A 243,793-nucleotide genomic window follows, 5' to 3' on the forward strand; every position below is an offset into this window, starting at 1 on the left:
GCTCTGTTTGTGCAAAATATGGTGATCAGCGAGAGTGCTTTTAGTGGCTCCTGTGGCGCAATCGGATTGCGTGTGGTACTTATACAACAGTATGCAGTGAATCAATGCCGAGTTTGTGAGTTCAAGCTTCACCAGGAGCAAGTAATTTTCTTGAACCCTCTGCCTGTCAATTTCTTGTACCTGAAAGGAGGATTTTTCAATCCATTTAGGAGGACGTTTCACAAGTAATAGGTACTTTATCAGGATAACAGGTCAGAGTGCAGGCACAGCTAGGATTCAAACCCATATTCTCCTGTATCACCAGCTAAGCCTGACACGTCAGCAATGCATGGTGGCAAGCCTGCTCGAATGTCCAAGTGCAAGGCTGTTTGCAAAGTGAGTTGGTGCATCGGCGGATAAAAAAAATCGCCCACCATAAGGGTCAAACCAACGACTCTGAGAATATGAGTCTCGTGCTCTACCGACTGAGTTAGCCAGGAAGCTCAATTGTAGAACTGACTTCAACCAAACACCGTATACCTCTTTTTTTGCAAAATATGGTGATCAGCGAGAGTTCCTTTAACAGCTCCTGTGGCGCAATCGGTTAGCGCGTGGTACTTATACAACAGTATGCAGCGAAGCAATGCCGAGGTTGTGAGTTCGAGCCTCACCAGGAGCAAGTAATTTTCTTGAACCCTCTGCCTGTCAATTTCTTTTCCAGAAAAGGAGCATTTTTCAATCCATTTAGGAGGACGTTTCACAAGTAATAGGTACTTTATCAGGATAACAGGTCAGAGTGCAGGCACAGCTAGGATTCAAACCCATATTCTCCTGTATCACCAGCTAAGCCTGACACGTCAGCAGTGCAGGGTGGCAAGCCTGCTCGAAAGTCCAAGTGCAAGGCTGTTTGCAAAGTGAGTTGGTGCTTCGGCGGAGAAAAAAAAATCGCCCACCATAAGGGTCAAACCAACGACTCTGAGATTATGAGTCTCGTGCTCTACCGACTGAGGTAGCCAGGAAGCTCTATTGTAGAACTGACTTGCACCAAAAATCGTATAGCTCTTTTTTTGCAAAATATGGTGATCAGCGAGAGTGCTTTTAGCAGCTCCTGTGGCGCAATCGGTTAGCGCGTGGTACTTATACAACAGTATGCAGCGAAGCAATGCCGAGTTTGTGAGTTCGAGCCTCACCAGGAGCAAATAATTTACTTGAACCCTCTGCCTGTCAATTTCTTTACCAGAAAAGGAGGATTTTTCAATCCATTTAGGAGGACGTTTCACAAGTAATAGGTACTTTATCAGGATAACAGGTCAGAGTGCAGGCACAGCTAGGATTCAAACCCATATTCTCCTGTATCACCAGCTAAGCCTGACACGTCAGCAATGCATGGTGGCAAGCCTGCTCGAATGTCCAAGTGCAAGGCTGTTTGCAAAGTGAGTTGGTGCATCGGCGGATAAAAAAAAATCGCCCACCATAAGGGTCAAACCAACGACTCTGAGAATATGAGTCTCGTGCTCTACCGACTGAGTTAGCCAGGAAGCTCAATTGTAGAACTGACTTCGACCGAACACCGTATACCTCTTTTTTTGCAAAATATGGTGATCAGCGAGAGTGTTTTTAACAGCTCCTGTGGCGCAATCGGTTAGCGCGTGGTACTTATACAACAGTATGCAGCGAAGCAATGCCGAGGTTGTGAGTTCGAGCCTCACCAGGAACAAATAATTTTCTTGAACCCTCTGCCTGTCAATTTCTTTTCCAGAAAAGGAGCATTTTTCAATCCATTTAGGAGGACGTTTCACAAGTAATAGGTACTTTATCAGGATAACCGGTCAGAGTGCAGGCACAGCTATGATTCAAACCCATATTCTCCTGTATCACCAGCAATGCCTGACACGTCAGCAGTGCAGGGTGGCAAGCCTGCTCGAAAGTCCAAGCTGATGGCAATTTGCAAAGTGAGTTGGTGCTTCGGCGGAGAAAAGAAGCACTCAAGGTGTGCTTCGAACCCACGAATCTGATATTTTGCGTCTCTTGCTCTACCGACTGAGGTAGCCAGGAAGCTATATTGAAGTACTGACTTGCACCGAAAATCGTACAGCTCTGTTTGTGCAAAATATGGTGATCAGCGAGAGTGCTTTTAGTGGCTCCTGTGGCGCAATCGGATTGCGTGTGGTACTTATACAACAGTATGCAGTGAATCAATGCCGAGGTTGTGAGTTCGAGCCTCACCAGGAGCAAGTAACTTTCTTAAAGCCTCTGCCTGTCAATTACTTGTACCTGAAAGGATGATTTTTCAATCCATTTAGGAGGATGTTTCACAAGTAATAGGTACGTTATTAGGATAACAGGTCAGAGTGCAGGCACAGCTAGGATTCAAACCAATATTCTCCTGTATCACCAGCTAAGCCTGACACGTCAGCAATGCATGGTGGCAAGCCTGCTCGAATGTCCAAGTGCAAGGCTGTTTGCAAAGTGAGTTGGTGCATCGGCGGATAAAAAAGAATCGCCCACCATAAGGGTCAAACCAACGACTCTGAGAATATGAGTCTCGTGCTCTACCGACTGAGTTAGCCAGGAAGCTCAATTGTAGAACTGACTTCAACCAAACACCGTATACCTCTTTTTTTTGCAAAATATGGTGATCAGCGAGAGTTTCTTTAACAGCTCCTGTGGCGCAATCGGTTAGCGCGTGGTACTTATACAACAGTATGCAGCGAAGCAATGCCGAGGTTGTGAGTTCGAGCCTCACCAGGAACAAGTAATTTTCTTGAACCCTCTGCCTGTCAATTTCTTTTCCAGAAAAGGAGCATTTTTCAATCCATTTAGGAGGACGTTTCACAAGTAATAGGTACTTTATCAGGATAACAGGTCAGAGTGCAGGCACAGCTAGGATTCAAACCCATATTCTCCTGTATCACCAGCTAAGCCTGACACGTCAGCAGTGCATGGTGGCAAGCCTGCTCGAAAGTCCAAGTGCAAGGCTGTTTGCAAAGTGAGTTGGTGCATCGGCGGATAAAAAAAAATCGCCCACCATAAGGGTCAAACCAACGACTCTGAGAATATGAGTCTCGTGCTCTACCGACTGAGTTAGCCAGGAAGCTCAATTGTAGAACTGACTTCGACCGAACATCGTATAGCTCTTTTTTTGCAAAATATGGTGATCAGCGAGAGTGCCTTTAGTAGCTCCTGTGGCGCAATCGGTTTAGCGTGTGGTACTTATACAACAGTATGCAGCGAAGCAATGCCGAGGTTGTGAGTTCGAGCCTCACCAGGAGCAAATAATTTACTTGAACCCTCTGCCTGTCAATTTCTTTTCCAGAAAAGGAGGATTTTTCAATCCATTTAGGAGGACGTTTCACAAGTAATAGGTACTTTATCAGGATAACAGGTCAGAGTGCAGGCACAGCTATGATTCAAACCCATATTCTCCTGTATCACCAGCTATGCCTGACACGTCAGCAATGCATGGTGGCAAGCCTGCTCGAATGTCCAAGTGCAAGGCTGTTTGCAAAGTGAGTTGGTGCTTCGGCGGATAAAAAAAATCGCCCACCATAAGGGTCAAACCAACGACTCTGAGAATATGAGTCTCGTGCTCTACCGACTGAGTTAGCCAGGAAGCTCAATTGTAGAACTGACTTCGACCGAAAATCGTATACCTCTTTTTGTGCAAAATATGGTGATCAGCGAGAGTGTCTTTAGTAGCTCCTGTGGCGCAATCGGTTAGCGTGTGGTACTTATACAACAGTATGCAGTGAAGCAATGCCGAGGTTGTGAGTTCGAGCCTCACCAGGAGCAAGTAATTTTCTTGAACCCTCTGCCTGTCAATTTCTTGTTCCAGAAAAGGAGGATTTTTCAATCCATTTAGGAGGACGTTTCACAAGTAATAGGTACTTTATCAGGATAACAGGTCAGAGTGCAGGCACAGCTAGGATTCAAACCCATATTCTCCTGTATCACCAGCTAAGCCTGACACGTCAGCAATGCATGGTGGCAAGCCTGCTCGAATGTCCAAGTGCAAGGCTGTTTGCAAAGTGAGTTGGTGCATCGGCGGATAAAAAAAAATCGCCCACCATAAGGGTCAAACCAACGACTCTGAGAATATGAGTCTCGTGCTCTACCGACTGAGTTAGCCAGGAAGCTCAATTGTAGAACTGACTTCGACCGAACACCGTATACCTCTTTTTTTGCAAATTATGGTGATCAGCGAGAGTGTCTTTAACAGCTCCTGTGGCGCAATCGGTTAGCGCGTGGTACTTATACAACAGTATGCAGCGAAGCAATGCCGAGGTTGTGAGTTCGAGCCTCACCAGGAACAAATAATTTTCTTGAACCCTCTGCCTGTCAATTTCTTTTCCAGAAAAGGAGCATTTTTCAATCCATTTAGGAGGACGTTTCACAAGTAATAGGTACTTTATCAGGATAACCGGTCAGAGTGCAGGCACAGCTATGATTCAAACCCATATTCTCCTGTATCACCAGCAAAGCCTGACACGTCAGCAGTGCAGGGTGGCAAGCCTGCTCGAAAGTCCAAGCTGATGGCAATTTGCAAAGTGAGTTGGTGCTTCGGGCGGAGAAAAGAATGGCACTCAAGGTGTGGCTCGAACCCACGACTCTGATATTTTGCGTCTCTTGCTCTACCGACTGAGGTAGCCAGGAAGCTAAATTGAAGTACTGACTTGCACCGAAAATCGTACAGCTCTGTTTGTGCAAAATATGGTGATCAGCGAGAGTGCTTTTAGTGGCTCCTGTGGCGCAATCGGATTGCGTGTGGTACTTATACAACAGTATGCAGTGAATCAATGCCGAGGTTGTGAGTTCGAGCCTCACCAGGAGCAAGTAATTTACTTAAAGCCTCTGCCTGTCAATTTCTTGTACCGGAAAGGAGGATTTTTCAATCCATTTCGGAGGACGTTTCACAAGTAATAGGTACGTTATTAGGATAACAGGTCAGAGTGCAGGCACAGCTAGGATTCAAACCCATATTCTCCTGTATCACCAGCTAAGCCTGACACGTCAGCAATGCATGGTGGCAAGCCTGCTCGAATGTCCAAGTGCAAGGCTGTTTGCAAAGTGAGTTGGTGCATCGGCGGATAAAAAAAAATCGCCCACCATAAGGGTCAAACCAACGACTCTGAGAATATGAGTCTCGTGCTCTACCGACTGAGTTAGCCAGGAAGCTCAATTGTAGAACTGACTTCCACCAAACACCGTATACCTCTTTTTTTGCAAAATATGGTGATCAGCGAGAGTTTCTTTAACAGCTCCTGTGGCGCAATCGGTTAGCGCGTGGTACTTATACAACAGTATGCAGCGAAGCAATGCCGAGGTTGTGAGTTCGAGCCTCACCAGGAACAAATAATTTTCTTGAACCCTCTGCCTGTCAATTTCTTTTCCAGAAAAGGAGCATTTTTCAATCCATTTAGGAGGACGTTTCACAAGTAATAGGTACTTTATCAGGATAACCGGTCAGAGTGCAGGCACAGCTAGGATTCAAACCCATATTCTCCTGTATCACCAGCAATGCCTGACACGTCAGCAGTGCAGGGTGGCAAGCCTGCTCGAAAGTCCAAGCTGATGGCAATTTGCAAAGTGAGTTGGTGCTTCGGCGGAAAAAAGAAGCACTCAAGGTGTGCTACGACCAACGAATCTGATATTTTGCATCTCTTGCTCTACCGACTGAGGTAGCCAGGAAGCTATATTGAAGTACTGACTTGCACCGAAAATCGTACAGCTCTGTTTGTGCAAAATATGGTGATCAGCGAGGGTGCTTTTAGTGGCTCCTGTGGCGCAATCGGATTGTGTGTGGTACTTATACAACAGTATGCAGTGAATCAATGCCGAGTTTGTGAGTTCAAGCTTCACCAGGAGCAAGTAATTTTCTTGAACCCTCTGCCTGTCAATTTCTTTTCCAGAAAAGGAGCATTTTTCAATCCATTTAGGAGGACGTTTCACAAGTAATAGGTACTTTATCAGGATAACAGGTCAGAGTGCAGGCACAGCTAGGATTCAAACCCATATTCTCCTGTATCACCAGCTAAGCCTGACACGTCAGCAATGCATGGTGGCAAGCCTGCTCGAATGTCCAAGTGCAAGGCTGTTTGCAAAGTGAGTTGGTGCATCGGCGGATAAAAAAAATCGCCCACCATAAGGGTCAAACCAACGACTCTGAGAATATGAGTCTCGTGCTCTACCGACTGAGTTAGCCAGGAAGCTCAATTGTAGAACTGACTTCGACCAAACACCGTATACCTCTTTTTTGCAAAATATGGTGATCAGCGAGAGTGCCTTTAACAGCTCCTGTGGCGCAATCGGTTAGCGCGTGGTACTTATACAACAGTATGCAGCGAAGCAATGCCGAGGTTGTGAGTTCGAGCCTCACCAGGAACAAATAATTTTCTTGAACCCTCTGCCTGTCAATTTCTTTTCCAGAAAAGGAGGATTTTTCAATCCATTTAGGAGGACGTTTCACAAGTAATAGGTACTTTATCAGGATAACAGGTCAGAGTGCAGGCACAGCTAGGATTCAAACCCATATTCTCCTGTATCACCAGCAAAGCCTGACACGTCAGCAGTGCAGGGTGGCAAGCCTGCTCGAAAGTCCAAGCTGCAAGGCTGTTTGCAAAGTGAGTTGGTGCTTCGGCGGAGAAAAAAAAAAGCACACCAAGGTGGCTTCAAACCAACGACTCTGAGAATATGAGTCTCTTGCTCTACCGACTGAGGTAGCCAGGAAGCTAAATTGAAGTACTGACTTCCACCGAAAATCGTATAGCTCTTTTTGTGCAAAATATGGTGATCAGCGAGAGTGCCTTTAGCGGCTCCTGTGGCGCAATCGGTTTGCGTGTGGTACTTATACAACAGTATGCAGCGAAGCAATGCCGAGGTTGTGAGTTCGAGCCTCACCAGGAGCAAATAATTTACTTAAAGCCTCTGCCTGTCAATTTCTTGTTCCAGAAAAGGAGGATTTTTCAATCCATTTAGGAGGACGTTTCACAAGTAATAGGTACGTTATTAGGATAACAGGTCAGAGTGCAGGCACAGCTAGGATTCAAACCCATATTCTCCTGTATCACCAGCTAAGCCTGACACGTCAGCAATGCATGGTGGCAAGCCTGCTCGAATGTCCAAGTGCAAGGCTGTTTGCAAAGTGAGTTGGTGCATCGGCGGATAAAAAAAAATCGCCCACCATAAGGGTCAAACCAACGACTCTGAGAATATGAGTCTCGTGCTCTACCGACTGAGTTAGCCAGGAAGCTCAATTGTAGAACTGACTTCGACCGAATACCTCTTTTTTTGCAAAATATGGTGATCAGCGAGAGTGTCTTTAACAGCTCCTGTGGCGCAATCGGTTAGCGCGTGGTACTTATACAACAGTATGCAGCGAAGCAATGCCGAGGTTGTGAGTTCGAGCCTCACCAGGAACAAATAATTTTCTTGAACCCTCTGCCTGTCAATTTCTTTTCCAGAAAAGGAGCATTTTTCAATCCATTTAGGAGGACGTTTCACAAGTAATAGGTACTTTATCAGGATAACAGGTCAGAGTGCAGGCACAGCTAGGATTCAAACCCATATTCTCCTGTATCACCAGCAATGCCTGACACGTCAGCAGTGCAGGGTGGCAAGCCTGCTCGAAAGTCCAAGCTGATGGCAGTTTGCAAAGTGAGTTGGTGCATCGGCGGAGAAAAGAAGCACTCAAGGTGTGCTTCGAACCCACGAATCTGATATTTTGCGTCTCTTGCTCTACCGACTGAGGTAGCCAGGAAGCTATATTGAAGTACTGACTTGCACCGAAAATCGTACAGCTCTGTTTGTGCAAAATATGGTGATCAGCGAGAGTGCTTTTAGTGGCTCCTGTGGCGCAATCGGATTGCGTGTGGTACTTATACAACAGTATGCAGTGAATCAATGCCGAGTTTGTGAGTTCAAGCTTCACCAGGAGCAAGTCACTTACTTAAAGCCTCTGCCTGTCAATTTCTTGTACCTGAAAGGAGGATTTTTCAATCCATTTAGGAGGACGTTTCACAAGTAATAGGTACGTTATTAGGATAACAGGTCAGAGTGCAGGCACAGCTAGGATTCAAACCCATATTCTCCTGTATCACCAGCTAAGCCTGACACGTCAGCAATGCATGGTGGCAAGCCTGCTCGAATGTCCAAGTGCAAGGCTGTTTGCAAAGTGAGTTGGTGCATCGGCGGATAAAAAAAAATCGCCCACCATAAGGGTCAAACCAACGACTCTGAGAATATGAGTCTCGTGCTCTACCGACTGAGTTAGCCAGGAAGCTCAATTGTAGAACTGACTTCGACCGAACACCGTATACCTCTTTTTTGCAAAATATGGTGATCAGCGAGAGTTCCTTTAACAGCTCCTGTGGCGCAATCGGTTAGCGCGTGGTACTTATACAACAGTATGCAGCGAAGCAATGCCGAGGTTGTGAGTTCAAGCTTCACCAGGAGCAAGTAATTTTCTTGAACCCTCTGCCTGTCAATTTCTTTTCCAGAAAAGGAGCATTTTTCAATCCATTTAGGAGGACGTTTCACAAGTAATAGGTACTTTATCAGGATAACAGGTCAGAGTGCAGGCACAGCTAGGATTCAAACCCATATTCTCCTGTATCACCAGCTAAGCCTGACACGTCAGCAGTGCATGGTGGCAAGCCTGCTCGAATGTCCAAGTGCAAGGCTGTTTGCAAAGTGAGTTGGTGCATCGGCGGATAAAAAAAATCGCCCACCATAAGGGTCAAACCAACGACTCTGAGAATATGAGTCTCGTGCTCTACCGACTGAGTTAGCCAGGAAGCTCAATTGTAGAACTGACTTCGACCGAACACCGTATACCTCTTTTTTTGCAAAATATGGTGATCAGCGAGAGTGTCTTTAACAGCTCCTGTGGCGCAATCGGTTAGCGCGTGGTACTTATACAACAGTATGCAGCGAAGCAATGCCGAGGTTGTGAGTTCGAGCCTCACCAGGAACAAATAATTTTCTTGAACCCTCTGCCTGTCAATTTCTTTTCCAGAAAAGGAGCATTTTTCAATCCATTTAGGAGGACGTTTCACAAGTAATAGGTACTTTATCAGGATAACCGGTCAGAGTGCAGGCACAGCTATGATTCAAACCCATATTCTCCTGTATCACCAGCAATGCCTGACACGTCAGCAGTGCAGGGTGGCAAGCCTGCTCGAAAGTCCAAGCGGATGGCAATTTGCAAAGTGAGTTGGTGCTTCGGCGGAGAAAAGAACCACTCAAGGTGTGGCTCGAACCCACGACTCAGATATTTTGCGTCTCTTGCTCTACCGACTGAGGTAGCCAGGAAGCTATATTGAAGTACTGACTTGCACCGAAAATCGTACAGCTCTGTTTGTGCAAAATATGGTGATCAGCGAGAGTGCTTTTAGTGGCTCCTGTGGCGCAATCGGATTGCGTGTGGTACTTATACAACAGTATGCAGCGAATCAATGCCGAGGTTGTGAGTTCAAGCTTCACCAGGAGCAAGTAATTTACTTAAAGCCTCTGCCTGTCAATTTCTTGTACCTGAAAGGAGGATTTTTCAATCCATTTAGGAGGACGTTTCACAAGTAATAGGTACGTTATTAGGATAACAGGTCAGAGTGCAGGCACAGCTAGGATTCAAACCCATATTCTCCTGTATCACCAGCTAAGTCTGACACGTCAGCAATGCATGGTGGCAAGCCTGCTCGAATGTCCAAGTGCAAGGCTGTTTGCAAAGTGAGTTGGTGCATCGGCGGATAAAAAAAAATCGCCCACCATAAGGGTCAAACCAACGACTCTGAGAATATGAGTCTCGTGCTCTACCGACTGAGTTAGCCAGGAAGCTCAATTGTAGAACTGACTTCGACCGAACACCGTATACCTCTTTTTTGCAAAATATGGTGATCAGCGAGAGTTCCTTTAACAGCTCCTGTGGCGCAATCGGTTAGCGCGTGGTACTTATACAACAGTATGCAGCGAAGCAATGCCGAGGTTGTGAGTTCGAGCCTCACCAGGAACAAATAATTTTCTTGAACCCTCTGCCTGTCAATTTCTTTTCCAGAAAAGGAGCATTTTTCAATCCATTTAGGAGGACGTTTCACAAGTAATAGGTACTTTATCAGGATAACCGGTCAGAGTGCAGGCACAGCTATGATTCAAACCCATATTCTCCTGTATCACCAGCAATGCCTGACACGTCAGCAGTGCAGGGTGGCAAGCCTGCTCGAAAGTCCAAGCTGATGGCAATTTGCAAAGTGAGTTGGTGCTTCGGCGGAGAAAAGAAGCCACTCAAGGTGTGCTTCGAACCCACGAATCTGATATTTTGCGTCTCTTGCTCTACCGACTGAGGTAGCCAGGAAGCTATATTGAAGTACTGACTTGCACCGAAAATCGTACAGCTCTGTTTGTGCAAAATATGGTGATCAGCGAGAGTGCTTTTAGTGGCTCCTGTGGCGCAATCGGATTGCGTGTGGTACTTATACAACAGTATGCAGTGAATCAATGCCGAGGTTGTGAGTTCAAGCTTCACCAGGAGCAAGTCACTTACTTAAAGCCTCTGCCTGTCAATTTCTTGTACCTGAAAGGAGGATTTTTCAATCCATTTCGGAGGACGTTTCACAAGTAATAGGTACGTTATTAGGATAACAGGTCAGAGTGCAGGCACAGCTAGGATTCAAACCCATATTCTCCTGTATCACCAGCTAAGCCTGACACGTCAGCAATGCATGGTGGCAAGCCTGCTCGAATGTCCAAGTGCAAGGCTGTTTGCAAAGTGAGTTGGTGCATCGGCGGATAAAAAAAATCGCCCACCATAAGGGTCAAACCAACGACTCTGAGAATATGAGTCTCGTGCTCTACCGACTGAGTTAGCCAGGAAGCTCAATTGTAGAACTGACTTTGACCGAATACCTCTTTTTTTGCAAAATATGGTGATCAGCGAGAGTGTCTTTAACAGCTCCTGTGGCGCAATCGGTTAGCGCGTGGTACTTATACAACAGTATGCAGCGAAGCAATGCCGAGGTTGTGAGTTCGAGCCTCACCAGGAACAAATAATTTTCTTGAACCCTCTGCCTGTCAATTTCTTTTCCAGAAAAGGAGCATTTTTCAATCCATTTAGGAGGACGTTTCACAAGTAATAGGTACTTTATCAGGATAACCGGTCAGAGTGCAGGCACAGCTATGATTCAAACCCATATTCTCCTGTATCACCAGCAATGCCTGACACGTCAGCAGTGCAGGGTGGCAAGCCTGCTCGAAAGTCCAAGCTGATGGCAATTTGCAAAGTGAGTTGGTGCTTCGGCGGAGAAAAGAAGCACTCAAGGTGTGCTTCGAACCCACGAATCAGATATTTTGCGTCTCTTGCTCTACCGACTGAGGTAGCCAGGAAGCTATATTGAAGTACTGACTTGCACCGAAAATCGTACAGCTCTGTTTGTGCAAAATATGGTGATCAGCGAGAGTGCTTTTAGTGGCTCCTGTGGCGCAATCGGATTGCGTGTGGTACTTATACAACAGTATGCAGTGAATCAATGCCGAGTTTGTGAGTTCAAGCTTCACCAGGAGCAAGTAATTTTCTTGAACCCTCTGCCTGTCAATTTCTTGTACATGAAAGGAGGATTTTTCAATCCATTTAGGAGGACGTTTCACAAGTAATAGGTACGTTATTAGGATAACAGGTCAGAGTGCAGGCACAGCTAGGATTCAAACCCATATTCTCCTGTATCACCAGCTAAGCCTGACACGTCAGCAATGCATGGTGGCAAGCCTGCTCGAATGTCCAAGTGCAAGGCTGTTTGCAAAGTGAGTTGGTGCATCGGCGGATAAAAAAAAATCGCCCAACATAAGGGTCAAACCAACGACTCTGAGAATATGAGTCTCGTGTTCTACCGACTGAGTTAGCCAGGAAGCTCAATTGTAGAACTGACTTCGACCGAACACCGTATACCTCTTTTTTTGCAAAATATGGTGATCAGCGAGAGTTCCTTTAACAGCTCCTGTGGCGCAATCGGTTAGCGCGTGGTACTTATACAACAGTATGCAGCGAAGCAATGCCGAGGTTGTGAGTTCGAGCCTCACCAGGAACAAATAATTTTCTTGAACCCTCTGCCTGTCAATTTCTTTTCCAGAAAAGGAGCATTTTTCAATCCATTTAGGAGGACGTTTCACAAGTAATAGGTACTTTATCAGGATAACCGGTCAGAGTGCAGGCACAGCTATGATTCAAACCCATATTCTCCTGTATCACCAGCAATGCCTGACACGTCAGCAGTGCAGGGTGGCAAGCCTGCTCGAAAGTCCAAGCTGATGGCAATTTGCAAAGTGAGTTGGTGCTTCGGCGGAGAAAAGAAGCACTCAAGGTGTGCTTCGAACCCACGAATCAGATATTTTGCGTCTCTTGCTCTACCGACTGAGGTAGCCAGGAAGCTATATTGAAGTACTGACTTGCACCGAAAATCGTACAGCTCTGTTTGTGCAAAATATGGTGATCAGCGAGAGTGCTTTTAGTGGCTCCTGTGGCGCAATCGGATTGCGTGTGGTACTTATACAACAGTATGCAGTGAATCAATGCCGAGTTTGTGAGTTCAAGCTTCACCAGGAGCAAGTCACTTACTTAAAGCCTCTGCCTGTCAATTTCTTGTACCTGAAAGGAGGATTTTTCAATCCATTTAGGAGGACGTTTCACAAGTAATAGGTACGTTATTAGGATAACAGGTCAGAGTGCAGGCACAGCTAGGATTCAAACCCATATTCTCCTGTATCACCAGCTAAGCCTGACACGTCAGCAATGCATGGTGGCAAGCCTGCTCGAATGTCCAAGTGCAAGGCTGTTTGCAAAGTGAGTTGGTGCATCGGCGGATAAAAAATATCGCCCACCATAAGGGTCAAACCAACGACTCTGAGAATATGAGTCTCGTGCTCTACCGACTGAGTTAGCCAGGAAGCTCAATTGTAGAACTGACTTCAACCAAACACCGTATATACCTCTTTTTTTGCAAAATATGGTGATCAGCGAGAGTGTCTTTAACAGCTCCTGTGGCGCAATCGGTTAGCGCGTGGTACTTATACAACAGTATGCAGCGAAGCAATGCCGAGGTTGTGAGTTCGAGCCTCACCAGGAACAAATAATTTTCTTGAACCCTCTGCCTGTCAATTTCTTTTCCAGAAAAGGAGCATTTTTCAATCCATTTAGGAGGACGTTTCACAAGTAATAGGTACTTTATCAGGATAACAGGTCAGAGTGCAGGCACAGCTAGGATTCAAACCCATATTCTCCTGTATCACCAGCTAAGCCTGACACGTCAGCAATGCATGGTGGCAAGCCTGCTCGAATGTCCAAGTGCAAGGCTGTTTGCAAAGTGAGTTGGTGCATCGGCGGATAAAAAAAAATCGCCCACCATAAAGGTCAAACCAACGACTCTGAGAATATGAGTCTCGTGCTCTACCGACTGAGTTAGCCAGGAAGCTCAATTGTAGAACTGACTTTCGACCGAACATCGTATACCTCTTTTTTGCAAAATATGGTGATCAGCGAGAGTGTCTTTAACAGCTCCTGTGGCGCAATCGGTTAGCGCGTGGTACTTATACAACAGTATGCAGCGAAGCAATGCTGAGGTTGTGAGTTCGAGCCTCACCAGGAACAAATAATTTTCTTGAACCCTCTGCCTGTCAATTTCTTTTCCAGAAAAGGAGCATTTTTCAATCCATTTAGGAGGACGTTTCACAAGTAATAGGTACTTTATCAGGATAACCGGTCAGAGTGCAGGCACAGCTATGATTCAAACCCATATTCTCCTGTATCACCAGCAATGCCTGACACGTCAGCAGTGCAGGGTGGCAAGCCTGCTCGAAAGTCCAAGCTGATGGCAATTTGCAAAGTGAGTTGGTGCTTCGGCGGAGAAAAGAACCACTCAAGGTGTGGCTCGAACCCACGACTCAGACATTTTGCGTCTCTTGCTCTACCGACTGAGGTAGCCAGGAAGCTAAATTGAAGTACTGACTTTCACCGAATATCGTACAGCTCTGTTTGTGCAAAATATGGTGATCAGCGAGAGTGCTTTTAGTGGCTCCTGTGGCGCAATCGGATTGCGTGTGGTACTTATACAACAGTATGCAGTGAATCAATGCCGAGGTTGTGAGTTCAAGCTTCACCAGGAGCAAGTCACTTACTTAAAGCCTCTGCCTGTCAATTTCTTGTACCTGAAAGGAGGATTTTTCAATCCATTTCGGAGGACGTTTCACAAGTAATAGGTACGTTATTAGGATAACAGGTCAGAGTGCAGGCACAGCTAGAATTCAAACCCATATTCTCCTGTATCACCAGCTAAGTCTGACACGTCAGCAATGCATGGTGGCAATCCTGCTCGAATGTCCAAGTGCAAGGCTGTTTGCAAAGTGAGTTGGTGCATCGGCGGATAAAAAAAAATCGCCCACCATAAGGGTCAAACCAACGACTCTGAGAATATGAGTCTCGTGCTCTACCGACTGAGTTAGCCAGGAAGCTCAATTGTAGAACTGACTTCGACCGAACACCGTATACCTCTTTTTTGCAAAATATGGTGATCAGCGAGAGTTCCTTTAACAGCTCCTGTGGCGCAATCGGTTAGCGCGTGGTACTTATACAACAGTATGCAGCGAAGCAATGCCGAGGTTGTGAGTTCGAGCCTCACCAGGAACAAATAATTTTCTTGAACCCTCTGCCTGTCAATTTCTTTTCCAGAAAAGGAGCATTTTTCAATCCATTTAGGAGGACGTTTCACAAGTAATAGGTACTTTATCAGGATAACCGGTCAGAGTGCAGGCACAGCTATGATTCAAACCCATATTCTCCTGTATCACCAGCAATGCCTGACACGTCAGCAGTGCAGGGTGGCAAGCCTGCTCGAAAGTCCAAGCTGATGGCAATTTGCAAAGTGAGTTGGTGCTTCGGCGGAGAAAAGAAGCACTCAAGGTGTGCTTCGAACCCACGAATCTGATATTTTGCGTCTCTTGCTCTACCGACTGAGGTAGCCAGGAAGCTATATTGAAGTACTGACTTGCACCGAAAATCGTACAGCTCTGTTTGTGCAAAATATGGTGATCAGCGAGAGTGCTTTTAGTGGCTCCTGTGGCGCAATCGGATTGCGTGTGGTACTTATACAACAGTATGCAGTGAATCAATGCCGAGTTTGTGAGTTCAAGCTTCACCAGGAGCAAGTCACTTACTTAAAGCCTCTGCCTGTCAATTTCTTGTACCTGAAAGGAGGATTTTTCAATCCATTTAGGAGGACGTTTCACAAGTAATAGGTACGTTATTAGGATAACAGGTCAGAGTGCAGGCACAGCTAGGATTCAAACCCATATTCTCCTGTATCACCAGCTAAGCCTGACACGTCAGCAGTGCATGGTGGCAAGCCTGCTCGAATGTCCAAGTGCAAGGCTGTTTGCAAAGTGAGTTGGTGCATCGGCGGATAAAAAAATATCGCCCACCATAAGGGTCAAACCAACGACTCTGAGAATATGAGTCTCGTGCTCTACCGACTGAGTTAGCCAGGAAGCTCAATTGTAGAACTGACTTCAACCAAACACCGTATATACCTCTTTTTTTGCAAAATATGGTGATCAGCGAGAGTTCCTTTAACAGCTCCTGTGGCGCAATCGGTTAGCGCGTGGTACTTATACAACAGTATGCAGTGAAGCAATGCCGAGGTTGTGAGTTCGAGCCTCACCAGGAACAAATAATTTTCTTGAACCCTCTGCCTGTCAATTTCTTTTCCAGAAAAGGAGCATTTTTCAATCCATTTAGGAGGACGTTTCACAAGTAATAGGTACTTTATCAGGATAACAGGTCAGAGTGCAGGCACAGCTAGGATTCAAACCCATATTCTCCTGTATCACCAGCTAAGCCTGACACGTCAGCAGTGCATGGTGGCAAGCCTGCTCGAATGTCCAAGTGCAAGGCTGTTTGCAAAGTGAGTTGGTGCATCGGCGGATAAAAAAAAATCGCCCACCATAAGGGTCAAACCAACGACTCTGAGAATATGAGTCTCGTGCTCTACCGACTGAGTTAGCCAGGAAGCTCAATTGTAGAACTGACTTCGACCGAACACCGTATACCTCTTTTTTTGCAAAATATGGTGATCAGCGAGAGTTCCTTTAACAGCTCCTGTGGCGCAATCGGTTAGCGCGTGGTACTTATACAACAGTATGCAGCGAAGCAATGCCGAGGTTGTGAGTTCGAGCCTCACCAGGAACAAATAATTTTCTTGAACCCTCTGCCTGTCAATTTCTTTTCCAGAAAAGGAGCATTTTTCAATCCATTTAGGAGGACGTTTCACAAGTAATAGGTACTTTATCAGGATAACCGGTCAGAGTGCAGGCACAGCTATGATTCAAACCCATATTCTCCTGTATCACCAGCAATGCCTGACACGTCAGCAGTGCAGGGTGGCAAGCCTGCTCGAAAGTCCAAGCTGATGGCAATTTGCAAAGTGAGTTGGTGCTTCGGCGGAGAAAAGAAGCACTCAAGGTGTGCTTCGAACCCACGAATCAGATATTTTGCGTCTCTTGCTCTACCGACTGAGGTAGCCAGGAAGCTATATTGAAGTACTGACTTGCACCGAAAATCGTACAGCTCTGTTTGTGCAAAATATGGTGATCAGCGAGAGTGCTTTTAGTGGCTCCTGTGGCGCAATCGGATTGCGTGTGGTACTTATACTACAGTATGCAGTGAATCAAGGCCGAGTTTGTGAGTTCGAGCTTCACCAGGAGCAAGTCACTTACTTAAAGCCTCTGCCTGTCAATTTCTTGTACCTGAAAGGAGGATTTTTCAATCCATTTAGGAGGACGTTTCACAAGTAATAGGTACGTTATTAGGATAACAGGTCAGAGTGCAGGCACAGCTAGGATTCAAACCCATATTCTCCTGTATCACCAGCTAAGCCTGACACGTCAGCAATGCATGGTGGCAAGCCTGCTCGAATGTCCAAGTGCAAGGCTGTTTGCAAAGTGAGTTGGTGCATCGGCGGATAAAAAAAAATCGCCCAACATAAGGGTCAAACCAACGACTCTGAGAATATGAGTCTCGTGTTCTACCGACTGAGTTAGCCAGGAAGCTCAATTGTAGAACTGACTTCGACCGAACACCGTATACCTCTTTTTTTGCAAAATATGGTGATCAGCGAGAGTTCCTTTAACAGCTCCTGTGGCGCAATCGGTTAGCGCGTGGTACTTATACAACAGTATGCAGCGAAGCAATGCCGAGGTTGTGAGTTCGAGCCTCACCAGGAACAAATAATTTTCTTGAACCCTCTGCCTGTCAATTTCTTTTCCAGAAAAGGAGCATTTTTCAATCCATTTAGGAGGACGTTTCACAAGTAATAGGTACTTTATCAGGATAACCGGTCAGAGTGCAGGCACAGCTATGATTCAAACCCATATTCTCCTGTATCACCAGCAATGCCTGACACGTCAGCAGTGCAGGGTGGCAAGCCTGCTCGAAAGTCCAAGCTGATGGCAATTTGCAAAGTGAGTTGGTGCTTCGGCGGAGAAAAGAAGCACTCAAGGTGTGCTTCGAACCCACGAATCTGATATTTTGCGTCTCTTGCTCTACCGACTGAGGTAGCCAGGAAGCTATATTGAAGTACTGACTTGCACCGAAAATCGTACAGCTCTGTTTGTGCAAAATATGGTGATCAGCGAGAGTGCTTTTAGTGGCTCCTGTGGCGCAATCGGATTGCGTGTGGTACTTATACAACAGTATGCAGTGAATCAATGCCGAGTTTGTGAGTTCAAGCTTCACCAGGAGCAAGTCACTTACTTAAAGCCTCTGCCTGTCAATTTCTTGTACCTGAAAGGAGGATTTTTCAATCCATTTAGGAGGACGTTTCACAAGTAATAGGTACGTTATTAGGATAACAGGTCAGAGTGCAGGCACAGCTAGGATTCAAACCCATATTCTCCTGTATCACCAGCTAAGCCTGACACGTCAGCAATGCATGGTGGCAAGCCTGCTCGAATGTCCAAGTGCAAGGCTGTTTGCAAAGTGAGTTGGTGCATCGGCGGATAAAAAAAATCGCCCACCATAAGGGTCAAACCAACGACTCTGAGAATATGAGTCTCGTGCTCTACCGACTGAGTTAGCCAGGAAGCTCAATTGTAGAACTGACTTCGACCGAACACCGTATACCTCTTTTTTTGCAAAATATGGTGATCAGCGAGAGTTCCTTTAACAGCTCCTGTGGCGCAATCGGTTAGCGCGTGGTACTTATACAACAGTATGCAGCGAAGCAATGCCGAGGTTGTGAGTTCGAGCCTCACCAGGAACAAATAATTTTCTTGAACCCTCTGCCTGTCAATTTCTTTTCCAGAAAAGGAGCATTTTTCAATCCATTTAGGAGGACGTTTCACAAGTAATAGGTACTTTATCAGGATAACAGGTCAGAGTGCAGGCACAGCTAGGATTCAAACCCATATTCTCCTGTATCACCAGCTATGCCTGACACGTCAGCAGTGCAGGGTGGCAAGCCTGCTCGAAAGTCCAAGCTGCAAGGCTGTTTGCAAAGTGAGTTGGTGCTTCGGCGGATAAAAAAAATCGCCCACCATAAGGTGTCAAACCAACGAATCTGAGAATATGAGTCTCGTGCTCTACCGACTGAGTTAGCCAGGAAGCTAAATTGTAGTACTGACTTGCACCAAAAATCGTATACCTCTTTTTTTGCAAAATATGGTGATCAGCGAGAGTGCCTTTAACAGCTCCTGTGGCGCAATCGGTTAGTGCGTGTGGTACTTATACAACAGTATGCAGTGAAGCAATGCCGAGGTTGTGAGTTCAAGCCTCACCAGGAACAAATAATTTACTTGAAGCCTCTGCCTGTCAATTTCTTTTCCAGAAAAGGAGGATTTTTCAATCCATTTAGGAGGACGTTTCACAAGTAATAGGTACTTTATTAGGATAACAGGTCAGAGTGCAGGCACAGCTAGGATTCAAACCCATATTCTCCTGTATCACCAGCTAAGCCTGACACGTCAGCAGTGCATGGTGGCAAGCCTGCTCGAATGTCCAAGTGCAAGGCTGTTTGCAAAGTGAGTTGGTGCATCGGCGGATAAAAAAAATCGCCCACCATAAGGGTCAAACCAACGACTCTGAGAATATGAGTCTCGTGCTCTACCGACTGAGTTAGCCAGGAAGCTCAATTGTAGAACTGACTTCGACCGAACACCGTATACCTCTTTTTTGCAAAATTATGGTGATCAGCGAGAGTGTCTTTAACAGCTCCTGTGGCGCAATCGGTTAGCGCGTGGTACTTATACAACAGTATGCAGCGAAGCAATGCCGAGGTTGTGAGTTCGAGCCTCACCAGGAACAAATAAATTTTCTTGAACCCTCTGCCTGTCAATTTCTTTTCCAGAAAAGGAGCATTTTTCAATCCATTTAGGAGGACGTTTCACAAGTAATAGGTACTTTATCAGGATAACAGGTCAGAGTGCAGGCACAGCTATGATTCAAACCCATATTCTCCTGTATCACCAGCTAAGCCTGACACGTCAGCAGTGCATGGTGGCAAGCCTGCTCGAATGTCCAAGTGCAAGGCTGTTTGCAAAGTGAGTTGGTGCATCGGCGGATAAAAAAAACGCCCACCATAAGGTGTCAAACCAACGAATCTGAGAATATGAGTCTCTTGCTCTACCGACTGAGGTAGCCAGGAAGCTCAATTGTAGAACTGACTTCGACCGAAAATCGTATACCTCTTTTTTTGCAAAATATGGTGATCAGCGAGAGTGCTTCTTTAGCAGCTCCTGTGGCGCAATCGGTTAGCGTGTGGTACTTATACAACAGTATGCAGCGAAGCAATGCCGAGGTTGTGAGTTCGAGCCTCACCAGGAGCAAATAATTTTCTTGAACCCTCTGCCTGTCTATTTCTTGTACCTGAAAGGAGGATTTTTCAATCCATTTAGGAGGACGTTTCACAAGTAATAGGTACGTTATCAGGATAACAGGTCAGAGTGCAGGCACAGCTAGGATTCAAACCCATATTCTCCTGTATCACCAGCTAAGCCTGACACGTCAGCAGTGCATGGTGGCAAGCCTGCTCGAATGTCCAAGTGCAAGGCTGTTTGCAAAGTGAGTTGGTGCATCGGGCGGATAAAAAAAATCGCCCACCATAAGGGTCAAACCAACGACTCTGAGAATATGAGTCTCGTGCTCTACCGACTGAGTTAGCCAGGAAGCTCAATTGTAGAACTGACTTCCACCAAACACCGTATACCTCTTTTTTTGCAAAATATGGTGATCAGCGAGAGTTCCTTTAACAGCTCCTGTGGCGCAATCGGTTAGCGCGTGGTACTTATACAACAGTATGCAGCGAAGCAATGCTGAGGTTGTGAGTTCGAGCCTCACCAGGAACAAATAATTTTCTTGAACCCTCTGCCTGTCAATTTCTTTTCCAGAAAAGGAGCATTTTTCAATCCATTTAGGAGGACGTTTCACAAGTAATAGGTACTTTATCAGGATAACAGGTCAGAGTGCAGGCACAGCTAGGATTCAAACCCATATTCTCCTGTATCACCAGCTAAGCCTGACACGTCAGCAGTGCATGGTGGCAAGCCTGCTCGAATGTCCAAGTGCAAGGCTGTTTGCAAAGTGAGTTGGTGCATCGGGCGGATAAAAAAAAATCGCCCACCATAAGGGTCAAACCAACGACTCTGAGAATATGAGTCTCGTGCTCTACCGACTGAGTTAGCCAGGAAGCTCAATTGTAGAACTGACTTCGACCGAACACCGTATACCTCTTTTTTTGCAAAATATGGTGATCAGCGAGAGTGTCTTTAACAGCTCCTGTGGCGCAATCGGTTAGCGCGTGGTACTTATACAACAGTATGCAGCGAATCAATGCCGAGTTTGTGAGTTCAAGCTTCACCAGGAGCAAGTAATTTTCTTGAACCCTCTGCCTGTCAATTTCTTTTCCAGAAAAGGAGCATTTTTCAATCCATTTAGGAGGACGTTTCACAAGTAATAGGTACTTTATCAGGATAACAGGTCAGAGTGCAGGCACAGCTAGGATTCAAACCCATATTCTCCTGTATCACCAGCTAAGCCTGACACGTCAGCAATGCATGGTGGCAAGCCTGCTCGAATGTCCAAGTGCAAGGCTGTTTGCAAAGTGAGTTGGTGCATCGGCGGATAAAAAAAAATCGCCCACCATAAGGGTCAAACCAACGACTCTGAGAATATGAGTCTCGTGCTCTACCGACTGAGTTAGCCAGGAAGCTCAATTGTAGAACTGACTTCGACCGAACACCGTATACCTCTTTTTTGCAAAATATGGTGATCAGCGAGAGTGTCTTTAACAGCTCCTGTGGCGCAATCGGTTAGCGCGTGGTACTTATACAACAGTATGCAGCGAAGCAATGCCGAGGTTGTGAGTTCGAGCCTCACCAGGAACAAATAATTTTCTTGAACCCTCTGCCTGTCAATTTCTTTTCCAGAAAAGGAGCATTTTTCAATCCATTTAGGAGGACGTTTCACAAGTAATAGGTACTTTATCAGGATAACCGGTCAGAGTGCAGGCACAGCTATGATTCAAACCCATATTCTCCTGTATCACCAGCAATGCCTGACACGTCAGCAGTGCAGGGTGGCAAGCCTGCTCGAAAGTCCAAGCTGATGGCAATTTGCAAAGTGAGTTGGTGCTTCGGCGGAGAAAAGAAGCACTCAAGGTGTGCTTCGAACCCACGAATCTGATATTTTGCGTCTCTTGCTCTACCGACTGAGGTAGCCAGGAAGCTATATTGAAGTACTGACTTGCACCGAAAATCGTACAGCTCTGTTTGTGCAAAATATGGTGATCAGCGAGAGTGCTTTTAGTGGCTCCTGTGGCGCAATCGGATTGCGTGTGGTACTTATACAACAGCATGCAGTGAATCAATGCCGAGTTTGTGAGTTCAAGCTTCACCAGGAGCAAGTCACTTACTTAAAGCCTCTGCCTGTCAATTTCTTGTACCTGAAAGGAGGATTTTTCAATCCATTTAGGAGGACGTTTCACAAGTAATAGGTACGTTATTAGGATAACAGGTCAGAGTGCAGGCACAGCTAGGATTCAAACCCATATTCTCCTGTATCACCAGCTAAGCCTGACACGTCAGCAATGCATGGTGGCAAGCCTGCTCGAATGTCCAAGTGCAAGGCTGTTTGCAAAGTGAGTTGGTGCATCGGCGGATAAAAAAGAATCGCCCACCATAAGGGTCAAACCAACGACTCTGAGAATATGAGTCTCGTGCTCTACCGACTGAGTTAGCCAGGAAGCTCAATTGTAGAACTGACTTCAACCAAACACCGTATAACTCTTTTTTTGCAAAATATGGTGATCAGCGAGAGTTCCTTTAACAGCTCCTGTGGCGCAATCGGTTAGCGCGTGGTACTTATACAACAGTATGCAGCGAAGCAATGCCGAGGTTGTGAGTTCGAGCCTCACCAGGAACAAATAATTTTCTTGAACCCTCTGCCTGTCAATTTCTTTTCCAGAAAAGGAGCATTTTTCAATCCATTTAGGAGGACGTTTCACAAGTAATAGGTACTTTATCAGGATAACAGGTCAGAGTGCAGGCACAGCTAGGATTCAAACCCATATTCTCCTGTATCACCAGCTAAGCCTGACACGTCAGCAATGCATGGTGGCAAGCCTGCTCGAATGTCCAAGTGCAAGGCTGTTTGCAAAGTGAGTTGGTGCATCGGCGGATAAAAAAAAATCGCCCACCATAAGGGTCAAACCAACGACTCTGAGAATATGAGTCTCGTGCTCTACCGACTGAGTTAGCCAGGAAGCTCAATTGTAGAACTGACTTCGACCGAACACCGTATACCTCTTTTTTTGCAAATTATGGTGATCAGCGAGAGTGTCTTTAACAGCTCCTGTGGCGCAATCGGTTAGCGCGTGGTACTTATACAACAGTATGCAGCGAAGCAATGCCGAGGTTGTGAGTTCGAGCCTCACCAGGAACAAATAATTATCTTGACCCCTCTGCCTGTCAATTTCTTTTCCAGAAAAGGAGCATTTTTCAATCCATTTAGGAGGACGTTTCACATGTATTAGGTACTTTATCAGGATAACCGGTCAGAGTGCAGGCACAGCTATGATTCAAACCCATATTCTCCTGTATCACCAGCAATGCCTGACACGTCAGCAGTGCAGGGTGGCAAGCCTGCTCGAAAGTCCAAGCTGATGGCAATTTGCAAAGTGAGTTGGTGCTTCGGCGGAGAAAAGAACCACTCAAGGTGTGGCTCGAACCCACGACTCAGACATTTTGCGTCTCTTGCTCTACCGACTGAGGTAGCCAAGAAGCTCAATTGAAGTACTGACTTTCACCGAATATCGTACAGCTCTGTTTGTGCAAAATATGGTGATCAGCGAGAGTGCTTTTAGTGGCTCCTGTGGCGCAATCGGATTGCGTGTGGTACTTATACAACAGTATGCAGTGAATCAATGCCGAGGTTGTGAGTTCAAGCTTCACCAGGAGCAAGTCACTTACTTAAAGCCTCTGCCTGTCAATTTCTTGTACCTGAAAGGAGGATTTTTCAATCCATTTCGGAGGACGTTTCACAAGTAATAGGTACGTTATTAGGATAACAGGTCAGAGTGCAGGCACAGCTAGGATTCAAACCCATATTCTCCTGTATCACCAGCTAAGCCTGACACGTCAGCAATGCATGGTGGCAAGCCTGCTCGAATCTCCAAGTGCAAGGCTGTTTGCAAAGTGAGTTGGTGCATCGGCGGATAAAAAAAAATCGCCCACCATAAGGGTCAAACCAACGACTCTGAGAATATGAGTCTCGTGCTCTACCGACTGAGTTAGCCAGGAAGCTCAATTGTAGAACTGACTTCGACCGAACACCGTATACCTCTTTTTTTGCAAAATATGGTGATCAGCGAGAGTGTCTTTAACAGCTCCTGTGGCGCAATCGGTTAGCGCGTGGTACTTATACAACAGTATGCAGCGAAGCAATGCCGAGGTTGTGAGTTCGAGCCTCACCAGGAACAAATAATTTTCTTGAACCCTCTGCCTGTCAATTTCTTTTCCAGAAAAGGAGCATTTTTCAATCCATTTAGGAGGACGTTTCACAAGTAATAGGTACTTTATCAGGATAACCGGTCAGAGTGCAGGCACAGCTATGATTCAAACCCATATTCTCCTGTATCACCAGCAATGCCTGACACGTCAGCAGTGCAGGGTGGCAAGCCTGCTCGAAAGTCCAAGCTGATGGCAATTTGCAAAGTGCGTTGGTGCTTCGGCGGAGAAAAGAAGCACTCAAGGTGTGCTTCGAACCCACGATTCAGATATTTTGCGTCTCTTGCTCTGCTGACTGAGGTAGCCAGGAAGCTATATTGAAGTACTGACTTGCACCGAAAATCGTACAGCTCTGTTTGTGCAAAATATGGTGATCAGCGAGAGTGCTTTTAGTGGCTCCTGTGGCGCAATCGGATTGCGTGTGGTACTTATACAACAGTATGCAGTGAATCAATGCCGAGGTTGTGAGTTCAAGCTTCACCAGGAGCAAGTCACTTACTTAAAGCCTCTGCCTGTCAATTTCTTGTACCTGAAAGGAGGATTTTTCAATCCATTTAGGAGGACGTTTCACAAGTAATAGGTACGTTATTAGGATAACAGGTCAGAGTGCAGGCACAGCTAGGATTCAAACGCATATTCTCCTGTATCACCAGCTAAGCCTGACACGTCAGCAATGCATGGTGGCAAGCCTGCTCGAATGTCCAAGTGCAAGGCTGTTTGCAAAGTGAGTTGGTGCATCGGCGGATAAAAAAAAATCGCCCACCATAAGGGTCAAACCAACGACTCTGAGAATATGAGTCTCGTGCTCTACCGACTGAGGTAGCCAGGAAGCTCAATTGTAGAACTGACTTCGACCGAACACCGTATAGCTCTGTTTTTGCAAAATATGGTGATCGGCGAGAGCATCTTTAACAGCTCCTCTGGCGCAATCGGATAGCGCGTGGTACTTATACAACAGTATGCAGCGAAGCAATGCCGAGGTTGTGAGTTCCAGCCTCACCAGGAGCAAGTAACTTTCTTGAACCCTCTGCCTGTCAATTTCTCTTCCAGAAAAGGAGGATTTTTTAATCCATTTAGGAGGACGTTTCACAAGTAACAGGTACTTTATCAGGATAAAATGTCAGAGTGCAGGCACAGCTATGATTCAAACCCATATTCTCCTGTATCACCAGCTATGCCTGACACGTCAGCAGTGCAGGGTGGCAAGCCTGCTCGAAAGTCCAAGCGGATGGCTGTTTGCAAAAGGAAACTGTTGGTGCTTTGACGGAGAAAAGAATTACCCAACGTGGGGGTCAAAACCGCAACCCTGAGATTAAGAGTATCATGCTCTACCGATTGAGCTAGCCAGGTACCTCAATTGTAATATTGACTTGGTCCGAATATCGTACAGCTCTTTTTGTGCAAAATATGGTGATCAGTGAGTGTGTTGTTGCTGATTCCTGTGGTGCAACCGGTTAGCCCGTGGTACTTATGCAGCGAAGCAATTCTGAGGTCGTGACTTCGAGCCTCACCAGGAGCAAGTAATTTTCTTGAACCCTCTGCCTGTCAATTTCTTGTACCTGAAAGGAGGATTTTTCAATCCATTTAGGAGGACGTTTCACAAGTAATAGGTACTTTATCAGGATAACAGGTCAGAGTGCAGGCACAGCTATGATTCAAACCCATATTCTCCTGTATCACCAGCAATGCCTGACACGTCAGCAGTGCAGGGTGGCAAGCCTGCTCGAAAGTCCAAGCTGATGGCAATTTGCAAAGTGAGTTGGTGCTTCGGCGGAGAAAAGAAGCACTCAAGGTGTGCTTCGAACCCACGAATCAGATATTTTGCGTCTCTTGCTCTACTGACTGAGGTAGCCAGGAAGCTATATTGAAGTACTGACTTGCACCGAAAATCGTACAGCTCTGTTTGTGCAAAATATGGTGATCAGCGAGAGTGCTTTTAGTGGCTCCTGTGGCGCAATCGGATTGCGTGTGGTACTTATACAACAGTATGCAGTGAATCAATGCCGAGGTTGTGAGTTCAAGCTTCACCAGGTGCAAGTCACTTACTTAAAGCCTCTGCCTGTCAATTTCTTGTACCTGAAAGGAGGATTTTTCAATCCATTTAGGAGGACGTTTCACAAGTAATAGGTACATTATTAGGATAACAGGTCAGAGTGCAGGCACAGCTAGGATTCAAACACATATTCTCCTGTATCACCAGCTAAGCCTGACACGTCAGCAATGCATGGTGGCAAGCCTGCTCGAATGTCCAAGTGCAAGGCTGTTTGCAAAGTGAGTTGGTGCATCGGCGGATAAAAAAAAATCGCCCACCATAAGGGTCAAACCAATGACTCTGAGATTATGAGTCTCGTGCTCTACCGACTGAGGTAGCCAGGAAGCTCAATTGTAGAACTGACTTCGACCGAACACCGTATAGCTCTTTTTTTGCAAAATATGGTGATCAGCGAGAGCATCTTTAACAGTTCCTGTGGCGCAATCGGTTGCGCCTGGTACTTATACAACAGTATGCAGCGAAGCAATGCCGAGGTTGTGAGTTCCAGCCTCACCAGGAGCAAGTAATTTTCTTGAACCCTCTGTCTGTCAATTTCTCTTCCAGAAAAGGAGGATTTTTTAATCCATTTAGGAGGACGTTTCACAAGTAACAGGTACTTTATTAGGATAAAATGTTAGAGTGCAGGCACAGCTATGATTCAAACCCATATTCTCCTGTATCACCAGCTATGCCCGACACGTCAGCAATGCAGGGTGGCAAGCCTGCTCGAAAGTCCAAGCGGATGGCTGTTTGCAAAGTGAAAGTTGGTGCTTCGACGGAGAAAAAGAATTACCCAACGTGGGGGTCAAAACCGCAACCCTGAGATTAAGAGTATCGTGCTCTACCGATTGAGCGAGCCAGGTACCTCAATTGTAATATTGACTTGGTCCGAATACCGTACAGCTCTTTTTGGGCAAAATATGGTGATCAGCGAGTGAGTTGTTCATGAAAGTCCTGTGGTGCAATCGGTTAGCCCGTGGTACTTATCCAGCAGTATGCAGCGAAGCAATGCTGAGGTCGTGACTTCGAGCCTCACCAGGAGCAAGTAATTTTCTTGAACCCTCTGCCTGTCAATTTCTTGTACCTGAAAGGAGGATTTTTCAATCCATTTAGGAGGACGTTTCACAAGTAATAGGTACTTTATCAGGATAACAGGTCAGAGTGCAGGCACAGCTATGATTCAAACCCATATTCTCCTGTATCACCAGCAATGCCTGACACGTCAGCAGTGCAGGGTGGCAAGCCTGCTCGAAAGTCCAAGCTGATGGCAATTTGCAAAGTGAGTTGGTGCTTCGGCGGAGAAAAGAAGCACTCAAGGTGTGCTTCGAACCCACGAATCAGATATTTTGCGTCTCTTGCTCTACTGACTGAGGTAGCCAGGAAGCTATATTGAAGTACTGACTTGCACCGAAAATCGTACAGCTCTGTTTGTGCAAAATATGGTGATCAGCGAGAGTGCTTTTAGTGGCTCCTGTGGCGCAATCGGATTGCGTGTGGTACTTATACAACAGTATGCAGTGAATCAATGCCGAGGTTGTGAGTTCAAGCTTCACCAGGAGCAAGTCACTTACTTAAAGCCTCTGCCTGTCAATTTCTTGTACCTGAAAGGAGGATTTTTCAATCCATTTAGGAGGACGTTTCACAAGTAATAGGTACGTTATTAGGATAACAGGTCAGAGTGCAGGCACAGCTAGGATTCAAACGCATATTCTCCTGTATCACCAGCTAAGCCTGACACGTCAGCAATGCATGGTGGCAAGCCTGCTCGAATGTCCAAGTGCAAGGCTGTTTGCAAAGTGAGTTGGTGCATCGGGCGGATAAAAAAAATCGCCCACCATAAGGGTCAAACCAACGACTCTGAGAATATGAGTCTCGTGCTCTACCGACTGAGTTAGCCAGGAAGCTCAATTGTAGAACTGACTTCGACCGAACACCGTATAGCTCTTTTTTGCAAAATATGGTGATCAGCGAGAGTTCCTTTAACAGCTCCTGTGGCGCAATCGGTTAGCGCGTGGTACTTATACAACAGTATGCAGCGAAGCAATGCCGAGGTTGTGAGTTCGAGCCTCACCAGGAACAAATAATTTTCTTGAACCCTCTGCCTGTCAATTTCTTTTCCAGAAAAGGAGCATTTTTCAATCCATTTCGGAGGACGTTTCACAAGTAATAGGTACTTTATCAGGATAACCGGTCAGAGTGCAGGCACAGCTATGATTCAAACCCATATTCTCCTGTATCACCAGCAATGCCTGACACGTCAGCAGTGCAGGGTGGCAAGCCTGCTCGAAAGTCCAAGCTGATGGCAATTTGCAAAGTGAGTTGGTGCTTCGGCGGAGAAAAGAAGCACTCAAGGTGTGCTTCGAACCCACGAATCTGATATTTTGCGTCTCTTGCTCTACCGACTGAGGTAGCCAGGAAGCTATATTGAAGTACTGACTTGCACCGAAAATCGTACAGCTCTGTTTGTGCAAAATATGGTGATCAGCGAGAGTGCTTTTAGTGGCTCCTGTGGCGCAATCGGATTGCGTGTGGTACTTATACAACAGTATGCAGTGAATCAATGCCGAGTTTGTGAGTTCAAGCTTCACCAGGAGCAAGTCACTTACTTAAAGCCTCTGCCTGTCAATTTCTTGTACCTGAAAGGAGGATTTTTCAATCCATTTAGGAGGACGTTTCACAAGTAATAGGTACGTTATTAGGATAACAGGTCAGAGTGCAGGCACAGCTAGGATTCAAACCCATATTCTCCTGTATCACCAGCTAAGCCTGACACGTCAGCAATGCATGGTGGCAAGCCTGCTCGAATGTCCAAGTGCAAGGCTGTTTGCAAAGTGAGTTGGTGCATCGGCGGATAAAAAAAATCGCCCACCATAAGGGTCAAACCAACGACTCTGAGAATATGAGTCTCGTGCTCTACCGACTGAGTTAGCCAGGAAGCTCAATTGTAGAACTGACTTCGACCAAACACCGTATACCTCTTTTTTTGCAAAATATGGTGATCAGCGAGAGTTCCTTTAACAGCTCCTGTGGCGCAATCGGTTAGCGCGTGGTACTTATACAACAGTATGCAGCGAAGCAATGCCGAGGTTGTGAGTTCGAGCCTCACCAGGAACAAATAATTTTCTTGAACCCTCTGCCTGTCAATTTCTTTTCCAGAAAAGGAGCATTTTTCAATCCATTTAGGAGGACGTTTCACAAGTAATAGGTACTTTATCAGGATAACAGGTCAGAGTGCAGGCACAGCTAGGATTCAAACCCATATTCTCCTGTATCACCAGCTAAGCCTGACACGTCAGCAATGCATGGTGGCAAGCCTGCTCGAATGTCCAAGTGCAAGGCTGTTTGCAAAGTGAGTTGGTGCATCGGCGGATAAAAAAAAATCGCCCACCATAAGGGTCAAACCAACAACTCTGAGAATATGAGTCTCGTGCTCTACCGACTGAGTTAGCCAGGAAGCTCAATTGTAGAACTGACTTCCACCAAACACCGTATACCTCTTTTTTTGCAAAATATGGTGATCAGCGAGAGTTCCTTTAACAGCTCCTGTGGCGCAATCGGTTAGCGCGTGGTACTTATACAACAGTATGCAGCGAAGCAATGCCGAGGTTGTGAGTTCGAGCCTCACCAGGAACAATTCATTTTCTTGAACCCTCTGCCTGTCAATTTCTTTTCCAAAAAAGGAGCATTTTTCAATCCATTTAGGAGGACGTTTCACAAGTAATAGGTACTTTATCAGGATAACAGGTCAGAGTGCAGGCACAGCTAGGATTCAAACCCATATTCTCCTGTATCACCAGCTAAGCCTGACACGTCAGCAATGCATGGTGGCAAGCCTGCTCGAATGTCCAAGTGCAAGGCTGTTTGCAAAGTGAGTTGGTGCATCGGCGGATAAAAAAAATTGCCCACCATAAGGGTCAAACCAACGACTCTGAGAATATGAGTCTCGTGCTCTACCGACTGAGTTAGCCAGGAAGCTCAATTGTAGAACTGACTTCGACCGAACACCGTATACCTCTTTTTTTGCAAATTATGGTGATCAGCGAGAGTGTCTTTAACAGCTCCTGTGGCGCAATCGGTTAGCGCGTGATACTTATACAACAGTATGCAGCGAAGCAATGCCGAGGTTGTGAGTTCGAGCCTCACCAGGAACAAATAAATTTCTTGAACCCTCTGCCTGTCAATTTCTTTTCCAGAAAAGGAGCATTTTTCAATCCATTTAGGAGGACGTTTCACAAGTAATAGGTACTTTATCAGGATAACAGGTCAGAGTGCAGGCACAGCTAGGATTCAAACCCATATTCTCCTGTATCACCAGCTAAGCCTGACACGTCAGCAGTGCAGGGTGGCAAGCCTGCTCGAATGTCCAAGTGCAAGGCTGTTTGCAAAGTGAGTTGGTGCTTCGGCGGATAAAAAAAAACGCCCACCATAAGGTGTCAAACCAACGACTCTGAGAATATGAGTCTCGTGCTCTACCGACTGAGTTAGCCAGGAAGCTCAATTGTAGAACTGACTTCGACCGAACACCGTATACCTCTTTTTTTGCAAATTATGGTGATCAGCGAGAGTGTCTTTAACAGCTCCTGTGGCGCAATCGGTTAGCGCGTGGTAGTTATACAACAGTATGCAGCGAAGCAATGCCGAGGTTGTGAGTTCGACCCTCACCAGGAACAAATAATTTTCTTGAACCCTCTGCCTGTCAATTTCTTGTACCTGAAAGGAGGATTTTTCAATCCATTTAGGAGGACGTTTCACAAGTAATAGGTACGTTATTAGGATAACAGGTCAGAGTGCAGGCACAGCTAGGATTCAAACCCATATTCTCCTGTATCACCAGCTAAGCCTGACACGTCAGCAATGCATGGTGGCAAGCCTGCTCGAATGTCCAAGTGCAAGGCTGTTTGCAAAGTGAGTTGGTGCATCGGCGGATAAAAAAAAATCGCCCACCATAAGGGTCAAACCAACGACTCTGAGAATATGAGTCTCGTGCTCTACCGACTGAGTTAGCCAGGAAGCTCAATTGTAGAACTGACTTCGACCGAACACCGTATACCTCTTTTTTTGCAAAATATGGTGATCAGCGAGAGTTCCTTTAACAGCTCCTGTGGCGCAATCGGTTAGCGCGTGGTACTTATACAACAGTATGCAGCGAAGCAATGCCGAGGTTGTGAGTTCGAGCCTCACCAGGAACAAATAATTTTCTTGAACCCTCTGCCTGTCAATTTCTTTTCCAGAAAAGGAGCATTTTTCAATCCATTTAGGAGGACGTTTCACAAGTAATAGGTACTTTATCAGGATAACAGGTCAGAGTGCAGGCACAGCTAGGATTCAAACCCATATTCTCCTGTATCACCAGCTAAGCCTGACACGTCAGCAATGCATGGTGGCAAGCCTGCTCGAATGTCCAAGTGCAAGGCTGTTTGCAAAGTGAGTTGGTGCATCGGCGGATAAAAAAAATTGCCCACCATAAGGGTCAAACCAACGACTCTGAGAATATGAGTCTCGTGCTCTACCGACTGAGGTAGCCAGGAAGCTCAATTGTAGAACTGACTTCGACCGAACATCGTATACCTCTTTTTTGCAAAATATGGTGATCAGCGAGAGTGTCTTTAACAGCTCCTGTGGCGCAATCGGTTAGCGCGTGGTACTTATACAACAGTATGCAGCGAAGCAATGCCGAGGTTGTGAGTTCGAGCCTCACCAGGAACAAATAAATTTCTTGAACCCTCTGCCTGTCAATTTCTTTTCCAGAAAAGGAGCATTTATCAATCCATTTAGGAGGACGTTTCACAAGTAATAGGTACTTTATCAGGATAACAGGTCAGAGTGCAGGCACAGCTAGGATTCAAACCCATATTCTCCTGTATCACCAGCTAAGCCTGACACGTCAGCAATGCATGGTGGCAAGCCTGCTCGAATGTCCAAGTGCAAGGCTGTTTGCAAAGTGAGTTGGTGCATCGGCGGATAAAAAAAAATCGCCCACCATAAGGGTCAAACCAACGACTCTGAGAATATGAGTCTCGTGCTCTACCGACTGAGTTAGCCAGGAAGCTCAATTGTAGAACTGACTTCGACCGAACACCGTATACCTCTTTTTTTGCAAATTATGGTGATCAGCGAGAGTGTCTTTAACAGCTCCTGTGGCGCAATCGGTTAGCGCGTGGTACTTATACAACAGTATGCAGCGAAGCAATGCCGAGGTTGTGAGTTCGAGCCTCACCAGGAACAACTAATTTTCTTGAACCCTCTGCCTGTCAATTTCTTTTCCAGAAAAGGAGCATTTTTCAATCCATTTAGGAGGACGTTTCACAAGTAATAGGTACTTTATCAGGATAACCGGTCAGAGTGCAGGCACAGCTATGATTCAAACCCATATTCTCCTGTATCACCAGCAATGCCTGACACGTCAGCAGTGCAGGGTGGCAAGCCTGCTCGAAAGTCCAAGCTGATGGCAATTTGCAAAGTGAGTTGGTGCTTCGGCGGAAAAAATAAGCACTCAAGGTGTGCTTCGAACCCACGAATCAGATATTTTGCGTCTCTTGCTCTACCGACTGAGGTAGCCAGGAAGCTATATTGAAGTACTGACTTGCACCGAAAATCGTACAGCTCTGTTTGTGCAAAATATGGTGATCAGCGAGAGTGCTTTTAGTGGCTCCTGTGGCGCAATCGGATTGCGTGTGGTACTTATACAACAGTATGCAGTGAATCAATGCCGAGTTTGTGAGTTCAAGCTTCACCAGGAGCAAGTCACTTACTTAAAGGCTCTGCCTGTCAATTACTTGTACCTGAAAGGAGGATTTTTCAATCCATTTAGGAGGACGTTTCACAAGTAATAGGTACGTTATTAGGATAACAGGTCAGAGTGCAGGCACAGCTAGGATTCAAACCCATATTCTCCTGTATCACCAGCTAAGCCTGACACGTCAGCAATGCATGGTGGCAAGCCTGCTCGAATGTCCAAGTGCAAGGCTGTTTGCAAAGTGAGTTGGTGCATCGGCGGATAAAAAAGAATCGCCCACCATAAGGGTCAAACCAACGACTCTGAGAATATGAGTCTCGTGCTCTACCGACTGAGTTAGCCAGGAAGCTCAATTGTAGAACTGACTTCAACCAAACACCGTATACCTCTTTTTTTGCAAAATATGGTGATCAGCGAGACTTCCTTTAACAGCTCCTGTGGCGCAATCGGTTAGCGCGTGGTACTTATACAACAGTATGCAGCGAAGCAATGCTGAGGTTGTGAGTTCGAGCCTCACCAGGAGCAAATAATTTTCTTGAACCCTCTGCCTGTCAATTTCTTTTCCAGAAAAGGAGCATTTTTCAATCCATTTAGGAGGACGTTTCACAAGTAATAGGTACTTTATCAGGATAACAGGTCAGAGTGCAGGCACAGCTAGGATTCAAACCCATATTCTCCTGTATCACCAGCTAAGCCTGACACGTCAGCAATGCATGGTGGCAAGCCTGCTCGAATGTCCAAGTGCAAGGCTGTTTGCAAAGTGAGTTGGTGCATCGGCGGAGAAAAGAAGCACTCAAGGTGTGCTTCGAACCCACGAATCTGATATTTTGCGTCTCTTGCTCTACCGACTGAGGTAGCCAGGAAGCTATATTGAAGTACTGACTTGCACCGAAAATCGTACAGCTCTGTTTGTGCAAAATATGGTGATCAGCGAGAGTGCTTTTAGTGGCTCCTGTGGCGCAATCGGATTGCGTGTGGTACTTATACAACAGTATGCAGTGAATCAATGCCGAGTTTGTGAGTTCAAGCTTCACCAGGAGCAAGTCACTTACTTAAAGCCTCTGCCTGTCAATTACTTGTACCTGAAAGGAGGATTTTTCAATCCATTTAGGAGGACGTTTCACAAGTAATAGGTACGTTATTAGGATAACAGGTCAGAGTGCAGGCACAGCTAGGATTCAAACCCATATTCTCCTGTATCACCAGCTAAGCCTGACACGTCAGCAATGCATGGTGGCAAGCCTGCTCGAATGTCCAAGTGCAAGGCTGTTTGCAAAGTGAGTTGGTGCATCGGCGGATAAAAAAAAATCGCCCACCATAAGGGTCAAACCAACGACTCTGAGAATATGAGTCTCGTGCTCTACCGACTGAGTTAGCCAGGAAGCTCAATTGTAGAACTGACTTCCACCGAACACCGTATACCTCTTTTTTGCAAAATATGGTGATCAGCGAGAGTTCCTTTAACAGCTCCTGTGGCGCAATCGGTTAGCCCGTGGTACTTATACAACAGTATGCAGCGAAGCAATGCTGAGGTTGTGAGTTCGAGCCTCACCAGGAACAAATAATTTTCTTGAACCCTCTGCCTGTCAATTTCTTTTCCAGAAAAGGAGCATTTTTCAATCCATTTAGGAGGACGTTTCACAAGTAATAGGTACTTTATCAGGATAACAGGTCAGAGTGCAGGCACAGCTAGGATTCAAACCCATATTCTCCTGTATCACCAGCTAAGCCTGACACGTCAGCAGTGCATGGTGGCAAGCCTGCTCGAATGTCCAAGTGCAAGGCTGTTTGCAAAGTGAGTTGGTGCATCGGCGGATAAAAAAAATCGCCCACCATAAAGGGTCAAACCAACGACTCTGAGAATATGAGTCTCGTGCTCTACCGACTGAGTTAGCCAGGAAGCTCAATTGTAGAACTGACTTCGACCGAAGATACCTCTTTTTTGCAAAATATGGTGATCAGCGAGAGTGCCTTTAACAGCTCCTGTGGCGCAATCGGTTAGCGCGTGGTACTTATACAACAGTATGCAGCGAAGCAATGCCGAGGTTGTGAGTTCGAGCCTCACCAGGAACAAATAATTTTCTTGAACCCTCTGCCTGTCAATTTCTTTTCCAGAAAAGGAGCATTTTTCAATCCATTTAGGAGGACGTTTCACAAGTAATAGGTACTTTATCAGGATAACCGGTCAGAGTGCAGGCACAGCTAGGATTCAAACCCATATTCTCCTGTATCACCAGCTAAGCCTGACACGTCAGCAATGCATGGTGGCAAGCCTGCTCGAATGTCCAAGTGCAAGGCTGTTTGCAAAGTGATTTGGTGCATCGGGCGGATAAAAAAAATCGCCCACCATAAGGGTCAAACCAACGACTCTGAGAATATGAGTCTCGTGCTCTACCGACTGAGTTAGCCAGGAAGCTCAATTGTAGAACTGACTTCGACCGAACACCGTATACCTCTTTTTTTGCAAATTATGGTGATCAGCGAGAGTGTCTTTAACAGCTCCTGTGGCGCAATCGGTTAGCGCGTGGTACTTATACAACAGTATGCAGCGAAGCAATGCCGAGGTTGTGAGTTCGAGCCTCACCAGGATCAAATAAATTTCTTGAACCCTCTGCCTGTCAATTTCTTTTCCAGAAAAGGAGCATTTATCAATCCATTTAAGAGGACGTTTCACAAGTAATAGGTACTTTATCAGGATAACAGGTCAGAGTGCAGGCACAGCTAGGATTCAAACCCATATTCTCCTGTATCACCAGCTAAGCCTGACACGTCAGCAATGCATGGTGGCAAGCCTGCTCGAATGTCCAAGTGCAAGGCTGTTTGCAAAGTGAGTTGGTGCATCGGCGGATAAAAAAAAATCGCCCACCATAAGGGTCAAACCAACGACTCTGAGAATATGAGTCTCGTGCTCTACCGACTGAGTTAGCCAGGAAGCTCAATTGTAGAACTGACTTCGACCGAACACCGTATACCTCTTTTTTGCAAAATATGGTGATCAGCGAGAGTGCCTTTAACAGCTCCTGTGGCGCAATCGGTTAGCGCGTGGTACTTATACAACAGTATGCAGCGAAGCAATGCCGAGGTTGTGAGTTCGAGCCTCACCAGGAACAAATAATTTTCTTGAACCCTCTGCCTGTCAATTTCTTTTCCAGAAAAGGAGCATTTTTCAATCCATTTAGGAGGACGTTTCACAAGTAATAGGTACTTTATCAGGATAACCGGTCAGAGTGCAGGCACAGCTATGATTCAAACCCATATTCTCCTGTATCACCAGCAATGCCTGACACGTCAGCAGTGCAGGGTGGCAAGCCTGCTCGAAAGTCCAAGCTGATGGCAATTTGCAAAGTGAGTTGGTGCTTCGGCGGAAAAAATAAGCACTCAAGGTGTGCTTCGAACCCACGAATCAGATATTTTGCGTCTCTTGCTCTACCGACTGAGGTAGCCAGGAAGCTATATTGAAGTACTGACTTGCACCGAAAATCGTACAGCTCTGTTTGTGCAAAATATGGTGATCAGCGAGAGTGCTTTTAGTGGCTCCTGTGGCGCAATCGGATTGCGTGTGGTACTTATACAACAGTATGCAGTGAATCAATGCCGAGTTTGTGAGTTCAAGCTTCACCAGGAGCAAGTCACTTACTTAAAGCCTCTGCCTGTCAATTTCTTGTACCTGAAAGGAGGATTTTTCAATCCATTTAGGAGGACGTTTCACAAGTAATAGGTACGTTATTAGGATAACAGGTCAGAGTGCAGGCACAGCTAGGATTCAAACCCATATTCTCCTGTATCACCAGCTAAGCCTGACACGTCAGCAATGCATGGTGGCAAGCCTGCTCGAATGTCCAAGTGCAAGGCTGTTTGCAAAGTGAGTTGGTGCATCGGCGGATAAAAAAGAATCGCCCACCATAAGGGTCAAACCAACGACTCTGAGAATATGAGTCTCGTGCTCTACCGACTGAGTTAGCCAGGAAGCTCAATTGTAGAACTGACTTCGACCGAACACCGTATACCTCTTTTTTGCAAAATATGGTGATCAGCGAGACTTCCTTTAACAGCTCCTGTGGCGCAATCGGTTAGCGCGTGGTACTTATACAACAGTATGCAGCGAAGCAATGCTGAGGTTGTGAGTTCGAGCCTCACCAGGAGCAAATAATTTTCTTGAACCCTCTGCCTGTCAATTTCTTTTCCAGAAAAGGAGCATTTTTCAATCCATTTAGGAGGACGTTTCACAAGTAATAGGTACTTTATCAGGATAACAGGTCAGAGTGCAGGCACAGCTAGGATTCAAACCCATATTCTCCTGTATCACCAGCTAAGCCTGACACGTCAGCAATGCATGGTGGCAAGCCTGCTCGAATGTCCAAGTGCAAGGCTGTTTGCAAAGTGAGTTGGTGCTTCGGCGGAGAAAAGAAGCACTCAAGGTGTGCTTCGAACCCACGAATCTGATATTTTGCGTCTCTTGCTCTACCGACTGAGGTAGCCAGGAAGCTATATTGAAGTACTGACTTGCACCGAAAATCGTACAGCTCTGTTTGTGCAAAATATGGTGATCAGCGAGAGTGCTTTTAGTGGCTCCTGTGGCGCAATCGGATTGCGTGTGGTACTTATACAACAGTATGCAGTGAATCAATGCCGAGTTTGTGAGTTCAACCTTCACCAGGAGCAAGTCACTTACTTAAAGCCTCTGCCTGTCAATTTCTTGTACCTGAAAGGAGGATTTTTCAATCCATTTAGGAGGACGTTTCACAAGTAATAGGTACGTTATTAGGATAACAGGTCAGAGTGCAGGCACAGCTAGGATTCAAACCCATATTCTCCTGTATCACCAGCTAAGCCTGACACGTCAGCAATGCATGGTGGCAAGCCTGCTCGAATGTCCAAGTGCAAGGCTGTTTGCAAAGTGAGTTGGTGCATCGGCGGATAAAAAAAAATCGTCCACCATAAGGGTCAAACCAACGACTCTGAGAATATGAGTCTCGTGCTCTACCGACTGAGTTAGCCAGGAAGCTCAATTGTAGAACTGACTTCCACCAAACACCGTATACCTCTTTTTTTGCAAAATATGGTGATCAGCGAGAGTTCCTTTAACAGCTCCTGTGGCGCAATCGGTTAGCCCGTGGTACTTATACAACAGTATGCAGCGAAGCAATGCTGAGGTTGTGAGTTCGAGCCTCACCAGGAACAAATAATTTTCTTGAACCCTCTGCCTGTCAATTTCTTTTCCAGAAAAGGAGCATTTTTCAATCCATTTAGGAGGACGTTTCACAAGTAATAGGTACTTTATCAGGATAACAGGTCAGAGTGCAGGCACAGCTAGGATTCAAACCCATATTCTCCTGTATCACCAGCTAAGCCTGACACGTCAGCAATGCATGGTGGCAAGCCTGCTCGAATGTCCAAGTGCAAGGCTGTTTGCAAAGTGAGTTGGTGCATCGGCGGATAAAAAAAAATCGCCCACCATAAAGGTCAAACCAACGACTCTGAGAATATGAGTCTCGTGCTCTACCGACTGAGTTAGCCAGGAAGCTCAATTGTAGAACTGACTTCGACCGAATACCTCTTTTTTTGCAAAATATGGTGATCAGCGAGAGTTCCTTTAACAGCTCCTGTGGCGCAATCGGTTAGCGCGTGGTACTTATACAACAGTATGCAGCGAAGCAATGCCGAGGTTGTGAGTTCGAGCCTCACCAGGAACAAATAATTTTCTTGAACCCTCTGCCTGTCAATTTCTTTTCCAGAAAAGGAGCATTTTTCAATCCATTTAGGAGGACGTTTCACAAGTAATAGGTACTTTATCAGGATAACCGGTCAGAGTGCAGGCACAGCTAGGATTCAAACCCATATTCTCCTGTATCACCAGCTAAGCCTAACACGTCAGCAATGCATGGTGGCAAGCCTGCTCGAATGTCCAAGTGCAAGGCTGTTTGCAAAGTGAGTTGGTGCATCGGCGGATAAAAAAAATCGCCCACCATAAGGGTCAAACCAACGACTCTGAGAATATGAGTCTCGTGCTCTACCGACTGAGTTAGCCAGGAAGCTCAATTGTAGAACTGACTTCGACCGAACACCGTATACCTCTTTTTTTGCAAATTATGGTGATCAGCGAGCGTGTCTTTAACAGCTCCTGTGGCGCAATCGGTTAGCGCGTGGTACTTATACAACAGTATGCAGCGAAGCAATGCCGAGGTTGTGAGTTCGAGCCTCACCAGGAACAAATAATTTTCTTGAACCCTCTGCCTGTCAATTTCTTTTCCAGAAAAGGAGCATTTTTCAATCCATTTAGGAGGACGTTTCACATGTAATAGGTACTTTATCAGGATAACCGGTCAGAGTGCAGGCACAGCTATGATTCAAACCCATATTCTCCTGTATCACCAGCAATGCCTGACACGTCAGCAGTGCAGGGTGGCAAGCCTGCTCGAAAGTCCAAGCTGATGGCAATTTGCAAAGTGAGTTGGTGCTTCGGCGGAGAAAAGAAGCACTCAAGGTGTGCTTCGAACCCACGAATCTGATATTTTGCGTCTCTTGCTCTACCGACTGAGGTAGCCAGGAAGCTATATTGAAGTACTGACTTGCACCGAAAATCGTACAGCTCTGTTTGTGCAAAATATGGTGATCAGCGAGAGTGCTTTTAGTGGCTCCTGTGGCGCAATCGGATTGCGTGTGGTACTTATACAATAGCATGCAGTGAATCAATGCCGAGTTTGTGAGTTCAAGCTTCACCAGGAGCAAGTCACTTACTTAAAGCCTCTGCCTGTCAATTACTTGTACCTGAAAGGAGGATTTTTCAATCCATTTAGGAGGACGTTTCACAAGTAATAGGTACGTTATTAGGATAACAGGTCAGAGTGCAGGCACAGCTAGGATTCAAACCCATATTCTCCTGTATCACCAGCTAAGCCTGACACGTCAGCAATGCATGGTGGCAAGCCTGCTCGAATGTCCAAATGCAAGGCTGTTTGCAAAGTGAGTTGGTGCATCGGGCGGATAAAAAAGAATCGCCCACCATAAGGGTCAAACCAACGACTCTGAGAATATGAGTCTCGTGCTCTACCGACTGAGTTAGCCAGGAAGCTCAATTGTAGAACTGACTTCAACCAAACACCGTATAACTCTTTTTTTGCAAAATATGGTGATCAGCGAGAGTTCCTTTAACAGCTCCTGTGGCGCAATCGGTTAGCGCGTGGTACTTATACAACAGTATGCAGCGAAGCAATGCCGAGGTTGTGAGTTCGAGCCTCACCAGGAACAAAGAATTTTCTTGAACCCTCTGCCTGTCAATTTCTTTTCCAGAAAAGGAGCATTTTTCAATCCATTTAGGAGGACGTTTCACAAGTAATAGGTACTTTATCAGGATAACAGGTCAGAGTGCAGGCACAGCTAGGATTCAAACCCATATTCTCCTGTATCACCAGCTAAGCCTGACACGTCAGCAATGCATGGTGGCAAGCCTGCTCGAATGTCCAAGTGCAAGGCTGTTTGCAAAGTGAGTTGGTGCATCGGCGGATAAAAAAAAATCGCCCACCATAAGGGTCAAACCAACGACTCTGAGAATATGAGTCTCGTGCTCTACCGACTGAGTTAGCCAGGAAGCTCAATTGTAGAACTGACTTCGACCGAACACCGTATACCTCTTTTTTTGCAAATTATGGTGATCAGCGAGAGTGTCTTTAACAGCTCCTGTGGCGCAATCGGTTAGCGCGTGGTACTTATACAACAGTATGCAGCGAAGCAATGCCGAGGTTGTGAGTTCGAGCCTCACCAGGAACAAATAATTATCTTGACCCCTCTGCCTGTCAATTTCTTTTCCAGAAAAGGAGCATTTTTCAATCCATTTAGGAGGACGTTTCACAAGTAATAGGTACTTTATCAGGATAACCGGTCAGAGTGCAGGCACAGCTATGATTCAAACCCATATTCTCCTGTATCACCAGCAATGCCTGACACGTCAGCAGTGCAGGGTGGCAAGCCTGCTCAAAAGTCCAAGCTGATGGCAATTTGCAAAGTGAGTTGGTGCTTCGGCGGAGAAAAGAACCACTCAAGGTGTGGCTCGAACCCACGACTCAGACATTTTGCGTCTCTTGCTCTACCGACTGAGGTAGCCAAGAAGCTCAATTGAAGTACTGACTTTCACCGAATATCGTACAGCTCTGTTTGTGCAAAATATGGTGATCAGCGAGAGTGCTTTTAGTGGCTCCTGTGGCGCAATCGGATTGCGTGTGGTACTTATACAACAGTATGCAGTGAATCAATGCCGAGGTTGTGAGTTCAAGCTTCACCAGGAGCAAGTCACTTACTTAAAGCCTCTGCCTGTCAATTTCTTCTACCTGAAAGGAGGATTTTTCAATCCATTTCGGAGGACGTTTCACAAGTAATAGGTACGTTATTAGGATAACAGGTCAGAGTGCAGGCACAGCTAGGATTCAAAACCATATTCTCCTGTATCACCAGCTAAGCCTGACACGTCAGCAGTGCAGGGTGGCAAGCCTGCTCGAATGTCCAAGTGCAAGGCTGTTTGCAAAGTGAGTTGGTGCATCGGGCGGATAAAAAAAAATCGCCCACCATAAGGGTCAAACCAACGACTCTGAGAATATGAGTCTCGTGCTCTACCGACTGAGTTAGCCAGGAAGCTCAATTGTAGAACTGACTTCGACCGAACATCGTATACCTCTTTTTTGCAAAATATGGTGATCAGCGAGAGTGTCTTTAACAGCTCCTGTGGCGCAATCGGTTAGCTCGTGGTACTTATACAACAGTATGCAGCGAAGCAATGCCGAGGTTGTGAGTTCGAGCCTCACCAGGAACAAATAATTTTCTTGAACCCTCTGCCTGTCAATTTCTTTTCCAGAAAAGGAGCATTTTTCAATCCATTTAGGAGGACGTTTCACAAGTAATAGGTACTTTATCAGGATAACCGGTCAGAGTGCAGGCACAGCTATGATTCAAACCCATATTCTCCTGTATCACCAGCAATGCCTGACACGTCAGCAGTGCAGGGTGGCAAGCCTGCTCGAATGTCCAAGTGCAAGGCTGTTTGCAAAGTGAGTTGGTGCATCGGCGGATAAAAAAAAATCGCCCACCATAAGGGTCAAACCAACGACTCTGAGAATATGAGTCTCGTGCTCTACCGACTGAGTTAGCCAGGAAGCTCAATTGTAGAACTGACTTCGACCGAACACCGTATACCTCTTTTTTGCAAATTATGGTGATCAGCGAGAGTGTCTTTAACAGCTCCTGTGGCGCAATCGGTTAGCGCGTGGTACTTATACAACAGTATGCAGCGAAGCAATGCCGAGGTTGTGAGTTCGAGCCTCACCAGGAACAAATAATTTTCTTGAACCCTCTGCCTGTCAATTTCTTTTCCAGAAAAGGAGCATTTTTCAATCCATTTAGGAGGACGTTTCACAAGTAATAGGTACTTTATCAGGATAACCGGTCAGAGTGCAGGCACAGCTATGATTCAAACCCATATTCTCCTGTATCACCAGCAATGCCTGACACGTCAGCAGTGCAGGGTGGCAAGCCTGCTCGAAAGTCCAAGCTGATGGCAGTTTGCAAAGTGAGTTGGTGCTTCGGCGGATAAAAAAAAGCCCACTCAAGGGTGCTTCGAACCAACGACTCAGATATTTTGCGTCTCTTGCTCTGCTGACTGAGGTAGCCAGGAAGCTATATTGAAGTACTGACTTGCACCGAAAATCGTACAGCTCTGTTTGTGCAAAATATGGTGATCAGCGAGAGTGCTTTTAGTGGCTCCTGTGGCGCAATCGGTTTGCGCGTGGTACTTATACAACAGTATGCAGTGAATCAATGCCGAGGTTGTGAGTTCGAGCTTCACCAGGAACAAGTCATTTACTTAAAGCCTCTGCCTGTCAATTTCTTGTACCTGAAAGGAGGAATTTTCAATCCATTTAGGAGGACGTTTCACAAGTAATAGGTACTTTATTAGGATAACAGGTCAGAGTGCAGGCACAGCTATGATTCAAACGCATATTCTCCTGTATCACCAGCTATGCCTGACACGTCAGCAGTGCAGGGTGGCAAGCCTGCTCGAAAGTCCAAGCTGAAGGCTGTTTGCAAAGTGAGTTGGTGCATCGGCGGATAAAAAAAATCGCCCACCATAAGGGGTCAAACCAATGACTCTGAGATTATGAGTCTCATGCTCTACCGACTGAGGTAGCCAGGAAGCTCAATTGAAGTACTGACTTGGACCGAATACCGTATAGCTCTGTTTGTGCAAAATATGGTGATCAGCGAGAGCTCTTTAACAGTTCCTGTGGCGCAATCGGATGCGCGTGGTACTTATACAACAGTATGCAGTGAATCAATGCCGAGGTTGTGAGTTCAAGCCTCACCAGGAGTAAGTTACTTTCTTGAACCCTCTGTCTGTCAATTTCTCTTCCAGAAAAGGAGGATTTTTTAATCCATTCAGGAGGACGTTTCACAAGTAACAGGTACGTTATTAGGATAAAAGGTCAGAGTGCAGGCACAGCTAGGATTCAAACCCATATTCTCCTGTATCACCAGCTTTGCCCGACACGTCAGCAATGCATGGTGGCAAGCCTGCTCGAAAGTCCAAGTGGATGGCTGTTTGCAAAGTGAAAGTTGGTGCTTTGGCGGAGAAAAGAATTACCCAACGTAGGGGTCAAACAACGCAACCCTGAGATTAAGAGTATCATGCTCTACCGATTGAGCGAGCCAGGTACCTCAATTGTAGTATTGACTTGGTCCGAATATCGAATACAGCTCTTTTTGGGCAAAATATGGTGATCAGCGAGTGAGTTGTTCATGAAATCCTGTGGCGCAATCGGTTAGCCCGTGGTACTTATACAGCAGTATGCAGCGAAGCAATGCTGAGGTCGTGAGTTCGAGCCTCACCAGGAGCAAGTAATTTTCTTGAACCCTCTGCCTGTCAATTTCTTGTACCTGAAAGGAGGATTTTTCAATCCATTTAGGAGGACGTTTCACAAGTAATAGGTACTTTATCAGGATAACCGGTCAGAGTGCAGGCACAGCTATGATTCAAACCCATATTCTCCTGTATCACCAGCAATGCCTGACACGTCAGCAGTGCAGGGTGGCAAGCCTGCTCGAAAGTCCAAGCTGATGGCAATTTGCAAAGTGAGTTGGTGCTTCGGGCGGAGAAAAGAAGCACTCAAGGTGTGCTTCGAACCCACGATTCAGATATTTTGCGTCTCTTGCTCTGCTGACTGAGGTAGCCAGGAAGCTATATTGAAGTACTGACTTGCACCGAAAATCGTACAGCTCTGTTTGTGCAAAATATGGTGATCAGCGAGAGTGCTTTTAGTGGCTCCTGTGGCGCAATCGGATTGCGTGTGGTACTTATACAACAGTATGCAGTGAATCAATGCCGAGGTTGTGAGTTCAAGCTTCACCAGGTGCAAGTCACTTACTTAAAGCCTCTGCCTGTCAATTTCTTGTACCTGAAAGGAGGATTTTTCAATCCATTTAGGAGGACGTTTCACAAGTAATAGGTACATTATTAGGATAACAGGTCAGAGTGCAGGCACAGCTAGGATTCAAACGCATATTCTCCTGTATCACCAGCTAAGCCTGACACATCAGCAATGCATGGTGGCAAGCCTGCTCGAATGTCCAAGTGCAAGGCTGTTTGCAAAGTGAGTTGGTGCATCGGCGGATAAAAAAAAATCGCCCACCATAAGGGTCAAACCAATGACTCTGAGATTATGAGTCTCATGCTCTACCGACTGAGGTAGCCAGGAAGCTCAATTGTAGTACTGACTTGGACCGAACACCGTATAGCTCTGTTTGTGCAAAATATGGTGATCGGCGAGAGCATCTTTAACAGTTCCTCTGGCGCAATCGGATGCGCCTGGTACTTATACAACAGTATGCAGTGAAGCAATGCCGAGGTTGTGAGTTCCATCCTCACCAGGAGTAAGTTACTTTCTTGAACCCTCTGTCTGTCAATTTCTCTTCCAGAAAAGGAGGATTTTTTAATCCATTCAGGAGGACGTTTCACAAGTAACAGGTACTTTATTAGGATAAAATGTTAGAGTGCAGGCACAGCTATGATTCAAACCCATATTCTCCTGTATCACCAGCTTTGCCCGACACGTCAGCAATGCAGGGTGGCAAGCCTGCTCGAAAGTCCAAGCGGATGGCTGTTTGCAAAAGGAAACTGTTGGTGCTTTGACGGAGAAAAGAATTACCCAACGTGGGGGTCAAAACCGCAACCCTGAGATTAAGAGTATCATGCTCTACCGATTGAGCGAGCCAGGTACCTCAATTGTAATATTGACTTGGTCCGAATATCGTACAGCTCTTTTTGGGCAAAATATGGTGATCAGTGAGTGAGTTGTTCATGAATCCTGTGGTGCAATCGGTTAGCCCGTGGTACTTATCCAGCAGTATGCAGCGAAGCAATGCTGAGGTCGTGACTTCGAGCCTCACCAGGAGCAAGTCATTTTCTTGAACCCTCTGCCTGTCTATTTCTTGTACCTGAAAGGAGGATTTTTCAATCCATTTAGGAGGACGTTTCACAAGTAATAGGTACTTTATCAGGATAACAGGTCAGAGTGCAGGCACAGCTATGATTCAAACCCATATTCTCCTGTATCACCAGCAATGCCTGACACGTCAGCAGTGCAGGGTGGCAAGCCTGCTCGAAAGTCCAAGCTGATGGCAATTTGCAAAGTGAGTTGGTGCTTCGGCGGAGAAAAGAAGCACTCAAGGTGTGCTTCGAACCCACGAATCAGATATTTTGCGTCTCTTGCTCTACTGACTGAGGTAGCCAGGAAGCTATATTGAAGTACTGACTTGCACCGAAAATCGTACAGCTCTGTTTGTGCAAAATATGGTGATCAGCGAGAGTGCTTTTAGTGGCTCCTGTGGCGCAATCGGATTGCGTGTGGTACTTATACAACAGTATGCAGTGAATCAATGCCGAGGTTGTGAGTTCAAGCTTCACCAGGAGCAAGTCACTTACTTAAAGCCTCTGCCTGTCAATTTCTTGTACCTGAAAGGAGGATTTTTCAATCCATTTAGGACGACGTTTCACAAGTAATAGGTACATTATTAGGATAACAGGTCAGAGTGCAGGCACAGCTAGGATTCAAACGCATATTCTCCTGTATCACCAGCTAAGCCTGACACATCAGCAATGCATGGTGGCAAGCCTGCTCGAATGTCCAAGTGCAAGGCTGTTTGCAAAGTGAGTTGGTGCATCGGCGGATAAAAAAAATCGCCCACCATAAGGGTCAAACCAACAACTCTGAGAATATGAGTCTCGTGCTCTACCGACTGAGTTAGCCAGGAAGCTCAATTGTAGAACTGACTTCGACCGAACACCGTATAGCTCTTTTTTTGCAAAATATGGTGATCAGCGAGAGTTCCTTTAACAGCTCCTGTGGCGCAATCGGTTAGCGCGTGGTACTTATACAACAGTATGCAGCGAAGCAATGCCGAGGTTGTGAGTTCGAGCCTCACCAGGAACAAATAATTTTCTTGAACCCTCTGCCTGTCAATTTCTTTTCCAGAAAAGGAGCATTTTTCAATCCATTTCGGAGGACGTTTCACAAGTAATAGGTACTTTATCAGGATAACCGGTCAGAGTGCAGGCACAGCTATGATTCAAACCCATATTCTCCTGTATCACCAGCAATGCCTGACACGTCAGCAGTGCAGGGTGGCAAGCCTGCTCGAAAGTCCAAGCTGATGGCAATTTGCAAAGTGAGTTGGTGCTTCGGCGGAGAAAAGAAGCACTCAAGGTGTGCTTTGAACCCACGAATCAGATATTTTGCGTCTCTTGCTCTACCGACTGAGGTAGCCAGGAAGCTATATTGAAGTACTGACTTGCACCGAAAATCGTACAGCTCTGTTTGTGCAAAATATGGTGATCAGCGAGAGTGCTTTTAGTGGCTCCTGTGGCGCAATCGGATTGCGTGTGGTACTTATACAACAGTATGCAGTGAATCAATGCCGAGGTTGTGAGTTCAAGCTTCACCAGGAGCAAGTCACTTACTTAAAGCCTCTGCCTGTCAATTTCTTGTACCTGAAAGGAGGATTTTTCAATCCATTTAGGAGGACGTTTCACAAGTAATAGGTACGTTATTAGGATAACAGCTCAGAGTGCAGGCACAGCTAGGATTCAAACGCATATTCTCCTGTATCACCAGCTAAGCCTGACAATTCAGCAATGTATGGTGGCAAGCCTGCTTGAATGTCCAAGCGCAAGGCTGTTTGCAAAGTGAGTTGGTGCATCGGCGGATAAAAAAAATCGCCCACCATGAGGGTCGAACCAACGACTCTGAGATTATGAGTCTCATGCTCTACCGACTGAGGTAGCCAGGAAGCTCATTTGTAGTACTGACTTGGACCGAACACCGTATAGCTCTGTTTGTGCAAAATATGGTGATCAGCGAGAGTACCTTTAACAGCTCCTGTGCCGCAATCGGTTAGCGCCTGGTACTTATACAACAGTATGCAGTGAAGCAATGCTGAGGTTGTGAGTTCAATCCTCACCAGGAGTAAGTAACTTTGTTGAACCCTCTGCCTGTCAATTTCTTTTCCAGAAAAGGAGGATTTTTCAATCCATTTAGGAGGAAGTTTCACAAGTATCAGGTACTTTATTAGGATAACATGTCAGAGTGCAGGCACAGCTATGATTCAAACCCAAATTCTCCTGTATCACAAGGTTTGCCTGACACGTCAGCAATGCAGGGTGGCAAGCCTGCTCGAAAGTCCAAGCGGATGGCTGTTTGCAAATGGAAACAGTTGGTGCTTCGACGGAGAAAAGAATCGCCCAACGTGGGGGTCAAAACCGCAACCCTGAGATTAAGAGTATCATGCTCTACCGATTGAGCTAGCCAGGTACCTCAATTGTAATATTGACTTGGTCCGAATATCGTACAGCTCTTTTTGGGCAAAATATGGTGATCAGTGAGTGTGTTGTCGACGAATTCTGTGGTGCAATCGGTTAGTGCGTGGTACTTATACAACAGTATGCATCGAAGCAATGCTGAGGTTGTGAGTTCGACCCTCACCAGGAGCAAGTAATTTTCTTGGGCCCTCTGCCTGTCAATTTCTTTTCCAGAAAAGGAGGATTGTTCTATCCATTTAGGAGGACATTTCATAAGTAACAGGTACTTTATTAGGATAACATGTCAGAGTGGAGGCACAGCTAGCATTGAAACCCATATTCTCCTGTATCACCAGCTAAGCCTGACACATCAGAAATGCAGGGTGGCAAGCCTGCTTGAAAGTCCAAGCGGATGGCTATTTGCAAAGTTAGTTGGTTCTTCGGCGGAGAAGATAATCACTCCAAGTGTGGCTCACACCAACGACTCAGATATTTTGTGTCTCTTGCTCTACAGACTGAGATAGCCAGGAAGCTCAATTGAAGTACTGACTTGGAACGAATATCGTACAGTTCTGTTTGTGCAAAATATGGTGATCAGCAAGCTTCCACTTAAAGGCTCCTGTGGCGCAAGCGATTATCCTATGGTACTAAAACAACAGTATTCAGCGAAGCAATGCCAAGGTCTTGAGTTCGAGCCTCACCAGGGACAAGACATTTTCTTGAACCCTCTGCCTGTCTTTTTCTTGTCCAGAAAATAAAGATTTTTCAATCCAATTAGGATGACTTTTCACAAGTAATAGGTACTTTATCAGGATAACAGGTCAGAGTGCAGGCACAGCTATGATTCAAACCCATATTCTCCTGTATCACCAGCTTTGCCTGACACATCAGCAATGCAGGGTGGCAAGCCTCCTCGAAAGTCCAAGCGGATGGCTGTTTGCAAATGGAAACAGTTGGTGCTTCGACGGAGTAAAGAATAGCCCAACGTGGGGGTCAAAACCGCAACTCTGAGATTAAGAGTCTAATGCTCTACCCACTAAGCTAGTCAGGTACCTCAATAGTAATATTGACTTGGTCCGAACATCGTACAACTCTTTTTGTGCAAAATATGGTGATCAGTGAGTGTGTTGTTGTTGAATCCTGCGGTGCAATCGGTTAGCAAGTGGTAATTATACAGCAGTATGCATCGAAGCAATGCTGAGGTCGTGACTTCGAGCCTCACCAGCAGCAAGTACTTTTCTTGAAACCTCTGCCTGTCTATTTGTTGTACCTGAAAGGAGGATTTTTCAATCCATTTTGGAGGACGTTTCACAAGTAATAGGTACGTTATTAGGATAACAGGTCAGAGTGCAGGAACAGCTAGGATTCAAACCCATATTTTCCTGTATCACCAGCTAAGCCTGACACATCAGCAATGCATGGTGGCAAGCCTGCTCAAATGTCCAAGCACAAGGCTGTTTGCAAAGTGAGTTGGTGCATCGGCGGAGAAAGAACTCGCCCACCATGAGGGTCGAACCAATGACTCTGAGATTATGAGCCTCATGCTCTACCGACTGAGGTAGCCAGGAAGCTCAAATGTAGTACTGACTTGGACTGAATATCGTACAGCTCTGTTTCTGCAAAATATGTTGATCAGCGAGAGTGATTTTAGTGGGTCCTGTGGAGCAATCGGGTAGCTTTGGGAACCTTTACAGCAATACACAGCAAAGCATTGCCGAGGTTGTGAGTTCGAGCCTCACCAGGACCAAGTACATTTTACATTTACGTCATTTAGCAGACGCTCTTATCCAGAGCGACTTTCAAATTGGTGCATTCAACTTATGATATCCAGTGGAACAACCACTTTACAATAGTACATCTATATCTTTTGGGGGGGGGGGGTAGAAGGATTACTTTATCCTATCCCAGGTATTCCTTAAAGAGGTGGGGTTTCAGGTGTCTCCGGAAGGTGGTGATTGACTCCGCTGTCCTGGCGTCGTGAGGGTGCTCGTTCCACCATTGGGGTGCCAGAGCAGCGAACAGTTTTGACTGGGCTGAGCGGGAACTGTGCTTCCACAGAGGTAAGGAGGCGAGCAGGCCAGAGGTGGATGAACGCAGTGCCCTTCTTTGGGTGTAGGGACTGATCAGAGCCTGAAGGTACGGAGGTGCCGTTCCCCTCACAGCTCCGTAGGCAAGCACCATGGTCTTGTAGCAGATGCGAGCTTCAACTGGAAGCCAGTGGGGTGTGCGGAGGAGCGGGGTGACATGCGTGAACTTGGGAAGGTTGAACACCAGACGGGCTGCGGCGTTCTGGATGAGTTGTAAGGGTTTAATGGCACAGGCAGGGAGCCCCGCCTGCAGCGAGTTGCAGTAATCCAGACGGGAGATGACAAGTGCCTGGATTAGGACCTGCGCCGCTTCCTGTGTAAGGCAGGGTCGTACACTGCGAATGTTGTAGAGCATGAACCTACAGGATCGGGTCACCGCCTTTATGTTAGCTGAGAACGACAGGGTGTTGTCCAGGGTCACGCCAAAGCTCTTAGCACTCTGGGAGGAGGACACAATGGAGATGTCAACCGTGATGGCGAGATCATGGAACGGGCAGTCCTCCCCGGGAGGAAGAACAGCTCCGTCTTGCCGAGGTTCAGCTTGAGGTGGTGATCCGTCATCCACACTGATATGTCTGCCAGACATGCAGAGATGCGATTCGCCACCTGGTTATCAGAAGGGGGAAAGGAGAAGATTAATTGTGTGTCGTCTGAGTAGCAATGATAGGAGAGACCATGTGAGGATATGACAGAGCCAAGTGACTTGGTGTATAGCGAGAATAGGAGAGGGCCTAGAACTGAGCCCTGGGGGACACCAGTGGTGAAAGCACGTGGTGCGGAGACGGATTCTCGCAACGCCACCTGGTAGGAGCAACCTGTCAGTTAGGACGCAATCCAAGAGTGAGCCGCGCCGGAGATGCCCAACTCGAAGAGGATGGAGAGGAGGATCTGAACGTTCACAGTATCAAAGGCAGCAGATAGGTCTAGAAGGATGAGAGCAGAGGAGAGAGAGTTAGCTTTAGCAGTGGGGAGAGCCTCCGTGACACAGAGAAGAGCGGTCTCAGTTGAATGGCCAGTCTTGAAACCTGACTGATTTGGATCAAGAAGGTCATTCTGAGAGAGATAGCAAGAGAGCTGGCCAAGGACGGCACGCTCAATAGTTTTGGAGAGAAAAGAAAGAAGGGATACTGGTCTGTAGTTGTTGACATCAGAAGGATCGAGTGTAGGTTTTTTGAGAAGGGGTGCAACTCTCGCTCTCTTGAAGACGGAAGGGTCGTAGCCAGCGGTCAAGGATGAGTTGATGAGCGAGGTGAGGTAGGGGAGAAGGTCTCCGGAAATGGTCTGGAGAAGAGAGGAGGGGATAGGATCAAGCGGGCAGGTTGTTGGGCGGTCGGCCATCACAAGTCGCAAGATTTCATCTGGAGAGAGAGGGGAGAAAGAGGTCAAAGCATAGGGTAGGGCAACGTGAGCAGGACCAGCGGTGTCGTTTGACTTAACCTCTTACATCTAGACGTTCCGCTAGCGGAACACCTGCTCCAATATCCAATGATGGGCATGGCGCGAAATACAAATTCCTCTAAAATCCAAAAACTTCCATTTTTCAAACATATGACTATTTTACAGCATTTTAAAGACAAGACTCTCGTTAATCTAACCACACTGTCCGATTTCAAAAAGGCTATACAGCGAAAGCAAAACATTAGATTATGTCAGCAGAGTACCCAGCCAGAAATAATCAGACTACCCATTTTTCAAGCTAGCATATAATGTCACAAAAAACAAAACCACAGCTAAATGCAGCACTAACCTTTGATGATCTTCATCAGATGACAACCCTAGGACATTATGTTATACAATGCATGCATGTTTTGTTCAATCAAGTTCATATTTATATCAAAAACCAGCTTTTTTACATTAGCATGTGACGTTCAGAACTAGCATACCCCCCGCAAACCTCCGGTGAATTTACTAAATTACTCACGATAAACGTTCACAAAAAACATAACAATTATTTTAAGAATTATAGATACAGAACTCCTCTATGCACTCGATATGTCCGATTTTAAAATAGCTTTTCAGTGAAAGCACATTTTGCAATATTCTCAGTAGATATATTCCCATCATGGCTAGCCATTTAGACACCGACCAAGTTTAGCCCTGACCAAAATCAGATTTACTATTAGAAAAGTTTGATTACCTTTGATGTTCTTCATCAGAATGCACTCCCAGGACTGCTACTTCAATAACAAATGTTGGTTTGGTCCAAAATAATCCATCGTTATATCCAAATAGCGGCGTTTTGTTCATGCGTTCTAGACACTATCCGAATGGTAAATAAGGGTCGTGCGCATGGCGCATTTCGTGACAAAAGATTTCTAAATATTTCATTACCGTACTTCGAAGCATGTCAACCGCTGTTTAAAATCAATTTTTATGCCATTTTTCTCGTAAAAAAGCGATAATATTCCGACCGGGAATCTGCGTTTCGATAAATAGAGGGAAAAACAGAAAGACGGGGGCAGCCAGTGCACGCGCCTAAGCCCACTGTTCCCTGATCGGCCACTTGACAAACGCGATAATGTGTTTCAGCCAGGGCTTTGAATTACGTCATTCAGCTTTTTCCCGGGCTCTGAGAGCCCATTGGAGCCGTAGGAAGTGTCACGTAACAGCAGAGATCCTTTGTAATGGATAGAGATGGCAAAGAAGTTCAAGAAATGGTCAGACAGGGTACTTCCTGTACAGAATCTTCTCAGGTTTTGGCCTGCCAAATGAGTTCTGTTATACTCACAGACACCATTCAAACAGTTTTAGAAACTTTGGAGTGTTTTCTATCCAAAGCTAATAATTATATGCATATTCTAGTTTCTGGGCAGGAGTAATAATCAGATTAAATCGGGTACGTTTTTTATCCAGCCGTGAAAATACTGCCCCCTAGCCATAACAGGTTAACAAACGAGGATTGAATGTCGTCAACCTTCTTTTCAAAATGGTTGACGAAGTCATCCGCAGAGAAGGAGGAAGGGGGGAGGGGGAGGAGGATTCAGGAGGGAGGAGAAGGTGGCAAAGAGCTTCCTACGGTTAGAGGCAGATGCTTGGAATTTAGAGTGGTAGAAAGTGGCTTTAGCAGCAGAAACAGAGGAAGAAAATGTAGAGAGGAGGGAGTGAAAAGATGCCAGGTTCGCAGGGAGGCTAGTTTTCCTCCATTTCCGCTCGGCTGCTCGGAGACCTGTTATGTGAGCTCGCAATGAGTCGTCAAGCCACGGAGCAGGACGGGAGGACCGAGCCGGCCGGGAGGATAGGTGACATAGAGAGTCAAAGGATGCAGAAAGGGAGGAGAGGAGGGTTGAGGAGGCAGAATCAGGAGATTGGTTGGAGAGGTATTGAGCAGAGGGAAGAGATGATAGGATGGAAGAGGAGATAGTAGCAGGAGAGAGAGAGCGAAGGTTGCGACGGCGCAATACCATCTGAGTAGGGGCAGAGTGAGTAGTGTTGGAGGAGAGCGAGAGGGAAAAGGATACAAGGTAGTGGTCGGAGACTTGGAGGGGAGTTGCAGTGAGATTAGTAGAAGAACAGCATCTAGTAAAGATGAGGTCAAGCGTGTTGCCTGCCTTGTGAATAGGGGGGGACGGTGAGAGGGTGAGGTCAAAAGAGGAGAGGAGTGGAAAGAAGGAGGCAGAGAGAAATGAGTCAAAGGTAGACGTAGGGAGGTTAAAGTCACCCAGAACTGTGAGGGGTGAGCCATCCTCAGGAAAGGAACTTATCAAGGCGTCAAGCTCATTGATGAACTCTCCAAGGGAACCTGGAGGGCGATAAATGATAAGGATGTTAAGCTTGAATGGGCTAGTGACTGTGACAGCATGGAATTCAAATGAGGAGATAGACAGATGGGTCAGTGGAGAAAGAGAGAACGTCCACTTGCTAGAGATGAGGATTCCAGTGACACCACCCCGCTGACCAGATGCTCTCGGGGTATGCGAGAACACGTGGTCAGACGAGGAGAGAGCAGTAGGACTAGCAGTGTTTTCTGTGGTAATCCATGTTTCCGTCAGCGCCATGAAGTCGAGGGACTGGAGGGTAGCATAGGCTGAGATGAACTCTGCCTTGTTGGCCGCAGACCGGCAGTTCCAGAGGCTGCCGGAGACCTGGAACTCCACGTGGGTCGTGCGCACTGGGACCACCAGGTTAGAGTGGCAGCGGCCACGCGGTGGAGAGCGTTTGTGTGGCCTGTGCAGAGAGGAGAGAACAGGGATAGGCAGACACATGGTTGACAGGCTACAGGAGAGGCTACGCTAATGCAAAGGAGATTGGAATGAATACTCAATGACACTCAAATACAACTTTCCAACTTCCACTTTAGAAATTATAATTGATGTAAACTACAGTGGTTCAATGTTACCAGGAATAGGCTCAAACTTAGTTTATTCAGCTAGATAACTTGGTACAGTATTCTTCCAGCTTCTTCCAGTGTACCGTGTCCTATGACGCCGTTGCTAACTAGCATGCTAGCATCCAATAACACACGGTTAGCACCAATACTTGGTTACAACAAACTACCAATGGATCATTCGTGTCCGTGTCTGGTATCTTTCATAATGCAGAAGTGATTAAACGTTGGCTAGCTAACACAAAGTCAGTCCTGCTAGCTACACAAGTGGACTACACATCTCGAATGTTCAGAAAGTTAAGCTTACTTTGCAAAAATCTTGTTGACTAAAATGATACAGTACTGCTCGCTGGTAGAGTTGGCTAGCTAGCAGTGGCTGCGGTGTTGACTTTGTTTGAAAATGTAGCTGGCTAGCTAACCTCAATAGCTACTCTGTACAACACCTTTATATATGATACAAAGTCAACTATGTAGCTAGCTAACATTACACTAATCAAATCGTTTCGTTGTAATGTATTTAGTTTATACTGTACTGCTAGTTGGTAAAGCTGGCTAGCTAGCAGTGGCTGTGGTGTTGGCTTTGTAAAACGGCGTCGCTGTGAACGAGTACAGCTGGCTAGCTAACCTTGTTCGTTTCTCAAAGCTACACCTCTATCCTTGATGCAAAGACAACTATGTAGCTAGCTAACATTACATTAATCAAATCGTTTCGTTGTAATGTATTTAGTTTCTACTGTACTGCTAGTTGGTAAAGCTGGCTAGCTAGCAGTGGCTGTGGTGTTGGCATTGTTTGTAAAATGGTGTCGCTGCGAGCGAGTACAGCTGGCTAGCTAACCTTGTTAGTTTCTCAAAGCTACACCTCTATCTTTGATGCAAAGACAGGAAAGACAACTATGTAGCTAGCTAACATTACCAGCTAACATTACACTAATCAAATCGTTCCGTTCTAATGTAATGAAATGCAATAAATGTTATATTACCAGCGGAGCGAAGTACAGCACGACTCCTCACTCCAGCATCCGGTTATCCCAAGTAATATTCTTGAACCCTCTGCCTGTCTATTTCTTGTCCAGAAGAGGAGCACTTTTCACTCCATTTAGGAGGACGTTTCACAAGTAAATGGTATGTCATTTAGGTAAGAGGTCAGAGAGCAGGCACAGCTAGGATTCAAACCCATTATCTCCTGTATCAACAGCTTAGCCTGACATGTCAGCAATGCATGGTGGCAATCCTGCTCGAATGTCCAAGAGCATGGCTGTTTGCAAAGTATTTGGTGCTTCGGCGGAGAAAAAAATAACCCACCGTGAGGGTCGAACCCAGTACCCTTAGATTAGAGTCTCATGCTCTACCGACTGAGGTATCCAGGAAGTTTAATTGTAGTACTGACTTGGACCAAATATCGTTCAGCTCTGTTTGTGCAAAATATGGTGATCAGCGAGAGTGCATTTAATGGCTCCTGTGGGGCAATCGGTTAGCACGTAGTACTTATACAACAGTATGCAGCGAAGCAATGCCGAGGTTGTGAGTTTGACCCTCACCAGAAGCAAGCACTTTTCTTGAACCCTCTGCCTGTCTATTTCTTTTCCAGAAAAGGAGGATATCTCAATCCAATTTGGAGGACGTTTCACAAGTAAATGGTATGTCATTTAGATAAGAGATCAGAGTGCAGGCACAGCTAGGATTCAAACACATATTCTCCTGTATCACCAGCTATGCCTGACACATCAGCAATGCAGGGTTGCAAGCCTGCTCGAAAGTCCAAGCGGATGGCTGTTTGCAAAGTGAGTTGGTGCTTCGGCGAGGAAAATAATCTACCAACATGTGGCTCAAACACACAAATCTGAGATAAAGAATTACATGCTCTACCGACTGAGCTAGCCAGGAAGCTCAATTGTAGTACTGACTTGGACCGAATATCGTACAGCTCTGTTTGTGCTAAATATCTTGATCAGCGAGAGTGCTTTTCGTGGGACCTGTGGCGCAATCGGTTAGCGTGTGGTACTTATACAACCGTATGCCTATAAACAATGCTGAGGTTGTGAGTTCAAGCCTCACCAGGAACAAGTCATTTTCTTGAACCCTCTGCCTGTCTATTTCTTCTCCAGAAAAGCAGCATTTTTCACTCCATTTAGGAGGACGTTTCACAAGTAAATGGTATGTCATTTAGATAAGAGGTCAGAGTGCAGGCAGAGCTAGGATTCAAACCAATATTCTCCTGTATCACCAGCTGAGCCTGACACGTCAGCAATGCAGGGTTGCAAGCCTTCTCGAAAGTCCAAGAGGATGGCTGTTTGCATCTTAAGGTGGTGCTTCGGCAGAAAAAAGTATCACCCAAAGTGTGGCTCAAACACACTAGTCTGAGATTAACAATGTCATGCTCTACCGACTGAGCTAGCCGGGAAGCTCGATGGTGACACTGTCTTGGACCGAATATCATACAGCTCTGTTTGTGCAAAATGTGGTGATCAGGTTGAGTGCTACGAACGGCTCCTGTGGCGCAATTGGTTAGTGTTTTGTATTTATACAGCAGTATGCAGCGATGCAGTGCTGAGGTTGTGAGTTCAAACCTCACCAGGACTAACAACTTTTCCTTAACCTGTTAGGGCTAGGGGGCAGTATTGACACGGCCGGATAAAAAACGTACCCGATTTAATCTGGTTACTACTCCTGCCCAGTAACTAGAATATGCATATAATTATTGGCTTTGGATAGAAAACACCCGAAAGTTTCTAAAACTGTTTGAATGGTGTCTGTGAGTATAACAATTATACGACAGAAGCGGTGACGAGATCCTACCAACATTGAAACCTCAGCTGCAAAAAATAAGGTCAGTGCGCTTTATTCCGTTTTTGGGGGGATAGCACCTGTATGATTGCATTAAATGTTGAAATGAGTGATGTGAGAGTAAAAGGCGGGAGCGTTTATAAAGGCTTTTAATGTACTCTGGGTGTTAGGCGCTGGAATATCCAGAAGGAGTTTATATCTGGTGATCAGTCTTTCTAATTTTGTGTGGAGAAAAATGTTTTAAAGGGAACCAAGTATTCTATGCAAATGGAAGACAGGAATTAGTTGTAAATTCAACAAAGTAAGAAGAGGGGTCCGAAATGACTCCAAGGTATCTGTGGCCACTACCAATATAAACTACCTAAGAAATTTGTGAATTGGAAGGTGAAATATAATAATAGAATTATGAGAGAGGAGGTCAGAGACATGATTATATTAATATAGGTCGCCTGTCTAAATAACGACGATAGAAGGGGGTGGTCAGATCTTCCAGAGGCGCACATCTAGGTCTGATTATCCATTGAAGAAGGGAAACCGAATATAGCGGAGTGAGATACATGATATTAACGAGTCAATAATTGCAAGGAACGACAGAAAAATAGGCTGTTAACTAGGGCTTTATGGTCCCTGGAAAATAGCTTATAGTCGTAGACGTGTGCGACCTAATGTCTGATCAAAACTCACCTCTATAGATAAAGTTTCAAGAAAGAGATACACATAGAAGTACACATTGGGAAATTTCCACAGGGGTAGGAGGATAATTGCGTGTGAGATAGATAGGGGGCCTTAAAACCTCTGGAAAATAGCTTATTGTTGGATACATGTGAGACCTAATAGATCTATCAAAAGTCATAAAAGTAATTATTCTGAGATCCTAGAGGAAATTAACAGTAGGTAGAAGAAGACACATAGACACATTGGGAAGTTTCCACAGGGGTAAGAGGATAATTGCGTGTGAGATAGATATATTGACCAGTCAAAATCCATAAGTAACAATGCAAAAATGGACTGTTGACCAGGGCCTTAAAACCTCTGGGTAATAGCTTATTGTTGGATACATGTGAGACCCAATAATCTATCAAAAGTCATAAAAGTAATTATTCTGAGATCCTAGAGAAAATTACCAGTAGGTAAGAGATAATTGAATCAGAGTTTTAAAAAGCACATAGAATAAGAAGATAATTATTTGCGTGTGAGATAGATATATTGATCAGTCAAAAGTCGCAAGGAACATCATAAAAATAAGCATTATTTATGGTCGTATACGTGTGAGATGTAAATAATGTATCAGGATTCATACAAATAATTTTTCCTAAATTCTAGGAAAGATTAACGGTAGGTATTTTTCAAAATAGGTTAAGGATAATAACGGTATAAAGCACACACATAGAGGTTAATATCATGTACACATAGATTGTGAGAAGAAGCATAATAACAAACGCAATAATCACCGCATAATCACCGACACTGTAAAAAGAGAGAAAAGGTGGAGTCAGAGCATTTAGCAGTACCTATCAAGGTAACGGTGTTCAAGATAGAAGGAAAAAGAAAATGCATAGGACCTGACGATAGAAAGTGTTTCAATTGTGATAAGACAGGACATTTCGCCCGGGAGTGTAAGGCTCCCTGTAAACATTGTGACCGAGTAGTACACAACCACCGAAATTGCAAACATAAGGGGAAGAACAGGTGCGACAATCGGGAAAGAAAGAGAGAGGCAGAGTCAAAGGGAGCGAGATTAAGGAGAGTAATCGCAGGAGAAAGGCTTAGACCTTTAAATTAAAGTGATTGAACCAACGTGAAGCACTAAGGACTGTCATTCTATATTTGGGTTGGATAATTTATCAATAATTATAATTATGATTTGGAAAGACAATGTTTCTAGAGACAGAGCTGTGCCCTAAAAAAAGGAGACACTAGATTGTAGCTTGGGCTACCCTTGCCCCAATCTCCTTCTTAGCAAGGTTGGTGTGAAATTGTTATAACGTGTTCTCTTTCTCTTCCCTGTGAAATGTTATTAACATGCTGTAAGGCGTGTAATACTGTAAGGCTGTAAGGCCTCTCTGGCTGATAAGATTTCTGCAGCTATCTTGTTTTCTAATCCTCCAAAGGATAGTGAAACAGTTAGATGCCAACTCTGAATGAGTCCCCATTTGCCCCTGTAAGTACAGACAATGAGTCATGATTGAAGGTTGTTTGCTTTTAACAAGTTGAGGGTAAGGTCATCTAAACCCTTAACCTGTTTACATTATATGGAACAGTGAGCTGATGAGCAAGTTAAACAACTGGGCTTTACATTTTAACTAGGTGGATGTCCCAGGGACAGTTAGTGAAAACATAGGTCAAGCAACCCGACTGTGGTAAGTAATATGAAAACAATGGTTAACACTGAGAGATTTATTCACCTCTGAATCTACAGATCCGTTGTGTATTTGTGTATTTTTTTTATACTCACTCCCATTAATAAAGTATAACCTTTATTATGATTATAGTATTACCATACTAATTGGATTGTACAACCCAGAATGAAGGGTTTGAAATAATGAAGTGTCTGGGGTTTTTTCTGTGTTGATTTCCCTTATATTATTGAGTATAGAATATTTTTATGTAGGAGCTACAATCTAAATGCTTACATTTCAAAGTACTGACTATTATCACACAGATGATAAGAGGATGGAATGTCATTTTAATGTTTGTCCCTTTCTTATCACTAATTTCTGTGTTCTATTCATGTGCTGTTCTATACCACCGGTACAGAGCTTGCTCAGGAATGGCAGCAGGCAGGCGTGAGTGCATCTACACACACAGTGAGGCAAATACTTTTGGAGGATGGCCTGGTGTCAAGAAGGGCAGCAAAGAAGCCACTTCTCTCCAGGAAAAACATCAGGGACAGACTGATATTCTGCAAAAGGTCTACAGGGATTGGACTGCTGAGGACTGGGGTAAAGTAATTGTCTTTGATGAATCCCCTTTCCGATTGTTTGGGGCATCTGGAAAAAAGCTTGTCCGGAGAAGACAAGGTGAGCGCTACCATCAGTCCTGTGTCATGCCAAAAGTAAAACATCCTGAGACCATTCATGTGTGGGGTTGCTTCTCAGCCAAGGGAGTGGGCTCACTCACAATTTTGCCTAAGAACACAGCCATGAATAAAGAATGGTACCAACACATCCTCCGAGAGCAACTTCTCCCAACCATCCAGTAACAGTTTGGTGATGAACAATGCCTTTTCCAGCATGATGGAGCACCTTGCCATAAGGCAAAAGTGCTAACTAAGTGGCTCAGGGAACAAAACATCGATATTTTTGGTCCATTGCCAGGAAACTCCCCAGACCTTAATCCCATTGAGAACTTGTGGTCAATCCTCAAGAGGTGAGTGGACAAACAAAAAAAAACAAATTCTGACAAACGCCAAGCATTGATTATGCAAGAATGGGCTGCCATCAGTCAGGATGTGGCCCAGAAGTTAATTGACAGCATGCCAGGGCGGATGAAATGTAAGCATTTAGATTGTAGCTTCTATATAAAAATATTCTATACTCTTAAAATAAGGGAAATCAACACAGAAATAAACCCAGACACTTCATAATTTCAAACCCTTCATTCTGGGTTGTACAATCCAATTAGTATGGTAATACTATAATCATAATAAAGGTTATACTTTATTAATGGGAGTGAGTATCAAAAGTATACCTGTTGTATTCAGCGCATGTGATAAATACATTTTAATTTGATTTGATGAAACTCTTAATCTCAGGGTCGTGGGTTTGAGCCCCATGTTGGGAAATACTTTTCTCCTAGGAAACACCAACTCACTTTGCAAACTGCCATCCACTTCCTCTAAAGAGTGGTCTTGCCAACCTGCATTGCAGACATATCGGGTTTGCTGGTGAAACAGGAGTCCCTGGGTTTGAATCCCAGCAATGCCTGCACTCTGACCTGTTATCAAAATGACATACCTATTACTTATGAAACGTCCTCCTAAATGGAGTGAAAAGTGCAAATTTTCTGGACAAGAAACAGACAGGCAGAGGGTTCAAGAAAGATCCCTGCTCCTGGTGAGGCTCAGCATTGCTTTGATGCATACTGCGGTATAAGTACCACACGCTAACCAATTGTACCATTGGAGACATTTAAGCACTCTCGCTGAACACCATTTTTTTGCACGAACACAGTTGTATTATATTTGGTCCAAAGCCAGTTTGCAGTTGAACAGCCAGCTAACTCAGTTGGTAGAGCATTAGACTCCTAATCTCAGGCTTGTGTGTTTGAGCCCCATGTTGGGTGATGCTTTTCTCTGGCGAAGTACAAACTGCCATCCACTTCCTCTAAAGAGCGTGCTTGCCAACCTGCATTGGAGATGTCTCTCTCTCTCTCTCTCTCTCTTTCTCTCTCTCTGCTCTTTATTAACACAGCCATAATTCAATTAGAACGCCTGTCTCCCAACGTTGGCAGCTGTGCTCGATAGATGGGGAGTAGGTTGGAATAAATAGTGAGCCTTATTCTCCTTATTTTAAATTTCTCTGATGATAATTCAAAATCACATCGCTTGTCACATCGTGTGTTTTTCCTATTGTTCCTTTTACTTTATTCACACACTTTTCATGTGAAAAGTCAGCTTGAATCTTTCCTGCTAATGTCTGATACATCGCTAATCGATCACCATCGATTAATTGATGCGACAGCCCTTTGAGTGATGATATGATATGCAATCTGCTTTCCCTGCGGTTCCTTACACATTATTCGAGTGATGTTTTCCTAGAATGTTCGAATGGTTTTCCATGGAGATTTACAAAAAATATCATTACGATGAAGAACACCCTTAGCTCAATTGTCCCCATTGGGAATTGTCTCCATCAATATCCATGCAGTGTGTTCCTTTAATGTGATCTACAATATATCCGTTTTAATTAGCCATGAGCTGGCTGTCTGTGTTGCTGGAGCAGTGGACATGAAAGTGGGATCTATCTACATCACTCAGCCGCTGTGACGGCTCAACTAAACAGCTCTAGCTCTGCTGTTGCGTCAGTATGTTACCATGGCTGCATGCATCCAGTCAACACAGGCTTTTTTTTCATTACATGTGTGTCCATTCATAGTACTGTAAGTTCTTATTTTTTTATTGAATCTGCTCAAATTCTAAATGATCAAAAATTGATGACAATTACAGACACAAACAATGGTGATGAGAGCATTAAGTTAAATTCTTCTCTTATCCCCGTTTCTGTCACGTTCGTCGTAAAGATGGGACCAAGGCGCAGCGGGAATGTGAGTACTCATCTTCTTTATTATGAAGAAAACCAAAATAAACACAAAAAAAAACAACGACGAGAAAACAGTCCTGTGAGGCACACAACTACACTTGGAAAGACTACACACAAAAACCCATGGAAAAACACCCCTACTGAATAGGACCTTCAATTAGAGGCAACGAGTAATGGCTGCCTCCAATTGAAGGTCAACCCAATAAACTAAACATAGAAATAGAAAAACTAGAACGAACATAGAAATATACTAATATAGAACATTAACCCCCAAAAAATGGAACACATAAAACAAACACCCCCTGCCACGCCCTGACCAAACTACAATAACAAACAACACCTTTTACTGGTCAGGACGTGACAGTTTCTCACTCTCTCACACACAATGTGTATTCAATGGATTGAAGCACATGTGTAGTAGAATGGTAATAGCTCTCATCCGAGCTTGAATTTGTTGTTATTAAGAGGATTATTTATTTTCCAGGCTGTTAAGATGCTCACAGCAGATGTGTCAACTTTGTAGTCATAGAAACCAATAGTATTTTCCAGTGTCTGTAAAGGAAACCTTTGATTGGTTGAAGCCATGCTTGTAAATGCAAGCGTCAATGGTGGCCTTCAATGCCATCAAAGCCGTTTCTGAAGAGGTCTTAAAAGAAAACTTTAGATAAGCCCTTTTTAAAGATTATTAGCATCTCTGTAAATCCATAAAACACATCAAACAGACAGTGAATCTTGACGTTTGATTTGTGAAGAGGGGGCTATGTGGGTCAGTTGTGTATGGGAGAGAGAGCTTGATTAAAGGATCAGACATCCTCGTTAAAATGGGCATCTCTATAAACATGATTGAAGACTTGAAGCACAGAAGAGACATCAATACTATTTTGTCCCACAGAAACTGTGTTTGCTTTCCTTCAATGTATACCTGTCTGTATCCCTGTGTGTGAAACATTAGTCCACGTATTGATTGATGAGCTCCAGTTAGTGTCTTATGTACCTGTATCAACTCACGTGCTTCAGGTTCATCTTTATAAGAATCGTAGTGCACTACCTGGCAGTACGGCATCTCTCTAGGTACATGTCTTGCCACTCTATAATTCATCAGTGACTGAATGAGCAGTGCAGTAACTCCTGGTGCAGTAACTCCTTCAGCACTTGTTCTCAACTGGTCTTACCTCAGGATCTTAATTTAACCATTGCGTCAGTCGCGACCCAATGGCAAGCTAGTTATAATGGTGCATGTTTAAGACATTTCTAATAAATGTGTTCCTCAAATGTCACACTGGTGACACTCTCTCAACACAATAGATTACTATGCAAGGTCTCATTTGTCCCATTGCAATCCTGACAGAAGCTTTTTTTCAAGCTATTGTCATGACGTTGCCCTTTTTGAGTACAGGGAGGACAGTTGACCCCCTCCCCCTTGCACCATCCCCCAACCTACCTCCCCCCCACCCAGACCCTGTGTGAAGGGGTGGTAAAATTCTAGGGAAGAATCTCCTGCCACATGGCCCATAGAGAGACAGGAAATTCTTCCAACTCACAGAATTGGGGAACCGAATGACATTTATGTTCTGGAGAAGGTATAAAAGATTGGTGAAGAATCCAGCTACGAACTGCTCCGCTTGGTACAATTTTGTGATACTCAGAATAGACAATATAGCCATATTACCATAAAACTGTTTATATAATAGCCTCAGCTATGGGACTTGCATCCCAATGGTTGTATTAATAAGGATAAAGCTATATGGAATACGTTGAGATGCCATGTACTGATGTTAATGTGATAGAATGTATTTCTGTTGAAAAGCTTAGATCAGTCATCGGCACGCCCCCCAGGGACACAGACAGGACCAGGCGTCATGTGACAAGCCTGTTCTATGTTCACGTATAAAACCCCACCCTGATTTACTTTCTTCAGACCAGGCCTCCACTCCATGACGAGTTGGACAATAGGTTTGACCACCCAATTCCTCTACTGAAAGTTAAACTTTTAGACTATCGAGACCGACAGAATAAGAACAAGTCTTTGATATTAATTATTAGTCTGCAGCTAAGTAAATTATATCATTGAACGGGAAGACCAACGAAACATCCATTCTATAACGACATTAATTAATGTCGCTTTGAAAGATCCATTCTAACAGAGAGAGAGAGAGAGAGAGAGAGAACTCTCCAACAGAACGACTCTCCAACAAGGATCCCGACGACACACTGAGCGTAAATATATATTTATTGCAATTGTTCCCGAATGAGTGAGCATTCATGTGCAAAGGATTAGCATATCAATTGTTAATATTAATGAACTCTGTGTGCCTCCTCAGCTGCCCTTTTATGACCCTTTGTTTGACAAGACACCAGCCATGCCTGTTTAGCCCACTAGGGCACATTACTCTACCAATTCTTTGTGACGATAATTACTGTTTGTATGCTTTCTGTGAATTACTTAGTTTAGTAAATAAATTATTTTAAGACAATTGATGTATGGATGACTTTAGTAAAGGCTGGATTCGTGCAGATACAACAATTTACGACGTTTGGAATGAGACTGGACGCGAGGTAAAATACACCATTTAAACCAGAAGATAATCGGCCTATACTATAATATAATATAATATATAATGTTATAATATAGGAAAGTTATATTAGGAAAATTATAACTTTGTAATCTGAATATTTTCCTTGGTGCCCCGATCTCCTAGTTAATTACAGTTAAACGATTAATCAGTTTAATCGCGTAATAATAATTACAGGGAGTTAATTGATAAACATGTCTTCAGTTTAAAGGTGCCCAAAGACACGACACTATTCTGAAAATCTGATATATTCTTCAAGGCAGGGATGGGCAACTTTGATGAGGGCAGGGGCCACAAAAACAAATCTCATCATTAGGGCCGCAGTCATCATACATGACCTGCCTTTATTATGTGGGGGAGTGCTTCAGACCTACACACCATGTTGGTTAAAGGGTTAGTTTCTCCGGGGCCCCTGAATGTAGCGAATCAACTTTGTGCCAGGGTACTCAGTTCAGAGATGGAGGACTTGGGGTAAGAGGCGCAGGCAGCACATCAGGGAGGATAACCTCACACTTCCAACAGAAGCAGTTGTTGCTCTCAGCAATAATATAATCTTGCACACACACGTTGCCATAGTTACCACAACACAGCTAGACCAGATGCCCTAGTTCAGTTCGATGTCATCACTAGTGGTGGCATATCCGTGGTTGTCTTTGTCATTGTGAACATGGTTGTCTTTGTCATTGTGAATTGTGAATTATTATATGGCATACCTAAAGAGCAATCAGATTTACAATAAGAGGTATTGTTAGTACACTCAAGTACTTTACACATGTTTTGCTTAGGTTCCAAAGCCATACTGATATCATGTGGAGGACTTTTTTTTCTCATCTTTTCACATGAGTATGGTTCGCTGAGAGGAAAGGGGAGATAGAATCAGTCAGGATGTGCTTCCCTCTGCACACCTCTTGGGTTGTGAAAAGCTCCTAACTCAAGACAGGATTGTTCCTTTAGATACTACATTCCTGGATGACTGGCCAGATCCTCATATTAATCCCTGTTAAGAAATGTTTACTGTAAGCACAGTGTCCAGCCCAGCAGCTCACTGCTATGTTGTTTATTGTCTCTCCTCTAGTAGGGTTGGTGAGAAGTATTCTCATGAAGCTCATCATCTATCAGCCTGCCAGTTAAACACAGCGGTAGTGATGTGTTAGCTACGGCGCATAGTCAACAAAGACTCCATGTGCTTTTAAGGTTTCATATCCCTTTAATTAGCACCACAGCTCCTGTGGAATAGTGATTTATCTGTCCACTCTCTGGTGCTAATGTAGAGTCCACTCTCTGGTGCTAAAGTAGAGTCCATTCTCTGGTGCTAATGTAGAGTCCACTCTCTGGTGCTAATGTAGAGTCCACTCTCTGGTGCTAAAGTAGAGTCCACTTTCTGGTGCTAATGTAGAGTCCATTCTCTGGTGCTAATGTAGAGTCCACTCCCTGGTGCTAAAGTAGAGTTCACTTTCTGGTGCTAATGTAGAGTCCACTCTCTGGTGCTAATGTAGAGTCCACTCTCTGGTGCTAATGTAGAGTCCACTCTCTGGTGCTAATGTAGGGTCCACTCTCTGGTGCTAAAGTAGAGTTCACTTTCTGGTGCTAATGTAGAGTCCACTCTCTGGTGCTAATGTAGAGTCCACTCTCTGGTGCTAATGTAGAGTCCACTCTCTGGTGCTAATGTAGAGTCCAGTCTCTGGTGCTAATGTAGAGTCCACTCTCTGGTGCTAATGTAGAGTCCACTCTCTGGTGCTAATGTAGAGTCCACTCTCTGTGCTAATGTAGAGTTTGTGTGGACCACCTTTGGGCCCATGCTGCTTGTTATCACTTCCATCAACAATTGTTTGTGTGTGTGTGTGTGTGTGTGTGTGTGTGTGTGTGTGTGTGTGTGTGTGTGTGTGTGTGTGTGTGTGTGTGTGTGTGTGTGTGTGTGTGTGTGTGTGTGTGTGTGTGTGTGTGTGTGTGTGTTAAGACAATGGACAGAGGAGAGGTTTTTGAAGTGACATACCAACTTAATGGCATCTCTGTGTAATTTTCCTCACAAAGACAAAATACTATTTTGATTGGTCAACTGTCCTCAATATAAATACATTGTCATTGGTAAAGTATAAATATAATACTACTACTATACTTCTTATTTGCATTATAGACAATTATGCTCAAGGTGTGACTTCAGATGTCTGGAACATGCACACAATGCTAAGTCTTTCTTTCATTCTCCTGACCCAAGACTGTGTGAACACTCACAATCCGAAATCAATACTATACAAAAGCAATTATGAGAACAGACCCACTCAGGTCCACTAATCTTCAGTCCCATTGATCAGTCCCAAGTCTGTTTATTTTTGACCCAGACTTTATAGTCTCTTAGAACACCACTCTTATCATCTTTCCCCAAGCTTTTAGAATGGGGGTGGGCAACTACATTCAGCCGTGAGACGATTTTTGTCAGAGCGGATGGTCGGGAGCCAGAACATAATTATATTAATTTGTACATAAATACCTTCAAAATAAATACCTTGATTACATTGAGACATGATCACGTCTCTTTTTCTATTTGTGGGAATACTTAGGAACATGTTTCCTAAATTAAATACATTTTTAGGTGAATTCCTGGTGATTTTACTGTCTTTTTTTACCCAAAACTAAAATCCACACCAAAAAAAATGTTGGGGGGCCCAAAAAAAATCACTGTTGCAACCCCTGATTTAGAAGATCTGCGTTATAGCATGCGGTACTGATTTTCCTCAGGTACATAACACTCCTAAGTTAGCTCAATGATACGTTTGAAACATCAGTTATCCTCTAAATATATACATTATTGAACAGATGTGTTAGTAGAGTTGATTTATTTATCCAGTATCATTTGTTGCTACTGTGTATGGAAACACCCTCAAGGACTCTGTTGGGTATAGAGAGACACAGAGACAAACAGAAAGAGAGGGTCTGTCCAAAGTTAAATGTTACCCAATCAAATAGGATGTATTGTCATAACACAACATTTCTAAATAAAGGTTTCCTCAGGCACAATTAACTGACAATTTTGCTTGGGGAATGAAATTAATCTTTTTATCTTTTTTCATGTGAGTTCTAGATTTAAAATAATTTCACTTGGAAGACTGATCATTCACCCATTTTGTCTGTTTTGTATAGGGAAGTCGAAAGGCCAAAGATAACGCATGATTATGTTTCTCCCTTGCCTATACTCCAACTCAAATACCCACACACTTCAATCCAATTCCATTCAAAAATCTAATCAGTTCCCTCTCCATGATCATGGGTCTCTGTCTAAGCACTTGCTAATTCTCTCAAAATGCACAAGTTTATGCAAATCTTCCAAACTTTAAAGGAGAGTTGAAAATGACAACAACAACAGGTGTGTGTGTGCACAGGTAAAACAGCTGCCATAGGAGGAAAATATGAATAAGCCGCGGTATCTCAGTAAACATGTACATATTTACAATGGTTTGCCCATTTTCAAGTGTCGCTTCTGTCTTCCTACACAGCCTTGGCGTCAAACTCTGGTTACCGTGGCAACAAGCTCACAAGCTGCAACAGGGGCCCGGTAGATAAACACAAGTGGCTGTGAGGTGCTTTCAGCAGACTAGGGATCAGTGTAATGGAATTACTCTCTCTTATCTCTTACACATTCCCTGTCTGGAAGCACTTCTAGGTCACATAGACACTCTCACTGAGACTAACATGCTTTAGGCCTATGGACTAATGTATTTACATCACTTACTTTGTCACTGGCCTGTGATCAGCAAGATAGTTGTTTTACTATTGTGTTTGTTTTGGTTCATGTATTTTATTCTATCAAAATCTGTTTCGTTATATTTTAACTTTGAGATTTTTTGTCAGAGCCAATGTTAAGAATATGAAGGGAATATCAAACTTTGTTGATTTCTTTAATTTAACCTGTTGGGGCTAGGGGGCAGTATTTGCACGGCCGGATAAAAAACGTACCCGATTTAAACGGGTTACTACTCTTGCCCAGAAACGAGAATATGCATATAATTAGTAGATTTGGATAGAAAACACTCTAAAGTTTCTAAAACTGTTTGAATGGTGTCTGTGAGTATAACAGAACTCATATGGCAGGCCAAAACCTGAGAAGATTCCATACAGGAAGTGCCCTGTCTGACAATTTGTTCTCCTTCTGTGGCATCTCTATCAAAAATACAGCATCTCTGCTGTAACGTGACATTTTCTAAGGCTTCCATTTGCTCTCAGAAGGCGCCAGAAAGTGGAATGACGTCTCTGCAGTCTCTGGGCGAAAAACAGCAGGAGTTTTTGTGAGTGGTCAGGCAGGGAACAATGACACTGGAGATGCGCGTCCACGAGACGACTCCGTGTTTTTCTTTCAGTCTTTGAATGAATACAACGTCACCCGGTTGGAATATTATCACTATTTTACGAAAAAAATCAACGTACCCGATTTAATCTGGTTACTACTCCTGCCCAGTAACTAGAATATGCATATAATTATTGGCTTTGGATAGAAAACACCCGAAAGTTTCTAAAACTGTTTGAATGGTGTCTGTGAGTATAACAGAACTCATATGGCAGGCCAAAACCTGAGAAGATTTCATGCAGGAAGTGGCCTGTCTGAGAAGTAGTGTTTCATCTTGGCTCTTTTTATTGAAGACTCAGGATCTGTGCAATAACGTGACACTTCCTACGGCTTCCATAGGCTCTCAGAGCCCGGGAAAAAGCTGAACGATATCGAGGCAGGCTCTGGCTGAAACACTTTATCGCTTTTGGCAAGTGGCCACTCAGAGTACTATGGGCTTAGGCGCGTGCCCGCGTCGACCGAATGCTTTCTTTTCCTTTGTCTGTTTACCTAAACGCAGATTCCCGGTCGGAATATTATCGCTTTTTTATGAGAAAAATGGCATAAAAATGGATTTTAAACAGCGTTTGACATGCTTCGAAGTACGGTAATGGAATATTTTGAATTCTTTTGTCACGAAATGCGCTCGCGCGTCACCCTTCGGATACTGACCTGAACGCACGAACAAAACGGAGCTATTTCAATATAACTATGGATTATTTGGAACCAAAACAACATTTGTTGTTGAAGTAGAAGTCCTGGGAGTGCATTCTGACGAAGAACAGCAAAGTTAATCAAATTTTTCTTATAGTAAATCTGAGTTTGGTGAGGGCCAAACTTGGTGGGTGTCAAATTAGCTAGCCGTGATGGCCGGGCTATCTACTCAGAATATTGCAAAATGTGCTTTCGCCGAAAAGCTATTTTAAAATCTGACACCGCGATTGCATAAAGGAGTTCTGTATCTATAATTCTTAAAATAATTGTTATGTATTTGTGAACGTTAATCGTTAGTAATTTAGTAAATTCACCGGAAGTATGCTAGTTCTGAACATCACATGCTAATGTAAAAAGCTGTTTTTTTTATATAAATATGAACTTGATTGAACAAAACATGCATGTATTGTATAACATAATGTCCTAGGAGTGTCATCTGATGAAGACCATCAAAGGTTAGTGCTGCATTTAGCTGTGGTTTTGGTTTTTGTGACATATATGCTTGCTTTGAAAATGGATGTGTGATTATTTTTGGCAGGGTACTCTCCTGACATAATCTACTGTTTTGCTTTCGCTGTAAAGCCTTTTTGAAATCGGACAATGTGCCACCTTGCCCAGGGATGTTAAAATATAAGATGAGTTTTGTAGATATTCTCTTTCTCTTGCTTGTCTGTTGCAAGAGGGCATAGCACTGTTGGAAATTATCTCTGACAGGACCTTGAGGAGGATCAGTTTCTAGAGGGAAGGATTGAAGGAATTCTTGACTGAACTCTCCTTTACCCCCCTCTGAGTCTAAATTCACCTTGACAGTTTTGACAGGTACTGGGATAAACAACGAAACATCATTTGGAAGGTTGCTTCACACTCTTACACACAGTCACATCACATACTGTAGGCAAACACTCACATAAGTAGGCGCGCATGCACACATTTACACACTGATTTATGCATTGATGCACTACTAAACACCACCTACACAATAACATTATTTGTCTGCTTCAATGTAAAAAAATAAAAAAAAGACTTACTGCAATGGGGCAAACACATGAACACTATTTGGTATGGTACACTAGTCAACAGATCTCAGTTGTTGTCAGTGACTTAGACCATTCATTTATTTCATCCAAATGACTTTGGTGGTCTATCCCTGGTATGTTATTTATAGCATAGTTTCACTTTAATTGGACTCTATTGAACAAAGACAAGACCTCCATCCCATCCCTGTTTTAATCATCCCCTCCAGCGGTGAGAGAGTCAATTAAATGTTCATGATTAAAGTTTCCCATTTACCTTCTCAAGCTAGAATGGCTTTATTCCTCTCCTGTTTACTGGACAGCTGCTGGGAGCCTCAGGACTCACCGTCCAGCCCAGTGGAGAGGCAACACTCAAAAATCTAGATCGCACAAAAGACATTTACGTTCCCCTTGTATAATGGACGAATAAAGTACTATCCAAAAGACACTGTTCCTACGGCTCACACTACAATTCAACTAATACATAAATACAAACCTGTCATTCGTAGAAAATACTTGATTGCAAAAAAACATAGGGTACCACTACCTTCAGAATTACACTGTTAAAACACCATTTGGTTCAAGGAATATAACACTGAATGCGTCCAGCAGGCAGCCAGCTCCACAGAACTCCATGGTGAGACGTGTGGAGACTCAGGTTGACATGAGGCTCTCTGACAGCGGCCATGGTAATTAGATTAGCTGCTGCCGTTGGTTCTGGCTCTGGCTCACTGGTTGTGCTGGTGGCCCTGCACAGCAAGCTGATGGGGGTTACTGCCATGCTGCCATGCTTACAGGGGGTCACACAGGGAATCACAGACCAGCCTGTCACTGAGGGAGATGCTATGTCAGGATCGTGCTCAGTGCTTGTGTTGTAAGAGGCTGCGACAGTATTGCAGTAAAACCCAATAGCAGTTGGAGGTAGGGCTGTTATGGTGACCGTATTACCGCCACACTAGCGGTCATGAGTCATGATAGCAGTCAAATTCCAAGTGACTGTTTAGTCACGGTAATTAAGCTTCTCCAAGCTCTGATGCTGCTGATGGTAATTAGTAGTCTACCAAACTTGCTAACTGCCTGGTACTGAGCACTCTATTGTCACTCAAATCACTCTGACATCAATGCAAATGTAATTGAAAATTGAATCAAACACTTCATGAGTGCCCATGAGCTCATGATGTGCAACATTTCTATAGGCTATGCAATTGCGTGAGAAAACAGAGTGATGGCCTCTTTTAAAAAGAGGAGGATCCCATCAACTTTCTATAGGCTAGGCCTACTATATTTATTTCTCAACCTTCCTAATATTAAGCACATTGCTTCTCTTTAAAACAGGAGTATAGCCGAACTGGCTGGCATGATAATGAACCACGAGAAAAGTGTCCCCCATTTGCAATTTACAGTGCCTTCGGAAAGCATTCAGACGCCTTTTTTCCTCATCAATCTAAACATAATACCCCATAATGACAAAGCAAAAAACTTAAATAGCACATTTACATAAGTATTCAGACCCTTTACTCAATACTTTGTTGAAGCACCTAGGCAGAGATTACAGCATTGAGTCTTCTTGGGTATGACGCTGCAAGCTTGGCATACCTGTATTTGGGGAGTTTCTCCCATTCTTCTGGGCAGATTCTCTCAAGCTCTGTCAGGTTGGATGGGGAGCATTGCTGCATTGTTATTTTCAGGTCTCTCCAGAGATGTTCGATCGGGTTCAAGTCTGGGCTCTGGCTGGGCCACTCAAGGACATTCAGACACTTGTCCAGAAGCCACTCCTGCATTGTATTGGCTGTGTGCTTAGGGTCGTTGTCCTGTTGGAAGGTGAACCTTCACCCCAGTCTGAAGTCCTGAGTGCTCTGGATCAGATTTTCATCAAGGATCTCTCTGTACTTTGCTCCATTCATATTTTCCTCGATCCTGACTATTCTCCCAGTCCTTGCCGCTGAATAACATCCCCACAGCATGATGCTGCCACCACCATGCTTCCCCGTAGGGATGGTGCCAGGTTTCCTCCAGAAGTGACGCTTGCCATTCAGGCCAAAGAGTTCAAAGAATCTTGTTTCTCATCGTCTGCAACTCTTTAGGGGCCTTTTGGCGAACTCCAAGCGGGCTGTCATGTGCATTTTACTGAGGAGTGGCTTCCGTCTGGCCACTCTACCTTAAAGGCCTTATTGGTGGAGTGCTGCAGAGATGGTTGTCCTTCTGGAAGATTGTCCAATCTCCAAAGAGGATCTCTAGAGCTCTGTCAGAGAGACCATGAGGTTCTTGGTCACCTCCCTGATCAAGGCCCTTCTCCCCCGATTGCTCAGTTTGGCTGAGCGGTCAGCTCTAGGTTGAGTATTGGTGGTTCCGAACATCTTACATTTAAGGATGGTGGAGGCCACTTTGTTCTTGGGGAGCTTCAATGCTGCCAACATTTTTTGGTACCCTTCCTCAGATCTGTGCCTCGACACTATCCTGTCTCGGAGCTATAAGGACAATTCCTTCGACCTCATTCCATGGTTTTTGCTCTGACAAGCACTGTCAATTATGGGACCTCATAGACAGGTGTGTGCCTTTCCACATCATGTCCAATCAATTTAATTTATGACAGGTGGACACCAATCAAGTTGTTGAAACATCTCAACTATGACTAATGGAAAAAGGATGCACCTGAGCTACATTTCGAGTCTCATAGCAATAGGGCTGAACACAGTACATTTTACATTTTTTTTTACATTTTAAGTCATTTAGCAGACGCTCTTATCCAGAGCGACTTACAGTAGTGAATGCATACATTTCATACATTTTTTTTTGCTGGCCCCCCGTGGGAATCAAACCCACAACCCTGGCGTTGCAAACACCATGCTCTACCAACTGAGCTACAGGGAAGGCTAATTACAGTACTTATTTAAATAAGGTATTTCTGTTTTTTATTTGCAATACATTTGCAAAACGTTCTAAAAACCTGTTTTTGCTTTGTCATTAGGGGGCATTGTGTCACGTTCGTCGTACAGAGCGGACCAAGGCGCAGCGTGAGTTGAGTTCCACATACTTTATTATATAGTGAAACTACCAAAACCATAAACAAACGTAAAACGAACGTGAAAGCCGTAGTGCTAAACACACTAACACAAACAATATCCCACAACCCAGGTGGGAACAATGGAGAACTTAAGTATGATCCCCAATTAGAGACAACGAACATCAGCTGCCTCTAATTGGGAACCATACCAAGAGCACCAACATAGAAATGAAAAGACTAGAACACCCCCTAGTCACGCCCTGACCTACAACAGAGTTTTTTTTCTTTAATCCATTTTAGAATAAGGATGTAAACTAACAAAATGTGGAAAAAGTCAAGGGGTCTGAATACTTTCAGAAGGCACTGTAAGTGCATATCAGACATGTATTTGTTTTCTGCTGACACTGTTTTGAGGCTCATGAAAATAGTCCATTCTAAATCAAAACAAATGTCACACATATATTATTTAGTATATGTAAAGACAAGATCAAATCAAGAATAATAGGGCGTGACAGTACTCCCCCCCCAAAAGGTGTGGACTCCGGCCGCAAAACCTGAAACCAAATGGGGAGTGTAGGGGGGTGACCAGTGTCGGTGGCGGCTCCGGTGCGGGTCACCGCCCCTGCCCAGACCCTGGATCCAGCCATGGCTCCGGGCTGAACGCCGTGCCTGGACTGGGCATCGGCGAGAGGAAGGCTCCGGCCTTGGAGCGGTACTGGATGCCGTGCCTGGACTGGGTACCGGCGCAGAGGAGGGCTCCGGACATGGAACTGGGTTGGACGCCGTGCCTGGCCTGGGCACCGGCGCAGAGGAAGGTCCCTCAAAAAAATTCAGGTTGGTTTTCTTTGGATTTTCTCCTACCATATACAGTTGAAGTTGGAAGTTTACATTCACTTAGGTTGGAGTCATTAAAACTAATTTTTCAACCACTCCACACATTTCTTGTTAACAAACTATAGTTTTGACAAGTCGGTTAGGACATCTACTTTGTGCATGACATGAGTAATTTTTCCAACAATTGTTTACAGACAGATTATTTCACTTATAATTCACTGTATCACAATTCCAGTGGGTCAGACGTTTACATACACTAAGTTGACTCTGCCTTTAAACAGCTTGGAAAAATCCAGAAAATTATGTTATGGCTTTAGACTCTTCTGATAGGCTAATTTACATAATTTGAGTCAATTGGAGGTATACCTGTGGATGTATTTCAAGGCCTACCTTCAAACTCAGTGCCTCTTTGCTTGACATCATGGGAAAATCAAAAGAAATCAGCATAGACCTCAGAAAACAAGTTGTAGACCTCCACAAGTCTGGTTCATCCTTCGGAGCAATTTCCAAACACCTGAAGGTACCACGTTCATCTGTACAAACAATAGTACGCAAGTATAAACACCATGGGACCACGCAGCCGTCATACCGCTCAGGAAGGAGACGCGTTCTGTCTCCTAGAGATGAACGTACTTTGGTGCGAAAAGTGCAAATTAATCCCAGAACAACAGCAAAGGACCTTGTGAAGATGCTGGAGGAAACAGGTACAAAAGTATCTATATCCACAGTAAAATGAGTCCTATATTGACATAACCTGAAAGGCCGTTCAGCAAGGAAGAAGCAACTGCTCCAAAACCGCCATAAAAAAGCCAGACTATGGTTTGCAATTGCACATGGGGACAAAGATCGTACTTTTTGTAGAAATGTCCTCAGGTCTGATGAAACAAAAATAGAACTGTTTGACCATAATGACCATCGTTATGTTTGGAGGGAAAGGGGGGGGCTTGCAAGCCGAAGAACACCATCCCAACCATGAAGCACGGGGGTGGCAGCATCATGTTGTGGGGGTGCTTTGCTGCAGGAGGGACTGGTGCACTACACAAAATAGATGGCTTCATGAGGAAAGAAAATTATGTGGATATATTGAAGCAAAATCTGAAGACATCAGTCAGGAAGTTAAAGCTTGGTTGCAAATGGGTCTTCCAAATGGACAATGACCCCAAACATACTTCCAAAGTTGTGGCAAAATGGCTTAAGGAAAACAAAGTCAAGGTATTGTAGTGGCCATCACAAAGCCCTGACCTCAATCCTATAGAAAATTTGTGAGCAGAACTGAAAAAGCGTGTGCGAGCAAGGAGGCCTACAAACCTGACTCCGTTACACCAGCTCTGTCAGGAGGAATGGGCCAAACTTCACCCAACTTATTGTGGGAAGCTTGTGGAAGGCTACCGAAACGTTTGACCCAAGTTAAACAATTTAAAGGCAATGCTACCGAATGCTAATTGAGTGTATGTAAACTTATGACCCACTGGGAATGTGATGAAAGAAATAAAAGCTGAAATAATTAATTCTCTCTACTATTATTCTGACATTTCACATTCTTAAAATAAAATGGTGATCCTAACTGACCTAAGACAGGGATTTTTACTAGGATAAAATGTCAGGAATTGTGAAAAACTGAGTTTAAATGAATTTGGTTAAGTTGTATGTAAACTTCTGACTTCAACTGTATATTGTGTTATATACATTATTTTAACATTTCTACAAACTTCAAATTGTTTTCTTTCCAATGGTACCAATTATATGCATTTCCTGGCTTCAGGGCCTGAGCAACAGGCATTTTACTTTGGGCACGTCATTCAGGCGGAAATGGAGAAGAAAAGTGGCCTAGCCCTAAGAAGTTTTAACGGCCCTTGCCTTAAGTGCGAGCAAAATATTCTTTGTCCGCCCCACTCTTGACAGCAGAGAGAAAAAATATACTTTTTAGAGTACATTTCCGGAAATTCGACATATTTTGCAATGGGGCGTAGAGAAAATGTTGTACTTTAAAATAAAGTTTTCTGCAATTCTGCAGTTTGCCATGGGGCGAAGAGAAGGTTTTGCAATTTTGCCTGCATGTTTCAAATCAAATCAAAGTTTATTTGTCACATGTGCCGAATACAACAGGTGTAGACCTTACAGTGAAATGCTTACTTACAGGCTCTAACCAATAGTGCAAAAAAGGTATTAGGTGAACAATAGGTAGGTAAATAAATAAAACAACAGTAAAAAGACAGGCTATATACAGTAGCGAGGCTATAAAAGTAGCGAGGCTACATACAGACACCGGTTAGTCAGGCTGATTGAGGTAGTATGTACATGTAGATATGGTTAAAGTGACAGTGCATATATGATGAACAGAGAGTAGCAGTAGCGTAAAAGAGGGGTTGGCGGGTGGTGGGTGGCGGGACACAATGCAGATAGCCCGGATACCCAATGTGCGGGAGCACTGGTTGGTCGGCCCAATTGAGGTAGTATGTACATGAATGTATAGTTAAAGTGACTATTCATATATGATAAACAGAGTGTAGCAGCAGTGTAAAAAGAGGGGTTGGGGGATGTGGATACGGATGTGGGTATGGATGTGGGTACGCAGACCCTCGAGCCACAATGGCCCCTCATGATGAGTTCAGATGTTTTGTGGCCCCACCCCCATCAAAGTTCGCCATCCCTGTTCTAGAGCCTAAAGGCTACTGTACAATGATTAGGAATAACAAGGATACCGTACAAAACATGGAGCAGAGTGGTTCCTAAATGGGGGCCATTGTTACTATATGCTACAAAGAACATTGTAGCTGCTTCAAAAGGAGGTACAGTATGTGAAGTATGGAGACTGAGTCAGCCCTGTACTGTGCTAATTATCTTAAGGCAGCTTACTGTAACATTGATGCCTGTCTCACCTTTGCCCTGTAATTCACGGCACTGCAAACACAGTTGTTAAACTGCTGCCCTATGTCCGTAGAGTCATTGAAGGAAGGGAAAGGGGATATTTAGTCTGTTGTACAACTGAATGCCTTCAAATGAAATGTGTCTTTAGCATTTAAACACTGGTCACTTTAATAATGTTTACATACTGTTTTACCCACTTTATATGTATACACTGTATTCTAGGCATGGCTCATTTTATATAACTGAACATAACTTTTATATTCATATACTGTCCATACTGTATATACATACCATTCACATAAATATATATTTATGTTCTGTACTCTGGTCCAGAAGCAAAATTATTGCAATTCTATCTATTTTGCCGTGGGGTATTGTTCTGTGTATTTAAATACTCTATTATCGACATAGCTCATTTTATTATTTCTACTACTGTACATTGCATTGTAGTTTCACTGTTTATACACATCGCATATTTATTTACATACTGGATTCTTGACATGTCTCACTCTAATATATCTACCGCTGCACATATCATTCTTAGTAAATCTTGTGTAAATTCATCCTGTGTACAGTAAATACGTATAGATTGCAATTGGATTACTGTTATAGTGCTATTTGGGTTAATTCATTTTGACATTTCAAAAGTATACAAATAATATTTAAAAAACATTTGAGATTATTTGTGTACTTGTTGACATTTTACTTTATTGTTCGGAGCTAGTAACATAATATTTTTGCTGCAACCGCTATAACTTGTGCAAAACTGTGTGTGCGACCAATCAACTTTGATTTGATTTGACTTCCCAGTTCTGGCAGTAGGCTAGCTGCAACTAGCTTATGGAGGCCCTCTTCCTATGTACATCAGAGACATTTTCATCTGATATTTATCCAATAAATTACTTTTACTGTATCCATATCTCTGTAAAATTAGCTCCTCTGGAACATCAATTGCCTTCTAATGGATAATTTTAATCAAGTCAAAATCCTAGGTCAGAAGGGTTTAATGAAGTCCTCAATATCTTTTCTGCATTACAGACATTCATTTATATCACAATGCCCAAGCCATTGGGTCCCTGGATCTTTAATCAAGTTCCTCCAATCCCTCGGGTATTAGAACAACATTAGCAGAGATTTGTAGAAAACTTAAAAACTCAATTATGACCCTTAGTACAGAAAAAGCAGAAAAACTTCTCCGTGAACTCCAGGGGTAATATACTTTTCTTGCTGAAGGATCTTTTTTTTGGGAGAGATTTGGGAAACATTGTAATACCATAGATTAGTGTTCTATTCATAGAATGTTGGACAGATTGCATATAAAATAGAACGCTGTTAAAAAGGATTTTCATACCTTTTTTTACAGTAATAGGAATAGCCATACAACAGAGATATTTTCATATCAGAATTGTGGCTAGTAGTTGAACCTAATGGACAGAGAAGAAAATACTTGATCTTAGCTTAGTTTAAAGAGAGAGGAGAGAAGTAATGAGGCTCAATTTGATGGGAACCTGTCATCCTAAAATGTACTAGACAGCCCAGGCTTAAGAGCGAAACAACCTGAAAAGACCACAGCACATCAACAAGAGTCAGACTGATTGGAACCCCATGTAGCCATGTTATAGCTGCAACCTATTTCTTTTAGTCCACTATTTCATTGATTAAACATCCCAAAATGATCATTTGGAGGTCCTCACCTTTCATTGAAGTCATGGACAATATATCATCAGTGAAGAGAAATAGGCTAAGCTTTTATTTATTTAATAAAAAAAATGTTTAAATGTATTAATCGTTATAATCTCCCTATGGAGAGAATATCGGCAGATTTACTTTTTTTGAGACAGCAAACCTAAACATCTCTCCAAGTTTTAGAGAGTTGCTTAAAGCGTCAGCTTTGCTCATATAACTGGACTGACATGAGGAAACTGAAACCGAAAATAGCCATTATATAACATCGCACACAGCCGCACACACACACACACACACACACACACACACACACACACACACACACACACACACACACACACACACACACACACACACACACACACACACACACACTCACTCACTCAGTCAGTCACATTCACACTGACACAGATATTGTTACATTGTAATAGCATACAAACGTTAAATGCACTCTGATTGACTAAAGAAATGTGTCTGGTAGTTGGACATTGTTTAATGAAAATCATATCACGTTCTCAACTTTGGCACTTTCTTTTCAGCAGATAAAAACCCAAATCCACTCACAGTGTTGATTGCCTGAGGGAGTCCTGCCAAGGTGTAATGGCCTATGATGGAAAGTCAGACGTGAAAACAGAAAGTGCAAACAACCTTCATCTGGTAGCTCCGTATGTAAATCTTTTGATTTCATTTCAACCGATCCAAATTGAGCTATACATGCAGGTGTGTATTAAAGGCTGTACACTTATTTAAAATTCAATAAAAGCTTCAAGGACAGAATGAGAGTCTGATTGCTTTAATATTTAAAATGGTCAGAAAGGGCTGATCTTATTCCAGTACTATAGGGAGTTGGTAATACATGCAACATATTTTAACAGGGTACCAGGGAGAGAGATCTGGAGAGGGTATGGCTGAACACGGCTAAGTTTAAAATTGTTCAATCTGTCGGTTTTGTTTTAGATAAAAATGTTAGAGGATCACCGTGATATTGTTGCATTTCACATCAAGTAGCTGTCAGGGAGCTAGAACTTATGTGATGAAAAGACTGTCACAACTTCACCCCAAACTCCCTGGGACACTGTCCCTTACTTCCGTCCCATGTATATATCGTTTTCTTTGAAAAATATTTAGTATATATTTTTAATATTTTTTATCTCAATTTCCATCTACGGACTGAACATACTCTCCTGCAACCCGCCTCACCCAATGTGGTACGGATCTGCAATTTTTTACACTTTAGAACCGGAACCCCCATCAGAAGCTAGCCAGCTAACTAGCTACTAGCTAGTAGACAGTTAGCCACTGCTAGTGGTCATCACCGTTAACTCGGACATCAGTAAGCCTCAGCCCGGTCAATTCCTGCCAGTCTGCACAGCACGATATCAACCCAGAGCATATCGGACTGCTTTCTCTACCACATCTCCAGATTCCTACCGCAAGCTCTGAACCTTTACACCCGATCATCGCAGCTAGCTAGCTGCTATCCAAGTGGCTACTCCTGGCTAACGTCTCTGTCCCGAAGCAAGCATCAGTTAGCCTGGAGCTAGCCTGGAGCTAGGCCCATCTCCCAGCTAGCCGAAGAGGTCCTTCAGCCAATTCTTGGGCTACAATACCTATTTTGCCAATTGGACTGGACCCTTTTACTGCTGACACGGAGCCCCGCCGATCCATCACGACTGGTCTACCGACGTAACCGTCCGAGGGGGTCTCAACAGGCTATTCTGTTACGATGATGTCGAAGAACCATCTACTAGCCCCGGCCCGCTAGCTTTTCTGAACGCTGTGTCCCCTGCTCACCTAACGTAGTAGTGACTACCGAACAGAACCCTGACTCACCTATTGCTGCTCTTTTGACCCTATGATCACTCGGCTACACAGCTGATGCCCCCTGGACTGTTTTAATAGCACGGTACCTCATTTTGTTTACCTGTCGGCTCCAGCCTCAAACTCAGGTCCTGTATGTACCTAACCAACCCGCTCTGCCCATTCATCACCATTTACCCGTTGTTGTCTTAGCTCTCCTGATCAACACCTGTGATTGCTTTATGCCTCTCTCTAATGTCAATATGCCTTGTCTACTGCTGTCTTGGCTAGTTCTTACTGTTTTATTTCACTGTAGAGCCCTCAGTCCTGCTCAAAATGCCTTAGATAGCTCTTTTGTCCCACCCCACACACATACGGAGAACTCACCTGGCTTAACTGGTGCCTCCAGAGACAAAACCTCTCTCATCGTCACTCAACGCCTAGGTATACCTCCACTGCACTCACATCCTACCATACCATTGTCTGTACATTATGCCCTGAATCTATTCTACCATGCCCAGAAATCTGCTCCTTTTATTCTCTGTCCCCAACGCACTAGACGACCAGCTTTTATAGCCTTTAGCCATACCCTTATCCCAGTCCTCCTCTGATCCTCTGGTGATGTAGAGCTTAACTCAGGCCCTGTAGTCCCGAGTTCCACTCCTATTCCCCAGGCGTTATCTTTTGTTGACTTCTGTAACCATAAAAGCCTTGGTTTCATGCATGTCAACATCAGAAGCCTCCTCCCTAAGTTTGTTTTATTCACTGCTTTAGCACACTCCGCCAACCCTGATGTCCTAGCCGTTTCTGAATCCTGGCTTAGGAAGGCTATCAAAATTTCTGAAATGTCCATCCCCAACTACAACATTTTCCTCCAAGATAGAACTGCCAAAGGGGTTGGAGTTGCAATCTGCTGCAACGTTCTGTCATGGGCGGCAGGTAGCCTAGTGGTTAGAGTGTTGGACTAGTAATTGTAAAGGTTGCAAGATCAAATTCCTGAGCTGACAAGATAAAAATCTGTTGTTCTGCCCCTGAACAAGGCACCATTCCTAGGCTGCCATTGAAAATAAGAATATTCTTAAATATTTTGTTCTTTACTGACTTGCCTTGTTAAATAAAATAAATGCTATCCAGGGCTGTGCCCAAACATTTTAAGCTTTTTCTTTTAAAAATCCACCTTTCCAGAAATAAGTCTCCCACTGTTGCTGCCTGTTATAGACCCCCCTCAGCCCCCAGCTGTGTCCTGGACACCGTATGTAAATTAATTGCTCCCCATTTATCTTCAGAGTGTGTACTGTTAGGTGACCTAAACTGGGATATGCTTAACACCCCGGCCATCCTACAATCTAAGCTAGATGCCCTCAATCTCACACAAATTATCAAGGAACCTACCAGGTACAACCCTAAATCCATAAACACGGGCACCCTCATAGATATCATCCTGTCCAACCTGACCTCTAAATACTCCTCTGCTGTCTTCAACCAGGATCTTAGCGATCACTGCCTCATTGCCTGTGTCCGTAATGGGTCCGCGGTCAAATGACCACCCCTCATCACTGTCAAACGCTCCCTAAAGCACTTCAGCGAGCAGCCTTTCTAATCGTTCTGGCCTGGGTATCTGGAAGGATATTGACCTCATTCCGTCAGTAGAGGATGCCTGGTTATTCTTTAAAAGTGCTTTCCTCACCATGTTAAATAAGCATGCCCCATTCAAAAAATGTCCCCCATTTCTCCTTCACCCAAATCCAGATAGCTGATGTTCTGAAAGAGCTGCAAAATATGGACCCCTACAAATCAGCTGGGCTAGACAATCTGCACCCTCTCCTTCTAAAATGATCCGCCACAATTTTTGAAAACCCTATTACTAGACTTTTTAACCTCTCTTTTGTATTGTCTGCGATCTCTAAAGATTGAAAAGCTGCCGTGGACATCCCCCTCTTCAAAGGGGGAGACACTCTAGACCCAAACTGTTACAGACCTTTATCTATCCTACCCTTCCTTTATTAAGGCTTTGAAAGCCAAGTTAACAAACAGATCACCGACCATTTCGAATCCCACCGTACCTTCTCCGCTATGCAATCTGGTTTCCGAGTGGGTCATGGGTGCACTTCAGCCACGCTCAATGTCCTAAACGATATCATAACCGCCATCGATAAAAGTCAAAACTGTGCAGCCGTCTTCATCGACCTGGCCAAGGCTTTTGACTCTGTCAATCATCGCATTCTTATCGGCAGACTCAACAGCCTTGGTTTCTCAAATGACTGCCTTGCCTGGTTCACCAACTACTTCTCAGATAGAGTTCAGTGTGTCAAATCAGAGGGCCTGTTGTCCGGACCTCTGGCACTCTCTATGGGTGTGCCACAGGGTTCAATTCTCAGGCCAACTCTTTTCTCTGTATACATCAATGATGTCACTCTTGCTGCTGGTGATTCTCTGATCCACCTCTACGCAGACGACCCCATTCTGTATACTTGTGGCCCTTCTTTGGACACTGTGTTAACTAACCTCTAGACGAGCTTCAATGCCATATAACTCTTCTTCCGTGGCCTCCAACTGCCCTTAAATGCAAGTAAAACTAAATGCATGCTCTTCAACCGATCGCTGCCCACACCTGCCTGCCCGTCCAGCATCAATACTCTGGACGGTTCTGACTTAGAATATGTGGACAACTACAAACACCTAGGTGTCTGGTTAGACTGTAAACTCTCCTTCCAGACTCACACTAAGCATCTCCAATCCAAAATTAAATCTAGAATCGGCTTCCTATTTTGCAACAACGCATCCTTCACTCATGCTGCCCAACATACCCTCGTAAAACTGACTATCCTACTGATCCTTGATTTCGGCGATGTCATTTACAAAATAGCCTGCAACACTCTACTCAGCAAATTGGATGTAGTCTATCACAGTGCCATTCGTTTTGTCACCAAAGCCCCATATACTACCCAGCGCTGCGACCTGTATGCTCTCGTTGGCTGGCCATCACTTCATATTCGTTGCCAAACCCACTGGCTCCAGATCATCTAGAAGTCTTTGCTTGGTAAAGCCCCGGCTTATCTCAGCTCACTGGTCAGCATAGCAGCACCCACCCATAGCACGCATTCCAGCAGGTATATTTCACTGGTCATCCCCAAAGCCAACTCCTCCTTTGGCCACCTTTCCTTCCATGTCTCTGCTGCCAATGACTGGAACGAATTGCAAAAATCACTGAAGCTGGAGTCTTATATCTCCCTCACTAACTTTAAACATCTCCCTCACTAACTTTAAACATCATTTTTTCTCCTTTCCACCCCAGTAGCTCTACTTTCACATTCATCTTCTGCACATCTATCACTCCAGTGTTTAATTGCTAAATTGTAATTATTTTGCCACTATGGCCTATTTATTGCCTTACCTCCCTAATCTACTACATTTGCACACACTGTATATAGATTTTTCTATTGTGTTGTTTACTGTACGTTTGTTTATCCCATGTGTGACTCTGTATTGTTTGTGTCGCACTGCTTTGCTTTATCTTGGCCAGATCGCAGTTTTAAATGAGAACTTGTTCTCAACTGGCCTACCTGGTTAAATAAAGGTGAAATAAAATAAAACAATAAAAATATATATCATTATATTTATATTTACTTTTATTTGAACAGGGAAGTCATATTTAGACTGAAGTCTCTTTTACAAATGAGCCCTGCCCAATACAAAACTAACCACATACAACAGGCAAGTATAGATAAACATAAATATAGACAATATACACATTAAATACACATTAAGATTCATAACACAGTCAATTAAAATGAACACATTCATCATTATAAAAATCCTCTGTCAGCTGTTTAAATTGCCTTATAAACCTATTTTGGAGATTATTCCAAACATACAGTATGGTACAAAGAAATTAAAGGCTGATTTACCTAATTCTGTAGACACCAAAGGAGTCTCCAAAGTTAACCAACCCTGTGAACAGGTTTGATTACTTGTCATTTTAAGTCTTAACAGTGATGTTGGGTAAGTCGGAAGCTTATGGAACAGGGCCTTGTAAACAAAAAGAGCGTAATGATGTGATCTACATGAATTTAAAGAGGTCCATCCAACCTTTTAAGTAAGGAATGCGGTGATGAGTAATAAAACTGTATCCTGTGATAAAACAAAGGGCGCTATGATAAACCGCATCCAGGGGTTTAAGAGCAAAGGCAGCTGCACTTTGATAAATAGTATCATCATAATCAAGAACAGGTAGAAAGGTTGACTGCACAATCTGCTTCCTGCTGAAACAGGCCAGATCTGTTTCTATAAATAAAAGCCTGTTTTGAATCTTAGCTTCTTAACAAGCTCATGTGTATGCTTTTTAAACTTTAAATCATTGGCCATCCAAATACCAAGGTATTGTATGCAGAATCATCCAATTAGTGAAGGTGTAATCCATCTGAGACAATCTTATGAGAACTTGAAAACATCATGTATTTAGTTTTTCCCATATTAACTCAGTAAGGGTGTCACACCCTGACCTTAGAGAGCCTTTTTTATTCTTTATTTTGTTAGGTCAGGGTGTGACTTGGGTGGGCATATCTATGTTTCTATTTCTTTGTTGGCCTAGTATGGTTCCCAATCAGAGGCAGCTGTTTATCGTTGTCTCTGATTGGGGATCATACTTAGGTAGCCCTTCTTCCCAGCTGTGATTGTGGGATCTTGTTTGTGTGTAGTTGCTTTCTGCACTGCATGTATCTTTATGTTCGTTTTTGTATTTTGTTGTTTTTTCCGGTGTCATTATTAATAAAAGTAAAATGTACGCCTACCATGCTGCACCTTGGTCTCATTCCAACAAAGGACATAACGAAGGGCTTCCTGTACAGCTCCAAAGTCAGACAGTAGCCTTGTCACAGCCAGGTCAGCAGTCAGGGCAATTGCGTACATAATAGTATAAATCCCCATATTGATGAAATGTAAAATGTTTAAAAGATTGACCAAAGGCATTTATATAAATAGTCAAAAGAACAGGTCCTAGTGTCAACCCCTGCAGAACACCTTTATGTACGTCAAGAATTTCAGACTTAGCCCAATCAATCACAATGGCCTGAGTTCTGTCACTAAGATAATCATGAAACTATGAGCAGGCGTCAGAGCTCAGGCCAATCGAGGACAACTTGTTCAATAAAATAGCATGATCAACAGTTCAAATGCCTTTGACAGGTCAAATCAAATTTGATTCGTCATATACACATATTTATCAGATGTTATTGTGGTTGTAGGGAAATGCTTGTGTTCCTAGCTCCAACAATGCAGTAGTATCTAACAATTCACAACAAAACACACAAATCTAAAAGTAAAAACAAGGTAAAATGATCAAAAGAAGGTCAAACCAAGTCCACAAACAAGGCAGCACAATGAATTTTAACGTTTAAAACATTGACAACTAATGTGGTTGCTGTGATAGTGCTGTGCCCTGGCCTATTTATTTTCAAAATACAATGCTCAGATCAAAAAGAGCAAAGTTGCTTATTTTCCAAAGATTCAATAATCTTAGCTAGACAGGGAAGCCTGGCGATGGGACGATAATTATTAAGATCTCTGCTGTCCCTGCCCTTATGGAGTGGCAGAACATAAGATGTTTTCCATACTTTAGGAATATTTCCTGATAACAATGTTAGATTTAAAATATGGATTACTGAGCCAGCAATGAAGGGGGCAGCACACTTGAGCATACCCGGCTCCAATTGTTCAGCCCCTGTGGATTTCTTGGTATCTATAGCAAGTAAGGCAAGGACTTATTTTTCTGTGAATTGCCAAAATGTTAGAGATTGTGCTGAAAGAGAGTGCAATCTCAGAGAGAGTGCGCTGAAATAAAATGACGATTAAATGCATCTATGTTGGCATTTTTGTCCGTAATGGGGCCAGAGTGTAGGAAGTACAACCCTTCAGAGATTTGACAGTTTTCCTGAATTTAGCCAGATTTCCCTGACAATCTGAAAGTGGTTACATAAACAGATTTAGCCGTTCTGATTAGTTTTATACATTGATTCCTCAGTTGCTTAAAAGATTGCCAATCCGGGCCTAAGCCCGGATTCCTGGCCTGTACCCAGGCAACATTTTTCTTACGAATGACTTCAGATAATTCAGGACTGAACCAGGCACTTGAGATACCTTTAACTCTCTGAGTATTCAATGATGATTATCTACATAGTGTTGAAGACATTTACAAAAATGCTTAAAGCTAAATCAGGTTCAGGATATCTTAAATACAATCAAGGTCACTAAAATAAATATAATGTAAAAAAGCCTGTTCACTGAAGTTTTTAAAGTTCCTCTTTGTGATGAAACGAGGCTTAGATTTATGCATTCTCACATCTTTAACACAAACAACTGGGCATTGGTCAGTAATGTCTTTGGCAAAGACACCTTTAGAAGCATATTTCTCTGGTGTATTTGTTAAAACATTCAGAGTTGACTTTGAAGGATCTTTAGGGTTGGGCACTGTAGGCTTAGTCACCAGCTGGGTTAGGTTTAGATCATTACACAGATGGTCTGAAGTCTGCATTTCCCAATCACAATTTAGGTCACCCAGGATAATAACTTCTGATTTAGTAAAAGAAGACAACAAACTAGGTGGAGTAAAGACTTTTTGTGACCTCCAGGCCTGGTAATACATCAACCTTTGCACAGGCATATCTGGTATGAATGGCACCACACGTCAGCTGTCACATAGCATGAGCTAGGTCTGGGTCACCTCATGGTCCTTAAAGGAAAACTCCACTCAAAAACTATCTTCATGATGTTGTGGCAAGTGACACTTTGCTTCTTGAAAGTCCAATATCTTGAAAACTTGACTGCTGACAAGCAAAACATTTTGGGACAGTATCAACAGTGGACTAATGAAAAAAAGACCAAAAGATAGTTCTTGGGTGGATTTTTCCTTTAAGTCAAGAAAGAAGAGGAGTAGGCAGACAGTACACTGCAATAAAATAATACATATAGGAACAGTCGGCATTGTACACCAGGACGCACATCCGCAATCCTTTTCGACTACTAGCGTTGTGGACATAAACTGACGTGTCTCTAGAAATAAGAGGTGGGGACAAGTAAATGTCACATGACACGAAAATAAACTATATACAACATTATCACGTCAGTGTATAGAGGAAACATGAAAAATAAAGCACAGGAATGTATACAAAGGAAGTGCGTAAAGGGATAATCTATCAGAGTTGCTTGTGTAAAAAAATGGTATATGCACTAATGCATAAAGAAAAAGACTCACACCATGGTGATTATCAAAAACCAAGGAAAATACACAAAAGGCTATATACTGGTCAAGTCTAGGAAGGTCTAGATACTAGAGAAAATAGGTTAGCTCTAGTTGTTCGTTTAAACCATGGGGAGCGAATGTATCTAAGAGGTGGATCCATTTAGCCTTTTATTTGGAGTAGGAAACAAACAAAATCACCCTTTAAGTCAAGACCAGAGCATATCAAATAAAGCAACGTCATACATACATGCAAAGTGGAGTGCCAGTGTCCTCTGATTAGTATGAGGACTTCATCATTTGACTTTGACCGTTATCAAAGTCAAAGTCAAAGTAAATTTTTCTTGGGCTCCCGAGTGGCACAGAGGTCTAAGGCACTGCATCTCAGTCCTAACAGGTATCACTACAGACCCTGGTACGATTCCAGGCTGTATGTGATTGGCTGTGATTGGGAGTCCTATAGGGTGGTGCACAATTGGCCCAGTGTCATCTGGGGTAGGCCATCATTGTAAATAAAAATGTGTTCTTAACTGACTTGCCTAGCTAAATGAAAACTTTAGAATTGGTGTTGATAAATAATTGACTCATTCAGTTTCTGCTGAGACTTTATAACATCTAGATTGGAAGCTAAAATGAGGATTTATGTATACATATGAATATGCCATGTTTGGACAAGACCTGTGACAGCCAGGCTCTGCACAGCTGCCTGTGACTCAGAGATGCCGGAGCAAAGGGTAATCTTTCTCTCTATGGTAAGGTAGCTCGGTAGATGGTAGCGTCCCACCTGGCCAACATCCGGTGAAATTCAAATTACAGAATTTATAAATATTTAACTTTCATAAAATCACAAGTATAATACATCTAAATAAAGCTTAACTTCTTATTAATTCAGCCGCTGTGTCAGATTTCAAAAAGGCTTTACGGCAAAAGCACACCATGCGATTATCTGAGGACAGCGCCCCACATACAAAACCATGAAAAACATATTTCAACCCGGCAGGTGCGACACGAAAGTCAGAAATAGCGATATAAAAAATGCCTTAGCTTTGATGATCTTCTTCTGTTGGCACTCCAAAAGGTCCCAGTTACATCACAAATGGTCCTTTTGTTCGATAATGTCCTTCTTTATATCCATAAAACTTAGTTTAGCTGGCGCGCTTCTGTCAATAATCCACCCAGTTTCCCTCCATCAAAATGCATACAAAATGAATCCCAAACGTTACTAATAAACTTTTCCAAACAAGTCAAACAATGTTTATAATCAAATCTTAGGTACCCTAATATGTAAATAAACGATAAAATTTAAGACGGAGAATCGTTATTGTCTTTACCGGAGAAAAATACCAAAGAACGCGCTCTCATTCACGCGCTTGGAAACACTACAGTCAAAATGGGAGCCACTAATGTTTCCAAAAACCAGCCTGAAACTCTTCCTAAAGACTGTTGACATCTAGTGGAAGCCCTAGGAACTGCAATCTGGGAGGACTTCGCCTTATAATAAAAGTGACAGCCATTGAAAATAGTGGTAGGCTGAATTTTTTTTTTTTATGGTTTGTCCTCGGGGTTTCGCCTACCTTATCAGTTCTGTTATACTCACAGACATTATTTTAACAGTTTTAGAAACTTTAGAGTGTTTTCTATCCAAATCTACCAATTATCTGCATATCCTAGCTTCTGGGCCTGAGTAACAGGCAGTTTACTTTGGGCATGCTTTTCATCCGGACGTGAAAATACTGCCCCCTACCCAAGAGAAGTTAACCAGGGGGAACAATTTCCTTAATGAATGTGTGGTCGATAGAGTTACATGTAATGGAGGGCTATTTCCCACAGGACAGGAAGAAGAAATCACAGTTAGGTTGGGAGTGTTTTGTTGTAGCATCTCTGGATTTAATGGGCTCGAAGAACTCAGTTAGAGTTAAGCAGACCGGGCAAGACATTTTTAAAATGTGAACCAGTAATCAAGAGAACATTCAATCTATGTTGTTTGGTGAGTTTAGGATACAAATGAAAACAAGATATGCAGTTGTGTGTATTGATGAAAACAAGTGAAATCAAGTCATGACAGTAATGTGATATAACATGGACAATTAACCATCATAAATACATAAACAGGATGATGGTTATGTGATTAAATCAAATCAATTCAACATTTATTTGTCACGTGCACTGAATACAACAGGTGTAGACCTTACAGTGAAATGCTTACTTACAGGCTCTAACCAATAGTGCAAAAAAGGTATTAGGTGAACAATAGGTAGGTAAATAAATAAAACAACAGTAAAAATACAGGCTATTTACAGTAGCAAGGCTATAGAAGTAGCGAGGCTACATACAGACACCGGTTAGTCAGGCTGATTGAGGTAGTATGTACATGTAGATATGGTTAAAGTGACTATGCATATATGATAAACAGAGAGTAGCAGTAGCGTAAAAGAGGGGTTGGTGGGTGGTGGGTGGTACACAATGCAGATAGCCCGGTTAGCCAATGTGCGGGAGCACTGGTTGGTCGGCCCAATTGAGGTAGTATGTACATGAATATATAGTTAAAGTGACTATGCATATATGATAAACAGAGAGTAGCAGCAGCGTAAAAAGAGGGGTTGGGGGGGCACACAATGCAAATAGTCCGGGTAGCCATTTGATTACCTGTTCAGGAGTCTTATGCCTTGGGGGTTAAAAACTGTTGAGAAGCCTTTTTGTCCTAGACTTGGCACTCCGGTACCACTTGCCATGCGGTAGTAGAGAGAACAGTCTATGACTGGGGTGGCTGGGGTCTTTGACAATATTTAGGGCCTTCTTCTGACACTGCCTGCTGTAGAGGTCCTGGATGGCAGGCAGCTTAGCCCCAGTGATGTACTGAGCCATACACACTACCCTCTGTAGTGCCTTGCAGTCAGAGGCCGAGCAATTGCCGTACCAGGCAGTGATGCAACCAGTCAGGATGCTCTCGATGTTGCAGCTGTAGAACCTTTTGAGGATCTCAGGATCCATGCAAAATCTTTTTAGTTTCCTGAGGGGGAATAGGCTTTGTCATGCCCTCTTCACGACTGTCTTGGTGTGTTTGGACCATTCTAGTTTGTTGTTGATGTGGACACCAAGGAACTTGAAGCTCTCAACCTGCTCCACTACAGCCCCGTCGAAGGGAATGGGGGCGTGCTTGGTCCTCCTTTTCCTGTAGTCCACAATAATCTCCTTAGTCTTGGTTACGTTGAGGGATAGGTTGTTATTCTGGCACCACCCGGCCAGGTCTCTGACTTCCTCCCTATAGACTGTCTCATCGTTGTCGGTGATCAGGCCTATGATCCTGATACTGTTTCACTGTTGCCACTTACAGTGGTTCCTCCTTAAAAACTTGTGTCATGCTGCAGCACACCTTGCGGGCTGCTGCAGCAGCATTCTATGGCACGTTATTTAATTGTCAGACATTTTTTACGTTAATGCAAGTTAGTGCTAGTTTGACCACCAGAGGACAACTTTGAGAAGCATTTTATAGTGTCCCATATTGGCATTACTAGAGAATTTAAAAACTTTTTTGTAATAACATAGTACATGGGATTGATTTTAAGAAATTTGGCTTCATTAATTTGATTAATATTATGGTGTTTCTATACGTGAAAATGAAAAGCCCTGAATGAAAAATATACAACGTGATGGCCGGGAGTATCAAATCAAATCAAATGTATTTATAAAGCCCTTCTTACATCAGCTGATGTTACAAAGTGCTGTACAGAAACCCAGCCTAAACCCCCAAACAGCAAGCAATGCAGGTGTAGAAGCATGGTGGATATGAAAAACTCCCTTGAAAGGCCAGAACCTAGGAAGAAACCTAGAGAGGAACCAGGCAATGAGGGGTGGCCAGTCCTCTTCTGGCTGTGCCAGCTGGGGATTACAACAGAATATGGCCAAGATGTTCAAATGTTCATAGATGACCAGCAGGGTCAAATAATAATAATAGTAGGCTACAGCATAAGAGGATTTGAGGATTCTAAATTAATATCTAAGAGGCATAACATTTCCACACCCTAATTTTAGTGTAACCTATACTCATTTCGCCTATGATAGGCCTACACTATATCAACAACAAAAAAATGAAATGACTTGACTCGCCGCCAATAATTACATTTAGAGGATTGGAGGATTCGAAATTAGGGCATTTTCCGTTAGGATCTGTGAGAATATCTAAGGGGCTTTTTTATAATTCTAACTTTAATTATGAATTATTAATTAATTAATTATTAATTAATAATAATAATAATCGCTTTGTTTAAAAAGTAACGATATTTTGGAGATTTCATTTTCATTTAACCTAGAGTGAGCGATAAAAAGGCAATTCTTGAACATGGGGTGAGACATTCTCACTCATTTGTAAATAAAGCCAGTTTGTTATTTAGAATTATTTAATTCTGGAGAAACCTAACTTGATTATTTAGCAGACATCACTTGCTTATATTCAGTAAACACATATATCTTAAGAGTATCATGGAATATAATTGAACATTTTCGTTTCTCCATGCCTGTCTCTAGGCTATATATAAGGCTATATATAATGATATTTTTGAGATTATTTCGGGTTTTTTTAAACGACAGTGAGTGATTGTAATCTGAATAAAGACCAAAATAATGTTTACAAAGGCCTAAATATAGCCCTGCTAATAGCCATAATGACGCTGTACAATGTGACCATGTGTGTTTGAAATCGTATTTTCCAGTAAGCAACAATTTGTTTGCCTTCATTAGACAACTTTGTTCCAATATTTCTGTAATTCAGTGATATTTAATCCCATATTAATTCGTTATGGATCCATAACTAGAAGATATAAGCCACCTGCATTTGTTTATTAGGCTACTGTGCAGTCTGACAAGTAAACATAGCCTGCAATACATACTGTAGTAAACATGGGAAAGTGCCTAATTCCTTGCGTAAGGGAGAGAAGGCTATGTTCAGACTTCCTCGGTAACCTCAAGTATCTTAAATAATGGCTGTGCTAGGGCACGCGGGAGACTGGGGTTCAATACCCCGATGGGGAGGAAGTAAATAAGAGCTTGTTCTTAAATGATTCCATATGTGTTAGTTGTGATGTCTTCTCTATTATTCTACAATGTAGAAAATAGTAAAAATAAAGAAAAACCCTGGAATGAGTTGGTCTGTCCAAACTTTTGATTGGTACTTGCTAATATTATGGTGTTTTTATTCCATGAAAAACAAAAAACCCTCTGGGTTTCCGTTAGGATGGAACGGAAGATATGGTGCTGTACAACGTGACAGTCGGCAGTACAGTACTGGGCTATTTAGCTAAAGAGTCCAAATGTTGTGTGGGCAGGGCACACGAGAGACTGGGTTCAATTCCCCGACAGGGGAGGAAGGAGTAGGTTTCCCTTGTAATTAAGAATTTGTTCTTAACTGACTTGCCTAGTTAAATAAAGGTTACACTAAGAGCATAATGTTTCTGCACCCTAAATTTCTAATTCTAGTCTAACCAATACGCAAATGGAGATTAAGTGAAAATAAAAATCTCATTGATTTATCAAGACCAGTCCCCATCCTTGTCTCAGAGCAGCGTGAAACGGTGCTAAAATAATTGTAGGCTATTGCTTCTAACTTCAATATGCTCTTTAAATAAATAAGACCTACACCACTTTTAACAGCACATTACTCAACACTAGTGAGACTCGTCACCTACGGTAGACCTACAGTATTTCAAAACAATATGACTTGACTCTCTGCCAATAATTACTTATAGAGGATAGGAGGATATTTCTGTAATTCAGTGATATTTATTCCCATAGTAATTCGTAATAGATCCATAACTAAATAAACATCGGCATTTTGAAAGAGTATTTTTATCTTTATTTTATTAATGAAAGCATAAAGATGCCATTATTAGTTACATTGTTTTAGTTTGAATGTGCAGACTGGCACTAAGAACAGCGGGAACGTTTCCCAAGTCAGTGCCATTATTAGTGCAATGCCCCTTAAATATTTTGGAGATTATTTTGTTTTCAAATAACGTAAAATGAGCGAGAAAAAGGCCATTCTTGAACATAGGGAGAGACGTTGTTACTAATTTGTAAATAAAGCCAGTTCGTTATTTAGAATAATTTATTTATGTTTTTAGAGGGAGAAAAACCGAGAACCTTCAGTCATCTCATGGGTCTCCCAGTCAAGGCCGGCACAGGCTTGATCTGCTATGCAGTGTCTTAGACCACAGCGCCACTCAAGCACTATTCCACATGACAGGTCGGGAGTGGGCTACAGTACTACAGTAACAGCAAAATATTCATAACAAAATAAAATAATAAAAACCTTAGTGTAACAGCAGTTTTAGTAAGTAATACTGAAGTCGTGCACAATTATCAGTTTCTATTTAGGTTTATGTCGCCCATTCATTGTCAGTTAGAGACACCGTAGGACCCAAAAGCATAATCAGTGCTCTAACTCCCCCTAGCGCTGGTCTGAAGCAATGAAGTGGTGACGCAGGGTACCGTACTAAACCACAAATTATGTCTGAGTCCCGCGGCGTAAGCTCGCAATTATTAAAGGAGGAACCACTTTAGGCATGGGAAAACAATTAGTGTGATAATTGACTTGGCAGTGTATATTGGTACAAACACAGTCATAGAAAATAAATGAAGATGTAATAAATGATCACTTCCATTTATAAACAAGTTCTCTGGGAATGTAGTTCCTGGAAAATGTGTGTTAGTATTTACATTATTATCACATATTTTAGCTAATGTACCTTATGAGTAGGTAGTCGATTTACAGTATGTGAATTATACTGTATGCATTTTGCATAATGTATACTGTGCGTGCTTGCATGTACTGGTTGTAGGTCTAATTCTACTTTATTTGTGTTTGTATGTGCATAACGTATGACTATATGTGTTGGTAATGTAACATGCATGAAATCACAAGCCTTATAAAAACTGATTTTTAAAATTCATTTTTTATTTTATTTCGTCCTTTATTTAACCAGGTAGGCCAGTTGAGAACAAGTTCTCATTTACAACTGCGACCTGGCCAAGATAAAGCAAAGCAGTGCGACACAAACAACAACACAGAGTTACACATGGAATAAACAAACGTATAGTCAATAACACAATAGAAAAAGTATATATACAGTGTGTGCAAATGGTGTGAGGAAGTAAGGCAATAAATAGGCCATAGTTTACGAAGTAATTACAATTTATCAAATTAACACTGGAGTGATAGATGTGCAGATGATGATGTGCAAGTAGAAATACTGGTGTGCAAAAGAGCAAGAAAGTAAATAAAAACAATATGGGGATGAGGTAGGTAGATTGGATGGGCTATTTACAGATGGGCTGTGTACAGCTGCAGCGATCGGTAAGCTGCTCAGATAGCTGATGCTTAAAGTTAGTGAGGGAGATATAAGTCTCCAACTTCAGCGATTTTTGCAATTTGTTCCAGTCATTGGGAGCAGAGAACAGTCATTGGCAGCAGAGTATCTCCTGATGTATGTGTAAAAACATGATCAGTGCTTGACTTGGACTGAAATAGGTGCCGGTACTCATTTTAGGTGCCAGTATTGTTTACATTCAGGTGCAGGAGTTCCACAATACTTTTGAGCTAATATTATATAAGAGGAACAGGAGTTTGAGGTGCCGGTACTCAGCTCCAGAGAGCTCTTGTGCAAGCACTGAACATGATGTTGATCTAAGGCCAGAGGAGAACTGGATTCGGAGGAGCAAAGTGCTTGTTGTGATTAATCTATATTGTAAAATGGATCCATGGGACACTGTAGGCAGGTCGCCATTGAATCAACCAATAGGACCACACGGGACAAAAATCTCCCAGGAACCTCAGTGACAGCCTCAGCCACATGTAACATGTGACACATGCATGGCCTCACAATCAATCAAGATAAAAAATTAAGCTCAAGACAAATTAACAAGTGACCAAGAAAGTCAGAGTTGAAGAAAGCAGGAACATTGCTGAAAACTGTGCAACACTGATCCCTCTGGAGTAAATTTGTTGATGATCTACGCTCCCACGTCAAGTCACTTACTAAGGCTGAGTTTAAAATCGATTTGCAAATAGTTTTTTTCTCTCAAATTGCATACTAAAGGCCAAGTAACTTCTGTTTCTATTTCCAGCCAATTGGATCTGACACAGGTCATTTAGGTGTTTCCTGTCATTCTTCAATGACCTTTGGTCACCTCTCATATTCTCCTCCATGTGTCAATTGTTTTAGAGTTTCTAAACCACTGTGTTTGCTTTATACCACTGTCTACTTTGGCATATAAGTCAATGGAGTATAAGTCAATACATTGCATTCAATGCCAAAAGATACTGTATGTGCCAATACCTTGTATAATGACACAGATATAAGTACATTGCGTTCAAGGCAAAAGAGTTGGTGATAAAGCTGCAATGGGTAAATTGGTGAACAACCCCCTCACTCTCTCTTCTATATCTCTCTTCCTCCCTTCTCTCCCTCCTCTCTCTCTTTCTCTCTTGCTCTCTCTCTCTGCCCCCTCTTTCACCTTCACCCTCTCCCTCTCTCTCTCCCCCTTCTCTGTCACTTCCTCCTCCCCCCTCCATGCTCTCTCACTCCTCTCTCCCACCTCCACCTCTCGCTCTCCTCTCTCCCGCCTCCACAGACAGGATATTGACGCATAGATATACAGTCACTACATTGCATTGAAGGCAAAAAAGTAGGTGATAAAGCTGCAATGGGTAAATTGGTGAAAGACTCAGACAGGGAGACAGACAGGCAGGTAGGCAGGCAGGCAGGCAGACATATCCACTCAGACGTAAACAGACATAAACTCACAAACTCTCTCTCCAGACAGAAGTCTCTCTCTCCCTCTCTCTCCCTCTTTCTACCCTCACTCTCCCTCTTTATACCCTCACTCTCTCTCTACCCTCACCCTCTCTCTCCCTCTCTCTCTACCCTCACTCTCCCTTGCTCTCTACCTTCACTCTCTCTAAACTCACTCTCCCTCACTCTCTCTCTCTACCCTCACTCTTTCTCTCTCCTCCCTCTGTCTTTCTTTACCCCCTCTTTAACCCCCCTTATCTTATCTCTCCCTCCCCCGTCTTTCACCCCTCCAACCTCTCCCCCTCTCTCTCTTTCTCTATCATTCCCTGTCTCTTCTCTCGCTCTCTTTCTCCTTACTCTCTATCTCCTTCCTCAACCCTCTCCCTCTCTTTCCCCCTCCCTCACTCTCATAGGGGTATTGTTGTTTTGTGCTGGAAGAATCTCCCCCCGGTCAGAGAAAAAAATGGTGCTATTTTCTGCCTGTGTGTATCTGTCTGTCTTTTTGTTTGTTTTAAGTGAGGCAACCTGTCTACTTGTATGTATTATCACCAATGTCAGTTAACAAGGAAAAAACTGCCTTAATCATGTGTCATATGTAAAATATCTCAAATTATTCTGTAAGGTTTCTACAAAGGACAAGACACATCATGTATGTAGCTATGTCTTTGAGCAATTTAGCATGAATCCTGAAAGGCACGACATGTCCTGAGCGTTTCCTTTATCCTCATAGTCGGACATTGTGGCCCAGTGAATTGCAGCATGATAAAAAGCACTCTTGTTTTAACAGGCACAGTCCGCTATGTGCCTCGCATGGCCTTGAGTCTCTAAAGCCTCTTTCACTGCTCTGCAAATACTTTTCAATTTCTCCTCATCTGTGGACACATTCACTGGCAGAGCAGGAAGAGAACACACATACCATCTCTCTCTCTCTCTCTCTCTCTCTCTCTCTCTCTCTCTCTCTCTCTCTCTCTCTCTCTCTCTCTCTCTCTCTCTCTCTCTCTCTCTCTCTCTCTCTCTCTCTCTCTCTCTCTCTCTCTCTCTCTCTCTCTCTCTCTCTCTCTCTCTCTCTCTCTCTCTCTCTCTCTGACCTTCCAAAGTTTGAAATCGTCTCCTGGATACTAGGCAACAATGGAGGAGATACTGTAGGTAGAGAGAGCGGAAAAAACCCTGCACTTCCATTCAGGTGTCTGCAGCTGATACACAGGCTCAAGGTTAAATAGCTAATTGAATTTAAAAAACAAGTAGGTGAAAAAGGCATCAAAGCACACAGACGATAAGAACAAGAAAGAAAAGAGAGAGGACAGGCGTCAAGCCACTACTAGTATTAAACTAAATTGTGCAGCTGACATGCACTTTAGTGTCTAAAAAATCAGCTATCGAGATGCCTGTCCATTTTCTTCAGAACGTTTTCTTCTGAGGAAAGTACAAAATGGATCTTGAAATAAAATGTTCTTTCAGTCCGAAGGCAGGTTGGTTATTCAACATCCCAAAATCTATTATTTCCGCTGACGTAAATGTGATCAGACATTGAAAGAATGTAGAGGATGAATTATATATTAGGCTATTGTACCAGCTGTAGACAGTTACATTATGCAGCCTCTGTTACAGTATATTTGATGTGAACAATGCGAATGGTACACCACATTTAAAGTACATGTCAGAGTGCAGGGCACACATGTATGAAGCATACAGTACATGCATAATATCCGCATCAAATAAACCACCTTCTTACAGTTGCATCCTCTCCCTATCTCTCTCCTACCAGACAGACTTGTAGACATACTGATTCTGGAAAACAAAAACTCTGAGACCTCCAGCGGTGTTGATTCAGTAGCGATAGAAACTTTCAAAACCACACAAAATCCCAGAGCCTCATTACATACGATACACACAACCAACTCAAAACAGCTCCAAGCCAAGGTGAACCTTAACAAAGGCCCGACAGAGTTTCAATTCTCTACAATCCTCTCTCTCTTTTTCCTGGGGACATTATGTGCCAGTGTGGTGCAGCGCAGTACATCCAAGTTCTCAGACATTGTTGAGCTGTACAGTACATTTGTCACGACTTCTACCGAAGGTGGCTCCTCTCCCTGTTTGGGCGGCGCTCGGCGGTCGTCGTTGCCGGTCTACTAGCTGCCACCGATCCCTTTTCGTTTGGTTTTGTCTGTCTTGTGTCTCAACTGTTTTGAGTTTAGGTTCATTAGTGGGTTATTTATTCTCGCACTACCAGTCTGGGTTTGTGCGGGATTGTTTTGTTTTACCTGTCGTGGTTTTGGGTTGTGTTGTATTTTCTGTGTCTTTATGTGGACAGGCGAACGTTCCGGACCTTTTTGGTGGACTCTATTTCGGGTCATGTGCCTGTTCATTTTTGGTTGGACTCAGGAATAAACGTTCTTCTCTTGCATATTTGGTCTCCTGCGCCTGACTTCACGCCCCCCCCAAACACACCACACCTCTCCTAGGGAGAACTGACAACATTCACAGTACAGTACAGTACAATTTCTGATAATGATGGAAAATCCAACTTTGGGTTTTCTTATGCTACGTGTACCCTTACAAAAATAATATTTCAGTTTTGAAACTGCAGTAAAAGTGCAGTAACTGCAGTCCAATGTGGTATTTTGGACGCAGTAATTGCAGAATAACTGCAGTGTTGAACTGCTGTTCTACTGCACTCTAACTGCAAATAACTGCAAAATTACTGCAGTAAAAAAAATGGTGGTATTTTGGACACAGTATTTGCAGCATACTTCAGTTATACTGCACTCTAACTAGAGTTATACTGCAACCTGACTGGAGTTATACTGTACTCCAACTGGAGTTATACTGCAATCTTTTTTTCATAAGGGTACGTCTAAGATTAGCAATTTGGTCTATCTCTAGATGTTTGTGGGTAGCACTTTATATTATGTTATTATACACTGCTCAAAAAAATAAAGGGAACACTTAAACAACACAATGTAACTCCAAGTCAATCACACTTCTGTGAAATCAAACTATCCACTTAGGAAGCAACACTGATTGACAATAAATTTCACATGCTGTTGTGCAAATGGAATAGACAACAGGTGGAAATTATAGGCAATTAGCAAGACACCCCCAATAAAGGAGTGGTTCTGCAGGTGGTGACCACAGACCACTTCTCAGTTCCTATGCTTCCTGACTGATGTTTTGGTCACTTTTGAATGCTGGCGGTGCTTTCACTCTAGTGGTAGCATGAGACGGAGTCTACAACCCACACAAGTGGCTCAGGTAGTGCAGCTCATCCAGGATGGCACATCAATGCGAGCTGTGGCAAGAAGGTTTGCTGTGTCTGTCAGCGTAGTGTCCAGAGCATGGAGGCGCTACCAGGAGACAGGCCAGTACATCAGGAGACGTGGAGGAGGCCGTAGGAGGGCAACAACCCAGCAGCAGGACCGCTACCTCCGCCTTTGTGCAAGGAGGAGCAGGAGGAGCACTGCCAGAGCCCTGCAAAATGACCTCCAGCAGGCCACAAATGTGCTTGTGTCTGCTCAAACGGTCAGAAACAGACTCCATGAGGGTGGTATGAGGGCCCGACGTCCACAGGTGGGGGTTGTGCTTACAGCCCAACACCGTGCAGGACGTTTGGCATTTGCCAGAGAACACCAAGATTGGCAAATTCGTCACTGGCGCCCTGTGCTCCTCACAGATGAAAGCAGGTTCACACTGAGCACATGTGACAGACGTGACAGAGTCTGGAGACGCCGTGGAGAACGTTCTGCTGCCTGCAACATCCTCCAGCATGACCGGTTTGGCGGTGGGTCAGTCATGGTGTGGGGTGGCATTTCTTTGGGGGGCCGCACAGCCCTCCATGTGCTCGCCAGAGGTAGCCTGACTGCCATTAGGTACCGAGATGAGATCCTCAGACCCCTTGTGAGACCATATGCTGGTGCGGTTGGCCCTGGGTTCCTCCTAATGCAAGACAATGCTAGACCTCATGTGGCTGGAGTGTGTCAGCAGTTCCTGCAAGAGGAAGGCATTGATGCTATGGACTGGCCCGCCCATTCCCCAGACCTGAATCCAATTGAGCACACCTGGGACATCATGTCTCGCTCCATCCACCAACGCCACGTTGCACCACAGCCTGTCCAGGAGTTGGCGGATGCTTTAGTCCAGGTCTGGGAGGAGATCCCTCAGGAGACCATCCGCCACCTCATCAGGAGCATGCCCAGGCGTTGTAGGGAGGTCATAAAGGCACATGGAGGCCACACACACTACTGAGCCTCATTTTGACTTGTTTTAAGGACATTACATCAAAGTTGGATCAGCCTGTAGTGTGGTTTTCCACTTTAATTTTGAGTGTGACTCCAAATCCAGACCTCCATGGGTTGATAAATTGGATTTCCATTGATTATTTTTGTGTGATTTTGTTGTCAGCACATTCAACTATGTAAAGAAAAAAGTATTTAATAAGATTATTTCATTCATTCAGATCTAGGATGTGTTATTTTAGTGTTCCCTTTATTTTTTTGAGCAGTGTATTAAAGCACTATGGTGACGATCGCTGTTTATTATCTATATGTAGTCACTTTACCCCTAACTACATGTACAAATGACCTCAACTAACCTGTATCCCCGCACATTGACTCGGTACCGGTACCCCCTGTATAGCCTCGTTATTGTTATTTTATTGTGTAACTTTTTATTATATTTTTTACTTTATTTAGTAAATATTTTCTTAACTCTATTTCTTGAACTGCATTGTTGGTTAAGCATTGTAAGTAAGCATTTCACGGTAACACCTGTTGTATTCGGGGAATGTGACAAATAAAATGTGATTTGATTTGACCTTCTATCATGCTGTGAAGTGTGTAATCCATCTAGAATCACTAACAAATGATGGATTGTCATTACATGTGTGTAACAAGGAACAGTTACAGAAGAGGGATTCTGCAGCATTGTCCTGACTGTCTGGCTACCCCAGCATTATCCTCAGTGTTTGTCTAGTGGGCTAGTGTTTGATGAGGAAAAGACCAGGGGATGCTGTCATGGTGGGTCTTGAGAGAAAACACAGTCTTCCAGGTGTCCTGAGGAAATTCAATGACTCCGGAAGAGTTGAAGTCCTTGGACAAGGAGAGATACAGAGAAAGACAGGAAGAGGAGACGGCTAGTAGCCTACACCAAGGTCTCAGGCAAGAGGTCCAGACTTGGGCTAATGACGCCACAATGTACAAATATATATATTTTTCTAGACTCAAGGAGGCAGAGTGATGGTGGTGGGCAGTACACATTGATCAAAACGCAACTATTATCCTTGAAGTGCAGGATTCACATGATTTTACTAATTCGGCAAGGTGTCAAAATAATGCTTGCTCATATTACAAGCCTATGCTTTATAATCTCTATAACATTTTCTAAGTCTGACTAAGCTGAAACGTCTTTGAAGATTATGCTGTCTCACTATCATTCTGAATCTGTAATTCTAGCAACATCTCCTCTACGATGGCTTCACGACCTGTTTGTGTGCCAAAGGTTTCACCACTGCACTGCTAGAGCCCGATGGAGTCGCTTCAAACTAACTTATTGATATTTCATCTCCATACAGATCTGCACTGCAACCAGCCTCACTGAAACTTCACACACTTAAAAATGAACTGAAATTGCACTTAAGGCACCATAATCTTCTCTACTGTTTTTCTAATATGTTCCAGAAAATGAATGTATGTTGAGTCTGGCCATAACTACTGAACATGGTCAGTCATTACTCGCTACAATGCTGCAGTATCATATAGCATGGAAAAGGAAAAGCAATGAAATATTATGCATTAACTAGGCTCGATAACAACATAATGAGACATACTGAGGATTACATGATTGTGATTCTTATTCAAATCAAGAACCATGAATCAGTCTATTTCACTCTCAGAATCAAAATCACCTTTATTCGCCAAATACATTTGCATGTAAACAGAATACACAGACAATGAATAGAGTATACTCTCAAAGATAGACATGCACCCTTTTTTATTTAAAAATCTTTGTCTTAAAGATGAACTGAAATAATGATTATCTTTGTCTTAAAGGAAAAATCCAATCAAAAATGATTTTGGGGTATTTTCTTCATTAGTCCATTGTTGATTCAGTCCCAAAATCTGTTGCATGTCTGCAGTCAAGTTAAGATATTTGATTTTCAAGAAGCAAAATGTCACTTGCCACCATCCTAGGATCTAAAACGCATCATCATGATGATGTGGCAAGTGACACTTTGTTTCTTGGAGGTCCAATATGCAAAACAAAAATTGCATAAATAAATGATTTGCTTTTGATTAATCTTTGATTCATCTTGTACAGTAGGTCGTCTTTAAGTATGGTGAAAAAGAGGGACTCAGCAGAAGTGTATTACAGGGGACCACATGAGTCCTGAGGCCCTCTGGGGCTGCAGACGGCATAAAGCCTATTGATCCTAACAGAAGGGAGAGCATTAGGATAATTTGCCATTACATAGCATTCAACTCACTCGGTCCCCTTCTTTTAGACCCTTTTAGATGACCTCTTTATAGCAAAACCCCATTAATTCAGGTAACATGCTGTTAAATCAATAGCTTTAAGCAATGCTACATTCTTAGCTCGCACTTCTGGATCATGTCTGAACTTAGCTTGTTGTTGTGAACCCCCCTTGACAATATCCGCAGGGAAGGAATAAAGGAAATATCTCATCTTTAACACAGTAAATTATTGATGTTGAGTATTAATGATCCTGAATCCAAAGATAGTGCAGGTGGCTGGATGGAGACTGTCAGAACAGAAAGCCCCTGACAGTGTTCCTCTCTTCTCCTCCACCTGCAGAGAGTGGACGTGTGGAGAAGGCTCTGAGGAAGACTCACTTCAAGCCCAGCTCAGTCCACCATCCACCCGCTACTCCCTCCCTCTCACACTTCCAGCCATCCAACCTTTGAAGAGTTCCTCACCTGCAGACTAACCTGCTTGTGCTACAGTTAGCTACTCCCAAAGAACAACAACACTGAATAAAAAGCATTGCAGGAGTGATGGAAAATTACTCTGCAACACCATTCCGTGAGTACAAATGCCTTTTCTTGGCTGGTTGACAGGACAGTGTGGGAGAGGTGGGAAAATTATTGTTATCGATCAATAATGACAAACCTCCTGGCATTGACAACTTAGATGGAAAGCTACTGAGGATGGTATCTGACTCTATAGCAACTCCTATCTGTCATATCTTTAATCTGAGTCTAGAGAAGGTATTTGTCTTCAGACCTGGAGGGAAGCCAAGGTCATTCCGCTACCCAAGAGTGGTAAAACAGCCTTTACTGGTTCTAACAGCAGACCTATCAGCTTGCTGCCAGCTCTTAGCAAACTTTTGGAAAAAATAGTTTGACCAAGTACAATGATATTTCTCTGTAAACAAAATAACAACAGACTTTCAGCATGCTTATAGAAAAGGGCACTCAACATGTACTACTGCACTGACACAAATGACTAACGATTGGTTGAAATAAATTCAAAATAAGAAGATTGTGGGAGCTGTACTGTTACTGTCCCTCCAGCCTTTGATATTATTGACCATAACCTGTTGTTGAGAGAACGTATGTGTTATGGCTTTTCAACCATATTGTGGATTCAGAGCTATCTATTGAATAGAACTAAGAGGGTTTTCTTTAATGGAAGCTTCTCTAATAAATATCAAACATGTAAAGTGTGGTGTACCGCAGGTCAGCTCTCTAGGCCCTCTACTCTTTTCTATTTTTACCAATGACCTGCCACTGGCATTAAACAAACATGTGTGTCCTTGTGTGCTGATGATTCAACCATATACACATCAGCAACCACAGCTAATGAAGTCACTGAAACCCTTAACAGAGTTGCAGTCTGTTTTGGAACAGATATTCAGTAATAAACTGGTCATGAACATCTCTAAAACTAAGAGCATTGTATTTTGTACAAATCATTCCCTAACTCTAGACCTCAGCTGAATTTGTAATGCATGGTGTGGCTGTTGAGAAAGTTGAGTAGACTAAATTACTTGGTGTCATCTTTGACTGGAAACTGTCATGGTCAAAACATATAGATTCAATGGTTGTAAAGATGGGGAGAGGTCTGTCCGTAATAAAGAGATGCTCTGCTTTTTTGACACCACACTCCACAAAGCAAGAAATGCAGGCTCTAGTTTGATCTTATCTTGATTATCGTCCAGTCATATGGTCATGTGCTGCAAAGAAGGAACTTGTTAAGCTGCAGCTGGCCGAGAACAGAGCAGCACGTCTTGCTCTTCATTGTAATCAGAGGGCTAATATTAATGCTATGCATGTCAGTATCTCTTCGCTAAGAGTTGAGGAAAGATTGACTTTGTCACTTCTTGTTTTTATAAGAAACATTCATGTGTTGGAAATTCCAAATTGTTTGCATAGTCAACTTACACACAGCACTGACACACAAGCTTACCCCACCAGACATGTCACCAGGGGTCTATTGACAGTCCCCAGATCCAGAACAAATTCAAGGAAACGTACAGTGTTATACAGAGCCATGAGTGCATGGAACTCCCTTCCATCTTATATAGTGCAAGTGAACAGCAAACCTGGTTTCAAAAAACAAATAAAGCAACACCTCACGGCACAACGCCTCTCCTGCTTGTGACCTACTTGTTGTGTGTAGGTACTGACACATGTAACTGATAGATACACACACACACACACACTACATGTTCATGTTTTTAAATGTATGCAAATTGTAAAGTATTTTGTCTGTAATGTTTTTTCCGTTATGTGTCGAACCCCAGTAAGAGTAGCTCTCACCATTAGATCAGCAGATGGGGAGCCTGATAAATCAAACAAAAAATCTAAGTTAGTACATCAGCCATTATAGCATTAACAGCATTTCTCTGATCGCCATTCCAGATTGAATTAAAGAAATACTTGTCTCAAGGACATTGTAGAAAAGCATAATTCAAAACTGTAGCCTACAACACAGTGGAACATTATGTGGAACTGTTTACATAAAAGCCTCTTCATACCAAAGTTAACCTATTGTTGCATTCTGTCAAAATATGAAACTGTAATATGGTGTACAGCGCAGGTCGTCAACCTTTTCCTTTTCGAAGACCACTGAGCAAGCTTTCAAGAGTGCCCAATTGAAAAGGTTAACATAAACATAAACACCCTCACACATTTGCACACACAAACACACACACACATAGCATATTAAGAGGCTGCTCTTTACAATAGCTCCACAGTGTGCTGGTGTTTATGACAGGTAAACCTATTATCATCTCTGCAGTGAGAGTATCTCCAGCTCTGCTCAGTGGGAGGCACAGAGGAGAGAGCCCAGAAGTCTGTGAAATACTTCAAACCCTTCAGCAATAACCCAAAACACATCTCTCATGAACACCTGTATTCATGGCTACTGTACAGAAACTAGTCATCTGATTGGCTGTGTTAAATCTAATGTTTTACTTTCTTCATGTTGATACAAACGTAGACTTGTGTTTTCTGATTGATGTCACTAAAACAATCCACAAGATAAACACAGTTGGGGATTACACATCTAGTGACTGAAATAAAAAAGAGAACTAAGGCTATAGGGTGTCCTGAGATTTCAGTACAGACAACAGTCTGCCAGCGCCAATCATAACCAGTTCCTTATGCAGACAAAGTAAACATCCCTCTTATCTCCTTTAAGCATTGTAGTGTGAAACATAGATTGTTGTAACAAAGTTCTGGCGTGTACCTTGGTCTGATGACGTGCAGAATACTGCAGCAAAAGTACTCGTGACAAAGGTTTTTACTGACCTCTAGTGATGGATTCAAAGACTAACAAGCAGTATGAAATGAGGGGCATACTTCAGCTCTGAGTTAAATGGGCAATCCGCAGTTCAAACAACAACAAAGCAGCCACCCCCTACTTGTTTTGGTAAACAGCTGAGGGATGGGGCTGGAGAATTTTAACCACTCTCAAAGCTATGAATACAAGGACTGACCATCCATGATATCAAAAGTATAGTTTTAACCATGTTTTGAGGCTATACAGTGTTTGTTTAAAATTACATTGTTTACAAACAATGGAGTAAAACAAGCTTATATTTATGGTTCTGATGGGGTGTGACAGTTGAACTGAGTATCAACTAGTATTCCTATTATTATTTTCTCTGAAGAGGAAGGGCAATTTAAAGCTTACCCATTAATAAGGATGGCTAACTGAACTATCCTCTCAGAAGTGTGTCCTTGTGAATCTCAAGGGCTGAGTTGACAGGCAGCCCAATTCAGATTTTTCCCGCCGCTAATTCATTTTTGACAATCACATAAGATCTTTTCACATCAGATCTTTTTCAGATCTGATTGGCCAAAAGACCAATTAGTTAGTGAAAAAAATACTAGAATTGGGGTGCCTGTGTAAATGCAGAAAAGTTGACCAGTTTGGTCAGTGGACACATTTCATACCATAAATCAAATGATCATCAACACAAATGACCATCTCGAATACTGTCTACACATGCAGCACAATTCTGATCTTTAGCCCATTATAGTCAAAAGATCTGATCGGTCAAAAGACCAATAGTGACAAAAAGATCAGTGTGTAAACACAGCCATAGCAAAAAAGTTAGCAAAATCTGACTCAAAAATGTGAAATCCATCCTATTAAACATATTAATGTCAAGCTTAAATCATAGTCATTAATTAGCATGACATATCCACATTTCAGACATTTACATTAATTTGTTCATATTTACAGCTGTGCTTCAGACATGGAGAGGGTTCACTTGGTGTCCCATAAATACAATTTCTCGAACTACCTTTAAAAAAAAAAAAAACTGCATTAAAAGTGCACAAAAATATGATATAGTCATAATTTGTGTACTCACAAGGTAGGGGAAACCCCATTAAAATGCAGTGTCATTGCTCACACAAGTGGACAAATTTAGTCAATAGTCAATGTTTTATTCCTTCCCAATCCAGTCTCAAGTAACAGAACTGCAAGATTATTTCTGCATACGGCGTGGATAGGAAAAGGAGAAGCCTTTCATCAGTGCCCTCTGACCTCTCTCTACTGTCCCTGTCCTGGTCCGGCCAGTTCTGGTCTGGTCCAGTCAGTTCTGGTGTGGTCCAGTCAGTTCTGATGAGTCCAGTCAGTTGGACATAACGCTGTCTGACTCTGATCCAGAAGAGGCTTCAGCCTCGTCAGCGGAGGCGGTCAGGGCTGGGTAGGGCCGTGGCTGGTCCAGGTTGACGTAGGTCACCTTAAGGCTGATGTAGTGCTCTCCCTCCAGGCAGGACCAGATCTCCAGGACCTCCTGGTCCAGCGTGTGGAAATCAGGCCTGAGCTCCGGCTCCGGGTCCCAGCACTCCAGCATGATTGAGTACCTGTAGAGAAACAACAGCAGCCATCAACAACCAAGACAGAGAAGCTGTAGAGCAATGGCAACCGCCGTCAACAACCAAGAGTTCCTAGAAAAACAACAACCTCCGTCAACAACCAAGAGTTCCTAGAAAAACAACAACCTCCGTCAACAACCAAGAGTTCCTAGAAAAACAACAACCTCCGTCAACAACCAAGAGTTCCTAGAAAAACAACAACCTCCGTCAACAACCAAGAGTTCCTAGAAAAACAACAACCTCCGTCAACAACCAAGAGTTCCTAGAAAAACAACAACCTCCGTCAACAACCAAGAGTTCCTAGAAAAACAACAACCTCCGTCAACAACCAAGAGTTCCTAGAAAAACAACAACCTCCGTCAACAACCAAGAGTTCCTAGAAAAACAACAACTGCCATCAACAACCAAGAGTTCCTAGAAAAACAACAACTGCCATCAACAACCAAGAGTTCCTAGAAAAACAACAACCGCCGTCAACAACCAAGAGTTCCTAGAAAAACAACAACTGCCATCAACAACCAAGCTAATCTGAGATAATTTTTTCAAATTCTGAGCCCAGAACCACTTACAGGACATCAGGGCAGAACTGTGGCTGGGGAAGCCTGCGCCCCTTCAACAGGAATTGAGTGATGTCATAGGGGTCCACTTCAGGATAGGGGCTAGCTCCTCTGGTCAACAGCTCCCACATCAGGACCCCAAATGACCACTGTGAAGACAAGGGGTAAAGAGCTAGAGTCAAGACAGATCAAGTATACAGAGTATGCTAACTAAGGCCATGTCCACTCACCACGTCTGACTTAGTGGTGAACTTCTGTGTCTGCAGGCTCTCTATGGCCATCCACTTGACTGGCAGCTTGGCCTTCTTGTGGTACTGGATGCTGTAGTACTCTTTGTCAAAGACATCTCTGGCCATGCCGAAGTCTGCCACCTTCACCGTGAACGTTTCATCAAGCCTAAAGAGACAATAGATAATAGATGATAATAGACAGATTTTAAAGATGGGACTGCCAGGTCCTGGACTGAGAAATAGTCTTTACATTAGTTTCAACTTATAATGTCACATGCACGAGCACAGTGAAATGCCTTTCTTGCCAGCTGCAAACTCAACAATGCAGTAATCAATAACAATGTAACACTAAAAATAACATAAGGTAGAACAAAAACACAATAAATAAAAATAAGAAGAACACAAGAAAGTAAGTAAGCATAATATAGAGAGGGTCAGTCAGTTCTAGTACCATATTTATAATGTGCAGGGATACTGGCTCGATAGATGTAAATACTGTATGTATAGGGGTATGGTGACTAGTATCAGGATATATGATAAACCAAGTAGCAGCAGCGTATATGATGATTGTATGTGAGTGGGTGGGTTTAGAGTCAGTAGTGAGTGTTTTTGTGTGTGTTGGCGTGTCCAAAAGGTATGAGTGACAGGGCTGCCCTTGACTTACATGCAATTCCTAGCTGCCAGGTCTCTGTGTACAAACTTCTTCTGGGCCAGGTACTCCATCCCTTTGGCAACTTGCAGCCCAAAGCCAATCAGGTCTTTCACCATTGGGTTCTGGAGGAGGAGAGAAAGAGTAGCACAGGAGTCGTTGGTGAGATATCATTAAAACCTCTACAGGATCGGTGGGTCCCCCACGGGACGGTTGAGCTAATGTAGGCTAACGCAATTAGCATGAGGTTGTAAGTAACAAGAACATTTCCCAAAACATAGACATACCTGATATTGGCAGAAAGCTTAAATTCTTGTTAATCTAAATGCACTGTCCAATTTACAGTAGCTATTACAGTGAAAGAAAACCATGCTATTGTTTGAGGAGAGTGCACAGTTATGTAGTTGAAAAGTGATTCATAAATTAATTAGGCACATGTGGGCAGTCTTGAAAATGTTTTAACAGAAATGCAATGGTTCATTGGATCAGTCTAAAACGTTGCACAAACACTGCAGCCATCTAGTGGCCAAAATCTAAATTGCACCTGGGCTGGATTAATACACTGCTCAAAAAAAATAAAGGGAACACTTAAACAACACAATGTAACTCCAAGTCAATCACACTTCTGTGAAATCAAACTGTCCACTTAGGAAGCAACACTGATTGACAATACATTTCACATGCTGTTGTGAAAATGGAATAGACAACAGGTGGAAATTATAGGCAATTAGCAAGACACCCCCAATAAAGGAGTGGTTCTGCAGGTGGTGACCACAGACCACTTCTCAGTTCCTATGCTTCCTGGCTGATGTTTTGGTCACTTTTGAATGCTGGCGGTGCTTTCACTCTAGTGGTAGCATGAGACGGAGTCTACAACCCACACAAGTGGCTCAGGTAGTGCAGCTCATCCAGGATGGCACATCAATGCGAGCTGTGGCAAGAAGGTTTGCTGTGTCTGTCAGCGTAGTGTCCAGAGTATGGAGGCGCTACCAGGAGACAGGCCAGTACATCAGGAGACGTGGAGGAGGCCGTAGGAGGGCAACAACCCAGCAGCAGGACCGCTACCTCCGCCTTTGTGCAAGGAGGAGCAGGAGGAGCACTGCCAGAGCCCTGCAAAATGACCTCCAGCAGGCCACAAATGTGCATGTGTCTGCTCAAACGGTCAGAAACAGACTCCATGAGGGTGGTATGAGGGCCCGACGTCCACAGGTGGGGGTTGTGCTTACAGCCCAACACCGTGCAGGACGTTTGGCATTTGCCAGAGAACACCAAGATTGGCAAATTCGCCACTGGCGCCCTGTGCTCTTCACAGATGAAAGCAGGTTCACACTGAGCACATGTGACAGACGTGACAGAGTCTGGAGACGCCGTGGAAAACGTTCTGCTGCCTGCAACATCCTCCAGCATGACCGGTTTGGTGGTGGGTCAGTCATGGTGTGGGGTGGCATTTCTTTGGGGGGCCGCACAGCCCTCCATGTGCTCACCAGAGGTAGCCTGACTGCCATTAGGTACCGAGATGAGATCCTCAGACCCCTTGTGAGACCATATGCTGGTGCGGTTGGCCCTGGGTTCCTCCTAATGTAAGACAATGCTATACCTCATGTGGCTGGAGTGTGTCAGCAGTTCCTGCAAGAGGAAGGCATTGATGTTTGGACTGGCCCGCCCGTTCCCCAGACCTGAATCCAATTGAGCACATCTGGGACATCATGTCTCGCTCCATCCACCAACGCCACGTTGCACCAGAGACTGTCCAGGAGTTGGCGGATGCTTTAGTCCAGGTCTGGGAGGAGATCCCTCAGGAGACCATCCGCCACCTCATCAGGAGCATGCCCAGGCATTGTAGGGAGGTCATACAGGCACGTGGAGGCCACACACACTACTGAGCCTCATTTTGACTTGTTTTAAGGACATTACATCAAAGTTGGATCAGCCTGTAGTGTAGTTTTCCACTTTCATTTTGAGTGTGACTCCAAATCCAGACCTCCATGGGTTGATAAATTGGATTTCCATTGATTATTTTTGTGTGATTTTGTTGTCAGCACATTCAACTATGTAAAGAAAAAATGTCATTCATTCAGATCTAGGATGTGTTATTTTAGTGTTCCCTTTATTTTTTTGAGCAGTGTACATTATGGCCATTCTCTTGCATTTCAAAGGTGATAATACAAAAAATTGCGTTTTTTTCTTTGCATTGTCTTTTACCAGATGTGTTATATATTCTCCTACATTAATTTCACATTTCCACAGACTTCAAAGTGTTTCATTTCACATGGTTACTTCAAGTCCTGAGCTACAGGCAGTATGTCATTTTAGGTGAAAAAAAAAAAAAGGGGGGTGGATACTTAAGAGTTAATAAAACCAAAGCACTTGCAGTAATCTTCAGTACACTGGTGAAAAAGGTTAAGTATCAGTTAAATCTGGTGATTCTGTCCATTTACTTTGACAAAGAAAGGCCCTATAGGCTGACTTACCCTCCTTTCACAGCGTATAAAGTGGCGCAGGTCTCCATATTTCATATAGGGCAGCACCACCAGGGGGAGCCCCTCCTGGGGCAGAATAATGCCCAGCAGGGACAGAACGTTGGTGTGGTGGAACTCCTTCATCAGGATGCCCTCTCTCAGGAACTGCTCCACCTCCTCCAGGGCTGTGATCCCTGAGAGTGAGAAAGAGCGAGAGATTGCGAGAGAGAGCGCGAGAGAGAGCGCGAGAGAGAGCACGAGAGCATTGTTCTACATGAAACTAGCAGGATATACACTCAGCAAATGACTAGCATAGTTGTTTATCACAAGAGGGCTCAAAATGTAAATAATCAACTTACTGTTCAATGCTTTAACAGCACAGTGGATTAACTGTTCTTGGTTCTTGTTGTCTGTTAGGTAGCCATGGTACACAGTCCCAAAATTACCTGAATAACAACAAAATTACATCAGTGTTTTTTGGGGATATTGCTCTAGTCTAGTTACATACTTGTAAATGAAAAAAATATGAGCATGTGATTGAGTGGAAATAGAAATGGATGGACTCTAATGAATTGAAGCTGACTACCAGAAATATGTTTCTTCTCTCAGTATCTAAGGAGGTCCTGATTAGTTTGGCATGACAATGACAATAGGAGTCGGCAAGACAGCACCAACAAATCTGGGACCGGTCTATCCATACCTTTACCAATGATCTGGTTGTGGTGAATGTTGACCGTGTCGGCTGGGATCAGGACGTCTCTGACCTCCTCCAGGAGCTCAGGTTTCAGGGTGTCCAATGAGATCAGAGGCACGGCCAAGGGGTCAAAGGTGGCAGTGTAGACCAGGCCATGGAAGGTTATCCCTCCTGAGCCTGTCGTCTGGCTCGGCTGGTAGGACAGGTCTGGAGAACAGAGGAAACATTGATGAATGAATATGAATAACAAGATTGATGAATCATAATCAATGATCACAATAAGGGTCTCACCTCGTCTGTAGTCACCTGTGGGGGATAGGTCAGGGTTGCTGCTTATTCTTCTGCGGGCGGACATCCTTGCTAAACGAGTCTCTACATTGACTGAAATTTCTAAATCAACACAATTAATAACATTGTCATATACAGAACCAGTCAAAAGTTTGAACACAGAACACACATGGGTAAAGCGGCATTTGAAAATTCGTCATTGGCGTTGATTGGTTAGAGATGATCCAATCGCTTATGAATTTGTTTTGTACAACACCCCTCATTTTGACTTCCCCAGAAACAACTTCAACGATGGGAGGCTCAGACTGAAGTATGTAGTGAACATAGACCAGCGGAAGAATTCAGTTTGAGTCATCAGGCAAATAGTGTATAGATCCAGTAATATACAGTACCAGTCAAAAGTTTGGACACACCTACTCATTCCAGGGTTTTTCTTTATTGTTAAAAAGTGTTAAACAAATCTAAATATATTTTAGATTTTAGACTCTTCAAAGTAGCTACATTTTGCCTTAATGACAGCTTTGCACACTCTTGGCATTCTCTCAACCAGCTTCATTAGGTACTGTAGTCACCTGGAAGGCATTTCAATGAACAGGTGTGCCTTATTAAAAATACATTTGTGAAATGTCTTTCCTTCCTAATGCATTTGAGCCAATCAGTTGTGTTGTGACAATGTAGGGGTGGTATACAGAAGATAGCCCTATTTGGTAAAAGACCAAGTCCATTATTATGGCAAGAACAGCTCAAATAAGCAAAGAGAAACGACAGTCCATCATTACTTTAAGACATGAAGGTCAGTCAATCTGAAAAATGTCAGTGCAGTCGCAAAAACCAGCAAGCGCTATGATGAAACTGGCTCTCATGAGGACCGCCACAGGAAAGGAATACCCAGCCACAGAAATTGCAGCCCAAATAAATGCTTCACAGTGTTCCAGTAAGAGACAAATCTCAACATCAACTCTTCAGAGGAGACTGGGTGACTCTGGCCTTCATGGTCGAATTGCTGCAAAGAAACCACTAATAAAGGAGAGGCTTGCTTGGTCCAAGAAACCGGAGCAATGGACATTAAACCGGTGGAAATCTGTCCTTTGGTCTGAAGAGTCCAAATTTGAGATTTTTGGTTCCAACTGTCGTGTCTTTGTGAGACACAGAGTAGGTGAACGGATGATCTCCACATGTGTGGTTCCCACCGTGAAGCATGGAGGAGGGGGTGTGATGGTGCTATGCTGGTGACAGTGTCTGTGATTTATTTATAATTCAAGTCACAATTAACCAGCATGGCTGCCACAGCATTGTGCAGTAGTATGCCATCCCGTCTGGTTTGCGCTTAGTGGGACTATCATTTGTTTTCAATAGGAAAATGACCCAACACACCTCCAGGCTGTGTAAGGGCTATTTGAACAAGAACGAGAGTGATGGAGTGCTGCATCAGATGACCTGGCCTCCACAATCACCTGGCCTCAACCCAATTGAGATGGTTTGGGATGAATTGGACCGCAGAGTGAAGGAAAAGCAGCCAACAAGTGCTCAACATATGTAGGAACTCCTTCAAGACCTATGGAAAGCATTCCAGGTGAAGCTGGTTGAGACAATTCCAAGAGTGTGCAAAGATGTCATCAAGGCAAAGGGTGGCTACATTGAAGAATATAAAAAATAAAATATATTTTGATTTGTTTAACACTTTTTTGGTTACTACATGATTCCATATGTGTTCTTTCATAGTTTTGATGTCTTCACTATTATTCTACAATGTAGAAAATAGTAAAAATAAAGAAAAACCCTTAACCTAGTAGGTGTGTCCAAACTTTTGACTGGTACTGTACATACTTAAATCAAAGCAAACAACTTTAGATACCTAGTAGATGTGAGCAAATTGAAGATAACATACTACAAGAGTACAAATGTATGATGTTAATATGAGCCATTTGCTACAGCAGGAAAAATATTCTGCAGCAACAGGACATTTATATTGTTATGTGGATTATAACTCATGGAATATTTTTATAGGTTGATACACTTTTCTCAAATCTGAAATTTCAAAGTGGAAATTACAAACTTCAGAAGCCTATTTAAACCTCAAATACACTACAAGTTTAAACTGTCCTACATTGCAGGAAAGTTACCCTGAAACAGGGTTATAAAATTAAGCTCCAATAACGGTACTGGTAGATGAAAGCGAATCCCACGCAATCCCACGGTAATCTCATGGTAGCAAATCCTACGGACAGTAACGGTTCTCACCTTTCTTTTTCCTCCTCACATGTTTCATGGTGATGAAAGCCAGGGCAGCGCCAATGCACAATGCAGCAAAGATCCCCATCACCACACCCACTGTGTTGACAGTGTTGCTGAAGAAGACCACAGTGCCCACCTCATAGGCATGCCCATTCACAGACACCTGGGACAGAAACCAGGATATCACTCAGACCTTTGGATCGTTTTTATATCACTTTACTTTAGTACCAGTTTACTCATGGATTGATGGCTTGCTTTTAACTTGGGATAGGCGTGCCGCTAGCGCCCCACCTCGACTACATACAGTGAAATTGCAGAGCGCGAAATTCAAAATACAAAATTCGTAATATTAAACATTCATGAAAATACAAGTGTCTTACATTGTTTAAAAGCTTAACTTCTTGATAATCCAGCCGCTTTGTCAGATTTCAAAAAGGCTTTATCTGAGGACAGCGCCCCGCATACAAAAGCATTACATACATTTTCCAATCAAGCAGAGGCATCAAGAAAGTCAGAAATAGCGATAAAATAAATCACTTACCTTTGAAGATCTTCCTCTGGTTGCAATCACAAGGGTCCCAGCTACATAACAAATGGTCCTTTTGTTCGATAAAGTCCTTCTTTATATCCCAAAAAAGTCTGTTTAGTTGGCGTGCTTGACTCAGTAATCCACCGGTTTCCCTTGTTCAAAATGCACACAAATGAATCCCGAAAGTTACCAATAAACTTTGTCCAAACAAGTAAAACAACGTTTCTAATCAATCCTCAGGTACCCTAATATGTCAATAAACGAAATCATTTAAGACGGAGAATAGTATGTTCATTACCGGAGATAAATAACGAAGTGGGCGCCCTCACCGACACGCAGCACAACACTACAGCCAAAATGGGAGCCACTTAGAAAAACTACAAATTCTAGCTCATTTTTCAAAAAACAAGCCTGAAACTCTTTCTAAAGACTGTTGACATCTACTGGAAACCCTAGGATTCTGGGAGGTATTCTATTCATATTCCCACAGACAGCCATTATAATGAGTGGTGAGCTCAACAACAAAAAAATTCCCGGATGGATTCTCCTCGGGCTTTCGCCTGCTATATCAGTTCTGTTATACTCACAGACATTATTTTAACAGTTTTGGAAACTTTAGAGTGTTTTCTATCCAATACTACCAATTAAATGCATATCCTAGCTTCTGGGCCTGAGTAACAGGCAGTTTACTTTGGGCACCTCATTCATCCAAACTTCTAAATACTGCCCCCTATCCATAAGAAGGTTGTGGGTCAATTCCATTTCAATTCAGTCAAAGTAAACTGAAATTCTAATTCCAATTCATTTAAATGGAATTGACCCAAAACCTGTTTTCTTTCTGACAGCTGTTACTAATGGCCTAGTTTAGTTTACTATAGAGGAGGCATGATAATGGTTAAATAAGGGTTAAGTTCAATTAGGTTAACCATTACAGTAAGTAGAGTAGCTCACCCTGACAGGTGACCCTTCACTGGGGATGATGAGATTCTTGGGGATCCTGCAGGTCAGTTCGTTGTCCAGTACCTGGACACCACAGTCCACACCTCCAATGCTCATTGTAATCTCCATACAGGGACTCACCATACTCAGCTTGTTGTGCTGCAGAACATGGCAGAGCAAGACTCATTGGCTCATTGTGGTACTTATTGGAGTCTTGTTATTATTTACTACAGGGGCCAAAACGGGTTAGTTGTAAGCTGGTTGTAATGATGTAATTTCCACCAATCAGCTTTGTCTGCTGGGACCTAAGAAATTAAGAAATCAACTACTTACACTACTGGTACAACAACAGTCATGGTCAGATTTACACAGCAATCAATTGTTCATTTGTAGAATAGAGTTACTGTACTTGTTTGACTGACTACGTAGCTGTGTGTATGATTGTGAACGTACATGCAGGGAAACCTCAGTCTGTCCAGGGTTCAGGCGGAGTACGTTGCCTTCGTACTCAAAGGGGGTGATGCTGGCGTCTGGTTGGTATTCGAAGCGCTTCACCACAAGTTTGTTGGCCCCGTCCATGTTGATAGTGATGATGCCCTTGTCGGTCTCATTCCTGGGGAAAACAGGGGCGAAGCACTCCATACGTGTGGGGGTTGCTGTGCCATTGCAGACCTGGGTTACATTGAAAGTGTCAATAACAGTATTCTGGGGATAATTTAATCACATTTCATAGATTTTACCCCCATCTTAGGTTTATGAGGCCCAGAGTTGTTAACCCTAGAGGATAACTTACACGCTGCAGAAGCATCTGTGAGGGGTTGTGGGATTTGTAGCGGATCACAGTGTTGTACGCAGAGTCCAGATTACTGCCTTTTATGATGATTTTGGATCCACTTAATCACACAATTCAACAAATAAAAACAAACAAATACAGACTTGGTGTTAGAGGTCACTTTTGCTGAGTGTACATTGAGGGGAAACCAGCACTATTTGCAGTTTAATCTTTATTATTTTTCAAATAGTTGTGGCAGTTGCTGAAATGAGATCCACAAATGGACACACAACAGGTCTCAGCATGTCTATTTCTGTTGGCCAAATCTTCACTTAGATTTACCTAATTGTCTCAAGAGAGGTTGAACATTTCCTGCACAGCATGTTTTCCCTCAGCTAAAAGTGTAGGCACTGCACTGAATGCACTTGCCTTATTACTGGCTGCTCTGTCATTGTTTCTAACACTATGCCTGCAATCAACTCTCTTTTCAACTGTTTTCTACAGTTCTATAAAGCAGCGCATTTGTCAGTCAGCTATGCCCTGAAGCACCCAGATGATGCCAGCTGGCCAGTGAGTATAGTATGGCCTAATCTCTCATGGACAGATTCGAGAAGTGACAACATTGTGAGAATTTTACTTCTGGGTAACAAAGATTAAGTATGGCCTACCTTCTGAAGCTGCAGACTGGCTGTATCACAGTGATCACAGGGTTCTTCTTGTAGTGAAACATCTTGGTAGTAGCCACTTGGGATTTGTCAATGAAAACCCTGACAGGCACCTTCTTCACCACTGCCAACCCTTTGGACAGGCAGACTATGGAGGACATGGTCCCAGTACCCTCAGTGACACTGGCAGAGAGAGCGTAACAAATGGGACAAAAACATAATATTATGAACACTAATATACCGTAGATACAGACAGACACATACTAAGAAAGAGACACATTATTTAGTTCCAATGAGAGACCTGGAGAGAGCAAATTACACAGCAGAAACCAATGAAAACAGAGAGGTGGATTCCCATAATTACCTCTTGATGGGGCAGTCCTGGTTTCCTATAGACACAGTCTTTATCATTCCAGCATTCAAGTGAGGCCCTGTCACTGTGACCAAGGTTCCCCCTATTTGAGGCCCGTAGTCAGGAGTGATTTCTGTGATACTTGGCTCCTGGATAGAAAAGTAGACATTGGGATGAATTAAATATATATACAGTTAATTCGGAAAGTATTCAGACCCCTTGACTTTTTCCACATTTTGTTACGTTACAGCCTTATTCTAAAATTGATCAAATTGTTTTTTTCCTCATCAATCTACACACAATACCCCAAATGAACAGGTTTTTATATTTTTGGGTAAATTTATAAAAGTACAAAACTGAAATATCACATTTACATAAGTATTCAGACCCTTTACTCAGTACTTTCTTGAAGCACCTTTGGAAGCGATTACAGCCTCGAGTCTTCTTGGGTATGATGCTACAAGCTTGGCACACCTGTATTTGTAGAGTTTCTCCCATTCTTCTCTGTAGATCCTCTCAAGCCTCTGTCAGGTTGGATGGGGAGCATTGCTGCACAGCTATTTTCAGGTCCCTCCAGAGATGTTCGATCGGGTTCAAGTCTGGGCTCTGGTTGGGCCACTCAAGGACATTCAGAGACTTGTCCCGAAGCCACTCCTGCGTTGTCTTGGCTGTGTGCTTAGGGTCGTTGTCCAGTTGGAAGGTGAACCTTCACCCCAATCTGAGGTCCTGAGCGCTTTGGAGCAGGTTTTCATCAAGGATCTCTCTGTACTTTCCCTTGACCCTGAATAGTATCCCAGTCCCTGCCGCTGAAAAACATCCCCACAGCATGATGCTACCACCACCATGCCTTCACCGTAGGGATGGTGCCAGGTTTCCTCCAGACGTGACGCTTGGCATTCAGGCCAAAGGGTTCAATCTTGGTTTCATCAGACCAGAGAATCTTGTTTCTCATGGTCTGCGAGTCTTTAGGTGCCTTTTGGCAAACTCCAAGCGAGCTGTCATGTGCCTTTTACTGAGGAGTGGCTTCTGTCTGGCCACTACCATAAAGGCCTGATTGGTGGAGTGCTGCAGAGATGGTTGTCCTTCTGGAAGTTTCTCCAATCTCCACAGAGGAACTCTAGATCTCCTTCAGAGTGACCATCAGGTTCTTGGTCACCTCCCTGACCAAGGCTCTTCTCCCCCGATTGCTCAGTTTGGCCGGGCGGCCAGCTCTAGGAAGAGTCTTGGTGGTTCCAAACTTCTTCCATTTAAGAATGATGGAGGCCACTGTGTTCTTGGGGACCTTCAATGCTGCAGAAATATTTTGTTACCCTTCCCCAGATCTGTGCCTCGACACAAACCTGTCTCTGAGCTCTATGGACAATTCCTTCAACCTCATGGTTTTTGCTTTGACATGCACTGTCAACTGTGGGACCTTATATTGACAGGTGTGTGCCTTTCCAAATCATGTCCAATCAATTGAGTTTACCACAGGTGGACTCCAATCAATGTTGAGTCTCATAGCAAAGGATTTGAATACTTATGTAAATAAGGTATTTCTGTTTTTCATTTTTAATACATTTGCAAAACATTCTAAAAACCTGTTTTCACTTTGTCATTATGGGGTATTGTGTGTAGATTGATGACAACTATTTTTTATTTAATCCATTTTAGAATAAGGCTGTAACATAACAAAACGTGGAAAAAGTCAAGGGGTCTGACTACTTTCCGAATGCAATGTATAAACCTGTGTGGAAGCGCAGATTTATACAGTGCATCTCTGGGACCCTCAGGATGACAAATCAGAGCAAGATTACTACATTATTTATCTTCAGAGGTGAATGTATCAAACCAGTTGCGGTGATAAAAGTATTTTGTTGTTGTGCACTCTCCTCAAACAATAGCATGGATTTTTTTCACTGTAATAGCTACTGTAAATTGGACAGTGCAATTAGATTAAAAATAATTTAAGCTTTCTGCCCATATAAGACATGTCTATGTCCTGGGAAATGTTCTTGTTACTTACAACGTCATGCTAATCACATTAGCGCACGTTAGCTCAACTGTCCCGGAGGAGGGACACCGATCCCGTAGAATTGAATGTTCTTTTATCTGTTTTTCTATCTGTTTTTATTGCTATCTTAAGTTACCTGGGGTGGCAGAGAGTTACATGTACTATTTTTTTTTATTTAACCTTTATTTAACTCATGGCTTTATTTAATAATGTGTGTTTCCCAGCCTCTGTTCTGGAACTGGAGACTGTGAAGAGACCTCTGGCTGCATGTCTTGTGTGGTACTGATGAGTGTCCTAACTGTGTGCCAACTGCTTGAACAGACAGTTCAGTACCTTTAACACATCAACACCTCACACAAAGACCAGTAGTGATGCCATCAATCTCTCCTCAACTTTGAGCCAGGAGAGTTCGACATGCATACCACTGACATTCACATCTAAGTGAAATATGTGCTGTTCTGGACCAACTGCAATTTTACATTTACATTTACGTCATTTAGCAGACGCTCTTATCCAGAGCGACTTACAGTAGTGAATGCATACATTTCATTTCATGCATTTTTTTTTGGACTGGCCCCCCGTAGGAATCGAACCCACAACCCTGGCGTTGCACACACCATGCTGGCGTTGGCGTTGCAAACACCATGCTGTACCAACTGAGCCACAGGGAAGGCCATTTTCCTATGTCCTTCTTTGATGCACGTGACCACACAACTGGGCAGTAGTCCATGTGTGACAAAACGAGGGCCTGTAGGACCTGCCTGGTTGATTTAGTTGTCAAGAAAGCAGAGCATTGCCTTATCATGGACAGACCTCTCCCATTTTAGCAACCATTGAATCTATATGTTTTGACCATGACATCTTGCTTTCTAGGGTTACACCCAGCAGTTTAATCTACTCAACTTGCTCAATCCCCACATTATTCAATACTAGATCTAGATGAGATTTAGGTTTGAGTGAGTGATTTGTCCCAAAGACGATGCTTTTAGCTTTTGAGATATTTACCACCAGCCTATTGCTAGATAGTTATTCTAAAACTGACTGAAGTTCTATGTTAAGGGTGTCAGTTATTTCTGGATTTACATCCTCTGCCTTATCATGGATTGATAATGGGTTATCATGGATTGAGAGTTAATAGAACACAGAGGGTTTTATTTAATGGAAGCCTCTCTAATGCAAATTCAGTTTTTACTGTGTCAACAATAAAATAAATGTAATCCTCCTCACCACAAAAGTGAACCCTATCATTTGGGCCTGGCCTTCAACTGAGTAGCGTCCCTCCACCTTCCCCTCATGCACTGCCACAGTGATGTTGAGATCCTGGGATGGACCCGGAACCTTAGGGTGAATGCTACACACCAGCCTAGGAAGGGTCAGCGAGAAAGATCAGTGATGCCTTTAGCCTCAGCATAAAATTGTTTCACAGAGCTGATTTGGGTTGAGTTTATATGTCTCTATGCATTCTGTCTGTCTGTGTGTGTTACTCACTGTGTACTATTGCTCTTCTCTGACAGCACAGTGCAGGGAGTCTCTCCCACTCGCACCAGGTGGGTCTCCTCGCTGATGATGGCTGGTCGTAGAGGAGACTGTAACTCCCAGCCACACAGCCTCAGCTCTGTCTCACCATCAGGGGGAGCCGTCTTTGGGGAAAACTGGATCCCCAATACAATACCATCAGAAAGACTCCTCAAATGCTTAACTACAGTGCCTTCAGAAAGTATTCATACCCTTGACTTAATACACATTTTGTTGTGTTACAGCCTGAATTCAAAATGGATTAAATGTACAATTGTCTTCTCACCCATCATCTACACACAATACCCCATAATGGCAAAGTTAAAACATGTTTTTAGAAATGTTTGCATTTATTGAACATGGAATACAGAAATATCTATTTTAACTAAGTATTCACACCCTTTAGTCAATACATGTTAGAATCACCTTTAGCAGTGATTACACCAGTGAGCCTTTCTGGGTAAGTCTCTCAAGCCGTCATTTTGAAGTGACTCAAATCCTATTGATTTGCATATCTGATTTGAATCTGTTCTTTTTCCTGCACCCTGAACAGCCAAAAAGCACATGGAATAAGATATTTCAAGCCACATTTCAAACCACCTTCGTAGGTGGTTTACATAAATTAAGACACAAATCTGATTCCTGGCTATGTTTCTTGTGTCTGAACATTCAAATCTGATTTATTTGCCCTCAAGTGAGATTTAGACTGTTATTCAGCAGATCGCGTTGCTTGCTAGCTACTCTGTTGCTAGTTTGACAACAACATGTGGTAGCTAACTAGCTTGTTAATTGTTTACAAACAAACGAGTGAATGTGCTAGAAAGCTAAACAGCTACCTAGCTAGCTAGTTGGCTGCTGTGGCTAGCCAGAAAGGACTTGTTTTGAAAGTTGGATCATGTTATCCTTTAAGGCTTTAAAAGTGTTCTTTCTGAAGGCAGATTTTGAACATTCAAAGCAACTGAGAAATGACCATAGCAGGCAATGTTGTCACCTTAGCATGCTACCTAACTTCTGAGTGATAGGAAGCACAAGCACTACCACCAATCAGCCTACACAACTGCATACACACACGTCATTACTATGGCAACTAGTGTAGTCTTGTGTGCAAATGACTGCTGTCTGAACACACACAAATCTGATTTGGTCACTTTTAACTTGGTGTTTGAACAGTCAGTAGTCCAAAACAGGTTTGAAAAACAAAACTGATTTGAGCATTAAGGCCTGCAGTGTGAACAGGGCTTAAGAACTTTGCAAACCTGGATTGTACCATATTTACACATTATAATTAAAAATATTCTTCAAGCTCTGTCAAGTTGGTTGTTGATCATTGCTAGACAGCCATTTTCAAGACAATTTAAGTCAAAACAATAACTAGGCCACTCAGGAACATTCAATGTCGTCTTGGTAAGCAACTCCAGTGTATACAGTATTTGGCTATTTATCTCCCAGTGTCTGTTGGAAAGCAGACTGTAGCAGGTTTCCTGTAGGATTTTGCCTGTACTTAGCTCTATTCTGTTTCTTTTTATCCTAACAACTCCCTAGTCTTTGCAGATGACAAGCATAGCCATAACATATTGCAGCCACCACCATGCTTGAAAATATGAAGGGTGGTACTCGGTGATGTGTTGTGTTGGATTTGCCCCAAAAATAACACTTTGTATTCAGGAAATAAAGTTCATTTCTATGCTACATTCTTTGCAGTTTTACTTTTGTGCCTTATTGCAAACAGGATGCATGTTTTGTAAAAAAATGTATTCTGTACAGGCTTCCTTCTTTTCACTCTGTCATTTAGGTTAGTATTGTGGAGTAACTACAATGTTGTTGATATATCCTCAGTTTTCTCCTATCACAGCCATTAAACTCTGTAACTGTTTTAAAGTCACCATTGGCCTCATGGTGAAATCCCTGTGTGGTTTCCTTCCTCTCCGGCAACTGAGTTAGGAAGGACTCCTGTATCTTTGTAGTGACTGTGTGTATTGATATACAATGCAAAGCGTAATTAATAACTTCACTATGGTCAAAGGGATATTCAATCTTTACTTCTTCTTTTTTTTACCCATAAACAGGTGCCCTTTTTGCGAGGCATTGGAAAACCTCCCTGGTATTTGAATCTGTGTTTGAAATTCACTGATTGACTGAGGGACCTTACAGATACTGTAATTATATGAGTTATATGTGTGCGGTACAGAGATGCGGTAATCATTAAAAAATCCTGATAAACACTTTTATTGCTCACAAAGTGAGCCTATGCAACTTATTGTGACTTGTTAAGCAAATTATCACTCCTGAACATATTTAGGCTTGCCATAACAAAGGGATTGAATACTTATTGATTTCAGCTGTTCGTGTCACTAATTTGTAAACATTTATAAAAATATAATTCCACTTTGACATTATGGGGTATTGTGTGTAGGCCAATTACACAAAACTTCAGGCTGTAACACAACAAAATGTGGAAAAAAGTCAAGACGTGTAAATACTTTCTAAAGGCACTGTTTCAATATCCTATTGATAATGTCTTGGTTTCTTCAACCTATGTGTTTGGTGGTCCTGGTTCGGACATTTATGATCAGATGAAAAGACAAGACCCTCCATCTACTGAGTCATCTTCTCTTCCACTCCCTACTTCAGCCCCCAGCAGTCTTACCTTTGTGATGACGGGAGGACAGGACTCACTCTTCCACTGTATGAGGCACTCCTCCTGCCTGGAGCACACCCCCGAACACCAGCCACACCCTATGAACCTGGGCGCCATCAGACACGTGGAGCAGGTCAGAAAGTGTTTACATCCTGGTCCTTTAGGAGACACACTGAACATCTGGCACAGAGAAAGAGAAAAGAGAGAGCGCAAAAGAGAAAAGAGAGAAAGACAAAGACAGAGACAGAGAGCGAGAGAGAGAGAACGAGAGAGAGAAAAGAAAGAGTCACACTGCCAAAATAAGTCACAAGTAAAAAACAAGTGAATACCAGTAAGTATTTATGATTGAATTGAAAAGGCACCTTATTTCCAACCACAAAGAGCAAGGACTCGTTAGATTGCACAGCAGCTTTCCTGGACACCTCAGTGTCCTCTCCCAGAGAATAGTTGGCAAAGATGATGGGATTTGACCTCCTCAGGATGAGCTACAACAGTCAAAGTCACTACAGTTATATCATTAAGTCATGGCAGACCTATGAAAGGAATGGACTTGTGATATGTTCTACTTAGGTTGGTTACAATGCTGAGAGAGCTAATGATTGCCGTTGGAGAACACTGATTATATAATGTTTACACTTGAGAAACGACAGTCATGCATATGGTAAAACTTTGAAATATAACTCCATCTACCCCCACTTTCACTGTCTGCATTCATGAAGTAGACTGTAATTTCATATTCTCCCACCAGATGTCTCAGTGAGTGTACTGTACTGTACCACACACACACACACACCTGCAACAGCCTGCCGTCCTTGGTGCCAATGTGTGCCACAGTGTTGTTCCCGATGATGGTGACCAGTACTGAGGTGAGCAGGATGTTGTTCATGTACCTGTTGAAGAGGTCCAACCTGTAGTATGGCTTAGACACCAGGGTGGACTTGGCCATGCATGTAACGTTGTTGTCGGAGCTCTGCAGACACACATAGAGATTACTCATACTGACTGACTATTCAAACATGACTGGTCATTTCACACCTTTTCCATTTTCCTTTTTACATGAGGGTTATTACGTTGGTGAATCCTATGGTTTATTTTACTTTACATAGAGTGAGCTCCAAAATTATTGGGACAGTGACAATTTATTTGTTGTTTTGGCACTGTACTCCAGAAATTTTGATTTGAAACAATACAATGACTATGATGTTAAAGTGTAGACTGTCAGCTTTAATTTGAGGGTATTATCATCCAGAAATTACAGCACTTTTTGTACATAGTCTCCCCCATTTTAGTGGATCTAAAGTACTGGGACAAATCCACTTATATGTGTATTAAAGTAGTACAAAGTTAAGCATGAGGTCCCATATTCATAGCATGCAATGACTACATCAGGCTTGTGACTCTACAAATTGGTTGGATGCATTTGCTGATTGTTTTGGTTGTTTTTCTGATTATTTTGTGCCCCACCACCACACACACCCCACCACCACACACACCCCACCACCACACACACCCCACCACCACACCACCACACACACCCCACCACCACACACACCCCACCACCACACACACCCCACCACCACACCACCACACACACCCCACCACCACACACACCCCACCACCACAGACACCCCACCACCACACACACCCCACCACCACACACACCCCACCACCACACACACCCCACCACCACACACACCCCACCACCACACCACCACACACACCCCACCACCACACACACCCCACCACCACACACCCCACCACCACACCACCACCACACACCCCACCACCACACACACCCCACCACCACACACACCCCACCACCACACCACCACCACACACCCCACCACCACACACACCCCACCACCACACACACCCCACCACCACACCACCACCACACACCCCACCACCACACACACCCCACCACCACACACACCCCACCACCACACACACCCCACCACCACACCACCACCACACACCCCACCACCACACACACCCCACCACCACACACACCCCACCACCACACACACCCCACCACCACACCACCACCACACACCCCACCACCACACACACCCCACCACCACACACACCCCACCACCACACCACCACCACACACCCCACCACCACACCACCACACACACCCCACCACCACACACACCCCACCACCACACCACCACACACACCCCACCACCACACACACCCCACCACCACACCACCACACCACCACACACACCCCACCACCACACCACCACACACACCCCACCACCACACCACCACACACACCCCACAACCACACCACCACACCACCACACACACCCCACCACCCCACCACCACACACACCCCACCACCACACACACCCCACCACACACACCCCACCACCACACCACAACACACACCCCACCACCACACACACCCCACCACACACACCCCACCACCACACCACCACACACACCCCACCACCACACACACCCCACCACCACACCACCACACACACACACCCCACCACCACACACACCCCACCACCACACCACCACACACACCCCACCACCACACACACCCCACCACCCCCACACACCACACACACCCCACCACCACACACACACCACCACACACACCCCACCACCACACCACCACACACACCCCACCACCCCCACACACACCCCACCACCACACACACCCCACCACCACACCACCACACACACCCCACCACCACACCACCACACACACCCCACCACCACACACACCCCACCACCACACCACCACACACACCCCACCACCACACACACCCCACCACCACACACACACCCCACCACCACACACACCACACCACCACACACACCCCACCACCACACCACCACACACACCCCACCACCACACACACCCCACCACCACACACACCCCACCACCACCACACACACCCCACCACACACACACACACCCCACCACCACACACACCCCACCACCACACCACCACACACACCCCACCACCACACCACCACACACACCCCACCACACACACACACCCCCACCACCACACACACCCCACCACCACACCACCACACACACCCCACCACCACACACACCCCACCACCACACACACACACCCCACCACCACACACACCCCACCACCACACCACCACACACACCCCACCACCACACCACCACACACACCCCACCACCACACACACCCCACCACCACACACACCACACCACCACACACACCCCACCACCACACACACCCCACCACCACACACACCACCACCACACACACCCCACCACCACACACACCCCACCACCACACACACCCCACCACCACACACACACCACCACACACACCCCACCACCACACCACCACACACACCCCACCACCCCCACACACACCCCACCACCCCCACACACACCCCACCACCACACACACCCCACCACCACACACACCCCACCACCACACCACCACACACACCCCACCACCACACACACCCCACCACCACACACACCCCACCACCACACACACCCCACCACCACACCACCACACACACCCCACCACCACACACACCCCACCACCACACCACCACACACACACACACCACACACACCCCACCACCACACACACACCACCACACACACCCCACCACCACACCACCACACACACCCCACCACCCCCACACACACCCCACCACCACACACACCCCACCACCATACCACCACACACACCCCACCACCACACCACCACACACACCCCACCACCACACACACCCCACCACCCCACCACCACACACACCCCACCACCACACCACCACACACACCCCACCACCACACACACCCCACCACCACACACACCCCACCACCACACACACACCCCACCACCACACACACCACACCACCACACACACCCCACCACCACACCACCACACACACCCCACCACCACACACACCCCACCACCACACACACCCCACCACCACCACACACACCCCACCACACACACACACACCCCACCACCACACACACCCCACCACCACACCACCACACACACCCCACCACCACACCACCACACACACCCCACCACACACACACACACCCCACCACCACACACACCCCACCACCACACACACCCCACCACCACACCACCACACACACCCCACCACCACACACACACACCCCACCACCACACACACCCCACCACCACACACACCCCACCACCACACCACCACACACACCCCACCACCACACCACCACACACACCCCACCACCACACACACCCCACCACCACACCACCACACACACCCCACCACCACACACACCCCACCACCACACACACCACACCACCACACACACCCCACCACACACACACACACCCCACCACCACACACACCCCACCACCACACACACCCCACCACCACACCACCACACACACCCCACCACCACACACACCCCACCACCACACACACACACCCCACCACCACACACACCCCACCACCACACCACCACACACACCCCACCACCACACCACCACACACACCCCACCACCACACACACCCCACCACCACACACACCACACCACCACACACACCCCACCACCACACACACCCCACCACCACACACACCACCACCACACACACCCCACCACCACACACACCCCACCACCACACACACACCACCACACACACCCCACCACCACACCACCACACACACCCCACCACCCCCACACACACCCCACCACCCCCACACACACCCCACCACCACCACACACACCCCACCACCACACACACCCCACCACCACACACACCCCACCACCACACCACCACACACACCCCACCACCACACACACCCCACCACCACACACACCCCACCACCACACACACCCCACCACCCACACACACCCCACCACCACACACACCCCACCACCACACCACCACACACACACACCACACACACCCCACCACCACACACACACCACCACACACACCCCACCACCACACCACCACACACACCCCACCACCCCCACACACACCCCACCACCACACCACCACACACCCCACCACCACACCACCACACACACCCCACCACCACACACACCCCACCACCCCACCACCACACACACCCCACCACCACACCACCACACACACCCCACCACCACACACACCCCACCACCACACACACCCCACCACCACACACACACCCCACCACCACACACACCACACCACCACACACACCCCACCACCACACCACCACACACACCCCACCACCACACACACCCCACCACCACACACACCCCACCACCACCACACACACCCCACCACACACACACACACCCCACCACCACACACACCCCACCACCACACCACCACACACACCCCACCACCACACACACCCCACCACACACACACACACCCCACCACCACACACACCCCACCACCACACACACCCCACCACCACACCACCACACACACCCCACCACCACACACACACCCCCACCACCACACACACCCCACCACCACACACACCCCACCACCACACCACCACACACACCCCACCACCACACCACCACACACACCCCACCACCACACACACCCCACCACCACACCACCACACACACCCCACCACCACACACACCCCACCACCACACACACCACACCACCACACACACCCCACCACCACACACACCCCACCACCACACACACCACCACCACACACACCCCACCACCACACACACCCCACCACCACACACACACCACCACACACACCCCACCACCACACCACCACACACACCCCACCACCCCCACACACACCCCACCACCACACACACCACCACCACACACACCCCACCACCACACACACCCCACCACCACACACACACCACCACACACACCCCACCACCACACCACCACACACACCCCACCACACCACCACACACACCCCACCACCACACACACCCCACCACCACACCACCACACACACCCCACCACCACACACACCCCACCACCACACACACCCCACCACCACACACACCCCACCACCACCACACACACCCCACCACACACACACCCACACCCCACCACCACACACACCCCACCACCACACCACCACACACACCCCACCACCACACCACCACACACACCCCACCACCACACCACCACACACACCCCACCACCACACACACCCCACCACCACACACACACACCCCACCACCACACACACCCCACCACACACACACACCCCACCACCACACCACCACACACACCCCACCACCACACCACCACACACACCCCACCACCACACACACCCCACCACCACACCACCACACACACCCCCACCACCACACACACCACACCACCACACACCCCACCACCACACCACCACCACACACACCCCACCACCACACCACCACACACCCCACCACCACACACACCCCACCACCACACACACCCCACCACCACACACACCCCACCACCACACCACCACACACACCACACACACCACACCACCACACACACCCCACCACCACACACACCCCACCACCACACCACCACACACACCCCACCACCACACACACCCCACCACCACACACACCCCACCACCACACACACCCCACCACCACCACACACACACCCCACCACCACACACACCCCACCACCACACACACCACACCACCACACACACCCCACCACCACACACACCACCACCACACACACCCCACCACCACACATACACTCCCCACCACCACCACCCAGCAGAACATAAATAAAGCTACTCCAACACAGCACAATTATCTAACCTGCCCTGACATGCCTCTTTACTGTTCCTTTAAGTGTCTTCTACACACATCTTTATCTGATCTTCCATGTTCCTACAACTCAACTATAATCAGTTGAGATGTTTAACACTGACAATATGGCTGGCAGTACACTTCTCTAACAATGTATTTTAGTATTGAGTTGTAAACAACAATGACAGTAATAACTCATGACATCATCTGCTTAAACACTTCCGAGATGGAATTAAGTTGAGTAACCCTTCTTATAAACAGTAACCCTTCTTATAAACAGTAACCCTTCTTATAAACAGTAACCCGTCTTATAAACAGTAACCCGTCTTATAAACAGTAACCCGTATTATAAACAGTAACCCGTCTTATAAACAGTAACCCGTCTTAGAAACAGTAACCCGTCTTAGAAACAGTAACCCTTCTTATAAACAGTAACCCGTCTTATAAACAGTAACCCGTCTTATAAACAGTAACCCGTCTTATAAACAGTAACCCGTCTTATAAACAGTAACCCGTCTTATAAACAGTAACCCGTCTTATAAACAGTAACCCGTCTTATAAACAGTAACCCGTCTCATAAACAGTAACCCGTCTTATAAACAGTAACCCGTCTTATAAACAGTAACCCTTCTTATAAACAGTAACCCGTCTTATAAACAGTAACCCGTCATATAAACAGTAACCCGTCTTATAAACAGTAACCCGTCTTATAAACAGTAACCCTTCTTATAAACAGTAACCCGTCTTATAAACAGTAACCCGTCTTATAAACAGTAACCCGTCATATAAACAGTAACCCGTCTTATAAACAGTAACCCGTCTTATAAACAGTAACCCTTCCTATAAACAGTAACCCGTCTTATAAACAGTATCCCTTCTTATAACCAGTAACCCTTCTTATAAACAGTAACCCTTCCTATAAACAGTATCCCTTCTTATAAACAGTAACCCGTCATATAAACAGTAACACACGCTGCTCTCTCTCTCTCTCTCTCTAATATAGAACACGTAGGAGTCAGGCACAGGGATACATTCCCTCCCCTTCACATTCCGTCACTTTTATCAACTCCATTTATAACCTCGGAGTTGGCACACCGTCCCTGCAGGTGTCCGTATGGTTCTATGAGCTCAAAAAAGGTCTAATGTTTGAAAGTCACAGTGATAAGGCCACACCTTGATAGCAGATATCGCACAGCCAAACACCATTGTTTAAAATGAATGCAGTTTGTTGAGCTCTATTCTTCCAACTATACATACACTACATTTCCTATCCTCATTCATCTTCTTCAGTTAGAATTCATGTCATAACCTGGTCACAGTCATAATATTAAAAAAACTGCTTAATTCAATCATTTTGAACATTTGTTTGGATCAAATACAAGATGTGCGTCGTAATATATGTAAAGTCTACCCTAAGTTAAGTTAAGATTTCAGGAACAAAGGTACTGTAGCAGGGCTTTCATGTATAGAACTCAGGCTGTATCAACAGTTCCCACCCTTTCAGCATGGTAAGGTAATAGTCATGATTGTAACTCAACAGAGCAGAACAACAGTGTGGCAATACACTGGTGGGATCTGACTCATTCACCCCTCCCTCTCTCCCTGTTCTCACACACCCGACTTCCTTCGCTCACAGCACTGGTACTTGTAATGGACAATGCAATAGAAATAACCAACCTTTATGTTACTCCAATGACATAATTATGATTCAGGACTGTTGAATATCAATAAAACAAGTATATCTTCCTGTCTACCATCAGGCTTCACCGACTACCCAACAGAAGCCCTGGCAGAGCAGAGCAGAACAGAGCGGAGCAGAGCTGAGTAGAGCAGAGTGGAGCAGAACAGAGTGAAGCGGAGCAGAACAGAGTGGAGCAGAACGGAGCAGAGCAGAACAGAGCGGAGAGGAGCAGAACAGAGCAGAGTGGAGCAGAACAGAGTGGAGCGGAGCAGAACAGAGTGGAGCAGAACAGAGTGGAGCAGAACGGAGTGGAGCAGAACGGAGCGGAGCAGAACGGAGCGGAGCAGAACAGAGCGGAGCAGAACAGAGCGGAGCAGAACAGAGCGGAGCAGAACAGAGCGGAGCAGAGCAGAGCGGAGTTGAGTAGGCCTGTCACTGACCTCATGAGGGCAGCTCTCGCAGAGCTGGAAGTGGCAGAGCCCCCTGGAGAGCTGCTCTGTGCTAGACCTGCAGCAGTCCTCCGCTCCCCGGTCGATGGCCCTGTTCACGTTGGGCATGGGGAAGGCACACATGGCTGAGTTACTGTAGGGCCTCCCAGAACCATCTGTCACTGCAAACACTCCATAGAGGATCTCATCCTTCTCCCCCACCCCCAGCTCCTCTGCCAGCTCCTTCCCTGCCCGGCTGAAGTGGGCCGCCTGCAGCCCATTATACACCACGTCCTGGAAAATATTGTTCCCCCCCCTCCTCCTCCGCCTGCGTTTGGGCTCGAAGCGACACTCCAGCACCACCTCACGGTACAGCCACGCTTCCGTGTCCTTCACCGGGAAACGGCCCAACCGCGTCTGATATGAGTCCAGGAAGTTCTCCCTCTGGACAGACAGGAAGTAGACATAGTCCTGTGTGGAGAAGCTGTAGATGTAGTCGATCCGGTAGGAGTTCTGTAGTTTAGGGAGCACAGTCAGACCCTGCATGACCATCTCAAAGCCATCCAGGGTCGACAGTGGCCGGCGCACCGATAAGGACGGTCTGCCGTACCTCTGTGCCACACGCTCATTGAGTGTAGCCGCTACAAAGAAGTAGGCTGTGTAGCCTTGCTCCACGATGATGACCTCAGTGCCCAGGGGGCTGGCCAGGCAGTCAGGGCAAAGGGACGGAGAGTTAGCATCCTTCCTGAAGAGACATTCAGATTTAGGTGGGGTATCATTAGAGCTAAGTTCATGTAAGTGACAGACCCCATGCTGAGAGCTCCCACAGGAGTACAGAGAGTTAAGATAAGGTGATGGGTCCAAGAGCAGGACCTCATTGTCCGTGTCTACTGAGTCCTCAAGATCGGCCTCGATGTCACACAGGCCACAGGTCTGACACTCCGGGCTGCCCACTGGGCCTGTCCTCAGCTCCCATAACTTACTGAGCTCTCCACTCACTGCCTCAATCACATTCTGAGAAGCCACATAAACCTCAGGCATGTACAGGTTGACCACTATGTTCTGGATGGGTTTGGCTGTCTGGAAGTGGGGTATTGAGTAGTTAAAGGTGAAATCCACCTCCTTGCGAGGGGTCCTGGGACAGGTGTCCAGTCCTGAGGCTTTGAGGGTCTGTATCCATATGCATGTCACCAGGAAGGTGGCCCAGGGGACCATCTCCACTGCTACTGCCTGTTACCTACAGCCACGAGAACATCTCCTCTCCTCCTGAACATTCTGGTGATCAGCAGGAGCTATGTGAAGAGAGCGAGAGAGAGAGAGAGAGAGAGAGAGAGAGAGAGAGAGAGAGAACTGAGTGGAGAATGTAGATGAACTAGAAGGAATGTATAATAACTCTCTAACCCATTTACAACAGAGAACTAGTGGGTAAATGTACTAATCTTGTAAAAAGGGGGGATGAGAAAAAATATCTCCTAAGTGCCATGTTTACTCTGCTAGTCTGATTTGTATGTCCAGAGTGAGTCAGTTTTGTTTACTCTGCTCATGTTTTTAAAGAGAGAAGATAGTATGGGTATTATTGGGGGATGGGAAGGTTTGCTGATACAATCTGTGGTTGAGGGAGTGGCATTTTGTGCTAAAACTATAAACATGATTTCATATTTATCCAAAAGCATTGGTATGCATAACGTAAGTGTTGGAGTAGCAGTCCAGACTGAGTCATTAGAGTTCCACTCTATGGAAAACACCAAAGTGGGTCAAGAATCTACATTGGACAAGACAAAACATGCTCCCTGTTGACGTAACTGTGGAAATGTACTGTTTGCATTTCAGTCTCTCTTTCATCAAATGAACAAAAACAATAGCTAAATCACTTGGTGTAACCCAATTTCATCTGTTTCATTACAGTGTCTGACAGATGTATGATGATAAAGTGTTTGTAGCACCATGGTCACATGAGTTAGATGTCAGAATGAAAGATGAAAGTGGTGACGTTTCGGTAACTTCATGTAATATAGCACCTCCACCAAAATGCTGTCTGAATATACAATAGGCCTACACTGCAGAATAAAACACAATTCAGCCTCTAATCACAACATTTATGTGTGGTCTATAACCGTTGATTATAACCTGCAGGCTCCCGAGTGGCGCAGTGGTCTAAAGCACTCCATCTCAGTGCTGGATCGATCCCTGGCTGTATCAAAACCGGTTGTGATCGGGAGTACCATAGAACGGTGCACAATTGGGTTAGGGGAGGGGTAGGCCGTCATTATGAATTTGTTCATAACTGACTTACCGAGTTAAATAAAGGTAAAAGTATATATATATATACTACAATGAATGTTATAGATCTGTGATTATTGAAAGAATTGTGTTTATGATAGTTTGTAGGCTATCCATTTATGTGTGGAATAAGAGCAGCGGATAGGCTAATACTTCATACTTTTTAAGATAACTGGAAGATGAAGAAAGAAGACGACAAACAATTGGATGAAAAATCCTCGGAATGTTTTGGTATCAGAAAAAGAGCGGAATACTAGAATACAACCGACATGCACACTTATTGATAATAAAGAATTTATGAATGCACTGAATTAGTGTAAAGTAATATGCCAGCCAGATTGCCAGGTACATACCTGAGTGCGTATAATGCCGTGTCTCCGGTTAACTAAAGTCTTGATTCCCAGACACAACACTGGCTGTCTTTGATGTTGTCTGTGGCACTAGGCTACATTCGGTCCAGTTCTGTGCGCTTGTTGATGAATGGAGCAATCTCAGAAACTCTATGTGAACTTTCTGTATGGTCCTGGGAGAAGACGCACACCTGGAGCACGATTCCGCATATATTCCTCATGCCCCGCCTACGGCAAGGAAGTACGCACTGGTTTTGATTGCACAATCTCTTTTTTTCTGTCCTATGCAATATCAAATATTGCTTTTTTTCTCTGTTGAGATTCTCATCTGAAGTCACTTGAAGGAAAGCAATTTTCACACTCACGCATGAAAGCAAGCGATCACACACTCACTCGGGGTTGTAAGGGGTACAAGAGAGGAGACCCAAGCATTCTTGGCAAATGGAATGCCGCTGTGGGATACGCCTCCCTGTAAACAGTTGCCAAATATGCATTGCTATCAGATACATCTCAAACACATCCCATACCAGGAAAGAACGCAATCTCAAGGGAAAAATATATTATCCTTTACACATAAAATACAAATATTATACTGACTACAAATCAACAAGAAATTCAAAGAGCAGCAAGATCATTTTACTTCATGGTAAGTGAGGACCTTTAGCCTCTGAATAGATGTAGGCTATTAAAACTGTGTTATTTTGGGGGACCTGGCCAGGGAGAGCAGCCTGGTCTCATAGACTAGACGTAACATAGTAAACGTAATTCTGGGACGCTCACATTAGTATTATATGTGACCGACCGCCTTGATTCAGTCTTGTGTAACAAAATGTGAAATGGTGTCTTTTACATTGGATAAAAGCAGACACAGAACTACAAAATGGTATATCATACACTGCATTTGAAGAACAATGGGAAAGTTATTCTGCTTTGAAAGTTGATAAACTTGTAACCTCACTTTTGAGAAAATGGCCTTTGAATGTTTTGGTACCTACTGGAGAGCTCTTCTTTGTCTACACCCATTCAGCATCGTTCACACCCTCTTAAGCTTTATCCCTACCAATGGGTTGACTCGCGCATTCTGTCCTAACAACAGCAGTCAAGCGCCCAAGCTAACTGGCTAACATTGGCTAGCTACTTCTAGACACAAACGAGAGAACAGCTCACTGACCATTTAACTTTCCCTAGCAGAGCTGGTTAGGCTGTTTTTATGTTATCCAGTGCTTTGGTAACTACAACTGTGCTACTGGCAGCAATTTACGCTTTTTTGCCAACGTTTACTGATACCGGCCATATTCAACGGATGTTGAGTGTTTATAAATTCATCAGTTATTCTGCGCTCTGACAAGAGTGCTCTGAAATTGGAGTAGATAGCCAGAGCGAATTTACCAGCTACGTCTATCAACAGTTGTCGCACTGACATTCTATGGAAATGTTTACTTGCATAGTGGAGACTTTTGTTAAGGCAATGAACCATAATGCCAACTCATGACGTGACTACCCTGCATGAATCTGCAGGTAACTAACCAACCAAGTTCAATGTTAGTTAGCTAACATTAGGCTATAACTAGCAAAGCAAATGGCTCTGAGATACGAATAATAAGATTATACAAGTAACATTAGTTAGCGAGCCAGCCAGTTAACATTAGTTAGCTAGCTAACAGTACACTTTAACTCGAAATTAAAACGACTTTGTCAAAATTAGAAATGTGTAATATCAGAATATTTTTGCTACCTAGACTATCTTATTCGTATACATCATGGATGGACGCTTCTCCCTGTCACGGATGCCATGGTTGCCGTTAGTTTGAAGATGTAATCCGGAGACAGGTGTTTTCTCCATCTCCTTAGTTATCATACTCTAATTCCACTGATTTCAAAACTCGGTCCTCCTTAAAGTGGAGAGCAGCGCTTATTCAGATCTACTACGCTATATATATTTTTTAAAAGCTGCGTTAGACAGGATTACCTACACATACTGACCAGCTCAAATAGACAGAAGCATGCTATTTGGCAGACCAATCCAAACTCCTCTATCGGCATGTCCAGCCCACTCATTATCTCAGCCAATCATGGCTAGCAGGAAGGTTGCTGTCTTTTTCTGTGGCTAAACCAACTAGGCTCGTAATTTACCAATTTTATTCATATTTACAGATAGCATACAAGTTTGTTATTAACCTCTCCAGCGTCCCGTCCCGTCTGCGGGATCAAAATCCAGGGAAAACTCCTAGCAACATTAGCATAACGAAATTTAATATTTTTTTTTTCAAATATAGGACTGTCTCATATCGTTTTATAGATACACCTCTCCTGAATCGACCCACGTCGTCCGATTTCAAAAAGGTTTTACAGGAAAAGCAAATCATTAGATTATGTTAGAGGAGTCCATCGTAAAAGCAGCAACATAGCCATTTTCCGACCAACCACATGCATCACAAATAACCAAAAAACAGCTAAATGCAGCACTAACCTTTTACAAACTTCATCAGATGACACACCTAGGACATCATGTTACACAATGCATGCATTCTTTTGTTCAATAAAGTTCATATTTATATATGAAAACAGCATTTTACATCGGAGTCTGACGTTGACTAACTATTTTCCCGTCAAATGCATCCAGGGAAACAGTGCTACAATTTACTGAATTACTATTCGAAAACATTTTTAAAATGTAATATTGTCATTCTAAGATTTATAGATGAATATCTCTTGAAAGCACCTGTCATACCAGATTTAAAAATAACTTTACTGGGTAATCACACTTAGCAATAAAAGGGGATGCGATACTCAGAAAATTAGCTAGTAAACCGAGCTCGGCGCCATCTTGGAACAATCGCATATCACATCTAATCTTGTATAATATTGTCAATAATCGCTTACCTTTAGTTGTCTTCATCAGAAAGCACTTCCAGGAATCCCAGGTCCACAACAGATGTATTTTCGGTCGAAAAAGTCCATCCTTTATGTTCCATTAGCTTGCTGTTGTTAGCGCGTCTGAATGCTGTATCCAAATGCTCTGCCGGTCGCGGGACAGCCGTTTCGAAATAAAACATTTTTTTCCCATTTAGGTTCGTTCAAACATGTCAAACGTTGTATAACATAAATCTTCAGGGCCTGTTTCAACAAGAGAGCCAATAAGATTCGAGGGGGACGATTGTATTGTGTTTCAAAACGTTTCTAAAGGTGGGGGTAGACAGGGCCGCCGGCGTCATAATGGTGATGGCCCTCCCCCTGTGACCAATTTCCAACGCGTCTCATTCACTGAGTTTCGACAGTAGAAGGCTCAAAACACTTTGTAAAGACTGGCGACATCTTGTGGAAGCAATAGGAAGTGCTCAATGAACGATAGCTCATGGTGTGATTAATAGGCAACGACGTGAAGTTGAGTCCACAATTCAGAATTCCACTTCCTGTTTCAATCGGTCTCGGGGTTTTGACTGCCATATGAGTTCTGTTATACTCACAGACACCATTCAAACAGTTTTAGAAACTTTAGGGTGTTTTCTATCCACAGGTATTAATTATATGCATATCCTAGCTTCTGAGTTTGATTAGTAGGCCGTTGAAAATGGGCATGAATTTTTTCCAAAATGCGCTGTGGCGCCCCCTATCCTAGGGTAACGTCAAGAGTTAAGGCACATGAAAGTTCACATGTTCCAGAAGGCATTTCTGCAAAAAAATGCATTTGAAAAAAAAATTACGTTTACATTCAAATGGCTCTCCTGTGAAGTAGTGACCCACGACATACAGTATGCCTAGTTTCCTGAAGCGAGTCACATGTTACCTTTGGAATGGTTATATAAGACAGAAGGTTACTTAACCTGTTAGGGCTAGGGGGCAGTATTGACACGGCCGGACGTGTTAAAACGTACCCGATTTAATCTGGTTACTACTCCTGCCCAGTAACTAGAATATGCATATAATTATTGGCTTTGGATAGAAAACACCCTAAAGTTTCTAAAACTGTTTGAATGGTGTCTGTGAGTATAACAGAACTCAAATGGCAGGCCAAAACCTGAGAAATTTAATCCAAACACCTAGCCTAGCTAACGTTAGTCAGCTAGCTAGCTAGAATACATAACATATCATACTTTTTTGCAAATTCGTAAGATATTGTACGTTTTGCAAATTTGTAACATATAATAACAATTGTAATTTGTTAATATATCATACGAAATGGTTGATGGAGATCCACAAATGAATACATACCATACGAAATGAGTATCTCAGATTTACATACAGAATAATATGAAATCCTCTGAGACCAGATTGCAGACAGATAGGCCTACAACAGGCATGGGTCAGTGTCATCTTAAAGGTACTCTTGTCTTGGATTGTTTTTACTTCCTCACATTCAAAATGTCCTTGCTTATTGTTTGTCTTTATTCATACTAAATAAAACATATCCTCCCTCCATGGTGCACACAGTCAAACATTTACCTATGAATCCAAAGTACAAGTCCTGTCCTGGGCCCGGTTTCCCGATAGTGATAGAATTTAGGCTTAACAATGCATCATAAAAATAACAGCACTCCTGTTTCCCATGACACCACGCAGTGCACTCATTACAAAGTGAACATGGTTGTTTAATTAATGATATCCGATAGCTTGCTGTGTGTGTTGGCTTACAATGTTAATCTTTTCTCTGTTAGCTCATTGCACATTTTATTGTGTTGCACATTTTCTTCTGTTCCACTGAATGCTGTTTTGAAGTTCTACTATGAGTAACTACATTTGTTTTCAGAATGTAGTTGGGACAGAGAGCCCAGCAGGCTACACAACAACACAGCTGGAAAACGACAGTTTCTCAAAATGTATACAAATAACTTCAAAAAGATTTGACTGCTAAATGGAACTTAGCTGGCTAATTTTAGCTAGCTAACATTAACGTAGCTCTCTGGCTAATCCTCCATGGACATGGTAAGTTTTAATTTTTACCTGTAGGCACTGGTTGTATCTAGCTAGCTAACATTTTGATATCTGTTTATAGCAGGTCTGATAGTAAATTTGTGCGTGTGTGTGTTTGTGAGAGAGAGAGAGAGAGAGAGAGAGAGAGATTGTAATTCACAATAACTTTAGAAAACATTGTCATGGCAACGTTTTCATGCTAGTTATGTGTGTGTGTTCTGTGTGTGAGAGGGAAGGGGGAGATATGATGATTATGATCACAAGATTGTCATCATGTCAACATTGTTTCATGCTAGCTGTATGTGTGAGGGAGAAAAGAGAGAGAGAGAGAGAGAGAGAGAGAGAGATGCATGAATACACCTATCGTTTATAGATCGGCAGGTAAGGGTGCTCTTGAGCGGCTAGATGTTCTTTACCATTCGGCCATCAGATTTGCCAACAATGCTCCTGATAGGACACATCACTGCATTTTATACTCTTCTGTAAACTGGTCATTTCTGTAAACCCATCGCAAAACTCACTGGTTGATGCTTATTTATAAAACCCTCTTAGGCCTCACTCCCCGCTATCTGAGATACCTACTGCAGCCCTCATCCTCCACATACAACACCCTTTCTGCCAGTCACAGTCTATTTGTCACGACTTTTGCTGAAGTCGATGCCCCTCCTTGTTCGGGTGGTGCTCGGCGGTCGACGTCACCGGTCTTCTAGCCATCATTGATCAATTTTTCATTTTCCATTGGTTTTGTCTTGTCTTCCTACACACCTGGTTCCAATCCCATTCATTACATGTTGTGTATTTAACCCTTTGTTTCCACTCATGTCCTTGTCAGAGATTGTTTGTTGTTATGTGCTCGTGTTATTGTATTGGTGCGCGACGGGTTATTTTACCCATGTTTATTTTATTTATGTACGTTGGTTTTGGACTTGTTTTTACTTTATTAAACTATTCCAGTTACACCAAGTTGGTTTCTCCTGCGCCTGACTTCCCTGCCACCTACACACACGACGAGGACACTATTAAAGGTTCCCAAAGCACACATATTCCTGGGTCGCTCCTCTTTTCAGTTCGCTGCAGCTAGCAACTGGAACAAGCTGCAAAAAACACTCAAACTGGACAGTTTTATCTCCCTCTTCATTCAAAGACTCAATCATGGACACTCTTACTGATAGTTGTGGCTGCTTTGCGTGATGTATTGTTGTCTCTACCTTATTGCCTTTGTGCTGTTGTCTGTGCCCAATAATGTTTGTACCATGTTTGTGCTGCTGCCATGTTGTGTTGCTACCATGCTGTGTTGTCATGTGTTGCTGCCATGCTATGTTGTTGTCTTAGGTCTCTTATGTAGTGTTGTGGTGTCTCTCTTGTCATGATACGTGTTTTGTCCTATATTTTTGTTTAATTTATTTTTATTTTTAATCCCATCCCCTGTCCCCGCAGAAGTCCTTTTGCCTTTTGGTAGGCCGTCATTGTAAATAAGAATGTGTTCTTAACTGACTTGCCTAGCTAAATAAATAATATAGATATTGATGATTATGATGACTATGATATATATACTGCTCAAAAAAATAAAGGGAACACTTAAACAACACAATGTAACTCCAAGTCAATCACACTTCTGTGAAATCAAACTGTCCACTTAGGAAGCAACACTGATTGACAATACATTTCACATGCTGTTGTGCAAATGGAATAGGCAACAGGTGGAAATTATAGGCAATTAGCAAGACACCCCCAATAAAGGAGTGGTTCTGCAGGTGGTGACCACAGACCACTTCTCAGTTCCTATGCTTCCTGGCTGATGTTTTGGTCACTTTTGAATGCTGGCGGTGCTTTCACTCTAGTGGTAGCATGAGACGGAGTCTACAACCCACACAAGTGGCTCAGGTAGTGCAGCTCATCCAGGATGGCACATCAATGCGAGCTGTGGCAAGAAGGTTTGCTGTGTCTGTCAGCGTAGTGTCCAGAGCATGGAGGCGCTACCAGGAGACAGGCCAGTACATCAGGAGACGTGGAGGAGGCCGTAGGAGGGGTAACAACCCAGCAGCAGGACCGCTACCTCCGCCTTTGTGCAAGGAGGAGCAGGAGGAGCACTGCCAGAGCCCTGCAAAATTACCTCCAGCAGGCCACAAATGTGCATGTGTCTGCTCAAACGGTCAGAAACAGACTCCATGAGGGTGGTATGAGGGCCTGACGTCCACAGGTGGGGGTTGTGCTTACAGCCCAACACCGTGCAGGACGTTTGGCATTTGCCAGAGAACACCAAGATTGGCAAATTCGCCACTGGCGCCCTGTGCTCTTCACAGATGAAAGCAGGTTCACACTCAGCACGTGACAGACGTGACAGAGTCTGGAGACGCCGTGGAGAACATTCTGCTGCCTGCAACATCCTCCAGCATGACCGGTTTGGCGGTGGGTCAGTCATGGTGTGGGGTGGCATTTCTTTGGGGGGCCGCACAGCCCTCCATGTGCTCGCCAGAGGTAGCCTGACTGCCATTAGGTACCGAGATGAGATCCTCAGACCCCTTGTGAGACCATATGCTGGTGCGGTTGGCCCTGGGTTCCTCCTAATGCAAGACAATGCTAGACCTCATGTGGCTGGAGTGTGTCAGCAGTTCCTGCAAGAGGAAGGCATTGATGCTATGGACTGGCCCGCCCGTTCCCCAGACCTGAATCCAATTGAGCACATCTGGGACATCATGTCTCGCTCCATCCACCAACGCCACGTTGCACCACAGACAGATTCTAACAATACACCTCTCAACTGCCTTTTTAAATTTTTCACTCTCTTTTTTTGCAGGAATCTTCTAGCTTGGATGGAAGGACGGAGGAGTGAACAAAGTGAATGAGTACAGAAGTTATCCAGCATGCTGACTAAGACATTTAAATAGCCTATGTTTTGCTGTCTATCTCTTTCTCGATCTCTCTCCGTCTGTCTGCCTGACATAGTCAATGTACTTGCTAGGCTAAGTCTAACTTAGTGAAGACCTTAGGTAATGGTTAATCGGGATTCTTCTGTCTTTACAGTTCCTGAAACATGTCAATGACCTGATGCATGGCCTCTACAGCAGTGCTTGGCCACCCACTCAGTTACCAGTAACCTATTCTGACACATCCCAGGGAAAGGAAACAGCAGAACCACTCCTCCCTAAATCCATAGTCATTGAAAGTAAGTTGTGTGCAAAATTATTTTTATTTTTCTTCTGTTTGATACTCTGATCTTCAATAAGCCACATCATCACACTGTACATTTAGTAGATACAGTACAGTAGCTCCCAGTTGAGATCCGTCTAAAGACAGGTAAATAGCGCCCACTAGCAGCTGTACAGGCTACCTTTCCCCATTAGTATCACCTGTGAAACTTGGGATTGGTGGAGGAGGCACTCCACATTACACGAATACAGGATATGATTAAGTCGGAGAGTTACAAAGCTATCATAATATAGTGGAAACCTCCACAGCTAATCTTTTAATATGTAATAGCTGATAACTAATTATGAGCAGATATTAAGCATAATGAAACTGTTTGCACCTCAGAACAGCACCGAACAACAAACAGGGACGTTGGACCATCGAAGAGGCGCAAATATGATGAGAACTACATTGATTTGGGATTCACTTATTTTGGTAGTAGTGCCTTTCCTCAGCCACAGTGTGTTATATGTGCAAAAGTACATCTCACAACTCGATGAAACCTTCACTCTTGCGCAGACATATAGAAACAAAACATGCCAATTTGAAAAATAAGCCACAGGAGTTTTTTGAGTGAGAATTAAGATGACTTTCGAGTAGTAAAACATGTATAAAAGCAACAGATACCATTAATAAGAAGGGTCTAGAAGCATCTTATATGGTGAGCTACATAGTGGCTAGGACAGGCAAGCCCCATACTGTGGAGGACTTAATTCTTCCTGCTGCCGAGGATAAGGTTGGGACAATGCTGTGGGAAAAGGCCCAAAAAATGATACCGACTATGCCTTCATCATACAACACTGTTTCACGACTCATTGGTGACATGGCAGATGTTTTGAAACAATTACTGCTTCGCATAAAAGCCAGTGAATTATATGTGTTACAGCTGGATGAGTCAACAGACGTGGCAGGCCTGGCACAGCTCCTGGTAAATGTCCGTTACATTTATGAGGGTCAATTAAGGAAGACATCCTCTTCTACAAACCACTGGAAACCAGGACAACAGGAGAGGATATTTTTTAAGTACAGGACAGCTTTGTGACATCAAATGGACTTTTGTAGTCAAGATGTGTTGATATCTGTACTGATGGCACAAAAGCCATGACAGGGTGTCACGGCTGTCTGAAGAATGGGACCAAAGTGCAGCGTGTGTATCGTTCCACATTTTATTATAACTGTGAAACTATGCAAGACATACAAATAAACTAAACAACAAACCGTGACGAAGAGGTGCAACATACACTTACTCAAAAATAATCTCCCACAAAACCTAGTGGGAAAAACAACAACTTAAATATGATCCCCAATTAGAGACAATGATGACCAGCTGCCTCTAATTGGAGATCACCCCCCCCCCCCAAAAAAACACAGAAATACAAAAACTAGAACCCCACATAGAAATACATAAACTAGACAAAACCCCCAACATAGAAAAAAGAAACTAGAACCAACATAGACATAAATAAACTAGACAAAACCCTCTGTCACGCCCTGACCTACTCTACCATAGAAAAATAAAAGCTTTCTATGGTCAGGACGTGACACAGGGAGACATAGTGGAGTGGTAACGGGCATGCAAGCAGTTGCTCCCAACGCCACTTGGGACACTTCAGCATCCACTGAGAGGCTCTTGCTGCCAAAGGAATGCCTGACAGCTTGAAAGACATTTTGGACACTACAGTGAAAATGGTTAACTTTGTTAAGAGCGGGTGAGGTGGCGATGACGGGACTGGGGGTTGGTATCCTCTCTCACATTAAAACATACCTGCAGATGAGAGACAGAATAAAAAAATTAAAAAGGCTTAAACATGCTAACACTGTCAGTCATCATAATCATCAGGTGAAATACAAAAATTAGGCAAGAAAATGGCCTTGCCGAACCCCCCCCCTCTAATTTCCTTAATTTTGTGGCTAGAGTCAATAGAGTCAAATACTTTCTATAGAACAAACTTCACGTCAGGATAGGCAACCGAAATAATTCATGTATGCGTGTTATATTAAACAGAGGAGGGAGTAAAATGTAGGCAAGCAATAAACATTTCTGAACAACTACAAGTCGAATAAGACATGGGAGAGATGACGAATTTCGGAAAGGAGATTTATTTATAGACTAATACTTGAAACAAATAGCCAAACCGAAAACTGCAGACATTATAACTGCCTCCCACGCGATCAAACAGATATAAAAAATAATATGAAACGCAGCCTAATGTGATCAGAAATCCCAACTAGCAAGCAAGTCGCAGCAATGAAGAATTGAGTGCGTGCGCGTTTCCCTCTTTCTCACTTTTGCTGGCACATTGTAGAACAGATGTCCACAGGAAGAAAGTGTACAATGTAATAATGTGCAGTGTAGCCCAAAGATATTGTTTTTGTTGTGTTGAACTTGACAGTAACACGTGTGAGTGAGAGGGGATACTTTTTTTTTACTCAATGAACATTATTTTTGCACACATGTAGCCTTGTGCTCTTGATCGATGTCTATAGTGGCCACTATAATACAGCAAAAATAGAATGCCTGTTTATTTCACTCTATTTCTACTTTAAGATGTTTTTTTTTCTCCCCCAAGTGCAAAATTTGTGTGTGGTCACAAGTGTTCTATTATAAAGGCTGTCATGGCTAACTGCAATATTAGTGTATTGTTTTTTCTCAAGACTTGAGTGTCATTTGCAGTAAAGTCTAGGCAACAAATAACATTGGATTGCTTTCTTTACATGTTTAGCTGTGAGTTAGGTTCACATTAACCACTTTTTATTTTACACACACAGACTGATCACGTAGATCATATTCTTTGTTGTTTAATTAGTTAAAACCTGCATTTCCCCATAGCAGGGATTATTTGCATGTTTCAGTGCAACAAAAAAGGTGTCACCTTTTTGGGCCCTCAGCAGTTTGCATCCCTGTGTAAAGCATCTCTTTAATAATACTTCCTGTTGACACGACCAATTGATCTCTCACCTTTGATGCTATGCCCTCTATGTAGACAGTTCAGATGCGGGAGGGGTTCACCGACACAGCTGATATAACCAAGAGGATATCATAAGGTGAATGCACCAATTTGTAAGTCGCTCTGGATAAGAGCGTCTGCTAAATGACGTAAATGTGAATGTAAGAGGATTTAGGGAGAGGGGGCGAGAGGGATGAAGTGAAAGAGAGACTGTTAATGAGAAAATAAGGTAGTTAAAGACACAGTGTTCAACAGGAATCTGTGTGTGTGGCCTCACCTGGTGTCCACACTAAGTGGCTGCAGAGTACTTTATATTGAAAAACGTGCACAGACACACGACGACAAACAATATAGCATAGTTATAGAAATAATTAAGTGTCTTACTATTCTGCATGGTTGGCCCTTTTGCCTATTCTTTGAAGGTGGAGGGAGCCACAGTTATACACCTGAGCCTGCTTACTGCACAACACAATCCATCAATCAGATTGATACATGAGTGTGTAGGTGTGGGTTATAGGGTGTCTAATTGTTCAATTTTTTTTCAATATGGGTGGCTTAAAATAGCCTGTTTTGTTTTTGTATAGACATCACACCCTTACCTAAACAGCACCCTCACCTGAGAAATAGAAATCAAATGGAGCACACACAAGGGTGTGTGCTCAGCCCTCTCCTGTACTCCCTGTTCACCCACGACTGAGTGGCCATGCACGCCTCCAACCCAATCATTAAGTTTGCAGACGACACAACAGTAGTGGGCTTGAACATCAACAACGACGAGACAGCCTACAGGGAGGAGGTGAGGGCACTCGGAGTGTGGTATCAGGAAAACAACCTCTCACTCAACGTCAACAAAACAAAGGAGATGATCGTGGACTTCAGGAAACAGCAGAGGGAGCACCCCCTATCCACATCGAAGGGACAGCAGAGGAGAAGGTGGTCCACCCACACAGACAGTGTGGTGAAGAAGGCGCAACAGCGCCTCTTCAACCTCAGGAGGCTTTAGAAATTTGGCTTGTCACCCAAAACCCTGACAAACTTTTATAGATGCACAATCGAGAGCATCCTGTTGGGCTGTATCACAGCCTGGTACAGCAACTGCACCGCCCTCAACCGCAAGGCTCTCCAGAGGGTGGTGCGGTCTGCACAATGCATCACCGGGGGTAAACTATCTGTCCCCCATGACACCTACAGCCCCCAATGTCACAGGAAGGCCAAAAAGATCATCAAGGACAACAACCACCCGAGCCACTGCCTGTTCACACCGCTATCATCCAGAAGGCGAGGTCAGTACAGGTGCATCAAAGCTGGGACCGAGAGATGTTTTTCAGTCTCAAGGCCATCAGACTGCTAAACAGCAATCACTAACTCAGAGGCTGCTGCCTATATTGAGACCCAATCACTGGACACTTTCATAAATTGATCACTAGTCACTTTAAACAATGACACTTTAAATAATGTTTACATATCTTACAATACTCATATCACGTTTATACTGTATTTTATACCATCTATTGCACCTTGCCTATGCCGCTCGGCCATCACTCATCCATATACTTCTATTTACATATTCTCATTCACCCCTTTAGATGTGTGTGTATTAGGTAGTTGTTGGGGAATTGTTAGATTACTTGTTAGATATTATTGCACTGTCGGAACTAGAAGCACAAGCATTTCGCTACACTCGCATTATCATCTGCTAACCATGTGTATGTGACCAATAACATTTGAACTGGGAATTTAATAACTGCAGTTGACATAGCTAAGTAAATGGAAGAATACTCTTATTGCAATGTGGATGGCTCTTAAAGGAGCCTTTGGTTGTGCATAGTGTAGTCTATGGTGTTACCAGGTAACAGCACCCTCTTCAAAGAAGTAGGAGGTGAACATCTCCCGCACACGGCTTGCCTCTCTTTCTGCGTTGTTGGACCCCATCCTTGAAACATCCTGCAGACTTCTCCAGTTACAAGGTATCTGTAGGAATATGGAAGATAATGTCATTATTAGACTTTACATCACCAGGTAATTGTGGATTACTAAAGTATATTATCCCTTAAAACAAATCATGTTAACATTGGATTGATAGAAGCATGTGCACACACGTGTAGCATGTGACATTAACAGGACCATATTTATTTTACTAGGCAAGTCAGTTAAGAACAAATTCTTATTTTCAATGACAGCCTAGGAACAGTGGGTTAACTGCCTTGTTCAGGGGCAGAACGACAGATTTGTACCTTGTCAACTTGGGGATTCAAACTTGCAACCTTTCAGTTACTAGTCAGTTACTAGTCCAACACTCTATGCCGCCAACACTCTATGCCGCCCCATATCAAGGATAGCATCACAAATGAATACAAAATACCACTTGAAGCTTGATGATGAGTTGATCATTTGAATCAGCTGTGCTAAGGCAAAAACAAAGTCCCCAGGACCTGTTCATCTGTAGACAGCCTTTCATAGCTCTTTATCGGAGGGCAAAAAACCTCACAAGAAAACAACTTCATTATACTCAAATTACACCACACTGAATATTATGTAACTATTATCTCCGTCCTAACTTCTAGGGACTGGAACTACACAAGTACCTGTTCTATCCAGAATAGCCTACTCTCTCACATTGACAGTTGGGGCTGCTATCCTTTCACCCTCCACCATGGCTGTTAGCTAGCTACCTACAAATGCAGTTGGAGTTTGTTTTTTACAGTGATAAATACATCAATATAGCTAGCTAATGTGAAGTTAGGTAGCTGGTGATATGTAATTCACTTAGCTAGCTATCTATACAGTATGTAAAGTTGGCTAGATAGTTAGCTAGCCAACTAGCTCATTTAGCAGCTCATTTGAGTTAGCCTGCACTGTAGCTAGTTAGCTAATAATACATCGGTTTGTTTTACATTTTCGAAATGTATTTACTTGGTTCTCCCAGCCATGTGGATCATTCGAAACAGGGAAGCAAAATGTGTTTGTCACCAGAGCGTTTTAGAGGATATTACTATTTACCAATTTAATAACCAGCCCTTCATACAAAACTGCTATGCGGAATTCTTGACACACAATCGAACAGGCTGCTAATATGCTGACAGCACCCCCACAAGCGAGTCACAATGGTGGGCCTAAGCGGCACTCGGCAATTTACCGCATTCTTGTGAATATGCCCAATGGTGATAGAGGTGATGACGTCATTTAGAGAAAAGCGAAAGTGAAATAATCGTCCTACTAAAAAAGTTTTACAGGTAGCATTCTTGTTCTAAACCCTGCTCAGGAATACATTTAAGAAACTTGACTAGGCAACAGTTTGGCTCTGCACAATAGAAAGAAAACGGGATTTTCACCAACCTTTTACAAAATAAAACGTTAGGCTGTAGACTAGATCATTTCCAGAACATGTCTGAAAGCAATGATATCGACGAGGGCTTTTACTCCCGACAGCTGTAAGTATATGCTGTCATGTCCAAAGGAAACTACAATTTGACAATTGACATGCATCTAGCAAGGTTATTATAGTTTTGAGTTTTTATATTAGTTTTATTTCTATTCGCTTTTCTACTTTTATTTGAAATTCAGTTTATTTTCAGTTAGTCTAAAAATAAATCGTTTTTATATTATTTGGTTTCAGTTTCAGTGTTAGGGGAAGAAAGCATGATTATAACCTAACCCTAACCACACTGCTAACCTTATGCCTAAACATAACCTTAAATTAAGACCAAAAAGCGAATTTTTGTAGCCAATTCTGACTTTGAGACTGTGGAATCTGACTTTGTGGCTGTATTTTTTTGGGCGATGTCACTTCTTACAACTGGGGGCAGTAATACATAAGGTGATGGGTCAGGTAATAGGTTAGGTTTAAAATGTAAAGTCTGTCTCAATGTGACTTGGATTTGAAAGGAATACTGCAGAGACTGTCGTTCCACTAGTTAACACAGCCACAAAGTCAGATTTCACAGCCACAAAGTCGAAATTGGCTACAAAAAAAAAGCTTTTTGGTCATAATTTAAGGTTAGGGTTAGGCATGAAGTTAGCAGTGTAGTTAATTTTAGGGTTAAAGAGATACTTAGGGGTTTTGCCAATGAGGCCCATTATCTACGTCCCCAGGGTCAGATAAACTGTAGATACCATTTTTATGTCTCTGTCCAATATGAAGGATGTTAGAGGTACAGCATAGTTTCGTGAGCCAATACTAACTAGCGTTAGCGCAATGACTGGAAGTGTATGGGTGTATCTGGAAGTGTATCTGTTCATTGAATGGGCGGGGTTTATCCATAATTATGACTTTGTGGCTGTGTTAACTAGTGACGACCCTGAGACTGGTGCAAAAAATATGGTGGAAAGAAACTCTCTCACCCATGTTAACACCAATCCAATGCTTTTTAACTTTAGTAACTTTAGTGAAGATTTTGTACCTGCAGTGATATCTAGTGCTAATAATGCACAGGCCTATTTGAAACATCGCCATCTCCAGGCAGCATTTCCCTGCCAGATTCAGATCCGATATCCACATCCAAAAAGCCTGAAAACCCCATTGAAAACCCCATTTGATTTTTGCTTGAAGTTTGGATAATAGTTTCAGTATAGTTCGTTTTTGAAACGGGTTTGTTAATTATTTTATTTCAGTTCACACATTTTTTTTCATTATAATTTTTTGTTTTAGTTTCAGTTTACTATAATAACCTTGGCATCTAGTAACAGCCTTGTCATTTGGGCACTGTGTGGCAGGTATGTGTTGGGTCATGAGGCGATGCGTCGCATGGGGACAGCTAATGTCCTCATCGCGGGGATGCGGGGTCTAGGGGTGGAGATCGCCAAGAATGTCATCCTCTCTGGAGTGAAGTCCGTCACTGTGCAGGATGAGGGACTGGCTGAGTGGATGGACTTCTCCTCACAGGTAGGCTACCTGTGTCATAGAGTAATCCTGTTATACTGTAATTCTGTTCTGCCTAAATCTGCCCCCTAGGCTAATTTAGGAATACATGGTTTAAAAGGTCTCAATGTCAGCAGGAGGCAAAGTTAAAATGTTCTTCAAAATTAAGGTTGGCAAAAATGTACAAGACTGTTACAACAAACAAAACACTGAAAGGGACTACTTGGCCTCAGCATGCATTCCTGCTAATATCACTTGCCACAGGTGGAGTCGACAATTTGAGGCTGTTCTGAGGGCAAACGGAGGTGCAACCAGTGATGGTCGGTGCCGTTTAAATGAGGGAAGATGATACTTTTTTTAATGAACATGGTCTTATTTCTATTACAGCATATTGGATGACTGTCATTCATATTCCATTCACCCAGCTCAATTTAACATTTAGGCTACTATAAGATACTAAAATTTTCCCTGTACCCATCATGAGGTTGCTACAACCTAGCCGATGAATTAAAGTTTACAACGTAGGTGCACAGATCGAGAGAATTTTGAGTAATCAAGGTGACAGACAGTGACACATACAAATAGCTCATTGTATAAATAATTCCTTCTCGCATCTATCTACGCATTCTCCTCCTCTCACCTTTTCCATTTACTTGTGGACTTCAGTGCACAACACATCAGCTGTATTTGAATCAACTACTCACCACATTTTATGCACTGCAGTTCTAGCTAGCTGTAGCTTATGCTTTCAGTACTAGATTCCTTCTCTGATCCTTTGATTGGCTGGACAACATGTCAGTTCATGCTGCAAGAGCTCTGATAGGTTGGAGGACGTCCTCAGGAAGCTGTCATAATTACAGTGTGTCTATGGAAGGGGGTGAGAACCATGTGCCTCCTGAGTTTTGTATTGAAGACAATGTACCCATAGGAGGACAGAAGCTAGGAGTCCTCCGGCTACACCATGGTGCTACCCTACAGAGTGCTGCTGAGGCTAGTGTAGACCTTCATTGCTAACAGTGTGTTTTAATAAACTATTTGGTGACGTGAATATATTTAGTATAGTTTTGTCTAAAAAGGATAACTTTGTTTCACTATTTCTATTTTTATTAAAGGCACCTCAGATTGCAGCCCAAATAAATGCTTCACAGAGTTCAAGTAACAGACACATCTCAACATCAACTCTTCAGGGGAGACTGTGAATCACTCCTTCATGACCAAATTGCTGCAAAGAAACCACTACTAAAGGACACCAATAAGAAGAAGAGACTTGCTTGGGCCAAGAAACACAAGCAATGGACATTAGACTGGTGGAAATCTGTCCTTTGGGCTGATGAGTCCAAATTGTTGATTTTTGGTTCCAACCGCTGTGGCTTTGTGAGATGCAGAGTAGGTGAACGGATGATCTCCACATGTGTGGTTCCCACCATGAAGCATAGAGGAGGAGCTGTGGTAGTGTGGGGGTGCTTTGCTGGTGACACTGTCTGTGTTTTATTTAGTATTCAAGGCACACTTAACCAGCATGGCTACCACAGCATTCTGCAGCGATATGCCATTCCATCTGGTTTGCGCTTAGTGGGACTATCATTTGTTTTTCAACAGGACAATGACCCAAAACACACCTCCAGGCTGTGTAAGGGCTATTTGACCAAGGAGAGTGATGGAGTGCTGCATCAGATGATCTGGCCTCCACAATCACCTGACCTCAACCCAATTGAGATGGTTTGGGATGAGTTGGACCGCATAGTGAAGGAAAAACAGCCAACAAGTGCTCAGCATATGTGGGAACTCCTTCAAGAATGTTGGAAAAGCATTCCTCATGAAGCTGGTTGAGAGAATGCCAAGAGTGTGCAAAGCTGTCATAAAGAAGATTTTGAATAATCTAAAATATATTTTGATTTGTTTAAGACTTTTTTGGTTACTGCATGATTCCATATGTGTTATTTCATAGTTGTGATGTCTTCGCTATTATTCTACAATGTAGAAAAACAGTAAAAATAAAGAAAAACCCTTGAATGAGTAGGTTTGTCCAAACTTTTGACTGGTGCTGTATATCAATAGATCTAATTCCAAACCCAAACATCATTATTCCCAAGAATAATTTAGCGACAGTCTGAATTTGTTCTTAACTGATTTGCTAGTTAAATTAAGGTTAAATAAAGGTTACATTTAAAAAAAGATATATAAAAATATGCCCTCCCACCTATCTGTTTCATGTCTCAAGTACTGTAGCCGTGAAGCCAACATGGATATAATGCAAGAATGTACTAATATTTGCCATATTCGAATAATTCTCATGTGCCAACGTATCGCCAAGGTCCATGCCATGGTGAAATTTGCACCCTTGTAGATCTGAAATAATTGGATCGTGAAACTTGCATCCAGCCAACCAGAAGGCGAAGCAAGGCGAAAGCAAGGCAAAGCTATTCATGCAATTCATGCATAACATCTTGGCCATGTTCTGTTATAATCTCTACCCGTCACAGCCAGAAGAGGACTCGCCACCCCTCATAGCCTGGTTCCTCTCTAGGTTTCTTCCTAGGTTCTGGCCTTTCTAGGGAGTTTTTCCTAGCCATCGTGCTTCTACAGTACACCTGCATTGCTTGATGTTTGGGGTTTTAGCCTGGGTTTCTGTACAGCACTTTGTGACATCAGCTGATGGTAATAGGGCTTTATAAATAAATTTGATTTGATTGATAATGTCCTGCAAATAAACATTATTTTTAAAGTTTACATTTTTTTATTTTGCAAGTAGTAGGCATTAAGAATTAGCATAAATGTGGATTGGAGCATTATAGTTACATGATGACATTACATGCCCTGCGTACCTTCAAAATTTCCATCATCATTTGTCGCAATAAAGTTAGACAAAAGAAAAATCAATAAAAATGTTGTCAATATTCAGAAAATATATCCTATATTTGCCATTTTCATTACTCATGTCAAAATTATTATTTTTTGCGACGTTGCTCTTGTCGAATGAACCTAAGTCAATGGAAACCTGCCTAATAATGAATATGTAATTTGAAGATGGAACATGGACAATAACTATTTAGAGCAATCCACGTTAGGCCGTCTCTATCACACTGCCATCTCTGTAACTTTCTAGCACTTGATATTAGAGGGAGGAAATAGGAATACAGTGGCATATAACGTTCTGAAAATGTTAACTCAGATCATATGTTATTTTGTCAAACTACTCCTGAACCCCAATGTTTCCCTTCCAGTTTTTCCTGCTGGCATCTCACCTTGGTCAGAACCGAGCCCTGAGTTCCCTATCTCAGCTGTCTGCCCTTAACCCCCATGTCCATGTGAATGCCCACACTGGGCCACTGAAGGAGACCCTGCTACAACAATTCCAGGTAGGCCTGAACCCTGCCTTGTGATTACCCGCTCTCTCTCTCTTGACTAGCCATACACAGTACAGCTAGGGTTGCAAAAATCTGGTAACGTTCGCAAAATGTCATGGTTTTCCGGAAAACCTGGTTGGAAGATTGCCAGGAAACCAGGATTTCTGGAAAACCTGGGAATTTTCAGGAAGCTGACCAGATTTTTTTCAACCCTAGGTATAGAAATAACCTTAAAGGTGAGAACATATCTTATTTGTTTTCCCAGGTGGTGGTGCTGACTGACTCCTCTCTGGATGACCAGCAGCGTTTTGGGACGTTTTGTCATTCAAATGGAATCAAGTTAATTGTGGCTGATACCAAAGGACTTTGTGGGTGAGGAGGGTGACACACCATCTCTACTTTAACCAATAATAACCTCTCCTGTAGCAGTCCTCCTCCATAGTAGATATGAGTGATGCATAGCTGGTTCAGTTCCCCAATGGTTCTTTTTTTGGTTCTATTGCAGTCAGTTATTCTGTGACTTTGGGGAGGAGTTTGAGGTCTTGGACGCTGATGGGGAGACACCTGCATCAGCCATGATAGATCATATCACCAAGGTATTCAATGCTTACCTTTCCTTAACTATTGAAGATGGTGGCATTTGCATGTTATACATGTGAATACAGTATGTCAGTGGACAAGATCATAGAGCAAAAAAACACTGTTATACATTGTTCTCTTGCACCTATAGGCGGATCCTGGAGTGGTCACATGCTTTGAACAGAGGCATGGCTTTATAGATGGCAGCACTGTGTCCCTCTCTGAAGTGTGTGGCATGACAAAGCTCAATAGCTATGGACCAGTGGACATCAAAGTCCTTGGTGAGTTCTTATTCACAGGGGAAAAGCATCCAAAATAATGGTTGTTTAGAACAAGAATGCAGAAAATGTACTTTGCCCCTTAAGTGCCACCTGTAAAACTTGGTTAGTAGAAAGATATTTCCACTTTAGTTTCTCTCGAAAGGACGTCTCCTTTTTTAATATGATATAATTGTTGTAATATGAGGCATATCTAAGCTACTTTAAAAATGTTTTTAAATACATGACAGGAAATGGCATGACAGTGGTGGTGATGACATTTGATATGAACAGACATGTAAATGAATATGATGATTCATACATTATGATATGTGTGTAAATTATGACATGTTCTTTCATTGCCAGGCCCTGATTCCTTCAGTATTTGTGACACCTCAAGCTTTTCTGAGTATGAGAAAGGCGGTGTAGCAACTGAGGTCAAAAAGTCTAAAATACTACAATTTGTAAGTAATGTTCCTTAATTTTATCGAATGAATTATATTGGACTAGGCATTCATCTATCACAAGATTAATATTTTTATATTTACTGTATGGAAAGCTAACCTTAACCAATATGGCGTTCAATGACATTGCACTCAGTTCACTATGCATACTTTATGCCTATACTTTCTGTTCTTGTTACAGAAACCCCTTGACGAGGCCTTGGTTGACCCTGAGTTACTAGTAATGACTGACTATGGGAAGATGACGAAGCACCAGACACTGCACCTGGCCTTCCAAGCCCTGCATGGCTTTGTGAAGAGAGTGGGACGACTTCCTATGCCCAGGTCCCAGGTCAGTGAAAGACAAAATAAAATGTATTTTTCTGTTATGGAACATTCATGTGTTGGTAGAAGAAATCTTATGACATCATACTGTATTTGCCTGTCTCACCACATTTTGTGATGTTCAGTAGGCTAAGAAAGCATCTTTAGAATCTGTGAAAGATATTTGAACCAGTAGCTCAAGTTGGATAGAATCCCTAAAGAAACTGGTTATGCTCTGTCTTACTATGGAGTCGGCTGTTCATCCATCCCCCTACAGTCGGATGCTGAGCTACTGGTAGCCATGGTGACAGAACTGAATAAGGTGTCCCAGCTGGATCAGTTAGATGAAGGTGTGGTGCAGAGTCTGTCCTTCACTGCCTGTGGTGACCTGGCCCCTGTTAACGCTTTCATCGGAGGGCTGGCTGCCCAAGAAGTCATGAAGGTGAGGTCAAAAGTCACGAGAAGGAACATAGGTATCCAACACATTTAGGCACTAAAGAAATATGAAGACTTGCAGTCCCAATAGTTCAAAGCTGCCCTATGATCTAGTCAAGCCCCTCGACAGTAGAATGCATTTATAACACCTTTATGAGCAGACTGCTATGGTAGCTGTACTCCTGAAAGCACTGCCAGGGATAGTGAAGTGCATGTGATGTGCTGTATGGTTCATACTGTTGATATGTTTGCCTGTGTGACTGATGTTCATATTTGGTGTCCCTATAGGCTTGCACTGGGAAGTTCACCCCTCTTCAGCAGTGGCTGTACTTTGATGCACTGGAGTGCCTTCCTGAGGACAACGGTGGAGAGGGAGAGCAACTGACAGAGAGCACTTGTTCACCAGTAAGATTTTAATACGTAATATAATATTTTAAAATATTAATATCAGCCAATACATATTAAAAAAAAATATATATATATAATATCAGCCAAAAGCTAACTATCGATTACTATCCCCCCCACATAAAGAATAATGAATGTAGCCTTAGGAAGCCATGTTTTATCTATCAGGAAAATTATCAATTGGCATGTGTTGGTGGATATTTATTCCCTACCTGTCTGCATTAACCACTGCTCTACTCTCTCTATTACAGAGAGGCTCTCGGTATGACGGGCAGACTGCTGTGTTTGGATCAGGCTTCCAGGAGAGGCTTGGTGAACAGAAGTATTTCCTTGTGAGTGCCAGTCTTCTCATCTTTCACCAGCAGGGGGTGCCCACTGCATGGCCAAACAGGCCGCAGCGTCATTCTTTCCCTCTGGTCACTCCTGCTAGTGTTGATAATGACACGTGCAGGAAACGGCTGTGATTCAGGTGGCATTTCCTGTTACCGTTTGGACCTGCCAAGCCCTCACCCACCAGGCTTCCTTTGCATGCGTTATGCAAGCTTTTATTTGTTTTGCTTTATGTGTGTGCGTGTGAGTTTGTGCGTGCATGCTTGTGATATTGCACTCTCACCAGTTCTGTTTCCACATGAGAGTGTTGGAGTGAAAGTCTTAATACCCTCTGATGTGCAAAAAGTAGCTTGGCATATACTATGACAAATGTGTTGATTAAGTGATATTTATACAGTAGATGAATGCAGCTTGGGTTGAATTGATTTGTTCTATTTTATTTTGTATTCTAACATGTCTTCTGTCATGATGTGTCGTCAGGTTGGGGCTGGCGCTATAGGTTGTGAACTTCTCAAGAATTTTGCTCTGATTGGCCTGGGGGCTGGAGAGGGTGGGCACATCACTGTGACAGACATGGACTCCATAGAGAGATCCAATCTAAACCGACAATTTCTCTTCAGGTCTCAAGACATTGGGGTAAGAGAGAAGCAATTCTAAACACAAACACAATTCTTAAAATGCTTACTAGATATTGACATTCACAGATGCCTTTTATGTTGTAGAATTGTTTTTATTCATTTTCAACACATTTCCTTTTTAAGATGGAACTGATCTTTTATTTGTGACAAAATCATTATTGATGGATGTTGATGACAAATGCAGAGACAGAAAGTATCATTTATACTGAGAGTGTGTTTCTCTGTTAATCATGATTCATGGCAACAAGTTGAATGTTTGCACAGATTTGTTAACATTTAAAACCATACGAAAGAGAAATAAATATTAATCTGACTCACAGGCAAGAGATGACATTCTTCTAGAACACTCAACTTTGTACTGCAAATTCCATCATCCCAGCGTTTTTCAGCTCCATAATTAAAGTACAGACAGTTTTGTTTGCCTTCGTAGATGTCCGGCTGTCCTTTGCTCCAGTTGGTGAAGTCAAATCTGGACCCATCGCTGCAGAGCCATAGGGCTTCCTGAGCAAGATCATAACCTCCAATCCAGGCGCGAGGAAATCCCCCACTTTGTATCATCACCATCTCCTGTATGAAATTATATTCTGCTGTGGACGGATGCCAGGTTGTCTCCCTGATACACACAGAACTGCTCAGACTCGGCCCATGTCCTTTCAGTGCTGATGTACCTGAAGCAGCGGGATCTGTATTTGGACCAGCCAGAGGGACATGCGCTCCTGCCCTCTGTCTCCTCCAACCTCTCCCCTGTTCCCTGAAAAGCCTCCTGATACAAGCCCTGTTCTCCATCCATCTCTACTGAGGGATCCAGAGTTTCCAGGTCATTCACGTCAGCTGGATCCTTAACAGCATCAATTTCCTCAAACATCTGGAGACCTGGGCTCTGTTCAATGCTGTTGCCTTCACCACCCATCTCCTGCATATGAGGAATAAGTTCACCATTGGTCTTCAGTATGGGTTGAAAAGCAGGGATCTGGTCCAGGTTGGCCTCCATCAAGGACTTTGCATCGCCCAGTGCAAAGGCACCGCTTAGAAGCAGGATGGTCATTATCGCCATAGTTACAGTTTTCTGATAGTATTTCATAAGTAGTTTCTGTAGGTTCTGTTCAGATGGAGAAAGAGGAACGCTTTTATAAAGGTAGCTCACATGTCCACAAGGAAACAACTGCCGATTCCCAAGAATTGTAAGCTCCTTTTCCTGATAAGTTTCTTACAGATTCTCATTATAATTGATCAAAGTACAACACAACAAGTTTATATCTATTTCCTGTTCATATCCATTTCTTATTATCATCCATAAACAGGAGGATATATTGCAGAGTGGGCTGGTTGTAAAAAAGACGTGTATTGAGCTGGCATTTTCCCCCAGCTCTTTTCAATCACAAAAATATTGACACAAAAGTGTTGAAAAGAGGGATGAACTACTGTTTTTGAGACATACTTGCTTCATGATTAGTCAACTCGCCTACAATTAACCTGTGCTTCACATCGGAGTGCTGCAGGTGATGTGTGTGTCGGGCACGCACGTCTACAAGGAATGCTGATAAGTTTCTTACCGTAATTTCCGGACTATTAAGCGCACCTGAATATAAGCCGCAACCACTGAATAAAAAAGAAAAAATAATTTTGAACATAAATAAGCCGCACATGTCTATAAGCCGCAGGTGCCTACCGGTACATTGAAACAAATGAACTTTACACAGGCTTTAACGAAACACGGCTTGTAACAAAAATAAATAGGCTTTAACGAAACACGGCTTGTAACAAAAATAAATAGGCTTTAACGAAACACGGCTTGTAACGAAAAAAAATCATTAGTAGTAAGCTTAAGTTGTCTTTTTGCACTGAGTCGATTCCTCACGCTGCTGTTTCCAACATCTTATCATCGATTCATTAAGACCAAGCTCTCGTGCAGCAGCTCTATTTCCTTTTCCAACAGCCAGATCAATCGCCTTCAACTTGAAAGCTGCATCATATGCATTTCTCCGTGTCTTTGCCATGATGAGGGTGACAAAATGACTACTGTAATCAGAATGATGGGAAGTTTGAGAGCGCTCGATTTAATCTAAACAGTAAACAAAAAAGTTGTTTGACCTTAACCCGTTCGGCAATTTCATTGGTCTAATGAAAGCTTTATGCCGCCAAAAAACTGAGCACGTCACAGAATGTGTTTTTTTGGAAGAAAAAAAATTGAAAGCGGGAAAATTCCATATATTAGCCGCGTCATTGTTTAAGCCGTGAGGTTCAAAGCTGGGAAAAAAGTTGCGGCTTATAGTCCGGAATTTACGGAACTTATTTCCGTAATAATTCTTCAAAGTACAAAACAACATGTTTATCTATTTCCAATTCATATCACATTTTCATTCATAAATGGGGATATATTGCTGATTGGAAAGATTGTACAGCCTGATCCTATTATATTTCGTTTTTTCTGCCTTGTCAGCCAAGTCAAGACGAAATTAATGAGAAAAAAACACACACATATACACACACACACACACACACACACACACACACACACACACACACACACACACACACACACACACACACACACACACACACACATCCAACCTAACACACCCCCAATGGTAAAAACACACATATCTGTCTGCGTTGAATCTGAATATAGTTAGGACATATTGTGCTTAGGAAAAATTGTGTCCAGCAAACTGTTCTATAACTAAATGGCTGTGAGCCAAACCTAATGTATGTATCCGTATGCCACAGTCATGGTGATTTACATTTCCTTTCCACTTCATTTGAATGTGACTGAGTGCTTTCCATTGGCTTTCATACCAACTTCCAGATGTCTGTCAGAAGTAGAAATATACAAGATACTGCTGTATAAGACCCATCTATGATGAGTTCATGTGTATCCTGATTTCCTTTGCTGCTTGTGTAAATATTTGGGTTTCTCTTCCCCTCAGTTTTCTCTAGTTTCTTTGTCACCCAGTTCCCACCATTGCTGCTCTTTTTCTCGCTTTTTGCCTTTAGTGTTTCTGTGTTTTAGTGTTTCTGTGTTTGAATGTTTCTGTGTTTTAGTGTTTCTGCCTTCAGTGTTTCTGTGTTTTCTCTTCAGGTTTCTCTTTGTATTCCACCTATTCTTTGAGTAAGTCATGGGGGAAAGAAGGGAAGTTAATCAAGAGAGGCTGATTTCCCTTTCACTCACCGACCTCCTCCTCTTCCTCTACTTCCACAGAGACAGAAGTCTGAGGTAGCAGCCCAGGCGGTCAGAGTCATGAACCCCAACATGAACATCACAGCCCACCAGAACCACCTGGACCCAGACAGTGAGCAGGTCTATGGGCACACCTTCTTCATGGGCCTGGATGGAGTAGCTGCTGCTCTGGACAACGTGGAAGCCAGTCAGTACCAGTGCCTGTGCTACTCCCTCTATCATGATCCTATTAATGATATTACTACTAGTGACAGAGTCCATACCCTGGCAACACCCACGCTACTGCCAATATCAGGACCAACACACACGTCTAGCTGTATCGACACCAATAACATTACTAGTAAAACAACCAATAGCTAATAGTCTTATCGGCATCAGTAATAAACACCACTAGCGGCAATTCATTCTCCTTTATTTCTGTAGTAATAGCTGTGGTAATAATAGCACATAGGCCTGCATGCCACCAGTATCAGAATCAGTGTAGTTATCAGCCTAAGGTCAGTTCATTAGCAACTGTATGTCTGTCTGTCTGGTGTTGTTAGATAGACTTGACTCACTCCCCAGTGTGACTCTGAGGTCATTATGTAACTAGCCACTGCCGAGTCCTCAACAACGGGTTTTCAGGGGACATAGAAAGAGAGTCTGTGATGCAACTTCCGCTTTGGACATTACATGGCGACAACATTAATGAGAAAATCACACACACACTTTAACTCCTCCTCCACATTTACTGGATTGGTTAAACAGTGCAGAACAGAACCTCCCCTGACATTGTTTTTCTTATGGTCAAGACCAGTATGTAGGGGATCTATACTGAACAAAAATCTAAACGCAACATGTAAAAGGTATTGTTTCATGAGCTAAAATAAAAGATCCCAGAAATGTTCCATATACACAAAAAGCTTATTTCTCTAAAATGTTGTGCACAAGTTTGTTTACATCCCTGTTAGTGAGCATTTCTCCTTTGCCAAGATAATCCATCCACCTGACAGGTGTGGCATATCAAGAAGCTGATTAAACAGCATGATCATTATACAGGTGCACCTTGTGCTGGGGACAATAAAAGGCCACTCTAAAATGTGCAGTTTTGAGGGAGCGTGCAATTGGCATGCTGACTGGAGGAATGTCCACCAGAGCTGTTGCCAGAGAATTGAGTGTTCATTTCTCTACCATAAGCCGCTTCCAACGTTGTTTTAGAGAATTTGGCAGTATGTCCAACCGGCCTCACAACCGCAGACCACGTGTAACCACACCAGCCCAGGACCTCCACATTTGGCTTTTTCACCTGCGGGATCATCTGAGACCAGCCACCCAGACTGCTGATGAAACTGTGGATTTGCAAAACTGAAGATTTCTGCACAAACTGTCAGAAACTATCTTAGGGAAGCTCATCTGCGCGCTCGTCGTCCTCACCAGGGTCTTGACCTGACTGCGTGTATGGCGCTGTGTGGGCGAGCAGTTTGCTGATGTCAACGTTGTGAACAGAGTGCCCCATGTTGGCGGTGGGGTTATGGTACAGTATTGGCAGGCATTATGTAATGGATTACGAACACAATTGCATTTTATTGATGGCGATTTGAATGCACAGAGAGCATGTTTGGGATGCTCTGGGTCAACATGTACGACAGCGTGTTCCAGTTCCCGCCAATAGCCAGCAACTTCGCACAGTCATTGAAGAGGAGTAGGACAACATTCCACAGGCCACAATAAACAATCAACAGCCTGATCAACTCTATGCAAAGGAGATGTTTGTCGCGCTGCATGAGGCAAGTGGTGGTCACACCAGATACTGATTGGTTTTCTGGTCCACGCCCCTACCTTTTTTTTAAGGTGTCTGTAACCAACAGATGCCTATCTGTATTCCCAGTCATGTGAAATCCATAGATTAAGGCCTAATGAATTTATTTCAATTGACTGATTTCCTTATATGAACTGTAACTCAGTAAAAGCTTTGAAATTGTTGCATGTTGCGTTTTTTTGTTCAGTGTAGATTCAGGGGTTTATTTTATGCCTGCTACATTAGGTTATTATTATGTAATGCTGTAGATAGCTGCTGGCTCAGAGGGATTGTGGAACACATGGTGGGGGGAGCAGACAGACAGATAACATCGTATTTTAGTCCTCTATCAGCACGGTTGGGGAATACATGTAAAGCAATTTACGAAATACATTTTAAAGGTAACCCAACCCTGTTTATATGCTGTGTGACTTTTAGATGTTCTTATTGGTTTACTATTTTTGTACTATTTCTGTGTGTGTGTGTTTGTGGTTTTGTGCTCTACAGGAGTGTACCTGGATAGCCGTTGTGTCCAGCACCAGAGACCCATGCTGGAGGGGGGTACCCTGGGTAGTAAGGGCCATAGTCTAGTGGTAGTTCCCCACCTGACTGAGTCCTATGGACCGGCCAAGACCGGCTCCCAGAATGCCATCCCACTGTGCACCCTGAAGAACTTCCCTCACCGCATAGAGCACACCCTGCAGGTGAGGCATGGAACCACAGTCTGATTGTATGTGATTTGGACTGCATCCCTGTAGCCTAGCATCATCACAGCAACCTAGCATTGTCATATCAACCTCCTGTACCATCATTCTAGTATAGGCCATGGCATTCCTCTACCCTATGTGCTGCCATCCACATTACGTTTAACACACTTTAAAAAAAAATGTTATACCTTTATTTAACTAGGCAAGTCAGTTAAGAACAAATTCTTATTTTCAATGACGGCCTAGGAACAGTGGGTTAACTGCCTTGTTCAGGGGCAGAACGACAGATTTGTAATTTGTCAGCTCGGGAATTTGAACTTGCAACCTTTCGGTTACTAGCCCAACGCTCTAACCACTAGGCTACCCTGCCGCCAAACATGGCTGATCTCTGACTGACTGGTTGGCTGGCTGACTGGCACAGGGCTGGCAAGCTATCCAGAGCATAACTTTACAACACTAACCTTATGTCAACATACCCCAAACGTTTTGACCCAACGTTGACTTAACTTAGGTTTGACCTATCTCCATCCATCCATACAGTACAGTATCAATTCCTAACTCAGTCCATCTCCATCCATACAGTACAGTACTAACACCTAACTCAGTCCATCCATCCATAATCCACTTATCTCTTAATCCCTCACACACACAACTCATCTAAAATGCAAAGCTTTTTACACTCTTAACTCTCAAACTTGCCCCAGAATGGATAAGCATTTTGAGGGTGATTGAGACCATGCTTAGATGAAAAGGGTGCATCAGACTGAAGTTAAAATGAAAAGCCCATTAAGTCAGACCTACCATGTGTCTTTGCAGTGGGCCAGAGACCAGTTTGAGGGGCTCTATAAACAAGCAGCTGAACATGTCAATCTGTACTTCAGGTAAGTCTACCTTCTTTCCTAACATACTCAATCAGTTGCAGTCACGCAAACACGATGAGCAGAAATTGAATCTTTAAATTCCAAAGTGTGCTGTATTTCACTGAAACTTTCAGCTTCAGACCGCATGCTTATACTACTAGTCATACCAGCCATAGGCCAATCATCCAGCCTACCACTATTCAATGTTGATGCCTCAGTCTGCCCTCATACATACAGTGCCTTCAGAAAGTATTCACACCCCTTGACTTTTTCCACATTTTTTTGTGTTACAGCCTGAATTTAAAATTTATTAAATTGAGGGTTTTTTTTGTCACTGGCCTACACACAATACCCCATAATGTAAAAGTTGAATTGTGTTTTTAGACATTTTTACAAATGAATTAAAAGTTAAAAGCTGAAATGTCTTCAGTCAATAAGTATTCAACCCCTTTGTTATGGCAAGCCTAAATAAGTTCAGGAGTAAAAATCTACTTAACAAGTCACATAATAATTTGCATCGACTCACTCTGTGTGCAATAATAGTGTTTAACATAATGGCTACCTCATAACTGTACCCCACATATTATCTGTAACGCCCCTCAGTCAAGCAGTGAATTTCAAACGCATGTTCAACGATAATGACCAGGAGGTTTTCCAATGACTCGCAAAGATGGGCACCTATTGGTAGTTTGGTAAAAAAAAATGACATATCTGTTTGAACATGGTGAATTTATTAATTACACTTTGGATGGTGTATCAATACACACAGTCACTACAAAGATACAGGTATCTTCCTAACTCAGTTGCCGGAGAGGAAGGAAACCACACAGGGATTTCACCATGAGGCCAATGGTGACTTTAAAACAGTTACAGAGTTTAATGGCTGTGATAGGAGAAAACTGAGGATATATCAACAACATTGTAGTTACTCCACAATACTAACCTAAATGACAGAGTGAAAAGAAGGAAGTCTGTACAGAATAAAAATACTAAAAATCATGCATCCTGTTTGCAACAAGACACTAGAGTAAAACAGCAACAAATGTGGTAAAGCAATTTACTTTTTGTCCTGAATACAAAAGTGTTATGCTTGGGACAAATCCAATACAACACATTACTGAGTACCACTCTATATATTTTCAAGCATAGTGGTGACTGCATCAACTTATGGGTATGCTTGTAATCGTTAAGGACTGGGGAGTTTTTCAGGATAAAAAAGAAAGGGAATGGAGCTAAGCACAGGAAAAATCTTAGAGGAAAACCTGGTTCAGTCTGCTTTACACTAGACACTGGGAGGTGAATTCACCTTTCTGCAGGACAATAACCTAAAACACAATGCCAAATCTACACTGGAGTTGCTTTCCAAGAATACTTGACTTATATCAACTTGATAATCTATGGCAAGACCTGAAAATGGTTGTCTAGCAATGATCAACAACCAATTTGACAGAGCTTGAAGTGCTTTGAAAATAATAATGTGTAAATGTTGCACAATCCAGGTGTGGAAAGCTCTTAGAGACTTACCCAGAAAGACTCACAGCTGTAAGTGCTGCCAAAGGTAGTTCTACAAAGTGTTGACTCAGGGGTGTGAATACTGTATGTAAATGAAATATTTCTGTAATACATGTTCAATACATTTGGAAAAAAATGTAATTATGAGGTATTGTATGTAGATGGGTGAGGAAAAAATTATATTTAATCCATTTTGAATTCAGGCTGAAACACAACGAAATGTGGAATAATTCAAGGGGAATAAATACTTTCTGAAGGCACTGTAGATGCCCCTAATAACTAGTGAGCCCTACAAATGGTAATGCAGTAGTTAGTGCTGTTTCTAAAAAACAGTCAGTGTGGCAGTAAAGCTCAGGTAAGAGATGTCTTCTGGGTGAAATCACCCTCCCACCAGGGGACTTCTAGGTTAACAATCTCCTGGGTTAAAAATCTGGCACACAGTCAGTCAGCTAATTAGGCAGAGATGTCTAACTCATATACATCCATCCACTTACAGGCCTGAGGACTAGTTTACTTCCTGCTGAAAGAGGAAAGTAAGTGTTATAATGAAGTAGCGCTGTCCTCATGGTTTTGTTGTGGTTGGTTTTTGCAAAACTTTTGGAATGCAGTTGGCATCTTGCTGTGTATTCTGTATGTATTGTGTGTTTATCTAATGGTCTGTGGGTCTGTGAGAGTGACAGTTGGTCTCAGCTGCAAGGGGAGCCCTGTTAATCTGCCCCAGTAAGAGTCCATCAACTGCAAGGGGAGCCCTGTTAATCTGCCCCAGTAAGAGTCCATCAACTGCAAGGGGAGCCATGTTAATCTGCCCCAGTAAGAGTCCATCAGCTGCTCCGGAGCCCTGTTAATCTGCACCAGTAAGAGTCCATCAACTGCTCCGGAGCCCTGTTAATCTGCACCAGTAAGAGTCCATCAACTGCTCCGGAGCCCTGTTAATCTGCACCAGTAAGAGTCCATCAACTGCTCCGGAGCCCTGTTAATCTGCCCCAGTAAGAGTCCATCAGCTGCTCCGGAGCCCTGTTAATCTGCCCCAGTAAGAGTCCATCAGCTGCTCCGGAGCCCTGTTAATCTGCCCCAGTAAGAGTTCAGTTAAGACTCATGGCCTGCCTGTGTTTCTCTCCCAGGCTCAGTGTATTTTACTGAGATTTAATAGAGGCCCCTTTAGTGATGGAAAAGCCCCCTGCCTCCTGTGGAGAGTAGTGTCCTCTGGAGACGAGCGCAGACCTCACCCAGCAGGCCCCACAGACTCAGCTGAAAACCACTCCAGCATCTCAGACTAGCAGAGTAGGTGTAGGTGAGACTGTGTAACGCAGGATATATGCTGTGTTAACAGGAACCCGGCATACATGTGACTCAGGCTTGTAGATACTACCCATGGAGCTCTGCACACACACTCCACACACGCTCCACACACCACACACACACACACGCTCCACACACAACACACACCACCATCACTCCAAACACTTCCTTCCCCTCAGATGCAGGGTGACCTCTGACCTTGGGCCAGTTTCAAAGGCAGCACCCCTAACCCCCTTTCACTTCTCAGTAACAATACTACCCCCTGACTGACTGACTGACTGACTGACTGACTGACTGACTGACTCTGTTCAGTGTTGTTCATCTTCCTGTTAGACAGACATTAGGAGTCAGGGCTAATGAGTATATCTTGGGTTTGCCATGCACTGCCTCACCCATAGGAATCCCCTCAGAGTAGGTGTGATAACCTCAGACGAATGCAGGTAAAGGGCACAAGAGGATAGTTACAGTATGTGTCCATGTTTGACCGAAATAGGATCCAGAAACCAGCGTTGTTGAATATGACATGGCTGCTCCTTCCACCACTGTTCAGTTGTTACACAATTACCGTTGGAATTTAAAAACAAGCCGAGGCAGAACTCTCTCTCTCTCTCTCTCTTCGAATGATAAACCCTGGGAGGGGGCGAGAGGAGAGGAGTATGTTATGAGACCTTGAGATGGTTTAAATTAGTTTTAAAGGCCAACTCATCCTGCCCACCCATCTTACATCATCCCTATTGGTTATCCTTTGCGTTTATGTTTTTAGTCTTTCTGGAGAATCATCGTCTTGAAGGAAATTACATGCAGGTCCATTAGGGGAGAGGTCCTGGTCTAATGATGCTTATGCTATTGTTCCCTGCAGGGATGCTGCTGGGTTCCTGGAGCGCACCCTGGGTCGGGGGGAGGCAGAGGCTCTGGAGGTCCTGGAGTGTGTGTGGGGAGGTGTGGGGGGACAGCGGCCCCAAGGCTGGGAGGACTGTGTCGGGTGGGCCCGTCGCCAGTGGGAGACCCTCTACAACAACGACATCGCACAGCTGCTGCACTGTTTCCCCTCTGACCAGGTAAGAGTAACACAACACACACTGGAAAACCATAGCTCCTAAATCCCCAAAGGTAAGGGTTTTCTTTAACATTGTTTATGAGTATGAACACTTGGTGGCACTATTGTTCACACACCTTGCCTGTTGAGAATTCTGCATATGATAGACAGATACTGGTTATAAGCCTGTCTTTTGATCTTTGTTACGTTTGACAGTGTGCTCATACATGCTCAAGACATATGCCATATGTAGTGGTAAGTTTATATATAGTAAAATGTCCAATAATTGGAAATGGTTCCACATTTTCAGATACCCATTCTCATTTTTACCTTGTAAGCTGTTTTTTAAGCATATTGAACACACCATGAACATATCTTGGGATAGTTAATATTTACCAACCCACTGATATGGTATCCTCAAAAATGTCTATTGGGATCCATATAATATTCTGAGGCATATAGATTACAGAGAGTGACATCACATTACGTGCTGTTACACCTGGGGGTGTCTAACCAAACACTCCCCTTGTGACCCCTGGATCATATGGATTAACCTTTTACAGGACACTGACAACTGGACCTGTCTGGCCTGGTCTGATAAACACTATCTCCCTTCTCTTGCTTCATATAATATGGGTCAATAAAAATTCCTCTGACCGAGACAACCGATTCCATTCCACTCATATCCTGTTTAAAGCCTTATTATTTTTGTCTGGAAGAAATGCATAGCATTTTTGCTCCAAGTCCCCTGAGATAAGCCCTTTTGGTATTGGACTCATTTAGCAGGAAAATGAGTCATTGTTAAACAATTGGCCAGGCCGTGCCTCATGCTCTGAAGCACTCAAATTTCTGGGTTACAGTTCTGATGAGCAGCTGCAATACATCACGCAAAATATTGTAATGTATCAAAACAGAGAGAAAAGATCCCTTTGTGTGTTTGCATTAAGTCATGTAGTGTAGCTTATTATTCTGCAGTGGCACAAGCCTTTTTGGGAGTAGGAAGCTGGGTTTAGATGTTTTAAAAGGACAGACATTTGTTGTTGGTTTCAATAAAATGTTTGGGTTCCTGTTTTTCTTCCCCGTTTTCTCTCTGTTTTAAAAGGTCATTAGTACAGTTAGGCTGGCTGTGGTTTCTGTATTCTCCCAGAGAGTCGATTCTAACCACAGCTGCTTTCTGGGGAAGTGTGATAAGGCTAGTGATGGTTAACTTCCACTAAATGTCAATGAGTGAAATACAATGTCCAACTGCCTTACCAGTAGGCTGAAATGCTTTTTGGGAAGAGAAATGCATATCTATTTTACAGGCATACATTTTATTAACGTAACTGTTTCCCACCCCTTTACCAACAGAAACTGCCCTTATGCAGATTGAATGGTATTAAAGTTTGAGTAAGTTCAAATGTTTTCCACAAATGTACCAACATTTCTATTATACTGTATGTAAATAGTTTATGATTAGTGAATTACTTAATGTAGTTATTTTGTTAGATACTTCTCCCTATTCATAGGTTGCACCTCCGTCACTCGGTCGCGTCATGCCATTGTTTGGAACGTTCTCAAGCCCCCCTCTAACAGCTGCGCTATAGTGGAGCCCTAAAGTCTTGATAAGCCCAGTCATTCTGGATGGGGGCTAGCGACTGTTTATTCTAAATTACACTATAATGCCTGGAAATATGATGACATAGCTGAAGTATTCAAATATTTTGTAGGAAACAGCTTTTCCTGCATTATCATGTCGTCAAATATTCTTTAGACAGATGGCAAAATAAAAGTTCTCATACATGTTATTCAATCATTGCACCCACACTGCTCGTGCGCGCCAACATGTGTCTGTGTTGCTAAAAGCTGAAATAGAAGTCAGTTCTATTTGTGACGCTGGATGCGGTGCAAGTCCTGCATCTCCCATCTCCTCATTGGTTTATAGAAGCATATACCCATGTGCCATCTCCTCATTGGTTATATCCACGCGCTCGTCCGGTTTGCATTCTGGACCACACAACGTATTTGCTAGATACATGATAGTGTTGTTAAACAAAGCAAGGAAATTGAACTTCAAAACATGATGTAGATTTATTTGAATTTGCAGCTGTTGTTGGTAAGTAAGGAATCTGCTAGCTTCTGACATTACTTACTGGATCTTGAAGTGTCACGCCCTGACCTGAGAGAGAGGGTTTGTTTCTCTATGTGGTTAGGTCAGGGTGTGGGGTGGGCATTCTATGTTTTTGTATTTCTTTGTGTTGGGCCGAGTATGGTTCCTAACCAGAGGCAGCTGTCTATCGTTGTCTCTGATTAGGAACCATACTTAGGCAGCCCGTTTTTCCTTTGGGTTTTGTGGGTAGTTGTTTTCCGTTTAGTTGTAAGTACCTGACGGAACTGTCGACTGTCATTTTTGTTTAATTTGTAAAGTGTTCAATTTTGCTTTAAACTACAAGATGAACATATTCCACGCTGCACCTTGGTCTACTCATTTTGACGCCTGTGACATGAAGACACCCCTTAGAAACCAGATACTGTTCTGTGTAGGGTATAATGATGGTAGATACCCCTCTCTGTAGGGTATAATGATGGCAGATAACCCTGAGCTGCTATAAGAAGTGCCCCCTGTGGGTAGACTGATGCAGAGATCATGCTCAGTGATAAGTCCCTCTCTCCCAGCTGGAGGGGGAAAGCCTATTTGTTGTAGGCCTTTTGGTAGAGTGTTGGCACTGTTGGTAGACTATTGGTAGGCTATTGGCAGACTGTTGGGAGGGTTGGTAGACTGTTACGAGTGTTGGGACTGTTGGTAGACTATTGGTAGGCTATTGACAGACTGTTGGGAGTGTCAGTAGACTGTTATGAGTGTTTAGACTGTTGGGAGTTTTGGTAGAGTGTTGGGACTATTGGAAGACTTTTGGTAGACTGTTGGGACTGTTGGTAGATTGTTGGTAGACTGTTGGGACTGTTGGTAGATTGTTGGGACTGTTGGTAGATGGTTGGTATATTGTTGAGACTGTTGGAAGACTTTGACTGTTGGTAGACTGTTGGGACTGTTCGTAGAAGAGGACTGGCCACCCCTCAGAGCCTGGTTCTTCTCTAGGTTTTTTCCTAGATTCCTGCCTTTCAAGGGTTTTTCCTAGCCACTGTGCTTCTACATCTGCATTGCTTGCTGTTTGGGGTTTTAGGCTGTTTTTCCTGTATAAGCACTTTTGGTAGACTGTAGGTAGACTGTAGGTAGACTGTTGGTGGACTGTTGGTAGACTGTTTAGACTGTTGGGACTTTTGGGACTGTTGGTAGACTGTTTGTACACTGTTGGGCTGTTTGTAGACTGTTGGGCTGTTGGTAGACTGTTGGGACTGTTGGTAGACTGTTTAGACTGTTTAGACTGTTGGGATTGTTGGTAGATTGTTGGTAGACTGTTTGTAGACTGTTTGTAGACTGTTGGACTGTTTGTAGACTGTTGGGACTGTTTGTAGACTGTTGGGACTGTTGGTAGACTGTTGGACTGTTGGTAGACTGTTGGACTGTTGGTAGACTGTTGGACTGTTGGTAGACTGTTGGGACTGTTGGTAGACTGTTGGACTGTTGGTAGACTGTTGGGACTGTTGGTAGACTGTTGGACTGTTGGTAGACTGTTGGGACTGTTTGTAGACTGTTGGGACTGTTGGTAGACTGTTTAGACTGTTGGGACTGTTGATAGACTGTTGGGACTGTTGATAGACTGTTGGGACTAGGGACCGCTGCCACACCAGCGGTCAGGAGTCATGAAGGCAGTCAAATTCCACATGACTGTTTAGTCACGGTAATTAGGCTTCTCCAAGCTCTGATGCTGCTGATGGTCATTAGTAGCCTACCAAACTTTCTAACTGCCTGGTACTCAGCACTCTATTGTCCATCTAATCACTCTGACATCAATGCAAATGTATCCTAAAATCTAATCAAACACCTCATGAGAGCATTCTGTAGGCTATGCAATTGTTTGAGAAAACAGAGTGATGGCCTCTATTGAGCTCTCGAGTGGCGCAGCAGTATAAGGAACTGCATCTCAGTGCCAGAGGCGTCACTACAGACCCTGGTTCGATTCCAGGCTGTATCTCAACCGGCCGTGATTGGGAGTCCCATAGGGCGGCGCACAATTGGCCCAGCGTCGGCCGGGGTAGGCCGTCATTGTAAATAATAATTTGTTCTTAACTGACTAGTTAAATAAAAAAGAGGAGGATCCCATCAGCTTTCTATAGGCTACGCCTACTGTATATTTTTCTCAACTTTCCTAATATTAAGAACATTGCTTCTCTTTACAACAGGAGTATAGCCTACCTGGCTGGTATGAAAATGAACCACGGGAAAAGCGTCCTCCATTCGCTATGTACAGTTGAAGTCAGCAGTTTACATACACTTAGGTTGGAGTCATTAAAACTCGTTTTTCAACCACTCCACAAATTTCTTGTTAAAACAAACTATAGATTTGGCAAGTCGATTAGGATATCTACTTTGTGCATGACACAAGTCATTTTTACAACAATTGTTTACAGACAGATTATTTCATGTATAATTCACTGTATCACAATTCCAGTGGGTCAGACGTTTACATACACTAAGTTGACTGTGCCTTTAAACAGCTTGGAAAATTCCAGAAAATGATGTTATGGCTTTAGAAGCTTCTGATAGACTAGTTGACAACATTTGAGTCAATTGGAGGTGTTCCTCTGGATGTATTTCGAGGCCTACCTTCAAACTCAGTGCCTCTTTGCTTGACATCATGGGAAAATCAAAATAAATCAGCCAAGACCTCAGAAAAAAATGGGAGACCTCCACAAGTCTGGTTCATCCTTGGGAGCAATTTCCAAATGCCTGAAGGTACCACGTTCATCTGTACAAACAATAGTACGCAAGTATAAACACCATGGGACCACGCTGCTGTCATATCGCTCAGGAAGGAAACTCGTTCTGTCTCCTAGAGATTAACGTACTTTGGTGCGAAATGTGCAAATCAATCCCAGAACAACAGCAAAGGACCCTGTGAAGATGCTGGAGGAAACAGGTACAAAAGTATGTATATCCACAGTAAAACGAGTCCTATATCGACATAACATGAAAGGCCTCTCAGCGAGGAAGAAGCCACTGCTCCAAAACCGCCATAAAAAGTCAGTGTACGGTTTGCAACTGCACATAGGGACAAACATTGTACTTTTTGGAGAAATGTCCTCTGGTCTGATGAAATAAAAATAGAACTGTTTGGCCATAATTACCATTGTTATGTTTGGAGGAAGAAGGGAGGCTTGCAAGCCGAAGAACACCATCCCAACCGTGAAGCACAGGGGTGGCAGCATCATGTTGTGGGGATGCTTTGCTGCAGGAGGGACTGATGCATTTCACAAAATAGATGGCATCATGAGGAGGAAAATTGGATATATTGAAGCAACATCTCAAGACATCAGTCGGGAAGTTAAAGGTTGGTCACAAATGGGTCTTCCAAATGGACAATGACCCCAAACATACTTCCAAAGTTGTGGCAAAAGGGCTTAAGGACAACAAAGTCAAGGTATTGGAGTGGCCATCACAAAGCCCTGACCTCAATCCTATAGAAAATGTGTGGGCAGAACTGAAAAAGCGTGTGCGAGCAAGGAGGCCTAGAAACCTGACTCGGTTACACCAGCTCTGTCAGGAGGAATGGGACAAAATTCACCCAACTTATTGTGGGAAGCTTGTGGAAGGCTACCCAAAACGTTTGACCCAAGTTAAACAATTTAAAGCGAATGCTACCAAATACTAATTGAGTGTATGTAAACTTCTGACCCACTGGGAATGTGATGAAAGAAGTAAAAGCTGAAATAAATCATTCTCTCTACTATTATTCTGCCATTGTACATTACTAAAATTAAGTGTTGATCCTAACTGACCTAAGACAGGGAATTTTTACGAGGATTAAATGGGGATCATATTTAGGCAGCCATTTCCCCACTGTTTTTCGGATCTTGTTTCTGTGTAGTTGCCTGTGAGCACTGCTTGAGCGTCACGTATCATTTATTATTTTATTGTTTTTTGTTCGGTTCTCTGATAATGAAAAGATGTTGAACCGATTCCACGCTGCGCTTTGGTCTGAGTATGATTGCAATGACGATCGTGACACTGTAAGTGCGTAGAGACAGGTGCATGATAATGGTCCATTCTAAGTCAAAACAAAATTCACATATATATTTTTTGTAATGGTAAAGACAAGATTAAATCAAGAACAGTCTGATGGGTGACAATATTAGCCTATCACTTGTGAATTATATATTATCACTTGTGATCAGCGTATAATTCACAAGTTATGACTTTTTTGGATGACTTTTTCAAATCATAGTCGCACACCTCATATAAGCCCACATGCCTATATGTTTTGATAAGGTTTGTATCACAACTAAAGTGGCCAAATAACTTCTTTAAATGAAGCACATTAATCCGCTTTACAAGGGGTGTAGAGCCTAACTGGCATACATAAGCAGCGCGTGGAGTTTCAAGTTTGGGGAAGATAATTACATGCATAATCACATTTGTGGTCACTTTTGATAATGGTGTTTTCCCGCTAATGGAACATTCGCGTTTATAGCCTACTGTAGTGTCCGCATTGCTGCGCTTATAATATGAAGAAATAGCCTAATAGTTTATCAACATTGTGTAAAAAAGTTTTTTTGATGCTAGTGGTTGTATTAATTTGTGATCTATCGCATTTGGGGCGGCAGCGTAGCCTAGTGGTTAGAGTGTTGGACTAGGTTGCAAGATCAAATCCCCGAGCTGACAAGGTACAAATCTGTCATTCTGCCCCTGAACAAGGCAGTTAACCCACTGTTCCTAGGCTGTCATTGAAAATAAGAATTTGTTCTTAACTGACATGCCTAGTTAAATAAAGGTAAAATAAATAAAAAATCACATGACTGTCCAAGACTATGTTTGGAATATTTAATTCTCGAACAGAATAGAATAGGTCGACTTTTGTACTATGGGGGATAGTAGCTTGACATAGACTAGTGCTTTTGCTGTTCGTTAGGCCTACTCATCTTGTTGGCTGGCGAAAAGTAAATGTGGACAGTTCTTCCAATATCTTCAATATGCACCTCGGAATTGGATAAGGATGCACGCAGTTGCGTCCCCGATGTGTCTGTCTTCACTTGTAAAAGACCAGATTATGTGATGAAGAGCCATGTGAGTGAGAGGTGCTTTGGAGCACACAGCACTCAGGAAGAAGGGAATTATAATTAATATATTTAGCCCAAGGGCATTTTTTTAGGAGGCATTACGGAGACACACAAAGGGGATGCCACTGAAATTCAAGGCATTATCAAGTGCTTGTCAAATTGTGAATGAGACTGATGAAGTGTGTATAGCCTGCGCAAAAAACAATGCCATGGAATTCTAAGCAAATCTTGTCTGCTAAATGAATAGTGTATAGATCAGGACCTGACATAAAGACCCCTCAGAGTATGCTATTCTGTTCTGAAATAGACTACATTTTCTTCATATCAGTCTTCTTTAGACCTGTCTAAAATAAATAAAGGATTTATTGTGATGGTGTAGGCTATATTTCATGGATTTATTAGACTTTTTAAAATGTAGATGTTCCAAAGGTCTGCATCAGTGTCTTGTAGGAAGCCAGGAGATGCTAAATGTTTTTATGTTAATTAACAGTTTATTACCGTGAGACCGGCAGTTATTTGCTTGACAATCACCGGCTGACAAAATTTTGTGACCACCACAGCCCTAGTTGGGACAATTGGGACTGTTGGAAGAGTGTTGGTGGACTATTGGGACTGTTGGAAGAGTGTTGGTAGAGTGTTGGCTATTTTTTATTTTTTTATGTAACCATTATTTAACTAGGCAAGTCAGTTGGGAACAAATTCTTATTTACAATGACGGCCTACACCGGCCAAACCCGGACGACGCTGGGTCAATTGTGCGCCGCCCTATTTGACTCCCAATCACGGCCGTTTGTGATACAGCCTGGATACGAACTAGGGTGTCTTTAGTGACGTCGCTAGCACTGACATGCAGTGCCTTAGACTGCTGCGCCCCTCAGGATCAAAGCTCTCAGACTCCTCTGTTCTTCTTTTATCAGGACAACAAATGGTGTGGTAAACACAACTGTCTCTCTGCCTGCATGGCCTCTGGGAATGTGGTGTTGGTGTGTCAGATAATGACCCAGGGAAAGTATTATATTAGAATGTGATTGTCATGCATATACCAAGCACAAGGACACATCCCTTTCCATATTTACTCTGTGGTTATGAAGATATCATGTTTATCATATTGCCGCGAAAAATATAATCCCATCATCATCTAGGTAGTGATGTATATTTCCTATGGATTGGTTGTGGACAGTCCCAAGACTCCCTTTGCTTTGAATACCGTCATTGTATTGGTTAATTATTGCTGTGATTGATTGATTTCATTTAGAATTTACTCTTTGTCTGTCTTTTCTCAGTTGACGAGTTCAGGTCTGCCTTTCTGGTCTGGAGCAAAGAGATGTCCCCATCCCTTGACCTTTGACCCCAGCAATGTAAGTTTTACACAACCTACTGTATCTTTCCTCAGTCTCAGACACACACAGTGCACTGCAGTTGTCTCATTTGCCTGTCGAACCGGTCAGCAGGAATGATTTGAAATGTCATTATCTTAGCTGATAACACACTCCTCACATTCTCTCTGGTTGTATATTGGATTGGTTCTTATCTAACCTGTGAGAACCACTCAACTGCTGCTGCTGACAAAGCAAGGTGGATAAAATCTACCCCACCTTTATGCACACATATACACACACACGTGCACGCGCACACACACACACACAGGCACACAGACACAGGCACACACAATGGAGCTATAGAGGTAAAAATCTTTAACCAAGGGGTTCAAATGTTGTTTTGAATGTGAACGCTTTACACTACCAGTGTCCTGTCCCACCTCTCCTCTCTTATCTTTTATGCTACGTTCCTCTTCTATCTTGACTCCGCTGCTCTCCCTCTTTCCTTTCATCTCACCTTTCCCAACCTCTCCTCCTGTCTTCTCCATTCCTCCTCCTCTCACATTGTCTTTCTTCACATATGCTCTGTTTCTCCTCTCTGTTCGACTCCTCTCTGTTTCCCTCCTCTCTGTTCTCTCCTCTCTGTTCTCTCCTCTCTGTTCTCTCCTCTCTGTTCTCGCCTCTGTTCCCCGCCTCTCTGTTCCCCGCCTCTCGGTTCTCTCCTCTCTGTTCTCTCCTCTCTGTTCTCTCCTCTCTGTTCTCTCCTCTCTGTTCTCTCCTCTCTGTTCTGTTCCCATCCTCTCTGTTCTCTCCTCTCTGTTCTCTCCTCTCTGTTCTCTCCTCCCCTCCTCTCTGTTCCCCTCCTCTCTGTTCTCTCCTCTCTGTTCTCTCCTCTCTATTCTCTCTACTGTTCTCTCCTCTCTGTTCCCCTCCTCGCTGTTCCCCTACTCGCTGTTCCCCTACTCTCTGTTCTCTCCTCTCTGTTCTCTCCTCTCTCTTCACGCCTCTCTGTTCCCCTACTCTCTGTTCTCTAGTCTCTATTCTCTCCTCTCTGTTCCCCTCCTCTCCTGGTATGAGGGGTTGTCTCCTCACCTGTCCTCAGGTCTGGGCCTGCAGCTCTCACAGGCAGACAATAGGACAACAACAATGGTCTTTAGGAATGCCTCTTATCAACACTCAATAAACACACTGACTGCTTCTAGAGCATAGAGCCTATTCATGGCCTGTTGAATGCCATTTAGTAGCAGTTGTAAATCAATGGAACCACCCTATGAATCTTTCGTAGTCCTCTGATGTATTCAGTGGTAGACATTACTTTTGGTAACCGATGGGAGGTTTTAAACTGATGTAAATTGCGATGGTTTTCTGACTTGTTTTCTGTCTGGACAGGGGGCAGGTAGCCTAGCGTTTAGAGCCTTTGCCAGTAACCGAAAGGTTGCTGGTTTGAATACCTGAGCTGACAAAGTTAAAAACCTGTTGATATGCCTTTGTGCAAGGAACTTAACCTTAATTTGCTCCAGCCAGGGGTGCCGTACTACTACTACTGACCTTGTAAAACAACACATTTCACTGCATCTATCTGGTGTATGTGACAATAAAACATATTTATATTTTTTGGTTAAGTCCAGAGGGTTTTCTCCTTTGGTAACTACTGGGTGACTCTGCTGATAGCTCATACAGCCCAGTCATCATGTGGTGGACATATTACATGAGCAGAGTTGGAGAGTAACTGATTACATGTAATCAGTTACATGTAATCCGATTACAAAAAACTCAAGCTGTAATCAGTTAGGTTACCAGCAAAAATATTCTAATCAGATTACAGATATTTTTGAAAAACCAGATGATTACTTCTTGGATTACTTTTAAATTCAGAACAATGTTTGCCAAAAAATACATTATGACACCTTTCTGTTTTCTCAATGATTTTCAATTCAGCATTGAAAAACAGCACAAGTTTAAGTTTGTTCCAACTGAGCGAGTCTGACCACAAGTCACAGACCACTATGAGGACATCAAATGCGTTTGATGAATCCTTTTTGTCTTCTTCTAATGCCTCTGACGGGGAAAGTAATCCAAAAGTAACTGAAAGTAATCAGATTGTGCTACTGAGTTTGAGTAATCTAAAAGTTATATTACTGATCACAATTTTAGACAGGTAACTTGTAACTGTAACGTATTACATTTAGAAAGTAACCTACCCAACCCTATCCATGATGTTAGATATTAACATTTTCCACAGCTTTTGCTCCTCGCGTGCAACTGGTAGGAAGTGGTCTTTGTACCACCCCTAATATGACCAAAGTGGATTTGTGGGTTTTGTTTGAGTTAGCAGCATGTGTGTAATGTAATTATTTATTTTACCTCAGCAGGTCTGGTTCTGACTGTTGAGATGGAGAGGTGGGGGGTCATTAACAGTTTGTGTTATCTTGTCATGTATTGTAGACCACCCATATGGACTATGTGGTGGCAGCAGCCAACCTCTATGGGCAGATCTATGGGATTGTGGGAACACGAGACTGCTCTGCCATCAGGAGCATCCTAGAGAGGGTCCACATACCTGCCTTCACCCCCAAGTCTACTGTCAAGATCCATCTCACTGACAAGGAGATGGAGGAGGAGAGGGAGAGTGGAAATTTGGGTGAGTAAACTGTCCATTTATCTACTATATGTTGTGTTATAAGCCTGTTTCTCAGGCCTTTGTGTTACTCTGTGTTTCTTTTCCATTTGACCAGACACAGGCCGACTGGAGGAGTTGCAGAAGAAGCTGTCCTCTCCTCCAGTGAACAGCGCAGCCCTGCAGATGCACCCCATTGACTTTGAGAAGGTAATAAGAGCCCAGCGCCATGCTCGCCGTATCTCCACTGGTAACACTGCATAGTGCTAGGGGCCACACAGAGGTCAGTGGACCATGTTGAACTCTATATGGGGCCAAAAAAATAGCAGTTGCGTCTTTGGGTACTCAGTGACCGTTGTCTGTACTAGTCCCTAACGGGACACACACTGCAGTGGCTCAGTGTCAAAGGAAACAGGTCTGTCCTGTGTTCTGAGTCCTCTCTGTTGCACTGCTTCTGTAAGGGGTAGTATTTTAGAGAGTACATATCTTGTTAAAAACAGCCTTCAGAACAGTGGTGAATAAACAGCCTTCAGAACAGTGGTGGATAAACAGTCTACAGAACAGTGGTGAATAAACAATCTACAGAACAGTAGTGAATAAACAGTCTACAGAACAGTGGTGAATAAACAGTCTACAGAACAGTGGTGAATAAACAGTCTACAGAACAGTAGTGAATAAACAGTCTACAGAACAGTGGTGAATAAACAGCCTTCAGAACAGTGGTGAATAAACAACCTTCAGAACAGTGGTGAATAAACAGTGGTGAATAAACAGCTTTCAGAACAGTGGTGGATAAACAGTCTACAGAACAGTGGTGAATAAACAATCTACAGAACAGTGGTGAATAAACAGTCTACAGAACAGTAGTGAATAAACAGTCTACAGAACAGTGGTGAATAAACAGCCTTCAGAACAGTGGTGAATAAACAACCTTCAGAACAGTGGTGAATAAACAGTGGTGAATAAACAGCTTTCAGAACAGTGGTGGATAAACAGTCTACAGAACAGTGGTGAATAAACAATCTACAGAACAGTGGTGAATAAACAGTCTACAGAACAGTAGTGAATAAACAGTCTACAGAACAGTGGTGAATAAACAGCTTTCAGAACAGTGGTGGATAAACAGTCTACAGAACAGTGGTGAATAAACAATCTACAGAACAGTGGTGAATAAACAGTCTACAGAACAGTAGTGAATAAACAGTCTACAGAACAGTGGTGAATAAACAGTCTTCAGAACAGTGGTGAATAAACAGTCTACAGAACAGTGGTGAATAAACAGTCTACAGAACAGTGGTGAATAAACAGTCTACAGAACACTAGTGAATAAACAGTCTACAGAACAGTGGTGAATAAACAGTCTACAGAACAGTGGTGAATAAACAGTCTACAGAACACTAGTGAATAAACAGTCTACAGAACAGTGGTGAATAAACAGTCTACAGAACAGTAGTGAATAAACAGTCTACAGAACAGTGATGAATAAACAACCTTCATAACAGTGGTGAATAAACCGCCTTCGGAACAGTTGTGAATAAACTGCCTTCAGAACAGTGGTGAATAAACAGTCTACAGTGACTAGGCCTGAGGACCTCTAGCTCTGTTTGTGCGGCTGTAGGGTGTGTCCCCCGGTCCCCCTGCTCCCCATCTCACATGGTCTACCACCACCATGTCACCCAGCCCTGTGAAGCAGCACACTCACACATCCCCGAGGGCAAAAGTTCCTCCAAAACACTTCCATTGTACAGCCAGTCACTGTCATGCAGAGGAACCGGAGCCTCTCTCTCTCCTTTCTTTCTTTCTCTCACTCCCACTCTCTCTCTCTTCTCTCTCACTCCCCCGCCTCATCTATCTATCATTAAATGAGGTTTGGAGCTGTGTAGTGCAGATGACTGATTAGTGTGGCTGGCGAAGTATGTAGGGTGGCTGAGGTAAGACAGGTATTAGATGTCATATTGCCTTGGATTTTGACTGAGACCCTCTTTTCGTCCACCTCCTCATCCTCCTTGTCCACATCCTCCTCCTACACGTCCTCTCTACCTCTGCTAACTGGCCAGGTCATGCTACAGATGCCTGGAATTTGAGGAAACGGATTCCGCAGTATCGGGTTGCCAGGTGTGACTACCTCACGACCCCTCCAGCTGCCCTCTTTGTAGGGCTGTACTGGCTGAGGTATGAGCTCATAGACAGTGTCGCTCACAGGGGAATCTGATTTCCACTACATGGCAGAGGGGTGATAAGTCATGTACTAGTGTAATTAAAGTGACACAGACACAAAGGCCTCAGAGCTCAAAGCAGACGAACCACGGCATCACATCATCAGACTCATTTGGCTTTAATATGGCTAACAGAGTTTAGACAAGGAAGTGCTGAGAAGTGTTCTGGCCTGGAATCAGTTGATCTCATCTTCATCTCACAGCTGTTGATGTTAATGTATCTAACGTATGTCAGAATGTTTCTCCATTTGTCTCCTCTTCAGAACGATGTTGCTCCTGTGGCAGGTGTTCCCTGAAAATGTAACAATCTAGTACTCTTTGGATATTAAAGGTTAATGCATTCATGTATTATAAAGAGGATCAATTGTGTTTACAGGATGATGATAATAACTTCCACATTGACTACATAGTGGCTGCCTCTAACTTGAGGGCAGAGAACTACGACATCCCAACAGCTGATCGTCACAAGGTTAGAATCTTCATTCTTTTCTCCTATCACAGCAATACAACAGAGAGTGATAGAAAGAGTGATCCTCTGAGACTTCTCAGAGATTTCCCAGTATCTCAAAAGATTTTCAGGAAGTTTCATTTTCAGTCAGTTAGCGGCAACCCTCTCCACCCCCTCGCATACGCACGACACACACACACACACACACACACACACACACACACACACACACACACACACACACACACACACACACACACACACACACACACACACACATTTGTTTTAATGTCCTTGTGGGGAACAAACAATTGATTCCCATTTAAAATCCTATTTTCCCTAACCCCGAACTCTAACTCTAACCCTAACTCCTAACCCCTAACTCTAACCCTAACTCCTAACCCCTAACTCTAACGCGAACTTCTAACTCCTAACCCCTAACTCCTAACCCCTAACTCCTAACCCTAACCCTAACCCCTAACTCCTAACCCTAACTCCTAACCCCTAACTCCTAACCCTAACCCCTAACTCCTAACCCTAACTCCTAACCCCTAACTCTACCCCTAACCCCTAACTCTACCCCTAACCCCTAACTCTAACTCCTAATTCTAACCCTAACCCCTAACTCTACCCTTAACTCTACCCTTAACTCTACCCCTAACTCTACCCCTAACCCCAACTCCTAACTCTAACCCTAACCCCTAACTCCTAACCCCTAACTCCTAACCCCTAACTCCTAACCCCTAACTCTACCCCTAACTCTACCCCTAACCCCTAACTCTAACCCTAACCCTAACCCCTAACTCTACCCCTAACCCCTAACTCTAACTCTAACTCTAACTCTAACTCTAACCCTAACTCTAACTCTAACTCTAACTCTAACTCTAACTCTAATTCTAACTCTAACCCCTAACCCTAACTCTAACTCTACCCCTAACCCCTAACTCTAACTCTAACTCTAACTCTAACCCTAACTCTAACTCTAACTCTAACTCTAATTCTAACTCTAACCCCTAACCCTAACTCTAACTCTAACTCTAACTCTAAATCCTAACTCTAACTCCAACCCCTAACTCCAACCCCTAACTCCAACCCCTAACTCCTAACTCTAACCCTAAAATAGCCTTTTTCTGTGTGGGGACAGGCAAAATGTCCCCCCCTCACTTTTCCTTGTTTTACTATCCTTGTGAGGACTTCTGGTCCCCACAAGGATAGTAAAACCAAACACACACACACTCTTTAAGTGGAGCTTCTTTCTCCCCTCATCCACAGAGTAAGCTGATCGCGGGTCGCATCATCCCGGCTATAGCCACGACCACGGCTGCGGTGGCAGGTCTGATGTGTGTGGAGCTGTACAAGCTGGTCCAGGGCCACAGGAAGATCAGCTCCTACCGCTCAGGCTACATCAACCTGGCTGTCCAGTACTGTGTCCTGTCAGAGCCCCTCGGACCACAGCGCTTCACAGTGAGTGACCGGTCAGCACACACACCCACAGTGTAAAGTGATGAATGCTATTTGTTTTTTACAGGAAAGGGAATGGAACTGACAGTATTTACATGGTAAAATAGAATAAAACAGAGACTGTATTCAGTCTGCCTCTTAATTGCTACTGTTACTTCAGCATTTAGGCCTAAATCTGTTCCGCCTTATAAACAGAGAGTGAGTGAGTGCCCTTAGTGTAAGAGACTACAGCTAACCTGAGAATCCACGGCCCATAAGGGAGGTGTTAACTCAGCTCAGTCTAATCCGAGGGGTGGTTAGCATCCAGGTAAGGCAGGGAGTAACTGTACACCCCCACACCCCCGCACCACCCTGCCTGGAGCTGTGTTTGCACAATCCAGGAGACCTTCAATGCATAAAGGCACCCAAGTGTGAAGCAAGAGAATAGAGCAGAAGCAGAGAAAAGAGCAGAGAAAAGATCATGTGCTCTAAGAAGAGAGAGCTTTCAGTCCCACATCTCCAGTTTGCTTCAGATGTAATGCCTGGCTTATTGGGTTCTATGGAACAATGGCCACACTAGAACCTAGAATAAGAATGGGCACTTGCCAATTAGAAAGCCAAACAGAACTCTGGATCTAGTTTTGGGTCATGGATTGGGAGGACGCCCGATGATGAGGTAAGTCGACCACCACGCCCTCCTTCCCTGTCCCAGGACAGCTCACCTCTGGAAGGGTCTGACCCGGGAAGCGGGCCTCGTCCTCCCGTAGGGGCCCCCAAATCCCGACAGATCAGGGTTGTTGGGGGTCAGAGTGGGGTAACCCTGATAACTTTGCCCCATGGGACCTGGGGGGGGTGTTTAAACAGTGCAGGTCCGGTTACGACTGTGGTTACAACCAAAGTTGCAGCTGCGTGATGTGGTGCCCTGGCTTGATGGCAGGGGCAGCTGTGCCTCACTGCCATTCAGTGCTGGAGACTGGAGACTGACTCTCTCACCAAAGGGAAAGGGGGATACCTCCTCTCCAAACCAGTGTAGTACTGTACACTGTCCTCTTTCTCAGTTCAGACCAACTCTGGCCTCTCTTGGTTTGGTATGCTAAAAGCTTGTTGACCAGTTAGGTTGCTATAGCAATATGTAGGCAGGGTTTATGAGACCTATGGGAGCATATGAGGCGGGGATAGCACAGACATAATGGCTTTTTGTTATGATTAATGTTGGAAATCATGTTTCACCAGTTCTGTGTAGGGAAGTTCTGTTTTTCCTCTTTTAATTGTCCCTTGTCCAGACATTCCAAACCTAGTCAGAACTGCACGGAAAAAAAGTTGATTCACTGTGAATGTTAGCAGTCATGCAGAGAGAGCACTTTAAATAACTAGAACCTAAAGATTTATAACACACTGCAGAGATGAGGGGGACAACATTTTCCAGACCCAAACTGTTCAAGTCTCTTTTTTTGTGGCATCAGCATATATTTTAGTTCAGCTTCTAAATAAGTATCATCATGTCTCAATGCACAGGAAGCCATCCAACTGCAGCTAATGGCTGGGCTGTGCGGTGCTGAGCTGTACTGTGTTGAGCTCTATTGTTGGGCTGGGCTGTGCGGTGCTGAGCTGTACTGTGTTGAGCTCTATTGTTGGGCTGAGCTGAGCTGGACTGAGCTGTAATGTGTTGAGCTCTGCTGTTGTGCTGTGTTGGGCTGGGCTAGTGTATGGCTGACTCTAAGTAGGAGTGAAGGAGCCATGTAGGCCAGAGTAGATAGATTACAGGAGGTCTCCAGATGGGGAGAACACAGAGGCGTGTTAGGTCTGTGTCTGGGTCTGGGTGGGCCCCGACAAATTGAGGCTGTTCTGAGGGCAAAACGGGGTGCAACTCAATATTAGGAAGGTGTTCCTAATGTTTTGTATGCTCAGTGTATATTGTGCACACACACACACACACACACACACACACACACACACACACACACACACACACACACACACACACACACACACACACACACACACACCTGACTTCACCAATACACTTGTGTTCGCAGTGTCTAGAACACACAAATGTTAAGAGGTGTTCTGGTCCGCATACAGTCTCTCCTCATGCTCCCCACCCCCCACCCCTCCCAAATGGTCGCAACTTGTGCCTCAGTCAGACTGGAGACTGACTAAAGAGAACAAATATCACCTAATTTCCTCCATTGCAAAAAAAACATAGGCTTACTGTGTGAAATAAGTAATTGTCTGCTTTTATGTGTTTGAATAGCATTGCTGAAATATAGTGGTGCAGACTAACACTCTGCCTCCTCTTTTGTGTCCATGTTTCCTGTATGTACAATAGAAGCAAAGCAACTTGATTGTGCCATAATTGATAGTATCTGGGTTTATGGACATTCATAGCATAGTGGTCATCATGAACATGGCACGTGAGTGACCTCTGAACCCAAAGGTCAGAATTGGGGAAGTCCCAGGTCAGCCCTCCTGACAGGCAGGGAGGGAGGATGTTGTTTTATGTGAGGAACGTGTGCGTGCATCTCCCCTAGTCCTCCTGAGAATAGACTGGGTTAACGGAAGGCCCAGACAGACCTCAGCTTCCTGTGGGTTTGTTTTCAATACTTCAGCTCATACTGCCGCTTCCTTTCCTGTCTTTAGGAATGACATGCTCTCACATACAAGCTTACCAATTACCTCACTCCAGTCACTGTTCTCAAAGCACATTGTCAGTCAACCTGTTGGAGGTGTGGCCAGAGCCATCTGGAGGGAGTCCTGGGGTCTGGTTACCTCAGCTCACCTTGGCAGCCTTTGTGTGCTAGATGGAGGAGGTGTGTGTGGTGGTGGAGGAGGTGTGTGGAAGACAAGCTGTCAGGCCAGATGGAGAGATGGCAACATGAAGGAGAAGTACAGGGGGAGTGCTGAGGGGAGTGCAGCGGGAGCGCAGTCTGCAGCACTAGTAATTAGGTAGAGAAATTATTTGTATACGTTATCCGGAGGAACAAGAAAAAATACTTTAGGAAATACACTTTTAAGGTTATAAGAATGTTTATATTCTTTGTATGCACTAGCACTCTGCTCAGTGTATTTATTGTAATTATACCTGCTTTTACAATGTTTTTTTTCATGAACAAATGTTTCATAAACACATTGATAAGTATAAAGATTTTGCCTCTTCGTCACAGAGCTGAATCGCATCTGGACCACATGGTCTGCTTTAGTCATTGTTGCAACATGCTACTTTATCATTTTCATCTCAGCCTGTTTCCCTGCCAGACTAAATATCCTTGAGGATTATTGCAGATTTTATTAGTTTGCTTTTGAAGTGAGTGCAGGCGTGCAGCTGTTATATCTCACTGGTGATCTGACAACTATCAAGGGATCAATTTACGCATGCATGGATGTAGACCACCCCTCTCATGAGATCAGTCAGCTTTTTATATCAAATAACTAGACTAGAGCCTTCAATGGGTTTGGTAGTCTGTGAGCTTGACCAGCAGATAACCTCATCTTTAGATATTTTGTCTGCATGCCACAGTCCTCCTCTGCAGAAACATGCTCTGTGCAGATAGAGATATCATTCTAGGAGAAAGAGAGATTGTACACAGTACCGATGAGCTAAACGTTGGCTAAGAGAAGGCCTGCAGTGAAAGCCCCATATAAATGGACCATTAACATCTGGCCACGGAGACTGGTAGATGGTTATTGCAACCATAAAGGTGATATAATAAACTCAGCAAAAAAAGAAATGGCCCTTTTTCAGGACCCTGTCTTTCAAAGATAATTCGTAAAAATCCAAATAACTTCACAGATCTTCATTGTAAAGGGTTAAAACACTATTTCCCATGCTTTTTCTATGAAACATAAACAATTAATGAACATGCACCTGTGGAACGGTCGTTAAGACACTAACAGCTTACAGACAGTAGGCAATTAAGGTCACAGTTATGAAAACTTAGGACACTAAAGAGGCCTTCTACTGACTCTGAAAAACACCAAAAGAAGGATGCCCAGGGTCCCTGCTCATCTGCGTGAATGTGCCTTAGGCATGCTGCAAGGAGGCATGAGGACTGCAGATGTGGCCAGGGCAATAAATTGCAATGTCCGTACTGTGAGACGCCTAAGACATCGCTACCGGGAGACAGGATGGATAGCTGATCGTCCTCGCAGTGGCAGACCATGTGTAACAACACCTGCACAGGATCGGTACATCCGACCATCACACCTGTGGGACAGGTACAAGATGGCAACAACAACTGCCCAAGTTACACCAGGAACGCACAATCAGTGCTCAGACTGTCCACAATAGGCTGAGAGAGGCTGGACTGAGGGCTTGTAGGCCTGTTGTAAGGCAGGTCCTCACCGGCAACAATGTCGCCTTTGGGTACAAACCCACCGTCTCTGGACCAGACAGGACTGGCAAAAAGTGCTCTTCTCTGACGAGTCGCGGTTTTGTCTCACCAGGGGTGATGGTCCAATTCGCGTTTATCATCGAAGGAATGAGCGTTACACCGAGGCCTGTACTCTGGAGCGGGATTGATTTGGAGGTGGAGGGTCCATCATGGTCTGGGGCGGTGCGTCACAGCATCATCGGACTGAGCTTGTTGTCATTGCAGGCAATCTCAACGCTGTGCGTTACAGGGAAGACATCCTCCTCCCTCATGTGGTACCCTTCCTGCAGGCTCATCCTGACATGACCCTCCAGCATGACAATGCCACCAGCCATACTGCTTGTTTTGTGCGTGATTTCCTGCAAGACAGGAATGTCAGTGTTCTGCCCGGAGAGCCCGGATCTCAATCCCATTGAGCACATCTGGGACCTGTTGGATCGGAGGGTGAGGGCTAGGGCCATTCCCCCCAGAAATGTCCGGGAACTTGCAGGTGCCTTGGTGGAAGAGTGGGGTAACATCTCACAGCAAGAACTGGCAAATCTGGTGCAGTCCATGAGGAGGAGATGCACTGCAGTACTTAATGCAGCTGGTGGCCACACCAGATACTGACTGTTACTTTTGATTTTGACCCCCCCTTTGTTCAGGGACACATTATTCCATTTCTGTTAGTCACATGTCTGTGGAACTTGTTCAATTTATGTCTCAGTTGTTGCATCTTGTTATGTTCATACAAATATTTACACATGTTAAGTTTGCTGAAAATCAACGCAGTTGACAGTGAGAGGATGTTTCTTTTTTTGCTGAGTTTATTAGGTTGTTCGTTCTGAATACACTCTTGGTGCAACTGAAGTGGTGTATTCATCTGTAACAATACCATGCTTTTTTGCTATTCTAAAACAGGAAATGGGGCTTAGCTGGCTAATAGCCGTACTTTGGCAATAACAAAATAACAAAATGACTGCACTTTTCCCCAATGCCCCTAGCATCCCCCTTCATCCCCAGGGACTGTGGGTTTTAAACAGCTGTTTCCCCCTACTGTTGTTGTCCTCTGTATAGATAATTAAGACCCTATTCCCACTACGAGATTTGAAAGAGAATTCTACTTTTCAGTTCACATGACACCCTCGCCTACCTTTCGTTGTGGCTGGCACATTGTTGGTCCACAGCTCAAATTGACCGTAAATATCACAGTAGCCACTAGCCAGTAAGCAAAAAAGTATGACAAACTTTTCTTCTAAAACATATTACACTGTTAAATAATGCAACAATTCACAAGCATGTATGTGAAGACAATTAAATGGTTTATTTTCTCATCTGAAGGCTACACTCATTACATTTTAGCTTCAAGACCAAGCATAGAGTTGTATAACAGGCTTCATCAAGTGACGTTAGCCTATAAACGTAATGTCATGTTTTTATAGCCTAAAATATGCCCATTTATTTGTGTTCTAAGAAAATGTGAATGATCAAATTTGGTTTAAATTCACACTTCGGGTGGCTAAGTCACCGAGGCATTTTTTATAAAGAATGATTGATTGGAATTAATCAACACAATGGTGATGACATACTGTATGATAGTGTCTTATAGTTACGGATGCAAAGGCCTACATACAGAGAGCTCAGCCCTGTTAGTGTTATTGTCCAATCGCATTTGTCTCTTTGTCCGTTTAAAGGCTTTTAATGTTTTCAAGCTCCCTTGGCCAGGAGTTTTTCCAGAAGTTGTTTATAAAAGCATGTGACCTGATTAGAAAAATTATCTGGTCCCATCATAGCCCATATAAAACATGTTTTTACAGCCAAGTTATTACTATGTCATATGCTACAACTAGGGTCCAGAGTTGGTTAGGTTAGCCTACTTCCAGATCAGGAATAACTCTGGTCCCCAGGAAAATAATTCCCCCCCACCGCCACCACTCTGAGACCTGTGGTGCCACCTCTGAAATCACCACACAATGTTACAAATGAGAAAACATATCCTATTTGTATGATGTACATTTTATATTTGTTGGTTGGTGGGGATGGGCTTCCATAGTTTTACATGGCTCAGTGCAATCAGCAGCTACTGCGACAATTTCAGAATGTAACAGGCTGTTACTGCAATTTCATGTAAAAACTCAATAAAACATTTCTTAAATATGAGGAAAATGTTTATACATTTCAGCTGTTTCTAAAACATTGCTCTGCTATTACCATTTATACTTTAGGAGTGATGGCTCACTAAGACATCTGTGTTTACACTGCCCTGCTTCAAGGGGGGCAACTGTTGGGCTGAGGGTCGTGCGGTCGAGATGACGTAGAAAGTACACACGTTTACCTTTGAGTAATATGTGTAGTGGACTGTATTTTTACGGAAAGTGTAGTAATGTACACTACCATTCAAAAGTTTGGGGTCACTTAGAAATGTCCTTGTTTTTGAAAGAAAAGCACAACAGTGAAGAGGCGTTTCCGGGATGCTGGCCTTCTAGGCAGAGTTGCAAAGAAAAAGCCATATCTCAGACTGGTCAATAAAAAGAAAAGATAACGATGGGCAAAAGAACACAGACACTGGAACAAGGAACTCTGCCTAGAAGGCCAGCATCACGGAGTCGCCTCTTCACTTTTGACGATGAGACTGGTGTTTTGCAGGTACTATTTAATGAAGCTGCCAGTTGAGGACTTGTGAGGCGTCTATTTCTCAAACTAGACACCCTAATGTACTTGTCCTCTTGCTGAGTTGTGCACCGGGGCCTTCCACTCCTCTTTCTATTCTGGTTAGTGCCAGTTAGCACTGTTCTGTGAAGGGAGTAGGACCTAGCGTTGTATGAGATCTTCAGTTTCTTGGCAATTTCTCACATGGAATAGCCTTCATTTCTCAGAACAAGAATAGACTGACGAGTTTCAGAAGAAAGTTCTTTGTTTCTGGCCATTTTGAGCCTGTAATCGAACCCACAAATGCTGATGCTCCAGATACTCAACTAGTCTAAAGAAGGCCAGTTTTTGTAACGATTGTCGTCGGGTGACGAGGAAGCGGACCAAAACGCAGCTGGGAGCGAACACATGTTTATTCTTTACACTGAAGAAACCACGTACACAAAATCAATAAAATGCCGATACGTTAACTGCTCAAAAACAAAGAGACAACACCCCACAAACAGCGTGGGGGGAAAAGGAACTTAAATGTGATCCCAATCAGAGACAACTAGCGACAGCTGTCTCTGATTGGGAATCGACAGAACCCAACATAGAAATAAGCCACATAGAGCTCACACAAGGCTATAACGCAAACATAGACAACAAACCAAGGAAAAATACCCAACATGACACACCCTGCCCCCCCCCGACACAGTACCCCCCCCCCCGAACGGTGCGTACTCCCGGCGCACCAAACTTAAGTCTATTAGGGGGGGGACCCGGGTGGGCGCCTCACCCTCGGTGGAGGCTCTGGCCCCGGGCGTGTTCTTTCCCCCGCCTCCACCTTAGCCCTACCCCTCTGGCCCGGATTGGACCACTGTGGAGCGGCATGCTCAGGCTCCGGAGCGGAGCCGTCGACCGGAACAGGATTGGGCACCGGTGGACCGGACACGGGCCGTGCCGGACTGGGAACACGCACCACTGGCTTGGTGCGGGGAGCAGGGAGCAGGGACGGGCCGGACAGGACTGTGGACACGCACCGTGGGCTTGGTGCGGGGAACAGGAACGGGCCGGACAGGACTGTGGACATGCACCGTGGGCTTGGTGCGGGGAACAGGGATGGGCCGGACAGGACTGGGGACACGCACCACTGACCTGGTGCGGGGAGCAGGGACGGGCCGGGCCGGACTGGGAACACGCACCACTGGCCTGGCGCGGGGAGCAGGAACGGGCCGGGCCGGACTGGAGACACGCACCACTGACTTGGTGCGGGGAGCAGGGACGGGCTGGACAGGACTGGGGACACGCACCACTGACCTGGTGCGGGGAGCATGGACGGGCCGGGCCGGACTGGGAACACGCACCACTGGCTTGGTGCGGGGAGCAGGAACGGGCCGGGCCGGACTGGGGACACGCACCACTGACTTGGTGCGGGGAGCAGGGCCGGGCCGGGCCGGACTGGGAACACGCACCACTGGCTTGGTGCGGGGAGCAGGAACGGGCCGGGCCGGACTGGGGACACGCACCACTGGCTTGGTGCGGGGAGCAGGGCCGGGCCGGACTGGGAACACGCACCACTGGCTTGGTGCGGGGAGCAGGGACGGGCCGGGCCGGACTGGGGACACGCACCACTGACTTGGTGCGGGGAGCAGGGACGGGCCGGACAGGACTGTGGACACGCACCGCGGGCTTGGTGCGGGGAACAGGAACGGGCCAGACAGGACTGTGAACACGCACTGGTGAACTGAAGCGTGGAGCCGGTTTAGCCACTCGTCCTGGCTGGATGCCCATCCTAGCACGGCATGTGCTGGGCATGTCCACCGGACGCACCGGGCTGTGCGGGCGCACTGGCGACACAGCGCGCAACTCCGCTTCCCATGGCTTGGTGCGGGGAGCAGGGACGGGCCGGACAGGACTGTGGACACGCACCGTGGGCTTGGTGCGGGGAACAGGAACGGGCCAGACAGGACTGTGAACACGCACTGGTGAACTGAAGCGTGGAGCCGGTTTAGCCACTCGTCCTGGCTGGATGCCCATCCTAGCACGGCATGTGCTGGGCATGTCCACCGGACGCACCGGGCTGTGCGGGCGCACTGGTGACACAGCGCGCAACTCCGCATCCCATGGCTCCTCCTCCAGATCTTCCCTCAGCAGGTCCTCAATCAACCGCCTCATCTCCGTCTCATCCTCCTCCGTCATCCCCCACGAGAGCAGTGGTCTGGGCTCTTCCTCTGCCCTTAGCCCCCCCCCCACACCACACCATTAGCCCCCCCCCAACATTTTCTTGGGGGTGTCTTCCGGGCCTCCTCGACCGCCGCCTGCGACTCAGTCCACCGGCTGGCATTACCTCCTCGACCTGGGAATCCTTTCGCCAGGGTCCTTTCCCCGACATGATCTCCTCCCAGGTCCAGAACTCCTTCCCATCGCGAGCGCATCTCTCGCGCTCCTTATCCTCCCGCTGCTTGGTCCTGGTTTGGTGGGGTGTTCTGTAACGATCGTCGTCGGGTGACGAGGAAGCGGACCAAAACGCAGTTGGGAGCGAACACATGTTTATTCTTTACACTGAAGTAAACACGTACACAAAATCAAGAAAATGCCGATACGTTAACTGCTCAAAAACAAAGAGACAACACCCCACAAACAGCGTGGGGGAAAAAGGAACTTAAATGTGATCCCAATCAGAGACAACTAGCGACAGCTGTCTCTGATTGGGAATCGACAGAACCCAACATAGAAATAAGCCACATAGAGCTCACACAAGGCTATAACGCAAACATAGACAACAAACCAAGGAAAAATACCCAACATGACACACCCTGACCAAAAATACCCGAGTTCCCCTGGTCAGGGCGTGACAGTTTTATTGCTTCTTTAATCAGGGTGACAGTTTTCAGCTGTGCTAACATAATTGCAAAAGGGTTTTCTAATGATAAATTAGTCTTTTAAAATTATAAACTTGGATTAGCTAGCACAACGTGCCGTTGGAACACAGGAGTGATGGTTGCTGATAATGGGCCTCTGTACGCCTATGTAGATATTCCATTAGAAATCAGCCGTTTCCAGCTACAATAGTCATTTAAAACATTAACAATGTCTACACTGTATTTCTGATCAATTTGATGTTATTTTAATGGATTTTTTTGTTGTTGCTTTTCTTTCAAAAACAAGGACATTTCTAAGTGACCCCAAACGTTTGAACCGTAGTGTAAGTGTGACGAGGCACAACAATGTAAAGGAATAGGAGGCAGCCCTCGTCTGCCCCACAGAGAGACTCTGAGTATCGCTTTCCACTGAGTGTTGATGGTTTTCACTAGGGGTTCGGGCATGGGTCATAACTTTTGGAGAGCACTGAAATGTGATGCTGTGACAATGATTGTAATCTCTGAGATTGACATGCAGAAATGCTACGTCCAACTAGAACTAGCTAACTTTCCTCACGTTTCGTTCTTCTCTTTCCTGCCATTTAAGTTTTCTTGGCACATTTATTGATATTTGGGGTTCAGAAATGCAAGGAAGTCTTTAAACTTCACGATAAAGTTTAATGTGCCTCTTTAGTGTAATGGTAGTCGCTGGTCACATTCTTGCCTGTTGGAGTCATTTGATATGACCTAGAGGGAGAAAAGGGCTAACACTCAGCTTCTAGAGGGAGAATAGGGCTAACACTCAGCTTCTAGAGTGAGAATAGAGCTAACACTCAGCTTCTAGAGGGAGAATAGGGCTAGCACAGCTTCTAGAGGGAGAATAGGGCTAACACTCAGCTTCTAGAGGGAGAATAGGGCTAACACTCAGCTTCTAGAGGGAGAATAGGGCTAACACTCAGCTTCTAGAGGGAGAATAGGGCTAACACTCAGCTTCTAGAGGGAGAATAGGGCTAACACTCAGCTTCTAGAGGGAGAATAGGGCTAACACTCAGCTTCTAGAGGGAGAATAGGGCTAACACTCAGCTTCTAGAGGGAGAATAGGGCTAACACTCAGCTTCTAGAGGGAGAATAGGGCTAACACTCAGCTTCTAGAGGGGGAATAGGGCTAACACTCAGCTTCTAGAGGGGGAATAGGGCTAACACTCAGCTTCTAGAGGGAGAATAGAGCTAACACTCAGCTTCTAGAGGGAGAATAGGGCTAACACTCAGCTTCTAGAAGGAGAATAGGGCTAACACTCAGCTTCTAGAGTGAGAAAAGGGCTAACACTCAGCTTCTAGAGGGAGAATAGGGCTAACACTCATAGAGGGAGAAAAGGGCTAACACTCAGCTTCTAGAGGGAGAATAGGGCTAACACTCAGCTTCTAGAGTGAGAAAAGGGCTAACACTCAGCTTCTAGAGGGAGAATAGGGCTAACACTCATAGAGGGAGAAAAGGGCTAACACTCAGCTTCTAGAGGGAGAATAGGGCTAACACTCATAGAGGGAGAAAAGGGCTAACACTCAGCTTCTAGAGGGAGAATAGGGCTAACACTCAGCTTCTAGAGGGAGAATAGGGCTAACACTCAGCTTCTAGAGGGAGAATAGGGCTAACACTCATAGAGGGAGAAAAGGGCTAACACTCAGCTCTCAATGTAATTGTCCGAAGCGTGCTGCATTAATACAACCCAGAATTCCATATCGTATCTAAGTTCTGTTTTTTCAACCGAGCTCTCTTACAATATAAAACAGTCACGATATCCGGAGGTCCAGCAGGCCGGTAGTGTTACTTCAGTCAGTGTAACGGGTGTTGTTATCTGGACTATCTCTGGCCTGCGTGTTGATAGGGGTGCGGGGGGAGGAGAAGCGGGCCCCTAATGACGCCCCTGGGTGCTGTTAGCTGTAAGGTAAGCCGTAGACCCTTAAACCAGAGAAGGAAGGCGTGCAGGGCAGAAACATGACCCTGCCCTGGGATCGATGGAGGAGTGGGGAGTGAGGAGTCCAGCCAGGCGTTCAGATGTTGTCTAGCCGCCTGACTGGGCTGCCCTGTTCTGCTCTGGCTGGTGGTGTAAGCTTTCTAGGAGTGAATCGTTACTAGTCTGCCTGCAGCGCTGCTTGTCTGCTTTAGACAGCCCACATCATAGCCCTTCATCACCCCCCCTCCCTCCCCCACATATCCCCCTGCTGCACCCCGTCCTTGGGTTTTCTTACCATCCCACACTTCCTCCCTCCCATGGCTCTCCTCCAGCCCCACCTTGCTCTCTCGCTCTCTCTTTTTTAATTAACTGTGTCAGAGCGGAGGAGGAGGCAGCAGACTCTGGCTGACTCTCAATTCAATTCAATTCAATTGAAGGGCTTTATTGGCATGGGAAACATATGTTAACATTGCCAAAGCAAGTGAAATAGATAATAAACAAAAGTGAAATAAACAATAAGAATTAACTGTGAACATTACACTCACAGAAGTTCCAAAAGAATAAAGACATTTCAAATGTCATTATGTCTATATACAGTTTTGTAGCGATGTGCAAATAGTTAAAGTACAAACACTCTCTCTCACACTGCTGGTTTGTTAGATGACTGGAGAAATTAGCGATTTTCCTGCCTTCACAAGAAGTGCTGTATTGAAAGCAGATTACAGAGAGAGCAGAGCAGAGCAGAGCACCGTGTGATCAGACTGCTGTTCCTGTTAATCACTCACAGCCACAGCTTCACCTCGCTGCCTCGCCCACAGAGCTGCTGTATGCTGCAGGGAGGAGCTCTTTGTTTTTGTATTTATTATGGATCCCCATTAGCTGCTGCCAAGCACCTACTCTTCCTGGGGTCCAGCAAAATGAAGGTAGTTTTATACAATTTTAAAAACATTACAGTACATTCACAGATTTCACAACGCACTGTGTGCCCTGAGGTCCCTACTCCACCACTACCTAATATCTACAGTACAAAGTTGACGTATACGTGTGTGTATAGTGCGTATGTTATTGTGTGTGTTTGTGTATGCATGTGTCTGTGCCTACAGGTTGTTTGTATTGCTTCACAGTCCCGCTGTTCCATAAGGTGTATTTTTTATCTGTTTTTTTTATCTAATTTTACTGCTTGCATCAGTTACTTGATGTGGAATAGAGTTCCATGTAGTCGTGGCTCTATGTAGTACTGTGCCCCTCACATAGTCTGTTCTGGACTTGGGGACTGTGAAGAGACCTCTTGTGGCATGTCTTGTGGGGTATGCATGGGTGTCCGAGCTCTGTGCCAGTATTTTAGACAGACAGCTTGGTGCATTCAACATGTCAATACCTCTCATAAATAAAAGTAGTGATGAAGTCAATCTCTCCTCCACTTTGAGCCAAGAGAGATTGACATGCATATAATTAATATTAGATCTCTGTGTACATCCAAGGGCCAGCCATGCTGCCCTGTTCTGAGCCAATTGCACTTTTCTTGTCCCTTTTTGTGGCACCTGACCACACGACTGAACAGTAGTCCAGGTGCGATAAAACTAGGGCCTGTAGGACCTGCCATGTTGATAGTGCTGTTAAGAAGGTAGAGAAGCGTTTTATTATGGACAGACTTCTCCCCATCTTAGCTACTGTTGTATCAATATGTTTTGACCATGACAGTTTACAATCCAGGGTTACTCCAAGCAGTTTAGTCATTTAGTTATTTTAACTTAGTCCTGCATGTTGGAGCTCGGAGCCTAATATTTTCACTGTACCCTGCAATCAAACCTGAAACCTGTACATTTTACTATTAAACACTCTGTCTGTCCTGCAAAACTCCTTCATTCACTGCTCAGTTTGGAAGGATCTCATACTCATTATCTGCTGTGACAATATGTCTGAAGTATGAAATCAGGGGAGAGACAAGAATGTCAGCTCTTCAGTGTTGTTATCCACATTGGATGGTGCTCTGTTTACACGTACATTTACGTCATTTAGCAGACGCTCTTATCCAGACCGACTTACAGTAGTGAATGCAGACATTTCATACATAAAAATAAAAAAAATGTTGTACTGGCCCCCCATGGGAATCGAACCCACAACCCTGGCGTTGAACCCTGGCGAACCCACAACCCATAAACACCATGCTCTACCAACTGAGCCACAGGGAAGACTTACATAGAGAGGAGAATGTTAATAGCTACCTAAATTGTGAGAGGCCGGGGCCATTTTTTAGATCACAGGGTACACATATACCACAGAAATCAAATGGGCAGGCTGAAAAGGAGAGATGGAGAGAGAGCGGGAGAGGTTTTTACCTCAGCATGTGCTTGGGTGTTTGTGTGCATGCACCTGCGTGTGTGCGTCTGTGTGTCAGCCTCCTTGCACTATGCCATTAAGGAACACTGTTGGGTGAACCTGATCTGTAGCTTCCAGCCCTCCTTAGGGAGTCCCAGCAGCATGTAGCTGTGTTGTGGAGCTGTAACTCAAGACTCAGGCATGAATAGCACTCCCTGGATAAAGAATAATCTGTGAGGAACACTTCTGTTTTTCTTTTCTTTGTTTGGTAGAGGGGGATTTTAATTGTTGGTTTCAGCCCTTATGTTTGAATATGGGTATGTTAGAGCTTCTTCATTGGCATGTATACACTACCCATGGCTGTTGACTTCATCATTTCCCTGTCTCACCCTGTTTGTCCACTACCCATGGCTGTTGTCTTCATCATTGCCCTGTCTCACCCTGTTTGTCCACTACCCATGGCTGTTGTCTTCATCATTGCCCTGTCTCACCCTGTTTGTCCACTACCCATGGCTGTTGTCTTCATCATTGCCCTGGCTCACCCTGTTTGTCCACTACCCATGGCTGTTGTCTTCATCATTGCCCTGTCTCACCCTGTTTGTCCACTACCCATGGCTGTTGTCTTCATCATTGCCCTGTCTCACCCTGTTGTGGACTCCCCTCACTTCCCTGTCATGTCTTCTTTGTGACAGGGAGTGTCACTTAGGCCTACTTGAACGTTTGTAGAAGTAGGATCACTCACCTGTGCAGATGTGGCTGTCTAATCTGGTGTGAGTATCTTGTATTCCACAACCCATGCAGGGTACAATAGCCAGGAGATTACCAGTGAATAAAAAACATCTCCTCTTTAGAGCTGGTCTGTGTGTTCCATGTGTTTAATAAGTTCACTTCTCCCATTAATTTAGCCAGTAACATTATGACTCCAGCCCATAAACTCAGCATGCATACTCACTGTCAGCTAAACCATATAACCATGGGCTCCTCTATGAAATCCATTTTGTGGTAGACGGGATAGGTCATGGAGACCTATCCCGTCTACCACACAACGACGTTACTACAAAGTATCCAGTTTACCACCAGAGACACCCTTCCGAGGACAGCAAGACTTCTGTTGGGCAACACGGCCAGCATCTACGACCAACCTACCTGAAGCGCAGCTCAGAGTAAATATTTATTCGATTTCCCTTTTCCAAATGGGCGGTAATTTTAGAATGCATAAGATACTGTATTTACGATAGCAGAGCTTCTCCCTTTGTTCCTCAGTCTTCCCGCTCTTTCACTCAAACCCAACCCCCTTTCCTTTGTGTAACCAGCCGTCATGTCGGTTCCATCCACCAGGGACGTTTTCTGTATGACATAATTTGCATTCTGTGTATAGTAATTCTGTGTGATTAGTTAGGTATTTAGTAAATACATAATTAAACCCAATTTTGTATTGCTGATTCAACTTGTTAGCCAGGGTTCGTGAAGATAACCAAGAATTTACAACTTTCAGATGAGACTGAAATAAGGTGACGATTAATATTGACTGCTATTGATGTAAAATATTACTAGGTCTTTAAGAGTTTATTTGGAAGATAACAGCTCTATAAACACTCTTTCGTGGTGCCCCGACTTTCTAGTTAATTACATTTACATGATTAGCTCAATCGGGTAATGTTAATTACAGAGAAAGGATTTTATAGAATAGCATGTCATATCACTTAATCCGGCATAGCCAAAGACATGACACCCCCCTGCGCATCACGTCTATTTCTATGGACACAAGCACTGTTCATGACACAAACTGTTCACACACCTCTTGTTGGTGGAGATAAAATGTTGCAGGTTGAAAGCTTATTTCCTGCAATTCTACACATTTTGTTATGGGGTGCAGAGAACATTTTGCAGTTTTAACCTCTCTTGGGCAGGTGGGACGCTGGTGAAAAATCAGAGCGCCAAATTCAAAACCACAAAATGTCATAATTCAAAGTTCTCAAACATACGACTATTTTACACCATTTTAAAGATACACGTCTCCTTAATGTAACCACGTTGTCCGATTTCAAAAAGGCTTTACGGCGAAAGCATAAAGTTAGATTATGTTAGGACAGTTCCAACACAAGAAAAACGACACAGCCATTTTCCTAGCAAGGACAGGCGTCACAAATACCAGAAATTCAGCTAAAATTATGCACTAACCTTTGACGATCTTCATCAGATGACACTCCTAGGACATCATGTTACACAATACATGCATTTTTTGTTCGATCAAGTTGATATTTATATCCAAAAACAGCCTTTTACATTGGCGCGTGATGTTCAGAAAATATTTTGCCTCCAATACTGCCGGTGAATCAGCACAACAATTTACAAAAATACTCATCATAAAGTTGATAAAGTATTAAACTGTTATTCAAAGAATTATAGATGAACATCTCCTTTATGCAACCGCTGTGACAGATTCCAAAAAAGCTTCACGGGTGAAGCACACTTTTCAATAATCTGAGTACTGCGCTCAGAAAAATACACCAGGCAATACAGATACCCGGCATTTTGGAGTCATCTAAAATCATAAATAGCATTAGAAATATTCACTTACCTTTGATTATCTTCATCAGAAGGCACTTCCAGGAATCCCAGGTCCACAATACATGTTGTTTTGTTCGATAAAGTCCATAATTTATGTCCAAATAACTCCTTGTTGTTTCCACGTTCAGTAAACTACTCCAAGTGTAGGAAGCCCGGCCAAAATGTCACGACCAAAAGTCAAAAAAAGTTATATTTACGTTCGTTCAAACATGTCAAACGTTGTATAGCATCAATCTTTAGGGCCTTTTTAACTTAGAACTTCAATAATATTCCAACCGGACGATTCCAGTGTCTTGAAAAACATTTTGGAACACAGCTAACTCTCACGTGAATGCGCGCCAATGAACTCATTTGCTTTCCTGAGTCAACAACTTCCAACTTCCTCTGTTCGCTCTCTGTTCATCATAGACGCCTCAAACAACTTTCTAAAGACTGTTGACATCTAGTGGAAGCATTAGGAAGTGCAAAATGAACCCTAAGTCACGGTGTGTTCGATAGGCAATGACTTGAAAGGACTACAAGCGCCAGACTTCCCACTTCCTGGTTAGATTTTTCTCAGGTTTTTGCCTGCCATATGAGTTCTGTTATACTCACAGACACCATTCAAACAGTTTTAGAAACTTCAGAGTGTCTTCTATCCAAATCTACTAATGAAATGCATATTCTAGTTCCTGGGCCCAAGTAGTAGGCCACTTAATTTGGGTACGTTTTTCATCCGGCCGTGAAAATACTGCCCCTACCCTAGAGAAGTTAAGCTCATTTTCTTGCAATTCTGTACGTTTTGCCATGTCTAATGTGTATTCATGTGATATTTGACTGACTCAAACATTACAACAAAATCTACAGGCTAAAAAACGTTAGTGTGACGTAATACACCGGGAGTCTGGAAGTAGGTGCAGAAGGTGATTTAAAAAAAATTAATAAACGATACAGATGAACAAACATGAGGAGCGTACAGAACGTGAAAGAAAACAATACTACCTAATGACTGAGGGCTAAAGAAAGGGGGAGTAATCACAGAGAAAATGATGACCAGGTGTGCGTCATGATGGGGAGCAGGGGTGCGTAATAATAGTTGCCAGGGCCGGTGGTTAGTAGACTGGCACGGTGAGCGCCGGAAGAAGGGATCACGAGTATGAGTATGCGTGACAGTAAGCTGACATGGGCTTGTTGATCTGGACATTTCTGACAAGTTATAAATAGCTCTCTTAGGTAGGCAATAAATTACATGACGAGGATAACTGGTGATGCATTACCCAATTTCAAAATTGCACCTTGTGCATTCTACTATTGCAACTTTCAAGAGTCTATTGAAAGAGTTCTTTTTTTAAATGTTGGGGAGGGGCCCACAGTTTGGGAAACACTGTGAGTCCACAAGACAGGAGAGTTTTACCCATGATTTTAACCAATGGCGTATGTAAACCCTGGATTGCTGATTCTATGTATTGGCCATTGAAAGGCTTTGAAGCCACCGGTCGGCCATATTGGTAACCCCCAGTAGGAGCAGTCCTTCATAGGATTGAATGGAATTCTACAGCAGTGGAGGCTGGTGGGAGTAGCTACAGAAGGACGGGCTCACTGTAATGTGTGTTTGGGCTTCTTGTGGTCAATTTGCAGTCTACAGATTATTTGTAATTATGTTCCGGCCCCCCGACCATCCGCTCAAGAACAAAATAGGCCCACGGGTGTTGACGATCCCTGGTCTAGTGTTATGATTAAACAGATATTGTATACGCATGGACAAAAAACATACGCACAAACACACACACGGCAAGACTTACTGTATATGACAGTTGGTGAGAGACCTCATGCAGTCTCACACTCAGATCTCTACTCCAGATGAGACTGATTACTCACAGACACACTCAGATCTCTACTCCAGATGAGACTGATTACTCACAGACACTCAGATCTCTACTCCAGATGAGACTGATTACTCACAGACACTCAAATCTCTACTCCAGATGAGACTGATTACTCACAGACACTCAGATCTCTACTCCAGATGAGACTGATTACCCACAGACACTCAGATCTCTACTCCAGATGAGACTGATTACTCACACACTCAGATCTCTACTCCAGATGAGACTGATTACTCACACACTCAGATCTCTACTCCAGATGAGACTGATTACTCACAGACACTCAGATCTCTACTCCAGATGAGACTGATTACCCACAGACACACTCAGATCTCTACTCCAGATGAGACTGATTACTCACAGACACACTCAGATCTCTACTCCAGATGAGACTGATTACTCACAGACACTCAGATCTCTACTCCAGATGAGACTGATTACTCACAGACACTCAGATCTCTACTCCAGATGAGACTGATTACCCACAGACACTCAGATCTCTACTCCAGATGAGACTGATTACTCACACACTCAGATCTCTACTCCAGATGAGACTGATTACTCACACACTCAGATCTCTACTCCAGATGAGACTGATTACTCACGGACACTCAGATCTCTACTCCAGATGAGACTGATTACCCACAGACACACTCAGATCTCTACTCCAGATGAGACTGATTACTCACAGACACACTCAGATCTCTACTCCAGATGAGACTGATTACTCACAGACACTCAGATCTCTACTCCAGATGAGAATGATTACTCACACACTCAGATCTCTACTCCAGATGAGACTGATTACTCACACACTCAGATCTCTACTCCAGATGAGACAGATTACTCACAGACACACTCAGATCTCTACTCCAGATGAGACTGATTACTCACACACTCAGATCTGTACTCCAGATGAGACTGATTACTCACAGACACTCAGATCTCTACTCCAGATAAGACTGATTACTCACAGACACTCAGATCTCTACTCCAGATGAGACTGATTACTCACACACTCAGATCTCTACTCCAGATGAGACTGATTACTCACAGACACACTCAGATCTCTACTCCAGATGAGACTGATTACTCACAGACACACTCAGATCTCTACTCCAGATGAGACTGATTACTCACAGACACACTCAGATCTCTACTCCAGATGAGACTGATTACTCACAGACACACTCAGATCTCTACTCCAGATGAGACTGATTACCCACAGACACTCAGATCTCTACTCCAGATAAGACTGATTACTCACAGACACTCAGATCTCTACTCCAGATGAGACTGATTACTCAACACACTCAGATCTCTACTCCAGATGAGACTGATTACTCACAGACACTCAGATCTCTACTCCAGATGAGACTGATTACTCACACACTCAGATCTCTACTCCAGATGAGACTGATTACTCACACACTCAGATCTCTACTCCAGATGAGACTGATTACCCACAGACACTCAGATCTCTACTCCAGATGAGACTGATTACTCACACACTCAGATCTCTACTCCAGATGAGACTGATTACTCACACACTCAGATCTCTACTCCAGATGAGACTGATTACTCACAGACACACTCAGATCTCTACTCCAGATGAGACTGATTACTCACAGACACACTCAGATCTCTACTCCAGATGAGACTGATTACTCACAGACACACTCAGATCTCTACTCCAGATGAGACTGATTACTCACACACTCAGATCTCTACTCCAGATGAGACTGATTACTCACAGACACACTCAGATCTCTACTCCAGATGAGACTGATTACTCACAGACACACTCAGATCTCTACTCCAGATGAGACTGATTACTCACAGACACTCAGATCTCTACTCCAGATGAGACTGATTACTCACACACTCAGATCTCTACTCCAGATGAGACTGATTACTCACACACTCAGATCTCTACTCCAGATGAGACAGATTACTCACAGACACACTCAGATCTCTACTCCAGATGAGACTGATTACTCACACACTCAGATCTGTACTCCAGATGAGACTGATTACACACAGACACTCAGATCTCTACTCCAGATAAGACTGATTACTCACAGACACTCAGATCTCTACTCCAGATGAGACTGATTACTCACACACTCAGATCTCTACTCCAGATAAGACTGATTACTCACACACTCAGATCTCTACTCCAGATGAGACTGATTACTCACAGACACACTCAGATCTCTACTCCAGATGAGACTGATTACTCACAGACACACTCAGATCTCTACTCCAGATGAGACTGATTACTCACAGACACACTCAGATCTCTACTCCAGATGAGACTGATTACTCACAGACACACTCAGATCTCTACTCCAGATGAGACTGATTACTCACAGACACACTCAGATCTCTACTCCAGATGAGACTGATTACTCACAGACACACTCAGATCTCTACTCCAGATGAGACTGATTACTCACAGACACACTCAGATCTCTACTCCAGATGAGACTGATTACTCACAGACACACTCAGATCTCTACTCCAGATGAGACTGATTACTCACACACTCAGATCTCTACTCCAGATGAGACTGATTACTCACAGACTCACTCAGATCTCTACTCCAGATGAGACTGATTACTCACAGACACTCAGATCTCTACTCCAGATGAGACTGATTACTCACAGACACACTCAGATCTCTACTCCAGATGAGACTGATTACTCACAGACACTCAGATCTCTACTCCAGATGAGACTGATTACTCACAGACACACTCAGATCTCTACTCCAGATGAGACTGATTACTCACAGACACACTCAGATCTCTACTCCAGATGAGACTGATTACTCACAGACACACTCAGATCTCTACTCCAGATGAGACTGATTACTCACAGACACACTCAGATCTCTACTCCAGATGAGACTGATTACCCAGAGACACTCAGATCTCTACTCCAGATGAGACTGATTACTCACGCACTCAGATCTCTACTCCAGATGAGACTGATTACTCACAGACACACTCAGATCTCTACTCCAGATGAGACTGATTACTCACAGACACACTCAGATCTCTACTCCAGATGAGACTGATTACTCACAGACACACTCAGATCTCTACTCCAGATGAGACTGATTACTCACAGACACACTCAGATCTCTACTCCAGATGAGACTGATTACTCACAGACACACTCAGATCTCTACTCCAGATGAGACTGATTACTCACACACTCAGATCTCTACTCCAGATGAGACTGATTACTCACAGACACACTCAGATCTCTACTCCAGATGAGACTGATTACTCACAGACACACTCAGATCTCTACTCCAGATGAGACTGATTACTCACAGACACTGAGATCTCTACTCCAGATGAGACTGATTACTCACAGACACTCAGATCTCTACTCCAGATGAGACTGATTACTCACAGACACACTCAGATCTCTACTCCAGATGAGACTGATTACTCAACACACTCAGATCTCTACTCCAGATGAGACTGATTACCCACAGACACTCAGATCTCTACTCCAGATGAGACTGATTACTCACACACTCAGATCTCTACTCCAGATGAGACTGATTACTCACACACTCAGATCTCTACTCCAGATGAGACTGATTACTCACAGACACACTCAGATCTCTACTCCAGATGAGACTGATTACTCACAGACACACTCAGATCTCTACTCCAGATGAGACTGATTACTCACAGACACACTCAGATCTCTACTCCAGATGAGACTGATTACCCACAGACACTCAGATCTCTACTCCAGATGAGACTGATTACTCACAGACACTCAGATCTCTACTCCAGATGAGACTGATTACTCACAGACACACTCAGATCTCTACTCCAGATGAGACTGATTACTCACAGACACACTCAGATCTCTACTCCAGATGAGACTGATTACTCACAGACACACTCAGATCTCTACTCCAGATGAGACTGATTACTCACAGACACACTCAGATCTCTACTCCAGATGAGACTGATTACTCACAGACACACTCAGATCTCTACTCCAGATGAGACTGATTACTCACAGACACACTCAGATCTCTACTCCAGATGAGACTGATTACTCACAGACACACTCAGATCTCTACTCCAGATGAGACTGATTACTCACAGACACACTCAGATCTCTACTCCAGATGAGACTGATTACTCACAGACACTCAGATCTCTACTCCAGATGAGACTGATTACTCACAGACACACTCAGATCTCTACTCCAGATGAGACTGATTACTCACAGACACACTCAGATCTCTACTCCAGATGAGACTGATTACTCACAGACACACTCAGATCTCTACTCCAGATGAGACTGATTACTCACAGACACACTCAGATCTCTACTCCAGATGAGACTGATTACTCACAGACACACTCAGATCTCTACTCCAGATGAGACTGATTACTCACAGACACACTCAGATCTCTACTCCAGATGAGACTGATTACTCACACACTCAGATCTCTACTCCAGATGAGACTGATTACTCACAGACACACTCAGATCTCTACTCCAGATGAGACTGATTACTCACAGACACACTCAGATCTCTACTCCAGATGAGACTGATTACTCACAGACACTCAGATCTCTACTCCAGATGAGACTGATTACTCACACACTCAGATCTCTACTCCAGATGAGACTGATTACTCACACACTCAGATCTCTACTCCAGATGAGACAGATTACTCACAGACACACTCAGATCTCTACTCCAGATGAGACTGATTACTCACACACTCAGATCTGTACTCCAGATGAGACTGATTACACACAGACACTCAGATCTCTACTCCAGATAAGACTGATTACTCACAGACACTCAGATCTCTACTCCAGATGAGACTGATTACTCACACACTCAGATCTCTACTCCAGATAAGACTGATTACTCACACACTCAGATCTCTACTCCAGATGAGACTGATTACTCACAGACACACTCAGATCTCTACTCCAGATGAGACTGATTACTCACAGACACACTCAGATCTCTACTCCAGATGAGACTGATTACTCACAGACACACTCAGATCTCTACTCCAGATGAGACTGATTACTCACAGACACACTCAGATCTCTACTCCAGATGAGACTGATTACTCACAGACACACTCAGATCTCTACTCCAGATGAGACTGATTACTCACAGACACACTCAGATCTCTACTCCAGATGAGACTGATTACTCACAGACACACTCAGATCTCTACTCCAGATGAGACTGATTACTCACACACTCAGATCTCTACTCCAGATGAGACTGATTACTCACACACTCAGATCTCTACTCCAGATGAGACTGATTACTCACAGACTCACTCAGATCTCTACTCCAGATGAGACTGATTACTCACAGACACTCAGATCTCTACTCCAGATGAGACTGATTACTCACAGACACACTCAGATCTCTACTCCAGATGAGACTGATTACTCACAGACACTCAGATCTCTACTCCAGATGAGACTGATTACTCACAGACACACTCAGATCTCTACTCCAGATGAGACTGATTACTCACAGACACACTCAGATCTCTACTCCAGATGAGACTGATTACTCACAGACACACTCAGATCTCTACTCCAGATGAGACTGATTACTCACAGACACACTCAGATCTCTACTCCAGATGAGACTGATTACCCACAGACACTCAGATCTCTACTCCAGATGAGACTGATTACTCACGCACTCAGATCTCTACTCCAGATGAGACTGATTACTCACAGACACACTCAGATCTCTACTCCAGATGAGACTGATTACTCACAGACACACTCAGATCTCTACTCCAGATGAGACTGATTACTCACAGACACACTCAGATCTCTACTCCAGATGAGACTGATTACTCACAGACACACTCAGATCTCTACTCCAGATGAGACTGATTACTCACAGACACACTCAGATCTCTACTCCAGATGAGACTGATTACTCACACACTCAGATCTCTACTCCAGATGAGACTGATTACTCACAGACACACTCAGATCTCTACTCCAGATGAGACTGATTACTCACAGACACACTCAGATCTCTACTCCAGATGAGACTGATTACTCACAGACACTCAGATCTCTACTCCAGATGAGACTGATTACTCACAGACACTCAGATCTCTACTCCAGATGAGACTGATTACTCACAGACACACTCAGATCTCTACTCCAGATGAGACTGATTACTCACACACTCAGATCTCTACTCCAGATGAGACTGATTACCCACAGACACTCAGATCTCTACTCCAGATGAGACTGATTACTCACACACTCAGATCTCTACTCCAGATGAGACTGATTACTCACACACTCAGATCTCTACTCCAGATGAGACTGATTACTCACAGACACACTCAGATCTCTACTCCAGATGAGACTGATTACTCACAGACACACTCAGATCTCTACTCCAGATGAGACTGATTACTCACAGACACACTCAGATCTCTACTCCAGATGAGACTGATTACTCACAGACACACTCAGATCTCTACTCCAGATGAGACTGATTACCCACAGACACTCAGATCTCTACTCCAGATAAGACTGATTACTCACAGACACTCAGATCTCTACTCCAGATGAGACTGATTACCCACAGACACTCAGATCTCTACTCCAGATGAGACTGATTACTCACACACTCAGATCTCTACTCCAGATGAGACTGATTACTGACAGACACACTCAGATCTCTACTCCAGATGAGACTGATTACTCACAGACACACTCAGATCTCTACTCCAGATGAGACTGATTACTCACAGACACACTCAGATCTCTACTCCAGATGAGACTGATTACTCACAGACACACTCAGATCTCTACTCCAGATGAGACTGATTACTCACGACACACTCAGATCTCTACTCCAGATGAGACTGATTACTCACAGACACACTCAGATCTCTACTCCAGATGAGACTGATTACTCACAGACACACTCAGATCTCTACTCCAGATGAGACTGATTACTCACAGACACTCAGATCTCTACTCCAGATGAGACTGATTACTCACAGACACACTCAGATCTCTACTCCAGATGAGACTGATTACTCACAACACACTCAGATCTCTACTCCAGATGAGACTGATTACTCACAGACACTCAGATCTCTACTCCAGATGAGACTGATTACTCACAGACACACTCAGATCTCTACTCCAGATGAGACTGATTACTCACACACTCAGATCTCTACTCCAGATGAGACTGATTACTCACAACACTCAGATCTCTACTCCAGATGAGACTGATTACTCACGACACTCAGATCTCTACTCCAGATGAGACTGATTACTCACACACTCAGATCTCTACTCTAGATGAGACTGATTACTCACAGACACACTCAGATCTCTACTCCAGATGAGACTGATTACTCACAGACACACTCAGATCTCTACTCCAGATGAGACTGATTACTCACAGACACACTCAGATCTCTACTCCAGATGAGACTGATTACTCACAGACACACTCAGATCTCTACTCCAGATGAGACTGATTACTCACACACTCAGATCTCTACTCCAGATGAGACTGATTACTCACAGACACACTCAGATCTCTACTCCAGATGAGACTGATTACTCACAGACACACTCAGATCTCTACTCCAGATAAGACTGATTACTCACAGACACTCAGATCTCTACTCCAGATGAGACTGATTACTCAGACACACTCAGATCTCTACTCCAGATGAGACTGATTACTCACAGACACTCAGATCTCTACTCCAGATGAGACTGATTACTCACACACTCAGATCTCTACTCCAGATGAGACTGATTACTCACACACTCAGATCTCTACTCCAGATGAGACTGATTACTCACAGACACACTCAGATCTCTACTCCAGATGAGACTGATTACTCACAGACACACTCAGATCTCTACTCCAGATGAGACTGATTACTCACAGACACTCAGATCTCTACTCCAGATGAGACTGATTACTCACAGATACACTCAGATCTCTACTCCAGATGAGACTGATTACTCACAGACACTCAGATCTCTACTCCAGATGAGACTGATTACTCACAGACACACTCAGATCTCTACTCCAGATGAGACTGATTACTCACAGACACACTCAGATCTCTACTCCAGATGAGACTGATTACTCACAGACACACTCAGATCTCTACTCCAGATGAGACTGATTACTCACACACTCAGATCTCTACTCCAGATGAGACTGATTACCCACAGACACTCAGATCTCTACTCCAGATGAGACTGATTACTCACACACTCAGATCTCTACTCCAGATGAGACTGATTACTCACACACTCAGATCTCTACTCCAGATGAGACTGATTACTCACAGACACACTCAGATCTCTACTCCAGATGAGACTGATTACTCACAGACACACTCAGATCTCTACTCCAGATGAGACTGATTACTCACAGACACACTCAGATCTCTACTCCAGATGAGACTGATTACTCACAGACACACTCAGATCTCTACTCCAGATGAGACTGATTACCCACAGACACTCAGATCTCTACTCCAGATAAGACTGATTACTCACAGACACTCAGATCTCTACTCCAGATGAGACTGATTACTCACAGACACACTCAGATCTCTACTCCAGATGAGACTGATTACTCACAGACACTCAGATCTCTACTCCAGATGAGACTGATTACTCACACACTCAGATCTCTACTCCAGATGAGACAGATTACTCACAGACACACTCAGATCTCTACTCCAGATGAGACTGATTACTCACACACTCAGATCTGTACTCCAGATGAGACTGATTACACACAGACACTCAGATCTCTACTCCAGATAAGACTGATTACTCACAGACACTCAGATCTCTACTCCAGATGAGACTGATTACTCACACACTCAGATCTCTACTCCAGATAAGACTGATTACTCACACACTCAGATCTCTACTCCAGATGAGACTGATTACTCACAGACACACTCAGATCTCTACTCCAGATGAGACTGATTACTCACAGACACACTCAGATCTCTACTCCAGATGAGACTGATTACTCACAGACACACTCAGATCTCTACTCCAGATGAGACTGATTACTCACAGACACACTCAGATCTCTACTCCAGATGAGACTGATTACTCACAGACACACTCAGATCTCTACTCCAGATGAGACTGATTACTCACAGACACACTCAGATCTCTACTCCAGATGAGACTGATTACTCACAGACACACTCAGATCTCTACTCCAGATGAGACTGATTACTCACACACTCAGATCTCTACTCCAGATGAGACTGATTACTCACAGACTCACTCAGATCTCTACTCCAGATGAGACTGATTACTCACAGACACTCAGATCTCTACTCCAGATGAGACTGATTACTCACAGACACACTCAGATCTCTACTCCAGATGAGACTGATTACTCACAGACACTCAGATCTCTACTCCAGATGAGACTGATTACTCACAGACACACTCAGATCTCTACTCCAGATGAGACTGATTACTCACAGACACACTCAGATCTCTACTCCAGATGAGACTGATTACTCACAGACACACTCAGATCTCTACTCCAGATGAGACTGATTACTCACAGACACACTCAGATCTCTACTCCAGATGAGACTGATTACCCACAGACACTCAGATCTCTACTCCAGATGAGACTGATTACTCACGACACTCAGATCTCTACTCCAGATGAGACTGATTACTCACAGACACACTCAGATCTCTACTCCAGATGAGACTGATTACTCACAGACACACTCAGATCTCTACTCCAGATGAGACTGATTACTCACAGACACACTCAGATCTCTACTCCAGATGAGACTGATTACTCACAGACACACTCAGATCTCTACTCCAGATGAGACTGATTACTCACAGACACACTCAGATCTCTACTCCAGATGAGACTGATTACTCACACACTCAGATCTCTACTCCAGATGAGACTGATTACTCACAGACACACTCAGATCTCTACTCCAGATGAGACTGATTACTCACAGACACACTCAGATCTCTACTCCAGATGAGACTGATTACTCACAGACACACTCAGATCTCTACTCCAGATGAGACTGATTACTCACAGACACACTCAGATCTCTACTCCAGATGAGACTGATTACTCACAGACACACTCAGATCTCTACTCCAGATGAGACTGATTACTCACAGACACACTCAGATCTCTACTCCAGATGAGACTGATTACTCACGACACTCAGATCTCTACTCCAGATGAGACTGATTACTCACACACTCAGATCTCTACTCCAGATGAGACTGATTACTCACACACTCAGATCTCTACTCCAGATGAGACTGATTACTCACAGACACACTCAGATCTCTACTCCAGATGAGACTGATTACTCACAGACACACTCAGATCTCTACTCCAGATGAGACTGATTACTCACAGACACACTCAGATCTCTACTCCAGATGAGACTGATTACTCACAGACACACTCAGATCTCTACTCCAGATGAGACTGATTACCCACAGACACTCAGATCTCTACTCCAGATAAGACTGATTACTCACAGACACTCAGATCTCTACTCCAGATGAGACTGATTACCCACAGACACTCAGATCTCTACTCCAGATGAGACTGATTACTCGACACACTCAGATCTCTACTCCAGATGAGACTGATTACTACACACACTCAGATCTCTACTCCAGATGAGACTGATTACTCACAGACACACTCAGATCTCTACTCCAGATGAGACTGATTACTCACAGACACACTCAGATCTCTACTCCAGATGAGACTGATTACTCACAGACACACTCAGATCTCTACTCCAGATGAGACTGATTACTCACACACTCAGATCTCTACTCCAGATGAGACTGATTACTCACAGACACACTCAGATCTCTACTCCAGATGAGACTGATTACTCACAGACACACTCAGATCTCTACTCCAGATGAGACTGATTACTCACAGACACTCAGATCTCTACTCCAGATGAGACTGATTACTCACAGACACTCAGATCTCTACTCCAGATGAGACTGATTACTCACAGACACACTCAGATCTCTACTCCAGATGAGACTGATTACTCACACACTCAGATCTCTACTCCAGATGAGACTGATTACCCACAGACACTCAGATCTCTACTCCAGATGAGACTGATTACTCACACACTCAGATCTCTACTCCAGATGAGACTGATTACTCACACACTCAGATCTCTACTCCAGATGAGACTGATTACCCACAGACACTCAGATCTCTACTCCAGATGAGACTGATTACTCACACACTCAGATCTCTACTCCAGATGAGACTGATTACTCACACACTCAGATCTCTACTCCAGATGAGACTGATTACTCACAGACACACTCAGATCTCTACTCCAGATGAGACTGATTACTCACAGACACACTCAGATCTCTACTCCAGATGAGACTGATTACTCACAGACACACTCAGATCTCTACTCCAGATGAGACTGATTACTCACAGACACACTCAGATCTCTACTCCAGATGATACTGATTACTCACACACTCAGATCTCTACTCCAGATGAGACTGATTACTCACAGACACACTCAGATCTCTACTCCAGATGAGACTGATTACTCACAGACACACTCAGATCTCTACTCCAGATGAGACTTATTACTCACACACTCAGATCTCTACTCCAGATGAGACTGATTACTCACACACTCAGATCTCTACTCCAGATGAGACTGATTACTCACAGACACACTCAGATCTCTACTCCAGATGAGACTGATTACTCACACACTCAGATCTCTACTCCAGATGAGACTGATTACTCACACACTCAGATCTCTACTCCAGATGAGACTGATTACTCACACACTCAGATCTCTACTCCAGATGAGACTGATTACTCACAGACACACTCAGATCTCTACTCCAGATGAGACTGATTACTCACAGACACACTCAGATCTCTACTCCAGATGAGACTGATTACTCACAGACACACTCAGATCTCTACTCCAGATGAGACTGATTACTCACAGACACACTCAGACCTCTGTAGAACAAGGCTAGACAGGCCTGGAGGGTAGGAGACAGGCTTAAAGCTGCACTCCAGGCTCCTTTTCACCTCATTTATCACCTGATTTACTTAACAAAAGGCACATCTTAATAGGTGGTTCAGGTATGACATCACATGGCACAAGTGAGGGGGTGGGCCTTTCCTCTTTTGTCCTGTGTTGCGTCTCAATTGTTCCCGCAAGCAAGGGAGGAGGCCGATGACATCATATCAGACAGTCAGACCAACTCCTTTGATGGCCTATACCTTAACGTTTGCAATTGTTTGCAATATTGTTTTTCAACAGGAAAAGTACAAAAAATAGCTGCAATAGGACTTTAACAAAGGCCTTGCTCTTAAGGTTTTGGGCAATTCACAATGTGTATTGCGTCTCATGTGTGTGTGCATTTGTGCACCTTAGGACACCAATAAGTTGCTCTAAAGTTAAGCATGCATGCTTAGGGTAGATCAAAATGGAACAACTTGTATGGAAAATACAAATACTATGTATATTTATTTGTCTTAAATTCCACATTAATGCAGTAGTAAGCAATTGGAAAAACCTGTAGGCTGTGGTTTGAGATGGTATTTACTTCTGCTAATGAGTAAACCTGGTGTGTTTATGCTGAGAGTTAAGAAAGTGTCATATGAAATTACATACTGTAAATTACCTTCCCCCATGGATATTTCACTCATCAATTAAAAGCGGAGACTGAAGTACCATATGTTACATTGAATCACCAGACTTTACAGCAGACCCAAAGCATGAAATGAATGTAGCTATAAATACAGAGTGGCTACCGATACAGAGTTTCTATATCCCAATTTGCCCAGGCCAAAAATATGGATATTTCTGTGCATGTGCAGGATTTATTTTTACCTCTGCTGCCCACGTAGCGGCTGTGCTGAGTGTTCCGCTGCCGCTCCCCCCACTTTGATCGCCTTTGTCTGGTCACTGGTGTAGCCTACAAACTTAATGTTGTACACAAAACTGTTGTAACTATTGCATTCCATGCGTGAGTAAGCATAAGCCCAATTTCATGTTATTTTTTCAGGAGGGGAGTAGGGAACATGCAGCTATTTACATACAAAATACATTATCGACATGTTCATACAAACTTGGTTGTCAGTATTGCAAACATAAGCATGACACAAACAGACAGTCTAGCAATTGCATGTTCTCCTTACAGTAGCTGCTGAGTTACATGATTAGATAAGTATTCAACCCACTGAGTCAATACATATTAGAATCACCTTTGACAGCGATTACAGCTGTGAGTCTTTCTGGGTAAGTCTCTTAGAGCTTTCCACACCTGGATTGTGCAACATTTGCTGATTTTTTTTCTAAATTCTTAAAAGCTTTGTCAAATTGATTGTTAATCATTGCTAGATAACCAATTTCAGGTCTTGCCATAGATTATCAAGCAGATTTTAAGTCAAAACTGTAACTCGGCCACTCAGGAACATTCACTCTCTTCTTGGTAAGCAACTCCAGTGTAGATTTGGCCTTGTGTTTTAAGTTATTATCCAGATGAATGGTGAATTCATCTCCCAGTGTCTGGTGGAAAGCAGACTGAACCAGGTTTTCCTCTAGGATTTTGCCTGTTCTTAGCTCCATTCCGTTTCGTTTTTATCCTGAAAAGCTCCCCAGTTCTTAACAAATACAAGCATACCCATAACATGATGCAGCCACCATTATGCTTGAAAATATGGAGAGTGGTACTCAGTAATGTGTTGTATTGGATTTGCCCCCAACCATAACACTTTGTATTCAGGACAAAAAGTGAATTGCTTTGCCACATCTTTTGCGGTATTACTTTAGTGCCTTGTTGCAAACAGGATGCATGTTTTGGAATATTTTTTTTCTGTACAGGCTTCCTTCTTTTCACTCGGTCAATTAGGTTAGTATTGTGGAGTAAGTACAATGTTGTTGATCCCTCCTCAATTTTATCTTACACAATTAAACTCTGTAACTGTTTTAAAGTCACCATTGGCCTCATGGTGAAATCCCTAAGCAGTGTCCTTCCTCTCCGGCAGCAGAGTTAGGAAGGACGCCTGTATCTTTGTAGTAACTGCTTGTATTGATACACCTTCCAAAGTGTAATTAATAAGTTCACCATGCTCAAATGGATATTCAATGTTTTTATTATATTTACCGGTCTACCCTTCTTTGGGAGCCATTGGAAAACCTCCCTGGTCTTCGTGTTGAATCTGTGTTACAAATTCACTGCTCGACTGAGGGACCTTACAGATAATTGTATGTTTGGGGTACAGAGATGAGGTAGTCATTCAAAAATCATGTTAAACAATATTATTGCCAGGCTTGCCATAACAAAAGGGGTTGAATACTTATTGACTCAAGACATTTTAGGTTTGCATTTTTTATTAATTTGTGAAAAAATTTTAAAACAAAAATCTACTTTTACATTATGGGGTAATGTGTGTAGGCCTGTGACAAAAAAAAATCTAAATTTAATCCATTTTAAAATCAGGCTGTAACACAACAAAATGTGGAAAAAGTCAAGAGGTGTGAATACTTTCTGAAGGCACTGTCTAAGGTTCATACTGTGGAATGCAGTGTTTGGTTTTGATGTTTCAAGTTTTGATGTCACATGCACAAGTACAGTGAAATGGCTTTCTTGCAAGTTCTAAACCCAACAATGCAGTAATCAATAACAATGTAACACTAAAAATAACATAAGGTAAATCAAAAACACAATAAATAAAAAATAATAAGAACATGACAAAATAAGTAAGCATAATATATACAGGGTCAGTCAGTTCTAGTACCATATTTACAATGTGCAGGGATACTGGAGTGATAGGTAGATATGTACAGTGCATTTGGAAAGTATTCATACCCCTTGACTTTTTCCAAATGTTGTTATTTTACAGCCTTATTCTAAAATGGATTAAATCGTTTTTTTCCCCTCATCAATCTACACACAATACCCCATTAAAAACAGGCTTTTAGAATTTTCTTTTAAATGTATTAAAAATAAAAATCTGAAATATCACATTTACATAAGTATTCAGACCCTTTACTCAGTACTTTGTTGATGCACCTTTTGCAGTGATTACAGCCTCGAGTCTTCTTGTGTATGACGCTACAAGCTTGGCACACCTGTATTTGTGGAGTTTTTCCCATTCTCTACAGATCCTCTCAAGCTCTGTCAGGTTGGATGGGGAGCGTCGCTGCACAGCTATTTTCAGGTCCCTTCAGAGATGTTAGATGGTTGACTTTGGTTGACTCAGAGGTCAACTTCAATTCTTGAGTGGTTGATAAGCAGATGTTTTTTGGTGGTTGTGCGCGCCTGTGTGTTTGTGCGTGCCTGTGTATACTGTATGTGTATGTGTGTGTGAGTGTGTGTGTCGGGTCATCCCAGATAAACAGAGAGGGTGACATCTAGGCCATAATGAGCAGCCTACTTGTTGGAGCCGCATGTGCTGCTGCTAGTCAGAAGAGGAGAGCTGAGGACCAGTAGACATCTGGTCAGAACAAACCTGGAGGGCTGCTGTCCAGATGCCTACTGGCTCAGAGGAGAGCTGAGGACCAGTCAGATAGACCTGGAGGGCTGCTGTCCAGATGTCTACTGGCTCAGAGGAGAGCTGAGGGCCAGTCAGATCAAACCTGGAGGGCTGCTTTCCAGATGTCTATTGGCTCAGAGGAGAGCTGAGGACCAGTCAGATCAAACCTGGAGGGCTGCTTTCCAGATGCCTACTGGCTCAGAGGAGAGCTGAGGACCAGTCAGATCAAACCTGGAGGGCTGCTTTCCAGATGTCTACTGGCTCAGAGGACTCTAGTGTGACTGTTGAGACAGACTTTGGGAACGGTTCCCAATCACAGTCAAAAAGGAATACCTATTCCCTACAGTGACTTCTATGATTAAATAAATCAACTGTGACCTCTGGGCCTCAAATTAGAGACTGGTTTACACAGTGGCTATTACCAAAGTTTCGCTAAACCACTGTTAACCTTACCTCATAAAAGTTATTATTTGCGCTAAGACAGTTAGCAGAAGATTTGGTTAGATGTTAATATTGGTTTTATGATAACACATACCACTGTGTACTTTCCTTCTTTGAAACTGAAATGGACACAGTGACATGTGATACAGCGGTGATTTACTCTTGTGTTTGCATAGGTGTGAGTTCATTTTGCTATCATCAATGCAAGATGATATGTGACCCTGCAAAGGTGACTAGATTTGACGTCCTACACACCGTCCTCGTCCACCATCTGTATAAGTCTTGTAGTGGACAATGTTGAGTAGCTGTTTGTAACTGACAGGGGAAGTATCTCAGGTATGGGTCACAAAGTGGCATTCGGTGGCCGTCAACAAATCAGTCAACAACAGCGTCATAAAGTAGAAAGTAGGAACTAATTGAGATGGAAGGGGAAGTCAACGTGAGGCCAAAGTGAAGTCCTGCAGTGCGTATAGGCCAAGGTGAAGTCCCGCGATGCGTATAGGCCAAGGTGTTGTTTGTTAGGGATCCAATGACCAAGGAAAAATATGATTTCATGTTGTTATGCAATATGATAGGACAAAGAAATGTTTATTTTGCATGATTTCTACACCCACAGCTTCATAACATGTGTTTTTTGTAATGTAAGCTACAAAACCTGCAACAAGAACCTCCGATCATATCAAATCACCAGGGAGAACACCAGTATATTCTAAGCAAGCAGAATAACACATGGAACCATATGTAGAAACACTAGTGGCTCGGCTGAATGGGGTCGACGTATGGTGGGAGGGATGGTTTGGATCTGGAGTGACCCCCCCCAACGCAGTCCTCACTGAACCATGGCAGCCTGAGAACAGGTCAAGCGAGAGGGTCAAGCGGGCACCACCTTGCAGGTCAGGGGTGGGTTTGGCAGGAACACACTTCCTGTTGCTGTGTCACACCAGGCCCTAGTGGATAACTCATTTCCTATCTGGGCTGTGTTTGTCTGTGGTTGAATTGACATGTATGCATGCATGTGTGTCTCCCATTGTCCTGTCTGCCAATTCCATCTAACTTACTTCACTCTGTTTTCCTTTCTTTTCTCTTTCTCTGTCTTCTATGGCCCCTAGGCTCTGCTGACGCCTCTAGCTCCACACCCTGATTTGTAGTTCCACGGCTGTTTCACTGTAGCCCTCTAAAGTGGCTCCCTGCAGCCGGACACAGGCGATTAACACATATTCACTGCTTCCTTTCCCCACCACAAGGCCTCCTGGGTATTTATCCCAACACACTGCTCTTAGACTTGGTTAGTCATTTCCTCCTAATTGAGGTTGTGTGTAATTTGTGTGTATCTTTTGAGCCTTTTCCTAATGCTACTGCTAATGCTTACATGTTTCCCACTGCGGTCTATGGGAGTTTGGGGCTAAAGCCAGAGACATGAGGCCTACGGTAGAGAGGCCCTGAGCAGTCCTGAGGCTCAGCAGTTCCTCTGGGACAGTTCTTATGTTCTGGCACGGTCATCTCATTTGTAGTCCATTCTACTGATCTTATGTTCTGGAATAGTCATCTCATTTATAGCCCATTCTACTGATCTTATGTTCTGGAATAGTCATCTCATTTATAGTCCATTCTACTGATCTTATGTTCTGCAACAGTCATCTAATTTATAGTCCATTCTACTGATCTTCCTAGCTTGCTATTTGCTCTAGGACCAATACTGTCCCATGCATTGATTGGTCAAATGTCACACTGACTGTGGGTCTCTAGGGCCAAATATGCCTGCAGAATGTACTATTTACACATATTGAACATCAGATGAGGGCTAATGAGGCCCTAGTTATCCATAACAACACCGGGGTGTTACTGTTGTTACATCATTCTATTAAGTATTGCATGACAATATAGATGTGACTTCCTGTTGCAATAGGAGTGGATCAATAGAGCCAGGGGAAATACAATATGCAACGTTACAGACAGACAGCAACATACACAGTGCCTTCAGAAAGTATTCATACCCCTTCACTTATTCCACATTTTGTTGTTACAGCCTGAATTCAAAATGTATTAAATCGTATTTTTTCCCTACACACAATATCGTATAATGACAAAGTGAAAACATGTTTTTAGACATTTTTGCTAATGTATTGAAAATGAAATACAGAAATATTTAATTTACATAAGTATTCTTACCCCTGAGTCAATACTTTGTAGAAGCACCTTTGCTGGCGATTACAGCTTTGAGTCTTCTCTTGGACTTCATGGTATAGATTCTGCTCTGTCATACACTGTCAACTATGGGGTGTGTTTCTTATGGCCACTTGACACTCATTCTAATTCTATGAACGCTAATTCACAGAATTAGAATTAGTGTAAACTGACCATATTTATTGGATCGTAGCCTAGGTCTGCTTGCTTTATAATATTTAACCATTTGACCTAATTTGGTATCTTTCTTGCGTGAGGGTTTAAGTGTACTCCGCCTCGTCAGTGATTGGTTAACAGTACTACTCCTAGTAGGAATGGGAACATTTAGTGTTTGTTGTCATTCAACGAGAGCCGATTAGTTTTCATGCACATTTTGCCAAATGTTTTCTCTTCTTTTCTCATACTTTAGGAGTGTGAGAACAGATGGTCGCTTCACCTAGCCGATGTATGAGGACGCTTTAAGAGAGTAGAGAGGGTGGAGAAGTTTTGGACATTGAGGCTTTTAGGCTGCCATCTGCCACCTTGCAGTACTCCTGTTGGAATCATGATCAATATCATCCCAGGCTGTAGATGTACAACATAACCACCAATTAAATCTAAAACAAACAGGTGCATCTCTGCATTATCATCACAAATGGCAAGCTACTACACCACTTTCAGAGGTAGCATGTAGTAAAAACCTGTGACACTGTGGTGACCCAGCTGGCAGTTATTGATATTTAGACACATGGGTTGCATCACAGTCAGGCATGCCCTGTGTGGTTTCAGTGTGACGTAAAGAGGACGTCAGTGGAGGGTTTGTAATACTGCCATGATGCACTCAACGGGGACAAGAGGAAATTGATTGTTCACTTATTTAGCTGGTTTCCCTGCTGTTGTCATTCGAAAGAGAGAGCTGCCCAGAGATAGGTATTTCCTGGAGTTACCTGTGTCACATTCTGGCCGGGTGTGAGGAGGATATTTGAAAATGTGAAAGCTGTCTCTCTTTAATTTGAGGCTATGAAAGGAAAGAGAAAGACTACAGAAAGAAAGAGATGAGGGTGAAAACATAATGGATTACTTTCATAACGGTATGATCTAAAAGAACACTGATTGTACCCCATCAGTCTCCTCTAAAGCACATGTTGAATCCATTCATGCAGAGCATACAATACAATTCTTTTCATGGTTTGGGTTCTAATTTGAATTTTAGCCAGGCTCTGTTGCTGTGTCTACAGTGTGAAATTGCCATTTCTTACGATGCAGCACCCTGCAGGAAGGAGGACTTATCAAGATTATCTCCCTGAACCAGTTCCTGCCTGGGAAAATGGGCCATTGTGTGAAAGGGCAGATTGCTGCCTTACATCATGATTACAGCCCCAGTACCACAGCTAGCGATGTGGCATTTTCAAAATGACCAACACGCAATTGTTTTCTTCGACAGGGCCTTAGAGTCAGGTCCATTCTGGTTGCTTTATCTCTCCGGTGCTGTGGTTCAATGGCAGAACTCAATGGCAGAACTCCCCCTGGCTTCCCTGCGAACCCCTGCTCCCTGAACTTCCTGTGTAGCTATGTGTTTAGTTAACATGTACAGTATATCTGCTGTCAGGGGTTGTTGCTATTTCTGGATCTCGTCTATCACTGAGCTCTGTTATCTGTCATACTAAGTGTGTGTTGCTGTTAATTAGACCATGTGTCCGGTCTGTTAATGAATGGCTGTTCTATTTCCCCCTGTTTTATGTCTGGCTTCGCCTGGATGCAGAGAGGTCTGTCTGTCTGTCTGTCTGTCTGTCTGTCTGTCTGTCTGTCTGTCTGTCTGTCTGTCTGTCTGTCTGTCTGTCTGTCTGTCTGTCTGTCTGTCTGTCTGTCTGTCTGTCTGTCTGTCTGTCTGTCTGTCTGTCTGTCTGTCTGTCTGTCTGTCTGTCTGTCTGTCTGTCTGTCTGTCTGTCTCATACATCTCTATTCACCAGCCAGGTCGGGTTCTAAACAGCTTTGCACTGACTGTCTCAGAGTAGACCTCAGGACAAACTCCAGAGGGCCAGTGTTTGACATGAACAGCACACTCTTGTCCACCATCGGTCCTCTGTTTATTCTGTAGATCCACCCTCCTTGGTATATAGTGCTGACATAAGACCTTATATGGATTGCTGCTCTTTGGGTGGCAGCCAAGCAGTGTCCCATCTGAGCACAACACTCTGACAGTTTTGGGGTTTACATAACCATTGATGTCTCAGCTAGCTTTAAGACCCTGTGGGCCTAGACGTTCACTAAGATGTCTGATTGGCCAAGAGAGTTTTAACCCATTAGGATTCAAGAAAGTTATAATTTAATAACCAACAAAGCCTGTCATTATGCATCACCAGTAAGTGGAGGCCGTCATGCTTTCTGTTGGTTTCCTTATTGAACATTCCCTCAGATGTGTGACATTATTGGAGCCATCAAAGCAGAGGCTGTTGTCCACCATTTTGGGTTCCTTTCTTTTAGTTTATAGTTCTGTGGGGATGATTGTGTATTCTATTATAGGAATTCAAACACAAAGAAACATTGGATGGGGTGGGGGGGGGGGTCTAAGAGAGGAGTCTATAAGCCTTGTAATTGTTTCCAGCAGCAGCCGGTTTTGGTTCTAACTTCCACCGTTCTTGCTTATGTTTATACCCTCTGAGGCGGTGAGGGGATGACGTCACACGTGGCCACATACAGTCTGATTGGGCGGCCGATTGGCTGAAGACTCCTTGTGGAGTTCCTGGAAAGGCCTGTGAGAGAGGGAGGGAGAGTAAAAATAGCCTAGTTTATATTCTGAACAATCTACACACAAAGGCCTTAATTACAAACATTGCTCTGATCCATCTCTATTGAAAGGCAGTTCTTCACAAAGACGACAAAGTCTCACATCTGTGTTTTTATAGAGTTCAAACAATCCCTCTTTCTTGGCAAAGACAACCTCTCTGTTCCAAAGCTGGCAATGCCAAAATGCATAATGTAACTCTCCTAACTATGGAAAACATTGCCATCCACCCAAAACCACTGCTACTACCAAACACTGTCACCCACTGCCTGATGTACAGCAGTGGAACATATCCTCTCTGCAGCAACATCATTTGACATCTTCATTTAATCTTCACTTAGTATATGGTGATGGGTTAGATTCCATGATGCCTTCGTCTCCCATTGTTTGATCATTGCTGGTTATAGCTACACACCCAATAAGAGCATATGAGTAGCAGGCTGTGAGTGTGTCTGCAGAACTCTATCCCCACCAGGCAGGCAGTGGGAGTAGACAGTAGACTGTAAGATACTCTCTGACCGTTCCTCTTGGCTGCTGAAGCACAGATAATTGGACACAGGTTCTGTTCTAGTTTTGTTATTGGTGTCTCAGGCCAAGTTTTCATCTGTCACAAAACCCCCAGACAGATCCTGCGTTGGTTAGGCCCAAAAAGTGACATATTTTGACACATTCTCCTGGGACTGAGTAACCCTGGCAGAGCCGTGGTCAGGTGACTTGACACTTTCCCTCGGTCGTGCACATGGAGCCGGAGAGAGGATTATGAAGTTGATGGTAAACAGATGGGTCATGTGAGGCCACTGGAGTTTAATGTCAGTCCGGTGGCCAGAGGAGCAGGAATGTTTATGTTAGCTGAGCTTTAACTGGATCACGAAGATGAAGCATTCTTGGACTATGTTTGGACTACTGGGATTGATCCTATAGAGATAAACAATGGTTTGGGTTAGAGGCCATCGCGGTATGATCCTCTCTGGGATCACCATTCCTTCTTGTCCACTTACGGCCCAGTTATACCAAAAGCTACAAAGTAGAAAATAATCTTCAAGTTCTCGCTTTGTAGGTGTATCTTCCAAACAGCATGTATAACATCACGTCATCTAGCATAGAGTCAAAGTTAGCTACCAAGATTCCCTTCTTCGATTGGTTATTATACACTCGTGTCGCTGCTCATTTGCATAAACTTGGGACTTTCTGAACTCTGGCTTCTGAGATCATAGTCGCCGACCCTTTTAAGTCGCTGGATGTGTCCTTGTGTATCCTTCCAACCATTGAAAATGGATGGTCTCTGGTGGTTTGATCTCTAGATGTAGTGCCTGGTGTAATCAGGGTATAAAACCAGAGGTCACCTAGCCAGCACACGTTAAGGATGATGGTGGAGTCACACCAAGAGCTTAGCGTCATATAGCTCAGTAGGATACTGACAGAAGCTCTATGTTCTGGTAATTTTTCCTTACTCCTATTAAACAGGCTTTGTGTCAGACAGCCACTCCTTCTGTTGGTGTAAACGTAACATGAGAGTGCACAGCGCTTGTTGGCGTTAGTGTTGCATTCTGGATGTATTGATGACATGATCTGTGTTTGGTACACAACTCAATAATCACTCCTGTAGCCTAACATTTATAATGACACTTTGACTTACATTAAGTTTTCTGTTGTGTTTCAACACTGTTGTATTTCATCTTGAATATGCGATATCTAAAATAAGGATTTGGGGAGTGGAAGCTGGGCTTGTGGACAGGATAAAGTACATCTGTATTTTCCACCCTGCCTGTATCCCTTGGTCTGACTAAACTATTCCAGTCCAACAACCAGACTTAGAAACAGTTTTTTTATGAACGGGCAGACATTCAGACCATTTGCTATGAGACTTAAAATTGAGCTCAGGTGCATCCTATTTCCATTGATAATCCTTGAGATGTTTCTACAACTTGATTGGAGTCTACCTGTGGTAAATTCAATTGATTGGGCATGATTTGGAAAGGCAAACACTTGTCTATATAGAGCAAAAACCAAGCCATGAGGTCGAAGGAATTGTCGGTAGAGCCCTGAGACAGGATTGTGTTGAGGCACAGATCTGGGGAAGGGTACCAAAACATGTCTGCAGCATTGAAGGATCCCAAGAACACAGTGGCCTCCATCATTCTTAAATGGAAGAAGTTTGGAACCACCAAGACTCTTTCTAGAGCTGGCCGCCTGGCCAAACAGCAATTGGGGAGAAGGGCCTTGGTCAGGGAGGTGAACAAGAAACACAATGGTGATTCTGACAGCGCTTCAGAGTTCCTCTGTGGAGATGAGAGAACCTTCCAGAAGGATAACCATCTCTGCAGCACTCCACCAATCAGGCCTTTATGGTAGAGTGGCCAGACGGAAGCCACTCCTCAGTAAAAGGCACATGACAGCTCGCTTGGAGTTTTCCAAAAGGGACCTAAAGAACTCTGACTATGAGAAACAAGATTCTCTGGTCTGATGAAGCCAAGATTTAACTCTTTGGCCTGAATGCCAAGCGTCACGTCTGGAGGAAACTTTCCACCATCCCTACGGTGAAGCATGGTGGTGGCAGCATCATGCTGTGGGGATGTTTTTCAGCGGCAGGGACTGGGAGAATAGTCAGGGCCGAGGGTAAGATGAACAGAACAAAGTACAGAGAGATCCTTGATGAAAACATGCAGTAACCTGGACGCTCCCCATCCAACCTGACAGAGCTTGAAAGGGTCTGCAGAGAAGAATTGGAGAAACTCCCCAAATACAGGTGTGTCAGCTTGTAGCGTCATACCCAAGAAGACTTGAGGCTGTAAACGCTGCCAAAAGTGCTTCAACAAAGTACTGAGTAAAGGGTCTGAATACTTAAGTAAATGTAATATTTAAAAAAAATTATGTGGTATTGTGTGTAGATAATTTAATCAATTTTAGAATAAGGCTGTAACAAAATGCAGAAAAAGTCAAGGGGTCTGAATACTTCCCGAATGCACTGTATATACATAAATATATGTTACACATTGATTCAGGAAAACACTGAAGAAAAATTGGCCCCTAAAATTCTTGACTAAAGTCCCTCACTGTTACTGCTATTTGATCTGCAGTCTGGCCAGGCTTCTGGAAAGTTTCTATGCTGTTATTTCACAGATTCATATTCACAGAGGTGTGGACTTTATTACATTATTTTTAATTTATGCCCTCCGGTTTATTCTCCCCATGTGAGATATAATATTCAAGCACCCTGTGACTCCAGAGGAGTCTGTGTTAGGGCTCTAGTCAGGTCTGTCTATGTGTCTAGGGAAGGGCTCTCCAACCCTGTTCCTGGAGAGCAACCGTCCTGTAGGTTTTCGCTGTAACCCTAATATAGCACACCTGATTCTAATAATTACACTAACTGGATCAGGCTAGTTATAACTACAGGAGGGTAGCTTGCTATCCAGGAACAGGTTTGGAGAGCCCTGATCTAACTGCTCTCCTAGTGGAGACATAGACATGGGGCCCTATTCTATCTTAACTAGTTGAAGTAAAAATAAGGTTCTTCCAGTGTAGTGAAGAATGTTTGAATTAGATTTTTAATTTCACATTGCCTTGTTTTGTTGAAAATGTTGTTGAGTAACTAGTTGAATTCTGATCTGACTGCTGAGCTTAGTCCGACATTGACCATTAACCAGTTGTTATTGTTTTGGGAAGATATTAAACCATGCTCCCTCTCTCCTGACCGATTAGTGTGTGTGTGATGTGACAGATGTTCTGATTGTGTGTGTTTTGTGTCTATCGGCAGGTTGCAGGAAAGGAGTACTCCCTGTGGGATGACTTCCTGGTTTATGGCAGATGTGACCGTGGACAGGAAATGACCTTGGGAGAGTTGCTGCTACACATCAAGGTATCTCAGCCTCCCTTTTATTACTCAGCCAAGACAATCTTTGGCACTGTATATCTCAATTATAGAAACGTGTTTTAGCACGCATGCACGCACTGTTATACATATTACACAGAGCTACGCATTGTATGCATGCATTTTCAAACAAACATTGACAGATGCTGTACACACTCAGAGCACAAATATATGTAATGGTCAGGCTTCTGCAACATTAAACAATTTCAAAGATGTTACTGAGTTACAGTTCGTATAAGGAAATCAGTCAATTCAAATGAATTCATTAGGCCTGTATCTATGGATTTCACATGACTGGGAATACAGATATTCATCTGTCGGTCACAGATGCCTTAAAAAAAAGGGGCGTGCCTCATGCAGCGTGACACATCTCATTCGCATATAGTTGATCAGGTTGTTGATTGTGGAATGTTGTCCCATTCCCCTTCAATGGCTGTGTGAAGTTTCTGGATATTGGCGGGAACTAGAACATGCTGTCATACACGTCCATGCAGAGGCTCCCAAACATGCTCAATGTGTGACATGCTTAGTGAGTATGCAGGCCATGGAATTGTGTACAGATCCTTGCAACATGGGGCCGTGCATTATCATGCTGAAACATGAGGTGATGGCGGTGGATGAATGGCATGACAATGGGCCTCAGGATCTCGTCACGGTTTCTCTGTGCATTCAAATTGCCATCAATAAAATGTGATTTGTGTTCGTTGTCCATATCTTATGCCTGTCCATACCATAACCCCATCGCCACAATGGGGCACTCTGTTCACAACATTGACATCAGCAAACTGCTCGCCCACACGACGCCACACAACGCTGTCTGTCATCTCCCTGGTACAGTTGAAACCAAGATTCATCCGTGAAGAGCACAATTCTCCAGCGTGCTAATGGCCATCGAAGGAGAGCATTTACCCACTGAAATCGGTTACGAGGCCGAACTGCGGTCAGGTCAAGACTGCTGAGGACGACGAACACGCAGATGAGCTTCCCTGAAGGTTTCTGACAGTTTTCGGTTGTGCAAACCCACAGTTTCATCAGCTGTCAAGGCGGCTTGTCTCAGTCCATCCTGCAGGTGAAGAAGCTGGATGTGGAGGTCATGGGCTGGCTTGGTTACGCGTCGTCTGCGGTTGTGAGGCCGGTTGGACGTACTGCCAAATTCTCTGAAACGACATTGGAGGAGATTTATGGTAGAGAAATGAACATTCAGTTCTCTGGCAACCGCTCTGGTGGACATTCCTCCAGTCAGCATGGCAATTCTACGCTGCCTCAAAGCTGCACATATTCGAGGGACTTTTATTGTCCCCATTACCTGTGTAATGATCATGCTGTTTAATCAGCTTCTTGATATGCCACACCTGTCAGGTGGATGGATTATCTTGACAAAGGAGAAATGCTCACTAACAGGGATGTAGTCACCCTCATCTCTTCAAACACAGTGGGACTGAAGTGAAGAGGGGGGCAGTGGAGAGGGGATGATGGGGGCTCATCTGGCTGTCGATAAGTGATGGGCACTACCAGTCTTTCTCTCTACAGATTTATTCAATACCTTTACAGGTGACTGAGTCTAAAGGGTTGAGTGTGTGTTTGTTCCTGCCTGCCTGTGTGGCTGTAGGCATTCTGATCCTGTCTGCATGTACCTCTTTTTCTCCCTGACTGTCAGCGTCTGATCAATTCCAGAGTGTTTCTAAAATGTCTCTTGTCCTTTCCAAACAAACTAGAATCCATATAGTAGTTAGAGCAGGGGGTTATCTAGAGGTGTCATTTTTATTTGAGTAATTTAGCAGACACTCTTATCCAGTGTAACTTACACATAGTGCATTTGTCTTAAAGGGAGACTGCACTACCTGATTTGGCCTCGTTTTGAAGATTGCTCATTAAGAAATGCTAGCGGCCATGACTGAAGCCAAACGAGAGTTGTCTTGGGGATGTGGTTTGATGTGGGAGTGTCATGTTCGCATATCGTACCCTGGCAAGTTCTGTTTGTCCCTCCTGAGTCACTGTGGCAGCAACATAGCTTTTTCTCAAAATAGTCACTTACTTAAAATAGTCTGAATTAATCTTAGATAAATACATTTTGCCTTAGTCACGCAATTTTACATCTAGCTAGTTGTTTGGTGTATTGTTTCTCAAGTTGTGCATGAAAACAAGTCAGTGCACTGCATACAGTCTATTGAGTCTGGCTGCGCGCTCAGGACTGTTTCCCAAGAACAATAACATGTCTACAACTTCCTTATCTGCTGTCAAACTATCGTAAATAAAGCACAAGCTACACGCTGTTTATCAGTGCCCAAAATCACTTGCTAGCTAAGTTCCAACTCTGTGTTTGTTAATGAAGTAGTAGCTAGCAGACACATTGAGCAGCCCACAATCAGCATATCAGGTCACTGAGGAGCGGCTAGGTCAGTGTTTGGGTGGCGTTTTAGTTTTTTACAGCATTCTCACTATTACCAGTGTGTCTATCTAGCAATGTTTCATAGGGAATCATGTTACAAAACAGGTCACGGGGAGACAAGATGCTTGCAAAATAATTTTGTAATATTGACAAGATGCAGTTTGGCTAGAAGTGCGCTGTAATCGTCTCAATTCTCATATTGCCCAAAAAAGTGGCACTCGAGTGATAGTGTCAAACACAAACACATCAGCAAGTGGCCACTCCATAAAGGGCTTAGGCTCAGGGGTTATTTCAACATAACATTAGCGACATGTTGTCTTATGTAAACAAGTCTGAGGTGCTGCGTAATGGGCAGGTCTGTCTCACTGTCTGGAGGTTTTGGGAGCTGTGATTGGATAGAGCACGTGCAGCTGGTAGAGCACAATCAACAAAGCTGCTTCTCTCGTGTTAGTGAACACTGGGCAAGTGGACATGCTCTTAATCCATACCAATTAGTCATGACGAACTCACAAAACTCAGTTTTGAACTTGACTGACTTTATGACCAAAATGTTCCTATTTACACTTTGTAGTACATTTGGACCCACAGTTTCACTAGAATGTATGTTTCTGACTCCTATTGATGGCCCGTTTTTAAAACCAGAGAAGTTAGTTCTAAGGGGACAGTGTAACGGTTGTTGTCTGGAAAGGACCAAAACGCAGCGGGTTGTACACTCATCTTCTTTTAATAGGCGAAAGAAGGAAAACCAAATAAACACGTATACAAAAATAACAACAATGAACGGAAAAAAACAGTCTTGTCAGGCATAGACAGCTAAACAAGAAACAACCTCCCACAAATCACAAACACACCCTAATATATAGGACTCTCAATCAAAGGCAACTAGACAACCCCTGCCTTCAATTGAGAGTCCACACCCCAATTAACTACACATAGAAACAGACTAACTAGAAAGAACATAGAAATAGACTAACATATAGCAGTGACCAAAAAACCCGGAAATAATAAATCAAACACCCCACTACATAAACCATTACCCCGAAACACATAAACAAAATACCCTCTGCCACGTCCTGACCAAACTGCAATAGCAAATAATCTTATTACTGGTCAGGACATGACAGTACCCCCCCTAAAGGTGCAGACCCCGGATGCACCTCATAAATAAAAATAAAATAAAAAAACAACAAAAGAAAATTCCCCCTATACTAAAGGGTGGGAAGGGAGGGTGGCTGCCGTCAACGACGGCACCTGTGCTACACCCCCCCTCCCCAACCCACCTATAGCAGAGGTGGCTTTGGCTCCGGCCTACTGTCCTCCAGAATGCAGAACTTGATCAGTTTCGGGCCGTAGGCAGACTCCCCTCGTTCCGGATCATCGGCAGACCTCTTCCGTTCCATGCTGAAGGCAGACTCATTCGTTATACAGTTAATCATATTTAGTTCCAAATCGTCAGGCTTACTCAGTTCCGGGTTGCTGCTAGACTCACCCGGTTCTGGGTCGCAGACAGACCCCCTCGGTTCCGGGTCGCAGGCAGACTCCCTCGGTTCCGGATCGCAGGCAGACTCCCTCGGTTCCGGATCGCCGGCAGACTCCCTCGGTTCCGGATCGCAGGCAGTCTCCCTCGGTTCCAGACTAGACACTGTTGCCGGATACTCTGGACCGCACACTGTTGCCGGATACTCTGGACCGCACACTGTTGCCGGATACTCTGGACCGCACACTGTTGCCGGATACTCTGGACCGCACACTGTTGCCGAACTCTCGAGGCTGGGCTGACGCACTAAAAGCCTGATGCGTGGTGCTGGTACTGGAGGTATCAGCCTGGGAACACGCACCTCAGGGCTAGTGCGGGGAGCAGGAACAGGCCGAGTCGGACTGGGCTGACGCACTGGAAGCCTGATGCGTGGTGCTGGTACTGGAGGTATCAGCCTGGGAACACGCACCTCAGGGCTAGTGCGGGGAGCGGGAACAGGACGAGTCGAACTGGGCTGACGCACTGGAAGCCTGATGCGTGGTGCTGGTACTGGAGGTATCAGCCTGGGAACACGCACCTCAGGGCTAGTGCCGGGAGCGGGAACAGGACGAGTCGGACTGGGTTGACGCACTGGACCGTAGAGGCGTACTGGCGGTCTCGAGCGCAGAACTGGCTTCGCTTTTACAGGCTGGATGCCCACTACCCCCTGGCAAATGCGGGGCGCTGGCATAGCGCATACCGGCCTAAAAATACTTGGCCTCGCCACAGTACCCATTACCCCGAAGCACGGGACCTGTCCATTCACTGGTTGCCCAGAAAAGGTACGGGGATTTGGCCTGGGGCTCAAACATCGCCCAGCCAAACTACCCATATGCCCCCCCCCAAAAAAAATCTTGGGGCTGCCTCTCGGGCTTAAACGCCAGTCGTGTTCCTCGGTAGCGTTCCCGGTCCTTACCCGACTTCCTCCATGGGCCCTCTCCGGACAGAATCTGCTCCCACATCCATTTCTCTCGCCAGTCCATATTGAATTCCCCTTGCTCCTTACTCCGCTGCTTGGTCCATTTGTGGTGGGAGGTTCTGTAATAGTTGTCGTCTGGAAAGGACCTTCCCTGTAGCTCAGTTGGTAGAGCATGGTGTTTGCAACACCAGGGTTGTGGGTTCGATTCCCACGGGGGGCCAGCACAGGAAAAAAAAAAAATGTATGAAATGTATGCATTCACTACTGTAAGTCGCTCTGGATAAGAGCGTCTGCTAAATGACTAAAATGTAAATGTAAGGACCAAAACGCAGCGGGTTGTATACTCATCTTCTTTTAATAGGTGAAAGAAGGAAAACCAAATAAACACGTATACAAAAATAACAACAATGATGAACGCTGAAAAAACAGTCTTGTCATGCATAGACAGCTAAACAAGAAACAACCTCCCACAAATCACAAACACACCCTAATATATAGGACTCTCAATCAAAGGCAACTAGACAACCCCTGCCTTCAATTGAGAGTCCACACCCCAATTAACTACACATAGAAACAGACTAACTAGAAAGAACATAGTCTATTTCTAACATATAGCAGTGACCAAAAAACCCGGAAATAATAAATCAAACACCCCACTACATAAACCATTACCCCGAAACACATAAACAAAATACCCTCTGCCACGTCCTGACCAAACTGCAATAGCAAATAATCTTATTACTGGTCAGGACGTGACAGACAGTTAACCTTTAAGATAGCTAGGTGAGACAACCACAAAAACAGGTCAGTTGTACTGTCTCATCACAACGACCACAGGCTGTGTAGTACACATGTAGCTGTCCTAAACAAAGGATTGGCTTGTTGATTCCTCCCACTGTTTATTTAGAGGCAGAAAATAACATTTGGCAAAAACAAAGTTGCTTCAGTTTCCCATAACCTTTGACATCCTGACTGAGATCTGCTGGTTTATTTTTGGAGACTCTGCAACACTTCCTGAGCTGCAGGGTTCGATTTAGGTTACGGCTCATCTTGGACTGCTGTAGCCCACTGGACCATAGGACTCTATAAAGACTTTCATTGGATCTTGTTTAATGTTAACCTGTATAAACTGATTAGAAATTTAAGGAAATCAAACTTTTTAAAACAAACATTGTGAATTTACTTCCATGATACTAAATGTAATGTGGTATTACTGTTTAATTTGCAGCAAACATACAACTTGGAGATCACCGGCCTGTTTTATGGGAATGCTGTCTTGTACGATGTTGGCTCCAATCACACGGAGAGGCTGGTGAAGAGGTATGTCCTGAAACAAAGCTTTTGAGCCAGTCGAGACATTATCACCATACCCCACCAGAAGACAGACTAAGGTAACATGTGTGGGAAGAGCTTGGCAACAGGGTTATGTCCAGTACAGGCATAAACACAAACATGCAGCAGCCCTGATGTTTGTTTAGAAGGCAATGGCTGTCTGCTGTTTCCTCAGAAAAGGAGGGACTCATCTACACACTGTCACATGCATCACTAGTGACTGCTGACTGAGATATGGCTCTTCCTAGTCTGTAGGCTTCCTGTGCTCTGTGAGGAGAGGAGCAAGAGTGAGCCATGCCCTGTTGTCTTGCCATGGCAGTACCTACTGTATGTTGTTAAGGTATGCACATAGCAATACGCAAAGCAACTCCTCACCCGACTCTACTTATGATGCTCTCTCTCTCACTCGCTCAGTCATGTGCACACAGATAGGAATATGTATACTCAGGGCCTGTCCTTACTCCACCCCTGTATTCACAAACAGAGCAGTGTTTCGGAGCCCTGAACATGTGCAGTGAAACAGGCCCTTTAATCAGATCCAGGAGATTCTGCTTAGCTTTGTAAAACGACAGACAATTTCTTGGCTCTCCCCCACTCCCCCATGTCTATGCCTTGTTCTTCCTGACACTCGCCCCCTCTAGCTCTCTGAACCTCCTCCTCCCCTTTCCCGCTGTTCCTCCTGACACACAGTGTATGTCTTCCTGGGCTTTATGTTAACACCTCAGTCCCTGGAGAGCCCAGTGTCAGCCCGGTGACTGGCCTGAGGAAGCTAAGGGGGGGGGGGGAATCAGTGTGGACAGCAGGCCTCGTTTGACAAATGTCCCCTCCAGGAGTCACATCCTGGGCTGTGGGCCCCTGCCCTTATTCAGCTTCCTGTGTTTACAGGCCTAGTGGTCTGTATGGAGCAGTATTAAAGATCCAGATGACATGAAGAACCTTGGTTTGGTCTGAAGGCCATTTAGCTATAGGACACAGTCAGTGTGTAGTCTCAGTTTATTATACCATTTCTGCTTTTTCTGAATCGCTGTAATGTAACAAAGGATGTGGACCCCAGGAAGAGTAGCTGCTGCTTCTGCAACGGTTAATGGGGATCCTTAATAAAATACACACCAAAAAATACTAATGTCCCCCATTTTCTACCAGGGATATAATTATCAATACTCTTTTGAAGTAAGATGTACGACTAAGGAGTATAGTTTAATAACTGTTTTAGAGACGTCATGACTTCTAAAAGTCACCAAAAGGCTGTTGTCGATGTGTGTGTTGTGGTCTGTCTTGGCAGTGTGTCTGATGTGGTCAGCCTGGTGACCAAGATAGAGGTCCCCCAACACCTGCACATGCTGGAGATGTTCCCTTCCTTCGCCGAGGATGAAGACTGTGAGACGGTCCCTCCCATCAGGTACCTGTTCAGATGATGACATCAAAAGGGGACAAGCCTGAGAGGCCCTAACAGAGCCACACTCCTAACCGCTTCATAGTTATCTGCTCAGATCACTAAAGAAAGGACCTCCATTGAATTATATTGGTAAATTAAAACAAGCTGCATTTTGATGTTGAAATGTATGTAATATGTTGTTTCGCACCTAGGCCACAAATCATGTTCTTTCTGGAGCAAAAATATGGATTTCTAGAAGCTGCATTGTTGTGATAAATAAACAATAGCTTTCCACTTCTATTATTATATTCATGTTGTAATCATAAAGAATGGCGATTAATTTGTATTTGATTAAATGATTCACCTCTGTAGCTATTGTAATCACCTGTGATTTGTGATCAAGCTCTGTGTGTGTTGGGTTCCACCCTGGTTTCCGGCCGGCCTGTCTTCGTGAGTCACAGAGATCACCCCTGCTCCATCTACCCCTCAGAACTGTCACCATGTGAAAGACAGAGGCTTGGAAGGAAATGGAGCACAGAGCAGGTGACTGAGGATAATGATCTCCACGCCTCACACTCCTGTGCTGTCTGTACCCTCATACATAGCCAGTCCAGGCCCACATTCATATCCCATTAGCCATGCACTGCAATGTTAGAGTGATTGAAGTGTCAATAGGGGATCTCTGATAGAGCGTGATTTGGAGAGCTGATTCTCCTCCTGGCCTCTGCTTGGCTTTGATTACTTCATTATCTGTTGTCAACTTGGATAATGCCAAGTGACAGATGCTGAGGCAGTGCTTGCAAACATCATCGTATTTGCGTGCAGGTCTTGTCTGTGTTTTGGATGTTGTGATGTGAGGGTATACCAGGTCTTGTCTGTGTTTGTGATGTTGTGATGTGAGGGTATACCAGATCTTGTCTGTGTTTGAGATGTGAGGGTATACCAGGTCTTGTCTGTGTTTGGGATGTGAGGGTATACCAGGTCTTGTCTGTGTTTGGGATGTTGTGATGTGAGGGTATACCAGGTCTTGTCTGTGTTTGGGATGTGAGTGTATACCAGGTCTTGTCTGTGTTTGGGATGTGAGGGTATACCAGGTCTTGTCTGTGTTTGGGATGTTGTGATGAGAGGGTATACCAGGTCTTGTCTGTGTTTGTGTTTGGGATGTGAGGGTATACCAGGTCTTGTCTGTGTTTGGGATGTTGTGCTGTGAGGGTATACCAGGGCATATGAATTAGATGAGTTGGCCCTGGCCATGTTGGGTTGGAGTCTGCTGGACTGGTTCACTGGTCTAATTCAAGTCAGGCAAAACATTTAAACATGGCGATGAGTCCGGTCCACCGGTCAGAGAGAGCAGGATTAGGGGCTTGGCGCTGGAATAGCGGGGGTCGGGTGTTTTGAGGCTCTTAGAATCTCTTGCCATAGGCCTCCCGAGTGGCTAGGTGGTCTCAGGCAGTGCTAGCTGTGCCACTAGAGATTCTGGGTTCGAGTCCAGGCTCTGTCACAGCCGGCTGCGACTGGGAGACCCATGGGGCGGTGCACAATTGGCCCAGCATCGTCCGGGTTAGGGGAGGGTTTAGCGGGCAGGGATGACCTTGTCCCATCGCGCACTAGTGTCTCCTGTTGCGGGCCGGGCGCTGTGCACACTGATACACCAGGTGTACAGTGTTTCCTCCGACACATTGGTGTGGCTGGCTTCCGGGTTAAGTGAGCATTGTGTCAAGAAGCAGTGCAGCTTGGTTGTGTTTTGGAGGACGCATGGCTCTCGACCTTCACCAAATCCGTACGGGAATTGCAGCGGTGAGACAAGACTGTAACTACCAATTGCATACCGCGAAAAAGGAGTACAAATAATCTCTCGCCAGTCAAATTACCAACACACACACCCCTCCCAGGGGGACCCAGGACAGGAGCTCTGATGTCTTCAGCCTTTCCTCTGTGTCCTTAGAGGTAAAGATATCTGTCCTGCTTGCTCTCCCTCTGAGATCAGTCTCTCTCTGTGGAGACCTACCTAACACTAGGCCTCATCCACATTCTAATCTCTTTAACATCCAGCCCTCAGCTGGATCTGAAGATCTATTCTGAAACACACTGCTTTGCTCTATAGGCCTATGTTGAGGGATATGATTCGGTTGTTGATTAGGTGACTGATTAAGAAAAAAATAAATGCTCAGTGCATCCTCTGCTGCTTTAATTGTGTTTGTAGTTAATTTGATGTGTTCATGTTGTAAATCAAATCTATTTGAAGTGTATATGCAGATACATTGAACACTGTATATGGCTGTGTTTTTACATGGCTGGACATTTACACAGCTACTCCCTTTACATCTAAGCATCATGTGACACATCTTATAGACCAGTTGTGTCTGATAACAATGATCCATCACAATCGACCATTGGAAAGCTCATTTTCACTTTCCCAGCAACACCCACCCTGCTGTTTGTATTCAATGGCAACATTTTTGACTGCCGTGATGTTGGTCAGTTGACAGGCCATTTAAATAATGAACTAAAGAGTGTTTATGCCATAGTTCTTGGCAAGATGTCACTACCTATCTGAAAGCTGAATCTCAACCAAAAAAATGCATTATTTAATTTCATTAGTTATTTATGAATAAAACCTGTATGTTAATAATTATTGCAGTCCCCCAAAAATATTTTCAATAGACAAACATTTTTATTGTAACAATTTCAACATTATTTAAACATAAAGCACATATAAAAAAATTAAATAACATTATGTAAATCTGTGGTAAGAATCCGTAGTTGTGACATCACTCCAATCAGACGTACCCGATGATGTCATTGCATATGATAGGTTGTCGGCTGCCCGTCTTCATGAGAGCAGTGAACTGGTAGAAGTCTGTTCCCAGTTGGTGCAGGCCTGTGTGGGACTGGTGAAAGAAGGGTTTGCGTGGCTGGAAACCCACGGGGAAGGACATGCGTTTGGGGGCCACCGCGGCCCTGCTGACCCTGGTGCTGTCTGCTGGTCTGGCCCTCATCTCCACGCTCTTAGACATCCCTGCCAGCTTCCTCCTCATGTTGACCAGGAGGTCCTTGGCCAGACGCCGGCCTGCATGGGGCTTGAGTTCTGCTGGCTCAGGACACTCTGGCAGGTCCATCCAGTTCTTAATGAGGTCAGCAAAGCTGTTGTCCCCCAGCACCAGGGGCTGTCTGTTCCTGCTGCGGCTCAGCAGTGACGTGGTCCAGTCTTCCGGGTCGCTGCTCGCCTCAAATGATGTCCAACGCTCCAGACAAGCGTCAGAAGTGGATTTGGGCCGGATCCGGCCGGCGGGACCCACTCCCCGGTTGGTGCGGAGGCAGGCGGAGTTAGACACCCGTACGTTCCTGGTCCTCCTGAGCACCACATCTTCGTCCTGCCAGGACGCCTCAGAGTAGCCCGAGTCAAACTCCAGACTCTTGTCACTGCTGGGGGAGCCCTGCATTAGCCGCTTCTGCCCTTCCTGCTCCTCCTCCTCCATGGGGCTGGCCAGGCAGCAAGCTGAGTCGTAAGTGCTGGCCTCAGAGATGGGCCTACGGAGGCGTGTCAGGCGCTCCCGCTGCTGAGTCCTCTGCTGGCAAGCACGGGTCATAGCATAGGAGCGGCCGGAGGGATCGCTGAGCGGTCGGCTCATGTGCTTCAGGTCCTGCAGGGACCTCATGTAATGCATCTGGTCAACCAGACAGTCTTCAGAGTCCTGCAGACACAACTAGAGAGACAGGGAGATAACGGGTTAGAAACTGACAGTCTTCAGAATCCTGCAGACACAACTAGAGAGACAGGGAGATAACTGGTTAGAAACTGACAGTCTTCAGAATCCTGCAGACATAACTAGAGAGACAGGGAGATAACGGGTTAGAAACTGACCGTCTTCAGAATCCTGCAGACATAACTAGAGAGACAGGGAGATAACGGGTTAGAAACTGACCGTCTTCAGAATCCTGCAGACATAACTAGAGAGACAGGGAGATAACGGGTTAGAAACTGACAGTCTTCAGAATCCTGCAGACACAACTAGAGAGACAGGGAGATAACTGGTTAGAAACTGACAGTCTTCAGAATCCTGCAGACATAACTAGAGAGACAGGGAGATAACGGGTTAGAAACTGACCGTCTTCAGAATCCTGCAGACATAACTAGAGAGACAGGGAGATAACGGGTTAGAAACTGACAGTCTTCAGAATCCTGCAGACATAACTAGAGAGACAGGGAGATAACGGGTTAGAAACTGACCGTCTTCAGAATCCTGCAGACATAACTAGAGAGACAGGGAGATAACGGGTTAGAAACTGACCGTCTTCAGAATCCTGCAGACACAACTAGAGAGACAGGGAGATAACGGGTTAGAAACTGACAGTCTCCTCCGTTTATGTTTTGAGAACATAATAAAATATATAACAGAGTATGTTACACACTTTTACAGACACTAATTCATTTTCACTGAATGTTAAAGTTAGTCCAACCCCCCATCCTAGTTTGTATTAGAAATATGTCCATACACCAAGTCCTGGTCCAAAAGCTAAAACAGTTTCCTGTGCTTCTACCCAGCACTGCACCACGATTCTAACCAGCTGAGATCACCCTCTGCAGCCGTACCTCCACCACATTCCACCCAAACCTCAGAGCAGCTTTATGGAGAGATTTCTCAACAGAGTGCTCTTGAGTTTATTAGAACATGGCTTGTGGGAACAGGATGTACAAGGAAACGCTCTCTGCCTCTTTAAGACAGAGAGGAAGTTGGACAGACTAGAGACTGATGAATCTTAGAGGAGCTTAGAAGTGCACATCCTGTGGTACACACTAGAATTACAGGATTCCTTGGGGATTGGCCCATATTGTCTAGCAGGAATTGACATCACTGTTGTGGGATTAGACAATGGGAGTGAAAAACCCCATGTATGATTCATTTCAAAGTCATCACCAAATCATCTCAAGTCTGAATGCCACTTTTATAAATCATGTTAGTTTTGGTTATTTTACCGGTACATCATTGACCATAAAGGTTGAAAGTCTTACAAGAAATCAATATGAAAAATCAATGGCATTTCCTAAGATCACCTCAAGATGAAGGTCCAATAGCATTCAGTAACATTACAACAGCAGCCTCAGAATGTCTTAATGACTAGGGGCTATATTCAATCGGTATCGCTGCGTTAGTGTGATTGCAATTTAAAGGCAATGTTCCCGCATTAGTGGAGACTGCATTGACGGTAAACACTGCATATGTCAGAAATCACCTTTCCATTTTCTATCACTTCAGCGGTACAGATTGAATAGAAACCTAAGAATGACTTTGAATCCAGCTTGTCACATTAAGGTAAAAAGGTGACATGGCAACACTTTAAAATCAATCCACTTCACTTAGGTATTGTAGCTAACAGAACAAAGCCTACTATATAAAAGGGACTTTTCATGTGTAAAAAAAAAGACTTTCCCTGTACAACAAAGAACATGTTCCTCAGCTGCAGAATGATGTAATTTGATACACTCTCCCTTGTTAGACAGCTCCAAGGTTTTTCCATGTTTTTTTAGCACGCTTGTTAAGCAGACAGACTCAAACAATGTGTGTTAACTCCCGACCCTCAGCTGTCTCAGGTCAGTGTGCAGTCTACAGGCACAGTGGGGAGACCAGGCCTGCAGAAATGACCCACTGGGCACAGACGTCATTTCATTGTCTAGTTATGATTTACATTTGGTTGAGTTGTCAACTAACGTGAAATCAACAACAACAAAAATTACCATGTCATTGCATTTAGATTCAAAGTTGGGTATAAAAAAAGTTATGTTGATAACTTTTTTCAAATTCAATCAGTTTTCCATGCTGATTCAACGTCATCGCATTGCTTCCATGTCATTTCAACAAGAAAATGCAATGTTGATTCAACCGGTTTTTGCTCAGTGCCCTGATGTTTTCACAGCTGTGGCAACTTAACCATTTGGCTGTAGAAGAAAGCTCTGTTTGACAGAGTGAGACAGGGCCACAGAGGGGCTTCAAACCCTGAAAGGTCATCCATGCAGAGTCCTTCACAATAGCGTGGAGGTTCGACTCACCCAGCTCAACACATAGCCTACTGTATGAGTAGCTTTAGGGAGATCAAAATAGTACCCTAAAATCAGTCTCTGGGGGGGTCACATAGTGAACACTCCAGCCTTCCAAAGCCTTTCATTACTGTGGTGTTGTTAAACAATGGTAGAGAGCACCAGTCATTGGTTGAGCTAAGAGATGACGCCATGGCCATATCTGTGCTACAGGAAACACTCCGAAGGAAGAACACCGAGCAAAACACAGATGTCAAGGGAGTCATGTATAGTTGATAATTACATTTGTATGTCATTATTGATCGTTGACTGTTCATCAAAAACACATTAATAGCGCATTATTGAATAGCCCTATTGCAAGTAACCAGCTAAAATACATTCTGATTTCCAGATATGTGCAACTGCATCTGACAGAAATATATAAAGAATTAAGCGACAAACAAAAGTTTGTTTTTAAAAAAGGACTTCAAAATAAAATGGAACAAGTGTAAGAGAGCTCCCATTTATCAAATGAATTGTAGTATATAGTTAACCATTGTAGTAGATAGTTTACCATTGTAGTATATAGTTAACCATTGTAGTATATAGTTTACCATTGTACTATATAGTTTACCATTGTAGTATATAGTTAACCATTGTAGTAGATAGTTTACCATTGTAGTATATAGTTTACCATTGTAGTATATAGTTTACCATTGTAGTATATAGTTTACCATTGTAGTATATAATTTACCATTGTAGTATATAGTTTACCATTGTAGTATATAGTTAACCATTGTAGTAGATAGTTTACCATTGTAGTATATAGTTTACCATTGTAGTATATAGTTAATTAACCATTGTAGTAGATAGTTTACCATTGTAGTAGATAGTTTACCATTGTAGTATATAGTTTACCATTGTAGTATATAGTTTACCATTGTAGTCAGCTGCTATGTATTGTTCTCTGCTGCCCTGACTGTCACCGGAGGGTCGTAAAGTTAAAAGCACCGATCATTTGGTTTTGTTTACCATAACACTGGGCTGCTCACCGTAATAAACTCCCCGTGCACACTGTTCTGTACAACGGTTAGAAATGCATGGGCACTTCAGTACCAGCATGTTTCATCAACTCATATCACACCACATAAAATAGCATAGCACATGTTTTGTTGTTGTTGCAAATGTTACAAAACAAACTTACCATTGCTTTTATCGTGTCTGTCTGAATTCCAAATTGATTACTTTATCCTGCAAAAAGAGAAGGGTTCAGTCAGCATACAAAATATGGATCTCACGTTGTTCATAAGTCGGCGTTTTAGTAGTTTATGATGCATTTCTCTATACCAGGCTACTTACATTGGGCAATAATTGACTCCTCTAATAGAACAATTAATCCAAAACGGTTCACAACTTCCTCAGTAAATCCGATGTCCACTCAACGCGCCTCACACAGAAGAGTGCATGTGATGTGGCTGGCAGTTTATTTTGTGAGCGCAGTCTCTTCCCCCGCAGCCAGTCAACGGCGGGCATCCCAGAATCAACCAATAGCAACGCGCCTGAAACACGACCCCAGACCTAAACACCGTGTCAATGCATCACACTTCTCCCTCACCTGAGAATATATCATTTATTATCTGCGGAAATAAAACAATTACCAGGGCTACACTGTTGATATCTTAGTCATGTGTCAATCATGGTGGAGACGACGTTGTTCAGAATGTGTCTCACACTAGGCAAGTAGACAGCCTATCAATCTTCTTTCTGACCCCCGTCACACATCAGAACGCTCTTTGTACACGGTGGCGCGTGCAGCCACACAGACGCACACAATCGGGGAGAGGGTTTATAACGAATATATCCTAATCATCACAATTCACAGATGTACACCTATACTATATATTTTGTTTGATGCTTTGCCACTACAATAGGCTATTATCATGTACCTACAGACAGTGTTGGATTTAGCCTTAGACCGAGGCGCGCGGAGACGAGTGGCTGAGACCGAGGCGCGCGTGGACAACAGTGGATGTATCAATTCAAGCTATAAGTGTAGGCCTAATGACAATCGCAGAATGTCATTAGAATACACGTAGGTGTTTTATAACAGATGCCTCTTTCCATCCATTAAATTGCGGGTGCACAGTGCACTGTTGGAGTTTGTATGCTGAAATGATTTTGTGAGTGAAGAATGTGCGCGGGTAGCCTACAGAAGCGCCTTTGTTAAATGACTGTTTGACAATCAGATGAAAACATCATGACTGGTTGGGTTTCTGCCACATTAAAAGGCATCGGCGGCGTGTCCATAAGGCTAAG

General features: G+C 44.0%; 4 protein-coding genes, 1 long non-coding RNA gene and 54 other non-coding genes across 61 annotated transcripts; 55 read left to right on the forward strand and 4 right to left on the reverse strand.

Moving 5' to 3' along the window:
- Window positions 1-564: 564 nt before the first annotated feature.
- On the forward strand, window positions 565-658 carry trnai-uau (transfer RNA isoleucine (anticodon UAU)). Its single transcript has 2 exons — window positions 565-602; window positions 623-658. It is a non-coding gene; the product is annotated as a tRNA-Ile (tRNA).
- Window positions 659-1,083: 425 nt separating this feature from the next.
- On the forward strand, window positions 1,084-1,177 carry trnai-uau (transfer RNA isoleucine (anticodon UAU)). The gene is made up of 2 exons: window positions 1,084-1,121; window positions 1,142-1,177. It is a non-coding gene; the product is annotated as a tRNA-Ile (tRNA).
- Window positions 1,178-1,602: 425 nt separating this feature from the next.
- Window positions 1,603-1,696, forward strand: trnai-uau (transfer RNA isoleucine (anticodon UAU)). Its single transcript has 2 exons — window positions 1,603-1,640; window positions 1,661-1,696. It is a non-coding gene; the product is annotated as a tRNA-Ile (tRNA).
- A 423-nt stretch (window positions 1,697-2,119) lies between these two features.
- trnai-uau (transfer RNA isoleucine (anticodon UAU)) lies at window positions 2,120-2,213 on the forward strand. The gene is made up of 2 exons: window positions 2,120-2,157; window positions 2,178-2,213. It is a non-coding gene; the product is annotated as a tRNA-Ile (tRNA).
- A 426-nt stretch (window positions 2,214-2,639) lies between these two features.
- Window positions 2,640-2,733, forward strand: trnai-uau (transfer RNA isoleucine (anticodon UAU)). Its single transcript has 2 exons — window positions 2,640-2,677; window positions 2,698-2,733. It is a non-coding gene; the product is annotated as a tRNA-Ile (tRNA).
- Window positions 2,734-3,158: 425 nt separating this feature from the next.
- On the forward strand, window positions 3,159-3,253 carry trnai-uau (transfer RNA isoleucine (anticodon UAU)). Its single transcript has 2 exons — window positions 3,159-3,197; window positions 3,218-3,253. It is a non-coding gene; the product is annotated as a tRNA-Ile (tRNA).
- Window positions 3,254-3,677: 424 nt separating this feature from the next.
- Window positions 3,678-3,771, forward strand: trnai-uau (transfer RNA isoleucine (anticodon UAU)). The gene is made up of 2 exons: window positions 3,678-3,715; window positions 3,736-3,771. It is a non-coding gene; the product is annotated as a tRNA-Ile (tRNA).
- A 426-nt stretch (window positions 3,772-4,197) lies between these two features.
- Window positions 4,198-4,291, forward strand: trnai-uau (transfer RNA isoleucine (anticodon UAU)). The gene is made up of 2 exons: window positions 4,198-4,235; window positions 4,256-4,291. It is a non-coding gene; the product is annotated as a tRNA-Ile (tRNA).
- A 426-nt stretch (window positions 4,292-4,717) lies between these two features.
- On the forward strand, window positions 4,718-4,811 carry trnai-uau (transfer RNA isoleucine (anticodon UAU)). The gene is made up of 2 exons: window positions 4,718-4,755; window positions 4,776-4,811. It is a non-coding gene; the product is annotated as a tRNA-Ile (tRNA).
- A 425-nt stretch (window positions 4,812-5,236) lies between these two features.
- trnai-uau (transfer RNA isoleucine (anticodon UAU)) lies at window positions 5,237-5,330 on the forward strand. The gene is made up of 2 exons: window positions 5,237-5,274; window positions 5,295-5,330. It is a non-coding gene; the product is annotated as a tRNA-Ile (tRNA).
- A 939-nt stretch (window positions 5,331-6,269) lies between these two features.
- trnai-uau (transfer RNA isoleucine (anticodon UAU)) lies at window positions 6,270-6,363 on the forward strand. Its single transcript has 2 exons — window positions 6,270-6,307; window positions 6,328-6,363. It is a non-coding gene; the product is annotated as a tRNA-Ile (tRNA).
- A 427-nt stretch (window positions 6,364-6,790) lies between these two features.
- On the forward strand, window positions 6,791-6,884 carry trnai-uau (transfer RNA isoleucine (anticodon UAU)). The gene is made up of 2 exons: window positions 6,791-6,828; window positions 6,849-6,884. It is a non-coding gene; the product is annotated as a tRNA-Ile (tRNA).
- Window positions 6,885-7,303: 419 nt separating this feature from the next.
- trnai-uau (transfer RNA isoleucine (anticodon UAU)) lies at window positions 7,304-7,397 on the forward strand. Its single transcript has 2 exons — window positions 7,304-7,341; window positions 7,362-7,397. It is a non-coding gene; the product is annotated as a tRNA-Ile (tRNA).
- Window positions 7,398-8,338: 941 nt separating this feature from the next.
- trnai-uau (transfer RNA isoleucine (anticodon UAU)) lies at window positions 8,339-8,432 on the forward strand. The gene is made up of 2 exons: window positions 8,339-8,376; window positions 8,397-8,432. It is a non-coding gene; the product is annotated as a tRNA-Ile (tRNA).
- A 424-nt stretch (window positions 8,433-8,856) lies between these two features.
- trnai-uau (transfer RNA isoleucine (anticodon UAU)) lies at window positions 8,857-8,950 on the forward strand. The gene is made up of 2 exons: window positions 8,857-8,894; window positions 8,915-8,950. It is a non-coding gene; the product is annotated as a tRNA-Ile (tRNA).
- A 941-nt stretch (window positions 8,951-9,891) lies between these two features.
- Window positions 9,892-9,985, forward strand: trnai-uau (transfer RNA isoleucine (anticodon UAU)). Its single transcript has 2 exons — window positions 9,892-9,929; window positions 9,950-9,985. It is a non-coding gene; the product is annotated as a tRNA-Ile (tRNA).
- Window positions 9,986-10,920: 935 nt separating this feature from the next.
- Window positions 10,921-11,014, forward strand: trnai-uau (transfer RNA isoleucine (anticodon UAU)). Its single transcript has 2 exons — window positions 10,921-10,958; window positions 10,979-11,014. It is a non-coding gene; the product is annotated as a tRNA-Ile (tRNA).
- A 942-nt stretch (window positions 11,015-11,956) lies between these two features.
- On the forward strand, window positions 11,957-12,050 carry trnai-uau (transfer RNA isoleucine (anticodon UAU)). Its single transcript has 2 exons — window positions 11,957-11,994; window positions 12,015-12,050. It is a non-coding gene; the product is annotated as a tRNA-Ile (tRNA).
- Window positions 12,051-12,993: 943 nt separating this feature from the next.
- trnai-uau (transfer RNA isoleucine (anticodon UAU)) lies at window positions 12,994-13,087 on the forward strand. Its single transcript has 2 exons — window positions 12,994-13,031; window positions 13,052-13,087. It is a non-coding gene; the product is annotated as a tRNA-Ile (tRNA).
- A 425-nt stretch (window positions 13,088-13,512) lies between these two features.
- On the forward strand, window positions 13,513-13,606 carry trnai-uau (transfer RNA isoleucine (anticodon UAU)). Its single transcript has 2 exons — window positions 13,513-13,550; window positions 13,571-13,606. It is a non-coding gene; the product is annotated as a tRNA-Ile (tRNA).
- A 941-nt stretch (window positions 13,607-14,547) lies between these two features.
- On the forward strand, window positions 14,548-14,641 carry trnai-uau (transfer RNA isoleucine (anticodon UAU)). The gene is made up of 2 exons: window positions 14,548-14,585; window positions 14,606-14,641. It is a non-coding gene; the product is annotated as a tRNA-Ile (tRNA).
- Window positions 14,642-15,585: 944 nt separating this feature from the next.
- trnai-uau (transfer RNA isoleucine (anticodon UAU)) lies at window positions 15,586-15,679 on the forward strand. The gene is made up of 2 exons: window positions 15,586-15,623; window positions 15,644-15,679. It is a non-coding gene; the product is annotated as a tRNA-Ile (tRNA).
- Window positions 15,680-16,104: 425 nt separating this feature from the next.
- On the forward strand, window positions 16,105-16,198 carry trnai-uau (transfer RNA isoleucine (anticodon UAU)). The gene is made up of 2 exons: window positions 16,105-16,142; window positions 16,163-16,198. It is a non-coding gene; the product is annotated as a tRNA-Ile (tRNA).
- A 942-nt stretch (window positions 16,199-17,140) lies between these two features.
- trnai-uau (transfer RNA isoleucine (anticodon UAU)) lies at window positions 17,141-17,234 on the forward strand. Its single transcript has 2 exons — window positions 17,141-17,178; window positions 17,199-17,234. It is a non-coding gene; the product is annotated as a tRNA-Ile (tRNA).
- Window positions 17,235-18,175: 941 nt separating this feature from the next.
- Window positions 18,176-18,269, forward strand: trnai-uau (transfer RNA isoleucine (anticodon UAU)). The gene is made up of 2 exons: window positions 18,176-18,213; window positions 18,234-18,269. It is a non-coding gene; the product is annotated as a tRNA-Ile (tRNA).
- Window positions 18,270-18,695: 426 nt separating this feature from the next.
- On the forward strand, window positions 18,696-18,791 carry trnai-uau (transfer RNA isoleucine (anticodon UAU)). The gene is made up of 2 exons: window positions 18,696-18,735; window positions 18,756-18,791. It is a non-coding gene; the product is annotated as a tRNA-Ile (tRNA).
- Window positions 18,792-19,215: 424 nt separating this feature from the next.
- trnai-uau (transfer RNA isoleucine (anticodon UAU)) lies at window positions 19,216-19,309 on the forward strand. Its single transcript has 2 exons — window positions 19,216-19,253; window positions 19,274-19,309. It is a non-coding gene; the product is annotated as a tRNA-Ile (tRNA).
- Window positions 19,310-19,736: 427 nt separating this feature from the next.
- On the forward strand, window positions 19,737-19,830 carry trnai-uau (transfer RNA isoleucine (anticodon UAU)). The gene is made up of 2 exons: window positions 19,737-19,774; window positions 19,795-19,830. It is a non-coding gene; the product is annotated as a tRNA-Ile (tRNA).
- A 425-nt stretch (window positions 19,831-20,255) lies between these two features.
- Window positions 20,256-20,349, forward strand: trnai-uau (transfer RNA isoleucine (anticodon UAU)). Its single transcript has 2 exons — window positions 20,256-20,293; window positions 20,314-20,349. It is a non-coding gene; the product is annotated as a tRNA-Ile (tRNA).
- A 426-nt stretch (window positions 20,350-20,775) lies between these two features.
- On the forward strand, window positions 20,776-20,869 carry trnai-uau (transfer RNA isoleucine (anticodon UAU)). Its single transcript has 2 exons — window positions 20,776-20,813; window positions 20,834-20,869. It is a non-coding gene; the product is annotated as a tRNA-Ile (tRNA).
- A 424-nt stretch (window positions 20,870-21,293) lies between these two features.
- Window positions 21,294-21,387, forward strand: trnai-uau (transfer RNA isoleucine (anticodon UAU)). Its single transcript has 2 exons — window positions 21,294-21,331; window positions 21,352-21,387. It is a non-coding gene; the product is annotated as a tRNA-Ile (tRNA).
- A 942-nt stretch (window positions 21,388-22,329) lies between these two features.
- Window positions 22,330-22,423, forward strand: trnai-uau (transfer RNA isoleucine (anticodon UAU)). Its single transcript has 2 exons — window positions 22,330-22,367; window positions 22,388-22,423. It is a non-coding gene; the product is annotated as a tRNA-Ile (tRNA).
- Window positions 22,424-22,848: 425 nt separating this feature from the next.
- trnai-uau (transfer RNA isoleucine (anticodon UAU)) lies at window positions 22,849-22,942 on the forward strand. The gene is made up of 2 exons: window positions 22,849-22,886; window positions 22,907-22,942. It is a non-coding gene; the product is annotated as a tRNA-Ile (tRNA).
- Window positions 22,943-23,884: 942 nt separating this feature from the next.
- On the forward strand, window positions 23,885-23,978 carry trnai-uau (transfer RNA isoleucine (anticodon UAU)). The gene is made up of 2 exons: window positions 23,885-23,922; window positions 23,943-23,978. It is a non-coding gene; the product is annotated as a tRNA-Ile (tRNA).
- A 4,045-nt stretch (window positions 23,979-28,023) lies between these two features.
- trnai-uau (transfer RNA isoleucine (anticodon UAU)) lies at window positions 28,024-28,117 on the forward strand. Its single transcript has 2 exons — window positions 28,024-28,061; window positions 28,082-28,117. It is a non-coding gene; the product is annotated as a tRNA-Ile (tRNA).
- A 941-nt stretch (window positions 28,118-29,058) lies between these two features.
- Window positions 29,059-29,152, forward strand: trnai-uau (transfer RNA isoleucine (anticodon UAU)). The gene is made up of 2 exons: window positions 29,059-29,096; window positions 29,117-29,152. It is a non-coding gene; the product is annotated as a tRNA-Ile (tRNA).
- A 425-nt stretch (window positions 29,153-29,577) lies between these two features.
- Window positions 29,578-29,671, forward strand: trnai-uau (transfer RNA isoleucine (anticodon UAU)). Its single transcript has 2 exons — window positions 29,578-29,615; window positions 29,636-29,671. It is a non-coding gene; the product is annotated as a tRNA-Ile (tRNA).
- Window positions 29,672-30,095: 424 nt separating this feature from the next.
- trnai-uau (transfer RNA isoleucine (anticodon UAU)) lies at window positions 30,096-30,189 on the forward strand. Its single transcript has 2 exons — window positions 30,096-30,133; window positions 30,154-30,189. It is a non-coding gene; the product is annotated as a tRNA-Ile (tRNA).
- A 425-nt stretch (window positions 30,190-30,614) lies between these two features.
- Window positions 30,615-30,708, forward strand: trnai-uau (transfer RNA isoleucine (anticodon UAU)). The gene is made up of 2 exons: window positions 30,615-30,652; window positions 30,673-30,708. It is a non-coding gene; the product is annotated as a tRNA-Ile (tRNA).
- A 425-nt stretch (window positions 30,709-31,133) lies between these two features.
- On the forward strand, window positions 31,134-31,227 carry trnai-uau (transfer RNA isoleucine (anticodon UAU)). The gene is made up of 2 exons: window positions 31,134-31,171; window positions 31,192-31,227. It is a non-coding gene; the product is annotated as a tRNA-Ile (tRNA).
- A 423-nt stretch (window positions 31,228-31,650) lies between these two features.
- trnai-uau (transfer RNA isoleucine (anticodon UAU)) lies at window positions 31,651-31,744 on the forward strand. Its single transcript has 2 exons — window positions 31,651-31,688; window positions 31,709-31,744. It is a non-coding gene; the product is annotated as a tRNA-Ile (tRNA).
- A 425-nt stretch (window positions 31,745-32,169) lies between these two features.
- On the forward strand, window positions 32,170-32,263 carry trnai-uau (transfer RNA isoleucine (anticodon UAU)). The gene is made up of 2 exons: window positions 32,170-32,207; window positions 32,228-32,263. It is a non-coding gene; the product is annotated as a tRNA-Ile (tRNA).
- Window positions 32,264-33,205: 942 nt separating this feature from the next.
- trnai-uau (transfer RNA isoleucine (anticodon UAU)) lies at window positions 33,206-33,299 on the forward strand. The gene is made up of 2 exons: window positions 33,206-33,243; window positions 33,264-33,299. It is a non-coding gene; the product is annotated as a tRNA-Ile (tRNA).
- Window positions 33,300-34,753: 1,454 nt separating this feature from the next.
- Window positions 34,754-34,847, forward strand: trnai-uau (transfer RNA isoleucine (anticodon UAU)). Its single transcript has 2 exons — window positions 34,754-34,791; window positions 34,812-34,847. It is a non-coding gene; the product is annotated as a tRNA-Ile (tRNA).
- A 425-nt stretch (window positions 34,848-35,272) lies between these two features.
- trnai-uau (transfer RNA isoleucine (anticodon UAU)) lies at window positions 35,273-35,366 on the forward strand. The gene is made up of 2 exons: window positions 35,273-35,310; window positions 35,331-35,366. It is a non-coding gene; the product is annotated as a tRNA-Ile (tRNA).
- Window positions 35,367-35,790: 424 nt separating this feature from the next.
- trnai-uau (transfer RNA isoleucine (anticodon UAU)) lies at window positions 35,791-35,884 on the forward strand. The gene is made up of 2 exons: window positions 35,791-35,828; window positions 35,849-35,884. It is a non-coding gene; the product is annotated as a tRNA-Ile (tRNA).
- A 941-nt stretch (window positions 35,885-36,825) lies between these two features.
- On the forward strand, window positions 36,826-36,919 carry trnai-uau (transfer RNA isoleucine (anticodon UAU)). The gene is made up of 2 exons: window positions 36,826-36,863; window positions 36,884-36,919. It is a non-coding gene; the product is annotated as a tRNA-Ile (tRNA).
- A 1,454-nt stretch (window positions 36,920-38,373) lies between these two features.
- Window positions 38,374-38,467, forward strand: trnai-uau (transfer RNA isoleucine (anticodon UAU)). The gene is made up of 2 exons: window positions 38,374-38,411; window positions 38,432-38,467. It is a non-coding gene; the product is annotated as a tRNA-Ile (tRNA).
- A 424-nt stretch (window positions 38,468-38,891) lies between these two features.
- Window positions 38,892-38,985, forward strand: trnai-uau (transfer RNA isoleucine (anticodon UAU)). The gene is made up of 2 exons: window positions 38,892-38,929; window positions 38,950-38,985. It is a non-coding gene; the product is annotated as a tRNA-Ile (tRNA).
- Window positions 38,986-39,928: 943 nt separating this feature from the next.
- Window positions 39,929-40,022, forward strand: trnai-uau (transfer RNA isoleucine (anticodon UAU)). The gene is made up of 2 exons: window positions 39,929-39,966; window positions 39,987-40,022. It is a non-coding gene; the product is annotated as a tRNA-Ile (tRNA).
- A 425-nt stretch (window positions 40,023-40,447) lies between these two features.
- On the forward strand, window positions 40,448-40,541 carry trnai-uau (transfer RNA isoleucine (anticodon UAU)). The gene is made up of 2 exons: window positions 40,448-40,485; window positions 40,506-40,541. It is a non-coding gene; the product is annotated as a tRNA-Ile (tRNA).
- A 942-nt stretch (window positions 40,542-41,483) lies between these two features.
- On the forward strand, window positions 41,484-41,577 carry trnai-uau (transfer RNA isoleucine (anticodon UAU)). The gene is made up of 2 exons: window positions 41,484-41,521; window positions 41,542-41,577. It is a non-coding gene; the product is annotated as a tRNA-Ile (tRNA).
- Window positions 41,578-42,001: 424 nt separating this feature from the next.
- Window positions 42,002-42,095, forward strand: trnai-uau (transfer RNA isoleucine (anticodon UAU)). The gene is made up of 2 exons: window positions 42,002-42,039; window positions 42,060-42,095. It is a non-coding gene; the product is annotated as a tRNA-Ile (tRNA).
- Window positions 42,096-46,152: 4,057 nt separating this feature from the next.
- Window positions 46,153-46,246, forward strand: trnai-uau (transfer RNA isoleucine (anticodon UAU)). The gene is made up of 2 exons: window positions 46,153-46,190; window positions 46,211-46,246. It is a non-coding gene; the product is annotated as a tRNA-Ile (tRNA).
- Window positions 46,247-105,579: 59,333 nt separating this feature from the next.
- LOC106566066 (macrophage-stimulating protein receptor) lies at window positions 105,580-140,739 on the reverse strand. 2 transcript variants are annotated; one of them, XM_045691879.1, is made up of 21 exons: window positions 140,473-140,739; window positions 133,643-134,922; window positions 125,553-125,729; window positions 125,122-125,244; window positions 124,769-124,939; window positions 122,095-122,258; window positions 121,834-121,969; window positions 118,626-118,762; window positions 118,265-118,444; window positions 117,618-117,717; window positions 117,278-117,496; window positions 116,837-116,983; window positions 115,363-115,519; window positions 113,125-113,223; window positions 112,840-113,040; window positions 112,499-112,585; window positions 112,152-112,333; window positions 109,696-109,805; window positions 109,032-109,197; window positions 108,814-108,950; window positions 105,580-108,232 (listed from the first exon to the last, which is right to left on the reverse strand). In XM_045691879.1, the coding sequence occupies exons 2-21, from the start codon at window positions 134,843-134,845 to the stop codon at window positions 107,998-108,000; spliced, it is 4,131 nt and encodes a 1,376-aa protein (XP_045547835.1). In that variant the 5' UTR covers window positions 134,846-134,922; window positions 140,473-140,739; the 3' UTR covers window positions 105,580-107,997. The 2 variants fall into 2 exon arrangements, with proteins under 2 accessions (XP_045547835.1, XP_045547834.1); XM_045691878.1 differs by lacking the exon at window positions 140,473-140,739 and adding an exon at window positions 136,264-136,779.
- A 5,096-nt stretch (window positions 140,740-145,835) lies between these two features.
- Window positions 145,836-150,759, reverse strand: LOC123725568 (uncharacterized). Of its 2 annotated transcripts, none has more exons than XR_006758095.1 (3): window positions 150,645-150,759; window positions 149,155-149,279; window positions 145,836-146,125 (listed from the first exon to the last, which is right to left on the reverse strand). It is a non-coding gene; the product is annotated as an uncharacterized lncRNA (long non-coding RNA). The 2 variants fall into 2 exon arrangements; XR_006758094.1 differs by lacking the exon at window positions 150,645-150,759 and adding an exon at window positions 150,309-150,449.
- uba7 (ubiquitin-like modifier activating enzyme 7) lies at window positions 150,465-235,832 on the forward strand. The gene is made up of 24 exons (XM_045691881.1): window positions 150,465-150,739; window positions 152,022-152,190; window positions 155,391-155,525; window positions 155,779-155,885; window positions 156,019-156,109; window positions 156,244-156,373; window positions 156,716-156,813; window positions 156,995-157,144; window positions 157,394-157,558; window positions 157,840-157,956; window positions 158,208-158,288; window positions 158,767-158,922; window positions 162,124-162,289; window positions 164,387-164,583; window positions 165,403-165,467; window positions 169,117-169,315; window positions 177,732-177,806; window positions 180,213-180,408; window positions 180,503-180,594; window positions 182,977-183,069; window positions 184,321-184,512; window positions 227,817-227,918; window positions 233,983-234,074; window positions 235,369-235,832. The coding sequence occupies exons 1-24, from the start codon at window positions 150,693-150,695 to the stop codon at window positions 235,499-235,501; spliced, it is 3,048 nt and encodes a 1,015-aa protein (XP_045547837.1). The 5' UTR covers window positions 150,465-150,692; the 3' UTR covers window positions 235,502-235,832.
- Window positions 159,370-160,222, reverse strand: LOC106566068 (aggrecan core protein-like). Its single transcript, XM_014133890.2, has one exon. It carries the CDS (start codon window positions 160,003-160,005, stop codon window positions 159,502-159,504), a length of 504 nt encoding a protein of 167 aa, XP_013989365.1. The 5' UTR covers window positions 160,006-160,222; the 3' UTR covers window positions 159,370-159,501.
- Window positions 235,833-238,113: 2,281 nt separating the features above from the next.
- Window positions 238,114-242,964, reverse strand: inka1b (inka box actin regulator 1b). The gene is made up of 3 exons (XM_014133888.2): window positions 242,837-242,964; window positions 242,682-242,728; window positions 238,114-239,168 (listed from the first exon to the last, which is right to left on the reverse strand). Exons 2-3 carry the CDS (start codon window positions 242,682-242,684, stop codon window positions 238,242-238,244), a joined length of 930 nt encoding a protein of 309 aa, XP_013989363.1. The 5' UTR covers window positions 242,685-242,728; window positions 242,837-242,964; the 3' UTR covers window positions 238,114-238,241.
- Window positions 242,965-243,793: the final 829 nt, after the last annotated feature.

The sequence above is a fragment of the Salmo salar genome, chromosome ssa12 (genome assembly GCF_905237065.1).
Source record: "Salmo salar chromosome ssa12, Ssal_v3.1, whole genome shotgun sequence".
NCBI classification, from domain to species: Eukaryota; Metazoa; Chordata; class Actinopteri; order Salmoniformes; family Salmonidae; genus Salmo; species Salmo salar.

What these genes read in the sequence shown, in the direction of transcription:
- LOC106566066 (XM_045691879.1), bottom strand. Translation starts at nt 134,845, where the DNA reads ATGGTCCCCTGGGCCACCTTCCTGGTGACATGCATATGGATACAGACC. An exon ending in TGATAGGGTTCACTTTTGTG is followed by an intron (nt 118,763 to 121,833) that starts GTGAGGAGGATT and finishes TTTTCTATCCAG; the next exon opens with GAGCCAAGTATCACAGAAAT. An exon ending in CACAGATGCTTCTGCAGCGT is followed by an intron (nt 117,497 to 117,617) that starts GTAAGTTATCCT and finishes AATGTAACCCAG; the next exon opens with GTCTGCAATGGCACAGCAAC.
- LOC106566068 (XM_014133890.2), bottom strand. Translation starts at nt 160,005, where the DNA reads ATGAAATACTATCAGAAAACTGTAACTATGGCGATAATGACCATCCTG.
- uba7 (XM_045691881.1), top strand. Translation starts at nt 150,693, where the DNA reads ATGTCTGAAAGCAATGATATCGACGAGGGCTTTTACTCCCGACAGCT. An exon ending in GGATGGACTTCTCCTCACAG is followed by an intron (nt 152,191 to 155,390) that starts GTAGGCTACCTG and finishes TTTCCCTTCCAG; the next exon opens with TTTTTCCTGCTGGCATCTCA. An exon ending in GATACCAAAGGACTTTGTGG is followed by an intron (nt 155,886 to 156,018) that starts GTGAGGAGGGTG and finishes GTTCTATTGCAG; the next exon opens with TCAGTTATTCTGTGACTTTG.